This window comes from Diabrotica virgifera, chromosome 3, assembly GCF_917563875.1.
Source record: "Diabrotica virgifera virgifera chromosome 3, PGI_DIABVI_V3a".
Taxonomy (NCBI): domain Eukaryota; kingdom Metazoa; phylum Arthropoda; class Insecta; order Coleoptera; family Chrysomelidae; genus Diabrotica; species Diabrotica virgifera.
This window is the reverse complement of record NC_065445.1, coordinates 104,155,855-104,444,212: the sequence shown is the minus strand read 5'-3', so window position 1 is coordinate 104,444,212 and position 288,358 is coordinate 104,155,855. Positions and strand designations below refer to the sequence as shown.

Here is a 288,358-nt window from a genome sequence, read left to right as displayed (position 1 = left end):
ATGTATAGTTCATATAATTAGCTACAATCTGTAAAAGTTTCAAGTTTCTACATTGTAAAAAACAAGAGAATTTAAGCATTTTCCATTAAAATCGTTTTTTTATTTAAACAATTCATAAACATAAAAAAATTTTGATCGACTATTTGTGTATTATTTCCGCGAATCCATATGTCTACAGCATTTCATTCATTTCCATTGAAGTAAAGGCAGTCAAATAAACGTCTAAAGATTTGACGCAAACGATTGAACGAAATAAAAGCGTTTAAAAATATGTAAAACACCTCCAAAAAAGAAATATTTTTTATTAATATTGACCAGATTATAGGTTAGCTGTATACATATTTTTAATACCTCAAGCACTTTCAATCTTTAACAGAGGTTCTCGTACTTAATTAAATTGAAATGAAAGTAAGATGGAGATTATTCTATCATTTTAGAAATCGACTTATGCTCTTCCTTGCTTACCTAATAGGAAATAAATCATCTTGCCATCAAAAGGAACAGTGGAGAGATTTAGCATGAACAAATGCAAGTGGTTATTTAACAAACCACATGGTATGCTCCGTTATATACCAGTCAAGTGGGCCGTGAGTAGACTGGCACAGCCATTGTGATCCATTCATCTAATTAGTGAAGTCGGGAGCATTCGCATGTAAGAGTTATCGCTCTCACACTCATTAGGGCCGGATTAATTTATCACAGATTTCTCTGGCAAGACCTCTCTTAGAAGTCGGCGATAGACATTAACTTGTCGCGATAAACAATAACAAAATGGTGGAGCAGCTTAACTTGGCTTCGGCTTCGGCTCCGGATTTTACATTATTTTAAGAAAGTTGTTGACGTGGGCGTCGATTAGTTAGTTATTAAGATGCCAAGGTGGCAAAAACTAAAATATGTTATTGAAGTTAATAATATTTTTTGAACTATTAAGAATTTTTTTAAATTAATTGTTTACATACTTGTTAATAGCAATGTTCTGTAATGGGTTTCTACTGGTATGTCTATAGTCTAATTTAAGTCTAATTTAAATCTAATTTATGTTTAAATGTGATTAAGTCACAATTATTGGTGTAATGAAAATTACATTTTTAATTAACTATAGTCTATCATTATAAACCGGAAGATATTAACAGAAGTTCAACCACGATTTTCTAAGTCCTGCCCTTTGCAATACTGGAAGGTTAGAGAAGGTACTTACAATTTGTGGAAAAATCCACGGGTTTCCTGTGACATTTTCCTGTGAAAATTAGATTTTCCATGAACAAAAAAATTGGGAGTTGCGATGAACTTTTAAGTCCTGCCATATCCATAGAATAACAGGATACTATCTATTTTATGAAGAAAATTTTTTGGGCAGGACGGTTGCAAAAGGACTAAGGGAGTATACAGATATACAAACATGTAATGAAAATAATGAAATTTTCATAATTTTCGAAGTCCTGCCAACTTAATAAATTATCATATTTATTTCAAACTGACCAAAAAAAATGTTGGCATGACGTCACGTAATGTTTAACTGCACTTGTTTCTTGGAAAATTCTGTATAAAATTTTCACTCTGGTTCCGTGATTTTCTAAGTCATAAAATAAATTGTGTTATAAAATAAATAATTTCAGTAGACATTATTCAAAATGGCAGGATGTTTAGTTACACCTTTTTTACTATATATAAATAAAAATTTTGTAAGAAAATTCGTGGAAAATTACACGATTTTCTAAGTCATGCCATTTCGCACATATCTCAAGAAGGTTAATATAAATCTATTTTCAACGAGGCAGGATGGTTGTATAGTTATTTCGTATAAAAAAATTAAATTGTTTTTCTGTAAAATTATTTCAGGGTGTTATACAAACATATTCATATCACCACAATTTTCTGAGTCATACCATGTCGAGTATGCTTAAAAAACACTAATCTAAAACCATTTACAACTTGGCAGGATAACCGCAAAGATGAATAATACAAAAAATTAATTTGTATATCATTAAAACAATCGTATCCTATTAAATAGTATTTTCCTGAATAATGTCTCGGAATTTTTCACACTTTTCAAATCTAATAGCAAACTGTAACATCTTTATTTTAAGTGATTAGATCATATTTTATCTAAGTAAACGCAATAAAAGTAAATAAACAATTTTTACAATTTATTGGTTATAGTAGTGAATTTACCTATCCGTTATATTATACAGGGCGTCCAGAAGCTCTCATAACAAACGAAAACCGGAGATTCCTCAGATAATTTTAAGAAAATTTAACTCAATTCACCTAGTTCAAAAATGCTTCCGTGGAAAGCTAGAGCTCTTTAAAGATGACGTCTTTTAACTCATCATCGTCATAATTCAACCCGGATCTATCCAATGCTGGATATAGGTCTCCCTCAGTCTTCTCCATGCATTTCTGTCCTGTGCTGTCTGCATCAAGTTTCTGTCGATCCGTTTGATGTCATCAGACCATCTGGTTGGCGGACGACCTCTACTTCGATATGCTTCGTCTAGAAAAAGCATATCGAAGTCTTGTAATTAGTTTCTTTAAAATAGCTGCAGAACGCTTTTATTTGAAAAAACGAAAACTGGTACACTTATTTATCTTCCAGAGGTCAATTGTCAAATGTCAATTATCAATTGTCAATTTTTAGTACCGGTCATAGGGGTCCGTTTTGGGTACGGAAACGGATATTTTATCTAATAACTTTTCTGTCTAACTTTTAAGCATTTCTGACACTGGAATATTAAAGTCTGGGATAGTTTTGTACTAAAAGGTAATTTTGCTTTAACTCAGAAAAATACGCAGTGTTCTAAAAAAATCGATTTGAAAATTTTTTCGTTTTTTGGTTTTTTGAGTTTAAAAGAATTTAGAAAAATTCTATTTAGGAAAACGAAAACTGCTACGTTTATTTCTCTTCCAGAGATGAATCGATTTTATCAATTGTGAATTTCTAGTACTAGTCATAGGCATCCGCCTTGGATAGATCAACGGATATTTTATCTCATAACTTATTGGTCTTTGCATTTTTAGACATTTTTGAGAGTAGAGTATTAAATTATGAGGTATTCTAGTACTAAAAGTTACTCTGGCTTTAAGTCGACAAAGACACCGTTTTTTTTTATTTTTTTTAATTTTTTTCAAATTCAACAAACGAAAAATTTTAAAATAGATTTTTCCATAAAATCGTGCATCCTACTGACTTAAAGCAGGAGTACCTTTTAGTACTAGACTAGAATACCTCACAATTTAATAATCTAGTGTCAAAAATACCTAAAAGGGAAAGACAAAAAAGATTCCTATGACCGGTACTAGAGATTCGCAATTGATGTAATCGATTTATCTCTGGAAGAAAAAAAGGCGGACCAGTTTTTGTCTTTCGAATTGGAAGCGTTCTGGAGATATAAGAAACTAATTGCAACGCGCCACCTGTAAAGAGCTTTAGCTCCCTTAGGCAGGCCGCACATCCAAGAAACATGAAACGTAAATCACGTTTCATGGAAATAAAACACTGCTAAACAAATAGACGTCGGGCCATTTATGCGACTCTCCGAAAACAAAAATGTTTTATTTTATTTAATGTCCTGATATTGTTTCCTATATTTGATAGCAAAATGTACTAACACTAACAACACCAGAATAAATCGATTTTTAAATGCAGCATCTATCTACTTGCAACTTTTTGCATTGTGTTCAGGATAACATCAGGAAAAGGTGTACAATATAAAAATGGGTTGAAACTGCATTTTAGTGCATAACATGCCTCCAAAAGTGCATAAACCTGTCAAAATCAGTGTATTAAGGGCAAAATTTTGTTATTTGGGAGGTTTATGGAGTTACGAATACGCAAGCAGAACCGACCTCCGAATCACCTAGTGCCCAGAATTGCTGCTAAGGCACGTCATCTGGAGTTTCGTGGGATATCGGCAATAAATTAAAGAAAACAGATTATTCGAGGGTTTTTGGGATGGCCGAACACGAATATGGCATTACAACCGACCTTCGGAGCACTTGGTGCCCAGGGTAACTGATCTCGAATTTAGAGAGTTTTTGGAGGTCGATGCTGATGGCGTATTTATGTTCAGCAACCACAAAACTCCTCGAGTAATGTACTTGCATCACTTTAGTGTCTGAAAGCCTCGAAATTTAAGAATATGGCGTGTATATTAGTCACCCCGAGCACTAGGTAAAGATCTGTTCTAATGTGACATTCTTGTTCAGAAACCCCAAAAACCACCTGAGTAACCTGTCTGTATCAATTTACTGCCGAAATTAATATATAAATATGGTATAGAAAATGCTTAACAAATAAAAAGTTACCATAAAATATCATTTTATTATAATACTAAAATACAGGGTGTCCCATTTAAGAAAACTCAGAAAATACTCATTCCGAGTTTCAACCAACCCCGTATACTAAAATTAAACATTTTGGTATATTATTAATAACTGACAATAGTAGACTATATTAAAAATCGTTTAAACATAAATTAATAGAAGTTTGGATATCAAATCACTAACAATATGTATAGGGTGTGAATGTTCCTACAAAATTAACAAAAAAACGTAATTATATTTTAAACTACCACGTATAGTATTTCAAAACACTATATTTTATTAAAGAGAACATCGAGTAGAATCCAAAAATGTAAAAATATACAGGGCATTCCATTTAAAATAACATAAGTTTGTGTCACCCTGCGAAAACGTGTAGCCCTTTATATTAGAAAATACTGTTAAATCGTAGTCCTATCTGTGGCCCATGTTTTACCTAAATAACTTTTTTCGTATATCTTACGACAAACGAGTAATTGGACTTTGTCACACTAATGCCCACCCTGTATACAAAATAACCATAAAACCATCCTGCCTCTTTGTAAATAGACTTATATTAAGATTCTTGAAACATGTGCAAAATGGCATGACTCAGAAAATCGTTGACTTTTTCACGAATTTTCTTACAAATCTAGGACTCCTGCCGTCTTACAAGAACCGTTTAACCTTCCTGCCGAGTACCGAAAAGGTATTGATTGTATTTGAGTATTATAACTTTTTAAAGGCAGGACTAAGAAAATCACGGAATCAGGGTGAAAATTTTCCGCAGAATTTTTCAAGGGACAAGTATACTTAAACATTAGGAGACGTCATGCCAATATTTTTTTAGATCATTTTGAAATAAATATGTTTAGTTTATTTAGTTGGCAGGACCTAGAAAATCATGAAAATTTCATTATTTTCCTTACATGTTTGTATACATATATACTCCGTTACCCCGTTTGCAACCCTCCTGCCTAAAAATTTTCTTCATAAAATCGATAGTATCCTGTCTATCTACGGATATGGCAGGACTTAGAAATTCATCGCAAAACCCTATTTTTATTTTTTGGGAAAATCTAATTTTTACAGGAAAATGTCACAGGAAATTTGTGGATGTTTCCACAGATTGTAAGTACATCGTCTACCCTGTCAGTATTGCAAACGGCAGGACTTAGAAAATCGTGGCTGAACTTCTGTATAATATCTCCCAGTCTATTATGACCGAGAGAGTAATCACATAGTTTTAAAAGTTATGCATCACCTAGAATTATGCTCATTTTCATAGTTGATTTTTTCATGAACAGATTAACGGATTCCGCTATTTTTTTTGATTATTTTAGATTTTTCTTTGATATTTACACACTTATGAAAATATTTACTTAAACTTATTTTTTGTACTTATACCGGGTGGAAGAAAAGAAATGGTTTTCTTATGTTAAGTTTGAGACACCCTGTAGGGAGGATAGGGTACAAGTGTGAGTACGCATCAAAATCGTATGTTATCTTTTGTGAACAATTTGTTTTTTGGATTTTCCTGATATCATTAGAAACAATAAAAATAGACGGTTTTATTCTTTAACATGTATTTTAACAGAAACAAAAGTTTGAGACACCCTGTAGGGAGTAAAAGGTACAAAGGTAGGTATATATCAAAATTATGTTGTAGTCTCATATTTTGTGCACATTTTGTTTTTTAGTATCTCTGATATCTTTAATAACAAAGAAACTAGACGGTTTTATTCCTTAATATGTGTTTTAACTGACGACATGCGATACGTACGGCAGCCATGTCTTATCATACCACTAAGATGAAATTATTTCCTATATCTATTCCCAGGCGCGGATCTAGAAATTCATAATAGGGGGGTCAGACGTACCGCAAATATTTTATTGTCCAGATTTAGCCATACGACTCACGCTTACTCTAAGGATAAAATTCAGTCATCTCAGATACCTACGGTATCAAAAGAATTGAGCTCTGGTTGGCAGAAAAAAAATAATAAATAATAAAAAAAAATAATAAAAGAAAGACTAAATACAATAGGGGGGTCCATGGACCCGTTGACCCCCGTCTGTATCCGCGCCTGTCTATTTCTATATCTTATCATTCATATTACCAGATACTCAGCTTTAGTTCCGTTAGAGGTTAGATAATCTGTTTCAGGTTTAACATTTTGTAATATAATGCATTTTTTGTTACTTATTTTGAATTTTGAATCATAACTTCAGTCATGATAGTTTATGGAGACAAACTCATTAACTTCTCAATATTAAATAATTGTGTTTATGGAAAAACTCATCAAGTACAAAGTGTAGTTAGTGAGTTTTACCTCTAATACGATATCAATATTCAAAAATTGTGTTCATGGAAAAACTCATCAACTACAAAAATTGATTTAATATTGATTGTATCATAGTTCCTGTGACGAAACATGATTTAAAATATTTGTTTTTATTTATTCTGTAAAGTTGCCTTAAAAAATTTCAATATTCAAGTCAGGTGAATTTAAAAAACAATTTGTACCTTGAAATAGATTTTTCTCCACTTTCTGCAAAGTGTAGTTAGTGAGTTTTACGTCTAATAGGACGATTTGTTCTTAGATTTTATGACCCATAGCAATGTGTCGTTGAAAAAAATTGTGAAAGTGATGCCATTCTCCTTATTTTTCATGTGCCATCTTCTTTAAGAAGGTCGGCAACCATCATGTCAATCGCACATTCGATACTGCTGCTCTAAAGAGATCAGCAGAAGTGCAGTTAAACTAAGCTCTCAAATTGTTTAACCAAGAGTTTAACCCGTTTCTTTCACGACTTCTACCCTGTATTTTTCCTTGTTTTGACATGTTCCAGATATTCCAGTTTTCAAACTTTAAAAACCTATCTTTCTTTTCCCATTCTTCTCAACACCTCTACATTTGTGACTCTATTTACCCAACTTATTCTGTAATATCCTTCTGTATGTCCACAACTCAAAGGCTTCTAATCTGTCCGAAACATCCTTTTTTCGTCCATATGAGATTTACCATGTTTTGTTCTTCGGCTACCTTTGTTCCTCTATTGTTGGTGTTCTTGTTATTGACTTCTTTCTTTTATATATATATAGACCGGTCACTCTAGTATAGAGTATAGGTCGCTCAGGTTCATGAGCTCTTTTAATCCATTTCATGCGGTGGATTGGTCCGCATAATTCCTCTTCATTATCCTTTATAGATTTTCGTGTTTTTTTGCTTTTTCTGTAATCTGTTTCCATTCTTTCCTATTCTGTATTTTTTCTCTCCAGCCTGTAATTTCCATATTGGATATATCCTCTTGCAGTTGGTCTTCCCATCTTATTTTCGGTCTTCCTCTAGGTCTGTTTGGCAATTGGCAATACTAAAAGATGAAGTCAATATGAAGAACATACCAACAATAGCGGAATAAAGGAAGCCGAAGAATAAAATATCGTAAATCTCATACACTATAAATATGCAACACATAACGCAATCGTGAACAAAATTAGAAATTTAATTTTCAACCACATCTATGATAAAGAATACATAAACAGATTAACCCTAGATAAATTACAAACACAGTCAGAATTTGAGACCCCTAGGGCAATAACATAGTTTTAAAACAATTTTTGTGAAAAGAAATACATAACCTAAAAACTGAGGTTATATAAAAAATGTTCGCAGAACATTTTTTTCAGAATAATTCTTCTCGTTTCTGGGAACGCTTTTCGGAGAGGAGGTCCAATCTTCAAATTACTAGTTAATTAAAAATGTATTTTTCACAGAAAAATTAAAACTATGAAACATTTTCTATTATTAATTGTATACATGTATCTATTAATATACTTTGTATTATTTTTAAAAACATAGTATTTATAAGAAATCAAATAAACATCACGTGGTAACTAAAATAAAAACCATAATATTAACATTTTAAAATTAAAAAACATATAAAAACGTTTTTGAAAATATGTCATAGAGTTTAAAATAATAGTTCGTATAAAGGTGTTTTAACAGTTCCGATCAAACTATCAAACATCAACGATTCAGTTTGGTTCATTTAATTTAATTCATTCTGATTGCCCCGGTTCATCCACCAAATTTTTAAATCACATTCCGAAAATTTAATCTCTTTAGAAATTTAAACACTACATATTTAGTACTCAAACATATTAAATAAGTTTAAACAAAAATTTAACGCTTGGATTAACTAAAGCATTTAAATTAACTGTCTTGTAGGCGTTTATTATAGTTTCATAACCTTTTGAATTATATTGGTGCATCCGCCAAAAATTTAAATATGTGAAATGTGTAAAATTTATATTATAATAATTATAATAATTATTACGACTGCAGCTTTTTACTAATTACGAATTATATTGCACTGTACGGTGAATGCTTTAAAAATAACAAAATAGTTTAGTATATGAGGAAAAAATAACGGTGGATAATATTCACGAGTTCTATATCCAATTTAACGAATAATAGCGCTTGTAAAGTGTCTTCTTCTTTTTAAGATGGTGGCTTCTTGCGAAGGTTGGCGATGATCGTGACTATTTGAACTATGTTCACTACTGCGGTAAAAAGTTATATAACGAGCAATTAAACCACTATCTGAGATTGCGTAGCTTGGACATTCGTTGCCATATAATGATATGCTTTCCTAAAATCTTTTTCTGTATGATATTGTGCAGAAGCTGGTATTTTGTTCCTCTCATAACTTAGCGAAGGTTTCGGATCTTTAATTAATTATCTAGTTATGTTTCTTTTGAGTCAAAAATTTTTATCTCGAATAAAGAAGTCTTTACCAGACTGGCCACAATATTTTAAATGTAATTCTGAGGGCAATGTTGTACTCTCGAACTGATATAAAATTCTGATCATTCTGTGTTTATGTATTTAATTGTGGATGATGTCTCTCTGACCTTCTATTAACCCATTCCTTTTGTTATATAGTTTGTTATTGTTTTTTCTTTAATTTTTTCAACTAGAGCTTGCTATATTGTATGGATGAATTTGCTACACATTTTTCTTCATTTAATAATATGGTGACTGCTTCTTGGAGTTTTCTCTTTTTAATATCTGTTTCTTTCATGACTAGTGATGCATCTTTCCATTATACTGTGTGCTCATTATAGTCCAGAGCCGAAGCTTTCCACCTCGCAATTTTTACAGAATGGATCGATTTGCTTGAAAATTTGAGAATAAGTAGTGGATAGTCCAAGGATCAAAATCTATATGATGCCAAAAGGCGCTTTTACCCTGGGGGCCGTTGCCACCACATCTCGGGGTGGAAATTTCTTATTATATTTTGACCGCAAAAGTTTATAAAAATATTCATTCTAAGCAAAAAATGTTCTATACATTTTTTTGATATAATTAAAAGTTTTTGATTTATTTGCTATAGAAAATGTTAGTTTTATATCTAAAAAATCAATGTTTTTCGATAATACTCATTTACGATTCACTCAATTTTTGCAGAAGAAAAAATTTTTTAAAACCAAGTTCTTGAGAATTAAATAACCTATAATTTCATATTTAAACATTTTCTTCGTATCTCTGATGCTAATCTTTCTATTCTGAAGGAAATGGCATTTTTTACCAAACTACAAAAATTCGTTATTCGCATTTAACTCCAGTTTTTTTTTAAACTAATCTTTCTAAGCCAGTCAAACTTTTAGGACCTATTAATAGTACATAAATAGAGAAGAATGAATAAGGTCAATGACTAAAAACACCGCTAACATACATTATTATGCTTCTAATTTGGTTTCTCCTTTTTTTTTTTCAAAAAAATGTGTTGATTTTTTAACCATAACTTTTTTATTGTTTATTTTAAAAAGTTTGGTGAAAAAGAATTTGGTAGACTTTTACAAGATCTATAAACCTATTAATACTAAATTTTTTTAAAAGCCTTAGTCGCAAAAAGAGGTGACTTTGAAAGGGTTGGTGAAGGTGGTTTTTGCATGTTATTACAAGTTTTAATTGTGAATAGCTCACTGAATTTTTAATGTAGAAAAACTTTTTGTAAACCATATTCTCAGAAATTAAATAAGCTACAATTCCATATTTAAACATTTTTTTGTATTTCTGATGCTAACCTTTCTATTCTGAAGATAAGGCCATTTTTTTCCAAACTACAAAAATTCGTCATTCGCTTTTAACTCCATTTTTTTTTAAAAACTAATCATTCTAAGCCAGTCAAACTTCTAGAACCTATTAATAATTCATAAATAAAGAAGACTATACCAGGTCAATGACTAATTTTAATAAGGGTGGTGATTAGGAGGTTGCTTTTTTGCTGAAAAAAATAGGGACTGAGAGGACTTTCACTAGTAATACCACTAGAGGTCAAATTATTTCCGGAAATTTTTTTGAGATCATGAATATTTTGAAAATTTCCCGAGTCGCAGACGAGGGAAATTTTCTAAAAATATTCATGATCAAAAAAAAATTTCCGGATATTAATTTGACTTCGCGTGGTATTCGGTAAGAAAATTCCACACCAAATTTGCATTTGAAAATCCAAAGCTGCATGAACAGATTAATAGCGCGCCATAGCTTTGTCAGCAATTATTTAGGCTTTCAAATTCGTAATTTCTACTCATTGTAGTTGCATGGGAATACCATTTCAAGATAGAAAATAGTATATTCTTCAATTTTACATAAGTTTTGAGTAACTACAAGTGATAGAAAATGAATCAAAACTAAATTATGTAAACAAATAAAAACCAGTCTGTCAAAAATGTTCTGTTATTGTAAACGTCAAAACATTTCCACTATAATTCGCTGTTGGGTACCCCACGAGCAAAAAATTTCCGATAAAATACCTCCGTTGCCATGGTGATCTGTCAAAATAACGTATTTTGATTGGTTCAAAATTACAGGTGTGGAATTTTCATTAAAATTCGCTTCAAGATGTGTTTTGTTTAAAATATATTTCTATTAAGAGTAAACAGTAGCGATCAACAGGTAGCAACAAAATATAACTTCGGGAGATAGTATCATAAACTTTGGCAACAGTGGTAATCTTTGCCATTATCTAATATTAATATTTTGACAATATCATAGTCGCGCTAAATGGAAGTAATAGAAAACGATTTTATTATTAATAAATATATACAGCGTGTCTACTTAAGTTGGAAACATATGGGAAACTTTTTTATTATTAATTTTACGAAAAAAAGTTATTCTTTATAAAAAGTTTTGCATGCCCCAAAACCTAAGATTCAATCATCAGATATCAAATTTTCTCAATATTATACGAGGTATGTCAAAAAATATGAATTTCGGTCAAGGGTAAAGTACCTTTATTTCTCTCAATAACGAAAATTCTTACCATAAAAAGTTGTTTGGAATTAAAAACTAAGATCAAATAAGCAATTATATGCTTCTAATTGAAAAACAATTTTTCTCAAATTTATGGATACCTAACATCGTTTTTAATTATTACAAATATGATAACTCTTTTATTATTCATTTTACGAAAAAAAGTTATTCTTCATAAAAAGCTCTGCATGGTCTAAAATCTAAGAAACAACCATGATATATCAACTTTTATTAATTTTATAGGAGGTGTGTCAAAAAATATAAAATTCGCTCGAGAATATTTCCTTTATACCTTTATATTTCACAATATTTCAATTAGAAGGATGTAATTGCATATTAAAACATAGTTTTTAATTCTTAATAACTTTTTTTAATAACCATTTTCAATATTGTGAAAAATAAAGGTACTTTACTCTTGAGTGAAATTCATATTTTTGACATCCCTCGTATAAAATTAATAAAATGTGATATCTGATGGTTGCATCTTCGGTCCTAGGATATACAGAGCTTCTTATAAAGAATACCTTTTTTTCGTAAAAGCAATAATAAAAAAGTTATCGTATGTGTAATAAATAAAAACGAACTTAACTATCCAATGAATTTGAGAAAAATGTGCAAAATATTTTTTTCCAATTAGAAGCATGTAATTGCATATTTGATCTTAGTTTCTATTTTCAAACAACTTTTCATAATAAGAACTTTTGATATCGAGAGAAATAAAGGTACTTTACTCTTGAATGGAGTTCATATTTTTTGACATACCCCGTATAATTTGATATCTGATGATTGAATCTTAGGTTTTAGAGCATGCAGAACTTTTTATAAAGAATAACTTTTTTTCGTAAAATGAATAACAAAAAAGTTTTCCATATGTTTCCAATATAAATAATATCTAATAATAAAACAATAATAAATAATCATTTTTTGTTGTGAAGCGAAACAAATTTAGATTTTCGCATAATTTTGGCACAGTTTTTAATGGACTTTCACTTTATTTTCGTTTGATTTACTTTTTTCATTTTGTTAAATTATTGATAACATTTTTAGAATAAAAAATCCTCCTAAAACTTTATATACTCGCATTAGAATTCGAAATATTTTCACGTAAAATATACTTACCTACCTACATATAACTAAAACTCACAATTAACAACAATCTATTCTTTCAAAGAGGCGAACAACTTGTACAACAACAAATATATAATAAATTAACTATCAATAAACACTACTTTCCTATGAAACAACAAAAACGAATTCTTAAATTAACACACTACTGCACTGAACAGATATCGATAAAGATGACAGAATAGATTAGAGAAAATCTGACGAAGGTTTGTCAAAATGACAGTGATAATTTCTCTATGTTGCCTAATTAGTTATTTAGATATAATATGTTCGATTTCTTGTTGGAAATAAAAAATTTTAGTATTTCCAAGATTACACAAAATCTAGGCATGGCATAAAAAAGTTTATTTGAAGAAAGTTTTTTTTTCTTCTTAATGGCGGTACAGGCTCCTTTTTTCAATATTTTATTTAGTTATAGAGTAATTTCCACGTACTAACATATTTCTGAAATTGGGCTCTGTACCGCCATTCTTTATTATATTACGAATATGTGTGCCAAATATCTCAACACAAAATATTCAAAATTAGAGCCGCAATCTTGGAACGCGTTTGTTGCTACCTGTTGATCGCTACTGTAGCCTCTTAAATGATAAAAATATACCCAGAAATAATTAATTAAAAAACAAAATATTTATATAATTTCCAAAAAAATGTCAATATTCAACTCCTAACTCCTAACGTGCATTGAAATTGTTTGTCACAACATCCTTTGAATTACGGTTCAGCACTTTTACTCACCATTTCACATCACCTAGATATTATATAAGTAAACTGGCGGAAGTTCTGAAAAGAAATTTCCTGTATATTTTCTGCTTTGTTTGTGCAAATTTTATCGTTTTTGGCATTTAGATATTGGCAGAAAGCGTTGTGTTATTTAGTGAACAATGTCTTTAAAATAAATAATCAATCCGTAAATTATTAAAATAAAATATTGATTTTTATCAAGTTGCTTGAAAAAAGCACCTTTCCTGAATTGTGTTCATTATTTCTGTGAAATATCTATTATTTCCATTCATTTTAATATTACTTTTTTGATATTTTGAGATTTTAATATTACTATTTGTATGGATAATTAACTAAAATTTCAGTTTAATATACAGGGTGTCCCGGAAAATAGTGCGTTCCTTTAAGGTATGGAGAGAATGAACAATTTGGAACAAAAAAGTCCTATACCATTTTTTTCTAAAGTTAACCGTTTCCAAAAAAAACTTAACATTGTTTTCCATATACCTGTATTTTAATGTTTGGAAATTTTAATAAACTGGCAACATCGTACGCACTACGGAATAATAACAGATAATAAGAACTCGTTTGTGATTGTGATTTACAGTATTTAAAATAATCCAACCTAATAGTAGGTAATACTTATGTATGTACTATTTGTTTACTAAAATTATTTTCTTTTGAAATGTATTGAAATAGGTACCTGTTGCATAATTTTAAAAGAATTACACATCTTTTAACATAAAAGCACATCTTTTATAACTGAACTAGTATTATGTATTTAGTAAGGTTTAAATGGGTTGAATGCTGAGTATTGCTGAGGGCTTTAACTGAATTACATAGTTTTAATAGTTTACAGTGGAACTTAAATACACCAGATAATGTCTCAGTAATTTGTTTACTTGTGAACTGAAATAACTAAGTTGTACTTACTTGAAAATAATTATTATACCGAATAGGTAGATGTTTCAAGTAACCTTTCACAAACACCATTCATAGGTAATAACATAATAGGTAATACACTCACTATTCGAAAACATTTTCGGCATTGACACTAAACAGGATTCTTTAAAACTATCTGTTTACTCTATCTTCTATCTATTTACATGGGACTGTCTATGCTTAAATTTGCGTACCGCACATAGTTGTCAGATTTAAATTTGCCTATCAAAATACATTTTAATTTTTTGGTCAAACGGTTGCATTTAGAAAAAAATGTTATAAGAGTTTTTTGTTCTACATGGTGCCTTCTACCTATACCTTTAAGGAACGCACTATTTTCCGGGACACCCTGTAGGTTTACTGTAGAGTTTATTTTTCTACTTCGAAAATTTCTGAAAAGAGAACGATAATGAAATTGTGCTTAATGCCCAAAAAAACTAAAATATATAATTTATAAAAAAATAATTTATAGTAAATAATTTTATTAATTTTTTACAAGAGAGGTTAAAGTACCCCGCACAAACCTTATGGAAATTAGGTCCCAGTGGATTTCGTTCATACTTTGGGAAAATACTCTTTGAAGCATCCTCATAAAAAGTTCTCATGTTCTCATGGGCACAAATCCTATGAACGATTTGTAAGATATAGAGGCACAAACTCGGAAAATTATGATTTACTGGGTATTCCTATTCCCTGAGTTACTGGTTATCTGGCAACATGTAGAAGTTTGGATCAAGGAAAAGTACTAGTAGTCTAGGATTTTTTCCTGGCTATCCAATGGCGACCTTTACTTTGACCCTGACCTTCAACGGACGCCATCTTCTAGAGTTTCGAGGGTTTTCGGCATTTAATTGATGCAAATGAATTACTGGAGGGTTTTTTAAGGTCGCTAAACACGAATATGCCACCAGAACCGACTCCCGGAGCCCCTGGTTTCCAAGGTCAATGAAAGGCGCTCCTGGAGTTTCGATGGTCCTTGGTATTAAGGCGGGTATACATATGCGCTCTGCTCGGTGTGCGAGCCGCTCGCGCGCAGCATATTTGTTAGATTAGTACGTGTTTTCAAGTGGCACACAAACGGCTCGCACACGGCGCACCACGATCTAACTTCTGTCGGCTTTTCAACAAATGCTTTGATCGTTCGCAATACGTATTTGGACGGGTTTGCGAGTGGTTTGTTGGTTTTGGGGCGCCTGAGTTGAATATTTGTTAGTAATGGAGTGTTAGGAAGGAAATATCAAACTCATTGATGTTTACCGTGGAAAGTGAAAATGAGATGATGACATTGAATATATTTAAACATGTTAGCTTGCAACTCCCAACTTGTAACCAACTTGCAACCATCTTGCAACCCATTTGCAACCAACTTGCAATCAATTTGCAACCAACTTGCAACCAATTTGCAACCAACTTGCAACCAATTTGCAACCAACTTGCAACCAATTTACAACCAACTTGCAACCAACTTGCAACCAACTTGCAACTCAACTTGCAACCAATCGGAATGAAACCAAACACTTCTCGATGAGAATAGGAGAAGCTACTCCCGACGTCGGCCGATATCGGATCTGATCTGATCGGAGGGAAACGGATCCAATGTAGGCACCCACATTTAATACTAATTATCTACAATTACTAAATGTTTGTAAGTTTCCTCTGGATCGCGGAAGGTTCGTCAAAATGAAAAATTTTAACGAACATTAACCGCGCCACAAACGCGCGGCGCTCACACGGAGCGGAGTTCGCGGCGCGGATATGTATTTCCGCCTTTACATTAATGCAAACGGATTAGTTATAGGTTTTTGAGGTTGCTGAACAGGAATACGTGATCAGCACAGACTCAGGAGCACCTGTTGCATACGACAGGTTATCTTCTGGAGTTAAAAACATAAGAGGAATCCATTTGAGATCCTCCATTTGATTCCTCCGAAACTCCAGAAGGTAATCTGTCTTAGGCACCAGGTGCTCCTGTGTCTGTGCTGATCACGTATTCGTGTTCAGCTACCTCAAAAACCTATAACTAATCCGTTTGCATTAATGTAGTATCAAAGACCCTCGAAACTCCAGGAGCGCCTTTCATTGACCTTAGAAACCAGGTGCTCCGGGAGTCGGTTCTGGTGGCATATTCGTGTTTAGCGACCTCAAAAAACCCTCCAGTAATTCATTTGCATCAATTAAATGCCGAAAACCATCGAAACTATAGAAGATGACGTCCCTTGCAGTGGTCCTGGCCACCACGTCCTCCGGAGGTCAATTCTGATGGCAAATTCGTGTTTAGCGATCCCAAAAATCCATGAATAATCTGTTATATCAATTTAGTGCCGAAAACCCTCGAAACTCTAGAAGATGACGTCCGTTGAAGGTCAAGGTCAAAGTAAAGGTCGCCATTGGATTCTTCTTCTTCTTATTCAATCCACTAATGGATGTTCGCGATCACTTTTGACCATGTTTCTCTATCCCTTGCAGTATGTATTAGGTCTCCTATGTTTTTTAGTCCTGTCCATTGTTTGACATTACGGAGCCATAACATTTTCTTCCTGCCCACTCCCCTTCTTCCTTCGATCTTTCCTTCAATTAAGGTTTGCAGAAACTGATATCTTTCATTTCTAATTATGTGTCCCAGGTATGCCGTTTTTCTCTGTTTAATTGTGCACATCAGTTGTCGTTCTGTACCAATTCTTCTCAGGATTTCTTCATTTGTTATTCTTGCGGTCCAGGGAACTTTAAGGATTCGTCGATAGATCCACATCTCAAATGCCGAGCGGCCGTGGGTAACGGCATAAACGCTGGCCTCATACGCCAGTAGACGTGGGTTCGATTCCTGCCAAAGACAAACCATTTTCATTTCCAATAATGACACGAGCCGTCTCACCGTGCCTCGGAGAGTACGTTAAGCCGTCGGTCCCTGGGCTAGTGTACATCGACACTAGTTACTTGAAACAGGGTTAAAGATGTAATTGGCGCTGGAACTATCCGAAAGGATCTCCCCGGCAAAAATGATACGCTCATACGATAATATCCCCATACGATATTATTATTATTATCTCAAATGCCTCTAGCTTATTCATTGTGTTTATTTTTAAAGTCCATCCTTCCATGCCATATAGGAGCACCGACCATATATAGCATTTTGTGAATCTTAATCTTAGGTTTAGGTCAAAGTCAGAGTTCGTAAAGACGTTTCTGAATTTCATGAATACTTCTGGCTCTTTCTGTCCGATATTTAATTTCCATATCCGACATCCAGACTTCACATAGCCAGGTTCCCAGGTACTTAAACTTTCTTACGCGCTCTACATCTTGGTTGTTATATGCTAGTCTTGTATTTTGATGTTGACATAATTGACCACTGATTATAAGGAACTTTGTCTTTTTTATGTTGATGCTAAGTCCCATGTTCTCGCTATGCTCTCCAATTTTATTAAGAAGGTTTTGGAGGTCTTCTGTATTGTCTGCTATTAAGACCGAATCATCCGCATATCGTATATTATTGACCCAGGTACCATTCACTTTGATACCGCTTTCGCATTCCTCAAGAGCTTCCTGGATGATACGCCATTGGATAGCCAGGAAAAAATTCTAGACTACTAGTACTTTTCCTTGATCCAAACTTCTACATGTTGCCAGATAACCAGTAACTCAGGGAATTGGAATACCCGGTAAATCTTATAATTTTCCGAGTTTGTGCCTCTATATCTTAAAAATCCTTCATAGGATTGAGTTGTGCCCATGAGAACTTTTTATCAGGATGCTTCAAATAGTATTTTCCCAAAGTATGAACGAAATCCACTGGGACCTATTTTCCATAAGGTTTGTGCGGGGTACTTTTAATAACTGTTTTGTTCATCTATGAAGAAGAACAGAGACTTCGAGAAATTCCAGATATATGCAAACATGAATGGGACAACGAGCACAGAGTACAATGGAAATATTCATCAATAATCATGAAAGAAGCAGACATGGAAATGAGAAAGTCAAAAGAAGCAACGTTCATCCAGACCATCATCTTATCAGAAGAATGTAGCAGGCTTTGGTCGCCAATACTAAAAGAAGAAGTCAACAACAAAAATATACCAACAATAGTGGAGTAAAGGAATTCGGAGAACAAGTCATCTACAAAAGTTTTGACAAAAAATGAAATGACTACCCGTTGTCATTTTAAAACAAGGAATTTCACAAGATTAAAGGAAATAAACAAATAATACCACAAGCACTCCAGAGTCAGAAGGTATTCAAAGATGACAACAGTACTATATGTAAAGGGCTTATTAGAAAAAATAAGCAGGATAGGAAACAAGCATCACAAAAACTTTTAAAACAACAAACACGCTGAGATCCATCATGTCTAAAACCAAACCCAGCAACACACAAGAAAGATCAAAAAAGTGCAACTACAAAATACACTGTGAAGGCTGTGAATGCAACAATTTCTACGTGGGAGAAACTACAAGACCACCAATGCCGGATTAACCATTAGGCAAAGTAGGCAGTTGCCTAGGGGCCTTGGCCCCAAATGAGGCTTCGCGTGGACCAAAACGAAAAAATGTTGAAAGATTTAAATATCGCGCAATACCATAAAATTTATGGTGGACGTATAAAGCTACATTACAATGCATACTTTTGTTCACATAGAAAGTATATGCTGTGGGAATACATCGCTAATGAATGCCCTTTGGTAGAAGGACCAGTACTACAGATGAAAACAAGAATCGAAACTTGTACAGTAACTAAAAAAGTAACGACATTTTGGATTGGGAAAGGTCTTCAGAATGTAAAAACCTTGATGGAAGTGTTTCAGCGTCAAAAACAAATTTTAAAGGCATTACACGATTTTTATACAATCTATGGTTTTTCGAAAACAAATCAGTGGAACAAAAATTAAAAGAGATTGGCTGACGTATTTTCCCTCAAATAGAATATCGTATTTTGGGTTTGTTCAGTCTGTGTACAACTTTTTTTCATCCTCTACCCACCGTTGGGAAGTTATGAGCAAACGCTTAAATGAAACTTTACTAAGCGATCTCATTCGCCACGATCTAGTTCTTAAGAACAAGCAGCACATGCCATAACGAGACTGTTATTGCAAAAGGTCGTATGTCAAAAGAGGCACTTTTCAGGAGAGCAAAAAAACTTTATATTTTTTAATTAATAATATTATTAATCTGGAAATCTGTTTATAGATTATTTTTATTATTTAGTTTTATGTTACAATGTGTTTATATAAGGAAGTTATTAATTTTAGGTTTTCAACGCACATACTACCTTTTGTAATTAATATTTTAACTTTATTTCAACATACGACATTTTTACTCAGACATAAGACTTCTTGTACTTAAATTAGGGTGGTTTTATTCACATAAGACTTTTCATGAAACACATTTTTATTAAATAATTTTTAATAACTGTTTTACATTTCAATAAATGTATGACCTAAACTAGTGTTTACTAAGTGTCATGACATAAGTTGTCATAAAATGAACGATAATCCTCTTCTAGTAGGTTTTTCAACTCTTGCAAGTCTTTGAATTTTCTAGCTGAGATGGGGACCGGCTTGTTGTACAGTGGTTTGATCTGAGAATATACCTGTGTTATTGGTTTGGGACGTATGGGCAGAAGTGTCCAGTTATCAGAGAACTGCAATTTATACCAAATTTGACCATCAGAAGTGTACTTGAGGCATCGTAGGTCGGTCACATAAGCATCACCTTTTTTATTTCCGGGTCTGATACTTTTGTAGTAACCATCAGCAAAGCTAGAAAAGTCTTTATAAGTAAGAGTTTCTACAGAATAGGTGCCTGGAATTCTTCGAGCTTCTTTGATGTCTCTAACAAAGTCTGCAAGTACAAAATGTTCATGTTTTTTAATCTTCCTTTCAATCGTACTATGTACACTGTCTACTTCCATTTGGGTGTGGCCCATCTCAAGGTACTTTTGATACACTGTAATTCTTTTACTAATAGCTACACTCAACAGAGCATTGGATACTGTTTCGCATCTGTTCTGGTTGGTGCAGCCATCACTCCAAATTATAACTTTAGTTATGTCTGGGCATCTTTCTAATTGTTTTTTAAGAAACCTCACAATCAAAGATGCAAAGATATCCCCATCTAACTGACCATTTCCTTCATGCCAGATGTAGCATGTTACATCATGGTTTGCTAGATTGTAAATAGAATAGTTGTGAACTTTCAGCTTAGTTTTGTAGTAAGACGAAGAGGCTTTGATGTTTGGACATGTAAGCACTTTTTGTACATCAACGGCAACCACCAATGTATTGTTTGACTCTTCTGCTTTCTTCTTATCATTGTCCTTCTCATTCCTAGCTCCTTCTTTCCTATTCTGATGCTGCTGGTACTCTTCTGCTGTGACCATACCTAACTTAAACTTGATGCATGTTTCGCATTGATCATTTTTTGGAATGAAAAATCCTAGGTTCATTAGGACAAAAACTTTGTGAAAAAGGGATCTTGAGGCAGGTTGAACGACATTCCTTTCCTCACACCAACGAGTATATTCTCTGTGTAGCTGTGATTTATTTTCCCAATTGGGTTCTAAATATTGTTTTGTTGTCTTAGCCCGACAGTAATGGGACTCCATTTTAGGAAGAGAATTCAAAAACTGCCGAGCACTGTCTCTTTTTTCAGAATGTTCTATCTGCTCCTGGTCATTATTGTTTGGAACAATCTCATTGTCCTTCTCAATATCATCTGGGTTATTTTCCTGTGGCAGTGGTTGGTCCATAGGTCCTTTCAACACCCATGATCTTACTGATTTTTCACCAAGACAAAAGGTGTTCAGAAACATTTGCTTACAGACTCTAACTTTATCATCTCCCACTTTTAGGTAGTATTTAAAAGACACATTTTTACGAGAATTCTCAACATCAGTTGTACTTCGTCTATAGTCAGGGCGTGATTTTTCTACAAGTGATACAACCACAGCTCGCTTAGCTTTCCAACTGTCTACGTTCTTCCATAAATTATTGAAAAGTTTATTTCTGTCCAGATCTGTAACTTTAGTACAGTTAAATTTTGCACTATTTTTGCATCTACAACGAGCTTTCACTTCTCTACCTTTCCTCTCATTGTTGAATTTGTATTTCCTGCCATTTTCACTTTCTTGTTTCTTCAACCCTAAATAGGCTTCTTCTTTCTTTCTTTTAGCAGACTGAACATTCCTTTCCCAGTCCCTTGGATCTACAATTTCTCCTCTTCTTCTTTTCCTTTTTTCTTGTATGCCTTGTACAGTCTGTTCCATTTGTCTACGGTTTTCTACTACCGGTATATAAACTTCTTCTTGCTCTCCAACTATGGGAGCCGGATTATTCTCATGGAACACGCTAGGTTCTTCAATAACTTGTTGATTGTTTTCAATGTTGTCTGATCTGTCAACCACATTTGGGGGTTTTAAGGCAACAGTATGACAAGAAGTATTTTTTTCTTACTTAGTGTTTTCCTTTTCAATACTTTAATCCTTCTTGGAAAGCGGGTTTCTTCATAATTAGAGGTTGAACTAGGCTCATAAACATCTGAATCAGATGAAAATAAGGGATCATTTATACTATCGTCAGTTTGTTGTAACATTTTCTGAACTTGTTCTCTCCCTTTTGATTTTTCCTCTCGGCAAGGTCTAACACATTCATTGTTGGTTGATCCAAGTTGCTCTTTCTTGTTCGTAAGAGTTATTTCCATAGCTTGTGCGTCGACTTCCTCTAAAGCAAAAAGAGTAGAATTTCCATCTTCAACTGGCATTGGTAAAACCTCTACAGCTCTACTATTAGCATTATAATCCCATCAGATTGAAAGATAATCAAAGCACATTTTTGGGGAAAATCGATAAGAAATAGGCTTAGCCAAAGAGTTACTGAATAAAGATGCTTTTTGGTTGCTGCTAATAATAGATAAATCAACAACAAAAACGGAGAGCGAGCGACATCTGTAACATTTTAATTCAATGTTAATGAGATAGGTAACTTAACAAAGCTTACAGGATAACAAGGTTAACAATACAATGCTGTGTTACAATGTCAAGTTAAGTGATGCAATAAAAAATTAGTGTAAGTTAAATTATTACTTTCAGAGTCATGCTTACCGACAAAAACAGCAACCTTTTTAAAGCAGTGTGCAGCCTAAATGAAATTCCTTGCATAGATATACCCGCATAGACAAATCCAATCCTTACAAGATAAAAAAAGCGCATGAGGACTAACCAAGGTGATAGATGTGATTATAAGAATCAACAGATAGGCCTAAGTTACCTTTTTCTAAATTGTCTGCAATGGGTAGGCCTAAGTTCTTCACATTTGTAGAGTCTAGTCTCTGTTTTGCCAGTTCGACCATCAATTTGCCCCTTTGGATCATTTTCTAAAACAAAAATATGCATATAAAATATGTTTCAAAAAGTCATATGTAAAAAGATATTGTTGTAAGAGTATAAGTCCGTATAAACTATTAAATAACATGCAGATTACAATTAAAACCCTTATGAAACACTTATAATCAGAAATATAACAGCACTATTCAGTATAAAGTAACTGGGAGAGAAAGCAAAGTACAACTTACCTCCTCTTTCAGTCTTCTCAGACATAAGGCATTTTGCAATAACAACAATCAACTGAGAAAACATAAGACTTTTAAAAATAAGGTTATATTTCACAATTTATCAGCTGTTGACATAAGACATTTTGCTGGTGGATGGTAAACATAATTTGCCACTCTTAAAGCCCATAAAAGAAAAACTGAAATTTTGACATACGACTTTTTGCAATATCAGTCACGAATAAGACGTTTGCCTCAAGGTTAAAACGCTTTCAAATCTGCTCTTCATACTCTTGCTGAAGACACTAATCAGCAAGCTGAAACAGTTCATGAGTTTTGTTGAAAGCGCATTTGTTGAAAGAAATGTCAAAAAAAGAAACATTCATAATGAATGAGTTTTGGGTAACAATTTTAAAACGCATCAACGCTGTCAGTAAATCATTGAAGAGAGAAGAGATTGAACTTTAAACTGCAGTTCAGCTTATAAATTCACTTTTGGAGTTCTTAAAATTCCAAAAAGATAATTTTGCTTATTACGAGCAGAGGGCCTGCGACCTACAATACTCTGAATATTCTCTACTATTATACTCTAATTACTGAGCTGAGGCGTCGGTTGACAGTGTACGGGTCAATGAACTCAGTACATATTTGGTCTTTTGTGTTTTTGCAAAATTAAGTGATACTTAAATAAAGGAGTGTGCTTCAAAACTACATGAAAACTATCCTGATGATATTGAATCTGAACTTGAAAATGAACTAGAACCTTTCAAATATTTTATAGCCCAGCTTCAAACTTGCAGGGAAAACAATTTATTCCTGCTTCACGGTCATTTTTTTGTTATTTCGCAACAGACGAACGGACATTTTCAAAAATAAAAATTATTAAAACGGAGGAACCTAGGTTTCTTAAGGGGCCTCATAGTTTGGGTTGCCTAGGGGCCTCAAGTTTCTTAATCCGGCACTGAAGACCACTATGTTACAGGGTAAATGAGCATGAAACATAGGTACAGCAAGAACAGAGATTTCGAGAAATCCCAGATATGCAAACATGCTGGGACAAGAAGCATAGAGTACAATGGAATTATAATCATGAAAGAAATAGACATAAAAAGAAAAAGGTCAAATAAGCAGCCCCATGCTACCTAACGAAGAAAAATGTGTAGCAAACCCATCAGCAGAATGCATGCAGTAGGCTTTGGTTACGAATAATAAAAGAAGAAGTCAATAACAAGAACATACCAACAATAGGAAAATAAAGAAAGTCGAAGAGAAAACCATTGAAAATCTCATACACAACCAGGGGCTTAACAGAGGCCCCCGCAGCGTGAAGTTTGCGGGGTCCCCAATCTAGCAGGGGCCCTATCTTCTCGTCTGATATTATGTAAAAATCTGTTATAGGTATATGATTTTACTTTGTGTGTTTAAATTTAAAAACGTAAATTTCTAAATAGGCGTATTTGGCAAGCGCATCATGTCATATCTAGAAACTTAATCCTTTCCGGTCCCACGAAATTTTATGGTGACGGCAATAAACTATAATGCTTTGTACGTGACTATTGAAAGATTTGTGAATTGCAATTTGCCGAGTTTTAGAACAATATTATGTATTTCTAAATCTAGAAATGTGTTTTCTCTTTAATCTTTACCTACCTTTAGTATTTCGATACAATTATCCAGAGGCGTCACAGAGGCCCCCGCAGCATGAGGCTTACGGGGGGCCCCAATATGTCAAGGGCCCCATCTTGTTGTCTAATATATGAAAAATGTGTTGTTATATTATTTGCATACATACGTTTTTTAAGCAGTGCGGTATTGAAAATGACGTTGTCCATCCGAATTAATAAAATTGTAGATATTTTAGCCGGTAGTAGATAGTGCACGAAGAAAGTTGTTCATCTCAAAATAATACTAATGTAATCATTTAGTAATTTTTGTTCTATTTTATTCTATGCCAATGAAGATGAAAAATTTAAGTCGTCATAAACAATGCATGAATACACCAATCAATAGCTCAGTACCTAAATCAGTTTTGGAGTGAAATTATCAGCGTCACGACGGACGTATTTGCTTGACAATTTGGATTTAGGTTCTAGTTACACTCCACTTCAAAGTTGGATTTATGCTGTTGGGTGCTTTTACTTCGGGGGTGACCTTGGGGTGAAAAACATACGTTTAAAATAAGTCCGGAAATGATAATAATTAATTGACTAATTATAAGTAACTTTTGTTTTATAGAGTTTCTTTATCTATGTTAATAGTTTTTAAGTCATTTGCGAGTGAAAATGTTTATTTTTCAACAACAAAACAACGTTTTCAGACGGGTTTTTCGCAAATAACTCAAAAATAAGTATTTATCAAATTAAATATTAGATATCGTAAAAATAGTTGTAGCAAAAATGTAGCTTATAAGATACAAAAAAAATGGTGTACTTATTCATGAAGTCTATGGACACAGTAAAAGCACAGTTGAAGCTCATGAAAAATTATTCTTATAGAATAGAATAAAAATATGCTTTATTGCCATGAAAAATTTTACAATTTTATCGACAAAGCTTATAAATAGTCAAAATCGTTCAATTACAAGTCGAATATTTCAACCTGAAATAGCCAAAAAATGAAGCACCTTTCGGGATAAACTCATTAAACTTTTTTAAATGTTAAAAAAACGCTTTATTTTTATTTTTTATAAAAGTTTCTAGCACTAAAACTATACGAGTTACGCTCAAAATAAAGTTGGCCCCTTTTTTGGTAAAAAAATCGTGAAAATCTGCCCCTATTTCGCACCCCAAATAAAATTTATCATTAGCGCTTTACCATTTACTTTAAATACACTCGGGTGCAAAATTAAGCGGACACCTTCAAAAAGGGTTATTTTTGATGTCTCGCAATTCCTAAACCTGTTGTCCGATTTGAGTGATTTTTTAATAAGTTATAGCCTTATTCTTCAACAATATCGTTCCAATAATATTGTTGCTAAACAGGTAAATTTTCATTATATACCGGGTGTACCAATGAAATTGTGTTTTTTTCTGAAACTTCGCATCACCCTGTGGAATATTCTAGCATTTACAAAATACTGAAATTGAAATCTAACTATAGCCTCATGTTTTCTAAACATTTTGCTTTTTGATTCATTCGCGTACATTGGACCATGAAAAAGTTAGGTAATTTAACAACTAGCCATGTTTTTCATCAATACAGGGTCTTTTTAAATAAGTATGGCAACCTTTAAAGGGTAATTCTGCATGAAAAAATAATGACAGTTTGCTTTATAAACGGTATGTCCGCAAATGCTTCGTTTCTGAGATAGGGGGTGTTGAAATTTTTCTTACAAACTGATGATTTATTTATTGCTTTAAAACCGGTTGAGATATGCAAATGAAATTTGGTGGGTTTTAAGACGTAGTTATTGTACATTTTTTGACATACAACTAAGAATTTAATATTCACCATTGGCGCGCATACGGGTAATATGACAGCTCATATTACCCGTATGCACACCAATGGTGAATATTAAATTCTAACTTGTATGTCAAAAGTTGTATAATAACTACGCCTTAAAACCCACCAAATTTCATTTGCATATCTCAACCGGTTTTAAAGCAATAAATAAATCGTCAGTTTATAAGAAAAATTTCAACACCCTCTATCTTAGAAATTAAGCATTTGCGGACATAGGTTTATAAAGCAAGCTGTCATTATTTTTTTATGTAGAATAACTCCATAAAGTTTGCCATGCTTATTTAAAAACATACTGTTTTGATAAAAAACATGGCTAACTGTTAAAGTACCTAACTTTTTAACGGTCCAACATAAGCGAATGACTCAAAAAACAGAATGTTGAGAAAACATGAGGCTATTGTTGGGTTTAAATTTGAGTATTTTGTAAATGTTAGAATACTCCACAGGGCGATGCGAAGTTTGAGAAAAAAACACAGTTTCATTGGTACACCCGGTATACAATGAAAATTTACCTGTTTAGCAACAATATTATTGGAGCGATATTGTTGAAGAATAAGGCTATAACATATTAAAAAATCACTCAAATCGGACAACAGGTTTAGGAATTGCGAGACATCAAAAATTACCCGTTTTTAAGGTGTCCGGTTAATTTTGCACCCGAGTGTATTTATTGTTTATAGGATCTGTAAGTTTGAGCGGTTCGAAGTCCTTATTTTTGAAAAAAGTTGGTTTCATAGTAAAAAAAGTTTTTTTATTTTGGAAAAATGCCTTTTTTTCAAAATAACTTAAAATATATTAGTGATACGAAAATCTCAAAGAGTAAAAAAATGTAGGTCTTGCTTTTATAAATATTTTGGCCTTATTTTGTTTTTCTGTATGACAAAAATTGGTTAAGATATAGCTGTTTAAAATTTGCCTATACTCGTGATTAGTGACTCGTTCAAGCCCTTTTGACTAGAACTCTCTTAAAAATAAGCACTTTGAACCGGTGACACTTACAGGTCATATGAAAAAGTTAAGTAATTTGTAAGGAGATAATGATAAGTTTTATTTGGGGTGCTAAATAGGGAGAGCTTTTCACAATTTTTCATTAAAGAATGGGATTAACTGTATTTTTGTAAAAATTAAAGCTTCTTTTAAACACTTTAAAAGAGTTTTAATGGGTATCCCCGAAAAGTATTTTATTGTTTGGTTATTTCACGTTGAAATATTCGATTTGGAATTTGACGAATAAGAAAAACTTTTCATGAGCTACAACTTTTCTTTTACTGAGTCGATTCGATAGTCTTCATTTTTGTTTCATTTTTTTATAAGCTAGATACATTTTTGCTAACAATATTCTTCTCGATCGAATACTTACTCTTTGAACTATTTGCGAAAAATCGCCTAAAAACGTGTTTTTTTGTTGAACAATAAACATTTTTACTCATAAATAACTCGAAAGGTCTTGAGTAAACTACTTCGTTCGTGACACTGAAAATTACACGCTATCGCCATATTTTTTACATTTTACTGGGCTGTAACACATATAGGTATTTGTTACACATGTCGCATTTAGTATTTTTTTAAAGGGGCCCCATTTCCAATTCTGCGAGGGGCCCCGACGGAGTTTGTTACGCCAACGACACGGATTACTTGTTACGTCAACAAATCACATCAACGACACGGATTACAAAAACACAAAATAACACACAAAAACAGTCAGAATTTTATACTTACTCCTAGAGCAATAGCATCGTGTTTAAATAATTGTTTTCACTCACAGATATAGTCCATAAGATCGAGACCACAAAAAATGTCCATTGTTTGAAAATAAATACAGAGGTACCTCATAACTAGTGTTGCCAGGTCCGATTTGTTTTTAATCGGTACATAAGCAAAAACAAATCGGGATTTAGGGTTGTAGATCGGGACAAATAAACAACAATAGCCCAGTAAATGACCGTTTTGGAGTGTAATTTCCAGAGTCAACTCCGAATTGCATAAAAATGTGGTTTTAGATTATACTTACTGTCTACTTCAAAGTTGAACTTGTACCGTTGGTTGCTTTTACTTGGGGGGTGACAGTTACAGTTACCCCTTCTCGGGGTAAAAAAACGTGCGTTTGAAGTAAGTCCCAAAATGGATCAACTGACTAACTCTAAAAAACTTTTGTTCTATATAATTTTTAAACTAAGTCAATACTTTTCGAGTAATTTTATAAAAAAAAATATTCTTAGCAAAAATGTAGATTTTAAAACAGCAAAAAAATTGTATGTTTAGAAAATCTATAAAACCAGTAAAAGCAAAGTTGTAGCTCATCAAAAATACGTTCTTATTCGTTAAATGCCAAATCGAATTTTTCAACTTGAAATAACCAAAAAATTAAGCATTTTTCGGTCAAAACCTATTAAAATTTTTTGAAGTGTTTAAAAAAATATTTAATTTTGTTTTATACAAAAAGTCTCTAGCATTAAAACTAAGAGAGATGCGCTCAAAATAAGTTTGGTCCTTTTTTTGATAAAAACAAAATCGTGAAAATCTGCGCCTATTTAGCACCGTAAATAAAATTAATTGTTACCGCTTTACCATTTACTTTATATGTGTATTGTTTATACGATCTATAAGGTTTACCGGTTGAGAGTGCTTAGTTTTAAAAAACATTGGTTTTATAGTAAAAGAAAATTTCCTTAAATATTGGAAAATGCCCTTTTTTTTTAAATAACTTAAAAAGTATTAGCGATACTAAAAATCTCAAGGAGTAAAAAGTAGGTAGGTTTTGCTTTTATAAATATGATAGGTTCATTTTGTGCTTCTGTAAGACAAAAATTGGTTAAAATATGACTGTTCATATTTTGCATACACTCATGATTAGTAACTCATTCAGGCCCTTTCAATCATGTACAAACTACATAAGTAAAGTAAATTGTTTGTAAAGCGGTAACGATTAATTTCATTTGGGGTGCTAAGTAGGGGGAGATTTTCACGATTTTTCTAGTAGAAACTTTTTTAAAATATAAAAATAAAGCTTTATTAAAAAAGTTTTAATTGGTTTTTCCCGAAAAGTGCTTCATTTCTTGAAAAAGAACGTATTTTTCATGAGCTACAACTTTGTTTTTGCTGGGTCTATAGACTTAACGAGTTCACAATTTTTTTCAGTTTTTTATATTATGCTACATTTTTGCTAAGAATATTTTTTTCGATCAAATACGTACTTTTTGAGTTATTTGTGAAAATCGCCTGAAAACGTGATTTTTTGTCGAAAACTAAACATTTTCAATCGTATACTCGAAAAGTATTAACTAAGTTAAAATTCTATAGAACTGAAATTGCTTAGAATTAGTCAATTCACCCATCTCCGGACTTATTTTAAACCCCCGAGTAAAGGCAATAAACGCGGCACAAGCCGTCCAAAGTTTCATGTAATTCGGAGTTGATCCTGAAAATTACACGGTATCGCCGTATTTCCCGTTCATTTACTGGACTACAAGGTGTTTCTATAATCTGTATTTAATCCTACATAATAATAATCAGACGAAATTACAAAAAGAAATCGTAGATTAAGTAAGTTCAGGGGCGTAACAGAGGCCCCCGCAGCGTGAAGTTTGCGGGGGGGCCCAATCGCTTAGGGGCCCCATCTTGTCATCTGATATGTAAAAATCTGTTATTGTTATATTATTTTACGTTGTGTGTTTAAAATTAAAAACGTAAATTTCTAAATAGACGTATTTGTGAATCATCTCATAATATCTAGAATCTAGAACCTTAATCCCTTCCGGCCTACCGAAATTTTATGGTTTGACAATAAACTATAATGCTTTGTACGTGACTATTGAAAGATTTGAGAATTGCAATTTGCCGAAATGGGTTTTCTCTTTAATCTTTACCTACGTTTAGTATTTCGTATTTTCGACAATTATCCAGAGGCGTAAACAGAGGCCCTCGCAGCATGAAGCCCCAATATATCAAGGGCCCCATCTTGTTGTCGAATATATGTAAAAATGTGTTTTTATATTATTTGTTCTATTTTATTCTATACCAATAAAGATGAAAAATGGAAGTCGTCATAAACAATGCATGAATACACCAATAGCTCAGTAAATGACAGTTTTGGAGTGAAATTATAAGAGTCACGACGGACGTATTTGCTTGACAATGTGGATTTAGGTTCTAGTTACACTCTACTTCAAAGTTGGATTTATGCCGTTGGTTGCTTTTACTACGGAGGGTGAAACCCCTCTTTGGGGTGAAAAACATACGTTTAAAATAAGTCCGGAAATTTATAGATTGACTAATTATAAGCAACTTGTGTTCTTCTGTGGAGTTTCTTTATCTATGCTAATACTTTTCAAGTTATTTGCGAGTGAAAATGTTTATTAAAAAAAAACAACGTTTTCAGACAGGTTGTTCGCAAATAACTCAAAAATAAGTATTCATCGAATTAAATATTAGATATCGAAAAAATATTTGTAGCAAAAATTTAGCTTATAAGATTCAGAAAATGGTGTACTTATTCATCTATCGACACAGTAAAAGCACAGTTGAAGCTCATGAAAAATTATTCTTATTTGTCAAATTCCAAATCGAATATTTCAACCTGAAATAACCAAAAAATGAAGCAATTTTCGGGAAAAACTCATAAAAGTTTTTTTAAATGTTTAAAAAAAAAGCTTTATTTTTATTTTTTTATAAAAGTTTCTAGCACCAAAACTATACGACTTACGCTCAAAATAAAGTTGGCCCCTTTTTTGGTAAAAAAAATGTGAAAATCTGCCCCTATTTCGCACCCCAAATAAAATTTATCATTAGCGCTTTACCATTTCCTTTAAATATTTATTGTTTATATGATCAGTAAGTTTGACCGGTTCAAAGTTCTTATTTTTGAAAAACTTTAAAAGTTTTTTTATTTTGGAAAATTGCCTTTTTTCAAAATAACTTAAAAAATATTAGTGATACGAAAAATCTCAAAGAGTAAAGAAATGTAGGTAGGTCTTGCTTTTATAAATATTTTGGCTTTATTTTGTTTTTCTGTAAAACAAAAATTGGTTAAGACATGGCTGTTTAAAATTTGCATATACTCGTGATTAGTGACTCGTTCAAGCCCTTAAACTAGAACCCTTTTAAAAATAAGCACCTTGAAGCGGTGAAACTTACAGGTCGTATAAAAAGTTGGATAATTTGTAAGCCGATAATGATTAGTTTCATTTTGGGTGCTAAATAGGGGGAGATTTTCACAATTTTTTACCAAAAAATGGGATTAACTGTATTTTGAGCGTAACTGGCTTAGTTTTGATGCTAGAAACTTTTGTAAAAAATAAAGCTTCTTTTAAACACTTTAAAAAAGTATATATTATATCGGTTATATAGCGTTCTACGCCTTTCCGTTCCTAATCGCCACTTCTTTCTATTGTGGCAGTCTTCCTCTCTTAGATTTCTTTCAGACATCGCCTTGGAGATGCCCTTTATCCATGTAGTTGCTGGTCTTCCTCGTTTTAGTTTTTCTGTGGGGGTCCATTCTAACACTTTTTTGGGGATTCTCCTTTCGTCCATTCGTCTTACGTGTCCGTACCAAACTAGCTGTTGTCTTTCGATGTCATCTATGATTGTTCTTTCTATTTCCATTTGTTGTCTAATGTCGTCGTTACTTATTATATGTGTTCTAGTCTAGATCTTTTTGCTGACCTTCTCCAAAAATCCATCTAAGTGGCTAGTAATTTATCTTTGTATTTGTTGGTTAATTGCCAGACTTCAGCTCCATAAGTTAACACTGGTTTTAATATTGTGTTGTAAATTCGTTTTTTATTTTCTGTTCATATATTTTTTGCCACAGTACCGAATTCAGGGCTCCTATCGCCTGTTTTCCCTTTACTATCCTTTCCTTAATATTTTCTTCGTTTCTTCCTGTACTAGTTAGTTTTATTCCCAGATATACGTATTCATTGCAGCTTGAAATTGTCTCCTGTTCCAGGTTCAGGTTCTCCGTTTCTTCCCGTCCCACGCATAGATATTGTGTTTTTTTTGGTATTCACCTCCAGGCCCCATTTTCTATATTCCTCTATTAGTTTCCTTGCCATATATTCCAGATGATCATTGTCCTGTGCAATTACAATTTGGTCATCTGCATAGTGCAGCGTGTAGAGTATCACATCTCCTATCGGTAGTCCCATTTCATTGCACTTCTTCTTCCATTGTCTAAGGGCTTCATCAATATATAGGGTGAGGCAGATAAAGGGCCTATTAGAAATATCTCGAGAACTAAAGACAACTGAATTATGAAACTTAGAATAAGGGGGTTTTGAAGACTGATCTATTTAATGAAAATATTTTTATCTATTTGGTACTTCCGGTTATACCGGAAGTTGCTTATAACTTCGTTTTTTTTAATGGGACACCCTGTATATTTTTACATTTTTGGATTCTCCTCGATTTTTTCTTTCTTAGAATATAAGGTTTTGTCAGATTCTACAGGGTCGGTTAAGAGATAATTACGTTTTCTTATTAATTTCGTAGCAATATTCACACCCTGTAGGATTGTAGTAGTTTGACATAATAAACTCTATTTATGTTTAAATGATTTTTAATATAGTTTACTATTGTTACTAATTATTAGTGTAGCTAAATTTTTAATTTTAGTATACAGGGTGGGTCGAAACTCGGAATGAGTATTTTCTGAGTTTTCTTAAATGGAACACCCTATATTTTAGTATTGCAATGAAATGATACTTCATGGTACTTTTTACTTCTTAAGCATTACCTATACCTAACTGCTTTAGTTTGTGCTTAATTGTTAAATTGTTAATCGCACCAACAATCTTAACTTCGATGGTATGTTGATACCTCAACCACTATTGGCAATTTTGAGTATCAGTATAGATTAATATGTATTTATTTCCAGAAAATTATTTGTGACTGAATATTTTCACGGCCAACCTAATACAATTTCACCTATTTTGTGTTGCAATTAATGTTTGGTTTAATCACCAATAACTCACAAATTAAAGGAGTTAGGTATAGGGAATGCTTAAGAAATTAAAAAGTACCATAAAATAACATTTCATTACAATACTCAAATATAGGGTGTTCCATTTAAAAAAACTCAGAAAATACTCATTCCGAGTTTCGACCAACCCTGTATACTAAAATTAAAAATTTAACTAACTCTTAACAATACTAGACTATATTAAAAATTATTTGAACATTAATAGAGTTTATTATGCCAATCTACTACAATCCTACAGGGTGTTAATGTTGCTACGAAATTAATAAGGAAACGTAATTATCTTTTAACCTATCCTGTATAATATTACAAAACCTTATATTTTAAGAAAGAAGAAATCGAGGAGAATCCAAAAATGTAAAAATATACAGGGTGTCCTATTTAAAAAAAAAACGAAGTTACAATCAACTTCCGGTATAACCGGAAGTAGCAAAGAGAAGAAAATATTTTCATTAAATAGTTCATATCTCAAAACCCCTGTATTCCAATTTTCAACATTCTCTTAGCTTTAGTTCTCGAGATATTTCTAATAGGCCCTTTATCTGCCTCACCCTGTATATATTGAATAATACTGGCGATATACAGCATCCTTGCCTTAGATCTTTAGTGGCCAGGAAACCTTTTGATATTTTATTTCCGCTTTTAATTTTGGATGTCGAGTTTCTATATAGTTCTTTGAGTGCCTGTATAATAGATACATTTATGCTGGTCTTTTCTAGTACTTCCTAAAGTCTATTAATGGGGACCGTGTCATATGCCTTCGTTAGATCTACCATGAGCAAATGCAACTCTTGGCCTCTTGACATCCTTTTTTTCTATTACTTGTTTTACTTCTATTACTTGTTTTAAAAAAGTTCTAATGAGTTTCCTCGAACTGTATTTCATTTTTTGGTTATTTCACGCTGAAATATTCGATTTGGAATTTGACGAATAAAAAAAACTTTTCATGAGCTACAAGTTTTCTTTTACTGAGTCGATAGACTTCATTTTTGTTTCACTTTTTTTTATAAGCTAGATACATTTTTTCCAACAATATTTTTTTCGATCGAATACTTACTCTTTGAAATATTTGCGAAAAATCGCCTAAAAACGTGGATTTTTTGTTGAACAATAAACATTTTTACTCATAAATAACTCGAAAAGTCTTGAGTTGACCACTTCGGTGATGACACTGAAAATTACACGGTATCGCCATATTTTACGTTGATTTACTGGGCTGTAACATATAGGTATTTGTTACACATGTCGCATTGGGTAATTTTTTAAAGGGGGCCCCATTTCCAATTTTGCGGGGGGGCCCGATGGAGTTTGTTACGCCACTGAGTAAGTTATTTATTTTTTATTAAAATTATATTTTTCATTCGATTTTGCCGCTTTTAGGAGTACCTACCTTGTTTTTATAACATATAACATAGTTATAAAATTCACTGCAAATCCTGAAATTGGTTTTCGTGGGTGAAAATCGGGACATTAGGTACAAATCGGTAAGCGTCCACAGACCCCTGAAAATCGGTACGTCCCGCGCAAATGTTCACACCTGGTAACGCTACTCATAACCTAAAACAAACAAATCTTCCCAGAATTTTTCAAAATAATTTCTTTTTCTTTTTGAGAATGATTTCCGGAGTGGAAATCCATACGTCAAAACACCAGTTTAATTAAAAATGCAATTTTCATTATACCAATAAATGTGGCCAAATTCTATATATAATACTTAAATTATTGTGTCCATATTGTTTATTATATATTATATACTTACAGCATTGATCTACATCTAATTTTCACAGTTTCTTTTAGTGGAATATTCCAGACTTTTGCCGCTCTCTGTATGCATTGTCTGTATGTTTCTTTATTCTATTAGCGACTCTACCCGTAAAAATGGCAATTATACGTAAGGGAACCTTTTAAAAATAAAGAAGAAAACTGCAGCGCTAACCTACGACGACTAGCGCTAGATGGCGAAAGAAGTACTTCAAGTACGATTCAAGATAACGGTTCATGAAGGAACATAATTACCTACATAATATTTACAAAAATTTTATACTCGCTCATATTACTTGGATTCATAATAAAGTGATGAGCGCTCTAATAATAACCGGCAAAATAACACAAAAGATGGAAAACCTATTAAGTTGTGAAATTAAAAAGAAACGAAACTAGCAGAGTTGGAAAATTTAGCGATAAAACCTATAAAATTACCATTCTATTTATTGTTTCCCATCTTTAGACGTATCGGATGAGTTTGGCAACTGCCACTGTGACAGTGACAGTTTTAGTTGACATGCTCCTCTGATACGTCTAAAGATGGGAAACAATAAACAGAATGTAAATTTATAGGCTTTTATCGCTAAATTTCCCACCTCCGATAGTTTGCTTTTTTTATCTCACAACTTAATACCTTTGGTTTTCACCTTTTTCGTTATTTTGCCGGTTATTAGCGTGCTCATCACTGTACCTATACAAACAATATTATTATATGAGTCTAGAAACCAGAAATATCAGTTTTTTACAAAATTATTGTCCATCAAGATACATAATATGCTTGTATTTTCATTTGAATAATTTACTATGATTCGTAAATCGTTTTCTGTTACTTCTAGGTACCTACCTACGTACAGGGGCGTAACAGAGGCCCCCGCAGCGTGAAGCTTGCGGGGGGGGGGGGGGTCCAATTGCTTAGGGGCCCCATCTTGTCATCTGATATTATGTAAAAATCTGTTATTGTTATATTATTTTACGTTGTGCGTTTAAAATTAAAAACGTAAATTTCTAAATAGACGTATTTGTCAAGTGAATCACCTCATAATATCTAGAAACTTAATCCCTTCCGGCCTACCGAAATTTTATGGTAACGACAATAAACTACAATGCTTTGTACGTGACTATTTAAAGATTTGAGAATTGAAATTTGCCGAATTTTAGAACAATATTTCTAAATCTAGAAATGGGTTTTCTCTTTAATATTTACCTACGTTTAGTATTTCGATACAATTATCCAGAGGCGTAACAAAGGCCCCAGCAGCATGAAGCTTACGGGGGGCCCCAATATGTCAAGAGCCCCATCTTGTCTAATATATGTAAAAATGTGTTGTTATATTATTTGCATACATACGTTTTTTAAGCAGTGCAGTACTAAAAATGAAGTTGTCCATCCGAATTAATAACATTGTAGATATATTCGCTGATAGTAGGTAGTGCGCGAAGAAAGTTGTTCATCTCATAGAATAATACTAATGTAATAATTTAGTAATTTTTGTTGTATTTTATTCTATACCAATAAAGATGAAAAATGTAGGTCGTCATAAACAATGCATGAATACACCAATAGCTCAGTAAATGACAGTTTTGAAGTCAAATTATCAGCGTCACGACGGACCTATTTGCTTGACAATTTGGATTTAGGATCTAGTTACACTCCACTTCAAAGTTGGATTTATGCCGTTGGTTGCTTTTACTTCAGGGGGTGACACCCCTCCTTGGGGTGAAAAACATACGTTTAAAATAAGTCCGGAAATGTATAAACTGACTAATTATAAGCAACTTTTGTTCTTCTATAGAGTTTCTTTATCTATGCTAATACTTTTCAAGTCATTTGCGAGTGAAAACGTTTATTAAAAAAAAACAACGTTTTCAGACGGGTTCTTCGCAAATAACTCAAAAATAAGTATTTATCGAATTAAATATTGGATATCGAAAAACTATTTGTAGCAAAAATGTAGCTTATAAGATACAGAAAATGGTGTACTTATTCATGAAGTCTATCGACACAGTAAAAGCACAGTTGAAGCTCATGAAAAATTATTCTTATTTGTCCAATTCCAATTCGAATATTTCAACCTGAAATAACCAAAAAATGAAGCAATTTTTGGGAAAAACTCTAAAACTTTTTTTAAATGTTAAAAAAAAGCATTATTTTTATTTTTTATAAAAGTTTCTAGCATCAAAACCAAAACAGTGAAAATCTACAATATTTCGCACCCCAAATAAAATTTGTCATTAGGGATTTACCATTTACTTTAAATATTTATTGTTTATATGATCTGTAAGTTTGACCGATTCGAAGTTCTTATTTTTGAAAAAATTTAAAAGTTTTTATTTTGGAAAAACGCCTTTTTTTCAAAATAACTTAAAAAGTATTAGTGATACGAAAAATCTCAAATAGTAAAGAAATGTAGCTAGGTATTGCTTTTATAAATATTTTGGCTTTATTTTGTTTTTCTGTAAGACAAAAATTGGTTGAGACATGGTTGTTTAAAATTTGCATATACTCGTGATTAGTGACTCGTTCAAGCCCTTCAACTAGAACCCTTTTAAAAATAAGCACTTTGAACCGGTGAGACTTACAGGTCGTATAAAAAAGTTAGGTAATTTTTAAGGCGATAATGATTAGTTTCCTTTGGGGTGCTAAATAGGGGAAGATTTTCACAATTTTTACCAAAAAATGGGATTAACTGTATTTTGAGCGTAACTGGCTTAGTTTTAATGCTAGAAACTTTTGTAAAAAATAAAGCTTCTTTTAAACGCTTTTCACGTTATTTCACGTTGAAATATTCGATTTGGAATTTGACGAATAAGAAAAACTTTTCATGAGCTACAAGTTTTCTTTTACTTAGTCGATAGACTTCATTTTTGTTTCATTTTTTTTTTAATAAGCTAGATAAATTTTTGCTAACAATATACTTTTTGATCGAATACTTACTCTTTGAACTATTTGCGAAAAATCGCCTAAAAACGTGGTTTATTTGTTGAACAATAAACATTTTTACTTATAAATAACTCGAAAAGTCTTGAGTTGACCACTTCGGTGGTGACACTGAAAATTACACGGTATCGCCATATTATACTTTGATTTACTGGGCTGTAACACATATAGGTATTTGTTACACATGTCGCATTTAGTAATTTTTTAAAGGGGGCCCCATTTTTAATTCTGCGGGGAGGCCCCGACGGAGTTTGTTACGCCACTACCTACGTATATTGTTTTGTCTCTGTATGTTAGTTTGTTTTAATATAATTTCTGTTTATTTTATATCTTTTTTCTATGGATGCTATACAATATGCAACTTCTCTCACTACTTACATACATTCAAAACGAACAATTCCTCACGTAGTGAGAAAAGTCGGCCATTGCAGTGAGAAATGTTTTTTCTCACGGGTTCTCCGCCGGTTTCAATACATATGATCGCCGTTTCCATGGTAACATGCACAATACAAACACAATTAATGTTGTCAAACAAATGTGTCAAAACAAAATTTACCAGGAATTAAATACCTTTCAAAACTGTTGAAAAATAACTGTTAATTAGAGTTTTAAAAAATAATGTATGTACATTTTAAGAATATTAAATACCTACATGTATGTCTTTTATTTCTATTTATACATATAATATACCTAAAAGCACGTAAATTATTTAATTTTGAAGTTTAAACTCTTAACAAAACCGCATCCATAGAAAAAGTACAGTGTACAACATATGAGAAAATAACATATTTCTCCCTCGCTTGATTTGCGGCCCTCGCCTCGTGCCTCGGCTCGTGCCAACAAACTTCTGCGCTCGTGAGAAATATGTCTTTTTTCTCACTTGTTGTACAATATACTATAGTTTGTATTTCAGATCATGAGTGATATTTTATGGAATTATTTCTGTTTATTATAGTTGAATCGGTCATTTCGAAAACAATACAATTATGTAAGTATGTTACAATTTGTAAATTTTTCAGGAATCGTAAAAATCTTTTTATTAATAGTTTGGTATTTTAAGGTAATGGTAACACTATATTTTATATAAGTATTCTGGGTTATAAATGCATGTTTCTGAAAGACAAAAAATCTAAATGTTACTAATTTTTTTGATATTATGCTTATAATTTTGTGGACTTACGTCCGATTTCCGATTTCACCAACAACAAATAAATGTATGAATGGTTATTCGTCGAATAAAATTTATTAGACGTTTATATTTATATTTTGTTTTAATATAATTTTGATAATTTAAAGTAAAACTGGCGAATTTACCTTCTTAAAAATATTTATAGCGAGATTATCTTGCCAATTTAGTCGAAGAGTAAGTATTTATTTGATAAATAACTAAAATAAGTCTTATGTGACGTTAGTAAAATGGAGAAATGTCAGTTTATTGGTCAAATAACTTTATTCATAGAAAAAACTACTATTTGTCGTTGGTGAAACCGGCCATTGACAGTTAAATATGTATTGCGATCAATTTATTATTTTTATTGGGAATGAAACACAATTTTATTTTGAAATTAAGCTTATTGAACGTTTCCACAATTTTACCAAAACGCGTTTGTTACATTAAAGTTATCCCTTATTTAAGTAATTTAAGTAACAAAATATATCAGAATAATTATATATTGGTCTACAAAAAATTACATTAGAACCTCTAACATTAACAGTGTAATAATATGTATGTAAATTTCAAAACCGTTTTTCTCATTTATTGCATTTTGGGCTTAGGCCACTTTGCATCTCATAGCGTCATATTTTTTAAAGTAAATAACTTCAAAATGGTATTGCCGATATTCATCATTGAGTTCCTGGGACGATTTTATTGGAGGATAATTTTGCGATTAAGTAGGTACATAAAATCAACTTTAACTTAAGAATATCCATCATAAAAATCATAGCATGTGGTTTGTCTTTAAAAATGACCACATGCAAAGATGACAGTAAAACTCTCCTGTTCGTGATCCCATCCATACTAAATCACGAGGAAAAAATCTGAAAAGAATCTCATGATAATATATTATACCGACCTGGTAATTATTTGGTCTTACGTTTAATTTACTCTAAACTAAATACCAAAGTCTGATTTAAAATAAAATACATACATAGGTATAAGATCAGAGTTTGGTATTAATTTTGAGAGCAAATTAAATACAAAAACAAATAATATAAGATCAGAGTTTGCTATTAATTTTGAGAGCAAATTAAATACAAAAACAAATAATGTCTTCTTTTTATTATTTATTCAGAATAATTGAAGGGGTTAGAAGTAAAATGGTTTAAGAGCACTTTTTTAAAATTTTACTCTATGTACAGATTCGCATACTTAAATGATATTATAACTTGGTGGTAAAACGATTTAAGCATATTTCGCCCTACAGTCGCCATCTGTCCCCATTACATTTAGGTCACTGAAAACAATTGCAGTTGGCTTTGGTAGTAAACAGGTTTACACGTGCGCTTGAACCGTTTTACCACAAAACTATTTCTAATGTTCTGTAAAAACAAATAGTAATAAACGGATTTAAGTGCGCTTGAACCATATTACTACAAAACTATTTTTATTATTCGTTAATGTGTAAACACATGTTAATACAGGATTAATTTCAAGTAAATAAATATTAGATTTGTGACCAATTTTGAAGACTAATTACGTATTATGCAACGTGCCAATTGTAGTTATACTGTGAATAACAGTTGGAATAAAAATGATAGTAATATGTAGTTAACATCTGCACTTGAACCGTTTTACCAGTAACATTTATCAACACCATGTACCGATTCAAGTACATTTTTTTAATAATTAAAAAAAGAAAGGTTATGGTAATAGTAATAATATACCCTGTTATTTTTATCATCTTATAGTACATTGTACATTAAGCATATTTTAGTTTAATGACTCCTAAAATTTATAAAACTCAAACAACTTTGAAGCTGATTATCTCAGAACTATCAAAACTGTACTTAAACCCTTTTACGTCTGACCCCCTCAATTATCCGCCAGGTCCGTTTCATAATTTTATTTGATATAATAGTAATACTGTATAATATTTATAATTTTAATAAACGACTCGGACTTGTAGATGGCTCGGATTTAGGTTGTAATTAGAATTTGTTTGCCACATGAAGGAATCTTTAGTTCTCCGATTCTTTTAATTTCTTTTTGCTTTTATAGATGTGGCTGTTGCGTCTTTTACAAATAATGTCTTGAAACTTTGTTGACATGAATTTTGTTTTCGAGGATGGAAAACTTGTTTTTTTTAACTTTTATTTATAACAAATACTAAAACTACTTAAAACTAGTTATTGCAATGTCGAGGACACTTCAGCAATGCCTCTGATTTTAATTTACAGTTCTTTTATATGATTATAGACAATATAAATCTCATTAAGTTAAATATGGGAAAGCAAAATAACATAATTTGGAAATATTTACAATAAATACGAATCTCGTTATGAGTAAATAAGGTAAAGTAGAAATTATAGGAAAAACACTTATCGGGAATTTTTTACATTATAACTCATGACAGGGAAACTTGGTATCCATTCAGAGCACACCACGGGCTGTTCTGAGGAGTTCAAGAGAGCGAAATGTTTATAAACAGATACCGTTCGTTTTTTTTTTTGTAAATCGTAGAAGGCTTTGATTTAGGTTGAAACCAGAAATATAGACCAGGGCATTTAGCACAAAATAAATCGAATTTCCCCGAAAAGTGCTCCGTTTTTGGGTTATTTCACATTGAAATATTCGATTTGGAATTTTATGAAGAAGAACCTACTTTTCATTAGCTACAACTCTGCTTCTACTGGGTCCACATACCTCAGGCATACACCATTTTTTTCAGTTTTTAATGAGCTATAATATTTTTGTTAAGAATATTTTTTTGCTGAAATACTTACTTTTTGACTTATCTCCGAATAACCGTCCAAAAACATGTTTTTTTCTGTTAAAAGTGAACTTATTCACTTGCAAATAACTCGAAAAATATCGACTTAGGGAAAAAACTCTATGGAAGAAAAGTTGCTTAGAATTAATCATTTTATCCAATTCCGGACTTATTTTGAATGTATATTTCTCACCTTCGAGAGGGGGTATTCCCCTCTATTTTTGAAAAATGGAGGGGATGTAGAATTGTAAACTTTTTCTTATATAATAATAATAGACAATTTAAACTACCTCTTCCCAAATTTTCATCCTTCCTTTATTTTTTTTTGGGGTCAGATTGTTCTTTGATCGGGCTATAATTTTGAATCGATAGGAAAATAAAACACATTGTATTTGTAATAGTTTTTATTTAAATACACACTGAGATGTGATGTCAGTACAGGAAGACATTCATATTAAGTACGGTGTAGCCCATACGAACATCGTAGTGCTACAGCCATATTTTCAAATAAATAAAAAATAGGTATTCGAAATAACATATTAACATTAATAGTTACAATTACATTTAATTTTCTGACTTGTCTATTCAGGTTGCTATTTTTCTTCGTGCTTTATTAGCTTGACTGAAATACTCTCGAACAAGATTATAAAAAAGGAATTATTATAAAAAATGATGTAAATTTTCCTAATATTTTAAATTGATATGCAAACCAAATTTTATTTTGTGCTTGAGAAATAGTAACCTGAATTGACAAATATTTGCTACTTGAAGACCCTGGTCCACTCTTTGACTAAATATTGCATATTCCATATTGCGGAGAATATACACAGTAAATAGGTAGTTCCTCTTTTTCTCAATATTTGTCTTGAAGAAATCTTAAATATTAACAATTCTGGTATAGAAGATCGGGGAAATAATCTGAATTTCGAGACATAAAAACACTTATAAATTCAAAACAGTTTTGGAACTCTGAGCTTGGCCAACGGTGCTTCTCCTTGGTTTTCATCTATCTCACTTCTATATTTGGTCAGAACTGACTGGTTGTTTGGTTTTTTAATAATTAATAATACTTTGATAATTTGATTATTTTCACATTTAACTTTACTTTAAACTTAACAATTGTCATTTAAATTTAACTTCAGTTTTTCATATTAACTTCATACTAATATTAGTAACCTACATATGACAACTTAGTCATTTTCAAAAATTTTAAATAATTTTAATAACACAGATGTCGCTAGGAACTATTGTTTCCGTCAGCAGCCTGTCGTTTTTGAATATTGTCAGTAACAGCTGTTTGTAAGAATGGTAGCCATTTTATAAAAAACACATTAAATGTGATTTTTTAAACATTTAAGGGTTTTTACCCTAACCAGTGGTTATATCCCTGGGTTTATTTTAAACTAAAGAATGTGTTTGTTCGAAGTTTTCTCTTCTTTTGAGGTTTTTACACCTATAAGACGTAAGTTTCACTTTATAATTTTTTATGAATAAGATTTTTCAACTTAGTCTTTTTATAGGATAGCTCTGATGATGGCATTAATATGCTGAAAGTACTTAGCTGATTTAATAAATTTATTTACACACTATCAGTCTTTTGAAAACATACACCAGTTCCCGTTTAGACTTATAAATTCGCTCTTAAAAAATTAGTAAGTAATTAATGCCCAAAAGTAGTTCATTTTATCTAGGATTATTTTATATTATTTTAATAGCTTAGACACCGAGGCGTTAGAAAATAAAATTAAATAACCTTAAATATTTATTTATAAGTAATAGCTTGTTTTAAAATATCACATATTCTTACATTGTATTTTCAAGATTATTATCTATCTTAAAAAAAGAAGTCAGTTAAGTAGGCTATTGATTATGTATTATAGAAAGGAACTACAACGTTAACGGGGTTTTATTGTTTAATATAGTCAATGGACCTCTAAATATGAAAAAACCGCGGAGTGCTACCATTTAAAGGGGTACGTTTTTGAGAAAGGGGTAAATTAGTCCCTAGGCACAGGGCGAATTAGGGTGAGTTATATGCAGTTTTGGTACAAACAGGTCTACAAGAAAATTGTTCCAGGTTAAAGTTACTATTGAAATATAACATTTTAAAGTGAAAAATATTTTGTTTTGCAAAAATATATTCAAAAGAAAAGCAAGAAAACAACACGAAAGATAACAATTTTGTTTTTTGTCCCATATCTTTTTCCCATGGCGATATAGGTATAGGCATTGCTTCATAGAAAAAAAACTTTCATCCTTCGTCTTTAAAATGGTGTTTGGTAGAAGTCTCTGTAGTTTATATTTTCCAAAATATGATTTTTCAAACTTCGCTACTCACTCTGATTTTGACCCATTTTCCTTGTTCCTTCGCAAGCATTGTTCTGTAACTTTTTTCTACGCAGCTTTACGTATATACAATGATACATTTAGTAGGAAAAAAGTCAATTACTTTTAAAATGGTCTGTTGTACAAGGCTGTATGACAAGATACGGTTTTTAAAAATCGTATACGTTTAATGATTTTTGATATATTTTTCGATTATTTTTAAATTTCTCAATATAACTTTTTTTATTGTGTATTTAGGTATACACATTGTACACTAAAAAAGAAAGCCTATTTTCTTTACTTTAAAATGGTGTATTATAAAAAATTCTAGGACTATTTTTAAACAAGATATGCGTTCTCAAAATGTTACATAAACACATGCGGCATGTCCCACTCAGCTGGAACCATATGGAAATTTTTTTATTATTAACTTTATGAAAAAAAGATTATTCTCTATAAAATACTCTGCATAATCTAAAACCTGAAATGCAATCATCAGATATAAAATTTTATCAATAGTGTACGAGGTATGTTAAAAAATATGAATTTCGCTTAAAAGTGAAGTACCTTTATATTTCACAATATCAAAAAGTGTTATTAAGAAAAGTTATTTGGAATTAAAAATTATGTTATAATAAGCAACTATATTCTTCTAATTGAAAAAAATAAAATTTTTTAAAATTTTTCTCAAATTACGGAAACTCTTGGATATTCCACGGATATCTTGTTTAAAAATAGTCCTAGATTTTTTTGCAATACATCATTTTAAAGTAAAGATAATAAGATTTTTTTATTCCACAATGTATATACCTAAATGTACAAGAAAAAAAGTCATAATAAGAAATTTAAACAATAATCATAAAAAATATCAAAAATCATTAAAAGTATAAAACCTTGAAAAAGCATAACTTTCTTAAAAATAGTCGTACAACCTTACACTATAGACCATTTTAAAGATAATTGACTTCTCTTTTTACTAAATGTACCATTGCATATACCAAGTAATGCGTAGAAAAAAGTTACAGAACAATGTTTGCAAAATATTGGGGAAATGGCACAAAATTGCTGTGAGCGGCGAACTTTGAAAAATCCTATTTCGGAAACTGGTAATTATAGAGACTTCTGCCAAACGTCATTTTAAAGAGAAAGGATGGGAGTTATTCCTCGCTAAAGCAATGGCTATACCTATATCGCTGTTGAAGAAAGTTATGGGGCCAAAAACAAAATTGCATTCTTTTGAGTTTTTTCTTGTTTTTTTTTGAATACATTTTTGTAAAACAAAATACTTTTGACTTTAAAATGTGATATTTCGATAGTAAATTTAACCTGGAACAATTTTCCTGTAGACGTGTTTGTACCAAAAGTGCATAGAACTCACCCTAATTCACCCTGTGCCTAGGGACTAATTTAAAATTTCTCAAAAGCGCACCCATGTAAATTGTAGCACACCGCGGTTTTTTCAAATTTAGAGGTTCATTGACCATATGAGACAATAAAATAGCATTAACGTTTTAGTTCCTTTTAGGTCTCTTATTTTGAACATAATCAATTGCCTATAGGTGCTGTATTTAAAAATCGATTTATTCCGGTGTTTTAGTGCTAAATAAATGATCCTGGTCTCATATTTAGTTCTCCGGTGATATTTATTTCTCTTTGCTTATAATTTTGAATCGATAGGAAAATAAAACACATTGTATTTGTAATAGTTTTTATTTAAATACACACTGAGATGTGATGTCAGTATAGGAACACATTCATATTAAGTACGGTGTAGCCCATACGAACATCGTAGTGCTACAGCCATATTTTCAAATAAATAAAAAATAGGTATTCGAAATAACATATTAACATTAATAGTTACAATTACATTTAATTTTCTGACTTGTCTATTCAGGTTGCTATTTTTCTTCGTACTTTATTAGCTTGACTGAAATACTCTCGAACAAGATTATAAAAAAGGAATTATTATAAAAAATGATGTAAATTTTCCTAATATTTTAAATTGATATGCAAACCAAATTTTATTTTGTGCTTGAGAAATAGTAACCTGAATTGACAAATATTTGCTACTTGAAGACCCTGGTCCACTCTTTGACTAAATATTGCATATTCCATATTGCGGAGAATATACACAGTAAATAGGTAGTTCCTGTTTTTCTCAATATTTGTCTTGAAGAAATCTTAAATATTAACAATTCTGGTATAGAAGATCGGGGAAATAATCTGAATTTCGAGACATAAAAACACTTATAAAATCGCTCTTAAAAAATTAGTAAGTAACTAATGCCCAAAAGTCGTTCATTATCTAGGATTATTTTATATTATTTTAATAGCTTAGACACCTAGGCGTTAGAAAATAAAATTAAATAACCTTAAATATTTTTTATAAGTAATAGCTTGCTTTAAAATATCACATATTCTTACATTGTATTTTCAAGATTATTATCTATCTTAAAAAAAGAAGTCAGTTAAGTAGGCTATTGATTATGTATTATAGAAAGGAACTACAACGTTAACGGGGTTTTATTGTTTAATATAGTCAATGGACCTCTAAATATGAAAAAACCGCGGAGTGCTACCATTTAAAGGGGTACGTTTTTGAGAAAGGGGTAAATTAGTCCTTAGGGGTAAAGGTTAGGGGTAAATCTATATTAAAAAATAAGTCAGTTAACCTTAACAGAAACGCCAACGACTGTTAAAATAGTGAAGTTACTCAACAATCCGGCCAAGAGTTCAGTGTCAGAATTGATCAGATGGGGCAGAATGTGGAAATATCGTTATCGGAGGAAATGAGCGCTCCAAAACACCTAATGACATTGCTAGTTAACATCTACGTAGAAAACATAGTAAAAGTGAGGGCGCATGAGGAACTGACGGAGACAATCAGGGTTTTCAAGGGTGAAAGCCATTATGCCCGAAGCAATCGCAGAATCGAAAGAAGGTATATCCATTGGAGGTAGAAGAATCAACAGCTTAAGATACGCAGATGATCAACGCTTTTCGCCTAATCCTTCAGGGTTTTTAAGGGTGAAAGCCATTATGCCCGAAGCAATCTCAGAATTGGAAGGGGGTATATTCATTGACGGTAGAAGAGTCAACAACTTAAGGTACGCAGATGATCAACGCTTTCCACCTAATCCTTGAAATAATTGACGGAACTGATAACCAACTCCGACGGATGCAGCAAATAAATAAAAAGGTCCAATTGAGCGATGAAGAAGCTCACCAAAATATGAAAAGCCATAACATCACATCGTCTTTTCCATCATCTTTTGGTGATTTATTGGATTTCATTCTCCAGACGATGGAATAGTGATCGATGCTGTTAAGAATGGCGGTGAACCTCTAATGAGAAAAATAAAAGATCTCTTTAATCTATGTTCGACAAAGAAATCCATACCATCTGAATGGAATAAAGCCAAAACAATTCTTCTGTACAAAAAAGGAGAAAAAACTGATCTTGAAAATTACCGACCAATCAGTGGTTAAACCATCTTTATAAACTTTTCACGAGAGTAATCACCACAAGATTAAAACTTTAAAAGGGTAAACCCTGTAGTTGGCTGTATACCTTTGTTAAGACAACGTAGAATGAAGTAAACACTTCTGTTGTATATAGGTATATTATAAATATATTAAAAAATTTTTTTTAAAATTCATCCACAAGGGAGTGGTTGTACAAAACGTTTTCGGTCAAACTGACCATCCTCAGTGTAAACGTCCAGTGTACAAGTAATTGAAACTAGCCACTTGAATAGGTGTAAAACCTCAAAATAACATTATTGCTACATTATGAGCTGTATAGTAATCGACAATAAGTCGATGTCTTAAGATTAAAAATGTATCACATGTGGATGTATGTCATCCTTGCTCGGAATTAGCACAAGGTTGTGATCAGGTGAGAGGCTAACAACAAGTTGGTTGGCTAACAACAAGCTAGATTCAGAACAAACTTTGGAACCAACGATCACCTCCAAACAATACAACAACTCATCGAAAAATCCATAGAATATAACAAGCCCTTAGTTTTAGTATTCATAGATTTCCACAAAGCATTCGACTCAGTAGAACTCGACAGTGTTATAGAAGCACTAAACGAGAGCCGCACTGATAGCCGATATTCGAGGCTAATATGTAATACATATAAAAATGCGACAAGCTCGATACAACTACACGCTAACAGCAACCAAATAAAAATCCAAAGAGGTATCCGTCAAGGGGATACGTTGTCACCTAAACTTTTCATATCGGCTCTAGAAAAAGCGATCAAAACCCTCGAATGGGGTGATAAAGAAATAAATGTGGAAGGAGAGATGCTACACCACCTAAGCTACGCAGACGATATAGTGCTGATTGCACACGATTTGGGACAAATAAAGAAAATGTTGGAAGAACTTAGTACAGCATGTCATAAAATAGGCTTAAAAATGAATATAACAAAAACAAAATATATGACGAACTTAGTACCAAGTAAACACCTTGAAATACAAAATGAACAAATAGAACTGGCAGACAAATATATATCTGGGTCACGAAATTAAGATAGGTAAGGACAATCAAACAACCGAAGTATCCAGAAAAATAATACAAAGATGGGCAGCATACGGAGCTCTTAGGAACATTTTTAAGAGTGACATTTTAACTAACATGAAGAAAAAAGTTTTCGACCAATGCGTGCTACCGGTGATGACCTATGGTGCAGAAACATTATCGCTCACAAAGAAAAACGCACAAAAACTAAGAGTAGCGCAGAGAAGAATGGAGCGATCAATGATATGGGCCACTCTGCGAGACAGGATTAGAAACGAAGATCTACGAGCTTAGACCAAAGTAATAGACGTCATTGAAAGAAGCTGTAGCTTAAAGTGGAAATGGGCTGGACTCGTTGCCAGAATGAAGGACGGAAGATGGACTCGCAAACTAGTTGAATGGAGACCAAGAGCCGATAAACGTAGCAGAGGAAGACCACCAACACGATGGCAAGATTACTTACGAAGGACAACAAAAAACTGGATGCAGAAAGCACAAGATAGAACACTTTGGAGACAAACAGGGGAGGCCTATGTCCAGCAGTGGATTGAGAAAGGCAGATGATTATAACATTACAACGGCTTGTAAAAATAATGGTCTTCTCCATTCTATATGAATCTGAATGCTGGTCTTTGAAGGACGTTGATAAACGCACTATAGACGGGTGAGAGTTGTTTTGCTATCGAAGAATGTTGCGAATACCCTGGACCCAACAAAACCCAAGAAGAACCAACGAGTCTATCCTTAGACAGCTGCATGTTACAAGTAGGCTTTGAAATATTGTGACCGAAAAAATCACCGCTTATTTTGGTCCTGTGGTGCTTAGAGATAGCCTGGAAAAGCTGGCATTACGGGGATGGTGCAAGGAGCGAGAGCCCAGGGAAGATCAGCAACAAGGTATATGGACCACATTACAAAATATGTCGGAGCTTCACCAAACTTTTGCTTCAGAGTTAGAGGGGATAAGCAAAAATGGAGGCAGTTTTCAGAAAAAAAAACAAAAAATATGAGATGAAAGCTTAAGTCCAGTAGTTTCGAAAATTATATTTTGATTTTGTTTTGCCAGTCAATTTAAAATATCCATAAACAAATTAATATACCGCTGCATTTCGGAATATATTATAGACTTGACGGACGAACTTTAAAACGTTCGAAACACACTGTTTATTCCTTACCCAAAGTTTACCACAGTCACCTGCTTATTATAAACGAAAGAATAAATTGGTTTCAAATAAAGAAAAAATTTATTTGTTGAAAAAGTACTTACTGATGTATAGGCTTGCCTTAATTGGCCAGCTAGGTGGATGAAAATCACATGAAACTCAGAAATTAAGTTGCAGGACTGGGGAATGGCTTATATTAGTCACTACTATGTTACATGAGATTCTTGCTGACTACATAAGTTTATTAGCATTATATTCTCGTGGGACAAGAGTTAATCAGGAACAGACAAACAAGGCAAGCAATGAAAAGTACCTATAGAACTATATCCCGAACAGACAATATTTTCGAAGGTGAAAAAAAATAATACGGCTACTAAAAAATAATCAAAAAAACATTAAACTCGGTAAAGAAACATGTCCGGTGGTTGAGCAAGAACGGCTCAGAAAGGAAAATGTTGAGCAACCCAAGGTCCACAGTAGGTACTTAAGAGTACCCAAAGCTAGAAACAAATCTGTAGGGTATAAATAAATAATAGGGCCGGCGTAGCTCAGCGGTACGATGTCTAACTCGCATGCTTGTAGGGGTTCGAGACCCAGCACTCCAGCGTTCAAGAACAGCTCGACATTTTTAAAAATGTCTATAGGCACCAGGTCGACTCAGCCTAAATAAAATGAGTACCTTGGGTAAAACCAGGGGTAATAATAGGCGGTTAAAGCGTAGCACTGGCCCTGTTACCTTCCTTGTATACCGTAGGCCCTAGATATAGCAGACTACTCTGATATAATCCCAAAGCCGCGTTAATGGTATAAAACGGGAGACTATTATATAAAATATCTTTCAAGTCACAGTATGGAAAAGTAAACGAAGTTAAAAGATCCCTTTGACTCTAGAACTCATGATGATGTAGGTTGGCGTTAAAGGCAGAATTGATTACAAATGTTAATAGAAGCCAATATTTACTATATTGATCACATTGTTCTATTTATTGAATAGAGCTCTATGGAATGTTACAATAGAATGGAACAAAAGACATACATCTGGTTTTATTATAAAATAAATATATTGATAATATTAAAATTATATAAAATCTCACTAGACATATAGTGAGGTATATATAAATACATAAATTGTTAATAAGGTGTTTTTATGGCAATAAGATTTATGTCTCTAAATTCATCTGCTGAAGATTCGGGTATCTAACACACATATTTTAGTTTGAAATACATTTTTACAGAAACAGTGGAAGTAATGGATAATAATTGATGTCATTCATAAGCCACAAAATTATTTTTCTGTCTACAGTTAAATGAAGTTGGCATTTTTACATTTGTTTCGTGAAATTTAAACAAAGAGTTTCAATAAATTATTTTAAAGTCAGTGGAATTAATTTTATATCACATTTTTTAGGTTGAATGTACTTGCCGTGTGTTTTTTATGTAATCTTTTTAATCTTCTGCAATTATATAAATAGCTTTTTTCTATTCTCATACTATAATCTCATACAATATATCAATTATGAATGCACTACCTGTATCATAATGAAACTTCATTATGATACAGATTTTCATTACGATACAGATTTTTAACCAATAGAATCGCGATATGGCATTCGCGATGAAGGTGGCACACGCGCAGTAACCAATGGTGAGTAAAATACATACGCTTTGACAGTTCTCAATATATAAACAAACTGACAAACTACTTAGTTTGCGTTACAATATTAATAAATTTGAATATATTTTTTGTTGTGGATGATCATAAAAAAAATCGTGTATCCAACTTGCATTTAATTATCATTATGAAGCTCGTACTCTATACGAAACTCACCGCTAAACGGCTCGTTTCGTATCCCTCATACTCGCTTCATAATGACCATCATTAAATGCTCGTTACATAATATACTATTCTACGACCAATTTCCACAGCTTTAAATAATTCTTTTGAATTCTACCAATATCTTGTCCAAGAGCATTCTACGTAAATGTAGAAGATGTCATTGCAAGTTCCGGAATCGTCAATGCCTTAAGCAGCTCGCTGTTACGAAAAATGCAGTAAATGACGTATTTTCACGTCATTTACTCCGTAAATGTTACTTTACATCCGTATTACCGGACTCCTCCAAAAGGCTAGACGATCGAAAGCTCGTCATTCGCTGTGATAAGCTGGGATCCAATAGAATGTGGCGTGTCACGCCAAGAGAGATAGAAAACGCCAAGTGAAATAGCGTTATTTTCCTAAAAATTTGTGATTTACGATCCTTGGGCTACTGCCAAACCCTGTAGTTATGGCCAGCGTCGAGAGCTCTCCCATGGTTTGTCGGAAAATGAACACGGTTCAAAGGTAATCAGAAGCTGATACATACTAGGAGGGTCAGTGTCCTGGTAATTTTTCTATGGAGTGGACTAACGACATTGTGATGGAATTTCTATCATTGTATGAAGTAAACAACTTACTAAAATTGCTATCACCAACACTGATGTGCGATACTCCAAATTTATCAAAAAGTAAATATTTAATAATTTCACCGCAACGTGGGGTTATTGTACTTATTACTAGAGTCAACAGGTTCATATACCTGCATAATAGATCGGAAGAATATTAACAGAGAATACTACTGAGATGCTAACTGAATTTCCAATAGTATTTAAAATGCTGAATTATTACATATATTCAAATTTACTGTTTTATAATATATTGTCTACTTTTCGTGTTTTTGTCTTCTCTTCTTCTTTAATTTTCTTCCCTTCTGTACAATTTGTGTGCATTTTCCATATACATATTTACGCTGTCATTTTAGATATTAGGTAAGGCAATCTCCACCAAACTGAGTTACATCCTTTTTGTGTGTCCATAAAGGGGATATAGCATTAATTAAAGTAACATTATTTATAAGTTCTTCATAGTTTGGGAGTTTTGATAGATATTTATTGAAACACTTTGTTTTAATCGAATCACTTTATTCAAAATTTAGTGATAGTCTTATTGCTTTGTTATAAAAAATAAATTAAAATTGGGAATATTGTATAATTACCACATTGACTTGGTTAACAGCTGTGAAAAATGAAAAATTTCATTTTACTGTACAACAAAAAATGGGATCCAAAAAATGTAGGCATTACTAATATTAATAAAAACTAATAAAACATTAAAAGTACACCATTTATTTAACAATCAAAATTCGGGTATTTTTCAATTTGTATGCAACATATTTATTAGAAATGCTTAAAAATATAACAAATACTGATAAAATCGGTCCTGTTTTTTATTTAATACTATCATCAATACTTTTTTGATATTTGAATGATGAATATATATTTTAGTAATGTTTATATCACTACAAAAGTTGTACTATAGAGCAGCGTATCAAATTCATTATCTATTGACTTTTTATTAAAAATTCGATCTGATATTGGCTATGTGCCATAATTTATTTCTAACCATATTAAAGATTATAATATACAAAATTATGTATAAAGATTATGTACATCTTTAGAACTAACATTTTAGTCTGTTTTTTTTTCTGTTTATTGTAACTTTTGTAGTAGTATATCATTGATAAAATAAATGAATGTATTCTTTGTATAAACTCTTTGAATTCTGATAGGATAATAAACTTTATTGTTTTTATTTTTTTTTCGCATGATTTTAACACATATAAATTTCAAAAAATTAGATCTACAAATACTTTCTGAACGCATTTTAAGTATTAGGTACCTCAAATTTCAAAATATGCTCAGTATAGACTCAACCAATGACTCATTTTATATTACTCCTTATGATCCCAAATATTAGTAGTGCTGAAGCTGGTTGTATAAGCTGCATTTATTAATCCAATTGTAGGAGAAATTGCATCAATAAATTCCATAGTTGTTTTAAAGCAGAAAAAAATATTTTGCAACAAGAAAGTTGTTCCATCCATGCATGGTGTTACGAAGGGAGAACTCTTTAAAATGTTCTTCATTTGATAGTATAAAATAATCAGAAAACAAAATATAATTTTTTTGAAAGTTTCGTCCTTATTTAGTTTTAATAAAAAACTCTACAATAAAATCTATTATCCATTTTCCTTTTAGTAAAATATAGATTTAATAATAACAGCAAATATACAAAATTAAACAACGGAAATTAATATTATTTACGTCTTAATTCTTTGGATATTTACTTATTTTTATGGTTTGAAACAACACAGACAGAAATTTTGTACGAAATATTTACTAGGTAACACTATTTTCCAAATATAAAGAGACATATTATTATTATTATTTATTTTACACTGGGGATAACTGGGGCAAGGGTCGTGGAATAATCGACAAGTATATATTTAAAACAATTAAATTGCTTGATACGTTTGGTCGAATCTACAAACAATAATATATATTTTATAATTTAGTAATACCGTTAATTTACTTATCGTAGAACTCTTAATTTAGGTGCCGTAGTTTCTTTAACCTGCCTGTTTGAAGATATACACTAACTGTTTGATTAAGTTTGACAATTCATAACTTTATTATTTGGATTTTCGTATTATTTGTATTATTATTTGTATTATTTGTATCCGATTTTCGAGATTCTTGCATCAATTTATAGGTACATGTTTTGGTGTCGTCAGGGCTGATTTTATTACATGCTCCTTTTATATGATTTTATCCTGGAGATATTCCTAAGAGTTTTTGTAAATAAAAACGCTGATCGAATCATAAACATAAATATCTTAAATAGAGGTTGGATTGATACGATTAGAATGGCCCGCATGGAGCCCAGATTTCAATCCTATTGAGCATTTATAGGATTAATTAAAAATAGCTATTCGTCGTCTCCTAGGCCTCCAGAAAATTTGGTACAGTTATGGCCCTGGTAGAGGAATATCGGACTATTCCCCAGGCAAGGATAACATATTATCATTATTCGATACCAAACAGATTGCAAGCAGTCGTTGCTGCGAGAGGTAGACATACCCGCTAGTAAATTGTTTTATTTTGTTGTTAATTTTGTTTTGTGTTGTAATTTTTAAGTGCGTTTGATATGTTTAATTAAGTAAACCTTCAAAGTAGTGTTTTTATTTACAGCTTTTAAAAGAAAAAAGATATTCAGATAATTCAAAAATTAAGAATGCCTCCAGGATAATACAAAAGGAGTATGTAACAAAATCAGCCCTCCAATTTTTCCACAGAATTTTTTAAAGTTAGGGGAAAATACAACGCTTCCATTCACCCCCGTATAATGTTATCTAAGCAAACATTTTTTTGTTACAGGAATAATAGTAAACGACATGAAAACATGTACCTACAAACTGATGCAAGAATCTTTAAAATCGGAGTACAAATAATAAAGTTATAAATTGTCAAACTTAATCAAAAATTTTGGGTGGCGAAATTTTGATCCAGTGAGTGTATTTTAATTTCTTACTTTATTTATCACCATCACTATGTATTGACATGTTCGCTAGTCGTTTAGATTAATTATCATTATCTACTAAATGCAAGATCAAATACTTATTAATTATACGAAATCTGTACCAAAGTGTCCGATCTTCGTTCATAAGTTGGCGTCAAAATGCTCCAGTGTCCTCTCTGGGGAACAAATGTAAGTACTTCCTCACGCAATTGACAGTATTGACATTAGTATGTATATCGCAATTATAATACCAACGGAGGTGTCTAGTTCACAGTAACAGACTTGTATATACATCGCGCATCTAGGAATGGTCACTAGCCCGAGCTTAGCTCGACTCGGCTTGTCCTTGCGAGCCGAGCTATAAGTCAAATCAAATTTGTTTCGAGCCGAAACGAGCTGAATTCGAAACGAGCCGAGCTTTCCTTAACGAGCTTGTCAATATTTTTGCCAATATTCTAATAGTTTTTCTAATTTATTTATTTCTGCTACAGCTGATACTTTTGTTTGAAAATAAGTAATTTAGACTACAAAAAATGTGTATTTTCAATATACAGTGTCTCCGTAAAATATGGAATAAATTCCAGCCGAACCCCGCTCGGCTCGAAATATTCGAGCCGAGCCGACACGAGCCACGAGCTCAACCTGCAGCTCGAAGTTCAAGCCGAGTTTCTATCTCGAGCTCGGCTCGAAATTTCTAGAGGAGCTCAAGCTTGTCAAAAGCTCGGCTCGGCTCGAGTCCATCCCTACACGCATCGTTTATTTTTTGTTCGTCCCTTTTTGTTATCACCGAAAATAACGAACCAGTCAATGCGACCAGTCAATTCGCACTATTTTAAACTCAACAAAGATTAACTAGTTTTGATGGAAAATAAGCCGCAATTTTACTAAAAAAATTATTTTATTAACTTTCGACGCCCCAATCGGGAGTCAATTAATGCCCAAATCATTAATATTTTTTGTATTTTGACAACGACACACGATTTGGGCGTCGAAACGTTAATAAAATCATTTTTTTAGTAAAATTGTGGCTTATTTCCCATCAAAACTAGTTAATTGCAAAAATGTCACTCGAAAAAGATGTGTGGAAGATGTGCAAATGATGCAATAGTTCTTTAATATAAATGTATGAGTAAAACACAGATGTATAATTGGTTTTGCTCACCATGACTTGCATCTGTGACAAATTTATTTAAAAAAATTTCTCTAGGAAAGTCACTCCGAATGATGATGAATGCCTACAAGTTGACGAGTTGTAGGTTTGTCTTTATGATCCCAAAACAATACAACAGTCTTCACAATGGAAGTGTTCATCCATGCACCATTATTCGGCGACTGGTTTCTTCATTCCAACAATGCGCACATCCATGGATTCTTGTGCAACAGATTTTGACAAAACGCAAGTCTCGAATTTAACGGTATTATTGGAAGCCATTGCAAGAATTAAACTTCAAACTATCTCAGTTACTTCAGCGTTTGGTACAGACCTCGTATAAGAATTACAATCTGTAGTCACCAAAATCTAGACACGCTTGAGTGTACACTTGTATAATTATATCGTTTGTAAGTCTTTTGTTTCGACCGTGTGTATTAAACAGTTTTTATTTCGTTTTTTAACGAGTTATTGTAACGACTTTTCCAAAACCTTGTGAAAAATAAATAACTACGTAGAAATATATACAACCGGCTATTACTGGCCAAAAAATGATATGATAGGGAATGTACACAGGGCTAAAACGTCGACGGCACAAATGCCCCTAAAAAATATTGAAAAATCTAGCCCTCTCAGTCTCAACATATATCTAATTACAAATATACAAGTAATTAATCAATAAACTCAATAATGAATAATAATTAGGAAAAAGAACATTGCTTTGGTATCAGTTACAAAGAAAATACGTATCCCGTCAAGTGAATTTTATTTAGGGATAAACGTTTATATAATATATTAATACTATACATTTTTATGTCATAAAACAGGAAGAATATGCAATTATAATTTAGTCAAATTCAGTAGAAAACTTTAACTTTACTCTAAAATACCATTTGGTAAAATTGTACGAATAACTATTATACAGACCGTTTAGTTTTAAATTAGACACCTATACACGGCAACACTGCTTCCCCGCTTCTACTTAATGCACCTGATTCGTAATTCTACAGTGGCAATGCAACTCATTGTCATAAGCAACGTTGCCGATTTTAGTGCTTCCTTCAGTGGGCTATATCTAATCCAACACCAAACAGACTGTACCACTGATAATCAATTGACGATTAGCTCTAAACTGTTCAATTTCTCCTTACCCTCTTCTAATTCTTTAACAATAACTTTTTCCAGCTCTTTTATGATCAGTGAGTAGTACAAATAAAATACAGTTGGGGTTAAATTTTGCCAAATGTTCATATTATACCATAATAATCATATAATAAATCAATAAAAATAATTAAAAATTTAACAAATATTCCAAAATTATCATTGCAATACTCTTCATTAACAGTTCTAGGTTAATTTTATTTTAGGTTGACTTCACCTCTTAGAAAATATCAACAAAAAATCAAATTAGGCCAGATGGAGGCAAAAATCACTGTTCACAACAACAATTCTTCTAAAGAGTTCATTAGGACTAGTACGTTAAACTGGGAGGTGGAGGGGGCAATCTCATCCCACCCCACGGAAAGAGTCATACGGCCTCTTTGGAGGTTATGCTCGTCGATGAATCCTCGTCTCCTGATAGCATGGGCATTGTGCCTAACAAATGACCCTTACCTTGATTGACTACACATTTTCGCATATGCTTTTCTAATGTTGAAGGAACCGAAAACGGCATTTCACAGAATCGACACCTATAAACGTCTTTACCGATTCTACCATGTGTCTTCATGTGGCGTGTAAGCTTGGAACTCTGCGCACAAGCATAGGAACAAAGTTCACATTTATAAGGTTTCTCGCCTGTGTGTGATCTTCTGTGTACCGTTAAATTTGAACAATTTTTAAAAACTTTTCCACAATATTCACAAGTATCGTTACGTCGTGATTCTTTTTTGATTAAAGGATTTGGAATTAGTGCACTAGGACCAGGTAGTCCCTTACTGTCTCTTGGTAAACTAGGTAACCACCAGTCATTTCTTTCTAGTTCCATTTTCAGTCGCTTGGATGCATCAAATGTATCGTTAAATGGAGGAAAAAGAGGTAATGGTTGTGGAGGTGGTACTGGTAACAAACCTTTGGCAAACTCATCTTTAATTTTAAGGTGAGTTAGTAAACTTGTATTATTGTTGTCCCTGTCTTTATGAAACTGAAGTTTCAGGGCAGTACTAGATTCTTGTAAAGCCTGTTTATATGCTTCACTATATTGAGCTATATTACTCAAACCAAATTTGTCCATCAGTTCACCAACTAGTGAAGCTGATGGACTCGTTGGGTTTTTTGGAATTTGGCTAGGAACACTTAAATCTTCCGCTTCTTCTTCTTCCTCCATTTCTTCCTCATCTTCCTCCTCGTCTTCCACTTCTTCATCCTCTTCGCTATCATCACCATCTAATGTCTCCACTGAACCAGCATTACTATTCCGGTCATCTGGAGTTCGATGTATTTTCATATGCTTTTTTAATTTAGAACTTTGCGCACAAACATGATCACAAACTGTACATTTATATGGGAGTTCACCTGTATGAGTTCGTTTATGAACTTCAAGGTTATTTTGGTAACGAAACTTCTTCCCACAATAATCACAAGAATGAACATTATCTGCAGAATTTGAATTTTTAGGTGATCCTGGTTTCCCTGGTGGAGTACTGGCTGATCTCGGAGTATTCAAAATTTGGTCATCCGACTTCGTCGGTGGAGAAACGCTCGGTGGCCTACTACTATTGCTACTCAAATTATTATTGTTATGATTACTACTGGAACTGGTATTATTGGGAATAGAAGTTGGCGGCATTTGGGAAGGGGAGGGACTCGCAAAAGGCGGTGAGTGCTTGCGGGGTAACGGTGAGCCTGCCTGTGCCGTTCCCGGGCTGGTGGTGCCTGCCAATTGCCTCAACCGCTGCGAGTAAAAATCCAGCTGGGGTTCTAATGATAAAGGTTGATTTGGAGTTCCTCGGTCTCTAGACTGTATACTATTAACAACGTTATTTCTTTCCGCCGGAGATGGAAAACTAGTGTGTGGTGGTGGAGGAACATTTCCTGCAGCTACAGCTGCAGCAGCTGCTGCTAAATTAAGTCCGTGGTGGCGAAACTGTTCACTTACTAACTGATCTATCCTGTAGTGATGATCGGGTCGCGAAAAAAGTGGAGCTGGAGGTACAGGACCATGGTTTAAAGGTGGTAACGGCAATCTTAGTAAACCACCAACTCCAAATGGATTATGTAGATCAGGTGGAGGAAGCAAATGGTGTCTCATATTCGGTGGAGGCGGTGGTACTGCTCCTGCAGAACAGCCCGAGCTAGAACTACTGGAGCTACTTCCGCTATGATTGTTACTGCTACTAATCTTGGAACTCGTGGGTGAGCTTTCCACATATATTTTAATTCCATGTGCGTGTTGTACATGTTGAACGAGCCTCCATGCTGAATGTAAGCGAGCTTTGCAAGTACTACAGACGTAATTACTGGGCTCTGAAAAAAAATAAAATAAATAAATTAAATAATCCTGAATATAGGGAAAACTGATATAACAACATTTTCTAAATATTATGGTCGGGGAGCCCAAGCGGGGATTTTTGCAATTACTCGAGCGCGTCAGATTACCATATGGGGAGAAACCTTGTGCCCTGTAAATGTATCCCTACCATTTATTGGATCTTAATACAGGGGAGTTCGTTAAGGGGGGACCGAAAAAAAAATATCTATCCTTAGAAAAACTCGAAGTCGTCAGATTAAGATAAGCTAAGCACATACAAAACAGTGTATATTTAAAACATCATCTGACGATTTGAGCGAGGCGTAAGGAAATGGGTGAGTCACAAAGTTTCACAAGAAAAAAGCGAATATTTCGCGAAATGAACGACAGATCAAAAAAACTACAAATTTGTGCTCAATATTTTTCAAAATTCTATCGAATGGCACTAAACAGTCCCCACCCCCCACCCCCGGGAAGTGGGGCGAGAGGTTACTTTAAAATCTTAAATAAGGGCCCCCATTTTTTATTGCAGATTTGTATTCCTTACGTAAAAATAAGTAACTTTTATTCGATACATTTTTCGAATAATGGATAGATGGCGCTATAATCGAAAAAACGATTGTTGGCAATGGAAAAATAAATCAAATAAAAATGGAAAGTGCCCACTTAGATGGAAAACTTTACTTAAATTTTTTTGGTTTTAGGACCTAATCTTCACAACCCAATAGCTCCCCTAACGCAGTAAACCAGTCCCCATCGAGTAACTGCACATTTAGTATACTTTCCTCCCCTACTATTGTCAATAGCAGCTAATAATTATCTAAATATACAGGAGTTACAAAAGAGTAACATGTCTTAAGGCCGGCACCCACTTATACGGAACAGCCCGCTACGGAACGGACCGCGACGATCGGCATTTTAATATTTTCGTGTATTCAAATGGCTCAGCGCCTACTTTACGGAATCGTAGCACATCGCGCTGAGCCATTTGAATACACGCAAATATTAAAATGCCGATCGTCGCGGTCCGTTCCGTAGCGGGCTGTTCCGTATAAGTGGGCGCCGGCCTTTAATAATCTGTGGACCAATGACGAAGAGATCGATGGAACTATAACCTGCAACGTTATTCATATCGCAAATAAAAAATTGGACAACCGATTAAAAATTAAATAGAAAAAAAGAAGAAAATGTAAAAGTATCCTTCTACAGTTTATCACAAGTCACATTTTCTCAGAGCTTAGCGGTATAACTGATTCCTTAGAATATTCTGCATTGACTACAACTATCATTAGATAATAATATAGTGGAGTTATGCTTATCACGGAGAAAAACCACATAGTGGAAACCTAAAACTAAACATCGAAGGAAAAATTCTTAAGAGTTTAAAAAGAAATAAATTCTAAGTAAATCGTGAGTTAAAATTTAAAAACACACAATACAAAAAAAAGTTTAGAAACTGTTATCTTGTGGCATGTGTAAGTTAAATGTTATATTTATATGGAATTAGCCACAGTTTGGGTTTATTGAAAAACCCACAACAGTTGATTGAGATACGTAGAAATGACAACAAATACGTAGAAACAATATAATATCGTCGGTGATGTGACAATACCTTCTATCTGCTGTAACATGAGTTTTGTAGTCGAGACGAAAAACTTTTTTAGGGTCATCTTCTGTTTTCATATATTTTTGACTTTTTTTGTAGTAAATTCATAGTAGAATTACTACAAAACAAGTCAAAAAATATATGAAAACAGGAGGTGGCTCTTAAAAAGGTTTTCCGTCTCTCCTACAAAACTCATGTTACAGCAGCAGATAGGAGGAATTGTTACATCACTGACGATATGTAGAGTAAGTAAAAGCAACCCACAGTATGGTGGAGATATGTAGACGATGTGTTTTCCATTTGGACTTGTCACTGACCAGATACATTGGGCAAATTTCTGACCGATATCAACAATAAAAAAGAACCAATCAAATTCACGATAGAAAAAGAAAAAAAAAACAATCCACTTCCCTTCCTGGATGTATCTACTGATCACCAAAGAAGATATTTAAATCCCACAACCCACACCAACAGGTATTTAAATTGCCACTCAAACCAAAATACAAATATCAAAAACGCAATCATCAAAACATTATATGATAGAGCCCAAAATCTATTCAAATGAAAAGGCATTTCAAGAAGAAAAAATACCTGCTATCAAAGGTTCTAACAAAAAATGATTAAAATGACTAAAAAAATTATTAAAAAGGATAGGAAATAAGTACAACATCACAACAGCATTTAAAACAACCAACACACTCAGATCTATTCTATCCAAAACAAAACCCAAAAGCACACAGGAAAGGTCAAAGAACTACATCTACAAAATACCCGTTGAATGAACAATTTTTACGTGGGAGAAACTGCAAGACCACTAAGTGTCAGGATAAATGAGAATGAAACGTACATCAAAAACAGGGATTTCAACAAATCACAGATATGTAAATATGCTTGGGGCCAGAAACACAGACCACAGTGGAAAGGTACATCAATAATCATGAAGGAAACAGACATGAAAATGAGAAGAATCAATGAAGCGACCCTCTTCCTAATTAATGAAGAAAAATATGTATCAAATCCATTAATAGAATGCAGCAGGCTTTGGATGCCAATACATGCGGAAGTGAACAACAAGAACATACCAACACTAGAGAATAGGGCTTTTCATTCACAGTCATTTGTTTTGAGCTTCTGTCATATGTCGTATAATCCGTGTATATTAATATTATACACAGATTATACAACATTTGACAGAAGCTCGAAACAAATGACAATCGATGAAAAGCCCTATAGGAAAATGTGAAACACAAGTCTCTAGGATACACTATGCATATGCAACACAACACACAATACACAAAAATATTTTTTACAATTTATGCCCCAATAATTGGTAACTTTTGAACATCCACGGACACAGAATCACATAATTCATATAATTATTACACAAACATTACACATGATTATATGTTAGTAAAAAAAAATAACAAGAAAAACGTAATGGACACAAAAGTTAGAAGGGGTCCAAAAATAGGGAGTAACCACTATTTAGTAATAATGAAAATAAAACAAAATATGTCAGATAATAACAACAATCACAAAATGCAAGAATATGAAACTATTAGGTCATATAAGTTGAGAAATACAGAGAATACTGAGAAGTACCAGATGATAATAAATCAAAAACTAGAAAATACTAAAGAAAATAGAGAGGGTCAAAACGTTGAACAATAATTATGGAACTACTTCAAAGAGATAATACTAAATACAGCGACAGAAGTATGTAGAACAAGTAAAAAAAAGCAATAAAAGAAAGCAAACTGCATGGTGGAATGAAGAAATAAATCAACAAGTTAAAAGAAAGAAACATGCTTGAAAAATATATTTACAAAACAAAACACCAGAAATCTATGAAGAATATAAAAAACACAGAAAACTAGTAAAAGAACTGGTTACAAAGGCAAAGAAGGACACATAGGCAGAATTTGGAGAAAATAGAAAACAAACAGTAAAGAGAATCAAAAACTGTTCTATGGAGTATTAAAATCAATGAGAAAAGAAAGAATTCAAGAAATAGAAAACATAAAGAATAAAACTGGCGAAATTCTTACAGAAGAAAATGAAATAATGAACAGATGGAGAAAATATTTCCAAGAGATGCTACAAACTCACTGCTATCAAGAAGAAAACAGTGTAGCGAACCAAAGAATAGAAGTAGACAATGTAGACCCTATAACCATAAACGAACTGCAAGAAGCTATTGCAGAAATGAAAAACGGAAAAGCACCAGGCTATGGCAGAATAACCAATGAAAAAATACTGAACAAAAGAATAATAGGAAAAACTGACAGCACACTCGAGGAATCACAAAGCGGTTTCAGAAACGGCAGAAGCACCCAGGATCATATATTTACAATCAAGCAAATAATAGAATAATATCAGCAACAGGAGAAAAAAATGTATATGGCTTACATAGATCTTGAAAAGGCTTTTGACACGGTCCCAAGACAAAAATTATGGGAAATATTAGAGAAGAGAGGTGTAAGTAACACAATGATAAGGGTAATTAAGAACATTTACAAAAACAATGTGAATTATATCATCAGCCAAACGAGAACATCAAAACCAATTACTACGAACTAGGAACTAAGACAAGGAGGAGGATTAAGTCCAACACTGTTTATAATTTACATGGATGAGATAATTAAAAAATGTAAAGTAAAAGTAAAAAAATGCATGTGGGTTATAGAAATTTAAGAAGAGTAGACATTTCAGAAGGAGCATTCGCCGATGACCTCGTCATACTGGCCGAAAATGAGAAACAACTACAAAGAAATATAGAAATATGGAATGAAACACTAAAAAAATATGGAATGACAAATAATAAAAATAAAACAAAAGTTATGGTCATGGAGGAAAAGGAAGAAGAAGAAAAGATAAACATAAAAATAGAAGAAGTAAATATAGAACAAGCACGAACATTCCAATACTTAGGAGTAGAATTAGAAGACAACGGAAGACAGGAAACAGAACTTAATAATAGAATTCAAAAAACAATGAACCTATACCATGCAATGAGCAATAAATTCATAAATAAAAAAGAAAAACACGAAACACAAAAATTAATGTGTTCAAGTCAATATATAGACCTGTATTAACATTTGGTTGCGAACAGAACGACAAAAGAGTAAAAAAATACAGGCAGTAGAAATGAAATACCTTAGAAGAGTTCGAGGAGTTACCGAAAGAGATAGACTACGGAACACTTAAATAAGAGAAGATTTGGAAATCGAGTCAACGTTAGAATTTATAGAGAGAAGGCAACTCAGTTGGTCAGGTCATCTTCAGAGAATGGATCAGACAAAACCGGTGAAAGAAATTTGGCAGGAAAAACGCAAAGAAGAAAGAAGAAAGGTAGACCACGACAAACCTGGGATAACACTGAGCAAAATAATCGAGAAAAGGGGAACAACGTGGATAGAAGCAAGGACACTGGCTAGAAATAAGAAGGAATGGGTCACATTTGTACATAATATAAATGTATAGCAGTTATTACTTAAAATTAAGATTAAGTTGTTTTTGTATTATATTATAATGTAACATAATGTATTGTATTGTATTGTATGTAATGTATTGTCGCCTTACACCACTATGTGGTAAAAAGGTTTTTTTTGAAAATATATTACACAAACATCAGAATTTGGTGTATCCTAGGGGATAAAACATCCACCCTTACATCTTTTCAGCCAAAGCTGGCTATTATCGGTACAAAATGGGTATTCAAATATTAATTTTTGTTAAAATGGATGTGACATAATCTCAAACAACATCTAGCGGTTATACACAACCTTTTTTAACACATTCTTTCATTAATCTTTTGAGAACGACTTCCGGAGTGGAAATCTAAACGTCAAGTATTTTTAGGTATAAATGTAATTTTCATTACAACCAAACTATGGCTAATCCCATATAAACATAACATTATTTAACAATAAAAAGTATATGAAAGAGTAAAACAGAAACAGCATATCCGATTTAATACGATATTGGAACTGCTGCAAAAGGTCACAATATTATTCATCTCTTTAGTGTAATTTTAATTACACAACAAATGGAACAAATCGATGTTCTATGAACCGTGTAATATTTTGTATACATATAGCATAAAAGTGACTCGAAGGACCAGTGACAATAGTCTCGGATTTACGGGTAGATGAACACTTCTACGAGGTCAAGACGACCTCCGACGGTAAAAGGAAGTGATATTATAATGATGATCTCTCTGTTCGTACAGCTTCTTTTCTTTCCCGAAATAAAACGGTGACCATTGTTCTCGAAGGATAATTTCACGAATGATTCGCCTGCTAAACGCGGTATGCACTTAATGCCGGACGTTGGAGGAAACGGAAAAAAGCTCATATTTTATATACGGATCCTGAAAATCAATAAGTTTTTTTTTATTCAGAACTATACACAGGCTAATTGAAATATATATAAAGAAATTTATTAGTAATTGTGATTAAAAAAAATAGATCTATTTAGAAATTTATTTACTTATGGGGATCGGTGCAAACTTTCAGCTCCAATGCTATTTAAATGGAATTAATTTTTTTTTTCGAATCCTGAGAAAACTAATATGTATTTTTGAATAATTTAAACGCAGAATGAAAGACTACGTTATTACCGAGGTCCCAAAGTCCCTGAAAACTTTTATCATTTTTATTTTAATAAGTTACAGGGGTGAAAACTAAGAAAAAATTTAGTGTGATTTTTAATTTCAAATATCTCATTCAAAAAAAACTTTTTATTTATTCTAAGGGTTTTTCGGCCCTCGGTAATAATTTTCAAAAATATTTATTAATTTTTTCAGGATTCGAAAAGAAACGTACTCCATGTCCGTGGTAATATTTTCCAAATCGAACATTCGCTATCTTTGTCATACAAAGCACTCAGTCGAACAGAATGTGCTGACATGACAGTGACAATTTTATATATTTGACACGGTTTTTTTTATTTTAGGAATATTTTGAGTTATTTAATAAATAATATTGATAGTGTATTTGTAGTATAAATAATTGCTTAAGACGTGAAATAATAAATAGTTATTTATGTATTAAGAGCGAAAAGTGATACATTATTGCTGTATGAGGCGGTAATTACTCGAAAGCAATAATGTCACTTTGCGCTTTTAATACATACAACATTTTTTCTACAATCACTTATTAATAAAATAAAACTATTTTTAAATCATTAACTTAATTGTAACTATTTTAAATCTGTCATTATAATGTCATAACATTAACTTTTATATCTTTCAGTTTGAATGTTGAATGTGTTTGTATTGTATGGTTGTACAGTTACTACGGACGACGAGCGTAAAATCAAACTTTACACCAGTGGCGGCTGGTCAGGGTCGGCAGGGTCGGCAGTGCCGACCCACACATTTATGGACACATTATAGATTTTTTTTAAATATATAAGTTAATCAGAGTTGATGATATTCGTTTCTGTGAAATAAAAAAAATATCTGTGAGATAATACAGACTAAATTTTATTCATTGTTTTTAAAAGAATTCGAACGATCTGATACGTTAAGTCATCCCTGTGCGCTGTGCGTAAGAGACTTTTCAAATTAAGGATCCTAGCCAGCCATACACCCGACTGCGATTGTGTGAATTCATGGCCCGCTTCGGCTAGCCGTACCCAGTTGACCATTTGCTTGTAATAAGATGCTATGGAATATTAGCCGATAGGCAACCAATTATACGTTCGCCGTATTTATTTGAATGATAAGTACGGCAGAAAAACAATCTGCCGAGCAGAGAGCGGTGATCTGCAAGCGGTAACAAAACACGTACTTGGACGTTGAGATTTAATTTGGACGTTGAGAGGTGACTCATATTTGTTTGCAGAAATTGCTTGAAAATAACTCATATAATAATATTTGAGTTATCCTCCCACTCAAAAAGGTCCGGAACATTGTTTAAATAAGCAAAATGTCAAAAAATAAAGGAAAAATTCGATTGTTTTCTTTATTTTTTGATTATAACTTTAAAAGTATTTATATTTCGAGAAAAGTTGCACTGACATAAAATTTGCGTAATTAAATTTTCTACAATAAAGGATTAGCTAAAAATTTTAAAAATTGTCACCCTTGTTGCAAAATAGCAATAAATGCGAAAAAATCATAAAAAACAAGTAGTCGCATTTTACGTTTTTCAACCGTTTATGCTACACTTAAGACCTTCATAATTTTACCCAGAAAAACTATATCGTATAATAAAAAAATACTGTGAATTTCATTAAGATCGGTTCAATAGATTTTGCAAGATAAATTTTGCAATCCAGCTTTCGCAAAAAAAATTATTTTTTTCAAAATGTTGCAGAACTGAAAATAAAGCAGACAGACAGCAAGTTGAATTTATTTTTACGTATAGAAGAATACTGTACCTTTCTTCTATATGTAAAAAAATTCAACTTGCTATCTGCTTTATTGTCAGTACTGCAACATTTTGAAAAAAATATTTTTTTTTTGCAAAAGCTAGATTGCAAAATTTATTTTGCAAAATGTTTTGAATCGATCTTAATGAAATTTACAGTATTGTTTTATTATATCATAAAGGTTTTCTGGTTAAAATATGAAGGTCGTAAGTGTTAGGATAAATGATTGAAAAACGTAACGAATACTTTTTATGTTTTTATGTTTTTTTTTACATTTTTTATGTTTTTTTTCGCAATTATTGCTGTATTGCAACAAGGATGACACTTTTTAAAAATTTTAACCAATCCTATATTGTAGGAAATTTAGTTACCCAACTTTTATGTCAGTGCAACTTTTCTCAGAAGTGAATACTTTGAAAGTTAAAAAAAAACGAAGAAAAAAATCGAAGTTTTTCTTAATTTTTTGACATTTTGATTATTTAAACTATGTTCCGGACCTTTTTGAGCGGAAGGATAACTCAATTATTATTTACAAGGAATTTTCAAAATATCTTTTAGACAAGTTCAATAAAAATTATCCATCATTCTTTATTCAAATAAAATAAGAAAATGGATTAACAGTTTTATATGCTGATCTAAATATTTTCGGAAGGTGGGATAAGTTACAAAATATTGTTAATTTTATATACTGCAATTCATTAGGTACAACAAACTGTTCCCGAATTTAATAAATTATTGTGCTCAAATGTGGGCAAATTCTGCCTCAAATGAACGGGATTTCTCTTGTCTCAAAAAAGTCAAAACGTATTGTCGAAACACCATGAAACAAGAGAGAATGCCAAACTTGTCTCAAATGTCAATAGAAAAAAACTTTTAAAACCTCTCCAAAACAATAATAAATTTTACAATGATGTTATAACCCATAATGCTACTTCGAAACAATATAGACTAGAGTTAATTTATAAACAGGTTTACAAAAAAAAAAACAAAAAAAAAAAAATAAAAAAAAATAAAAAAAAAACAAAAAGCAAAAATCTTCTATGAAATTGAAGCCTTTTAATTAGATGGCATACCTATCTGAGGAGACAAAACCTTGCCGACCCTGTCCCTAAAGCCACGAGCCGCCACTGCTTTACACGCTAGGGCGATAAAGTGACGGTACTCAGTAAACGTCAACTTTTCGTTGCCATTGACAAGCGAAAAAGTCTTCTTTATCAAGTGATTGTAGAAAAAAGTTATTTATTGTTTATTATTTATTCTCTGATCCAAATATTTTGTTGTTAAAGATGTTCAAAATTTATTTAAGCGTTCCATAGTAACAATATATTATCAAAAAAATCACTTTATCGCTTTTCTTCTTTTCTCGATTAAGTACTAGTTTTTATTGCTTAGTATATAAATTATTATAATCACTGAACAGAGAACACAGACTTGAAGATTGATATGTTTTTTATCTTCGTCCTCCTATTTCTACTGAAATACGTATAATACAGTGGCAAATAAAAGCGATATACCTAAATATTTTGGCGTGATCTCTCTATTTACCTTTATACAGGGTGTCCCGAAAAGATTGGTCATAAATTATACAACACATTCTGGGGTCAAAAATAGTTGGATTGAACTAAACTTACCTCAGTACAAATGTGCTCAAAAAAAAGTTACAGCCCTTTGAAGGTACAAAATGAAAATCGATTTTTTTTCAATATATCAAAAACTATTAGATATTTTTTATTAAAAATGGACATGTATCATTCTTATGGTAGGAACATCTTAAAACAAAAGTATAGTGAAATTTGTCCACCCCATAAAAAATGTATGGGGATTTTGTTCCCTTAAACCCCTCAAACTTTTGTGTACGTTCCAATTTATTCATTATTGTGATACCATTAGTTAAACACAATGTTTTTAAAACTTTTTTGCCTCCTAGTATTTCTTCGATAAGCCAGTTTTTATCAAGATGCGGCTTCTTTTTCAATATATTTACGTAAAAATTTTATGGGGATTTTGTTCCTTTAAACCCTCCAAATGTTTGTGTACGTTCCAATTAAACTATTATTGTGGTACCATTAGTTAAACAAAACAAAGTGTTTTTAAAACTTTTGCCTCTTAGTCTTTTTTTCATAAGTCACCTTTTATCGAGATGTGGCTTCTTTTTCAAAATATACCTAAAAATGTAAATTAAAAATAAATTGTCAGATTATTAACATCTTCTCTATAATCGTACTTAACCATATACAAATATGTGGTGGATTCGACAAATATTCAAAATATCTCGATAAACACTGGCTTATCGAAAAATTACTAAGAGTTAAAAAAGATTTTTAAAAACACTGTGTTTAACTAATGGTGCCACAATAATAATTTAATTGGAACGTACATAAAAGTTTGGGGGGGTTTATGGGAACAAAACCCCCATAAAATTTTTATGGGGTGCACAAATTTCCCTTTAATTTTTTTTAAGATGTAACTGCCATAAAAAATGCCACATGTCCATTTTCAATAAAAAAATCTCTGAGAGTTTTCGATATATGAAAAAATATCGATTTTCATTTTGTAACTTCAAAGGGCTGTAATTTTTTTGTGTGCACTATTGTATCTATATAGGTAAGTGAGGTTTAATCAACCTATTTTTGACCCTAGAATCTGTGGTATAATTTATGACCAATCTTTTCGGGACAACCTGTATAAAAGGGACAACGAATGTCAGTATTAGATTTACTAGAAAACACTCTTTCTAAAACTTCGCAAGTAAGTTTTTACACCCCCACCAAAATTCAGTGTCTATGTTAGTATGTATTCCTCTTTTCTTTACTTTTAAAAATTCATTACAGATAAAATCTAAAGTTTGAGCATATGTAGCATGTGTCAAAAACATCGTCCACTTAACCCTTGCCATTTCGTACCCCACGGTTTTATCTAAAAGAGTTAGTGAAGCGTGATGAAAATTTTAAAGTTCTTTATTCATTGAAGGGTTTTTACTGACGGTCATCTCGTTATAACATGTGCAACACTATGGGGATCCGAAGACAAAAGTTGTCTGATTGCAGGATAAATCGAACGGGCACATGATTGTGTAATTTTTCTTCTAAAGTATTTAGTGTTATTAGTGATTCTCAAGTTCATATTACTTACAATATCTGATATAAAAAAAACTTCTGCAACCCATAATAAACAACAACCACAAAATTACACAGGCGTATATTATTGATTTCTCCGTGGTGTTATGTCGATCTGTCCAAACAAAAACTTTGGCAACTGTCTTTGCTTATAATTTGCTTATATTTTTCCAGAAAAACGTATCGGTCAAGCGATTAAAGTATATAATATGTTACAGCTCAAGTTGATTATCCAGTTGGAGTTGACTATAGGGCTTTTCATTCACAGTCATTTGTTTCGAGCTTCTGTCAAATGTCGTATAATCCGTGTATATTAATATTATACACAGATTATACGACATATGTGACAGACGCTCGAAACAAATGACAAACGATGAAAAGCCCTATTCCTAGTTCGAGTCGACTCAAACGGCTGGTTTTAGTAAAAGTTGATTATAAATATAAAATGAAGATTTTTATTCAACATTTACTAGTAAATGTAGACTCCAACTAGAAAAAGTATACTCTTCCCAATGCCATTTAGTAAGAGTTGATTCACACAAACAACCGATTCTAGAATCTAGAATTCTAGAAATTAAATGTTACTCGATATGTTCAAATCGTGAAGTAGATGAAACGGTCAAAACAAAGAGACATACACTCATTAAAAAAGCACGTGAGATTATACTCGTATAATCTACATTTACTGAATCGATCCAGGAATAGTCAACTCAAACTAGTAAAAGTTGATTATATTTTTCCCGAGATCTACTTTTACTAACAAGGTTTAGGAAGACTCTACTTCAACTAGTAAAAGTTGAATTAAATTTTTCAAATCAACTCTTACTGCTCGTTTTAGTTGGAGTTGACTTGAACTAGGAATAGTCAACTCTAACTGAGAATCAATTTGAACTCTAACATATAATGAATATACTTTTTGGTAACTTACACCCACTTTCATTTTCTTTATCATTTCCTTATATTGGACTTTACCGTAAAAATTATAATATGCTTTGTAGTGTATTTGCTCTATTGGATACTATTGGTTGCCAAAATAATATCCACCTATCCCGTCATTAATTTGGCTAAAAAACCTTTTCCACGCAACCTATCTTCAGTTCTATTGGTTGCCAAAATAATATCCACCTATCCCGTCATTAATTTGGCTAAAAAACCTTTTCCACGCAACCTATCTTCAGTTCTAGAGGTTCAGAAATATTGATCTTGACATTTATGACTATAATAGTAGCATACAGAATACACAAAAATATGCAAGATAATGTGCCAGTATGCGTGTTTTAATGACTATAATAAAGCATTTGACAAAGTACGACATAAACAATTAATTCATGTTCTAAAACCAAAGACGATAGACTACAACGAGCTCAGGATTATTTCGAATTTATACCAGTGGCGTCGGAACAGTGTGGGCTGGGTGGGCTTGCGCCCACCCATGGATTTTGATCGGTGGGCGCAGCCCACCCATTAAAATGCATGAGATTTTTCTTTTTACATTACATTTTCTATAGAATATTTGATATCAGTTAAGATGATATCATAAAGCTGATATCACTCTTCATTTCAACATTCATATTTCAAACAACTGACTGTTCTGGAAAAGAGCAATTTTCATTGTGTATACGTTTCGTTCATCCAGACCTACTCACTATAAATGAAGTGTTTGTTGGACTTTACAACCCAGAAGACTCCCGAGGCTCTACACTTGCTGCAGCAATAAAAGATATTCTGCTACGACTCACTTTACCCCTTTCAATGCTATGTGGGGAGTGTTTCGACGGAGCGCGTAATATGTCGGGAAATAACAAAGGGGTTAAAAATATTCTGCACGATGAGCAACCAAAGTCAATACATGTACATTGCTCAAATCATTCTCTTGATCTCGCACTGCAGGAAGTTGCCAAAGAAAATGATAAAATCTGTGACATTCTTTGCATAGTTAAGGATTCATCTAATGCTATTTTGGAATCTTCTAAGAGAAGAAAAGTCTACGAAAACGCTGTAGTACATGCAACAGAAGATGAGGTTAAAGAAAAATTGCATAATTTAATTGCAATGTGTCCTACTCGCTGGTGCGTTCGTGTTAGAGCTCTTGTAAGGTACAAAAAAGAATACCCTAGGGTCCGAGAAACGTTACAGAAGATCATTGATGAACCAGGTGCAATATCACCCGAAAGAAAAGTGACAGTACGTGGATGGCTCAAAAAATTATGTAAGTTCGAAACTTTGTTCTACTTGAATGCAACAATCGAAATATTCGGTCCGTGCGAAACCCTTGCTAGAGCGCTGCAATCTCCACAACAAACAGCAGCTGGTGTGCTTCAATCAGTACAAATGTTAATTTCGCAACTGGAGGCCATGAGAACATCAAGCGCGTTTCAGAAGATTCATAAAGCCACAACAGACGAAGGAACAGCACTTGGTTTGAATTCCCCAACTACCACCAGAGCAAGAAAAGTACCCAAAAGATTGGAACACACGACAAATGCCGTCCCATCCACAGAACTCGACGCTGTAACAACTTTCAGAAAAAATTATTTCGAAGTTCTTGATTTGATGATCACCGAATTGAAAGACCGTTTCGATCAAGAAGGACTGAAGACCCTCATCCGACTTGAAAATCTACTTCTAGATGCTCTTCATGGAAAAGACATTCCGAGCTTGGATGATATCCAAGAGTTATTGAAACCTTTCTCAGACGACTTCGATGCAGATCTTCTCAGAACAGAGCTGAAGATGTTGTCAAGTCTTCAATTGGACCAACGCTCAGAATGTTGTCAAGATTTAGCTGAATTCCTTTCCAAAGAATCTAAAACTGTCAAATCGATGCTTCAGCAAGTCCTTCAACTGCTAATTATCGTGTTGACTGTTCCGGCATCAGCTGCTTCAGCGGAACGTTCGTTCAGCGCTTTGCGACGTTTGAAGACGTACCTTCGCAGTACTATGACCCAAAAACGTCTTAATCATGTGATGCTTTTACATGTACATGAAAACTTGGCAGGCCAACTCAAACTACAGGACATAATGCGTGAATTCGTTTCCAGAAATGACGAAAGAAAACGTGTTTTTGGTCGAGTGTAGACTTATATGTAAAAATTTTATATGCAAATAAAGCATTTTTGTTCGTTTCATACTATTTTAACATGTTTTATCTGAGCCCATCCATCAAAATTTACCTTCCGACGCCACTGATTTATACTATAAGCAACGACCAAAAGTTAGTGTTAACGAACAGCTGTCAGAGGAAGTTGAAATCAGACGTGAGGTTAGACATGGATGCGTGTTGTCGCCAATTATTTTTAATGCCTACTCAGAAGAGATCTTGGGGATGAAATATCTAGAATAAAGGTAAATGGAGTTCCCATTAACAACATTAGATATGCGGATGACACTGTCATCTTAGCCGAAAATATTCGGGATCTTCAGAGGCTGGTGACCAGAATAGCGAAGTTTGGACAAGAATACGGTCTAACAATGAACGTCAAGAAAACAAAATGTATGAAAATATCGAAAACTCAAAGAAATAACGGGAATCTCTTCATAAACGGAACCAATGTAGAACGAGTAGACCAATATGCATATTTTGGAACAATCATCAACTCCACAGGTGATTACTTCCAGGAAATTAAAATCAGAATAGAAGAGCAAATTTTCACAAAATGAGAAAAGTGCTCTGCCAAAGATATTTGAAGTTAAAGCTAAGAGTTAGATTGGCTAGGAGCTAGGTTTTCTCGACTTTGTTTAATGGAATGGAAGCTTGGACTAATTAAAAAACTAGAATCATTCGAATTGTCGCATGTCGGTGTACAGAAGAATACTGAAAATATCGTGGACAGAACAAGTTACAAACAAAGAGGTTCTGAGAAAGATAAATAAAGAAATGAAAATCTTAAATACCATCATAACAAGAAAATTATAATCGACTATTTTAAATGGGAAATAAGTCACAATTTTACCAAAAAAAACGATTTTATTTTAACGTTACTATGGAGTCTCTAGCGCGAAAATTTTTCTGCCACCGTTGCATTTGGTTGTCTTTTTAAAGACAGATCACATGCTACGAGTTTTTTGTGGCGGATATTCTTGAGTTGGGTTGATTTCATGTAATCGAATGAACTATCTTTCAGTAACGTCGTCCCAGGAACGCAACTCATAAATATTGGCAATATCATCAAAGTCTTCTACTTTAAAATGCCTGAATTACCGATATAAATGAGTCAGATTAAATAAATTATTAGAAGAATTTTTTACTAAGCAACAACATTTTTGTTTAATTTAGTATTATTTTGTATTTTAGACAACGACACCCGACTTGGGCGTCGAAACGTTAATAAAATCATTTTTTTGATAAAATTGTGGCTTATTTCCCATTTAAAATAGTTGATTATAAAAATGCCACAAGGAAATAGCTTCACAACAACATTAAGAAAAGTATAATATCTCGGACATATTACACGTTACACGTGGAGAGAAATACAACTTGCTCGAATTGATTATGCAGGGAAATATTCAAGAAAAAAAAGCATATAGAGATGCAGAATATCGTGGCTGCGCAACCTGAGGGAATGGTACGGACGTACATCAACTGCACTTTTCAGGGCAGCCGTCTTTAAAATCCGAATAGCTATGATGATTGCCGACCTCTGTCGCGAAGATGGCAGTTGATGAAGAATGTGTCAAAGGAATAGTGTGCATCAATATCATGTAGATTTTTAAATTCTGAGGTCAACAAAATTTCGCTTAAAAATAACGTTATTCAAACTCAATTCTCTCCCTTTTCTCCTTTGTAAGTATGTGGTGGTGTCATGTAATTTGTTTAAATATTGTTGTCCAATAATTATATCTCTTTTGTACATACTGTTTTTCTTCGGAGAATGAGTAATCGGTCATGACCTTTATTTGTTCCAACAATCGTGCTTCCGCTTTCGAAGATCTTCTTCTGGATCTTTTGCCCACTACATTGCTTTCGACTATCATTCCTTCCATACCTTCTCTTGTTATAGTTATATGTCCAAAATATACAATGATGAGCGCGCTAATATCCGGCAAAATAGCACAAAAGATGGAAAACATATTAAGTTGTGAGATGAAAAGAAATGAAACTAGTCGAGCTGGGATATTTAGAGATATTAACCTATAAATTTACACGTTTGATTTTCCCACCTTTACACGTATCGGAGAAGTATGTCAATAGTCCAGAGAAATAAGATTTTTCTCGTGACACATCCCCCTCCAGGCCGAAACCAAATTTTTTGAGTAGTATGGACATCTATATTAATAACTTTATGTTTCCTGCAGCCGATTTTGATGATATATGTACATAGTTATAAACAAATGAAGGTCAAAAAACCGTAAATTTTCACTTTTTTCGTCTATAACCAAAAAGTTAAGTACTTTAAACAAATTTGTAAGTAAGAAACTGATAAACCGTCTAAAACTTTTCAATATGGCGTTCGCTGAATATGTCTATCCTTATTGGTTGCTTAGAAAATTGCAAACTAAATCATAAATTTTGAGTTTTTACAAATATTTATAACTTATGTAAAAATTAACTTAGAACTTTCTTATTAAACGAATTGCTGAGACTTCTGGTGCTTAAATTATGTTTTAAATTTCAAAGCAATTGATCAAATAGTTTAAAAGTTATTTAATGTTTTACCAGTTTTACCAGACTGGTAAAACACATCAGAAGTGATCTAGAAAATAAAAGGTATTGTTCTGCTGCATTCCTGGACATTGGTCAGGCCTTCGACAAGGTATGGCATGCTGGTATGCTCTTTAAACTAAAGAAAAACCTTCCTCATCCTTTTTACCAAATCCTAAAAAGCTATATTTCCAACCGACATTTCCTAGTCAAGCAGGATAATGAATACACAAGCCTAAGACCAATAAAAGCCGGAGTACCACAAGGAAGTGTCTTGGGACCGATATTGTACTTGCTCTACACTGCTGACCTACCCACAAGTAACAAAACAACGTGTGCAACTTTTGCTGATGACACTGCTGTACTAGCCTCTCACCATGATCCAAATACAGCATCCAGAACCCTTCAGAAAGACCTTAATAATATACAAATATGGCTTAAAAAATGGAAGATAAAGGCGAATGAGAGTAAATCCATCCATGTAACCTTCACCATGAGAAGACAAACATGTCCATCTGTAACACTAAATGAAACTCAACTCCCACAAACCGATACTGTCAAGTACCTAGGAATCCATCTTGATAGGAGATTAACTTGGCAAAAACACATTTTTACAAAAAGAAAACAACTAGGAATAAAATTTCGAGAAATGTACTGGATCATCGGTCGTAAATCTCAACTATCACTTGAAAACAAACTGCTGATATATAAAACTATATTAAAACCAGTGTGGACTTATGGTATCCAACTTTGGGGGACAGCCAGTCAAACTAACCTAGAAATATTGCAGAGATTCCAGAACAAAGTCCTTAGAACAATGCTGAATGCCCCTTGGTACGTGCCAAACCATGTGATAGAGCAAGACCTCAATGTGCCATCCATAAAAACAGTAATAACGGAATATTACAAAAAATATTCCAAGAGACTAGAATCTCATCCAAATGAGTTAGCCAGCAACCTTACTGATGACCACAATGATGTACGACGCCTGAAGAGATTCAAAGTAGTGGATCTAGCAAGAAGATTCGAATAATCTGTGATAACTAAACTTATTTTAATTTGTTTTAATTTAATTTATGTAAAGAGGGTGATCACTGGATCTCCATCTACAGGTCAAAATTTTCAATTTTTGTCAAATAATTTACCTATTGTTCTCAGTTGAGGACATATTGTAAATATTACAACATTAAAAAAAAAAAAATTTAATGTGTTTATCCCAAATTCATTTTTTTTGCAACACTATAAGTCAGAAAATTATAAGGTTACAGTAAGACTTCTGACAGTTTATAGAAGAAGATCATTTATACTATTGACCTAATTAAAAAAAAATGACAAAAAGTAATTTTAAACAGTGTAAAATTATTTTGCAAAAAACTCGTCAATTTTTTGCTTACTTATAAACAATTAGAATAACTCTTTAACCGTTACCCGTAGAAAAATTATTTTTTCATATTTGAAAAGACTCAATTTTTATACACATTTAAAAAGAAAAACAATTGTCCTAGGACATCTAGGGACGAAGTTAGCCCCCCCCCCTTCCCTTTTTTAATTCACATGTTTTTGCAAAATAATTTTGCAGTATTTAGAATTATTTTTTGTCATTCTTTTTTAGTTAAAATAATAGTATAAATCTTCTTCTTTCATAAACTATCCAAAGTATTAGTGTAACTTCATCATTTTATGACTTACAGCGTTGCAAAGAAAATTAATTTGGGATAAACAAATTAAATACCTTTTAAATTATTTGACCAATTGCTATGAAATTTAGGGTATGATTTACGCACCAGAAGTTTCAGCATTCCGTGTAATAAGAACGCTCTAGGTTGATTTTTACTTAAGTTATGAATATTTATAAAAACTCAAAATTTATGATTTATTTTGCAATTTTCTCAGCAACCAATAAGGATAGACTTATTCAGCGAACGCCATATTGAAGTTTTTTATACGATTGATGAGTTTCTCACTCTCAAATTTGTTTAAAATACTTAACATTTTGGTTATAGACGAAAAAAAACGAAAATTTACCGTTTTTTGACTTTCATTTGTTTATAACTATGTATAACATCAAAATCGGCTGCAGGAAACATATGTTATTAATATAGATGTCCATACTACTCAAAAAATTTGACTTCGGCCTCGAGGGGGTTGTGTCACCAACAGGATATTTTTGTTCCTTATTTCTCTGAACTACTACTAAGACTGACACTGTGACAGTGGTAGTAGCCAAACTCGTGCGGTACGTCTAAAGGTGGGAAACAATCAATATAATGTAAATTTATAAGTTAATATCGTTAAATATCCCAGCTCGACTAGTTTCATTTCCTTTTCTCTAACAACAATACGTTCTCCATCTTTGGTGCTATTTTGCCGGTTATTAGCGCGCTCATCACTGTATTTATTATAGTATTCTCTTTATATATCCTTTTTATTCCTCCTCCCCGATTATTCCTCCTTATTAGAAGGATTACTTTGATTCACTAATTCTATCACACCATTAATAATTACCACAAAATAATCCGCTCATTCTTTAGTCTACTAGACTCTAGACAATTTCCTTTATTTATTTTTTTAGCTACATTGCCTGTATCATACCGAATGAAAGAACACGCGTTGTTAGATACCTTCGAGCTATAAAAAATGAGGATGCATCGCATCTGACTGATTAATAGGTCAGGAAGGGTCCTCATTTTTCAGGTATTGGCTTTGTATTTCCGCGCACGCTATACCGGTTCTTAATGTTATAATATAATCTCTACATCTCGTTTGGTCGCGCGCGAGTTGATCCTCTTTTTTATTTGGCTCGTGGACAAGATAGCAGAAGGGTTAGTTGTGAATAATTAATTGTCAAGGGAGCTGGCATCCTTTTATTAGGGTCTCGTAGACATCACATAGACGCGTACTTAAATAAATGTTCGTATGATTGACTTGATTACATCAGTGATCAGTAGTAGGCAATTTTAATCTATCTTTAATTAGCAAATATCCGTACATTGAAATTATAAAGTTTAAGTCAATAATGGTATTGTTATTTATGCTACTATTTCTTCTATCTGTCTCAAATTAGCAGCTTCCCATAAAATTACATTTGTGTATTAAAAGTTATAATATCTATGACACAGGCAATATCCCAAAAGATTGGCTAGTTTCAGAATGTATTGCTTACCAAAGAAACAGGGAGCAAAAAAGTGCGGAGAATATAGGCTAATAAGTCTAATAAGCCATACCTTAAAACTTCTTCTTAAAATTATACATCGTAGAATATACAAGCTATGCGAAAAGAAAATACAAGACACACAGTTTGGATTCATGAAAGGCGTAGGTACAAGAGATGCACTGTTTAGTCTACAGGTTTTATTTCAAAGATGCAGAGATATGACTTATTGCACCGATATTTACACCTGCTTTGTGGACTACCAAAAAGCATTTGATACAGTTCAATACCGAAAAATGATGGATGTTCTAAGAAAAGCCCAAATGGATGATAAAGACCGACGTATAATACAAAATTTATACTGGAACCAATCAGCCACAATAAGAACGAAACTTGGAGGTGAACCAACTGAAGCGATCCAGATTCTACGAGGTATTAGACAAGGTTGTATACTTTCACCTATATTATTTAACCTATATTCAGAGGAAATATTTAGTGAAGCATTGGAAAATTGCGAATATGGAATACTTCTAAATGGAGAACGCCTAAACAACATCCGCTATGCAGACGACACCGTTATTTTTGCAGACAGTTTGAACAGTTTACAGCAACTAATAAACAAAGTAAAAGAAGTAAGTGAAAGATTTGGACTTCAAGTAAATATATCAAAAACTAAATTTATGATCATCAGCAAAAATAAAATTAGAGACGCCTAACTACTCCAACTGCTTATCAATAATACACCAGTGGACCGAGTAAAACAGTATAAATATCTTGGAACAATAGTAAACGAACAATTGGATCACTCACAAGAAATAAAATGTAGAATAGAGAAGGCTAGAAGTAAATTCAATAACATGGCCAAACTCGTTAAAAGCCACAACCTTAATCTGGAGATAAAAAATAAGGCTCCTACGATGTTATATCTTCTCAATATTGTATTACGGAGTTGAATCCTGGACACTCACTGAAGCAATGGAGAAAAAACTTGAAGCCTTCGAGATGTGGCTATACAGGCGAATCCTAAGGATATCATGGACGGACAAGATAACCAACGAGATCGTATTACGAAGAGTAGGCAAAGAAAGAGAGGTGATGTATAATATTAAAAGGAGAAAGTTAGAATATCTCGGGCATATAATGAGAAACGGCACTAAATACAGATTACTGAAGGTAATCATTCAAGGTAAAGTATTTGGAAAGCGAGGAATTGGGAGAAGAAGAATATTATGGTTAAATAACCTGAGGAAATGGTTCTCCACAACAACAAGTAATATATTTAAACCATCAGTTAATAAAATAATTATAGCCAGAATGATCGCCAATATTCGAAACGAATAGGCACTAAAAGAAGAAAGAAGATTAAAAGTTACTTCAAAAATTTTAATAATTCTATCAGTAAAAAAGTATGTTTGGTGAAAAGTTTAAATTTGGAATTGTAATAAGTATATGTAATCCATCTTCTGCATAATATAAAAGTCCCCCTACATAACATAAAAGCCATTGAAAACATCTACCAAAGCAACAAAATGTAAGTAAGAATAGATGGACAACTTACAGAACCTATACACATAGGCGGCGGAATAAGGCAGGGAGACTCATTGGAATAACCACATAACCAGAATGGGGGAGACACGTGCGGTCAAAATAACAAGAGCTAAATCACCAATTGGTAGAAGAAGTATCGGCCGACCGCGCAAATAATTGGTTGGATCTAGTTTGGAAGATTTTTGCATCTTTAATATTTCTGTACCATATAACCATCTTCAGGAGAACTTAGATTGAATAATGAAATATAATTGAATGAACCACCATTTTTTGTTTTCTTTCTGTCATTTGGCAATTTCCTTTTTTTTAATTATGATCCTACAGTCACTATAATGATTCTTCTAAATCTCTCTCTCTTGTCGTTTTCCCATTACTGAGGATCGTGATTTCTTCCAATATTCTCAACAATGTTTCTCCATTGGTCTCTATCTTCAGCTGCTCTAAGAGCTTCGCAGAATGAGTTTCCAGCTGAATGCTTTATTTGGTCAGACCATCTAGTTGGTGATCGTCCTCTTGATCTTCTCCCCGGAACGTTTCCAGAAACAATTAATCTCTCTAAACTGTCGTCACCTCTGCGAACCACGTGACCAAAGAATTGCAGAATTCGTTGCAGACATATTGTGGACAGCCTTTTTTTTAATATTGAGTTGGTTTAAAATGGAAACGTTTGTCCTATGAGCTGTCCAAGGTATGCGCAGCATTCTTCTCCAGCACCACATCTCAAAGGCATCAATTTTTTTGCGCTCGCATGCGCGAAGAGTCCAAGTCTCTGCTCCGTATAGAAATATTGAAAAAAAAGGGCATTCACCAGTCTCATCTTGATTTTTTGAGAGATAGATCTGTCTTTCCAAACTTTAGTTAGGCGACTCATCGCATTTTTTGCCATGCCAATACGTCTCCGAACTTCTGCTTCACAGTTACCATCGTTAGTTATACTAGACCCGAGATAGATAAAGGTGTTTACTATCTGGTATTCCTGTAACATGTTAGTCAGTTGAATAGTGTCGAATCTGTCGACCACCATTATTTTTGTCTTAGCTTTATTGATTTTCAGACCAACTTTATTGTTTTCGTACTCAACTCTTCGCAGAAAATCAAACATTTCTTACTCATTTGCTGCTATAAGTGTAGTGTCATCAGGAAATCTTAAACTGGAGATTTTCCTACCAGCTACTGTTACTCCACCAGCCCATCCTTCTGAAACCATCCTCATGACATGTTCACCATAAATGTTAAAAAAGTCAGGTGACAACACGCATCCTTGTTTAACACCTCTCTCGGTCTTGAATTGGTTTGAGAACTTCTGATCTAGTCGTACTGTCGCTATATTAGACTGGTACAGATTTTTAATAAGTGTCACCAGGTGCATTGGTGCGCCCATTTCAAGATGGTGCGCCCAATCAGATGCCTTTTGGTAGTCAACGAAACATATAATCATAGGTACTTGAAATTCTCTAGACTTTTCAATGATTTGTCTCAGCTTCAGGATTTGTTCCCTTGTACCTTTACCCTTTACAAACCCCGCTTGTTCCTGAGGTATTTGGTAATGTAAATAGGTTTTTAATCTGTTTTTGATGATATGCAACAAGATTTTACTAGCATTTGTTATTAGTGACAGTGTGCGGTAGTTTTCACATCTGGTGGTTACTTCTAGTAGTGGTATTTCTAGTTACTTTTTTGTGTAGTAGAATAAAAATTGAGGTACACCAATCAGATTACCATTTTCCTGAATTCCAAACAGCGACACAGTCTTCGAAATACTTTCCTATAAAGCATCTTTGTAGATTTTAAACTACTAATTTTCCTCACGAAACGATATTCCTCAAATTCACCCACCGAGAATTTCATTCGTTTTAGATAATCTGTATAGCTGTCTTATCTGTATGTAATCTGTAAAGAACCGATAAAAGAAGTAGAGGAAGATCACCCACGCGATAGATGGACGATATAAAGAGAATGGCCACAAATTGGATTCAAAGCGCCCAGGACTGAAGACAGTGGACGGAAATAGGGGACGCCTATATCCAGCAGTGGATGCAAAGGACTGATTGATGATGATGATCATGATGAATCTGCATCAGCTTCGTGAGATATATACTTAATTTAGTTTAAAAAATTTTAAACCTAATTAGAAAAGACTCGGCCAAAATCGAATACCTCGGTCACATCATGAGGAACAGTGAGAGATATGGACTGCTGCAACTGGTCTTGCAGGGAAAAGTAGAGGGAAAGCGAGGACCAGGAAGGCGAAGGATTTCCTGGCTGAAAAATCTACGAACGTGGTTCAATACAACCACTACAAATCTTTTCAGAGCAGCAGTGTGCAAAGTGCAGATTGCCATGATGGTCGCCAACATCCGAAACGGATAGGCACTACAAGAAGAAGAAGAAAAGACTCGCCACTGGGAGGCTTCCCACTATGTTATTGTACATACAATAATAGTAATTATTCATATTGCTTATTGTTTGTAATGGGACAGAGCAATAAACATTGGATGTTAAAAAAAATTAGAAAAGGAGTCAACATAAATGGGGAGAGTTATTGAACAACTTGCAATTTGCAGACGACATAATCCTTATTGCAGGCCGGAAAGATCATACATGCCAACTTCTTCAAGACCTTTTGAGCTCTTGTGAAAGAGTTGGACTTTAAATTACATTTTCTAAAACACAATACATGACTATTAGGCCTGGATCCCGCGTACCAAAAAAAAGTTTATTAATAGCAAGATGAAAATTTGTTAATAGCTTATTGGTGTCTAGTCGGACAAACTTTCATGTACGGGAACACTAAAACAGGAAAAGTTTTAATTGTGGAACAGGTTGCAGGTTTCCAATTGATTTGTTAGCCTTTCATTAAACTCTCATGCAAAAATCAGACTGCTATTTACCACCAATAAAATGCCTGTCCTTTGACATGTTCTACGTGTCGGACCTATTAAAATGCCCATCATATCTGTAGGACAAATATTTTTTCTTACATTATATTAAGTTTGCTATGGAATAAACTTAAAAACAACCTGCTAGTTTTCACAATCATAACCTTGCCATGATGACACGTTCCACAATTAAAACCACGTTCCACAATTAAAATTACGCCTGCTCCAGTGTTTCCATACATTAAAGTTTGTCTGACTAGACACCGTTAAGCTATTAACAAATTTTCAGCTTGCTATTAATAAACTTTTTTTGGTACGCGGGATCCAGAACTACATATGACCAATATTGTACTACATAGACAAAAATATTTCAACGAGTCAAAACGGCTACTGATGATGATGATGATGACAATTTCTGTTATTTAACTAGTGGAATAGGGACACTGGTCCGCCAGTATTCAGACGGCTCCAAAACCTATGAAGTTACAGGCGCTTGTATACAGTGAGCACGTAAAGGTTGGAATAAATTCATTTTCTCGAGACTGAACGATTTTGGAAAAAAAATCCTGAAACAGGTCAAAATGCATTTTACTGCTATCAGAAAACAGGAAAATTTTTTATTTGGCAAATAAATATTGTTTTTTGCTTAAATTCAATATTAGAGCAGCCACCCACCAGCCTCGTGACAGTTTAAACATTTAATTTAAGCGAAAAGCCATGATTATTTTTCAAATAAACATTTTTTTCTGTTTTCTGAGAGCAGTAAAATGTATTTTGAAATAAATAAATTACATACATTCTTCTTTTTATGTCAATAAATTTAATCAAAAAAAATTTTTTTGGACACCCTGTATAAATAAATATGTTAATATTTATATTACTGAATAGAGAATTGAATTACCTTTAAAATGAGCTATCACACGATTCCTATTCTCATTTTAAAAAATCATCGATGCCGTCATCACTCCCAGATGGGTAACGTCACTAGTATGATATATATGCCGAAAAGTCGTAATTTAAAAATAAAAATTGACCTGTTTCGGGATTTTTTTCAAAAATCGTCCATTCTCGAGAAAATGAATTTCTTCCAACCTTTACCTGCTCACTGTATATATAGGGTGTCCCAAAAGTAGCGGAACGGTCGAATATTTCGTGAACTAAACATCGGATCGAAAAATTGAAAAATGCGTTTTCAATAATTTTTAAAAATCTATCCAATGACATCAAATACGATCCCCCACTCCATTCACTAGAGGTGGGGTGGGGGGTAACTTTGAAATCTTAAATGGAAATCCCGAGTTTTATTTCAGATTTGGATTTCTTATGTAAAAGTAAGCAAATTTTATTCGAGACATTTTTTCGAATTACGGATAGATGGCGCTATAATCGGAAAACACAATTTATCGTGATACCATACTTAAATTATAGAAACGGTCTAATATCTCCAGGAATACACTTCCAAATGAAAAACCAAAAAATATGCATTTAATATTTTTAAAAAACCTATCGAATTTAGCTAAACATGACCCTCCACCTCACCCCCTAGAGGTGGGGTGGGGGTAACTTCAAAATCCTCAAATAGAAACCTCCATTTTTTATTGCAGATTTGGATTCGTCATGAAAAACTAAGCAACATTTATTCGAAACATTTTTTAGAATGGTTGAGAGATGGCGCTAATAAATTGACTTTTTCCAATTATACCGCCATCTATCAACAATCCTAAAAAATGTTTCGAATAAATGTTACTTAATTTTTCATCACGAATCCAAATCTGCAATAAAAAATGGAATTCTATTTAAAATTTTAAAGTTACCCCCACCCCACCTCTAGGGTGTGGGGTGGAGGGTCATGTTTAGTGTGATTCGATAGGTTTTTAAAAAATATTAAACACGTATTTTTTGGTTTTTCAATTGGAAGTGTATTTCTAGAGATGTTAGACCGTCTCTATAATTTACCTATGGTATCAAAATAAATGTTTTTTTCTGATTATAGCGCCATCTATCCATAATTCGAAAAAATGTCTCGAATAAAAGTTGCTTACTTTTACATAAAAAATTCAAATCTGCAATAAAAACTGGGAGTTTCTATTTAAGATTTCAAAGTTGCCCCCACCTCACCTCCAATGGGTGGAGTAGGGGATCGTATTTGATGTCATTGGATAGATTCTTAAAAATTATTGAAAACGTAATTTTCAGTTTTTCGATCCGATGTTTAGTTCGCGAAATATTCGACCGTTCCGCTACTTTTGGGACACCTTGTATATGGAACATATGGAACAAGACAACGGACAGAAATTTTATAAGTTTGGTAAAAAATGCCACTAAAATCATTCATGTCTACGCAGGTTAATTCAGAGTTTGTGTGGGATGGTTTTGATGCCCTCTCCCAGGTTGGAAGTCGAAATAGATTGACACTAACCTGGGTTCAAGGTCATGAAGTCTACTGGGGTAATGACAAGGCTGATAAATTGGCCCGAGTAGACGCTTATGAGTCATCAATTGGCCTGCAGCCTTGCATTGGAGTTGCGAATACACACAAAAGAGCAATCATTGATAAATGGGTGCAAGATAAGTCTCTGGAAGGGTAGAGAAATGTACTACCACAAAGGCAGGCTAAAGAGTTCATTCTAATTCTAAGGCAGTGTTTTTCAATCAATTTCATTTTGCGACCCCTTTACAGGTCGAAATATTCTGGCGACCCCCTTGTGTCATATGTCATAGAAAGCCAAAGAAATAATTTAATTAAAAGACTATAAAAAACGTTAGGTAATGCTTTTTTCCTATTTTGGCACATTTACCTGTTAATCACGCGAGCCAAAAATTAAAGAACAACCAACATTTTGCTTTGAAGCTTGACAAATCCACTGATGATTCCGACTGTGCACTTGTGCACAATTTGTAGTATTTGTGCGTTTTGAAGCAGATGACAGTATCACGAAAGAAATCTTATTTATAAAGCACTTCTTGCAGACACTACTGGCCAGTGTTTGTACGATATGTTTTTAGAATACTTTAATATAATAAAGTGCAATATTGGTTTGAAAAAATGTATCGCTAAATGTAGCGATGGCGCTAAACCTACGACTGGTAAAATAGCGGACTCAGTGCAAAATAAAATCGATAATGACAACATATCCTGGACACACTGTTTCCTTCATCGACCTGCTCTAGCTGCTGAGGTAGTACCTTCTGAGTTAAAAGACGTGCTTAAGGAGGTAATAAAAATTGTGAATTCTATCAAAGGTAAGCTTTAGCTTTGCAAACCCAGCTATTCAGAATCGTTTGTGAAGGTATGGGCTCGCTTCATCAAAATATCCTTTATCACACAGAGGTGGTCAGGTGGCTATCCAGAGGAAAGGTATTGGAAAAAAAGTTCTGGAACTGAGAGCTGAATTATTAATGTTCTTAAAAGATGCAAAATCTAAATAATATGCTTATTGTTTTTCTAACCCTATTGACTCTTGAAATTAGAAGTTTTGACAGATCTGTTTAGTCACCTTAATATCTTGAACGAGAACCCTTAAGGAAGAGAAGAGAATATTTCAACAGCTAAAGATAAAGTTAAAGCATTTCACGCAAAACTTCGTTTGTGGCCAACCTCTGCAAAGCAAAATGTTTTTGAGTCTTTTGCATGTGTTTTTCCAACAGACCACTGTTTTACAGTATCAGCTCACATTTCTTGCATGATACAGTGCTTGCACAATTTATAAGAGCAACTTTTGGCATACTTTCCAGACTTGCACTCTGAAGCTGGCAATGGGCGTAGATGAATTTTAAACCTTTTTTTGGACAAATCAATAGATCTGGTTGATGTCACCACAAAATGAAAGAATATCTACTAGATTTAGGTGCTGATAGCATGCTTAAAATGAAATTTTATTCGCAAGTTTCGACGTATTTTAGATGAAAAGAAAACACCAATATCCAGAGCTGGCAAGGGAAGCTCTTAAATTATTAATACAATTCGCCCCTTAATACTTGTGTGAACTGACATTTTCTTCAATGGTAGACATTAAAACTAAAAAGAGAAATCGACTGCAATTAGAAAATGATTTGATTATTGATAAACTTTAAAAAAATAAACAATCACAACCTTTCCACTAAAATTGTGTTTATTTTTTGTGTAAGAACCTCAACTTTTTCTTTTAATTGGCGACCCCCCGAGTCCCCCTAAGGGTCGCGACCCACAGATTGGAAAACACTGTTCTAAGGAATAAGGGATACGGTATAAGGGACACTCACTGATGGACCAAATTCACAGCCAACTTAGTGATCCACAATCGAATGATTATTCGGGTGATAATGGTACTGTTGACTGTACGCCCAATAAGCATTTGAGTCGTATAGGCCTGACAAAAGAGGATATTTATTGGTTCTGATATTTATTGCTTCTAGAAGAAAATGAAATCGCGCTTCACGTCTTATCTCAGTGCGAAGCCTTCATAAGTAGCGGTACCTAGCACTCGGAGAAGAAGAACCAGACACACCATTCTATATGAAAAGCCCCCTTTAAAAGCTCTAGAATTCATTAAGAAGACAAGGCAGAATAAATAGCTTTAAGTGACAAAGCGGGAGCACAATAGATATGTAAAGGTCGCAGTGTGTCAGACCGAAAGCCGCTCTAGTTTCTAATCTAATCTTCTTCTTCTTCTTCTTCTTATTTTTGTATACACACGATTCTGTCTGTTTTTTCAATGTGCCTCTAGTAAGTTGTCGTTCCATCGTTTTCGTGGTCTTCCCACTGATCGTCTTCCTATTGGGGAACCGTCTCTCGCTGTCCTGACTACCCTATTTGTTGTCATTCGGCTTATGTGGTCATTCCATTCTATTCTTCTGTTTCTTACCCAGTTATTAATGTTATCTTCTAGCTCTGTCCCATAGAGTCTTACCATCGATTTTTCGAAGGGTTTTCATCTCCGCTGTTTCGAGCAATCTTTTTGTCCTCTCTGTGTCGGGAAGTGTTTCTGCCGCGTATGTCATTATTGGACTAATGACTGTTTTGTAAATTCTGCCTTTCATTTCTTTTCCGATATTTTTTTTTCTCCATATTGTGTCATTCAAGCAACCTGCGGCTCTGTTTGCTCAATTCACTTGATCTTCCACTCCTGTTTCGAGCCTTCCGTAGCTAGATAGTGTGATGTCTAGGTATTTAAACTACATCACTTGTTCTATTATCTGACCTTCCAGCTCCAATTTACATCTTATTGGATCTGCTGTTATAAAAATGCATTTTGTCTTTCTTGAGGAAATTAACATGTTAAATTTTCTGGCGATTATGTTGAATTGGTGCAGTATACGTTGTAAATCATCTTTTGAGAGATTAGGATTGCATCGTCCGCATAGCAGATTATTTTAAGTTGATTTTCTCCCATTTGGTATCCTTTTTTAGTTGTTAATTTTTTTATTATTTTTATTAATCTAATCTGATCTACATAATTAGTGATTTGGTTGAATCATACTACTTATTACTGGCATTTTGAATAAGCAGTTCATCACGAAGATTCTGAAAGTTTTCACACTCTGTTTCATATAATACATATATCAAAATCACATGGAATAACTAACGTATTTTTATTAATCTAGTATTAAAAGAAAATTTAATTAAAAAGTTTGATCAAAAATGAAGCTTTCAATGTTTTTTCAGTATTCAAGCAAATGGAGATGTAAAGCTCGTATCCTTAGAGCCCATTATTTTTTCCTACATTTATAGTCATATATTTATCTAAGACATATTCTTTTCTTCTCTTTGGTCCGGAACTGCTGTTCTGGAAGAATGAAAAAGAATTCGAAAGGCTACCATTTATTCTGTCTCGTTCTTTTTACGTCACCCGAGTCCACAACACAACGTCCGCAGTCTTTAGAATTTCAGATCACGGTCAACGCAGGAGGCTTAGGCACATTTGCATATGTTTAAAATGTGGCCGCGAATGGAGCACAAAGGACATCACGGAGAACCGATTATTTATCACGAGGGCACTGCTTGGTGGGGGTGGTGAAACAGCTTGCCGGCGTCTTAAATTCACCAAGGAGCAATATTCAGTGTACGTGGGTCACCCGAAAGTTAAACCCTACATTTTCAAAATGAGCTAATAATACTTTGCATATATTTATTACGTATATAATGTTTTAAACAACAACTGCGTCAGAATATAGATACAGGGTGTTTCATTATTAATAATTGGGTTTAACCCAAATCACCTAGTCCGAAAATGCTTCCTAAAGGAGTTAAAGCTCTTTGAAGATGGCGTCTTTTAATTAGTTTTTTTTTAATACCTCCAGAACGCTTCTACTTGGAAAAACAAAAACTGATACGTCTATTTATCTTCCAGAGATAAATCGATTCTATAAATTGCGAATTTCTAGTCATAGGTCATAGGTGTCCCTTTTGGGTAAGGCAGCGGTTACTGCCCTAGAGTGGAATCCCCAAGGAAAAAGAAAAAGATCTCGCCCAGCACAAACTTAGAGAAGATCCATCATGGACGAGCTAAGAGGTCAAGTAAAGTCTTTGGAATGAGCTGAAGGCCTTAGCGCAAAATAGAACCCGATGGCGCGTTTTCACTAAAGCTCTATGCTCCACTTAGGAGTTCAAGAACATTATATTATTATACGGTTAAGAATGCAGAATGTGGCAGAAGTTGGGTCATGTTATACCCCATTCCACGAATATAACCCTCTTGGATTATCGCGACAAGAAATATTTTACTGTGCAAAATATGAAGAACGAGAGTAAATTGCAAATTATATTGTTGTTTGTTGGAGTAATTATTAGAGCAAAATACTTTCGTACTTCTTATGTTGCACACTAAAATATTCGTTGTCGCGATAATCCAAAACAGTCGTATATTCGGGGAATACACCATACTTACTTCTGCCACAGCCTTCTGCTTTATTATGATATGATAGAAGTCGTCCACTTTTCTCTTTGCATAAATTTGTGTAAATAATTTGGAAACGAATAGATCTTGAATTGACCATTTCTTGTTGTATTTTTACAATATATGTATGTATAAGACAGCATTTGCGAAATTACATTTTCCTCAATGTTAGTACTTATCAAATGTGCTAAAAATATTGCAAGGTTTTGCCACTTCATGCGCACGATCGTTTCTCGTATCCGCTCAAGTACTACTTGCATACAGTCAATAATATTGTTAGAATAAGTGTACAGTTCATACCAAACCCTTCTTTCAGTGAGTCATAGTTTGTTGAATTCGCTCTAACGCATTACGCAGGAAGTGGCAGAAAAACGTTCGTCCGTGATTATTACACATAGAAGTTCGAAAATTATGTATTTCTTGACGGGTATTTGCATATTAAAACGGACTTATACTTATAGATGTATATATAATTGGTTAACAATTATTACAAGACTCAAAATAGAACCAATCCATAATGCGAATAAAGATAATTTGACACAAAAGTAATCTATCGTGGCAGTACTTTCACAATGACAATTGAAATTATAGGTTAGTATTTTTCAACGACGTAAATTTAAATATTTTATTTCATTGGTATATTTGGGTCTTGTATAATGAAATTTAATTTTATATTTTTTTATTTTTTCCTTAAAATATTTGAAATATTAATAAGTGGTATTAATATTCTGTCAAATAATTATACAAATATTGATATTTATATAAATATAAATATTTTGACAACCGTCGGATTTAACTAAAAGGGTTTAGGATAAACTGTAAGTGTCTAGACAGTGAGGATTATTCGTATAAAGAAAAACACCATTTTGGTGGATTTCTGTTAGAGAATCAAATTTAAAGATTGCAACGTAGTAGCACGCAAGCTCGTGTAACGTAATGGCAGTTTGTGTCGACCATAATATCTGTCACATATTTCAGTAGGCATACATGACTTATCACTTGATTAATTCAACCTGTGAGTAATGACCATAGATATAGAAAGAATAGACAAGGTAAGGTAGGGCCGCTCTGTGTATCGAGGCGTAACACCAATATCAAGGATGGTATTGGTCAATATTCTCTTTGAGTGGTCTAGCCATCTTTGTCTGTCACATGCGCGGGATCGCTTGGTAAAAAGAGATAGATAGACCAGCGATCGACTGCCCGCGCGTTACACTTTTTTTCTCAATATACCTTGTCTATTCTTGTTATGTCTATGGTAATGACCCGTGAGTAATGAACTAATACTCAAGGGTAAAGTCTTCTTCTTCTTCTTCTTTTTGTATAGACATGACTCTGTCTGTTTTTTCAATGAGTAAGTTGATCGTCTTATGTCGACTACCATATCGTCGACTACCATATTTGTTGTAATTCGGCTTATGTGGTCATTCCATTATACTCTTCTGTTTCTTACCCAGTTATTAATGTTATCCACCTTGCATCTCGGTCGTATATCTGTAGGTACTTCTAGCTCTGTCCCATAAAGTCTTACCATTGATTTTTCGAAAGGTTTTCATCTCCGCTGTTTCGAGTAATCTTTTTGCCCTCTCTGTGTCGGGTTGTGTTTCTGCCGCGTATGTCATTATTGGTCTGATGACTGTTTTGTAAATTCTGCCTTTCATTTCTTTTCCGATATTTTTATGTCAATTTGTCACACAATACTCTGGGTATTGTGATAGAGAGGGAGTCAAAATTAAAATTGAGCTAGATGTAGAAGAGGGAAGTTATTGAAGATATTAATTAATAGTCCAAGAGGCAGCGCTGAAAAATCTCTTTGAATTTACTAAAGCTTAATTTTTCACAGTTGATTACTGTGATTGTGTAGAGAAACATACTGCGGTCGGTCAAGCGAAACGTAGAACAGGGGTTACTGAGAGAGGGTATCAAAGTTGCTTTCCTACGAAGGTAATTAAATCCATTTACTAAGGCTGAAAATCAGTAAACACATTCTAAATTGAATATAAATAAAAGTTATTATAGTCGGTCAGCTGTATGACGGGACAGAGCCGGTCGGTCGGCCCCAATGAATGTACAGGGTTATTCACTATATTTTGACCCCCTTGTAAACAGCTTTATTTACAGAATTAGAAAAAAATGTAAAATACAAAAGTTATTCGATTTTGAAATTACGATTTTTTGACATATATATCGTACCAGTAACGTCATCCATTTGGACGTGATGACGTAATCGGCTATTTTTTTAAATGGGAATAGGGGTCGAGTGCTAGCTCATTTGAAAGGTTATTTAATTCCCCATTCAGTTATATAAACATTAACATGATTAATTATACAGAGTGTCCAAAAATTTTTTTTTTAATTAAATTAATTGTTTAATTAATAATTTAAAAAAATTTTTGGACACCCTGTATAAATAATGATCTTAATGTTTATAGTACTGTATAGAGAATTGAATCCACTTTCAGATGAGCTAGCACACGACCCCTATTCTCATTAAAAAAATAGTCGATTACGTCATCACGCCCAGATGGATGACGTCACTAGTACGATATATATGTAAAAAATCATAATTAAAAAATCGAATAACTTTTGTATTTTACATTTTTTTCTAATTCTATAAATAAAGCAGTTTACAAGGAGGTCAAAATATAGTGAATAACCCTGTACATTCATTGGGGCCGACCGACCGGCTCTGTCCCGTCATACAGCTGACCGACTATAATAACTTTTATTTATATTCAATTTAGAATGTGTTTACTGATTTTCAGCCTTAGTAAATAGATTTAATTACCTTCGTAGGAAAGCAACTTTGATATCCTCTCAGTAACCCCTGTTCTACGTTTCGCTTGACCGACCGCAGTATGTTTCTCTACACAATCACAGTAATCAACTGTGAAAAATTTAGCTTTAGTAAATTCAAAGAGATTTTTCAGCGCTGCCTCTCCGTCTATAAGAAGGGCTTAGCTCAGAAGAACCAATTAAAACTGTCGGAGAGAAATAATAAACTCTCAAGTGAGGATTCGGCTCAAAATAGTGAATAATGAGCATGTTATTAAAAGGTCGTAGAAAAAGTATTATTATTATTGAGCATATTGATGAGACAATTATCTATTATTGATAACATTGTCATATACTAGAATAATATCTATATTGGTTCAACATGCCAGTTTGTAGGTATACTAATTTTGATTGATTTCCCAATAAAATTTAAATTGAAGAACTTGAAAACCCACCCACTATCCCTTGATTTAATTTTGGACCAGGACCCGTATTAGAAAGATTTATTTATCATCGGAGACCGACGGCCGGCAAGGCTCTTTTGAAATAGGGGCAAACTTAAAGCTTATGAGTGGTCTCCTGAATACACTTTCCAGCTTTGGCGATGACAAAAGGAGTGAAGCTTAAAAATTTGAATATCGCGGTCATTCCGGTTTTATCTCATAATGCATTAAGGAAGTGATATATTGAGAACTTTGACGGATGGCTCTCTTGACACCAAGATATTTGGCCTCTAGGGTATTTATAAAAAGCTATTATTAACACTACTAGGGTGTTTATCAAAAAGATTTATTTTTAAAATTTGTATTGGATTTTATTGTTAAATCATTTTATTGTTCACAATTTTAAAAACTTTTAATAAAATGTTTATTATATTATTATAGATTATCTATCTAAACCTGATGTCTCTATAAAAAATGATTTTGTTAAACTTAAGAGGAAACAGTAACGATCAACAGGTAGCGAAAACCTAATCCAAGATTGCGGCTGTAATTTTGAATATTTTTTCGAGATATTTGGCACACGTATTCGTAATATAATAAAGAATGGCAGTACAGAGCCCAATTTGAAAAATACATTAATGTGTGGAAATTACTCTGTAATTAAATACAAAATTAAAAAACGAGCCTGTACCGCCATTAAGAAGAACAAAAAAATACACTTTCTTCAAATAAACTTTTTTATCCGATGCCTAGATTTTGTGTCATTTTGGAACTACTAATGAAATAAAAAATTTTAGTAGTTCCAAAATGACACAAAATCTAGGCATCGGATAAAAAGTTTATTTGAAGAAAGTGTATTTTTTGTTCTTCTTAATGGCGGTACAGGCTCGTTTTTTTAATATTGTATTTAATTACAGAGTAATTTCCACACATTAATATATTTTTCAAATTGGGCTCTGTACCGCCATTCTCTATTATATTACGAATACGTGTGCCACATATCTCGAAAAATATTCAAAATTACAGCCGCAATCTTGGAACGGGTTTTTGCTACCTGTTGATCGCTACTGTTTCCTCTTAACGTAAGTTTCTAAAAAAAGCACTGAAAACCGACTAGAACTTAGATACAGAATCGACAAGGATAAGACTGAGGATCAATTACAGTAACACAAAAACTATCACCACCACCACCAATCACCAAGAAAAATTAATAATTACAGTGGCAGCAACAAGAATAGAACAAGTAAAAGAGTAGGTGTATTATATCTAGGACAAATCACTAGATTAAATAAAGAAAATCAGACCGAAGAAATAAAGAGAAGAATAAGATAGACCTGAGCATCATTCGGAAAACTATCTTATATTTTTACGTTTACCAAGGAAAATATGGAAAAATAGCAAAGACAGAAAGATCCATGGAAAGACAAATGCTAAACATTACACTATCAGACAGGAAAAGAAACGAATGGATCCGTAACAAAATAAAAGTGAAAGATGTCTCAACCCAAGTAGCAAAGCTTAAATGGAAGTTCACCGAACACACCCTAAGGCAGAAGGATGAAAGATGGACACTTATACATTGGAGACCGTGGAACCACAAACAAAAAAGGGAAAGGCCACAAATGCGATGGTCAGATGACCTAAAGAAACATGCCGGTTCAAAATGGGTGCAAATTGACCAAGATAGAGAGGCATGGAAGAAGGAAGAGGAGGTATATATCCAAGGATGGATGTTTAGGGCTGATTAGATCGAGATTAGATAGATAGAAGTGACTTAATACGTCGGAGTATCTACCAAAAACTTTCGTACACATCAAAACATTAAGAGTAGCATGGCTTTCATAAGGCTCCATGGTCTTATACACGTGTTCACTTAGACTTAGACCCACTGTTTTATGTTTTCTAGAAGATTTTCCTGAATAATAGCTCTGGCTGCTTTCCATTGCTTCCTTATTTGTATTTATAGATATTTATACTTGGCAATTTTTCGTTGCATTTAATACGAAGATTGTTCTGAACCAGTACCGACAAACGCCTTTCAGCCCCCGGTAAGATGTTGAATGGTTTTTTGGGCTTCCATATCGGTATTTGTCGTTTTGGACTTAAGGGGCTAATTCTGTTTTCATTTGTTTATGATAAATTATCCGAGATTGTTTTCTATTAAAATAAAAATTCGCATAGAAAAATAATTTTAGCACCAATACAGTCGCCCCTTTCTAATAAATTACTAAAATCATTTTCATATTAAAATAAGTAGGTAAATATTACCGAAATGTTACGTCGTGTCCAAAAGAATTCTAATATAATAAAACCATGTTAAAAATTTCAGACAAGCAGCTTATCGAATCCCAAGCTTAGTTTTCTAACTTTACCTCTACTTTATTAAGTGAAATCTCACCAGTCAAGAAAAACCGTATTGAAAATTCAATACAAGCAACCCCTTGACGAAACAAGGAACTGAAGGATTTTAATAAAACAGAGACATCAGATTTTCTGATATCGATGTCATCGTGAGTCGTATTTATTAAAAAACTGAATCTGTGTATTTTTCTCTTATGATTGATTTACGGGGTATCGATGGCTGTTGACGTTTGCGGCAAAATTCATAATCTTGTATTGTATTTCCCCATTGAAAATTCAATATGAAGGGGAATTTGAAAACTGAAAACTATCGTTAGGGACAATTTTGTACAGGAGTGGAATATCAATAGGATTGGGGTCATTTTATACACTTGTTACGGATGTAATTATCTGGGTATTTCACTATTATTAGAATTTTAAGCTTAATGCCGCCACGAAACTTGTTAATAGTATACAATTTTTATTTAAATACCACTTATATCGTTGAAAATGGTAGAATTCTTAAGATGTCATATTACAAACTCTTATTTAATATCAAAAATGAATAACCATTTTCCATTTCATTGCAACACGAAACTACAGCCGCATTATATTCTAGTTCAATGAGAGAGTGCAGCAAGCTCCTTTACCGGTTTCGAAACTTATTAGTCTCTCATCAGGAGGCACATATGATGCTCTCTCTGACCCAACCAGGACAAACCCCGGCGTTCAGTTACGGATTGCAACGAACGAAATGGCAGGGATGCCGTAGCGGCAACTGCTAGCAAAAGACTAAGTTTTCAATCTAATAGCACATAAAATAAAATTAAAAATATTACCCTACATCCCACCAGATTTAAAACAATGGAAACCTTCTCTAGTTACACCTCCGAGGCTTCTACAATTTGCAAGATATAACAGATGCTCAGACTCTTTTGCTAGCAGTTGCCGCTAGGGCATCCCTGCCATTTCGTTCGTTGCAATCCATAACTGCACGCCGGGGTTTGTCCTGGTGGGTCTAGGACGTTTCATCGCCGCCGTTTCGATGCCACCAGTTTATCGCCGGCCGATTCATCGCCAGTCAGTTAATCGCTAACTGATATATTTCTGAATTTTCGACAGTTACATTTATTATTTATTTTTAGTATTAATTAGGAATTCTAGGAAATGCAAGATATGACCATTCCCGTTGCCATACTTAATCTTTTAATAGACTTTTAAACTTTTATAATATAAAATATAATTTAACACTACAAATTTAATACTATTTAGTATCAAATTTAGGGGAAGTAGAAATTAATATAATAAGTAATTAATTAAATTAGTAAAATTAATATAATAGTAAATTAATATAATAATATAATTTATCTTTTTATTTGTCGTAAGTTTTGAACTGAATTTAACGTCGTGTTGTGTCATCTCCCATAATACAAAATCAACTAACTAACTAACTGGCGACGAAAAGGCCGGAGATGAAACGGACGGCGATGAACCGGCGGCAATGAACCGGCGGCGATGAAACGTCCCATTCCGTGTCCGGGTTGGGTCAGAGAGAGCAGCATATGTGCCTCCTGATGAGAGACTAATAAGTTTCGAAACCGGTAGAGGTAATTGCTGCACTCTCTGATTGAACCAGAATATGGTGCGGCTGTAGTTTCGTGTTGCAAGGAAATTGAAAATGGTTATACATTTTTGATTTATATACATGTTTACTCTGATTGGAGTACGAAGGGAACCATTCTCGTTGGAACTTTACCGCGCTGAACAGATGGGAAGTGCATTCTTGAGTTTCAGCATCCGTTAAGGCTTGCAAATTGTAGAAGCCTCGGAGGTGTAACCAGGGAAGGTTCCCATTGTTTTTAGTCTGGTGGGATGTAGAGTAATATTTTTAATGTTATTTTATGGGCTATTAGATTGAAAACTTAGTCTCTTATTTATTACTATTCATAAATTTATAGCAGCTATTTGATTTATTTTTATAATTTCATAGCATAAAATTGTAAATGGCAGGGATAATCAAACTAATGAACTGAAGACAAGAATCGGTCTAGGCTGGGTTGCACATGAAAAACTGAGAGAAACTTTTAAAAGTGACCTGCCTACATGTCTAAAAAGAAAGGTATTTGATCAGTGCGTCCTTCCAGTCTTGAAATACGGACCAGAATCACTTATCTTAACAAAATCAAAAGCCTCGGCTACCAAACTGAGAGTCACACTGAGAAGAATGGAGGGGTCCATGCAAGGAATAACTCTACGCCATAGAATAAAAAACGATAAGATCAGGATAATCAAGGTGACTGATATCATTGAAAAGATAGGTAGACTAAAATGAAGATGGCAGGACACATAGCCAGATTCACACACAGCCAAATGGGCGATGGACAAAGAGGATATCGGAATGGAAACCAAGCGAAGACAAGAGAAGCGTCGGTCGACCACCTACAAGATGGATCGACGATTTAAGAAGGCTAAATAAAAACTGGATGAAAGTGGCGTAATTTAGACGTGGTTGAAAACAGGAGTAAGAGGCCTACGTTCCGCAGTGGACCTTTAAGTTTGGACGATAATTATTAAATTTATTACCTCCGCATTATAATTAAAGTCATCATTTAAATTGCTTCCTAAATACGTGAAATTTAGAATTCCCTGAAATGTTTACCATTTCACAGAGAAATCCTAGTTTATATTGTGAATTTTTGCTTTCATTTTATCTATAGGAAGACTTATTCCAAAACTTCTGCTACTTAGTTCAGTATGGTTAATTATTAGTCACTGAATGCATTGTATACTATTCGCAACTAGAGCAGTATTGTCAGCATATATAGGAAATTACTCATAAATAGCCCATTTATGTTCGCCTTCGTTGTGTCTCATCGATGCAAAAAACTAAAAAATGCTATAAAAAGAATAAACCATAACACAACATAAAACTACTTTAACATTAATTAACAAAAAACTCTATAGAAAACGTGTTTACCACCACAAGAAACGAGAATAGGAAAAAAACAGTTCTTTGAAAAGGATTTAGAACAAAAAACAAAGAAGGTCTCAAAGAAATAAAGAAATGTAGAGAAGTAGGATAATACAATATAAAACAAACGGAATTTTTGCAAAATATTGAGATGAATCTGACAAAACTCAAAAGAAAAAAATAAATTAAGAAATACTACTTAAGAAGAAATAAATTAAGAAGAAGTAAATAAAGAAGAAGAATAACCAACGAGCTTCCAAAATACGGAGGAGAAAGTATAACCCTAGAGATGACAAAACTTTTACCTACAAAAACTAATTATGCACTGCAAGATACCAGACACATGGAGAAACAGCATAATGATACTAATGTTCAAGAAAGGAGACAAAGAAGACCCCAACAATTATAGAGGTATAAATTTACTGAACACCGCACTTAAGCTAACCACAAAAAAGTTATAACCAATAAAATCAATAAACTAACAACTTTATCAGATGAACAACAAGGATTCATATCCGGAAGATCCTGCGTAGACGCCGTATTTGTACTGAGACAAATCACAGAAAAGGCCATTGAGTACAATAAATCAGCATATCTATGTTTTATAGACCTGACAAAGGCTTTCGATCGCATCCAAGGCGAAGACGTCTTACATTTTCTGTATAGAAGAAACATACCAATCAATATTATACAAAAAATAGATAACATCTATTTTCATAATCAAATACAGGCAAAGATAAATGGAAAACTAACGCAGTTTATACCAGTACAAAGCGGAGTCAGACAAGGTGACTCATTAAGCCCACTGCTCTTTAATATAATAATTGACGAAATAATAGAAGCAGTACGTAAAGGTCATGGTTACAGAATGGGGAACAAAGAAATCCAAATATTATGTTATGCAGATGACGCCGCAATAATCGCCGAGACAGAAGACGATCTCCAAAGATTAACACACATCTTCAATACAACAGCCAAGAAATACAATATGATAATATCAGCAGAAAAAACCAAATGTATGACAAGATCTAAATACCCACTACGATGTAAAATCGAAATTGATGGGAAAATAATAAAGCAGGAAGCAAGGTTTAGATATCTGGGAATAGATATAACCAGTTATGGAGATGTTGAAGAGGAAGTACGACAACAAAGCTTAAAAGCAAGTAAAGAGGGGGATCCCTTAATGACACAATCAGGAAAAACAAAACACCTAAGACAAGACACAAAAGCAAGAATCTATAAAGCAGCAATTAGACCTATATCGACATACACGGCGGAGACAAGACCTGAGATATCTAAAACGAGACGACTACTAGAAACAACGAAGATGAAAATACTCCGACGAATATCAGGGAAAAGTCTATTGTAAAATGTAGAAGATATAAATGGATGGGTGACAAAACGGAAACAGGAGTGGAACGAACACATTAGTAGAATGGCAGAGGATAGGATAGTACGAATAGCAAGAAAGTCACCAAATGGACGAAGAAGTATTGGGAGACCAAGACTAAGAAAAAGATGGTGCGATAACTTAAATAATTTAGGAGGCTAATATTGAAGAAGAAACAGGCTTTAAAGTCTACATACAAGAAGGAAGAAGAAGAAGAAGAAGAAGAAGAAGAAGAAGAAGATTTTTCTGTTAACTCTTTACATTAATAACTATACTATTATTGCTATTGAACACAAAATGTGACTGTGATTTCGGTATGACGCTTTAATCCTGTAAGAAATAAAAATAATAAACAGTTAATCTGCTTTGAAAACCTAATATATGCATAAAGGGTCATGTAATTTGTAGCAAAAAAGTTATTGACATACTGGCGCAAAAAATATATCTGTAAATTATATTATATTTTGTAAATATATCTTGTAAGAAGAAAATGTATGCTACTACTGATTATTGTAACTAACGTTCATTTTGAAACCACTCCCAATATTAGCCCGTGACCGTTTGCAGAAATCATCTTTCTTCGACTGGAAACTTCCACCTCAGGTACAGTTTCCTTAGCACAACAGCCATTTCAGAATTATTCCAAATCAAGTCACGTCCGGCACACCCTGGACCGCAGACCCAACTTTTCCCCGTAAACGTCCAAGCGATTTTTCATTCCCTGCCGTTTTTTAGAATTTCAGTTTTCAGCTTTACAGTGTATTATGTGACCGAAGCGTCTCACACGCGATAATTTGTGTCGACATGTGGCTACAATGTGTGTATACAATCGCCCGCAAAATATTCTTACAGTCTGAATATTTTCAACAAGGGTATACCAAACGTGGAATGAACCAAACTATCAAAATGTTTATTGTCTTATTCTTTATATATGACACTATTCAGGTTTTTATTGTATACTATTTTTAACTTTGCGTAAATTTTTCTATATTATTAGAAATTACATTTCTACACAACCATCATTACATGTTATAATTTGAAATTCATTTTAATGAAACCAATAATAAAATTCTGACTCTTAATGCAGAATAATATTTGTTTTTAAAAGAACTTTACGAAAGAAGAATAGATCATAGGTTTGCGAATATTATTTAACGGATTAACGACAATGCAAGAGAAACTTTCATTGTATAAGAAAATTGGCAGAGGGGTGCGGCAAGGAGATAATTTGTCGCCAAAGACCATTACCATCGAAACCATCTATTACCATCGATAGACAGGAATTAAATTAGCTTTGATATTTGGAATTTGAAAGGTACTATTCCTATACCGGAAGGAAAAATCAGAGCTATACAACAACTCCAGCAAACAAAGATGATGACAAACTTCCTCCCTACTGAGCTAATAGGAATTAAAAAATCGCTCATAGAAATTATTGAAAAATTGTATTTGGGCATTCAAATAAGATCAATGCGAGACAACTAGACGTCTGAGCTGCTCAGAAAAGTAAGCTTAGGATGGTATCCAATACATTTACCTAAAAAGAAAAACTTTCAACCAGTGTGTTATACCAGTTCTCCTATACGAATCAGAAAATTTAACTCTCACAGAAATATCAACGGAAAAATTAAGCACAAACTCAGCGTAAAATAGAAAGATCACAATGCTTGGAATAATCTTAAAAATAGAGTAAGAAGAAATGAGTACGTTAAGGAAGGAAGGCAAACCGAAGGATCTTCTTCTTCTTCTTCTTCTTTCTACTTTATAAATAGGCTCAATGCCTGTTTTACTTCGGTTTTTAGCCTCAATTGACATTGTCTGACCATCTTTTCCTCGGTCGTCCCAATGATCTTCTTCCATTTGGCCATTTTTCTCTTGCTATTTGTACTATTCTATTTTCTGTCATTCTTTCTATGTGTTGATTCCATTCTATCTTTCTTCTTTTGGTCCACATGTTTATTTCTTTCTTACTCTGTCTTTTAGAGTTTGGTTTGTTATTTTTCGTAAGACTGTCATTTCTGCTGTTTCCAGCAGTCTTTGTGTTTTCGCCGTATCTGCTCATGTTTTCGCTGTGTACGTCATTATCGGTCTTATTGTTGACTTATATATCCTGGTTTTCGTTTCCATTGTGAGGTAGGTATTTGTTTCTCCAGATTGTGTTGTTGAGACATCCTGTTGCTCTGTTCGCCATGTTCACTTGTTTTTGTACTTCTTCTTCCACTTTTCCGTAGCTTGACAGTTTTACTCCCAAGTGTTCCGTTTCCATTACTTGTTCTATTATTTTGTTATTTACGACCAATTTACATCGTCTCGGTTCCGCTGATATTACTATCGATTTAGTTTTCTCTGTTGAGATCACCATGTTGTATGTGAGAGCCGTATCTTCGAATTCTTTAATTAATCTTTGTAGGTCATCTTCATTTTCAGCTGTTATTATGGCGTCGTTGGCGTAGCAGATTATCTTTATTTCCTTTTCTCCCATTCTCGATTCTCTTCTTTTTTAACTTTCTTTATGATTTGTTCCATTATCAGATTAAATATTAATGGGTTCAGCGAATCACCTTGTCTTCATGAGATGAAGACTCCATTCTCATTACATTGTATTTTTATAACATCGACTTATTGTCGCCATCGATGTAACCGAAATGGCTTAATTTTTATACTGGTAAGGTCATTCGACCTACCTATGTAGCTAGTTCCAACTACTTTGGATCTAAAGTTTTAACCTGATGATCGACTGATTAGTCCTAAAACGTTTGTTTTGTACTAGTGATGTACCCACTTCAAGTCCAACTTGGATCTTTTTAGAAAATTTTAATAAATTATACACCATCTACCTACAAAAGAAGATTTTTACTTCCTTAGTAATTTTTTATTATGGTATACAGCCAATGAGAGGAATTCTATCCGTTTTATATTATGTAATAATATGTTTTTTGAGAACAGAACATATTCACGATACCTACTCTTTAAATGGATTTGAATTTTAAAAAGTTTGTAATCAATCATAATATGATTTTACCAATATTTCATTTCTCGGTGCCAAAGGTGACAATTAACTTAAAATTTTCAATTACTGAAACCGTTAGTTTCAAGTTATTTAACTTGTAGATACTTCGCTAGCGTTTATTAACCACGTAAAGTGCATTAACATTTTTATGATAAATTGGTAAATTTTACAACGTTTAATATATTTTGATGATGAGTTGCATTAAAGTTTAACGGTAAAATCAAATGCATTATTTTGATAATGATTTTACATAAAGATACCATCAAAAGATCGTTACTTGTAATATTGACCCGATTATTGTAGGCTAAGACTATTTTTAAGCTTGTTTACTTTAAATATTGATAGATACCCAATTCGTTAAATTTATATTACATTTTAACAAAAAAATAAAGCAGTAACCTCAATTTCCTTAAAAAAAGTCAAATTCAGAGTTGACAAGATTATAACGTTATAACAATAACATACAAGTCTACTTAGTGCATCAGTTAGGAGGCTGGCACTGCTGGCAGACATAATTGGAAGTATGTAATAAATTGAGGCTTGATACAATTGGAATCACACGTTAGTCAGAAGTATTTCACACCCAGCAGTAGAATCTTCAAAGGGTGTGTGGATTTGAATTTGAAGGTTACTAGTGAACCAGAATAGTGAACTCCGTCAAATAGCCAGAAGGACGAGGACCATGGAACTGTGGTAGTAAAAGGAAAGGTAGAAGACCGAAGTCCAAGAGGAAGATATCCAATACGATGGGCTGACCAAATAAAGATACTCTGGGCAATAAGGACAGTAATTGCATGTAAGGTGTTTCATATTTTGTTTTTCTCCACAGTCACAGTTTACATTATCTTGGTTTTTTTCCTCATTTTGGCATGTTTGATTTTACTGGAGCCTATTCATAGTTTTTTTTTAAGTCTAGAGATTGGCCGGTCCATTGAACCTGGAGAATGGGAATATATTCAAGAAAAATATTTCTGGATTTGGAAAACACAGTGCCAGTGCAGTTGTTCTTAAGATGACAGTACACGCACCCTATTTACTTTCCGTTAGCTTTCTGAGTATGATTTTTCTAGTTGATATTTTTGCTCTCGTTTTTTTCAGTGTTGTTTGTAGGCGAGGGACTGATCCAGAGGCATTTTAAGTTAGTCTGAGCGTACTACTGTATTTCCATTCCACATAATTTGGCGTTTTTGTTTATCATCTTTTGGGCGAAGGTAGAGGGCATAGTCTTGGGTTTTAGAAGGATTCGTCTCAGTTTCTTTTCTATTTCAAATCTTTTTCCTTGAGTACATATTGCAAGATGGTCAGCGTAGAGAAGTTCTTGGTGTTTCAGTCGGAGAGTGGGTTGACTTTGTCCTCCAGCATGACGACAGGTGTAAACAACAACAACCTTAACGAGATGCACAACCCTAACGAGACGGTGGTCATTGAAAATATCGTTCAATTTTTAGGGCAATGTCTTGTGCCCTATTGTGTGACAGGCTGCTGTCAGGTCTATGAAAGCAACAAATTTTATAATTTTTTCTTCCAAGCCCTCTTTAATATGTTCTTTTAGTGAGACGACTTGGCCGGTGCAAGATTTGCTGGGCCAGGATATCTCTAGTATCGTTTGAAAAAGTGACACAAACAGGAAAATAGCTACTGGGGATTTTCTGGGTCCTTCCCTGGTTTTAACAAGGCTATTACTTTGGATTCTCTCAATGGTTTTGGAGATATGTACTGCATAATGATCATACGTTTAGGCGTTTAAAAACAATATAGTCCATAAACTACAAGTGACTCAGAGAGATATATGTAGAACGGATAATGCTCAATATCAAGCTCAGAGATAGCAAATTCTTCTTTTTCTTAGGGTGCCTGTCCGTTCCGAACGTTGGCGATCATTCTGGCTATGATGACTTTGTTAGTTGCTATACGGAATAGTTGTGTTGAGGTCTCTCTATACCATGCTCTCAGGTTAGCAAGCCAGGATATTCTTCTTGGTCCTGGGGCCCTCTTTCCTTCAATTTTACCTTGTAAAATGCACTGGAGTAGCTCGTATCTGCCTTGATTTCTCATTATATGCCCCAAGTACTGCAGCTTACGGCGCTTCACGATGTTGACTAAATCTGCGGTTGTGTTCATCCTCCGTAGTACTTCTTCATTGGTGACTTTGTCTGTCCATGGTATCTTCAGGATCCTTCTGTACAACCATAGCTCAAAAGCTTGAAGTTTCGATAGAGTTTCCGCCTTCAATGTCCACGTTTCTACTCCGAAGCACTGAGTACACGTAACATTTAAGGAGCCTTATTTTTGTTTTTAGAGTGATGTCATGGCTCTTGAACACAGAGCTCATAAGAATGCACTCTTTGCCTTTCCGATGCGACATTTAACCTCTTGAGTATTGTCCCACGACTCATTGATTAATGTTCCCAAATAGTTGTATTTTGAGACACGTTCTATTCTCATTTGGTTCACATACAGATTTACTCCAGTTATGTTTTGCTTGCTGATGATCATTAGCTTGGTTTTGCTGGTGTTTATATCTAGTCCATATGTTCTACTGGTTTCAGTTATTTTATTCATTAAGTTTTGCAGCCCTTCTATGGTATTGGAACACAATATTGTATCCATTGCTTGACTCTATTTATTGAGATGCCTTCATCAATATCTTTTAGAGCCTCTTCAAAAATGTGCTCTGAGTACAGATTGAATATCAGCGGTGAAATTATGCATCTCTGTCTCACTCCCCTTAAGATTTTGACCTGATCTGTATATTCTCCATCTATTCGGAGCACTGATGATTGATTCCAATACAGGTTAGCTATTATTTTCAGGTCTCTTCCGTCAATCCTTGTCCTCTTCAGCACTTCCATCATTTGTTCATGTCGGACTCTATCGAAAGCCTTTTTGTAGTCAATCAGGCATGCAAAAACATCACAGCTGACATCCCTACATTTCTGAAACAACACCTGTACGCTAAATAAAGCCTCCCTCGTACCAACGGCGTTGGTACAGATCGCAAATACAATGAAGAAATAAGAAAAAGATCAAAAGTAACAGATGTAATCCAAATGGTCATACAGCCATATTAAAATGGCCACCAAAAGCAAATAAGAAAAGTAGAGGCAGACCATAAACCAGATGGACTGATAACATCTAGCGAATGGCTGGTCCCGAATGGATTCAAAAAAACAATAAACAGAAATGAATGGACAACACTTAATGGATCATAACATTCAACTATGGATGGAATAGCTGTTGATGATGATAATAATGGTTATGATAATGTTAATGAATAAATACAAGAACATAATTATTCAGCTTTTCTATTCTATATCTGTATATCTATATTCTATATCTACCTTGTATATATTCTATACATTCTATAAAAGATTCAGATTCCGATTTCTATGAAAATATTAATGTATGTAATAATTCAGATTCAGATTTCCTATGAAAATAGTAATCAAAAATGAATAACCATTTTCAAGTTTTCAGTTTTTTGAAAATAGTAATGTATACATTAAAATGAATTTGTACAATTATAAGTCGGGATACTTACCACTATGCGTCGTATTTGATTCTGCATCAGCAACTTCTGTTCGAGACCGTTTACAACTATTTTCTTCGGAAGAAGTCGTATTATCCATTTTTTCTTGTTTGATTAAAGGTTTTATGTCCTCTTCGGGACTTGAACTTGTTAGCGGTGAGGAAGCTCGCCTTTTCGGAGTTGAAGAAGCGGCTCCATCGACGCATAAATCTCCTGGAGCAGGTAGTCGTGGTGATGCTGGTGGTGGAGTATGGACCCTGTTTCCAGTTGCTTTCTTTCCTGAAATTTAATATCAGTAAATATTATTCAAATTATTAGAAACTTATTGATAATATATGGTTCTTGCGATATGAAAAAAATCTGGCAGTTTAGCTAATGTTACAAGTGGTCATGGAAGATTCACGAGTATTTATAAAAGCAGCAAAAGCACTCCACTTAAATACTTTAAATAAAAGGACTGCCTCAGAGCTGAAAGGCACTGTTTCAGATAGATCTACATCCTCTACTCTGTTCAAAATATTCCTGTAAAAACCCTGAAATCCTGGAAATGAAAGTGCGAAGGAATGGGCATACCGGTAAGAAACTAAATCTATATACCCTAAGTTTTGCTGACGACCAAATATTGAACGTAGAAGACGAAGATGACCTCAGCTTTATGATGAGAAAACTTATACAGGAATAAAGAATGGAATGGAAATAAATCTAAAGAAAAACAACGGAGAATACAGAAATAAAACAGCTTGAAATAGACGAAGGTAAATAGATCAAAAGAACAGACAAGTACAAGTATTTTGGTTTCATAATATTAAGCAAAGGAACAACTAAAGAGGATATAAAATATCTTCTTCTTCTTGTGCCACTCCTATCGGAGATTGGAAATCATCAAGGCTATCCTGAGCTTGTTTGCAGCTGACCTTATATAAAATATAAACTAGGACAAACAAGAGACTGTATATGAAAACTGAACTCGGTACTGTGAGATAAGAAGATCGGTATAAAAGCAAAAAAAGAATATAGAACACCATGACAAGAAGTATCCTGACTTATGAGTGTGCAAATTGGATAGTAAATAAGAAACCAAAAACAAAATAAGATCAACAGAGATGGAATTCCTAAGGAGAAGATGCAGAGTAACAAGAAGAGATAGAATAAATAACATAGAGATTAAAAAAGGATGGGAATGAACTCAGATATAATAGACTACATAGAACAGAAGAGCAGAAAAAAACTTTGGATAAACAGAATAACAAATTGGAGCCCGATAGAAAAAAGGAAGAGAGGCAGACCTTGAAGATATTTCAGAAATGAAGTGGACGAACCAATGGAAAGAGATCTGCAGGAATAGGACTGGCAAAACAGAAAGAACTGGAGAGAAAACTGTTGAGTGAAGGAATACATTAAAAACTGTGGAAATCCTTAGCATACATTATAAGACAGGAGAAAATATAAATAAACGTTTTTTTATTAAATTAGATATATTATGTAGTATGATGAGCTTTATTAACAAAAGAAATGTAAATATAGTGAGATACAAAACATCGTCACTAATTTATAAAAAAAAATACTTTCGATTAGGTATGAAAAATAATGTCAGAAATATGTTGTAGTAGCAGATGTATTTACTGACCATTTATAGATAGAATATTATTGAACAACTTACTGTATATTATACTATATTAATTATTTGAAAAATACTTACCAGAAATTGGAGCTGATATGCTTGGTCTCCTGGTATTGATAGTTGAAAGTGGTAAATTTCCCTCGTCTCCATCTCTATCTTTTTCGTTGTTGGTGTAGCACTGACCGAAGTTTTCTTTGTTGCAGGATGTCACTTTATGCTGAATAAAACGGACAATATCGGAGAGGGCGAAGGGTTTTTGACAGACGCCGCAGGTCAGAATGTCTTGATGGGGATCCTCTTCCACTCCATCTGCATCTGCTAAGACAAAAAATATTTGAAATGTGATACATTAATTAATACATACTTATTTAATAAAAATATTTTTATGTTTTATATCTTATATTTTAGTATCCAACAGGACAGTATTTTAACGTAAAATTAAAGGAAGGGAAATATATTATGATAGTGAGTAAATAATTATTTAATAGGTTAATGTTTGTATTACACAGTGCGTCCATAAAGTAACGTATATTTCATTATTTAATAAACCGGCTACTTTGAGGAAAAATCCCGAAGCAGGTCGATGTTTATTTTTAAATTACGATTTTTTGGCATATATAATATATCATACTAGTGACGTCATCAATCTGGGTGTGATGACGTAATTGATGATTTTTTTAAATGAGAATATGGGTCATGTTATAGCTCATTTGAAAGGGTATTCAATTCTCCATTTACAACTATAAACATTAACATCATTATTTAAACACTGTGTCCAAAAAAATTTTTTATTTAAATATATTGATACAAAAAGATGAATGTATGCAATTTATTTAATTCTAAATACATTTTACTGCTGTCAGAAAACTGAAAATATTTTATTTGAAAAATAAACGTTGCTTCTCGCCTAAACGAAATGTTCAAACTGCCAAGAGGCAGGTGGGTGGCAGCTTTAACATTGAATTTATGCGAAAAACAATATTTATTTGTCAAATAAACATTTTTTTCTGTTTTCCAACAACAGTAAAACGTATTTTGAATTAATTAAATTACGTACATTCTTCTTTTGGTCTCAATTAATTAAAATATTATTTTCTTGTACACCCTGTATAAATAATTATGTTAATGTTTTTATATTATTGAATAGGGAATTGAATACCCTTTCAAATGAGCTATCACATGACCCCTATTCTCATTAAAAAAATCATCGATTACGTCATCACGGCTAGATGGATGACGTGACTAGTATGATATGTATGCCATAAAATCGAAATTTAAAAATAAAAATCGACCTGTTTTTGAATTTTAACTTAAAGTCTCCGGTTTACGAAATAATGAATTTATGCGTTACTTTATAGACGCACTGTATTATTTTTACTTAAGCCGTCCTCTTGTACCTTACGGTGTCGAGGTACGCGTATTATATTTATCTATAATATTATTATATGTACTAGAACTTGTCATATTTACGCTGCATGAAATCTAGACAGGAAGACATAGCCTAACACAGTCAGTCTCTCAAAACAGAAACGAAACACAACAAAAAATGTCGTTATCAGTTTAAGGAAAAAGAGCTGTTATACAGCCAAAATCGAATAATAATAATTGGCCTAAACCTTATAGGCCACAGTAATGTGTGGTTGAAGAAACAACCAACACTCTCAGATCTCTCCTGTCTACAGAGTCACACAAGAAAGAGCCTAAAACTACATCACTAAAATACACTGTTCATGCAACAATTTCCACGTGGGAGAAACTGCAGGACCAGAAACTGCAAGTGTCTGGGTAACCGAGCAAGAAACATAAATCAAGAACAGAGGCTTCTAAAAATCAGAGATATGCAAACATGCCGGGGATAACGAGCATAGAATACAATAGAAAGATTCATCAATAATCATGAAAGAATCAGAAATGAAAAAAAAAAGACAAAGAAGCAGCCATCATCATCTAGACAAAAAAGCAGTGAAGAAAAATGTGTAGCAAATTCATTAACAAGCGTTGGTTGTCAACACTAAAAGAAGAAGTCAACAACAAGAACATACCAACAATAGCGAATAAAAAAAATAGGTCTAGGTCTAGGTCAAATTTCTCACCTTTAGTACCGTCCTTGGATTATAAGCTTTCATTCGACATCTCACTTGTCATTCTACCTGGTATAGTGACGGAGGAGTTAAATTCGCGGTCGGACTGACAGACGAACAGACGGACAGACGGACAGACAGCCTAGGTCAAATTTCTCACCTTTAGTTTGTCCTTGGATCATAAGCTTTCATTTGACACCTCATTTGTCATTCTACCTGGTATAATGACGGAGGAGTTATATTCGCGGTCGGACGGACAGACGGACAGACAGCCTATGTCAAATCTCTCACCTTTAGTACCATCCTTGGATTATAAGCTTTCATTCGACATCTCACTTGTCATTCTACCTGGTATAGTGACGGAGAAGTGAAATTCGCGGTCGGACGGACAGACGGACAGACAGGTCAAATTTCTCACCTTTAGTACCGTCCTTGAATCATAAACTTTCATTTGACACCTCATTTGTTATTCTACCTGGTATAATGACGGAGGAGTTATATTCGCGGTCGGACGGACAGACGGACAGACAGCCTAAGTCTAATTTCTCACCCTTAGTACTGTCCTTGGATTGTAAGCTTTCAGTTGATACCTTATTTGTCATTCTACCTGGTATAATGACGGAGGAGTTATATTCGCGGTCGGACGGACAGACGGACAGACAGCCTAGGTCAAATTTCTCAACTTTAATAGTGTCCTTGGATCCTAAGCTTTCATTTGACACCTCATTTGTCATTCTACCTTTTATAATGACGTAGGAGCTATATTCGCGGTCGGACGGACAGACGGACAGACAGCCTAGGTCAAATTTCTCACCTTTAGTACCGTCCTTGGATTGTAAGCTTTCATTTGACACCTCATTTGTCATTCTACCTGGTATAATGACGGAGGAGTTATACTCGCGGTCGGACGGACAGACGGACAGACAGCCTAGGTCAAATTTCTCACCTTTATTACCGTTCTTGGATCATAAGCTTTCATTTGACACCTCATTTGTCATTCTACCTGGTATAATGACGGAGGAGTTATATTCGCGGTCGGACGGACAGACGGACAGACAGCCTAGGTCAAATTTCTCAACTTTAGTACCATCCTTGGATTATAAGCTTTTATTCGACATCTCACTGGTCATCCTACCTGGTATAGTGACGGAGGAGTTATATTCGCAGTCGGACGGACAGACGGACAGACGGACAGATAGCCTAGGTCAAATTTCTCACCTTTAGTACCGTCCTTGGATCATAAGCTTTCATTTGACACCTCATTTGTCATTCTACCTGGTATAATGACGGAGGAGTTATATTCGCGGTCGGACGGACAGACGGACAGACAGCCTAGGTCAAATTTCTCAACTTTAGTACCATCCTTGGATTATAAGCGTTTATTCGACATATCACTGGTCATCCTACCTGGTATAGTGACGGAGGAGTTATATTCGCGGTCGGATGGACAGACGGACGGACGGACAGACAGCCTAGGTCAAATTTCTCACCTTTAGTACCGTCCTTGCATCAGAAGCTTTTATTTGACACCTCATTTGTCATTCTACCTGGTATAGTGACGGAGGAGTTATATTCGCGGTCGGACGGACAGACGGACAGACAGCCTAGGTCAAATTTCTCACCTTTAGTACCATCCTTGGATTATTAGCTTTCATTTGACACCTCACTTGTCATTCTACCTGGTATAATGACGGAGGAGTTGTGTTCACAGACGGACAAACAGACGAACGGACAGACGGGGACAGACGGACGTGCACAATTCAAAGGTTTCACAGTTTTTCAAAATTCGGTGAAAACAAAAACCAGGTTATAAAAGCTTCCCAGAATATTTTAGAATAATATTTTTTGAGAAGGATTTCCGGTGTGGATATCGAAACGTCAAAAATAAATTAAATAAAAATGTAATTTTTATTACACCAATAAAAATTGTGACTCAATCTCATAATATAATAATATAATACTTAAATTTTAGACATGCCACAAGAGAACAGTTTCAGAACCTTGTTAGATAATTAAAATCCTAATATATGTAAATCAACAACCAATATTCATGGGAGGAAACATTGAAACTTGAGAAGTTTTTTCATAAAAAAAAACACAACGAAATACGTACCTATGAAATATAAATTATTGATGATATACAAAAATAATATGCGAAGAAGTAACCATCTCGTATTTTAAATCTTGTCATAAATTTTGAACACAAAACTGGATCATTCATAATATTTCAAGATATTCTATAATAATTGTATTATCACCTTACTTCTGTTAAGATTTTTATAGAAAAGATACATTATGCATGATTTCATATCTTAACAGTATCGATTTTGCAAAACAGCTGCGAGGTATTAAGGGCTTGATCCACCCTCTGCTACCACCGGGTGTCCTAATGACACTCAAGCAGGACTATAGTAACCCCTTCCTCCTCTCACTCCCCAATAAAACGACCCCACCAATAATAACCTTTCGATAACCGCTTTCAATTCACATTTTTAATTGCTGCTGATGTTGAGGTTGCGATTTTAACACCGGACGTGTTTAAAAAGTTTATTCGCAGCCACTACTAACACGAATTATACACTGAGAAATCATGGAACATATTTAGTATCTATTATTAAGCCTATGGCTATGATATAATCAATAAGTAATAAAGATTATAAACTTAATGATTCCTTTAATGAAAACTGCATTACCTACAGGTATGTAAATATAAATATATGAATTTTAGTTATTTACAAAACTGCCACTAATATACAAAAAAAAAACAAATTCAAACAGGCAAGGAACACAACTATGATCTCTTTCTTCAATCCTGACCCCCCGGAGGGAGTGTAGTGGTCGACGTGATGTCGTGTATTGTCCGTCTCCAAAGAAATCTGTCTCTGGTCATTTTTTTGAAGGCATGCATAGGTTTTTTGCATATTCCTGTAATTTTATCGATCCATCTTGTTGGGGATCTTTCTCGTCATCTTCGGCCTTCCATTTTTCCTTGTATAATGAGTCTTTCCATGTTTTCTGTGTCCAAAGTATTTTAGTTGTTGGAGATGGACTTTACTGAAGAGTCGTTGGCTAACTTTTAGCTCTCTTAAAATTGAATTATTTGTCCTATGGTCGGTCCAAGGAATTCGTAGCATTCGTCTTCAACAGAACATGTCAGCGGCGTCTACCTTTCTTCTTTCCGATTTTATCAGGATCCAAGATTCACATCCGTAGGTCAGTATTGAGAATATTAAGCATTTGGTCAACCTCATCTTTAACGCTCTTGAAATTTGACAGTCCTTCCATATTGTGGTCATTTTTGCTGTGTAGTATGGTATAACTACGAGTAGATCCAAACCCAGACATCCAAAGTGAAAGTTATCCTCCAACACCAAATTGTTCTATATGGTCCACATAATGTTCAGAAAAAAGTCACACCATTTTTACCATCGGGTTTGGGAGGAGAGGGGAGAGAAATCGGTAAATTCGTAGTTTTTTAAGTTTTTCGTCAATATTTCTAAAACTGTGCGGTTTAGCATGAACAACCTTTTATACAAAAATGTTCTACATTAAATTTGAAACAAAAAAGGCCCTATGCATAATCCTTCTAAAATAAACGGTTCCAAAGTTACGGAGGTAGTATAGTATAATTGGTCCAAAAAAGGCCTAACCCAGACATTAAAAGTAATTGTTCTATAATATCGTCCAGATATTGTTCAGTAAAAAGTTACACCATTTTGAGCGTCCGGTTTGGGGGGGGAGATAGGGTAAATTAGTAGTTTTTTATGTTTTTCGTCAATATTTCTAAAAATATGCTTTAGCGTAAACAATATTCTATACAAAAATGTTCTACATCAAATTTAAAATAAAAATGGTCCTATACATAATAGTTATAAAATCAACGATTCCAGAGTTACGGAGGGTGAAAAGTGGAGGTTTTCGATACTTTTCTATATTTTTGAGCAATTTATAATATTTTTACTGATTGAAAGAAATTTTCTTTAACAGGATTTGCTATTTCAGTGGCCGATGGTATGTTAGTGATACGCCCTTGAAGAAACGTCAACTTCACCACCCAAAATCATCGTCAATTGCCCAAAAAATATAAAAAGTATCGAAAACCTCCACATTTCACCCTCCGTAACTCTGGAACCGTTGATTTTATAACAAATATGGATATGACCATTTTTGTTTTAAATTTTATGTAGAATGTTTTTGTATAGAACGTTGTTTAAGCTTAAACATAGTTTTAGAACTAATGACGAATAACGTAAAGAAACTACTAATTTACCGACTTCTCCCCCATCTCCCCCCCCCCCAAACCGGACACTCAAAATGGTGTAACTTTTTTTACTGAACAATATGTGGACCATATAGAACAATTTTTTTGTTGGAGGAAAACTTTTACTTTGGATGTCTGGGTTACAGGCCCGGTCTGGCCAGGGCGGCTGGTCGGCGATCGCCGAGGGCCTCCGGCTCAAGGGGGTCTCCAAAAGCCAAAAAATTCAAGTAAACAAAAGTTTTTTTATTATAAAAAATTATTTTGTTTTACTGTTTCACAGCGATGTAATACAGCAAAAACAATTTTAAATAAACAATAACCTACTTTTTATTAAATTACAGCGAAGGGTAACCCCTAGGTTACCTAGGTATAATAAAAAAGTAATAGTAAGTCGCTCGGTGCTCGAGGTAGTCACCGATCCCACCGCGCCGCACCGTTCGGCTTAAGCTCAGCGCTCAGCGGTAGTGACTCGACAGCGCCGCGCCGGCGCCCTGGACTCAAGCAGACAGCTACGACGCGACATTCTCTGCTGTCAGTTGAGTTGACCTGCTGTCGATGAGTTGATGTGTGTTGTGAGTTATGACATATTGTTTGAAATTGAAAGGTGAATTTTTCAGTTTATAAAATGAAACGTGTGCACCCAAGTGGTGCAAGTAAAAGAATAAAGAAGGAGAGGAAATCTTTCGAAATAAAACAAAGTTCAAAAAGTTTGAATTTATGGTTAGCTGGTTCCAGTTCCAATCCTGCAAACAATGAAAAATCGCAAACAGGTAGGCGGAAATATCAGAAGCTTTTTATGAGCATATAAGCACAGACAATATACAGATGTAGCAAAATTCTAACCACACTTATCTCGAAACTGATCACTTTTCAGGAGAGAGAAAAAACGCTATTGCTTGGGATTTGGTTCAAACACTACTTAAACAGATCAGTGAAAAAAGAAATGACAAATATTTTGAATTTTTATACACGAAAACAAAAGAGTATGCGACTGCTGTTAACAGTAAATTGGAAGATAGCAATATTGATTTGAGAATTAAGAATTTCAAAGAAAAAACGAATGCCTGGGGAACAATCAAGTGATGATGCTCCTCAAATATCAGCAGCTCAACATTTCAAGCATGTATTTTTCAATATGTTAGACTGTGCTAGAACAAGCATAGAAGAAAGATTTTGCCCAAACAGAGAAATTTTAGAGGACCTTTCTTGGTTAAATCCAAGAAAATTTAATGACATAATGACGATTAAAGACTTTCCGGTTGGAGTCCTCTTGTATCTCAAAACTTTGCAATGTTGAAAGAAGTATATTATTAATAGAACTTAAACAATTTGCAGATCAGTACAAAAGTTTCATAAAAGTTGTAAACACTCAAGATGAACAGATCCCAGACGAAGAATCAAACAAAGCAGAAGAAATTTTAAAAGACCGTGAACTCGATTCGGAACCTGAATCAGAACAAGACAATTTTCGTGGTTTCTGCAATGACAGCAAAAAATGTTTCAATTGTTTGTCATGTGCCTTCTCAGTTCTTTTTGAACTCTCTGGATCAGGATTGTTCACTAACTTATATGTAGTTTATAAATTTATCCTAACGATACCCTGTACACAGGTTACATGTGAGCGGGTTTTTTCTAAGCTAAAAATAATAAAGAATCGTCTTAGGGCTAGTTTAGACCAAGACCTTATGTCTAGCCTTATTTTTATGAACATAGAGAGAGACTTGTTTTCTGACATCGACAAAGAAGAAATCATTAATGTCGTGGCCAGTAGTAGTGACGAACTTAAAAGAAAACTGATGGGATAGGCTAGGCAATCGTTGATAAGGCTACTATCACTATGGTAGGAATTTTTGTCGTGTTTATACGGTTAACACATTTTTTTTTAACTTCTTTATGTAATAATTATTTATGTTATACTTATACTTCTATTACACTAGGCCATATTTAGTATCAACGTACACTAGGGCGTTGCATTAAAGTTTTGTTTAATGTAAAATGCAGCGTTTTTTTCATTGTGTTTTTATTGTCATGTTAGTAGTTGACCTTTCATTTAACTATCGTTCTGTTTTAGTCAACCATTCTTAAACAGTACTGCATTTAAAATTGATTTTTGAAGTAGTTACATTTATTAATAAATTAAAATTTGATGCTGATGTAAAGGTAAAATATTTTAATCATTTTAGCCTCTGGATTGTTGATATACAATGTCATTTAGAGGTGCAGTATTACCTAACCAAATAGAATCGCTAAGATCTTCAAATTGCATTGTAAAATATTTAGCAATTATTCAATTTCAACCAAATTATTAAAAATTTAAAAGCATTTAAAATCAAATCACCATCTAGTCAAAGGCCTCCAATGGAGCTCATGGGGGGGGGGGCTCAAATCACCATCTAGCCGAGGGCCTCCAATGGAGCCAGACCGGGCCTGCTGGGTTAGGCCTTTTTTTGGACCAATTATACTATACTACCTCCGTAACTTTGGAACCGTTCATTTTAGAAGGATTATGTATAGGACCTTTTTTATTTCAAATTTAATGTAGAACATTTTTGTATAGAAGGTTGTTCATGCTAAACCTCACAGTTTTAGAAATATTGACGAAAAACGTAAAAAACTACGAATTTACCGATTCTCCCCCCTCTCCCCCCCCCCCCCCCAAACCCGACGCTCAAAAAGGTGTGACTTTTTTCTGAACAATATATGGACCATATAGAACAATTTAGTTTTGGAGGTGGCAACTTTTGCTAGATCACATCTAAGTTTTATTTTTACCTGTAGTGGCCCTGTGTTTGTGATTAATGATCCCAGATATAAGTATGAGCTCACAACCTCAAACCGGTCAATCGTGGTTACCTATGTGTAGATGATTGTTATGTAGTCTGTCCAATAGGTCTTTGTCTGTCAGTAGTCTGTCTTTGATAGGTTTAATTGAAACCAAATATTTGACTTTCGTTTTTAACCAGTCGTATAAGATCATTCAGCTCTGCTTGACTATTTGCAAGAAGAGCTGTCTCATCTGCGAAACGTAGGTTGTTTATTTTATAACCATTTATTGACATGCTTTTTTCCCATCCTTCAAGTGCTCTTCTCATAATATAACATAACATAACAACAATCATTATTCAAAGCATCAAAGCCTTCCTTTTGAATAATGACTCTTAGGACTTGCTGCCATCAAGTTTGTAAATAAATTCCTACATTCCTACATTAAGTTTCTTTGCCTAAGTTTGTTTCCCCAGAAAGAAATTCGATAACTTAGTGCTACACCACTAGAGCAAAGCTGCAAGAGAAATTTGAAAATATTTCGAAAATATGTTTTCAGGAATATGGATTGGCAAACGAAATCTGCCATGAAATATCAATGATAGCTGGGACCCAACCGTAGACATTAAAAGCCGAATTAAACGAACCCGAGCTACATTTCTAAAAATTATGAACGTACTTTGCCGCCACGATCTTAGTATTGACTTTTGTATAAGCCTTTGAGATATGGGTATATAGACGATTACTAAGAAGAAGCTTGGTCGACAGAGTTAGGAAGTCCTTAGACGGCTAAATAAAAAATATTGCAACTGTTTATATAATCAAGAGATGCAAGCTGAAATACGTCGCTCACATTATGGGATTTTCCATCCTGAAAAATATGAACTTTTTTATCTGAACATTTAGAGAAAAATTTCAACGCAAACGTGGTCCTAGTAGAAGAAGAACATCATGGTTAAACAATCAAAGAAAATGGTACGGAAAGTCAATAAAGTCACGATAGAGAATATGGTAGTCAACATAATATCCAACGATCTATAACGGTCATTGAACTAGAAGAAAAAGACGACAAAATGTAGGTAATTGACACAATATTTACTTTATTTATAGTAAACTGAAAAAAAAAATGCTAAAACGTTAAAAACGACCATAAAAGCTAAAAACTACAAAATTATTTAGACTATTCCATACTTTTGAGCTACACTATATAAATATTTTCACAAGATACTTTCATTATAATAAGTTTATAGCAATAATTCAATTTATCCAGATCAAATCCTTTACCTACATTACATGACCCTCAAAGGAAACGAGATAAAACTGATTTTTTTACAAAGTACAATATTATTATATTCTGAAAATTATTCCGAGATACCTGCTACATTAACGCTATTATACTTTTAAGGCAACTATTTTTATATACTCTTCTTAGAGATGTACAATAACAAAAGACAGGTAAGAGGTTACTTTGACCCTAAGTGAAAAGACGCTGTAGTATTGAATACGTGTTCGTCCAACCGAGTCCTAAAATATTTCTCACCCCTTGCTGACCACTCCCTTATTGACCAATGGTCTGCGCAAGGAACATTAAAGCCTACTTTTCATTGGTCAATACTGGACAATCGCTATGTTGCTGTTTTATCCTTTTATCCTTTTCAGGCATCCTGAAACGCTGAAATAAACGACAGCGCCAGTCATTCCTCCAGTGAATTTGAGGGGAATGTATTGATGCAATGATTTGGAATTCCGTTACAAGGAATTTCAGCTATTGACATTTTGAAAAACAATGCATATTTATTATTAGATATTATACTCGTGTAAGTTTTCCTCAAAACAATTTAAATTATTTGAACTTTATATTTATGACTTATATTTCGATTTAATAAAACCAAATAATAAATTTTTAGGATGAAAATATTGATATAAAAACTGAAAAAATACAAATATATTTAGGACATGTTTAAAGGACAAATTAAATTTGGTTTTAGTTGCCTTTATTTCATTCCATTATTAACATTTTAAAGTCATTAAACTACAAATATTCTTCAGTCGTAAACTACACATAAGGTGTTCTCTATGTTCTTCTTTAGATGTCGTATTCGATGTGAGTATATTTGGTACTTAGGGCCAATTTCTCATATCGAGTTCAACTCCAGTTTAACCTGAACTTTTAGTGAACGACAGTTTAAAGTCAAAATCGTCTTTCTCAATTCACGTTCAACCGATGGCAGTTTAAACTTGAACGATGCTTGAACGCTGGAATTCGGCCGTTCAAAGATTTCTGAACCCAGTTCAGATGATTTCATGGATTACGCATGCGTTGTATTAACACGAAACGTTGTCATAATATAAATATAACCTGTTTTATTATATTAAGCCTAACGATAAAAGATAACATTATTTTTGTTTTTATGACAATTATTTATAATTATTAAAATGACTATTTGACTATAAATACTTAAATGTAACTTTATTCAAAAACAGCATAAAAAAGGTAGTTCAAAATGACGACAGTTTTTTACCTTTTGCCATCTATTGGCATTTCTCGAAAGCTGTAGAACGTGCACTGACATGAACGTGCAATGAGAAATACATTCCAAACAAAACCGAAGTTCACCGGTGAACTTGGTTCAACTGAACCATAGATTACCGCAGGTATGAGAAATTGACCCTTAAAGTAATAAGTATTATTTAATCCTATTAGAGTATTAAGAGTACGAAATTGAAAAACCAAGGCGATCGATAGAAAGGACTATTGGAAGCTGATCCTGGAACAGGCCAAAATTTGGCCGTCATCATGTCCACAATAATTTCCTAAAACCTTTCTCTATCAGCTGCTGCACGAAATAGTTCTTCTACTGTGTAGAACCGTTGTCTAATATTCCGTAGCCATGAAAGTTTCTTTCAACAAATCCATCTCTTTCCCTCCACTTTCTATTGACCTTCCTATCTCTCTACGTTTTCTACAGGTATAGCCTTTATTAAGTTTTGTACAATGTATTGTGAATTTTTTAGATTCAAAAAGAACTATCTTTTTAATCAACTTTCTTACTTTCGATATTTTTGAGTACTTAGTTGTATTTTTATATTAGGTACCTATATCCTTCAAAAGCCGTGACATATTGTCATGTTGCAGGGACTCTCCATGCTTTTAATTTTCATGCTTCTTATGCAATTAGACGACATCCAGGTCATATTAGCATTTATTTAATACAATTATTACATATTTATATGAAAAAACGAGATGAAAATAAACGAAACAAGGACTGAAAAAGGCTACATAAACGATATTGAAGTAAGACCTCGAAAAGAAGCTCGACATTACGAGCCAAAGCCTATAAAAAAACTAAACACATAATTGAAGAGTACCTACATATTATAGAGACTAGAGCACAAGAGACACACCGAAAAATAGATGGTGGTAAATGCTTCATATAATTAACAAAAATCAAAACAAGGATAAGAAAAACGAAAAACAAGGATATAACGAGAAGATGCTGGTAAATTTGGATACATTAATTGGAACTAATTACACAGGAAAGAATGAACTAGATTTGTAGAAAGTTGTAGACAAAATTTTTAATATAAATCATAATAATTAAATAAATTTTAAGAAATCAATAAATATTTATCGAAATATTAAGCATGTAACGGAATTTTCTTTAGTCTTTTTTTAGGAAGAGTACAGATAACAGGGAAAAGATCGGAAGAATTTAATAATTGGAAGAGAATGCTATTCATAATAGTAATGAACGAATTGACACTAGTAACTAGAGTAAGAATCTATAAGAATCAACCAACTGCAGAATAATATGATACCATAGATTACAACAATAAAATGCAGAAACTAATGGATGTATGGGTAGAACAAATGGAAGAATTAAAAATGAAAATAAACGAGGAAAAAGGTAAGATAATCAGCGGCAAAGAATATAAGTAAGATAATGAAGTAAGGATAAAATGTAAAAACTTAAAATCGGAAATAGTTACAACTTACGAATACCTGGGAAGTACCTACTAACGACGGAAAAGTAGACTGGGAAATAACAAATAGAGAGCAAAGAAATCTAACAAGTTATACTATGCGTTAGCCCCAATATTGGGAAAAAAGGACTTAATCGAGAGACAATAATAAAAAAAACACACAAAACACACAATAATTTTTTTTTACAATAATTAAAATATATAATACAATAGTGATACCGACAGTTCTCTATGCAAGTGAAAACTGGACAATTCTGGAAAAACATAAGAGCAGGATAAATGCAATGAAGGTGACACCCCTAAAAAGAATAGTTAAAAAGAAAATATGGGATAGATTAGGCAACGACACTATTAGGAGAATTGCCAACCAGGCGCGGATACAGAGGGGGGTCAAAGTGTCTATAGACCCCCCTATTGTATTTAGTCTATAAGTATTTTTTTATTATTTATTATTTTTTTCTGTCAACTCTAAACTTTAAGCCATCAGTAGAACACTAAATTAAACGACAGCCGCTTCCAAAGAATTATTGAAAGAAGCAATAAAATCTAATAAAACCAGCCTTTTCTGAAAAATAAATTGAAGCCGCATTTGTTTGGGTACCGATGGAGCCATAAACAACGAAAATATTTTTCTCAATTCAAAGAATAACAGAAATGATATCTTAAAATGCAAATACATTACACTGGGTATAAACCTTACCTCATGAAAAGCCACGTTTCAAATTTGCAGTAGGTACCATAAAGATATAAAAATTTGAATTTTACTATTTAAATAATCCATACGTACCTACCCATTGATGGTAGAAAGGTTAATCTCTATGGTGAAAAAAAGACCAGTGAGATTAATAGTCGTGAATTGTCTATCAATCCTTTTGATACCGTAGGTATCTGGGATTATATAGTGTATTTTATCCTTAGAGTAAGTGTGAGTCGTATGTCTAAATCTGGAAAATATAATATTTGTATTGTGGTGGGTCTGGCCCCCCCCCCTATTATGAATTGCTAGATCCGCGCCTGTTGCCAACCAATAAGCAATAATGAATAAAGTTGCAGAGACACATGAACTGGTATGGGCATCTGATGAGGAAGCAACCTAAAATAATTACCAGAAAAGTTCACGAAGCAAAGAACATCGTAAAAAGAAAAGTTCAAAAATCACTCAAGGAGTTGAAAATAATGGCAGGAGATAGAAAATAATGGAAGAGATGGGCGAATAGAAATTAAAATAGCTAGCCCAAACCGACACTCTGATAGGGTAAGAGGAAGGGTAAAAAGAAAGAGAGAAAGAAGTTTACCTTTAAGGACAGAATAATCAAATTAGGTAATCAAAATAATGGTGTGTGAAATAAAGAACTACTCCAAAGGAAATGCAATATATCATAACAGCAAATCTCCGAATAAACTAAAAAGATTAAATAAAATATCTTCAAATAAAATCGATAATGTAGTATTATATTATAGTCATCAATGTATTTATCAGTGTAACGTTAAATTAAAATCACGAATGATACCATTATTTCTACAATTTTAAAATTATTGTATGCCTCTTGTAATATCCCTCCAAATTTCCCGCATTGACCCTAATTGACCACCACTGAACATCGTTGAATTATGCATGAAACTGTATCTCTCAGGCATCAAATTCATGGTATATCGCTATAACTTTGAAAAACAATCCGAAAATTGCAGATCGATGAAGATATCAAATTGGCTATTTTCTTGTTCGATATATGTATTACAATTTGCTGTATTGGGCTTTTATTAGAGACATATAGCGCCGATGATTGATTTTCCGATTGGGTTTCGTTTTAATACATAGTAATGAGACGTGTTTATATAGAAAATATAGGGAATTGATTGCGTCTTTAAACAGTCAATGAATTGAGTATTCTTTTATATGAAGGAGATCCTCTTTCACTACCGATAAATTCTTCTTAAAAAAAAATAAATAAATAAAGAGGTTATTTTAGTTATTTGAAACGTTTTTCTCTACCAATTATTTGAGGAGATATTGTTAGTAAGAGCACAACCTATTCTCGACCACAAAGAAATTATTTTTTCCCATCAATTTGAATTCCGCAATAAACACTCAAAAATAGACCAAATAAGTACATTGCGTATTAAATATTATAGAGAGATCTCAAGAAAATAATAAAATATCCTCAGCTATTTTCCTAGAGAGCAATGTTAGGAGGAAAATTAAAAAACAAAAAGCAAAACAACTGGATAAGAAATAAAACAAAACTCAAAGACGCAGGACAACATATTAAAACCAGGCTAAAATGGAGTTTCGCAGGTCATAACGCCAGACAAACGGACAATAGGTGGAATACCACGATACAACAATAGAGATCATGGACAGGAAAGAAGAGAGCAAGAGGACGACTCCAGATTAGATGTGGAAATGGCATTAGAAAGATAGGAGGAACGCACTGGAAACAGAAAGCACAAAACAGAAGTGAGTGGGGGAAACTGAGGGAATTCTATGTTCAAAATTGGACGAATTAAGCAGCAAAAGAAGAAGATTTGCCTAGATATAGCAAAAGAATTTGATAAAGTGTGGCACAAAGTCTTGTTACTAAACTAAAAGATATCTTCCCGTATAATATGTCCACCTAATCCAATCACATTTGGAAGACATAATTTTTCATCATTTGAGAACTTTTATAGTTAAACAGGAGGCGAATATTCAGAACTACTACCAATCAAAGCAGGAATTTCACAGGGTAGTGTTCTGGGACCCATTCTGTATTTATTATATATCTGTGAAATCTCTGAATTTACCATCAAACGCATAAAATTGCAGTATCTGGGACACGTTATGAGAAATCAGCACCGTTACTCCCTGGTGCAGTCCATATTGAAGGTAAAGTCAAAGGTAAGCGAGGACCCGGTAGAAGGAGAATCTCATGGCTGCGGAATTTGAGAACATGGTTTAAGAAAACCTCAACGGAACTGTTTCGAGTCGCAGCGAGCAAAGTTATGATTGCTAATATAATTTCCAACATCCGAAACGAATAGGAACCAAAAGAAGAAGAAGAAATCTCTGTTGCAGAAAATATTAAACGGTCAAATTTGCAGACGACACTGTAATACTAGCAGTCGGTGAAACAGTCGAAGAAACAATTAAACACCTCCAAAATGCAGTGAACAAAATAAACAATTGGGATAATAAATGGCGCGTCGAAAATTAATGAAGGAAAATCTGCCCATATCAATCTCACTTACAAATAAAAGAAATATAAAAAAAAATTTAAGAAACGCTTTTCTTTAGTTACGAGTGGCTAAAATTAAAAATATTATAAAAAATCAACTAAAAAGCAAAAAATAAAGAAAATTCAAACTCGAAGGATAATTCGAAATTTGAATTTTTTTATTTTTTGCTTTTAGTTGACTTTTTATAACAGTTTTAATTTTAGTCACTCGTAACTAAAGAGAAGCGTTTCTTAAAAAAAATTTAAATTTTTTTTTTCACGTTTTAGTCTTACACTTTTCAAACATTAAAATATATCGTCATGTTTAAAAGAAGGATATGATCGTCGCCGCTTAGGATGTTTATAAACATGATGTACAAACATGAAAAGTACTCGGAATCGGCAAACAATTTGAAACTTTATTGTTTATTTATGAAGCATAACGTACACAATTAACGTAAAAAGTAAAATTATGTATAGTTCATATAATTAGCTACAACCTGTAAAACTTTCAAGTTTCTACATTGTAAAAAACAAGAGCATTTAAGAATTTTTCATTAAAATCTTTTTTTTTATTTAAACAATTAATAAACATAAAAAATATTGAATATTCGTGTATTGTTCCCGCGAATGCATATGTCTGCAATTTTTCGTTCATTTGCATTGAAGAAAAGGCAGTTAAATTAACGTCTAAAGATTTGACCCAAACGATTGAAATAAAGAAAAGCGTTTAATAAAAATAAATAATCAGTAACCAGTTAGAATAAACAATAAAATTATTCAGTACAATATAACAGACCTAGGGCTGCATTTGGATAGCAAATTAAAGTGGCAGCAACATATCAAGAAGAAAACTGAAATACAAGAAGTTATATTGGTAATTAGGTAGAAGCTCACAACTTACAATCAAGAACAAGGCATTAGTTTACAAACAAATGCACCAACCAGTATGTTCCTATGGTTTACAGTTATGGGGTTGTACTAGTGAGAATAACTATGCTTAATGTCAAAGAGTCCAAAACCGAATACTAAGAAACATAATCAATGCTCCATGGTACGTCCGCAACAAAGACCTACATCGGGAACCTCGTGTAGCAACAATTGCAGAAGAAATAAAGAAGGTTGCCAAGGGTCACGAAACCCAACTTAACAACCATACAAACAGATAAGTGTTAGAACTTTTAGATAATCAAGACCTAGTCCGCAGGCAAACGCAACAAACCTTTTGAACTTGTCTGATAGTGATAAATGTACAAAAATGTCAGTTTAAATTCGGGCAGTGAACCTAACCACAACAGTGAAATAATATGCAAAATAATAATTTTTAGATTCTCAAGTGAACCGTTGGGATAGGTAGGACAGTAAAGTAGAAGATTAAGATAAATATAAAACGCTGGTTAGTCTTAGCTGGATTAGGTGCATTGATAATTTAATAAATAATAAAAAAATTATAATTTAAAACGTTTTTAAAGAAATGTTCTAGTCTAGATTTTTTATTCTTATGAGATAATGACAATATATTTATAATCAAGATGTTTCACATACTAAAAATTCCTTATAAACCAAAAAGTGTTTATTTGTTCTATCTATATACGCACATGCGTTCAATCTCTGTGTTCGTTTTCCGAGATATTTACGATATGGTTATTCTGTAGTAATCGATTGATGTTGGGTTTAGCAGAAGTCAACAATGTATTTACAATTAGAAAGTACTTGTTTATTTAGGGGAAAAGGCAAAGTGGGCAAATATTATTTACTATTTCCTCACTAGTAGGAGGGGGTGGCGGGCTGAAGATTTTTCATCTTACCATTGTTTTGCAGTGGGTTGATATTTTAGCAAGATTAACGTTAGAATAAAATATTGAAATGCCTGTTTCAAATATTGTAATACAACATTTAAAGTTAGTCGTAGACTAGATTGTTTGCTTTTGGAATATCTTTTTCTTCAGCTTTTAGTATTATCTTCAGCTATACTTCTTAGTAGTCTACAACGTTTTTTTGCTAATACATATTACTAAGTTTTGCTGACGACCAAATAGTAATTACACAAGACGAAGATGACCTCAGTTTTATGATGAGAAAACTAGAACAGGAATATAAATACAAAGAATGGAAAGAAAACTGAATATCTGACAACGGAGAATACATAAATAAAACAGCTGGGAATATACGAGGGTAAACAAATTAAAGAAACAGACAAAACAAGTATTTAGGTTTCATAATATCAAACAAAGGAACAACGGAAGATGATATAAAAAATAGATTAGGACAAACAAGAGACTGCATACGAAAATTGAACCGATACTGTGGGACAAGAACATTAGTATAAAAACAAAAGGAACAATATATAATACCATGACCGGAAGTATCCTCACTTATGGGTGCGAAAATTGGACAATAAATAAAAAAAACAAAATAAGAGGACCAGAGATGAAATTCCTACAGAGAAGCTGCAGAGTAACAGAAAATAATGGGAATGAACTCAGATATAATGGATATACTACATCTAACAGAATATATTAACCTGGTACGGACATGTCAGAAGAGCAGACAAAATCATTGGATAAATAAAATAACCGAAATAGAGTGGAGACCGATAGGAAGAAGGAGGAGAGACAGACCCCGAAGATATTTCAGAGATAAAGTGGACGAATCAATGGAAAGAAGAAAACTACAGAAATGCTACTAGCAAAACAAAAAGAACTGGAGAGAACGGTTGAGTAAAGGAATACAGTGAAAACTGTGGTGATACTTAACCGTGATAGCAGTCAAGCCGTTAGAAAAAAATCTAACATTTTATCCTTTTCCGTGATAACTTGATAAAATATTTTGCAACATAACTTTCCACTCGTAAGTGCCTCGAGGAAGATCGTAGTAATGCGTAGGTATTTTTTTATTAAAAAAAAATTACTTTTTTTATAGAATTTATGGCTTTGGTGAGAACCAATTAGCTTAAGATAACAAGTAAATGAAAATATTATAAAATAAAAATTAGTTTTAAATTCGTATTTAAATTCATACTGTTAAAGGACATCGCACACATCTTATGGAAAATATAATGTCACTCAAATTCAATAAAATTTATACGAATAGATGCGTTTTAAATTAACGGTCAAATCTTATCATTGCGCCAACTCTATATTTTCAATAATAAGAGCAGAAATTGATATAAATAAATCTGAAATCAAATGGGTACGTACATAAGTTAGAGAGAGAAAAAATATTTTAAAATACCCAAATTGTCGGTACTCCATAAATCAGCGGATTAGTTTCACTAATCCGCTTAGACCCAGCGGGGTTTAAGCTCTTGTGAATAGCACCCAGAGCAATAGTAATTGTAACTGACACTTTTACTGACTCAAAAAATGTGATTTCGATAAACTTTAATTGCAATTTGCGCCGTAATTAATCATAATTAAGAGTTGGTGCAATGATAAGATTTGACCGTTAATTTAAAACGAATCTATTCGTATAAATTTTATTGAATTTGAGTGACATTATATTTTCCATAAGATGTGTGCGATGTCCTTTAATCTAATCGCGCGACTACTTACGTGACAGAAGTGAGCGCGACTGTTCCCGGGTTAATTTATATTTTATGGTTTATTTCATTTTATCTACTTTTTCACTAAACTGCTTAAAGCAGCACAAAGGATGGTTTAGAAATTTAGAATTTAGAAATAGTATGGCATTGACAATAAGGAAATAAACAAAGAGAAGAACGCTTTGAATGTTTAAATGAAGTGTACTGAGAAATAAATTAAGAGAAGTTAGGAGAAAATCAAGAGCAGAAGACAAACGTACGCAGATATTAAAGAGTTTTACGGAAAGCCAGAAATAAGCAACAACATTTTAGAAAAACGAAAATACGTTGCTAGGAGGTGAAGGAAGACGAAAAAGGCAAAAACTTGGCAAGAGGAAAGAAAAGAAGATTCACAAAGTGTAAAATGTTGTAAATTGGACAATAATTGCGATAATGAGAATATAGTGCTAGAAAGACAGAATAACAAACAGCTTAAAATGTTACATATAAAAATTTAAATGCACTAATAAAATAAGTTTATTAGAAACAGAAACTGGCTTTTATGAAATGATAGAAATGATAGAAAATGATAGAAACAGAAACTGATAAAAACAGAAAAAGGCAGTTGATAGAAAAATACAGGAGTAAAGAAACAAACGCTCATATGGTATTCATTGATCTTGAAAAAGCATATGATAGAGTTCCTCGAGAGATTCTGTGGTGGGCACTCAATAAGAAAGGAGTCCCTGGTGAATATGTAAAGATTGTGAGCGATATGTATGAGGGAGTAACGACTTGTGTTAGGACAGGTGTGAGAGACTGATAAATTTCATGTGAAAGTAGGATTGCACCAAGGCTCTGCGCTTAGTCCGTATCTATTCTCATTAGTTTTGGACCAGATAACAGCGAAACTACAGGGTAACATTCCATGGTGCTTAATGTATGCTGATGATGTCGTGTTAGTAGGAAGTAGTGAAAGAGACTTAAAAAAAACTGGAACAGTGGAGGCAAGCTCTGGAGGAAAAAGGTTTAAAACTTAGTAGGACAAAAACAGAGTATTTGGAATGTTCATTTAAAGATGGAGTTACTACAAATAAAATGGTATCTTTGGATGGCGAACTGATTGTAAAAAGCAATAGTTTTAAGTACCTGGGATTGGTATTACAGAGTAATGGAGAAATAGATGGAGATGCATGCAGTAGAATTAGGGCTGGATGGATGAAGTGGAAAGAAGCAAGTGGTGTGTTGTGTGACAGAAAAATTCCAATGAAGCTGAAGGGAAAATTCTATAAAACAACCATAAGACCGGCTATGATGTACGGAATTGAATGTTGGGCAGTGAAGAAGAAAGAGGAACAACGAATGCATGTGGCGGAAATGAGAATGCTTGGATAGATGAGTGGAGTGACAAAGAAGGATAAAATTAGAAATGGGTATATTAGGGGAAGTCTACGTGTGGCACCAATTGATGCCAAAATGAGAGAGCATAGGTTAAGATGGTTTGGTCATGTTCAACGTCGAGACGTTAATCACCCAATACGAAGAATAGCTGAAGTGCAGACTGCTGAAAGGAGTAGGAGAGGAAGACCAAAGAAGACCTGGGGGGAGACAATAAGGCAGGACATGTTGGTAAAGGGGATTGACAATATTGACATTGATATGACCCAAGATAGAATTGTGTGGAGAAATGCAATTAGGGAAGCCGACCCCGCATAGGGATAAGGCAAAGAGAATGATGAAACAGAAACTGGCTTAAATTAAATACATAAGATACTTGTACAAAAAAAGGGGAGAAAATCCAGATGAATTTGGTAGGAAGAGGAAGAATATTAAGGGGTCGATAATCGCATCAAAGGAAAAGTTTAGATGACAAATTGCTATGAGAAAAAAATGACAACTTATAAGTTTTGATATTTTAGCTAGACACAAAGAGCCTTCAGAAAAATAAAAAAAATTTAAAGCGATTAGCTATAAATTTATATGTCTTTTATAAGAAAAGCAAAAACCTAGTAAATCATTTTTACCTTGACAACTGGACTATACTGACAATCTCACAATAAATAATAAGCTTCCAAAAACTAACTAAATTCCTTTATTACTCGTGTTAGCCAATGTTTTCATCAAATTACGTGACATGCTGTGACAACCAAGACCAAAAAATGTGATTACTGACCTCCTTTGGGCATCAAAAAACAAAAAGAAAATCTTATTATGGCCCCAGACGTGTCTGAGTAGAGCCTCAAGCATGCCCTTCGGATTGGTCTCTCTGTTTGTTAGAGTGTCTGTATATTATCTTCCAGTGGGAGAACACCCTTTGAAAATGCTTCACTCCAAATAAAAAGAATATTAAAACTTACTGGATAGAAAATATTATTGAAAAATTGAGACTTTTTAAACAATTTAATATTGAAAATCATAAGCATTTACAGATCTATTTTTCGGTTTTTTCGATTTCGGTTAAATAAGTTATTTAGCAAAAAATATTAGATATACCTCGAAACTCACAATACTGAGTGAACAATTTTCTGATGGAGATTAATGATAGCTTCAAATAATAATGGATGATTAACTCATCGGAAACAAGGGAAGCTTTGTTCTCAATGCAAACATTACTTCAAAAATCATGGAAAAGTACAGAAACCAATTTGCGTCTGCTCTATAGATTTTAAAAACGCGTTTGACAGTGTCGAACATGATAGGCTGTTTGAGTATCTAGAAGTGATTCGAATATATGATAAAGATCTGAGATTTTTACAACATATATATTGAAATCAAGAAGCTTCTATTCTGGTAGACGATAAACAAACAGAAAAAATTTTCATTCAAAGAGGTGTCATACAAAGTTGTGTGTTACCCCCAACTTTGTTTAATGTGTACTCAGAAATAATATTTAATACGAAGCCTTGAAAGGGCAACGTGGGGTTAGAATTGGGGGAGAAACTATTAACAATATAAGGTATGCAAATGACACTGTGACCATGTCTAAATATATCAAAGATCTTCAATACCTTATAAATCGAATCACTAGTGAGTGCTCCAATAACCCAACACGATGGATCGATAAAATTACAGGAACATGCCAAAGACATATGCATGAGTTAAAAGAAATGACCAGAGACAGAGATCTTTGGAGACGGACAATACACGACATCACGTCGACCACTACACTCCCTCCGGGGGGTCTGGATTGAAGAGAGAGCTCCAATAACGGACTTGGCATAAATACATCAAAGGCAAAGTTACTTCTGGTTAGTAAACAACATGTTGGCCCAATGCACCTAATTGTCAACAAAACAAGGAGCCGATTACAAAAGTTAACCATTTTAAATATATAGGATGTTGGATAAATGAGGCACTAAATCGTGATGAAGAAATTAATGCTCGTATACAAATTGCCAGAGGAGCATTTATGAAACTTAGATCTATACTGTGGAATTCTCAGCTGAACGTACAACTTAAAATCAAGTTGTTAAAATGTTATGTGTATCCTGTATTTCTACATGGATGTGAAACCTGGATCATGAAAGTTGATATGTTGTACAAATTAGAAGCCTTCGAGATGTGTTCATATCGCAGAATGCTTAAAGTCTCATGGGTTCAACGCATTTCAAGTAGAGAAGTCTTAAACAGCATATTATATGTCACGTCAAAGGTCACTTGGCGAAGATGATAAAAAAGAGAAAACTTTAATGTCTGGGGCATATAATGAGAAATAGCAGTTACTGGACACTGCAGCTAATATTTAACGGAAATATAGAGAGAAGAAGTGGAATTTGTAGGAAGAAATATTCACGGTTCCCGAACCTTCGTCAATGGACTGGCTTATCAGCAGATGAATTTTACATGCGGCACAAGATAGAGAACAATATCGGCAAATTGTCATGGAAGCTACCCTCATTAAAGAACTAACAAGTTTAAGTAAAAGATTATGTACAAATATAAATTTTTTTGAATAAATCTTATCAAAACTGATATAAGGTTTGGACAGACAAAAAAAATAATTTTAACTTTAAAACATTACTTTATTACTTAATTACAGATAAGGATTATCTGAGACTATCTAAATAGATCTCATATTGGACCACAAAACAAAAAACAATATTAGTGTCTATTTAGGCTGTGTTCAATATGCTCTGACCCAAATAAAATGTTACATCGAAAACAATCTTGTTCTAATGCCACTTGAATGTCCAAACATTTTAAAGAATATTTTTACCGAAGAAAGTCCGAACTTATATCGATAGTGTTTATGCTTATTTGACTAACCCCACTCTAGAAATAAACAAAATGTAATTAAAAATGATTAAAAAATCGTATTTCCAAACTGGAAATTCCACTAAATTGTGTACAAAGTAATAATCTAAGAGGGTACACGACAATTAGACCGAAATCATTAGACCGAAAGCAGTAGACCGAACTCATTAGACCGAAAAGCACTTTACCGAAACCTCACTAGACCGAACAGCATTAGACCGAAATGGTAAATAAATTTAAAAAGTTTGCAGTAAATTATGCTAAGATTTTGTATATCTGTCTTTTTGTTTATTGTATTTTTTTTTGTATTATTTTATATATAGACTGTGTAAATTGTTACTCTGTACATGTACAGTCTGATATGAAATACTTTTCATCCGTTAAACAAACTAGTGAAGGTAAAAATACAATAAGGGTAGAGTGACGTTAACACCATTTTAACTGTTTAAAATAACCATCCAAATAACATTTAGTTGTAATTACATTAGTCTTATCTCTTTTACTGCGACAAGTAAAAAAACTGCTTTTCGGTCTTCTGCTGTTCGGTCTAGTGAGGTTTCGGTAAAGTGCTTTTCGGTCTAATAAGTTCGGTCTAATGATTTCGGTCTCTTTACAGTAAACCGTCTGAGAGACCCTTAGACTGCTAGCTTTATAAAACCAATTATTTTTACCTAATGGAGTTTCCCCACTGACCAGCTATCAATCCTTAAATAAAATAAGAAGGAAAAGTAGGATAGAAAATATTAAGTAGGTATAGGAAAATATATTGTAAAGTAAATAAGCAAAATCGCGGCGAATGAGCCTTGAAGGGCCCATAGTCTTATAACTCCAAGAAAAAAAAATTATTCTTGGAATCGACTCTAGTAGAATAGAGTACATTGACATTTATGTAGTAGTGGATACGGAAGAAATGGACACAAAAGACATCAATGAAGGCATATCAATTAGTGGATACTAAGTGGATACGTGGATACTAATTGGATACATGGATACTAAGTGGGTACACTAAGGGACACTAGTGAATAATCTCAGATATGCAGACGATACAATACTCCTTGCGGACAGCAGAGAAAGGTTGCAAATTTTGGTTGATCGCACTAGGCAGTACTGCGAGAGGTATGGAATGGCTCTGAATACAAAGAAATCAAAAACCGTGGTTGTCAGTAGGAACAAGATTGAACACGAAACAATCTACGTTAAGTTGAAAGCTTTTGAGAAGATACCCAGATACAGTTACTTGGGATGTGCGCTAAATGAACAATGGGACCGCAGCCTTAAAATAAAACAACGCACGTATTGAGATGACTAGAAGCGCTTTCAATAAGATGAAAATAGTATTATGCAATAGAAAACTAGAAGTAGAAAATAGAACTAGAATGTTGAGCAGTGGCGGCTCGTGGCTTTAGGGACAAGGTCGGCAAGGTTTTGTCTCCTCAGATAGGTATGCCATCTAATTAAAAGGCTTCAATTTCATAGAAGATTTTTGGTCTTTTATTTTTTTTTGTTTTTTTTTTGTTTTTTCCTATAAATTTACAACCTAAACCTGTTTATAAATTAACTCTGGTCTATGTTGTTTCGAAGTAGCAAAATGGGTTATAACGTCATTGTAAAAGTTATTATTGTTTTGGAGAGGTTTTAAAAGTTTTTTTTCTATTGACATTTGTGACAAGTTTGACATTCTCTCTTGTTCCATGGTGTTTCGACAATACGTTTTGACTCTTTGGGACAAGAGAAATCCCGTTAATTTGAGGCAGAATTTGCCCACATTTGAGCACAATAATTTATTAATTTTGGGAACAGTTTGTTATACCTAATGAATTACAGTATATAAAATTAAACATATTTTGTAACTTATCCCACCTTTTGAAAATATTTAGATCAGCATATAAAACTGTTAATCCATTTTCTTATTTTATTTGATTAAAGAATGATGGATAATTTTTAATGAACTTGTCTAATAGATATTTTGAAAATTCTTTGGAAATAATAATTGAGTTATCCTTCCACTCAAAAAGGTCCGGGTTCGGAACATTGTTTAAATAATCAAAATGTCAAAAAATGAAGAAAAACTTCGATTTTTTTCTTCGTTTTTTGATTTTAACTTTCAAAGTATTCACTTCTGAGAAAAGTTACACTGACATAAAAGTTGCGTAATTAAATTTCCTACAATATAGGATTGGTTAAAAATTTTTTAAAAAGTGTCATCCTTGTTGCAAAACAGCAATAATTGCGAAAAAAACATAAAATATATGTATTCGCATTTTACGTTTTTCAACCATTTATGCTACACTTACGACCTTCATATTTTAACCAGAAAACCTTTATGATATAATAAAACAATACTGTAAATTTCATTAAGATCGATTTAATATATTTTGCAAAATAAATTTTGCAATCCAGCTTTTGCAAAAAAAATTCATTTTTTCAAAATGTTGCAGTACTGACAATAAAGCAGATAGCAAGTTGAATTTTTTTTACATATAGAAGAAAGGTACAGTATTCTTCTATATGTAAAAATAAATTCAACTTTCTGTCTGCTTTATTTTCAGTTCTGCAACATTTTGAAAAAATGAATTTTTTTGCGAAAGCTGGATTGCAAAATTTATCTTGCAATATCTATTGAACCGATCTTAATGAAATTCACAGTATTGTTTTACTATATGATATAGTTTTCTGGGTAAAATTATGAAGGTCCTAAGTGTAGCATAAACGGTTGAAAAACGTAAAATGCGAATACTTGTTTTTTATGATTTTTTTCGCAATTATTGCTATTTTGCAACAAGGGTGACAATTTTTAAAATTTTTAACTAATCCTATATTGTAGGAAATTTAATTACAAAACTTTTAGGCAAGTGCAACTTTTCTCGAAAATGAATACTTTTAAAATTATAATCAAAAAATGAAGAAAAAAATCGAACTTTTCCTTCATTTTTTGACATTTTAATTATTTAAACAATGTTCCGGACCTTTTTGAGTGGGAGGATAACTCAAATATTATTATATGAGTTATTTCCAAACAATTTCTGCAAACAAATATGAGTCACCTCTCAACGTCCAAATTAATGTTACTAATATTTTTACAGATGCGCCCTGGTCTATAGGTACGTGTCTTGTTGCCGTTTGCAGATCACCGCTCGGCAGATTGTTTATCGGCCGTACTTGCCATTCAAATATTTAAATACGGGGAATGTATAATTGGTTGCCTATCGGCATTCCATAGCTTGTTATTACAAGCAAATGGTCAATCTGGGAACGGCTTGCCGAAGCGGGACTTATAAGAATTCACACAATCGTAATCGGGTGCATGGCTAGGATCATTAATTTGAAAAGTCTCTTACGCACAGCGCACAGGGATCACTTAACGTATCAGATCGATCGAATTCTTTTAAAAACAATGAATAAAATTTAGACTGTATTATCTCACAGATATTTTTTTTATTTCACAGAAACGAATATCATCAACTCTGATTAACTTATATATTTAAAAAAATCTATAATGTGTCCATAAATGTGTGGGTCGGCACTGCCGACCCTGCCGACCCTGACCAGCCACCACTGGTATTGAGCTGGTACGTATTCTCTGTCATTTTATATAGAGTTGAAGCCTGTACAATTACGGACTCAACTGAAAAAAGACTTGTCAGCTTTGAGATGTGGTGTTATAGAAGAATGTGAAAAATATCATGAACACAACATGTAACAAACACGGAAACATTAAGAAAGATAAAAAGAAAAGAAATACTCAACCCTATGAAGGAACGAAAAATGAGCTACTTTGGTCACATACTAAAAAGTGAAAAACATGAGTTGATACGAATTGTTATACAATGGAAAGTGGAAAGAAAAAGAGGACCGGGGGAAGACGTACATCCTGGTTGAAAAATTTAAAGCAGTGGAGTGGAAAAGAACTAAAGAACAGCAGAACTCTTCAGAACCGCTGCAGACAGAGTAAAATTGCCGTGATGATCGCCAGTGTCCTTATGATGAGACCCATAAAGAAAATAGAAATGCATACATCGAAACACGAATCCAGTATTAAGAAAAAGGCAGACTGCTATATAGAAACATGCAACTTAGAGAAAATGAAAAGCTTGAAATAAGTTATGCGATAATAAAGCCGGAAGAGAAATTGGAAGTCCATAATACCTGTAAATATTAAGTATATATTTAATTATATGACGGTATTATTTTACTTTTCAGACAAACGTTATACTTTATATGAAATATTCGAAAACGATCATTATATTTTTTCCATATTTTTGTATCGGTGTGGACATGTCACTGGCTAACGCACCGTTGTATATTTCGATGATGTTTGTTTCAATAATGAGTATTTCCTGAACGTACACATACAACAAAAAATCCCCGGAGGGTAAAAGGACAAAGCCAAACGAGATGTCCGTTGTTTTCTCTCATTGTAGTGGTCCACGCAGAGATGCTATAATAAGTACACACCTGGACATCTATTGATTAAAAATGGCGCCCTCAAAGGGTTCGGGGCTGTTCAATTTATCGTGCATAACAACAGTTCTAGTAAAAATTGAAAATAGTGACCACCGTAAACATGGAGACTGATTATTAGTTACTAAGGTCCGGTTTCACCAACAACAAATAAATCAATGAATAGCTGCTATTCGTCGAATAAAATTTATTAGACGTTTATATTTATATTTTGTTTCAATATAATTTTGATAATTTAAAGTTAAACTCGCGAATTTACTTTCTTCTAAACATTTACAGCCAGATTAACTTGCCAATTTACTCGAAGAGTAAGTATTTTTTGATAAATAAATAAAATAAGTCTTATTTGACGTTAGTAAAATGGAGAAATGTCAGTTTAATGGTCTAATAACTTTAATCATAGAATAAGCTACTATTTGTTGTTGGTGAAACCAGCCCTAAGTTAAAGAAAAATCTAAATAACCAACTTATTATTTACTAAAAAAGCAAACGACATATAAAACAAAATTGGGAAAAGTTAATAGATAAATGTACTTAACATATTGAAATATTATGAATATTATCAGTAGTAATTGCACAAGAGCTCTAAAATTCTATATTTATTTTAGAGATCGAGTGCAATTTGTTGCGATTATTTCATGAATAAAACTGTTTAAAACCAAAATTGTATTGTAATTTATTTATGTAAGTACAAATTAGTACAATTAAACACACAGTTGTTATAAATATTTGAGACGGTTAAAAGTCATCACTTTTATAATTTTTAAAACATTAATTGTCATTAATGTCACTGAATGTATTTTTTCGTAGCAACAAAGGATATCTGACGTAATATACTTGACGCCGGGAAATTATCAAAAATTATCAGTTTAATTTAGATTTTTGTAGCTTTCTATTGGTCAGAATCTCCTATGAATGAAATAATCAGTAGCAATTACACGAGAGCTCTAAAATTATCGATTTATATCCCGAGTGACAGTTTAACAGTTTTAATTTCACGACCCAAAGAGGAGTGAAATTATGTCAAAGTGTCACGAGGACAAAACAAATCGATAATGGTAACTCAGTTACCATTAAGTCATTGTAATGTAAACAACTTATTTTGCATCCCACGTGTTGAGAAATTCAATGCCTTACCTAAGGGCATTATCCTTGTTGCTATGTATCCATCCTAAGGCATTTTATTTAAGTATGCACCTTTAATGCATCCATATACAGCGGTGGCAGCTCAGGGAAGAACCTTCAATGAAGTCAAAGTGAAACTGACAGATGCCCTGGGAGACTTAGCTCTATACTATGATAAAAACCATCTGAAACCCAATCCCACAAAAACCCAGGTATGTGTTTTCCACCTGAGAAACAAGCATGCCCGAAGGTCGCTGGAGGTGGAATGGCGTGGTCAGATGCTGGAACACAACAAGACGCCAAAATACCTTGGCGTCCGTCTGGATAGAACTCTGTCTTACCAATACCACTGTCAAGATGTCAAGAAGAAAGTAAGTGCCAGAAATAATATCATCCGCAAGCTAACTAATACAAAATGGGGAGCACAACCACACACTCTCCGCACTTCTGCCTTGGCATTATGTTTTTCGGCCGCGGAGTTTGGAGCACCAGTATGGGCAAACTCTGCTCACGCAAAGAACGTCGACGTGGCTCTAAATGAAACGGTCCGTATAATATCGGGTTGCCTGAAACCGACACCTATCGAAGAGGTATACCCCATTGCTGGAATTGCTCCACCACCTATCAGGAGGAAGGCCACGTCAGAGGTAGAACGGAAAAAGCAGGAGACGGACCGAAGACACTCCTTATATGACCACCAAACTCAGCCAAGCAGACTAAGATCTCGGAAAAGCTTACCGAAAACATCAAGATCCATCCCCGAAGCGCCAGAGACGCGCCGAATACACCTATGGCAAGCGTCAGCTACCGCGACACATTTTCCTCCCTCGGAGGAAATGGCTGCTGGACACAATTTACCGTATCCGACTTGGAAAGCGCTAAACAGACTAAGAACCGGCGTTTCACGTTGTGCTAGTAACCTGAAAAAATGGGGATACCAGGAGGACGATACCTTCGACTGTGGCGCGGTTCAGACAAGCCGGCATCTACTATTATGCACAGAGATGAGAGAGACCTGCACAGAACAAGACTTAATTATAGCAAATGACAGGGCCATCTATGTGGCCAACCATTGGAAATACAGAATTTAAAGTTGTTGGTGTTCCGGACACGGAAAAAAAGAAGAAAGATGCATCCATATAATATTTAAAGGGTTTTTACCCGAATATTTCTTTGGTGATTCAGCTGGCATCCAATCTGTCTAACACTGATGATGATTTTTTATAAAATCGAAAACGTTTTGTTGTGATGTAGCCCGTAAAGGGATTTTTAATACAAATTTTATACCTTTTACAAAGGATTTTTTCCAATTTTTGTGATTGATGGTATACAGCCAACTACAGGAAAAATTTTTCTTTTCCTTGTGGATTTAGAAGCAATTTAAATAATTACCATCCCCATAGGATCACAAGTGAACACAAACACAAAGAATGGTCAGGAAGAAGATCAAGTGAGCCCAAGTAGTAGAAAGTATTGGGAATATAATCAGGACGTGCATCAGATCTTTATAGATTTCAAACAGGCTTATGATTCAATTAATCGTGCAACGTTATGGAACGCCAAGAAACTAACTGCGGTAATACAAATGTGTGTAAGTAACTCCTTTGCACAAGTTAGAACAGGGGGAAAATATCAAATGCTTTTTGCGTAAATTCTGGACTGAGACAGGGAGATCCGTTGTCCCCATTGTCGTTTAACCTAGCCTTAGAATATGTCATGCGAAAAATTATTTATCTAAAAATCAAACCAGATATAACTGCTCGGAGAGCAAAAATCATACCCGCTTTTGCCGATGACGTAGATGCAGTGGTACAATCAACAATAGAAGTTAATGATATTTTCTCGAGCTTTGAAGAAGCTGCATTAAACATCGGTCTAAAAATAAATGAAGACAAAACAAAATACATGGTCGTCTCAAAACAAGAACGATGGCGAATAAGGCAAAACATTACTATAAACGATCATAACTTCGAAGTGGTTAAAGAATTTATATATCCAGGAGCAACAATCACAAATGACAACAAAATAGAGTGTCCAGATCTTTCTTTGCAATGCAACATCTAATAAAGTCAAAACTTCTTTCACGAGGTGCAAAAATCCAGATATATAAGACCATAATACGACCAGCATTCGCGTATGGAAGCGAAACATGGACGCTAACAAAAAGAGAAGTAAATAAATTGCAGGTGTGGGAACGTAAAATCCTTCGAATGATATATGGCCCTTGCAGAGACAGCGTGACAAACGAATGGAGGAGATACAAGTTAGAGTCTTTATTCGGAAAGGAAAATCTAGTCAGATATATAAAGGCCAATAGACTCAGATGGGCAGGGCATGTGATACGCAGTAACGACAATCGAATTATAAACAATGTGATCTGGTAAAGGCCAGATGGAAGAAGGTCTGTAGGACAGCCTAGAAAAAGGTGGAAAGATGCAGTCAAAGAAGATCTGGAGAAAATGGGAGCGAGACAATAGGAATTAGTAGCACAGGACCGACAAACATGGAAGGCAATAGTAAACGCGACAAAGACTCACGAAGAGTTGTAACCCCAATGATAATGATGATAAAGTAGAGAAAGATATAAAATTAGTGGAAATATCGATTTAGAAAACAATATGCAAATATAGATAAATGAGAAACAAAATTACTCCCACAGTTAGTCGTAAAAAGAAAACAATATTTCTTTATTTATTTAAATAAAGTACCTCGACAACTTAATTTGGTCGTTAGTACAGAAACACTAACATTAGATAATATATTAAATAATGAAAACAAATAATAATTATATCACTTTAACTATTATTGTCTATTTATTATAAAAAATTTTCCACTGTTTGGTTACGACTTTTCTGCTTAAACTAATTTTTGTTATCAAACTGCTTCATACTTAATTCTCAATCAAAAACAACCGCTACAAAAAGTTGAGTCTTAACTGTTTCACGGTTTTCCGCAATAAATGTCGCCAGCCGGTCTTCATTTGTCTCTGTAAGAGCCTATAAAATAATACCAAGTATCAGTCGAGTATCGTATTTTAGGGGATTGTTCTGGACATTACTGTGGAGCAAAAGTTTTAATCAGAGATAGTGTGATACCATTTCTAATCAAGAGGCCTGTTCTTAATAGTCTTCCGCAACAGCTATATTTTACGAAAAAATAAAGGGTATACGCACTTAAAATCAACAAAAGTGTACCTTTAGAAAATATATAATGTATTGCTTTTAGATAAAAAAATTCTAAGAATTATTTTATTAATTTCAATGATCAATTTTATTAATTATACGGTTACGCATCATTTGTTTGTATTTTTATATAACTATCTATAGTTCAAGTAATGAAGCTTGAAATAGGACAAAACCTCGCAATTTTTACAGAATGGATCGATTTGCATGAAAATTTGAGAATAAGTAGTGGATAGTCCAAGGATCAAAATCTATACTATATGATGTCGTCGAAATGCGCTTTTACCATGGGGGTGGTTGCTACCCCATCTCGGAGGTGGAAATGTTTTATTATATTTTGACAGCAAAAGTTGGTATAAACATTCATTCTAAGCAAAAAAACCTTCTATACATTTTTTTGATAAAATTAATAGTTTTAGATTTATTCCCTATCGTAAGTGTTAGTTTTATATCGAAAAAAAGAATGTTTTTAATAAGTTTTCTGCTAATAACTCCCAAAGTTCTCGTTTTTTCCCAACAACTTTACTTAACAAAAATATATCTTTTAAAAAAATAAACAAAACTTTTTTTTTTATTTTCTTTAAGACCATAGTAATCGAACTATACTCAATATATGTCAGCTCTTCTTCGTCAAATGCTAAATATTGTAGTTTCAAAGTCAAAAGACGGGAAAGCTATGGATTTTTCGAGGATAACTTGTTCAAAGTAATGTAAAGTATTTAAAAAATTCTATCTGCAGAAATAAAAAAAGTCTCTACCTCAAAAATTAAGTGACTTATAATGAAAAGAATCTCAGTCCCTATTTTTTTCAGCGAAAAAGTGATCAGAAGCAATCCCCTAATCACCACCCTAATTAAAATTAGTCATTGACCTTATTTGGTCGTTTTTATTTATGTATTATTAAGAGGTTCTAGAAGTTTGACCGGCTTAGAATGATTAGTTTAAAAAAAAGTAGAAGAATTTTTGTAGTTTGTAAAAAAATGGACTTTTCTTCAGAATAGAAAGATTAGCATCAGAGATACGAAAATGTTTAAAAATGAAATTGTAGCTTATATAATTCCCAAGAACCTGCTTTGCAAAAATTTTTTCTATGGCAAAAATTGAGATTGCAATTAAAACTTGTAATAACATGCAAAAACTACCTTTACCATCCCTTTCAAAGTCACCTCTTTTTGCGAACGACGATTTTAAAAAGATCTAATATTAATAGGCTTATAGATCTTGTAAAAACCTACAAAATTCTTCTTTAAAAAACTTTTTAAGATAAAAAATAAAAAAGTTGCGGTTGAAAAATTGATATATTTTTTTGAAAAAAAAAAGGAGAAATCCAATTGAAAGCATAATATTATAAGTTAGCGGTGTTTTTAGTCTATTGCCTTATTCGTTCTTCTTTATTTATGTATTATTAATAGATTCTAGAAGTTTGACTGGCTTAGATTGATTAGGGTGAAAAAAACTGGAGTTAAAAGCGAATAACGAATTTTTGTAGTTTGGAAAAAAATGGAATTTTCTTCAGAATAGAAAGATTAGCATCAGAGATACAAAAAAATGTTTAAATATGAAATTGTAGGTTATTTAATTCCCAAGAACTTGGTTTGAAAAAACTTTTTCTACGGCAAAAATTGAGTGAATAATAAATGAATATGTATATCAAAAAACATTGATTTTCTCGATATAAAACTAACACTTTCGATAGCGAATAAATCGAAAACTATTTATTTTATCAAAAAAATGTATAGAACATTTTTTGCTTAAAATGAATGTTTTTTATCTACTTTTGTAGTCAAAATATAATAAAAAATTTCCACCCCCCGAGATGGGGTGGCAACCTCCCCCATGGTAAAAGCGCCTTTCGCCATCATATAGATTTTCATCCCTGGACTATCCATTACTTATTCTCAAATTTTCAAGCAAATCGATCTATTCTGTAAAAATTGCGAGGTGAAAAGCTTCGGTCCCTGGCCCACTACTTGTCTCTTAGCCCAAACATTTTATGTTTTATATAATATAATAAAAAATTTATGATTTAAAAATATTTATAAATACTAAGAACTTCAATTTACCATTTCTTTAGTTGTCCTTTTTTCAGGTCTATTATATCCGAAATTTTGTAAAACAAAGGCTAGGACAAATGTCATAAAATTAATCGATTAATGTTTTTATGATTTAAAAGATTAGATTTAACTTGAAAATAAATTTTATTATTTTTCCATTATAAAATACAATTTTTCCTTAATAAAAAAAGGAAAGTAGAGTAAATATGTAATAAAAGAGAAACGTATACATCAAAAGTTTAAAGAAAAATTGGTTGATGAAATGGAAGATCAATAAAAAAATCTGTAAATAATTGTGTAACAAAAATCAGACTAAGACACTGGTTAGACCAATTATCATGTATGCAATGGAAACCACGATGCTAATAAAAAAGATGAAGATCTAAGAATAATGGAAAGAAAATAATGAGATCGATATTGAGACCAAAAAGAAAAAGCGATGGAACAAGATAGATAAATACAAGACGACTATGAATAATAGAATGGGTAGCCAACATAATAAGAAGAGCATCCATAGAAATGATAAACAGAATCACGAACTGGACACCCCGACCAAGAAAAATAGGAAGGCCCAGGATAAGTTGGTGAAACCAGATAGAGGAAGACAAAAAAAATTTTGAAAATAAAAGACTGGAAGACAAGATACAGAAACAGAAAAGATTGGAAATACATAACTAACACTACAAAGACAGATATAGATCTCTAAGAAATAAACAAAACAGGAATAATCCTCCTGGAAAAAAGGATTACTACGTTCTCCATTCCCCGGCATTGCCATATTCCACTACGATTGAGCGGCTGTGATGATGATGTTAATGATGATGAAGCAATTGTGTAAAATTGATAATAGAGAATCTAATGCAAACCACCAACCTATTGAGCTACTATAAAATTCTTTGTTTTAAAAATATGATAATGTTACCATAAATATAGCGTTAACCTTTGTACTATTATTGTTAATAGTTTAGAACCAACCACAAAAGATGCAAAGAAAGAAATACGTGAAGCCTACAATTGAAAAAATGCAATAAACAGTAAACAATTAACAGAATAATAGTTCAAATAGTTCATTAACTGTCAAAACATTGTTCTGTGGTCATATTCTAGTTCTAGAATTTATGTTTCTATTGTTAAAGGCATTAGTAAGTTCCATAACAACATTCAAATAAATACTTACAAATAAATGATAATATTAATTATAATATTAGTAATTATAATCAGTTTATTTAAAAATATTAGTCTTACCAAGTAAGTTTTGATACCAAATCCTCATTCTTAAGTATAGACCCAACTCAGTAAGTGGAGATAATATTTCTGTATCGGCAACCATGGGGATGATGGATAAACACGTTCAAAATTTAAATTAACACTACTGTTTAATTAAAAAAAAATTAAAGTCCCTAACTCATATCACTATCAACAAAATCTGAAACTCCTATATATAAATTATTCAGCATTCAAGTTTCGGCTTTTCAAACAAACAGAAATTCAGACTATTTCGCACAAACTTGCACATAGAGATGCTGACCATCTACTGAATTATGAGCCCATCTACAGGTAGATCTTAGAGAGGGTAGAAATAAAGCTACTAGTGGGGGTAAATGTGACCCCACAAACTATTCTTTATGAGGGATGGCACGGTATTTTTTTATTATAGCGAAGCTGAATTTTATACCTACGAAGGTAGGATGAAAACCCCTTCATAGTTTTTAGAGGATAAAAAATATCATGATCGTTAATACATTAAATTCTATAGAAAAAAACTTGGGCCCAACTGCAACTGGGTTTATTAGTTTTTGTGTTGTGCCTGCAAATTATTTTGATTTAAAAATTAGATTAACATAAGTACGTTATTTTCTTATTCTCATATCTATCCTTAGAGGTAATTGTCTTATACTTGAATTTAATATTACAGCCATATACTTATATTGTCATATTTCATACAACCTCAAAATTCAATGGAATAAAGAATTTTAGAAAAGAAAATACCATTACAAAATATTTAATACATTTTTTTGCCCAAAAATCCTACTTTTGCTTGATGGTCTACGAATAGTAATTATGTACATCTAAAGAAAGAATACTTAATTGGAAAATCTTAAGGAATAATGGTATAAATAGCGATATTCAAAAAAAAAGAAAAAAACGTTGTGTTCCTGAATATGAATATGGGGGTTCTATTTTTCATTGTAACGGAAACCAAAGAAATCCAAAAAAATTAGGTGCTACTACCTAATGATCGAAGTAGTCATGAAAAAGCACAACGAACTTTTGTTTGAGGATGAATAATTGGTCATCTGTGGTTATCATGGTCAATAACATTTATCACTACAAAACATCAAATTGAAAAGAAAATACAAAATTGTTGGAAAATAAAAAGAAAAGGGGAAAATATTTCTAATCTAAAAAAATATAACTTTGTAATTGTCATTCTGTAATGTAGGTAAATATCTAATTAAAAGGCTGGGAAAAGACGGAATCAACGGAATTCACAATGATATATATGATGACAAATCTGAACATATACGTGAAATCCGTGTTTATTCCAATCTAGAAAAAAAAATCATCCCTAACAGATTTTAGTAATTATTACAGAACATCACATGCAAGTAAAGTTGTTAATATCATCAATGAAAGCCTAAAAGTATTTCTGCTGACCCAAATATCGGAAGAATAATTTTGATTTATCCCATGAAGAATGTATGCGAGAATGTCCCGAGTCCCCAGTAAATATGCGAATTCAATGTGGAAACTTATCTACGCTTCGTACACCATTCTAAAGCATTCGACTGCGTACATTCGCATAAAATGTGCTCCCATAAAAGGAATATTATAATATATTGAGCATATCAGGCAAACAATTTTCGATGATTGAGATGGAGAAATACATCGGACGGCCTGAAGGGCACTAAGGATTACGAGAAAGAGAGAAAGAAGAAGAGGATGGAGAAATAGCAGTGGGAGGGACTAAAATTAGTACTTTAAGTTTAGCAGACGATATCCTGATATTAGCTGAATCTCAGAACAAGCTAGAACAAATTGCAGAAGCATAACGGAAATGAACAATACGAACTAACAATCAATGCAAACAAAAAAAAGTTATGATAATTATTGATCGAGCTAGAATTAATCAAACAGAAGTCACAAACTTAGCGGGATATGAAATAGTGGAAAAGTTCAACTACCTAGTGACGATAATAACAAATAATGACGAGTATAAAGAAGAAATAAGTCGACGACTAACAATGGGTGGTTCAGCAATAGCAAAACTGATGAAGATTTAGAACGATAGATACAACTAAAGCTACAAAACTTCACCTTGCATGTGCATTGTGCATACTGATAGTGCATATAGGAGCCCCCCATTGCAACATACGCTTCGGAAACGTAAACTACCCAGAAAACTGACACAAACGGATTCAACGCCTTTGACATCTTTAAAAATAAATAAATGTTATTTATTTTTCTATCCAGTGCTTTGGTGCATAGTATCCATGCCCTCTTGCACTTGCATCTGTTTGTGGAGCAGTTTTTGTTGCAGCTGCAATTGACAAGATCTTGTCCTGAACCAACTGAATTTATCGTTGCTTATTAATACATTCGTGGACACGACTGCATATGCAGACACATACAAAGGGACGTGACTGTCTGCATATGAAGTCGTATCCGTGAATGTGTTAAGTAAGAACAAATAAACCCAGAATATGGTATCTTAAGGACACCAAGTTTGGTGCAAACTTAATAAAATCCTTCACCATTTGTCTGAAGAATCACTCCAATTATGTTTCTGAGATTACCTTTGCCTGTAAGCACCACTGTCTTCTCTTAAGTTAACAGTAAAATGATTGTCTATTATCTTCCTTAAGTTATCTTCATCCTGAATGTCATTTATGATTTCTTGCTGCAAACCAAAGTCGTAAATCAAGGTACTAAAATATAGTTCATGGTTGCAGCTACGCGAGATTCAGTTGAATCAGAAAAATTTTTATTTTTCAAATAAACCTGCAACACAAACAACGGTTCCATAAACAGATGCAAGTGCAAGAAGACAATGATGTCCAGCAATTCTAAGTGTCGCCAAAGCACTCCATGAAAAACAAATATTAATTTTTATAATTGAGGTAAAATTATTGTTTTTATCAAATAAAATACTGAATATTTTTTATATGATTGTTTGTATTTTCAATTTTCCATTAGTTTATGCCGAATCATTATCATTAAAAAAATATTGACTTACATCAAATTTCAGAGTATTTTATTCAGTTTATCTATTTATTTTGACTTTGTAGGTCCTACTATAATGTTTATACTAGGCCGTACTAGTTTATCCTGCAGTTTCCGTATTAATTATCAGGATAAACTAGTTTGGCCTAGGCGAAACTAGTTTATCCTATGGCCTAGGCCAAACTAGTTTATCCTAACGCGCTCACGACAAACTAGTTTTGCCTAGGCCAAACTACTTTGTCCTGAAATTGGGTTTGGCCAGTAACATATATTAATTTTTACTATCAAATGATACTTAAAATTTATTTATAATTTAAAATAATTGAATAAACTTTAACGCCACCTGCTAACATATCAAGAAAACATACTATTTTGACAGAACCGTCAAATTCAAACTAAATATTAATAATTTGTTTAAAAGCTAAATAATAAATAAACAAAATTCCTTTATCAAATTTTAAAAATAATGTTTTAATAGAACATACCTGTACCTATAATTTGTTTAATAAAAATAAATAATAAACTTATCCGGAGGTATTGTTCCAGACAAACTACACGACGTATCGTCTTAAGATTTTATAGGATAGATAATTAATTAGGTATTTTATCTTTTACATACCTATTATACAAAAAAAAACAAATAAAATTAATAGCGCAAAAATTTTTAACACTCTCTGAATTTAAACTGCCACAAATAGTCCAGGGTAATAATGTTTTTTCCATGACACTTGAACAGCCAGGGTACTGAAGCGTTTTTTCAACAGGTAATACCTATAAGAGCAAATTTTAACTATTTCCTGCGTAGGATCTGGCGGCCATTTTTATTTATAAACAATTAAGTGTCAAAAAATGGCATTTTCCACTTTCTTTTTTAAATCAATGGAAAATAGGGAAACTTATGGTTTTTTTAGTACAAAAATATCTTCGAGATTATGGAAAATGATTTAAAATGCAGTATTACAAAGTTGGATATACTCATTTATTGTTAATATAATTGCGAAAAAAGGTCGTAATTACAAAAAAAATTATTTTCTCAATAACTGTTGTAAGAATTAGTGTACAGCTTTGAAATTTTTGTCAAATAAGGGTTCTTTGGTGCTTAATATGTGATGGTTCAAAGCGATTCATTCAATTGTTTAAATTTTATTCAAATTGTTTATCCCAGAGAGCATTTTTTTGCAATAACATAAGTCAGAAATAACCTTAGAACCATTTCACAGGTGTTAAATGAAAGAGCATGAGCCATATTTTCAACTTGGTTTAAAAAAAGTGAATAAAAAATGCATTTATTAGTAATAAATAATTATGCAAAAGTATCGTAAATCTTTCCTTATAAACTTTTTATTTTGGTATATAAGAAATTATACATATTTATTATAATTTTTTATCAATTATGATATAGATAACATTACTTGGTAGTTGTGCACTTAAAACAGGGTAAAAAAGTTAATTTTTTTGGAAAAAGTTATTCAAAAAGTTTATAAAGAAAAATTGACGATACATTTTCATAATTATGTATTACTAATAAATGCATTTTTTTAAACCATATTAAAACTGTAGCTCATGCTCTTTCATTTGACACCTGTGGAATGGTTCTAAGGTAATTTTTTTCTGACTTAGGTTATTGCAAAAAATGCTCTTTGAGATAAACAATTTGAATAAAATTTAAACAATTGAATAAATCGCTTTGAAATTTTTATCACATATTAAGCACCAAAGAACCCTCATTTAAAAAAATTTCAAAGCTGTACACTAATTTTTACAACAGTTATTGAGAAAATACTTTTTTTGCAATTCCGACCTTTTTTCGCAATTATATTAACAATAAATGAGTATATCAAACTTTGTAATACGTCATTTTAAAGCTTTTTCCATAATCTAGAAGATATTTGTACTAAAAAAATCATAAGTTTCACTGTTTTCCGTTTATTTGAAAAAAAAGGGGAAAATGCCATTTTTTGGCAGTTAATTGTTTATAAATAAAAATGGTCGCCAGATCCTACGCAGGAAATAGTTATAATTTGTTCCTATAGGTATTCCCTGTCGAAAAAACGATTCAGTACCCTGGCTGCTGAAGTGTCACGAACAGGGTATATTTTTGTCTTATTACCCTGGCCAAAAAAAGATTCGTTACCATATTAATATCAAGCGAAGTAGATGAAATAAAATGGGAAGCTTCTGTTACCCATCAGTATACCGTCATGTAGTAAAAGAACAAGGATCAGATGCAGCGCAAAAATAATTTTAGTCTCCACATTAGAATAAAAATTAAAGGTAGTTAAAAATTATTGATAATAGAACATGGTTTATTATCGAAAGTTTTTTCACTTTACAAAAAGAAAAACCATCAGACAGAGTGAAGCAAGCAAACAAAATTTATTATGCACTGATCAACACGATATTTGAAAAACAAAAAATAGAGAGAGAAGTTAGGTTCAGGGTGTATAATGCAGTAACAATACCATCACTGTTGTATGCAAGCGAGATATGAACGCAGCGAAAATGAAACAACTAAGAAAAATAGCTGATATCACAAAAATGGATCATATCAGAAATTATTACATAAGAAATAAATTGAAGCAAGAACCGATAGGATCTAAAATCAAAAGAAGAAAATTAAACTGGTTTGGACACATTATTAGGATGGATCAGAGCAGATAGGTAAGAAGAGTAATGGAATTCAAGAGATACGGAAAGAGAAGAAAGGGAAGACCAAGGATGGGGTGGTTACAAGATATATGAAAATATCACTCAGATGCCCACACTGTATATTAGGGAGTTCCTGAAAAGGAAGAAGAAGAAGAAGAAGAAGATAATTAATTCGATATTTTATCTTTTACATACTATATAAAAAAAAACAAATAAAATTAATAAACCTAGCGCACACATTTCTAACAGTCTGCATCCAAACTGCTATAAAATATTCGTTACAATATTGATACCAACCGAAGTAGATGAAAGAAAACTAGAAGCTTCTGTTACCCATCAGTATACCATCATGTACAAAAAGAACAAGGATCAGATCCAGCGCAAAAATAATTTTAATCTCCACATTAGAATAAAAATTAAAGGCCGTTAAAAAATCCCTGATAATACAACGTGATTTATTACAGGTAGATACATAAAAAGGTCTATGGGAAGACAGCTGTATAAAAAAAGGTGTAAAAAAATCTCACGATTTTTTTAGTAGTCGGTAGTAGGTCATGACGTGCATGAGAGTTGCAAATGAGGGGTGAGCTGTGAGTCCTGGGAAAAAATTTTCTGTGCCCAGAAGACAGTCGTTTTTTACATTGTGTATTTAAAAAATGTGACTTCTCAAAAAGATTTTTTATATTAAGCCTAGTAAAAATAGGGAGACTGTCCTATCTACTATCCATGACCCTAATTGGAACAAATAAAAAATCGGACCAGATAAAAAAATTATGTAGGTACATTTAAAATGACAGGTTATTTTAACTAGCTTTGGGTAATAAATTATTACTTGATATTGGTACGCGGTTGTTTGGTACAAAAAATTCAGTTATAGTAATAATTTTTCTATAATTAAAAGCAAACACAACACATGGCTTGGTGCATTTAAAAAATTAGGACTACGAGTATTATTACAACTAATTATTGTGCAAGGACTAACTTCAAATTCTGTAGTAATGATTTTTATTTGTGAAAAATTAGGCTTGCAGACTTATTTAAACTAGTACAACTAGCTAACGATTAATGTCATTTTATCCTAATACAAGAAAATCCTCGACTATACAGTAGAACGTCAATACTCCGGATTAATTGGGACCGGACCCCATCCGGATTATCAAATTATCCGGATTATCGAAATTACCTCAAAACAAGGCCAGTATACACATTAAAGTACAACAAACGTTTTAAAATTTTATGCTTTCTCATGTATAGTAAAGCGTCTAGAGGTGAAATTAATCAAAACATTTTTATATGTTTAAACACTGTATTGTAATTAATTTATAATAGCAGCATGCGTACAGTAAAAACATCAGACAGTATTTGGGGTTTTAAGAAAATGTGTAAAATGTTTTTGAACTGCGGTAGAGGTTCGTTTTTCGCAGCTAAGATCTTAATTTATTTTAAAAGGATCAGATATTTTTAATAATCCGGATTATTGACGGTCCGGATTTTTGACGTCCAAATTATCGACGTTCTACTGTATTATAAATATACAATATGTTGAACTAAGTTTGAAAAGTTTACGTTTAGTCTTCATAAAAAGTTCTGCAAGGACTAAAACTCAAAATTCAACCATTGTGTCCAATTATTTTGGTAGTATACAAAGGTTTGTCAAAAATTTTAAATTTTGCTCAAGGTTTATTTTTGATAATACATATTGCAAAATATAAAGAGGTTTATTAGAAATAAAAATTCACATTAAAATACAAATGTCTTAATTTTAATAAATTTTTTTTTATTTTCAATATTTTTTTACTTTATACACATATTAATTTTAATTTTATTCATTTACCTAACTGATGAACATTTATATCCTAAGATTAATCAATGCGTAATGAGGGATTATGCATTTACATATTTTGAAAACATATAGGGCTGGATTTCGCGTACCAAAAAAAGTTGATTAATAGCAAGCTGAAAATTTGTTAATAGCTTAACGGTGTCTAGTCGGACAAACTTTGATGTATGGGAACAGTGGAACAAGGGAAGTGTTTTAATTGTGGAACGTCATTTTATTGGTGGAACGTGCCATCCTGACAAGTTTATGATTGTGAAAACTAACAGGTTATTTTTAAAGATGAAGTAGTTTTCAATCCTAATAGCAATATTAATAATATTTAAAAATATTAAAATATTACTAAAAGATTTTTAAATTGAAAACTTATTGGCCCATTTTCTTGATAACACCTCCATGGCTTCTAAAATTTGCAAGTCAGACGGATGCTGAAGCGAAGAAGACAAGAGGGAATTCAAAAACTTACAATTCACGACCCCGTCTGTTCAGCTGGTAAATTCCAACAGAAAATGGATCTAGTTACTCAAAGTTGTAACGACCAATATAAAAATGGAATTGGAATAAAAATGGAATTTTTATATTATTTTTATATTGGTCGTTACTTCTTTGAGTAACTAGGTCCATTTTCTGTTGGAATTTACCAGCTGAACAGACGGGGTCGTGAATTGTAAGTTTTTGAATTCCCTCTTGTCTTCTTCGCTTCAGCATCCATCTAGCTTGCAAATTTTAGAAGCCATGGAGGTGTTACCAAGAAAATGGACCAATAAGTTTTCAATTTATAAATCTTTTAGTAATATTTTAATATTTTTAAATATTAATATTGCTATTAGGATTGAAAACTATTTCATCTTTCAATTGCCAGATGACGCTAGTCACCTAGTCCATTCACGTCAGTTGCGGTGTGGGGATAAACTCTCGGTGTTGGTCAATTGGAATATGGAGTAGCAGGCCTACGTTCTCTCCGATAAGACTCCAACAGAGTCGAAAATCGTCGATTCGGAGGGCTGGACTGCGCTCCATATTCTAATTGAAAAATAAGATTGTTTTGCCTTCGCATTGCAACTGAATAAAAATGGAATTTTTAATTTATTTTTATATTGGTCGTTACTTCTTTGAGTAACTAGGGTCCATTTTCTGTTGAAATTTACTAGCTGAACAGACAGGGTCGTGAATTGTAAGTTTTTGAATTCCCTCTTGTCTTCTTCGCTTCAGAATCCATCTGGCTTGCAAATTTTAGAAGCCATGGAGGTGTTACCAATAAAATGGACCAAGAAGTTTTCAATTTAAAAATCGTTTAGTAATATTTTAATATTTTTAAATATTATTAATATTGCTATTAGGATTAAAAACTACTTCATCTTTCAATTGCCAGATGACGCTAGTCACCTAGTCCATTCACGTCAGTTGCGGTGTGGGGGATAAACTCTCGGTGTTGGTCAATTGGAGTATGGAGTAGCAGGCCTACGTTCCTTCCGATGAGACTCCAACAAGAGTCGAAAATCGTCGATTCGGAGGGCTGGACTGCGCTCCGTATTTTAATTGAAAAATAAGATTGTTTTGCCTTCGCATTGCAACTGAATAAAAATGGAATTTTTATTTTATTTTTAGGTTGTTTTGAAGTTTATTCAATAGCAAACTTTATATAATATATGAAAAAATGTTTGTCCGACAAATATGTTGGACATTTTAATAAGTCCGACACGTGGAACATGTCATATTATGTCATGAATTATATTGGTGGTAAATAGCAGTCTGATTGTTGCATGAGAGTTTAATGAACCGGTAACAAATCAATTGGAAGTTCTGTCGGACAAAATACATCTGACGTTTTCGTAGTCTGACGTTCCAAATTTTTAACCTGTTCCACAATTAAAACTTTCCCTGTTCCAGTGTTCCCGTGTATCAAAGTTTGTCCGACTAGACACCGTTAAGCTATTAACAAATTTTCAGCTTGCTATTAATAAACTTTTTTGGTACGCGGGATCAAGGCCTAATCTAACATAATAAGAATTACATAGAAATGAGTCAAATTTAATTTTCACTCACCCCACTCATGCCACAACATCCACACCCTATCTCTCTCGTAAGTTTATTATAGTCCAAGAATACCTAGGCAAAGTTCTGAAAATAGAAAAAGAGAACCGGAAATGCGGAAGATCACTAGAAGATAATGATTCCAGGATTTGAAGAACTCAGTTGGATGCTTAATAACCGCAAACTAGCTCAATATTTGAGGAGCAAAGTGTTCAATTACTGCATTATTCCTATCATCGCATATAGATGTCAAACCCAAGGGCAATGAAAAGAGCAACGTTAGGTAGACGACCAAAAAGAAGGCCACATATGAGATGGGTACATGACATAAAAACAAATAGTGCAACAAGTTGGAAGTATATTGCTCAGGATAGAGATCAATCAAAGGAGTTGAAAGAGGTCTATATCCAAAAATGGACGATAGAAGACGAAAGAGAAGAAGAAATAGAAAGTAGAGATAGTTACTAATCTAATAATAGAAAAATATGGTTATAACTATTAGAGATGCTGTAATTTTGAACACTTTGAACACCTAAAGGGTATAGGAATTTTGATAAATCTAATTAAACGATTCTAAAACAAAAGCTATGAAAAACTATTATTCTGAGTTCGTATTCCAGTAGATAAAAGATTTAGAGAGATCTTAAGTTGATATTTGAATTTGAAGCCAAAGGATTATCAAATTCACCAGAATTAACAAAATTGGATCCTACGTGTAAGCATGGACACCTTATCGTTAATTTGGATCTAATAAGACCCAAAAGTATGGATCCTTTTAAACTGAATTTTTGGGGCCTAATCAGTGCATGGATTAATGTTCACATTAAATATTGCAACTATAAGTTGATTAGCAATTAATAAATGATCAACTTTATTCTCTAAAATATATGAGTGATCAAAACATGGAACCTGTGATACCCTGATGATGGGAATTTGATTCCGAAAACGTTCTGTTTATTATGATGTATCCCTTTTTAGGAGTTTTAAATAAACCTTTTATAAAGAGGAATTTTATTTTTTGTGGTATACAGATTTATATCCTTGTGGATATGAGTGAGGAATGTTGTGATTAGACTAACTTTATGGATACTTCACCTCACGTTCTGTGCAATAAATGCTGTTGTTGCATTAAAAAACGGGAACACCTTGTATTTGTTATACGTAGATACAGAGAGGGACAAAATTATGGAATAAATTCATTTTCCTTAAAATGGACAATTTTGGAAATCAATTTCGGAACAGGTCGATTTTTATTTCTTAACTATAATTTTTTGTCATATATATTATACTAGTGACGTCATCTATCTGGGCGTGATGACGTAATCGACGATTTTTTTTTAATAGGAATAGAGGTCCTGTGGTAGCTCATTTGAAAGGTTTTCAATTCTCTATTCAGTAATATAAACAATAAATAACATCATTATTTATAGAGGGTGGCCAAAAAAATTACGTTTGAATTAAATTCATTGACGGGAAAAGAAAAATGTATAAACATTTATTTAATTCAAAATACATTTTACTTGGATGGATGATACCCAATTTGGGTTCCGCAAAGGACTTGGAACAAGAGAGGCATTGTTTGCGTTTAATGTACTTTCTCAAAGATGCTTAGATATGAACCTGGATATTTATTCCTGTTTCATCGACTTCGAAAAAGCGTTCGACAGGGTCCGACATGAAAAACTAATAGAATCATTGAAAACCAGAGATATAGACAGACGAGATTTACGAATTATCATGAATCTGTATTGGATTCAAAAGGCCAATATAAAGATAGAACAACAAGAATCCGAGAATATTGATATAAAGAAAGGGGTAAGACAGGGTTGTGTTCTGTCGCCGCTACTGTTTAACCTATACAGTGAAGCCATATTTCAGGAAACAATAGCGGAACTAAGTGATGGAATCTCTATAAAAGGAAGAATAGTAAATAACATAAGATTCGCTGATAACACCGTTATAATGGCAGACACCCTGGAATCGCTACAAGAATTGCTAAATAGAATTAACAATTATTGCATTCGATACGGACTAAAAATAAACAAGAAAAAAACTAAATTTATGGTCGTCTCAAAAACAGAACATGGAAATGAAAGGTTAATGATAGAGCAAACCCAAATAGAAAAAGTAAAGACATACAAATATCTGGGAACCTGGGTCGATGATAAAAATGACCAAAGCAAAGAAATTAAAGTCCGAATTGAAACTGCAAGGCAAGCATTTATAAAAATGAAGACACTGCTTACAAACAAAGACACTCAGTTGCCTCTCAGATTGAGGGCTCTAAGATGCTACCTATTTTCTATATTGCTATACGGAATGGAAGCTTGGACATTGAAGAGACAGCACATAAGAAGAATAGAAGCGTTCTAAATGTGGTGTTACAGAAGAATATTGAAAATTCAGTGGGTTCAAGGGATTACCAATGTTGAAGTGCTACGACGATTACATAAGGAGTTAGAAATTATGAAGAGTATAAAAACTAGAACACTGGAATATTTGGGTCACATTACAAGAGGAGAAAAATACGAGTTGCTGAGAATTATTATGCAAGGAAGTATCCAAGGAAGAAGAAGCATAGGAAGAAGACGCATCTTCTGGCTGAGGAACCTTAGAGAATGGTTTAGCTGTAGTTCATTACAACTGTTCAGAGCAGCAGCCAACAAAGTGACCATAGCCATTATGATATCCAACCTCCGATAGGAGAGGGAACTTGAAGAAGAAGAAGACATTTTACTTCTGGCGAAAATAGAAAGAAGTGTTTATTTGCAAAATAAACATTGTTTTTCACTTAAATTTAAAATGTTCAAACTGTCAAGAGGCAGGTAGGAGGCTGTTTGACATTTGATTTAAGCGAAAATCAATATTTATTTGTGAAATAAACATTTTCTTATATTTTCTGACAGCAGTAAAATGTATTTTGAGTTAAATAAATTATATATAAATATTCTTCCTGTTGCGTCAATTATTTTAATTCAAATTTTTTTTTTGTTCTCTGTATAAATAATGATGTTAACGTTTATATTACTGAATAGAGAATTGAACAACCTTTCAAATGACCTACCCCACGACTCCTAATCATCAATTACGTAATCAATCCCAGATGACTGACGTCACTAGTACGATATTTATGCCAAAAAATCATAATTTAAAAATAAAAATCGACCTATTTCGGGATTTATCTCCAACATCTCCCATATTCCATAATTTTGCCCCTCACTATAAATTATTCGAAATGTGTGCCAGTGCCAATCGGAATATGAGAAAACTGCACAAAAAACTTTAGTTAAGTTACAAATGTCATACAGAATAAAAACCTAACAAGAGATTTTTTATAAAGGATGTCCCAAAAGTAGCGGAACGGTGGAATATTTCTCGAACTAAACATCGTACCGAAAAACTGAAAAATATGTGTTCAATCATTTTCAAAAATCTATCGAATGACACCAAACCCGACCCCCCACTCCACACCCTAGAGGTGGGGTAGGGGGTAACTTTGACATCTTAAATGAAAACCCTCATGTTTTATTTCAGATTTGGATTCATTACGTAAAAGTAAGCAACTTTTATTCGAAATTTTTTTTCGAATTGTGGATGATGGCGCTATAATCGGAAAAAACAATTTATCGTTATACCATAGGTAAATTATAGAAACGGTCCAATATCTCGAGAAATATACTTCCAAATAAAAAACCAAAAAATATGTATTTAATATTTTTCAAAAACCTATCGAATAACGCTAAACATGACACTCCACCTTACCCCCTGGAGGTGGGGTGCGGGGTAACTTTAAAATTATAAATAGCAACCTCCATATTTTATTTTATATTTGTTTGGATTCGTCATGAAAATTAAGCAACATTTATTCGAAACATTTTTTTAGAATTGTTGATAGATGGCGCTAATAAATCGTTTTTTTTCCAATTATAGCGCCATCTATTAACAATTCTAAAAAATATTTCAAATAAATGATGCTTAGTTTTCATGACGAATCCAAATCTGCAATAAAAAATGGAGGTTGATATTTAAGATTTTAAAGTTACTCCCTAGGGGGTGGGGTGGAGGGTCATGTTTAGTGTTGTTCGATAGGTTTTTGAAAAATATTAAACACGCATTTTTTTGGTTTTTTATTTGGAAGTGTATTTCTCAAATTATTAGAACGTTTCTATAATTTACCTATATGGTATCACGATAAATGGTTTTTTCCGATTATACCGCCATCTATCCATAATTCGAAAAAATATCTCGAATAAAAGTTGCTTACTTTTACACAAGAAATCCAAATCTGCAATCAAACCTTGGGATTTCTATTTAAGATTTTAAAGTTGCCCCACCCCACCTCCAAGGGGTGGAGTAGGGGATCGTATTCAATGTCATTGGATAGATTTTTTAAAATTATTGAAAACGTGTTTTTTAGTTTTTCGATCCGATGTTTAGTTCGCGAAATATTCGACCGTTCCCCTACTTTTGGGACACCTTGTATAATAACAATAGTTTCCATTTACAAAAATATCTATAATCTTTTTTTAATTTCCTATTTTCCCTTGAAACGTGTTGTACATGCGACCGCACACAAACTGTTTTAAATTCATCCAAAAAATAAAATAAAGCGGTCTTGACATCAATTAAATGGACATCATTAGTTTTTACTGTTGTTGGTAAATGTAAATACACATGTCGAACACGAGGAAACACAAATGTTTCATGCAAATCCGATGAAAGACGTAGATAAGAAGAGGTAAAACTAGATTTTATCCAGTCCATTGTTAACAACAACTCTGTAAACTTAGTTGAACTTAAATAAGGGATTAAAAAACACTATTGTTGTTTTTATTGCATTTAATTGATATCAAAATTTAAATACTTGCTGGAAATATGTACTTAATGCTTTATTGCAATGGTTTCATTAATGTTCACAGAAAATATCCCAAGTAAAATAACATAGAGGTTTGTGTATATCCACATAAATTCTACTGCTGATATTATTACTATATTACTCAACCACACCAACAAGTACGAGTATATTTTTCGATTTTGACACCCTACACGCCCTGCAGCCCTGTAAGTATCGTCTTTTGGACAAAGGTAGTCAAATCGATCGATTTTAATTCAAATAATTTCCAACTATAGTCGATTCGCTAAACTCAGACACAACTGGCTAGTGATTTTAGTCGGTAATTTTTTTTTTGGCCAATTTTGCCAAAATTGGCAAAATTACTAACTATTTAGTAATTACTAACTATTTAGTAATTATTTTTTTTTGCCAATTTTACCAAATTGGCCAAATTATTTACTAAAATCACTAGCCAATTGTGTCTGAATTTAGCGAACCGACTATAATACATAGTATTCTTCATAATACTAATAATAATAATATAAGGAAAAACAGAAACTAATTAAACAAAAAATAAAGGTAACTAAAGAAAAATGGACGGAGGATAAATCGATAAATGCAAGGAATTAGAAAAGTTGAATGAAAAACATGATACGTTTAGAAAAAAGTTAGAGAAGACTATCATAAGAAAACTCCACATAATATAATAGATTCGTGGAGAAAAATGATAAAAGACGAACATGAAATTCGAACAACCTGGTGTAAATATATAAATGAACTGTATATTGATGCGAGACCCGAACAACTGGGGACTTTATATTAAGGTGAAGGACCAGAAATACTACAATGAGAGATACTACATGCTATAAAATTGACAAAAAACAAGAAAACCGTGGGCCCTGACAACATACCGACAGAGATGTTAAAGCTCATAAATGAGGAAGGTATACTGGTCAAACTTTTCAATAATGTTTATTCGACTGGTGATATCCACGAAGATTGGTTAAAGTAATTCATAACCCTACCAAAAAACAATAGCGATTATATAATGATAAGCCTTATAAGCCACAGTTTGAAACTATTTCTACGTCTCACCCACAGTAGAATCAGAGATGAATGTAAAGAAGGCCAGAACGAAACACTAAATGTATTATTGCAGAAATTCCGAAATCAAATGAGAGACGTCTTAGCTGTATTTATTGACTACAAAAAGGCCTTTGATTGAATACAGCCTCACAAATTAATTAAAATATTAAAGTATAAAGGAGTTGATAGCCAAGAAGGACGCATCATAGAAAAATTATATTGGCTTCAAACAGCGACAGCTTGCGTAAATAGAAAATCAACAGAAATATGTAAAATACAAAGATGTTTAAGACAGGGTTATATGCTGTCCCCACTGTTTTCCAATTTATATTCAGATCGAATATTTAAAGAAGCGCTGCATAATTTGGAATAGGTCGTGAAATTTAACGGAATTCTGATAAATACATACAATCAGATATGCAGACGATACAATTAATTAAAGTGATGACATGAATGGATTACAATGCCTTTGACACAGTGGGAAGAGAGTTTGGCATAAACATAAACTGTTCAAAAACAAAGTACATGGTGTTTACGGTTACTAATATATTATGTTGATGGTCATATAATTCAAAGAATACCCTAATTTAAATACCTTGGTTGCCATATTACTGAACAACTAGATCCAGATAAAGAGATAAAATTGTAGGTAGAATCCAGATAGCCCGCACAACAATTTTAAAAATGATGTCATTCTTCTGTAATGGTAACTTGCAACTTCAACTTCGAAAGCGCATGATTAAATGTTAAATTTGGTCAGTCCTCTTATACGGTGTCGAAGTATGGACATTAAAAATATCCACCATAAATCATTTGGAGGCCTCTGAAATGTGACTGCACAGACCATTATTTTTGAGAATATCGAAAAATTTTATACTCTTTGTCAATGAAACAGATATACCAACACATCTTTTTGTTGGCCATAAATTACTTTAAAAAAAATTTGTTTTCATAATTCTATCATCATTTCATTTATGTTTAATAATTATTTGTTTTGATATTACCAAAAACTCGAAAAGCAAAAAGTGCATCCTTTGTGCATCCAACATTCTACCTACATATTATTTTCTATAAATTATATGATTAAAACAATGTAATACTATTTTCAATGAGTGAAAACTTAAATATTAAAATTCCCAGCGTACGGTCCATTGTTAGTAAAGTTCAGATATAGAGAGATTTATCCATTGACTTATTTCCTAATTAACTCGGAAATCAATGTGACAACCTGAATAAATTTTCTCTGACATGCAGAATTTTCAACTACATACTAATGAAATCAACTAATTTAGCCACCTCGGAAATTCGAAATTGTGAAAAAGAAAATAAAGTAAAACACAACATTTCAATCAAATTAATTATTACTGTGCACATATTTCCCGAAATTTTTGTTCAGATAAAACCTAATACGGTGGGCTTTTGTTCAAAACTTTGTTTCGGAATTCAATTAGTCATTACTTCGAATGTTGAAACTTTTTAAAAACGATGAAGGCCTAGCACGTTGTTGAACGCTTTGATAAAAAATTTGGGATATCCTTTTAGGATCATCAATTTTGTGTGCGAATATGGTCAAATGAACTGTAAAAAAATAATTCACCTAATGAAAAATTTAATTTATGAAAAATATACAGCAATAATAACCCGGTCTATATAGACATTTCAAATAACAAACATTGCCGGAGAGCCAAATTTTGGTGGAGAGCTAGGGTATACCATAACAAATAAAGTTTAAAAAGTCCCCATCGATCCCATGTGTGCGTCAAAAGTTATTCGGGGTCAAAGGTCAAAATTTGAGATTTTTTGGATTTTTCTCGAAAACGGTAAGTTTTATCAAAAAAAAAAACCTTAAACCAAAGTTGTAGATTTTAAAATTCTCTACAAAAATAGTCCTTACTATTTTTTTCCTAATAGTTGCCATTCCTGAGATATCGCGATTCAAAGAGTCACATTATACATGATACGCACACGTTTCCACACCACCTGTGAGGTAGTGTACTCGGCGAGTTTTTTTACCGTGGTTTCCCCTGTAGGCCTACTCCACTAACTGTTTTGACAATTTTAGGATAATTTAAGGAAACAATACCGGTCAAGTTCTAGATATTACCTTATTATTGATATTGATTATTGATATTGCTATTGATTATTAGGTTAACTATTGTTTTGATTTCTTTAGATATTTTAATCAGATTCATATTCTTGAAAGTCTAATTCAACAGTCAAGTCTTCTTCGATTTCATCTTCTTCCTCTTCCTCTTGCTGGATGTTCACAAATTGTTCAAATGTGACTGAGTCATTGGTCTCTTCATTAAAATCACAGGAGTCTTCCTCTGTTGTACTAAACTGGACATTTGAGCAAGACTGACCTTGGCAGTTGGTACACACTAGAGGACACAGCAACCCGACTTTTTTACATCCACATTTGGCACTACAACCTTTTTTGCAATTGCAAAAAATAGTGTTAAGGAGTTTTTCTGGAGCAGGTGGGAGTAAGGTTTTAATCGGATCCAGAGTATTATCTATTAATTTCCAACCCCAGTCTTCTGGATTCAGTTCATTGCCTAACCATGTTTGAACTTGATAATATACTCGATACAAATGTTGAAAAGCAGATGCTGATGTTGGAGGAAGACATGATAGTTGTACTTGTTTCTTGTTTCGCGTATTTAGTTAAGTATAGGTATTTATCAAGACAAATAATTGTTTTTGGAGCTCCATAAACCGCAAGAAGAAAGCGAATTCCTTCCGTAATTATTGTTTGCGGTGTAGAATCAAGTTCTGTAAAAACTTTACAGCAGTCAGTCAAATATTTTTTTTTTCGAATAATTTAAGTACTGACGTTTTGCCCCTTCTGTACATTGCGGACGTAGTGTCGCAGCCGGTTATTGCATGTAAACATAAAATGTACTTTTGGCATTTGGGATAAGCCGACAAACTATTCGAAGAATATATCTCTGTTCGCTGTTGAGCCCTTCCAGGTTTCAGAAAATAAATAACTTTATCTACTGGAGTCCTTGCAGTAATCAGTACAAACAAATCAACATTTTTACCAACTACAATAATTGTTGTGTTTGTTGCCTTCAATTTTTCAATTGCTGTCTCAATTATAAGGACATCTGCGTCATTTTTAGCTTGTTTCACTTCAATATTCGCAGCTGTTAATTTGTCAGTTAACATGGAAATGAAACGAGATTTAAATGATGAAAAGGTTGCCAATGCGAGTCCATTATACCACTGGATAAGGAAATGAGTCTATACTCGCAATCTTATAGTTTGTATGTTATTTATTAGTTGTTACAATCAAGGGGCCCCTTGATTGTAACAACTAATAAATAACATACAAACTATAAGATTGCGAGTATAGACTCATTTCCTTATCCAGTGGTGAAACGAGATTTATTATTAATGTTGGCGAAAAATTGTTGTTGATTCGCTGGAATTGTTATATTTTCATCAAAGATAATCTCGGAACCCGATGATGTTTTTGTAGTTCGACGACGTTGTTCTGCAGCTTTAATATTCTTTGTCGAGTCATTGTAGCCGTCAAATACCACTGTCACTGTAAGCCCATAATGTCTGCGTAGATACTGAACATATTTATCAAAAATAACGCTAAAGCTTTCTTCTCGATCCCACACAACGTGATGTAGTAGGTACCCTCCATCAATAATGTAAGTAGCGTTTCTACGACCAACCTCAGTATTGACTGATTCAAAGCAATCATAAATTGCTGACTTTGTTGTTTTACGCATTCCAGCTGCATCGAAAAGTGATAAGGGGTAAGGAGCTAATTCATATTCAAACAATTTTTCAATATCATCCTCAAAAGCTTCAGTGATACTCATGCATCAGTGATAATATTATGAACCAGACCTACGGACAATACTCTAGCCATTGCCTATAATAGACAATCTGTTCTTTTTTAAACAATGGTATAGCCAAATGTTTTTCAAGGCCACGTGGATAGAGGAAATTCAGTTTGGGACTGATTACCTTTTGAAGAAATATTTTCAGAATAGCATAATATACTATATAAAAGAGACACAAATAGGCATTTATACTTGTCTTAAGGGCCACATATGTATAATACGCGGCTTATATGTGCATATAATGTATAAAGTAACTTTTAAAATCGCGATATCTCAGGAATGGTAACTCTTAGGCTAGGGCTCCACGGGCTGGAAATTGACGCTAGCAGTAGCCGCAAAACGAACTTAAGGTTCCGCAGAACGGAATAGGAATAGCCGAACTGTACCGACTACAGGACTTGTGCGTAGTCGGTTCAGTTCGGCTACTCCTATTCCGTTCCGTGGAACCTTAAGTTCGTTTTGCGGCTACTGCTAGCGTCAATTTCCAGCCCGTGGAGCCGTAGCCTTAGGAAAAAAATTGTAAGGACAATTTTTGTAGAGAATGTTAAGATCTACAACTTTGGTTTGAGGTTTTTTTTTGATAAAACTTACCGTTTTCGAAAAAAATCCAAAAAATCTCAAATTTTGACCTTTGACCCCAAATAACTTTTGACGCACACATGGGATCAATGGGGACTTTTTAAACTTTATTTGTTATGGTATACCCTAGCTCTCCAACAAAATTTGGCTCTCCGGCAATTTTTGTTATTTGCCAAGCATTTTGATGTCTAAGTTGACCGGATTATAATAGACGAAAATGTAGACGCTTGTTTATGTTTTAGATTTCGAACATTTTTTTAATTCTTTTTTATTTGTTTTAGCTTGTGGCGTTCATTCGTCAACAAAAAACTTTTTAAAAAGTGTTTTTTAAAGTCTCTTCCAAAAACAGGGTTGTCGATAACAGATATTCTTGTCTTATTCCCCTTTTCAATTTAAAATATTTGAATCATACAATTGCGCTAAAAATATTGATTTGAAGCTATTTAAAGCTGTATTTCAGTATATTAACAATCATTTAAGGCAAACATTTTTTTTTATTTTATTCTTTTTTGTTACACGTATGATGATTGAATAAAAAAATGCAAATAAGTCCCAGAAGAAGTCTTTTGTTAATACCGTTATATAATGGCGACCAAATTCTATAAGCTATCTCAGCATGCGATCTATGTTGGTTGGTTAAATTGTTATTTCACTCATTCAGATTGGTGAACTTTACAATTCGCAATTGCAAAGTTCAACTTGGGGAATACAGAACAAAGAATATTACTGTATTTTTTTATTATAGTGACCAATAATAACAGTTTGCTTCCAATGTATGTAGTGTTATATTTATATTTGGTATTTTAAAATGGCGATACAAGGCGATCAGACAGTGATACGACGGAAATGGTTAGATACTACTAAATTGATTTTATCTTTTAAAGATAAAATCAGGTCACTCTAGAAAAATACGAAGCATTTTTATATTCGTTTCTCTAACATATATTTTAATATTTTTTCTTCTTCTTCTTCTTCTTCTTCTTCTTCTTCCTCTTTATACCTCTATGGAAGGTTGTCGCTCCATCTTTTGCGCGGTCGACTGATATTTCTTCTAGCGATTGGTGATTTATCTCTTGCTATGTTGACCACACGTGTCTCCCCCAATCTACTTATGTGGTTATTCCGTTCTTTTTTTTTTCTATTTAATGTCTTCTGTCTTCACTCCTTTTTCGATCTCTCAGCTTATCTCCTGTGATTCTTCTCAGTACTCTCATCTCGCCGATTCTAATAGTCATTGTGTTGTGGCTGTATTGGATCTTGTTTCTGATGCATATGTCATTATGGGTCTTACACTGGATTTATAACTTCTTGACTTCATCTCAGTGTTAATATGTCGGTTTCGCCATATAGTGTTATTGAGACATCCTGCCAACCTATTTGCTGTTTGTATCTTGATTTCTCACTTCTTTCTCCAGGTCTCCGTAGCTTGACAATGTAATTTCAAGGTATTTTATTTCCATTACTTGTTCAATACTGACATCATCAATTTCTATTTTACAACTGATTGGTTCTTTACTGATTACTATTGTTTTAGTTTTCTGAGATGAAATTGTCATATCGAATTATTTTGCTCTTATGTTTGCAGACTATCTTCATCTTGGACTATCAATATTGCGTCGTATGCGTAACAGAATATTTTTACCTCTTTGACACAGTATTTGTTGACGTTTTTGATGATTTTATCCATGAATAAATTGAAGAGAATATGACTCAATGAGTCTCCCTGCTTTATTCCATTGCACATGTCTATAGGTTCTGTAAGTTTTTCATCTATTTTGACCTCCATTTTGTTGTTTTAGTACAGCGTTTCCCAAACTGTGCTACGCGGAGCACCGAGTGCTTCGCGAAGCATCTACTGGTGCTCCGCTATATGGCGATAATAAACGGTTAAACATTAGAAACAAATAGATAAGTTTCAAAATTAAAATACTAGTTTGACATGGTTAATTTGGCATGGCATTGGTTAACTAAATTGGCATGTTTAACAGATATTGATAATACGGTTAATGAAGTTAGTCTCTCACTTCAGAGAAAGACAATAACTGTCTTTAACGCCAATGATAAAATACAAGCGTTTAGGAAAAAGTTAATTTTTTGGGCAGAATCGCTGAAAAATAAAAATCTAGATAGCTTTCCACTAATCACAGAATTTAGAGAAGAACTGGAATTGGACACACCTGAAGCTGTCACGAGTTCCACATTCATCTGCTAAATTTACTTGAAAACTTCCATAATTATTTTCCTGAGGAATTTCACAATAAAATTAAAGAAAACTTCTGGGTTGCAGGTCCATACCTTGCAATGTTAAAAAAACCAGCTTCCTTAACATCTCAACAGTATCAATGCCTGATAGATTTGACATCGGATTCTGCGATAAAAAAACATTTTGAAAGTAAATCACTAGTAGATTTTTGGTATCAACTCAAAGACGAATTTAAAATTCTGTCAGATAGAGCGAAAATTATTCTTCTTCTTTTTGCATCAACATACTTATGTTATGTGAAGAGCATTCTCTGCCTAGATGGCCACTAAAACAAAATATAGATCTCGACTGAATGCGGAACCTGACATTCGAATTCACCAGATATTACTAACCTATGCAACTCAAGGCAGCCTCATTCTTTACATTAAAATGAAGACATTACGGTTTTTTAAGATTTTAGAAATAGGATCTGCGTGTTCATTTTAGTTTTGTTATTTTTGTTCGGGCCCCCGCTAAAGTGTTGGCCGCCCGTGTGCAACTTAATATTTGCCGCCCCCTTTTAACACTTTAGTCGTTTCAACATAGATACTAATATTTAAAGAAATGTGTAGGAGATAGATTGTAATCGTAACGCGTATAAATATGAATAAAAATTGCTCTGATCTCAACGTTACTTTTAGACCTGGATACCGCGTACCAAAAAAAGTAGATTAATAGCGAGCTGAAAATTTGTTAATAGCTTAACGGTGTCTAGTCGGACAAACTTTGATGTATGGGAACACTGAAACAGGAGAAGGTTTAATTGTGGAACAGGTTAAACATTTGGAACGTCAGACAATGAAAAAATTCCATGTATTTTGTCGGACATAACATCCAATTGATTTGTTACCATTTCATTAAACTCTCATACAAAAATCAGACTGGTGTTTATCACCAACTGGCCATTTTAATGAGTGGAACACCAAGAACATGTCAAATGACAGGAATTATGTTGGTTAGCAATAGCAGTTTGTTTTTGCATGAAAGCTTAATGAAAGGGTAACAAATCAATTGGATGTTCTGTCCGACAAAATACATGGGACGTTTTCGTAATTTAACGTTCCAAATTTTTATTTGGCCTATTTTAAATACAGTAGTGAGCAAAAGAAACGGGCACACTACTATTTACAAACAAAATCGTTTATCAAAATCGTGTCTAAAATCATCAAATGCTCAACTTGACTGAACTATAACCCATCTATAACCATACATAAGCATAAAGGAACAATATTATAACAGAGCAACCATCGAGTAATAAAAATGATTTTTTTAAACCATCGAGTTAATAAAAAAGACTTTTTTTTACTCTATGAGAGCAACTTAACAAGCACTTATCTAAATTCTCGGAAAGTATCCTATTGTCGAATCGTGCTCTCTTAACAAATCATAAATGTTCAGAATTTGAAAAAATCGTATATGGACCACGTAGATAAAAATATCTTAAAATTCGAAAGCCGCCAGCCACTTTGAATTAAAAAGCATTCCCGGAACTAAATAACATTTTCTGGCATTTTGTTTAGATTGTTTGAAATATTACGAGTTTATAGAAATATCTGAATCATAACTATTTAATTTTTTGAATTTATTTTCGTTTAAAAAAAGATTATCACCAGCTTTTGGCCGCCCCTATAATCGGCTGCCCGTGTGCATTGCACACTTTGCACACATGGTAGCGGCGGCCCTGTTGTTATACAAAAAAAATTGAATAGAAAATGTAATGGTTAATATCACTACCCCCCCCCTTCCCAATTAATATCTCTCGTTTTCTGTGGCACCTATATAGGTTTCAAGTGCAATATGGTAAGTGCTCCCTACAGAATTTTTGTCCTGAATAGTGCTACTCGACCAAAAAACTTTGGGAAACGCTGTTTTAGTAGATATTTTCAATAGGTTTTACGATATCTAGAGGGACTTCTCTATTATACAGAAGATGGATCACATCTTTGAGTCTTACTCTGTCAAACGCTTTCTTCGAATCAATCAGACATAGAAATGCTGGTCTATACACTCTAGTGATTTGTCGGTAATTTGCTTTATGACGAATATTACATCTGTACACGATCTTCCAGTAGGAAAACCCTGTTGTTCATCTGCTAAACTTATCCTCTGATTCATTATTTCTTGTATTTTAGTTGTGTGTTTTAGGGTAGTATTGAACAAGTTAATACCTCTGTAGTTTTCTGGCTGCTTTTTATCTCCTTTTTTTAATAGTAAAATTAGTTCGCTCGTTCTCCATTCTTCTGTTCTGTCATTGCTGCGAAACAATATTCAGGCCCGGCCCCAGGGGTGGGCGAACTGGGCGGCTGCCTAGGACGACAAAATTTAGGGGCGTCAAATTTTAGAGGACAGCCAATTTTTGAAATTGAAGAAATATTAAATTCGTTTTTAATATTATGAACAAGAGCGGCAAAAATGCAACTGTAAAAACGAGAATTAAATAAGTGAAACAATAACAATTGCAAGGCCCAATCAACGGGAAATCGACAACAGCGCCTTCTTTTTCATCGCATAAGAATAGTGGGATCAGAATAGTGAGGGGCGATTCTGATCAAATTTTTCATCACAACAATGGTAATATTTTAGTTCTTGTTGAGCTCTTTGGAAAAGTTCATTTTGTTTTACAAGAGCACATTAGGAGGACAACGAATGGTAGTAACAAGTAGCATCACTACTTGGGAAAACGGATTCAAAACGAAATTATTCAGCTCCGCCACGATCAAATCAAAAATAAAATTTTGAACTTTTTGAAATCAACAAAGTTTTATAGCATAATTTTAGATTATACACCTGATATTTCTGGGGTGGAACAGGTGACTATTGTTGCACGTTTTGTAGATTTAGGTTCACTGCACTGGTTTGAAACTTACAGAAGTTATTTTGCAAAAACTGAATAAACTGGGAAAACCTTTGGAATATATGAGAGGGCAATGGTATGATATTGGGGCAAACATGAAAGGAAAGAACTTGGGAGTTCAAAACAGAATTTTGAAAATGAATCCTAGAGCATTTTTTTGTCCCTTGTTCTAGCCATTCTCTCAACTTAGTCGTGAACGATGCTGCTTAAGCCTCACAATTTGCAGTTTCTTGACTAGACTGGCAGATAGGCATTATAACACCATTGTATAAAAAAGGAGATAGCAAAGAATGCTCAAACTATAGAGGAATAACACTAGGAAGCACAGTAGGAAAACTTTATGCTATTATACTAGAAAACAGGCTAAGAGAAAAACTAGAGAACACCTTTGAGGAGAGCCAGAGTGGTTTCAGAAAAGAAAGAGGGACGAATGATCAGATTTTCATAATCAGACAAATAATAGAAAAAGCTCTTAAAACAGAAAAAGAAATACATGCATGTTTCATAGATATGGAAAAAGCTTTCCACAGAATTAAAAGAGAAGATATTTGGAAAATACTAGAGAAGAGAAAAATTGAACAAGGTCTAATAGGATGCATCCAGAGTTTATATGAAAAAATGAAAAGCTATGTAAGCACAAGAAATGAAAAATAAAAAGTATTCGACAGCAACATTGGATTAAAACAGGGTTGTGTCCTGAGTCCACTACTCTTTAACCTAGTACTAGATGACGTAATGAAAAACTGCAAACACAAATGTAGAAAATATAATGTAGGATATTGGAAGTTGAGAATGATACAAATGACAGAACTATGCTACGCAGACGACCTGGTGATCATTGGGGAGTCAGAAAAACAACTACAAGAAAATATAAACATATTGTATGAAGAGCTAAAAATCAGAAACATGAAAATAAACAAAGAAAAATCAAAAACAATGATAATTGAAGACAAAACGGAAAACGTAAAATATAAGTAGACTGCAAGCCACTTGAATAGGTAGACAGATATAGGGGAGAATTGGGGAATGGGAACCACTTAACTATATTCTTTAATAAAAAACAAATTTTAAGTTATATAAAAAATCGGTCCAGGTTAAGAGCTAGTTTAAAATGTTAATTATCCTTCCCTATTATTATTGCCTCAATCTATTTAGTTATGTTAAAGTTATTATGGAATTACTAAAAATAGTGAATGGCTCCAATTGCCCCAATAGGTCGGGTAATAGGAACCACAATTTATTTTAAGTTTTATCTGTATTAAATTTTTAATTTTCATAACAAAAATAGTAATAAATTGTTTTCAACTCATCTTGTTTAAACAAAAGTCACAGAGATAATCTTTAGCTGTGTCAACCCCCGAACAATCTGCACGTACCCATCGACCATAATCTGTACAGCGATACCACAGCTCTGCCACTAAACGCCTAATGGTTCCCATTACCCGTTTTGTTTAGAAAATTTTAACCTATGAAAAAAATTACCAAAACCAAGTGATTAAAAAACAAAACACATGTATTTATTCTTTAGGTAGTTAAGTTTAGTTTGCATAAAATAGTTTTGAGGAAAAACATATTGGGACCAACTTACCGTGAATTTTGTAAACCACGTGTATTATAACGATTACTGCAAAAAGTCTATTATGCTCACACAAGAATCAAACAACACTGAATAAACATCTGCAACGATGTCGCTGCTTCTATGCATTGTTGGTAGCGTGTCGCCAGTGTTAGCAAGTATTTAAAAGCGCGTAATTTAAATAAAACTGGGTGGTTCTCATTACCCGATGGCTCCCATTTCCCCATTCTCTCCTAAGTATTTGGGGGTAATCATAAGCCGGAATGGAAAATTAGATGAGATAAATGAAAGAATTGGAAAGACTGGTAAGCTGTACAATAGTATTAAGAGAAACTTTTTAAAAAAGAAAGAAATACCTAAGAATATAAAAACCGAAATAGTAAAAAAGATTGTGAAACCCACTCTAACCTATGCCTGTGAATCTTGGGCATTAACAGAAAGGAAAAAGAATAGACTAATAAGCACAGAAATGAGATTTTTGAGAACAATAGAGGGGAAAACAAGGAAAGATAGAATTAGATATCAAACCTTTAGACAAAATCTGAAAATACACCCAGTTACAACAACAATCGAACAAGGACAACTTAGATGGCTCGGGCATGTACTGAGAAGAGGAGAAGAAAAAATAGTAAGACAGATATATGAAGCGAGAGATATGGGAAGAAAGAAGAGAGGACGACCAAGAAAGACGTAGACAGAAGAAGTGAGGGAAGCGGCCGACAAAAGAGGAATAAAATGGGAGGAAACAAAAGCATTGGCCATGGATAGAAGGAAATGGAAGGAAATGTGGAAGAAAACGACGGAGAACCTAACTCCGTAACAACTCACACCGAAGGGTAGACGAGTTCTGGATTAAGTAGTAAGTAAGATCTATTTAAATATTATAGACACAACCGTTAATGCACTAAGTGATAGGTTTCGGCAAATTAAAAGCCATGGTGAAATTTTTAAGTTTTGGGTCTACCAAGGGCAGGGGCGGCGGTCGCCGATCTTGCCCAGAACGGCAAAATCCCTAGGGCCGGGCATGACAATATTTCAGTAATTCGTATGGTATTTTGTCCTTACCTGCAGCTTTTCTATTCTTCAGCTTTTCAAGCGTTTTTCGAACTTCCTGTGTACTTATATTAACATCTTCATTTGTGGTAATTTCTGGTTTTTCTGATTCTAGCGTGATTTGTTCTTCCTCTGCATAGAGTTTTTTTAGATAGTTAATCCATATATCCTTTTCTATGTGTTTGATCATATCATATAACAGTTCTTTTGAAAAACGTTCCCAGTGATCACTTTATATATATATATATATATATATATATATATATATATATATATATATATGTATATATATATATATCAATCGGTTTTAAAACGTCTTGCGACGTTGTCCGATGCCTAATTTCCATGACACTCTATCATCCCATTGGCCCTCTCTAAGATCTCTTGCGCTCATCGCCTTCGTTACTCCGTCTCTCTCCAAGATTTCTTGGGTCTTCCTCTCTTTCTGCGGTTTGGTGGTACCCATTGCATAATTATTTTAGGGAGTCTTGAGTTATCCATCCTCTGGACGTGTCCGTACCATATCAGCTGTTTTCTTTCTATGTCTGTTGTTAGAGAGCCGTCAACCCCCATTCGCTGTCTTATCTCATCATTACGTATTCTTTCTCTGCGTGACACTCCTACTGATCTTCTAAAAGCGTCCATTTCTACTGCCTCCAGTTTTCTTCTGTTGTTTTCGGTTACCCGCCAAGTTTCTGCTCCGTACAATAGACTGCTTATAATAAGAGATTCGTAGATATTGTGTTTTCTTCTTTCTCCTATTTCATGACTCCACAGTAAGCTGTTTAGACAACCTATTGTTTTTCTGGATTGTGTTATTCTTCTCTTTATTTCTTCATCATCTTTCCCCGTTGTGTCAAAAACGATTCCTAGGTATGTGTAATGGTCGCAGGGCATGATGATTTCATTATTTTCTAATGTGATGTTCGATAGTTCGGTACCTATTGGCAGGTATTTTGTTTTTTCTGTATTAATTTCTAGTCCCCACTTTCTATATTCTTCTTGTAATTTCCTTGCCATGTACTCTGGATCATCTTTATCGTTTGCTATAACAACCTGGTCATCAGCAAACTGCAATGTATATAAGCAAATCTCTCCAAGGTCTACGCCCATGGCTCTGCATTTTCGTTTCCACTCTTTCAATGCTTTTGCAACATATATTTTAAACAAGGTCGGTGATACACAACACCCCTGACGTAGACCTTTATTAACCAGGAAGCTTTGCGATAATCTGTTTCCAGTTTTTATTTGTGATGTTGACCCTTCATACAAATTTCTTAAGGCTTTTATTAAGGTGACACTAATATTCGTCTGTCGTAACACGTTCCAGAGTTTGTTTACAGGAACTGTATCGTGCGCTTTCTGCAAGTCAATAAACATGAGGTGGGTTTCTTGATTTGTGCTTAATTTTTTTTCTATTAGTTGTTTGAGGCAGAAGATATTATCAGTACAGCTTCTTCCTGTTCGAAAACCGGATTGTTCTTCTTCCTCTTGGTCTTTGTACTCCTTCTCAATGCGGTCTCTAATTATTCGTCCATACAAAAGGCTGAATGTACTAGTGACTGATATCCCTCTATAGTTTTCACATTTAAGCTTATCTCCTTTCTTATGGTTCGACGAAATATAAGCAATTTTCTATTCGTCGGGTACGGGAGAACCATTTATAAATTGATTTATGCACCAAGTGACGGTTTCAAACAATTTTTGTGATCCACATTTTATTAGTTCGGCTGGGATATCCCCTGGTCCTGGAGACCTACCGTTTTTCAGTTCTTTTATAGCTTTTCTAATTTCTGTCACTTGTATTGTTATATCTTCTCCTTCAATGTTAACCTCTGTTGGTGATTGAGTTAAGTACTCGTCCCTATTTTCTGTCAGTAGTTCCCCATAGCACTTTTTCCATTTTTGTGTGGATATTAATTGAATGTTTGTGCTCTTCCTTTCGTTAGTTCTTATTTTACTGAGGAACTTCCATATTTCTGTACATTTTCTGCCTCCCAGGTAGGTATTAATTTCCTGGAACTTCTTATCCCATATTTCTCTTTTTGCTTTTACTGTTGTTCTTCTTGTTTTTCTTTTGAGTTCCAGGTATTCATCTCTATCTTTTTGTTGTTTACTGCTCAGCCATCTGATATGCGCTTGCTTTTTCTCTTCTACGAGTGCTTCTATTTCTTTGTTCCACCATAGTTTTTCACTTTGTCTTTGAGTGTTAGAGCCGAGTATTTCATCTGCAGCTTTTTTAACGCTAACGACTACGTTTTTATATACCTCCTCTACTGTTAATGTTTCAGTTATATTCATTAGTTTGCCATCCAGTCTTTGTTGATATAGTATTCTTGTACTCTCTTGGGTCAAACTATCCAAATTATAACTTCTTTTTTCCAAAGTTTCTTCTTGTTGGGGTTGACAATTTGTTTGATTATGTGTTATTTTATATCTAAATGGATCACTTTTTAATCTTATATTTTTTTTACCTATAAATATAAACTAATAATTTTTTAAATACACAATGGAACACACGGTATATTGTTGTTATTACTCAATAAATCTTTAGTTCTCAGTTGTATTCACTACAACAAAAGCACATGAGAACACACACTATTTTACACACCATTTGGCGCTATTCAATTATAATAAAACTTTTTGAAGATCTGCAACATTAACGTAAAAAAAATAGTTTGTTCTGCATTTTTAAATCAAGTCGCATGTAATTCATTGTATTTTTTGTGTATGACTCTCCGTTACAGACCAAAGTGTAGAAATCGTTCTTCCGGACTGTTTCGCCTCGCTGACCATGTCACAAAGTAAAGCGTAGCTCCTTCAAACAACTACAACACTTGTCTTTGTCCACTCATGAAGCAATTTCCACAAAGTCACATTCTCTTGCTTTTCTAATTACTTTCCTGTCACTTCTCTGTTGTCTAAATATTACGGTTGTTATTATGTAATATTCACATTTTTTGAAATTAAGTCTATGCTTTGGTATACGCTAGCAATAATGTACTCATTTAACGAAACTCGCTTAAATGTACAGTGAGGATGTTTGAGTTCGGATAAATTAATTTTCTCGAGAATGGGCAACTGTGGAGAGAAATCCCAGAACAAGTCGGTTTTTATTTTTAAATTATTATTTTTCTGCATATCTATCATACTAGTGACGTCATCCATCTGGACGTAATGACGTAATGGACGATTTTTTTTAATGAGAGTAGGTGTCGTGTGATAGCTCATTTGAAAGGTTATTTAATTTATCTATTCAGTAATATAATCAATCACATAATTTATACAGTGGGCCAAAAAAATAATTTTTTAATCAAATAAATTGATGCAAAAAGAAAAATATATTGTAATTTATTTGATTCAAAAAACCTTTTTCTGCTGTGAGAAAACAGAAAAAATTGTTTATTTGGCAAATAAATATTGTTTTTCGCCTAAATTCAATGTTAAAGCTGCCACTCACCTGACTCTTACCAGTTTGATAATTTATTTTAAGAGAAAAGCAATGTTTATTTGTGAAATAAACTTTTTTCTGTTTTCTGACAGCAGTAAAATGTATTTTGAATTAAATAAATTGCATTATATTTTTCTTTTTGCGTCAATTTATTTAATACAAAAATTATTTTTTAGCCACCCTGTGTAAATAATTATGTTAATGATTACATTACTGAACAGAAAATTAAATAGCCTTTCAAGTGAGCTATCACATGACCCCTACTCTCATTTAAAAAAATCAATAGACCCCCAAACAATTATTCCAACTGTCCTGAATTCCACATACTTACGTATAACCGTCATTGTCGTACAATTAACACGACGGCCAATTTCGTGATACGACAAACCCATAGGTCTACAGCAACAATTCTACTCCTGTCAAAATCGCTAACATGGTGGTAAACTCAAGGCATTTTCTTACACTGAATACAATTAAAATGAGGAATAATATCTAAAAATATGTATCAGCCGCCAGCCGGACTTCCTAAATTGGTGTCTCTTCATAAAAAATTTAAAAACAAAACTTTATTTTCACAAAAAGTATAAAATATACAACATTGATATTGTTCATAGCATGCTTTAAATTATAGTCATTCTGTTGCCAAAACATTAGGTTCAAAAAATGACTCCCTCTGGGTGTAACATTAATTTCTAAGGTCACTGAGTATACAGTTGAGAGCCCAGGGTTCTTTACCCGTGCGTCATTAATACCTGGCGAGATAAAACACATAATTTTTATCTAGCATCATTGTCTTTCACGCATGAAACTAAAAACAAACCAGCTACCGCCTGTTATTAAGTAAAGACACATGTTATTTTTATGAATGCTCTAGACTCTAGACTCAGTACATCGAACAGAGATAGGTACAAAAAAGACGCTTCAGGACGTTTGAAGATTTTACGTATAATTTGTGACGTTTCTTGTTTGTTTACTTACTTGTCACTGTCAGTTTGTTGGATTTTTGCTGTTTTTTGTCGTGTTTTTGCATTGAGAAGTTATTTATATTACACAAACAGTTGTTTTCACAACTAATTTTATATTGGAGTTTAAAATTTTATGGTAAGTGTATTTTATTTTGCCATTAATTTACATACAAAGTTAACCTCATTTACAGTTAAGGAATGGTTTTGTTTAAGTTTCAGCAAAAGTTTTTTCAAGAAAATATTTTATTGTCAAGTATTTATATTATAACAAATATTTAATAACACTAATGGTATTAAAATAATTTATTAAGCTACTTCAAATTCTGCTGTAATTCTGCACCAAAATTTTAAAGCAAAGCTAACATTTTACATTATATTCATTTAATAAGGTCAAATTTTATAATATAATCCATGATCGGAGCAGTACCTAATTTCTGTCACTTGCTATTGCGTGAAATAGATTTCCGACTTATTTCGTATGCTTTAAATGATGACGCACAGGTAAAGAATCATTGTAAACTGTATTTTTGCAACCTGTAACCGTGTTTAAGATTTCCTTCGAACACAGCAACAACAATTCCATCTAAATTTAGTACCCTCTTCCGATGTTAACATAGCCATGGAACGCACAGTAGCTTCCCAGATAGGGATCGCAGATCGCCGATAGCGATCTAATTGAAAACTTACAATGAAGTACCAATAAATATCAAAGTGAGTAGATAATAGTGATAATACGCACTATCTATACTATTTTCCGGATTCCTATTGCCTTTGCCTTTTAACATTATGAACAAATTTATAAGCAAATTGTCTCACGTCTTCCCAAGATGGTACAATAGAGTTCGCTTACTGATTGTAAGTTATGGTTATTTAAATTTAAATCTGGTGCAATCAATTTAAAACATTAGAAGTCTATAGTAATATTGGAAATCAGTTAGTTCTCATGGCAGTTAAATATTTTAATGAATATACAGAATAAAATCAAAAATACCATTAGCTGTACATCAAAATTTATATTCGTATAAAATATCATAAGGGAGAAAATTTTGCCGGCAATATTTTCGACTGGTATGAAAGTTTGTTGCCTGGCAATTTTCGCGAATTAAATTTTGACAGTTAAATCACGAGATGTCAGTCGAGTGATTTTGTCATAATTTCATAAGCGAAAATTGCCAACAGGCAACAAACTTGAATAAAACCAGAAGACAATTTTGCCGGTAAATAATTTTCTCTCGAATGATATTCGACATGACTATTTAACGAGACAACTAATGCACCATATCAACGAAACATAATCTTTATTTATTTGTTAACAATATTAAATGTACAATTATTATAAGCTATAGTAGTTTGCCCATTCTTTTCTACCAAAGCATGATTTTGTGTATTATTGACATGTAGCATTTGGGAACTCGAAGGTCCAGCTTCATTTGTTGTTCTGAGATTTTCGATCAACTTCTGGTGGTGACTGGAATCCAGCTGCAGATATGGTTTTAGAGAGCTTGCATTTGAGTGACCCGTTAATTTAATTAACTCCTGTTCAGAAACACCTTGCTTGAACAAGGCTGACACAGCTGAAGATCGATGAGAATGGTTTGTTATTTTATATTTTTTGTGTCTATTCCAATTTTTCCACTTGCCATTTTTGTCCACTTAGATACGATGTTGATTCCAAGGGGACAGTTTTTGAAGCAAGATCCATCCTTCCAGTTGGGGTGAACGGTAAGAATGAGTCTGTCTGATAAAATCTTTGGTCCTATTTTTCCATTAATTTAAAAAATAATTTAACTGGGCAATTTTCGTTTGATCAATTTCTTAACAGCCATTTGCTGCTTGCCAATCTTTTCGAACCGCCTTGATTTGTTTTGGAAAAATTCAATTGTTGTATTCAATTCGGCTCTTAAAATCTCCCATAACATCAAATTCCTTCTGGAAAAAGTGAATCTTGCAGTTTACGGTCGTCTCATTGCTTCTCCAAGCAAGTTCAAATGACCAAAGGTGATTCCATCGGGGGTTTCCTCGGGGTAGCTTTGGATGAGTTTTTCGGTGGATAATGCTTTTGAACTGAGTTTTCTTTTTTCTTGAACACTTTGAAGCTGCCTCCGCTTGGTATCTCTGGCCAATCTTGCACATTTGAAAGCGTCGATTTTTATGCAGTACTCCGTAAAATATTTTTCGTGTACCATTTTTGCTGTAGTACTTCACATTGACTTTACAGATGACTCTTTACAGTCTTCGCCATTAGCTTTTTTCATGTTAAAGACATAATCCTCGAGAATTTTTGCTAGTGCCATCATGGTAGTACATCTTTCAAGCGTAAAATTTCTGGCCCGTAGGAACTCCGAAAATTGGGTCCAAATAGAGCTTCTGGACCTCTGCGTGTTCAGGACATTTTCCGAAACCAATTTTTTGATTTCTTCACCTGACTGGCATCCAGATCTTGATTTTTCGTCTGGATTCATTATATCTGTCCAAAATTGATTACGCCTCAATGACGTTTGTCAAACTGACAACAATAGAATTACCAGACACCTTCGTGACGGATCTGTCATAATTTTGTCGCTGAGAAATCACGGGCAGGAAGGAGTTTTGTCAGTAGGATACGTGGCATTGCTATGGCGTTTTATCAGGTAAAAATAGTCTAGTGAAATAGTCATTATTAAAACTCATAATTTTCCAAAAACTGAAATAATTGCATAAAAATATCTATAAAAGTGGATGAAACAGAGATACATTTCAAGGCAAATTATAAAATATGATATTAAGCTGTTTTTAGAATTTCTGTTAACTTGAAGTAACTGAAATCTTACAAACTCAGCCAGTAAACTGAGAACAAGAAACAATATAACAAAACTTGCTGGAACAACTTGGGGTGCTTCTGTAGATACACTTCGGGCCTCTGCTGTAGCTTTGGTTTTTTTCAGTTGCAGAATATTGTGTACCAGTATGGCTAAATAGTGCACACACAAACAAAATCGATGTCCAACTTAATTAAACCATGAGAATAATTTACTGGAACAATAAAATCAACTCCATTAAGATAGCTCCTCACTTTGAGTAGGGAGTCAAAGACTGTCATGGCTGGGACATGACAAGAATATGTCAAAGCAGGAAAGAAAATGTTACAATGGAAGCCGATAGGAAGACGAAAAAAAGGAAGGCCCAGAACATGATGGTTCGATGACGTGAAAGACGACCTGAAAATTATAATAATAAGACAAAAAAGGAGAAGAGCACAAGAGAGGTATGAATGGAAGGATATGGCTAGTAGGCAAAGACTCATCCAGGGTTATGATGCCAAAAGAAGAAGACGAAAAAAAAAGCAGAAGAAGAAGGACCAAAAAATAGCATTTGAAATGTTGAAAACTCTGGATGGTAAAATGATTGGGTGTGCGAATGGTGTGTTGTGTGACAGAAAGATTCCATATCCCTTAAGGGAAAGTTCTATAAAACTGTCGCTAAGGTAATTTTATAAGACCCGCTATGACGTACTGATATTATGGAATGACAAAAAATGATAAAATTAAGAACAAGTATATCAGGGGAAGTCTATGGCTGGCGCAAAATGATGACAAAATGAGAGAGCATGAGTTAAGATGGATCAAACATCTTCAACGTCAAGACGTTAATCACACAATACGAAGTATTGCTGATTTGTACGATTCTGGGAGGAGTAGGAGAGAAAGACCAAATTAGACTTGGGAGACACTTATAGTCAGTAAAGTGAAATGATTTTGGTATGACCAAGACTTGGAGATAGAGAAATGTCATTAGGGAAGTCGACCACATATAAGGATAGAGGACAGGAGAATTATTATACTTATACATCATTCTACATAGCCATCTGATTGGCGCATTTTAAGCCTATAGTCATGTGCTGCCATCTAGAAATTACTAAGTAGCTTAGTCATAGCCATTTAGAGATCCCTAGACCCCTTGGGCACTTAGAGTTATACTAAGTTCAATATCATCCATCAGAGAGTGTTGGAGAGAGTGGAGAAAGTTGAGGTAAGTTAAGAGGGTTTAAAAAGTTGTTAGTCGTAAAAGTCGTTGTAGTAAAGTCTATTTAATCAAAAAGATTAATATTGTTTCGGTACTCTCTATAGCAAACTATGAAAAAATACAGAGATTGCACAGGGCAGGTCACCTTATACGATTGGATAATGACAGAACACCTAGTACAGGGGTTCCCAAACTGGGGGGCGCGCCCCCCTTGGGGGGCGTGAGGTCATATCAGGGGGGGCGCGAGACAAGTTGAACATTAAATTAAATTTAGTTAGTTTTCTAAAACTCAAAATTAACCGGTTGTTAAACTGTGTCTGGTAACGCAGAGTAAGCAAAAGTTATCTCAAATACCTCTTTTTGACAACACTGTGAAACGCCGCATTGATGATAGGACCGAAGACATACAAAACCAGGTAGTTGATGCAGTAAAATAATCGCCATTTTTTGCTATTCAGCTAGACTAGAGTACTGACATAGTACAATGTTATCAGTTAATTGTTTATGTTCGGTATATTCAAAACGAAAGAATGAAAGACGAGCTACTTTTTTCTACAGAGTTGGAGACTGAAGACCACGACAAAAGCTACTAATGTTATGAAAGCAGTGTGAGAGTTTTTTGACAAACATGACACAAACTCTCTTGACAAAAACTGATCAGTTTATGTACAGATGGCGCACCTTCAATGCTTGGTTTTCGCTCAGACTATTTACAATTAGTAATAGAGAAAAATGCTGATGTGATTGGGATACATTGTTTTATACATCGACAAGCCTTGGCAGCAAGAACCCTTCCAAATGAACTTATGGCTGTCTTAAAGTTGTGTATTAAAGTAGTGAAGTACATAAAAAAAACAGTGCTTTGAATACTCGACTGTTTAAAACTCTTTGTGAAGATTTAGAAAGTGATTACAAAACACTACTACTTCATATAGAAGTACGATGGCTCTCAAAAGGAAACATTTTGGTAAGATTATTTGACCTTTGAGATGAAGTAATCACCTGGGAACATCAAAAGCAAAATGAGCTAAACATGGCCTTTAAAAAACATTGTACCCAAGTAATATTGGCTTATTTGTCAGACATGTTTGACTCGTTGAACAGCCTTAACCTAAAACTGCAGGGTGGAGACTCAAATATAGTAGTTACTCATTGTGATGGAGGCTTAATTACTCAACTTTGGAGGCGTAAAATATCAGCAAACCCCTGAAATTATTCAAATTTCTCTAAAGTAGAGCCAATCTCAGAAGAAACACGCTTCAAGGATATTTATGAAGGATCAAGTTTGAAAATCGAAATATCAAATCATTTGGAGAGCCTAATTGAAGAGTTCCAGAAATACTTCCCAAACACTTGTGACAATTTTATTTACAGAATGTCAACTGATCCATTCCATGTCAACATAGACTCCCTGCCTGAGTCACTTCAAGAAGATGCTTTGCAAATAAATCCAAATGACTTTTTGCATGATTCCTCTGCCAAATACTTTGTTATAATGGACAAACCTTCATTTTGGTTAAAATGTTTCAAAGTGTATCTTAGTGTATCACGGGAAGCTCTTCATTTATATTTGCCATTTTCAAGTAACTATTTGTGCGATTTTCAACACTTGTGGCAATTAAAACAAAGTATCGGAATAAACTTGATGTTGCTAGTGACTTGTGTTGTGCACTTACTAAAACTAGGCCACGAATAGGCATACAAGTAAATAAAATGCAAGCACATCCCTCTCACTAACCAACCTAATCTATTTTTCTTTTATTAATAATTTTTGGATTTTATGGAAACTTATATTGTTGTATCTCATGGCAGAATAGTTAAATGTTTTGTTTTCAAGCTAATTCTTATTTGTTTTTATTGGTTCATATTTAGGAGCATACAATTTATTGTAAAGGAGGGGGGGCGCGAGAAACTTTCATTTCAACAAAAGGGGGCGTGGTACAAAAAAGTTTGGGAACCCCTGACCTAGTAGAACGATTAGAGAAACTATGGTGGGAACTCGGCTAGTAGGAAGACCAAGGAAGAGGTGGGTAGACGAAGTGAGAACCGCTAAAGAGATATTGAGGGTGAATAACTGTAGTAGAGCAGCCTCTGACATATATACTTGAAGGCGGATGTTGGGGAAGGTCACAGCCTGACTTGGGCTGTATCGCCATATGAGAGATATTATTGCTTCAATGTTTGCATATGTTATAGTCAAAGCCCGAATTTCAGGCATTCCTAGGTTTGACTAGGTAATCCGCAGGTCTGACTGGCGGTGTTAGTCAAAGCCCGAAATAAATTATTACAGTTTCGGCCTTTGACTAGTCAAACCTAGGAAAGACTAAGTTGGTCAGGCAAGGGTCGAAATTTAATTTTATGAAATCGGGGTTTGACTAGTTATTAAAACGTCGTAATTTGTTAGATCAGGTTTAATAAATCGTCATTTTTTTAATTTTATTGTTTTATTATTTTTATATTATCGTAATTAAAATAAAAAATTAGTGTTTATTCTCACATGTTGAGACATTATGGCATTTAGAGTTGCAGAGTACGTTAGACTTTTTAAACTTATAATTTTAAAGAGCATTTCTTGTTGCAGTTGCATTTTATAAAGCCTTGTCCTCCAAATTTAGAATCTTCTGTACTAATTTCTCTTAGACACAGCTTAACGTTTGGAACATCTTCGAAATTAAGAAAATTCTATTTGCATTCTTTTATTTAATTTCTTGAAAAAACTGTGTTTATTGTTCCGTATTTCATACCAACTCTATATAAACCGTCAATTGTTTTATCTTGTATGATACCCAAAATATTTCGAGCATCTCCTTTGGCTCTATCAAAGCTGGGCATAGGTATTGTTACATTCTTTCCGACCGAAAATGGAGGAAATTTTTTTCACTTAATTGTTTCATAGCATGAAGATCTTTAATCACCTCTCCTTTATTTATTTTATTCTTTTCTGTCTGTGCACAACGGATGCATGTAACTTTTCTTTCAAAACCTTCCATAGTATGCGCCATTTGGGAATGTCTTCGTCAATTGTGAAAGAAGATATGGCAATCGGAGAAAAAACTAAGGTTCACCATAATACTAACGAAGCTCGTGGACCGTCGTCACTAGGAGAGGAAGAAAATTGTCAAACAATTCAGATTACTTCTTCAGATGTGGTTTGTTTATTTGCCAAAAAGAGCACATACTGACGCACATACTTGCATAATTTATAATCAGGTGGTACATGTTGTGTGCATACTTGGTATTAGTGCATACCATGAAGGTTTGAAAGAAAAGTTACATGCATGCGATGTGCACAGACAGAAAAGATTAAAATAAATAAAGAAAATGCGACTGAAGGTCTTCATGTCCAGGCTAACGCTATGAAACAATTAAGTAAAAGAATTACTCAAATTTCGATCGGAAAAACTGTAACAATACATATCCCCAGCTTTGATAGAGCCAAAGGAGATACTCGAAATATTTTGGGTATCATACAAGATAAAACAATTGACGGTTTATATAGAGTTGGTACGAAATACGGAACAATAAACACACTTTTTTTAAGAAATCAAATAAGAGAATGCAAAGAGCATTTTCTTAATTTCGAAGATGTTCCAGACGTTAAGCTGTATCTACGAGAAATTAATACAAAAGATTCTAAATTTGGAGGACAAGGCTTGATAAAATGCTACTGCAATAATAAGAAATGCTCTTCAAAATTATGTAAGTGTAAAAGGTCTAACGTATCGTGCAACTCTTAATGCCATAATAATGCCTCAGCATGTGACAATATACACTAATTAAAAAAAAAATAAAAAATGAATAACCATTTTCAATTTCGTTGCAAAACGAAGATACAGCCGAACCATATTCTAGTCCAATCAGAGAGTGCCGCAAGCACCTCTACCGGTTTCGAAACTTATTAGTCTCTCATCGGAAGGCACATATACTGCTCTCCCTGATCCAACCAAAACAAACCCCGGCGTGCAGTCCCGGATTGCAACGAACGAAACGGCATAGATGCCCTAGCGGCAACTCCAAGCAAAAAGACTAAGTTTTCACTCTAATGGCACATAAAACAACATAATGTTATTCTACATCCCACCAAAATGAAAACACTAATTTTTTTATTTTAATTACAATATAAAAATAATACACATTATAATTAAAAAATGACGTTTTATTAAACCTAATCTAACAAATTACGACATTTTAATAGCTGATCGGGGATTGACTAGTCAAACCCCGATTTCATAAAATTAAATTTCGACCTTTGCGTAACCAACTTAAACTTAGTCTATCTTAGGTTTGCCTAGTCAAAGGCCAAAACTGTAATTTATTTCGGGCTTTGACCAAGACCGTCGGTCAGACCTGAGGATTGCCTAGTCAAACCTAGGAGTGCCTGAAATTCGGGCTTTGACTATAACACATATAATACTAAAAGCTATCGAATATTATGTGTATGCCTTAAGTAAGTAAGCCTATCTACTCTACACCTTATACAAGTTTATTAAAACGATCTGTTGACAACGATACTACTTTTTAATAACTCGTCATTGTAAGAGTAGAACTTTTATAATAGTAAACTTATTTAAAGTTACATAAGATTAATCATGAAGATAACAAGAGTATGACAGGGCATAGATAAGACTACATATATGCAAGTAATTCTAGTTTAACATATTTTTTTATTGAATTTTCTAATATTTAATTATTAACCTGTGTTTTTTGTAGACGAGTAATATTAAAACACGTCTAATTATAAAATAGATTACCTGCTACATACTACGTACGTAGTAAACCCGAAAAAGAATTTTAATACAGTGTCAAAAACTCTTCTTTCAGGTAAACATATCATGTACCGGGTTTAAATACATGATTAATATAAAACTTGAAATGGACATACCAAAACAGCACTACAAAACATCTTCATTGAATTCGTAATACTATTTCTGGGCTACCTGTGGGTGACCATTGTCCGAAAACAAGTGCTGCATAGAATGAATGGGTTCGGGCAATGGATTGACCCTTTCTTTTCTTGTTCTTTTTCGGATCACCGCTTTATGTAGAGTAGATCACGGCAGCGTGGGAGAATGTAAGAGTTAACACCTTGCAGAGATTCTCAGGTCTATAGTTCTTCGTGCTACCGTTAGCCGCAGGTCATATTATTTTATCTAAGAGATCTGTAATAGGCCAGGTACTATTAATTTATAAGAATGAAAAGTTGTATATTTTAAATGTGTGGGTGCTTTATATAACTATCTCGTATATTTTGTTGGACCATTTATTTAAATTTTTACGTTTTGTAGATTTCTTCTTCTTGTTCTTCTTCATGTGCCTTGTCCGTTGCAGACGTTGGCTATCATTATAACAATTTTAATTTTGTTTGCGGCGTTTCTGAATAACTCGATCGATGTTAGTAAACCCATTGGCGTAAGTTTGAAGCCATCCGTGTCTTCTTCTTCCGGGTCCGCGTTTGCTCTCTATTTTACCCTGTGTTATCAGTTGCAATATACGATATTTATCATGTCTTATAATATGACCGAGATATTCAAGTTTCCGTTTCCTAATTGTGAAGGATAGTTCTTTTTTGTTTTCGCATTCGGCGTAATACCTCTACGTTGGTGGTGTGGGTCGTCCATGATATTTTGAGGATACGTCGGTACACCTACATTTCGAATGCCTCTAGCGTTTTGATTGGTGTTTCCGTTATTGTCCAGGCCTCTGCGCCATACAGCAAGACTGAAAATACATAGCATTTTAGCAGCCGTAATATTAGTGTCAGAGAATGTCGCAATGGTGGATATATTTCTCATGTTGTTAAATGTTGCTCTGGCCTTTTGAACTCTAGGTCTTATTTCTGTTGTTTGATTCCAATTCGAGTTGACCACTGTTCCAAGGTATACATATGAATCTACGTGTTGAAATAATTGGTTTTTTATTTTCTATTGTCTGGCAGGTTTTTGAGTTTTGCTCACCAGCATCCATTTTGTTTTATTTATGTTGATGATATTAAGTCCTCTGTTTTCTCTCCCTTGACCATAAAATGCTGAAGTTTATTAATACAGCTGGCAAGTATGACTGTATTGTCTGCATCCGGATATTATTTGTCAACTCTCCATTCATTTTTGTCCCTACGTTTGCTTCATCCAGTGCTTGTTTACAAATTTGTTCGGAGTAAATATTAAAAAGCAGAGAAGAGAGAACACATCCCTGTCGCACACTTTTTAATCTTAAATCTTAATGCTCACTGTGAACGAATTGCCAATTTTTACCCTGGCTGTGTGATTCCAGTAGAGACTTTGACAATTCGGATGTCCTTCGATTGTCATTCGGATGACAATCCCTATGTTTAGGAGAATTTCAATTAGTTGGTCATGTCTTACATCGTAATAATCCTAAAGCAAGGCCTCTTTTGAGCTAAGAGTATTTCTAAAACCAAGTTGTGACTCGTTGATTATCGCTTCACACTTGTAGATTCTGTTATAATGTATAACTTTCTCGAAGACTTTAGTGATGTGATTTTTCCAGATTTCCAATTTTCCAGAATTCCGCAGCTATCGTACATATTATTAAAAAGATGTATTGTATTTACATTTGGTTTTTTATATTATCTTCAGTTTTTTTATTTCATCTTAAATATTAACCAAAAATTGCTTTATATTTCAAAATAATTCTCTACTCATATCAAAGAATATCAACAGTTTTGTGAAATAAAACATTAAATGTTGCAGATTTCGAAAGTGTCGTTTTTTATTTTTAATTTTTAATAAGCTGATACAGACGTCATGTTATTCCAAGAATTGTCTCGATTATTTAATCTTCTAAGATCGTTCTAAATCACCATATTATTCCAACGTTTTATTAGGTATTTTTCATGGAAGTAATTGCAGATATATGGACGAGGGGAAAATGGATAATAGAATACTCGTATAAAACAAATGTGTTTAATTAATCAGCATTTCCAAGTAAAATAATTTCTGTTTGTTTGATCTTCTCCACTTCACATTGACTACCTTCTTCATCTCTTTTTTATATGCCATTGATATCCGGTTTACTATTATAATGAAATGTTTTAATATTATGTAAATTAATTTCTTCAGAATTTTATAATTCTTTTCCCAATTTCTCATGTCATGTAGTGAAGATAACTGCTAAACCACAGTAATATTTCAAAAACTGTACGACGTATAACACTAAACAGTCAATTCCGTGGTCTTGTCGCAGAATAGAAGATTTTTTCCTTTGTCTCTTAATGGAAAAAATAGCAGAAAAAATATCGAACCGCATATCACGTTTAAAATGTATTTTCCGTCAAAATCAAACTCCAACTGACTCCCTAACTTCTAACTGTTTATTTTACCAGCAGCGCCAGACAAATTTCTATATTCGTTGCAATAAATATTGTAAGCATTTACCTCTTCTTCTTCTTATGGTGCAGTCTCCTTTAGTGCGGGTTAGCGATTACACTGGTAAATGCAAGCATTTACCAAAAATACATATTTCGAAGATTTCCAGTTCTTTAATACAATATATCCTCAATATTGAAGCTATCCTAATTATAATCCTCGGTTTTAATTTTTTACCTTGGGTAACCATGTCTTTTACAGACATGTGCCAATGTGCCTGCCATCTAAAGCGGCTAATATTTAAGGTCTCTTTTGGTATACCAGTTAATTATCAGTAATTTAAAATAATTTACTTATCAACTATAATTATTTATTTAAATGTTAAAAATGATATCCACCAAGGTCCATAAAATTATAACTCACTGTTCGAAATTACTACCAATATTTTGAAGCATTTAAGACTTACTAGGCTGCACTAATTCACCAAACTCAAACTGATTTCAAACTTATATCATTGTTTATGTTATACAATGCTTATATCTCCAACAAAAAGCAACCGTGCCATTCGAAAATGAACTGTCACATATTGGGTCTATTGAATAAAAAGAAGTATTTGCTTTTACTTCCTCGTATTTAAGTATTTACTTAATAGTAATTGAATAGAGCATTAAAGAAATGACTTTATTCAATTAGTATTAAGTAAATACTTAAATACTTGTAAGTAAAAGCAAATACTTCTTTTATTCAATAGACCATAGACCCAATATACTGTTGCATACTGTCACCAGTATTAGTTAACATCCGAAAACATCTTTTATTTAGAGAGGCCTTGGACGAATCAGAAGATAGTACTGCAGTAAATGGCCAACTTGTAAACAATCTGATATATTATGTCGGTGGCGCCCAAAATCCCGACAGCCAAAGTAGCGACACGCCAGAATCCCGACATGCAACAATACTCGCATAAGCAACAAATCATATCATAGAGTATTAAAATTGAAAAATTAATTACTTACTAATAATTACGGGTACTAAGTAATTATTATGTATTTTAAAAGAAAAAATCATTAAACACTTCATTTTATAATATAAAAGCTATACTTACTGAAATGGAAGTTTGTAAGTGACATGATAATATCTATTATATGAAAGTAAACTTGAATTCAGGACAGTGTTGCCAATCGCATTTCTCTAGATTATCCGATGATCGCTCGAAAAATATCCGATTTGTCACGAAAAGGTACGCTAGGACAAAAATTATTCTGTTATTAAAATCAATGTTGACACTGTTATTCTTTTAGTCCCCTTAACAAGCATCAAATAACAAAATCCGTTGATAGTAATCAATTATCATTATGATAATTAACATAATTGATTGATTAATTAATTATTAATTAACGTAACAATTATTAACATAATTGATTAATTATCAATTAATCTCATAATTGTAATCAATTATGTTTTCAGCATCCCAATCAAAGTTGACATTGACAGTAATTAAATATTTGATAATAATCAGTTGATTCCATTTCTGATTAGCGTTCGAACAACCGGCCCTTTAATCTACTGGATTCTCTATTTCACAGTTTAAAAATTTTCGTTTATAGATGAAAATCTCGTATCCTAGCTGATTATTACCTAATTCATGTATGTAAATACATACTATTTACTTACCCAGATTTAGCCATACCCTCTAAGGGGGAAAATTCACTCATCCCAGATACCTAGGGTATCAAAAGGATTGAGCTCTGGTGGGACTCTTTCCGTGTTATCGAGCCCTAGATGACTTGGTACACCGGAGTATCTCCCAAAAATGTTCGCACACATATGGAGGTCGAGAGTAGCACAGCTTTCTGCATAGTTTTGTAGAGATGTTCATTTAGACCCAGCTTTTTGATGTTTTCTATGAGGTTCTTTGGAATGACTCCAGTAGTAGAAAGAATAATAGGTATTGTTTGGGTACTTTCCATTCTCCATTGTCTCCTTATTTGTATTTCGAGATCTCTATACTTGGCGACCTTTTCGTTGTGCTTAACACACAGATTATTGTTGTTAGGTATCGCCACCTCTATTAATGTTGTTTGCCTATTAAGTTTATTAACTAGTATGAGATCCGGTCTATTGTGTGCCACTGTTTGGTCTGTGAGCACAGTGCGATCCCAGTATAGCTTGTAGTTGTCGTTTTCAAGCATTCTGTCAGGGACGCATTAATAATAATAAGGAAGATGGTCGGTTTGGAAAAGTCCAAGTTTGCTAGCTAGTTCTTGGTGGAGAATCTTTCCTACTGAGTCGTGGCGTTCTTTATAATCAGTTGCGACAAACGCCTGGCAGCCCCCGGTAAGATGTTGGATGGATTCTTGGGTTTGACATCCATATCGGCATTTGTCATTTTGGACCTGAGGATCTTTTACAATGTACTTCAGGTAATTTCTAGTTGGAATGACCTGATCCTGGATGGCAAGTAGGAAACCTTCTGTCTCGGGCAACATCTTTCCTGATACCAACCAATAGTTCGACGCTCTACTGTCGACATATTCTTGGTTGACCTCATTGAGATGCCGTCCGTGCAGTGGTTTACCCATCCAGGTGTGCATTTTTTCGTGCTTAGATAGGTGGTTTATGCGCATTTCTTGTTCCCTCAGTTTAAGCGGTGTTGAGTCATCTACTGCGCAGATTGCACGATGTAAAGCAGATGATTCAGCCTGTACCTGAAAGTAAGTTCTTAAGTTAGCCACTTGTTTATCCAATTGCTCACCTATGTCCATGAGTCCTCTTCCTCCTAGACACTGCGGTAATGTTGTTCTCTCTACTGCACTGCGAGGATGATGGTTTTGTGCCTTTGTGAGAAGTGTTCTTGCTTTCCGCTGAAGACTTTCTATATCGGTTGTTGACCACTTAATAATACCAAATGAGTAGCTAAGCGCAGAAAAGGCATACGTACGCCTTACTACTAATTTACTTACTATTATTATATTATTCGTATTTTGTATTATCATAAGTGTTAAATTCTAAATAAATAAATAAATCTAAATATTTCATTATTTGGATCGTTATATTAATTTATTATAATTATTTAAGTAAAAAAAACACTTTTAAATATTATTTTTTTAAAACGTAATAACTACCTAAAACTAGGTACTGGAAAAATAAATAATAAATAAATCAGTACAAAATAAACTGCAGTTATTACATTAATAGCATAGGCGCAAAATTTCACAAACCAAAACTTATTTCAACAGACGAGACGTTTACTTAAGCACTGCACTACATAAAATGAAAATAAAACTAAAGCATGCGTGAATTAGCTTTCATAAGTTTAAAGACTAAAAACTAAAAACTCATAAATAACATCGGACAGCACACGGTTTTTTAAATTTGAATTGGATTAGTATGCCTTAAGTGGATGCACTTGTGCATTTAAATTCTAAACAAAAGATATTTTGTCAAAATATGAAAAGTATCGCATGTCGCTAACATTCATCCAGTATAGGCTATTTATAAAAATTTGGGTGGCACCAAACAAAATTAATGTATTGTTGTTGTTGGGAATATATGGATGAGAAAGTTTTAGTCGATGGTAGATAGATACACTGAAAAATATCCGCAAATATCCGATTTATTCAAAGATACGAAGAAGATACGACAACTCTCAAAAAGGTACGCAAATCGGATAATTATCCGCCGATTGGCAACACTGATTCAGGATGTGATTATACATATATTATTGGACTATAATATTGGAAAAAAAAATTTAATTTATTTGCCCATGTTAGAAGTTTTATTTAGAAAATTAGTTAATACCTATTAAATGGTAAATACTTTTGTTTAGTAACAAAACAGAAAACATAAACATAAACAAAAAACCAGAAATAAATGTAATTATATGTTAAAAAGGAACTTATCAAACCTGTCGGTATTTTGACCGTCGGGATTTTGGCTGTCGGGATTTTGGCTGTCGGGATTTTGGCTGTCGGGATTTTGGGGTAGACCCATATTATGTAAACTATACAGTTTTGGGGGAAGATAGTGCGCAGGGGCTAATAGGGATGATGGTAATGTTGTATCAACTAAATTGTAAGAAGACAAAAATAATGATCATTAGTAATGGACACCAATGATATTATATTGTTCTGTATTCACTGCAATCTTTAGCGTTTGTATTTTTAGGGATAGCACAAAGGTGGAGAGTAACCATTGTTTCGATATAATGTGTCCTGTTTTGTACACTCTGTTAAACAAGTCTACTATAATGTCTAAGGTTTCGTCATTTATGCATTTTAAGATTTCTACTCGGATTTGGTCTGGACCTAGGTACTACTTTACCATTTTTGCTGGTTTTTAATGTTTTAATTTCCTCTTGACTGTCTAGAGTTTTGTAAATTTAGTGATATTTGTTTCACACTGTTGGGATATGACGTTAAACGTTGGCGTTGCAAAATTGACACAAATGTTAGTTGGCTGCAGATTATATTATTAATTTGTTTGCTTTATTGCTTGTCAGTTTATTATGGAATCTTACAAAGTTTCCACTTCTCACCCTATACGTATCAGTACAATGTTCCATTTTATATTATTTCTATTAATGGTACAAACAAAAATCTTAGGAAACAATAACACACGTTTTTAAGGAAGGTTATAACATCGCTTATTAAATATGTAAAGTATGGTGTACTGTACCAAGGCAAGCAAATAAATTCCACATATTATGTACGCCTATAAATCATTTTCAATAGCCGTGGCTAGGTGAAATAGCTTTATCTCTAAGGCGAATCATGCTTTTCATTGCGACAACTGATAACAGTGTTCTAACCTAATTATTGTGCAAGTTTTATGGGACCTTAAATTATTGTTTTGTTTACCCGCTCGCTTTACTCATTTCCATCATGTATTTCTACTAAACTCGTGTGACGTAGGCTATCTTTTTATAATTTCGACATAAGCAAACACAGGTTTTAATATTTGACAAATTTCTGTTCTTATCTTAATCCTTCACAGAGTGGTATATTATATACTGCGTGATAGTTTTCATCGTTGCAGTTTTCTATTATGAATAAATATGTAATTTATTTTTATAAATAATAATAATAACTACATTATCCATTCTCTTTATTAAACGCTCTTCTTTAGTTCAATCGTTTAGTTCAATGCAAATGAATGAAAATTTGCAGACATATGCATTCGCGTGAACAATACACGAATAGTCAATAATTTTTTATGTTTATTAATTGTTTAAATAAAAAAAACATTTTAATGGAAAATGCTTAAATTCTCTTGTTTTTTACAATGTAGAAACTTGAAACTTTTACAGATTGTAGCTAATTATATGAACTATACATAATTTCATTGTTTCCGTTATGCTTCATAAATAAACAATAAAGTTTCAATTTTTTGGCGATCCCGACTACTTTTAATATTTGTACATCATGTTTATAAACATCCTAAGCGGCGACGATTTTGAACGCTCATATCTTTGTTTATATAAATATCGGCGTTTATTCGTGTCAAATTTCAATACTATACGAAACAAAACTTCAACCAAAACTCGAATTCAAAAAATTCGTGTTTTTAACGTAGTCTTAGAAACACCACCGCACCCGTAGAGACGTTTCGTGCTACTACGCCTGAATCCCGTGTACCAAAAAAAAGTTGATTTATAGCAAGCTAAAAATTTGTTAATAACTTATTGGTATCTAGTCGGACCAACTTTGATGTACGAAAACACTGGAACAGGGGAAGATTTTATTGTGGAACAGTTTAAAAATTTGGAACGTCTGATTACGAAAACGCCCCATGTATTTTGTCGGACAGAACTTCCAATTGATTTGTTACCGTTTCAATTAACTCTCATGCAAAAATCAGACTGCTATTTATTACCAATATAATTCCTGTCATTTGACATGTTCTTCGTGTTCCACTCATTAAAATGTCCAGTTGGTGATAAACACCAGTCTGATTTTTGCATAAAAGTTTAATGCAATGCTACCAAATCAATTGGAAGTTTTGTCCGACAAAATACATGGAACGTTTTCGTAGTCTGACGTTCCAAATTTTTAACCTGTTCCACAATTAAAACTTCCCCTGTTGCAGTGTTCCCATACGTATCAAATGTTGAAACAAATGCAAAAAATGTGTCTATCATATAGGTACATCGTTTTTTGAAACATAACATATTTTAATGTTTGAAAAGTGTAAGACTAAAAAGTGAAAAAAAAAATATGAAACATTTTTTTAAGAAACGCTTTTAAAAAGCAAAAAATAAAAAAATTCAAACTCGAAGGATTATTCGAAAAAAACTGTTAGACAGAATAAATAGATATACAAAAATCTCACACATTCGCTGAAAAGCGTGGGGCGCGAAAAGTAAAAAAGTATGAAGACGCGCTCCACGCTTTTCTTTAACGGATGTGTTAGATTTTTTCAATATTTTAACGAATGTGTGAGATTTTTGTATACTTATTAATACTTTCTAACAGTTTTTTTTTCGAATAATCCTTCGAGTTTGAATTATTGAAGATATTCTTCTTTAGGCGCGATTCGATTGAGGGTAAAATTGTACATAAATCTGCGCGCCTGCGCACACAGACAGTATGTAGTCCTTGCTAATCTTTCAAGATAGGTATTTATGTATCTGTATCCGTGCAAATAAGTCATTAAAAGAATAGATTAGTGTTTTTAGTAAATGTATTATTTATTATAATTCTTGTGTTTTTGGATTTATGTTTCTCTGTAGTAAAATAATAACATATTATGTAGGCATAACATTTTATGTGTTGTGTAATTATACCCGAAACTTACATGTCAATTAGAAGGAGCTCGCTGGTGTAGTTGGAAGGGCGTTAGCTCCGTGATTGGAATGACGCGGGTTCGAATCCTGGGCGATTCATACTTTTTTTTTATTTTTGGTTGTTTTAATAAAAAACTTTTAAAAGTAATAGATAAGAAAGTTAGTTTAATTTTTAAATAAAATACAAATAACCTGTTAAGTATATTTACTTCGTTGAAATTACCTATATAATAGAAGAATATCTTCTTACGTGCGTACAAAGTACACACACACATTCTTTTTTTTTTATTTTTTGCTTTTTAGTTGATTTTTTTATATTTTTAATTTTAGTCACTCGTAACTAAAAAAAAGCGTTTCTTAATTTTTTTTTTTTTAATTTTTTTTGTTTTGTTTTGGAAACAGTTATAAAATAATCAGATAATAGCAGCACCACACTTCGCTATGGAAAGTTCATCCATTCGTCTATTCGCACGCATAGCGCATAAGCACACGTAGCAATACGACTATCCGTCCAGTTGTCGGTTTTTGGATAGTTCAAAGGACAAATATTTGGGCGCATACAGCGTAGCCGCATAACAAATAGCACAGCGGTGTGTGGCGCGGCATAAAGGGAACAGTACTTGTATATCAAAGAAAGCACCAATTTCTTGAATTTTCTGACGATAACATACATAACAAAACTAGCAATAGGTAACGAAAAATTACAATAAACAATACCAAATTTTAAAAAATAAGTCAATTATTGATTCACGAATAAAAGACGAAATAAATGGAGAAGGCATATAAAATTTACGAAAGGAGATCGTATAATAAGGGTAAAAGGGGGTAAAAATTGAGTACCTTGGAGTGAAAAATATGAACATAACACGAAAATTGAGTATCAGACAAAAAATTTAAAAATAATAATTGCTGGAATTAGGTGCATATTTATACGGTTTGAATAAGCCGATGAGAAGCATGATTTATGTAAGGGGTAAAAGGAAGTGTATACAGAGTGTTCCAACGATATTTTTGAGCCCACCCCCAGTAACTCAGAGACCAAGAGTTTCTTCAGAATTTTAAAAAACATGTCAATTTGTATTGAAAGGGGGACGAATTTTCATGCAAAATTAGTCCCCAAAAGGTATTTTTTCTCTCTACAGAACCCTCTATTTTTTTTTAATTTGCGGGATAACTTTAAAGATAATTTTGGATTTAACTAATTTATAATAGATTTGTTAAGTCCAAAATCTTTAAACTTATTACGTAAATAAAAAAAATAGAGCGTCGTTTAGAGAAAAAATAACCTTATAATTTTTCAAATGATGTGCCACTCGACCACACTTGCTATTTAAAAAACAGTGGGGTCGATGCGGGACAGTAGGGGGATACATTTAAGATATAAGCAAAGAAAGTAGAAAAAAATCGATGTTTTCCGAAATTTTTAAATATTTTAATTTTTTTATTAATGTTTCGGGCATATTTGAGAAGGAGCATAAGTCCATTATTATTATTGAAGGTGTCACCTAACTTTATCTGCAAAAATCCGAATGTCACCGCTCATATCCAAAAAGACGTTTTTTCAAAGATCAGTCCTGGTCTAATAAGAAAATTTCACTTTAGTCAATCACTAATTTATTAGTTTCAAAAACATGGTAGAATTAATTAAATATCGGAAGCATGCCTCAAAGTCTCCAAGATCTCGTTATCTTGTTGAGTAAAGTTAATTCTCAGAGGTACAAATGCCAATATCTTAAATTACACTAAAGAAGTATGAGGCTGCACCATAAATTAATCGCTGTCCATGGGAAGCGTTGCTTGTTCCAACGTATAGGGGATTTACTGAACCATTGTTAATGTCTTAATGGCTATATAATGGTATGCATTGATCCGTATATATGTACAATAATTTTATCTAATCTACAAGATTAACAAATGACATTAGCTTTAGGTACAGTTCATTTAAAAATATTTGAACATTTGCCTTTTTGATTACAAGCAATATTTTTAGGTTTTCAAAGATCCGACGCCGTAATAGGCATATGGAAAAAATACAAGAAGAAGAAGAAGAAGAAGAGATTTTTAAAGTAGTTATTTGAACTGTTGTTGGTAGAGTTTAAAAACGATAATAAATAAGTATTTAAAACTTTAAAAAGGGGGTAAACCCTGTAGTTGGCTGTATACCTTCAATATAACAACGTGGAATGAAGTAAACACTTCTGTTGTATGTAGGCATATGAATTTATTAAAATTCATACAATTTATCCACACGGGAGTGGAAGTACAAAACATTTTCGGTCAAACTTACCATCATCAGTGTAAACGTCCAGTGTACAAGTAATTGTAACTAGCCACTTCAATAGGTGTAAAAACCTCTAAATTACATTATTGTTATTATTAAAAAGTTACTATATTAAAAAGTACTCGACATATAGTCGATGTTTTAAGATTTTAAAGATCACATGTGAATGTATTGAGCAAAGATGAAATACATTCACATGTGATCTTTAAAATCTTAAAACATCGACTTTATGTCGACTACTTTTTAATATAGAATGTAACAATAATGTAATTTAGAGGTTTTTACACCTATTGAAGTGGCTAGAAATCTTAAAACATCGACTTTATGTCGACTACTTTTTAATATAGAATGTAACAATGATGTAATTTAGAGGTTTTTACACCTATTGAAGTGGCTAGTTACAATTACTTGTACACTGGACGTGTACATTGATGATGGTCAGTTTGACCGAAAACGTCTTGAACTTCCACTCCCTTGTGGATAAATTTTAAGAATTTTAAAAAATTCATATGCCTACAGACAACAGAAGTGTTTACTTCATTCCACGTTGTTAAATAAGTATTTTTTAAATAAAACAGGACAGTTCCCGAAAGTTAGCTGTATACCATCAAGTTAAATAACAACGTGAAGTAAAAAAAATCCCTGGTGTATTTTGTATAAAATTTAATTAAGAATAAAAATTCTAAAAAATCCAAAAGGATTACATTCATTGTTCAGAACGTTTTTGGACATATCAGTCCATCATCAGTGCACTCGTGTCCTTGCGAAATAGCCACATGTCAAACACTGGTTGGGTTAAATGATCGAACTACATAATAAATACAATAAAATAATGTGACGTATAGTCGATGGCAATGGATTGCCTCCAGGAACATATGAATGCTCGGGAGCATTCATATGTTAGTTGCTCTGGAGCATTCAGAGCATTCATATGTTCCTGGAGGCAATCCATTGCCATCGATTATAAGTAACATTATTTTATTGTATTATTTATTATGTAGTTCGATCAATTAATCCAACCATTGTTTGGCATGTGGCTGTTTTGCAAGGACACGAGTTCACTGATGATGGACTGATAAGTCCGAAAACGTTCTGAACAATGAATGTTTTCCTATTGGATCTTTTAGAATTTTAATTCTTAATTAAATTGTGTATCAACTACACCAGGGAGTTTTTCTACTTCACGTTCAGTATTTTTAAATTCGTTCGAAATGGTCTATAGTCTATTCTATCTCAGAACGCGTTGAAATTATTTCCATATTTTTTGAAAATTGGAAGTGTGCAAGGAGAACAGCGAAATTATTTAATTGCTATTTATTGTTATGATTTATTAATAATTTGACCAACTTCACACTTATGTCCATTAAAACTATAATAGTTAAAAATTTCATGAAATGTAATCAGTAGATACCAAAAGGGAGGGAGTTTAAAAAACATGTTAGGACTGAAGCGCCAGAGATAGAAATTTTTTATATTAATTTGGAGAATGTTCCTAGGACTGTTAAAAGAACTACTGACTTTTCCAATACGAGTTTTTATTTCGTAGCTATGATACCAAGTATCCGAGTATATTGTAGTCCAAATAGCATATTTTCTCCTAACGGTGTATCGCTTATTATAATTTGGGCATTTATGTTGGTGATCTGATCATTGGTAAGTCAGGTTCTCAAATTATTCTTGAAAATAATACATGGCCGCATAAATAAAAAATTAGAAGAAGGAATAGATCATAGTCAGTTTGTGTTCAGAAACGGACTAGACACCAAAGAGGCGTTATTTGATTTAAATGTGATAGCTCAAAGATGCATGGATATGAATGTAGATGTGCATGTTTGTTACGTTGACTTCGAAAAAGCAGTTGACAAAATCAGACATGAAAAATTAGTCTAAATTCTAAAGACAAAAAACATAGACAAAAGCGACTTACGAATAACAACAAACCTTTACTGGTATCAAAAAACACAAATTGTAATAGATAACGAACCCAACTAGTTATTGAAATCAGGAGAGGTGTTAGGCAGGGATGTATTATGTCTCCGTTACTATTTAATGTATATAGTGAAGCCATTTTTGAGGAAGCATTACTATCTCAATGTGAAGCAATAATAACTAACGGAAGATCTATTAACAACATAAGATATGCACATGACACCGTGATTATGGCAAGCTCTGCTGAACAACTTCAATTGCTACTAAACAAAACAAACAGTTTCTGTGAAAAAATATGGACTAAACATGAATATAAAAAAAACCAAATACATGCTAATAACTAAGAAAACAAATATACAAACAAGCATACATTTGGGAAATGTACCGATAGAAAAGGTTGATAAGTTCAAATACCTTGCAACCTGGATTTCAGATAATAATGATCAAACAACAGAAATAAGGGCCAGGATAGAAATAGCACGAAAGAGTACGACAATAATGTTCATTCACTTCGTATTTTTTTTGAAAAATACGAAGCGAAAAAAGCGTAATAAAAACAAATAATGAGAAAGTACCAATTCCCAAATAGTGTGACTTAGGTACTTAACTCATTTCATTGATTAATTTATCGTTTAAAAAATAATATCTACGTACACGCTCTTCTTATGCATGTCTAGTTCTGTTTCTCAAATTACTTATGACGTAAATTGATCTTTGCTCCAACGGAGTGTTTCTTGGCATAAAAGATTGTCAATGAAAAAACCGTTGGCTAGGTATACATCGTTAACCACAATCATGGACATCAAAATAAAAAGTTTCCTGCTTTTATCGCTGACCATCATTATAACGGAGAAAAATGTTAAATTGTCTTTAAAACTGCTGGACGTGATTCGTATTAGATGCCACTATAAAAAAATGTACGAAAACAATGAGAGTATTTAGCGTGTAATAGTTATCATAAGCAAAAACGTATTTTCTATAAAAAAACTCCTTTCTACCATATTTGTAGTAGGTATATTGTGCATTTAAATTATTTTAAATGCTTTGTTTTCTTTTTCTTATAGGCCTGGGTCCCGCGTACCAAAAAAAGTTTAAGCACGCTGAAAATTTGTTAATAGCTTAACGGTATCTAGTCGGACAAATTATTATGTACGGGAACACTGGAACAGGGGAAGTTTTAATTGTGGAACAGGTTAGAGGTTTCGAAAGTCAGACTACGAGAACGTCCCATGTATTTTGTAGGACAGAACTACCAATTATTGATTTGCTACCCTTTCATTAAATTCTGATGCAAAAATCAGACTGCTATTTACCACCAACATAATTCCTGCCATTTGACTTGTTCTATGTGTTCTAAGGTCCGACACATAGAAAAATACGACACATAGGTAGAAAAACTTGAAGAATAAATATACTTAGGACAAAAAATAATACTAAAAAGGGAAATTCAAACGGAAAAAATAAAAAGAAGAAGAAAGTTAGCATGGGCAGCATTCGACAAACTAAACTATATACTCAGAAATCAGCAAATTCAACTACATCTTAGATCTAAAGTTTTTGATGCATGCATTATTCCGATATTAACATATATGAGGCACAAACATGGACAACCACAAAAAAGAATATGAACATACTCAGAGTCACTCAACACGCGATGGAAAGAGCAATGCTTGGCATATCACTTAAGGACAGGAAAACAAACACCTGGATAAGACAGAAAACCAAAGTCACCGATGTGGTACAAAAATCATTAAAATTGAAATGGGAATACGCTGGACATGTAGCTAGGAGCGATCTAAACAAATGGCACAGAACAATTCTAACCTGGAGACCATACCAACACAAAAGACCCAGAGGCAGACCTCCTATGAGATGGACAGATGATCTGAAACGAACTGCCGAGAAAAATTCGCTACAAGTAGCGTACAACAAAAAACAATGGAAAGGAAGTCTTGAAGAGGCTTATGTTCAGATGTGGACGTGAATGGCTAGACGAAGAGAAGAAGATGTGTCGGACTTATTAAAATGCCCGACATATTCGTCGGACAACCATTTTTTCATATATGATATAAAGTATGCTATTGAATGAACCTAAAAAACAACCTGCTAGTTTTCACAATTATGAACTTGTCAGGATGACGCACGTTCCACAATTAAAATCACGTTCGACAATTATTAAAACTTCCCCTGTTCCAGTGTTCCCATACATCAATTTGTCCGACTAGACACCCTTAAGCTATTAACAAATTTTCAGCTTTCTATTAATAAACATTTTTGGTACGCGAGATCCAGGCCTATTATTTTCCTGATCAAACCTATTAATAACAAGCTGAAAATGCGAGCATTATCTTAACGAAAACTTTGTTTATTTACGTATTTTAATTCATAATATGGAAAATTGCTATTATTAAAAGTAGTTTAGAATTAATAATTATGTTTTAATGTGCAGTTATATCATTCTAATTTAAATGTTATGAACTATAAAAGTAGTTTACTCTTGATCGAAATTCATATTTTTTATATACCTCGTATAAAATTAATAACATTTTATAATATGATGGTTGCATTATAAGCCTTGGAGCATGAAGAGCTTTTTATGAAGAATAACTTTTCTTCGTCAAATTAAAAATAAAAAAGTTATAAATGAAAATGCTGTTGATATCCATAATTTGAGAAAAATCTTCAAATATTTTTTTCCATTAGAAGGATGTAATTGCACATATCAGACCAAAGCCTATTTTACTTCAAATAAGGCCCGAGGCACTACATAATTTTCGGGCCCCTTAATATAATTTAATAATAATAAAATAACTTTTATAAACGTATTAATTATTTAATAGAAATATATAGTTTTACATAGTACAGTTTTTTATGGATATAACTCTTACTGTTATCATTTATCATTGTTTGCTGTTTGTAAAATGAAAGAATTTTGATTTATTTTGTTATTGCAATAAAAAATTTTTTGTAATCTTTCTGGGCCCCATTAAAATTCGGACCCGAGGCAGGTGCCTCACGGGCCTAGTGGTAAAATAGGCCCTGTATCAGACCATAATTTTTTATACCAAACAATATTATTTCATATACTATTGTCGGTTCGCTAAACTCAGACACAACTGGCTAGTGATTTTAGTCAATAATTTTGCCAATTGGGCAAAAAATGATTACTAATTAGTTAATAATTACTAAATAATTAGTAATTTTGCCCATTTTGGCAAAATTTTCAAAAAACAAAAAAATTGCCTACTAAAATCACTAGCCAGTTGTGTCGAGTTTAACGAACCAACTATATTTTAATTTCATAGCAAATGGAACAGTCCATTTATCATAAAGGAGAGGACGTATAGTCGTATATACCTTTTTAAAGCTGTTAATAAATTATTGCTTTTAAAATACATATACTCAAATTGTATTTTTGAACATCTTATTTATTTTATATAATAATTAAATTCATTATCAAATGTCATTGATGTTTTATTAATACTTAATTTAAAATTTAGTTTGACATTCACGAAGTGTCAAATTCAAATGTAAATAACCTATGCTTTGCTTAACAAAGCGAGATTAAAAAACCAGCCTACTTAATAGCAACGATTTCAGCTAGACGTGTAGTGTGTCGGAAGAAAATAAAACGATTGTGACGTTACATTTTAGACTTTGAGGTCGATTAGCTCGAAGACGGTTAGAAATATCGAAATGCCGTTTTCAGATTTGGATTCAGAAGAAAAAACTACATAAGGATCCATCGATAAATCTGATCTTTTCGTTGAAAATTATTGAGAAAATAAGTTACCTTACCTATGTATATTCTTTCTATTTATTCTATAAATTTCGTGATAACATCACGGTACGTCCCTCCTTTACTACAATCACAATTAAATAAAGATGCACTAAATAGAAATAAACAAACCAAGACACGTTGAATGTTACGAGGAGCACTCCCAAATAATAATTTACAATGTATATACATTGTAAACTCATGGTTCGGGAGTGCTCCTCGTAACATTCAACGTATCTTGGTTTATTTATTTCTAGTGCATCTTTATTGTGATTTTCGTATGTTAACTACGGAAATAAGAAGTTGCTTTTAAGCTATGTTGGGAGTATCTCTGAGAGAATATATACGAAAATATGGAAGATGTAATTGGAAGAATTGCGCAAATGAAATGGAACTGGGTAGGACACGTGGCACGACAAAACATCGAAAGGTAGACGAGAAACAGTGTACATTGGAGACCACGCGAACACACTCGTATAGAGAAAGACCACAAAAACGATGGCTAGACGACATAAAAGCCAAAGTGAGGAGAAACTGGCACTAAATAGCACAAAACAGAGAATAGTGGAGAGCTCATGGGGAGGCCTTTGTCCAGGAGTGGATGCAAATAGGCTGAAGAAGCAGAAGAAGACGAAGAAGACTACGGGAATGTATACTTGACATAGACAGTAGCGAAAATATCATATAAAACATGAATATGAACGTATTTAAAAAATGGTTATTAATTTAAGTTTATTATGAGACTATGGTCTCCTTTATCTTGTTCTTTAATCCAAATGTTTATAATCATCGAGACTATGCATCTTATGGTCGAAGCTGCTATTATAAATAGAGTTTATGTGGTTTGGTGATGAGTTTTGGTGGTTTTGAAGACTATTCTCGCAGTTTTTTTTTGAAGACATTTTTGACAGGTCCTTTCTATCAATCTTTACCTACGTTTTTTCTTTGTGTTATAATAATATAATACCTTCTTCTTCTTCTTGTGCCACTCATATCGGAGATTGGAAATCATCAAGGCTATCCTGATATAGTCTAGGATAGCCAGTAAATAATACCTAGTCTCCCGTTTTATACCGCTGACGCGGCTTTGGGATTATAGCAAAATAGTCTGCTATATCTAGAGCCTACAGTATACACGGAAGGTAACAGGGCCAGTGCTACGCTTCAACCGCCTATTATTACCCCTGGTTATTAACCCAAGTTACTCATTTTTATGCAGTGTGAGTCGACCTGGGGCCTATAGACATTATTAAAAATATCTAACTGTTCTCGCCGCCGCTGGGATTCGAACCTCGGCCTACCTGCATCAAAGTAAGACATCATACCCTCTGAACTACTCCGGTCCTACTTTCTATTTGTCTTCCCTCATATTGTATAGTAGGAAAAATGAAAGATTACCCGTTAGCTATCATATTAAACAAATCTTTTCTATGTTCCAGAAAATAATGAACTATTAGTACCAGTGCTATAAGAACAGCTTATATAAGTATTACCTACATGTACTTGCGTTGGCCAATTTTTTTGTGACACTGTGACAGAAAAATACAGCGTGTTTTATATGTTCGTTCATGGTTAATTTTTCATTTTTCCTACTGTTTATCAGGTAGAGTGGTATCCGTTTTTTAAAAATCTTTCAGTTTTTTTTTATATTCGTCTGAAAATCTGGACATTCGTGATTTCATTTAAATATGAAATTTTTAAATTCCTGCGATATACAGAGAGGTGAAAATTTTCTTTATATTCTTGTTGTTAAATATTTATAATTACATGCAATAGTGCAGCACTTATAAAATATCATAGAAAGATAGAAGTCACGGAACAAGTACTCGCATGGACAGCTACACGAAGACAGAAGAGGGAAAGACCAAAGAAAACATGGATGAAAGGAATAAGAAAATCAATGGGCTCGAAAGAACTTGCAGAAATCAGAAGCAAAATGGAACAACTGACATGAATGAAAATTAGGCATCGGACAATAATAGGTATAGGTATACGGTATTTCCACGTCTGCAATAAGAAACACTTTGAGGTGTTTCGACTCTCAACCCTGAGTCGTCTGGAAGTCATAGGAAGTCTTTTAATTGAAAAAAAAAGTAAAAAGAATATCATAACTAAAAATAGTTTAAAAGTCCATATCACAATAAAAACTGCTATTAGCTTTAGGCCCCGTTCTCATGACAAGCGCTTAAGGCGCGTTTTGATGACGCGCGATTACAACTCCGTACATTTTACTTGAGACTGTTCACATGCCAACGCGCGTTTTAATGACCTAAAACGCGCATTAGCATGTGAAGGACTCAAGTAAAATATTATGTAGTTGTAATCGCGCGTTATCAAACCGCGCGTTAAGCGTCTGTCATGTGAACGGCCTCTAAATCAATGTTCTATTTTATGTATAATATAACATATTACGTTGTTTCAAATCTATACACTGTAGTTATCAAAAAACTACAGTACTAAGGATGATCTAACCCGTATCTAAGTACGGTACTTATTCATATAAACTACAAACACATGGCGGATGTGATAATGAGTTTTTTTTTTTCAAAATAGGTGAGCAATATTTACCTTAGATAAGAACCCATGTACAGGGCATGAGTGATAAGATAAAAAATAATAACCGCCAGACTGGCCACGTTCATTACTTATTACGCTGTTTAACAGGTTCGGACTAGATACCCCAAAAACCAAATATTCATGGTAGCTGATACAAACTGTAACCTACTTTCAAACAACTTAAACAATAGATGTGATGTATAATAGAATGATTATTGTAAATACTATATTAAAATCACAATAAAGATGCACTAGAAATAAACAAACCAAGACACGTTGAATGTTACGAGGAACTCTGCCGAACCATGATTTACAATGTTTAAAATTTACTTTGTAAAGCACGATTTGGGATTCACAATGTATATGTTACAGTTCAAGTTGATTATCCAGTTGGAGTTGACTTTTACTAGTTCGAGTCAACTCTAACTGCTGGTTTCAGTAAAAGTTGATTATAAATATAAAATAAAGATTTATATTCAACATTTACTAGTAAAAGTAGACTCCAACTAGGAAAAGTATACTCTTCCCAATGCCGTTTAGTAAAAGTTGATTCTGATTCACACAAACAGCCGATTCTAGAAATTAAATGTTCCTGAATATGTTCAAATTGTCTAGGTGCATCGTCGCCCCCGTTAGGTAAATTACTCCGATTCAAATTTTTTGCACAAACTTACTCAAAAAGAGGTCCTTATAACAAATCTACTGGGTGCTAGGCAGTACCTTGATCGATAAATTGTTTAAACAATTTTTTTAGACAAATTCACAAAAATAATTTTTTCACTTCGAATAATTTTTTTAGATCATTTGGGTTATTCTGAGCAAAAAAAGGTATTTTGTGATTTTTCTCTAAAATTGATTGTTGTCGAGTTATACGCGATTTAAAATTTGAAAAATGCGAAAATAGCCATTGTCAAGGCTTAATAACTTTCAAGGCTTATATTATTATTATTATGAAAGTCCGAAAGTCACCAAATAAAATTTTAACGACCCCCTACAAGATACTGAAGAAAATTTTGTTATTATTTTATTACTAAGCGGTTATTTTTAATTATTAACAATGAGCGCTAGGAGCGTATTGACGCAGCTATCAATTTGAGTGCGAGAGAGATGCACCATTGCACCATTTTGACATTTAAAAATTCAAACTTCTGTCAAACCACAAAACTGTCAAAACTTTTTTTGTAATTTATTACTCACAAGTCATCACCATGACAAGGCGAAAGTTCTTCTTTTTGTGGTGCTTTCACCTTTAGTGGAGGTTAGCGACTACACTGGCAAAACTGTCTCTGTCCAATGCGGCTCTAAACAAAGATGTTGAATCAAGGCCGGTCCGCATATTTACAGATGCTTGCGTGTGTAGACACCAGGGTGTTGAAATCAGTTAGGGTTTGGAAAAACAGTACATTTACACATGCTAGCGCGTGTTGACACCACGGTGTTGAAATCAGTTAGGGTTTGGAAAAACAGTACGTTTACAGACGCTAGCGTGTGTTGACACTAGGGTGTTGAAATCAGTTAGGGTTTGGAAAAACAGAACAGTTACAAATACTAGCAGATTTGGACACCAGAGTGTTGAATCCAGCTAGCTTTTTTAGTAAAAAATATACATGCATAAATGCTAACGGCTACTGACTTTGATTTTATATACCTACTGCTGTGGAAAAATATTTAAGTGATTTAGGTATTAGTAAATAATTAAACGTTGTTGGGATATAAACAATAATGTAATTAATAACACAAAAGAACAACATAAAAAATAATGTTGCTCTGAAGCTATTTGCTTGTGGAATTTGTATAATTAACTATTTAGATGGGAAATAAGCCACAATTAAATTGAAAAAAATAATTTTATTAACGTTTCGATGCCCAAATCGGGTGTCGTCAAAATAAAAAATACTACTACAGGGTGTTTGGTAAAGAATAGGCCATAGCTTAACCTCAGGTTCCTGAGCTTAAAATAGGCCGATTTAAGCTAACTTACCTTAGTACAAAGTTTATAATAACCGAGATACAGGGTGTCAAAATTAAACTTTTTTTTATTTATTATTGAATATTTCCTGACAGGCCTGAGACATCAAAACGAAATTTGGTATGTGGGGGTTTTTCGGGACGAGAAAACTAAATTCCCTACCAAAAGTTATGTGCTGCCCAGAGGGCGCCACATACGCCTTTCAGCACTCATTTAATACGTTAAATTTTTTTTATCCGTCACTCCGTATAATTTTGACATTAAAATTTGTATTCCCCTATTAGTTTTACTTAAAAAAGATATACCTCTTTCATCTCCCTAAACTCAACCGTTTACGAGATAAACGCATTTTAAATCTGCGGTGCAACATAATTTTTAGCATAATATCATTGTAGTTACATCAGAAAAATAACTTAAAACCATAAAATTATCCAAAAATGTATCGCAAATTTCTTCAAATGAAATTTGCGATGCAATGCCATAAATTTGAGAACTGGCACAATTATTATGGTTTTAAGTTATTTTTCGGGTGTAACTACAATGATATTATGCTAAAAATGATGGTGTATCGCAGATTTAAAATGCGTTTATCTCGAAAACCGTTGAGTTTAGGGAGATGAAAGAAGTATAGCTTTTTTAAGTAAAACTAATAGGAGAATAAAAATTTTAATGTCAAAATTATACAGAGTGAGGGATAAAAAAAATTTAACGTAATAAATAAGTTCTGAAAGGCGTATGTGGCGCCCTCTGGGCAATATATAATTTTTGGTAGGGAATTCAGTTTTCTCGACCCAAAAAAACCCCACATACCAAATTTCATGTTGTTATCTCATATCTGTCAGAAAATATTCAATAATAAATAAAAAAAAAAGTTTAACTTTGACACCCTGTATCTCGGTTATTATAAACTTTGTACTAAGGTAAGTTAGCTTAAATCGGCCTATTTTAACCTCGGGAACCTGAGGTTAAGCTATGGCCCATTCTTTACCAAACACCCTGTATATTAAACAAAAATGTTGTTGCTTAGTAAAATATTCTACTAATAATTTTTTTAATCTGACTCATTTATATTGGCAATTCATACATGTATTATATATACATTTTAAAGTATTTTTTACTAAACAACAACATGTTTGTTTAATTTAGTAGTACGTATTTTGTATTTTGACAACGACACCCGATTTGGGCGTCGAACCGTTAATAAAATTATTATTTTTTTTTAATTTAATTGTGGCTTATTTCCCATCTAAATAGTTAATTATAAAAATGCCACAAGCACAAAGCTTCAGAACAACATTATTTTTTATGTTGTTTTTGTGTTAATATATTATTTTTTATATCCCAACAACGTTTAATTATTTATTAATACCTAAATCACTTAAATATTTTTCCACAACATTAGGTATATAAAATCAAAGTCAATAGCCGTTAGCATCTATGCATGTATAAACACTAAAAAGCTAGCTGGTTTCAACACTCTGGTGTCCAAATCTGTTAGTATTTGTAAATGTACTGTTTTTACAAACCCTAACTGATTTCAACACCCTAGTGTCAACACACGCTAGCGTCTGTAAACGTACTCTTTTTCCAAACCCTAACTGGTTTCAACACCGTGGTGTCATCACGCGCTAGCATCTGTAAATGTACCGTTTCTCCAAACCCTAACTGATTTCAACACCCTGGTGTCTACACACGCAAGCATCTGTAAATATGCGGCCGGTCCAGTCTCTGATATTTCTAAGCCATGAAATCTGGCGCCTACCGGGACCCCGTTTTCCTTCAATCTTAGCCTGGATGATCAGTTGCGTGAGGCGGTACTTTTCGTTTCTCATTATGTGTCCCAGGTAGCTAACTTTTCTGACTTTAATGATTTTTAGCAGTTCCCTATCTGTACATATTCTCCTCAGAACATATTCGTTGATGGTGTGGGTTGTCCAAGGTATTTTCAAGTCTCTTCTATAAAGCCAGAGATCAAAGGCGTCCAACTTGTTCATCAGTGTTGTGTTGTGTCCAGGCCTCCGTTCCATACAAAAGTATTGACCACAAATAGCAACAGAAAACGACATCTAAGGCTGATATTAATGCTACTGTTACAAAATAAGCTTTTAATTTTGATAAACCCCTGTCGGGCTACCTCTATTCTCGCTCTTGACTTCTTGTTTATAATCAAGTTGATTGTTGAACCAGCAACCAAGGTATTTGTACTGGCTTACGTATTCAAGCTGTTGGTGTTTCACATATTTATTGGAAGAGGTAAATTTTTGTTCCTTGATATTCTTATAACAAAAAAAATATATAAGACCGGAAACGAAAAAAAGAATATATAATACCATATTAAAACCAGTAATCGTTTATGGCTCAGAAGTGTGGCAGTTATCACAAAAACTTACAGGTAACCTATAGTTAGAGTTTCTTATACAGATGGAAGTCATCATGTTTTTTTATTTAAGTTTTCGATTTCTTCGTACTCTTTACATAATATGAGATAGAGTAGATAAAAATTAATTTTGTGAATTTGGTTAACAAAAATTGGTTAAACAATTTTTCGACCACGCCACGGTACCGCGTGACACCCTGTGTATTTGTTATAAGGATTGTTATACGGATGTATTTCTTTGAGTAAGTTTGTGCAAAAAATCGAATCAGAATAATTTACCTAACGGGGGCGACGTTACAGACTATACTAATAAGTAGTTGAAACGGTCAAAACAAAGAAACGCACACTCATCAAAAATGCACTTGAGATCCTCGTATAATCAACATTTACTGAATCGATCCAGGAAGAGTCAACTCCAACTAGTAAAAGTTGATTTAAATTTTTAAAATCAACTTGTACTGCTCGTTTCAGTTGGAGTTGACTCCAACTAGTTGGAGTCAACTCCAACTGAGAATCAACTTGAACTGTAACATATATACATTGTAAATCATGATTTGGGAGAGCTCCTCCCTTAACATTCAACGTGTCTTGGTTTGTTTATTTCTAGTGCATCTTTATTGTGATTTTAGTATAGGTGGTCTGATAAGTACTTAACCTCGTTTGAAACAAAAAGCTCGATTTTCCTAAAAAATTGTTTAATTTTATTGGATACTGTCAACTTTCAGCTAAATAAGACGATTCCAGCGATTTTCCAATTTAGTCCAGGGTAATAAGGTTTTTTCCATGACACTCGAGCAGCCAGGGTACTGAAGCGTTTTTTCGACAGGTAATACCTATAAGAGCAAATTGTAACTATTTTCTGCGTAGGATCTGGAGACCATTTTTATTTATAAACACTTTTGCATAATTATTTATTACTAATAAATGCATTTTTTATTCGCTTTTTTTAAACGTAGTTGAAGATATAGCTCATGCTCCTCCATTTGACACCTGTGGAATGGTTCTACCGTTATTTTTTTCTGACTTATGTTATTGCAAAAAAAATGCTCTCTGAGATAAACAATTCGAATAAAATTTAAACAATTGAATGAATCGCTTTAAAATTTTTATCACATATTAAGCACCAAAGAACCCTCATTTGACAAAAATTTCAAACCTGTACACTAATTTTGACAATAGTTATTGCGGAAATATTTTTTTTTTCAAGTCCGACCTTTTTTCGCAGTTATATTAACAATAAATGAGTATATCAAACTTTGTAATATGTAATTTTAAAGATTTTTTCATAATCTCAAAGATATTTGTACTAAAAAAATCATAAGTTTAACTGTTTTCCGTTGATTTGAAAAAAAGGGGAAAATGCCATTTTTTGACAGTTAATTGTTTATAAATAAAAATGGCCGCCAGATCCCACGCAGGAAATACTTACAATTTGTTCATATAGGTATTACTTGTCGAAAAAACGCTCAGTACCCTGGCTTCTGAAGTGCCACGAACTTATTTATATATTTTTGTCTTATTACCCTGGCCTAATTACTTTATGCAGTCCGAATAATACGATTCTGAAAGGCCAAAATTGACGTTTGTGTCGTCAATTATCTCGTCACTCGAGTTGAATTTTTTATTTACAAATTATCCCTTCAGATTTGTGAACACATAATAATCAAAGAGAGCCAAATCAGTAGAATAAGCCAGTTGAGAAAGCAATTGGATTATTTCATGCCCAGCTTATGAATCTTTGCCATGGTCATAATGGTCTTATGAACCAGTGCATTGTCTTGGAGAAATAACACTTTCTTCTTCTGCAGATGAGATCGTTTGTAACTGAGTTGTGGCTTCAGTTTGTAAGATAATACATAACATAATATATTGGCTATTGATAGTTTTATCATGTTGAAGATAGTCAACAAAAAGTCAGTTGCAATAAAAATGTGACCAGTGGCCAAATCCCAAAATACAGTGATCTTTTACCCGTTTTAGTCTACTGTTGTGCGATAATTATATTCTGTGGTGTATACTAGTGAATCCAAATTTCATCAACGGTTACCAATCGACGCCAACAGTCCGACGGACTGCGCTTTATAACGTCCTTATAACTGAGCTGAGAAGTGGTCACACGATCATGTTTTTGGTCAACGGTGAGTAAACGTGGAACGAATAGGAGGTTGGAAAACTATGTGAGTAAAGCAGGTCTCTTGGCTTAAAATATTCGTGATTAAACTCAGATACCAAATGCAGGACAATTATTCCATGTGACAGAAGATCGAGACGCTTGGTGATCGTTAACGTCGAATTCTGATACGGCTCGTGAAAAAGAAGAAGGGCAGGTTTTAACTGCTGGCTTAAATTGCTCTTGAATTATTGTTTTCGAATGTCCAAGATAAAGTAATGGGATGGGTGACATTATTTTTGGGCAGAGCAAAGTATAATAGGATGTCTTGAAAACCTTTAAATCTCCCCTTTAAATTCATACCCCCTTTAAACCCATAAGCAATTTCAGGTAACCTTCTGCCAAGAAGATTACCGTTGGGAATTTCAGCCCACACTCTTAGCTGCCCATACTGCAGGATAATTTTTTCATATTCAAAACCTCATTCAAAATATGGCTATATAGCTTTACTAATTCTTATGGCCTCTTGACAATAATTCACGCACCTTCACTTTACCAGTATCTAAAAAAATTTCATGGACTTTTTTAACACTTTCCATAAAACAGTGGATCATTAACAAGAAAAACCATAGAAAAACAAGAAAATATTGTATTCTCATCTGGCACCGTTGCCAAAATACATAAGTACATAATTTTGACATGTGCAGTATTGCCATTACAAAAATTAAAGTAAATATTGAACACCAAAATAAGAACGACTTGTAATATCCAGAAGGCTTTTTAAGGAGGATCCCAGGATCAATGTACACATTTGTATCATCGACCAGATGATACCAGTTTATCAGATAATATTGTTACATTTTTTACAATTTTCATTGCCAGAATTCACGTAACAAAACAAAAAATCGACCCAAAACCAGGCATGTTGGATACCTACAGTAAGAGAGAGGTAATGTTAATATTACTTGAATTTATTATATTTTATCCAATGATACTCTAATGCTTTGACACCCTATCTCTCCAATCTCCACAGTAGAATTCATCGCAATTGTCGAATGCTTCTAACAAATCTAAGAATATTGCCAATGAAAGATTGTATAACTTCTCTAGCAAATTCTACACAAAAATCTCGAATTTACTTAAATACATTTTGAGAATGAAAACAGTCTCACACGTAGGTACTTCAAGATATTTTGAAAAAAAAAATATAGATTGATATTTCGACCATAGTACGATCCTGTTAATATATTCGCAATTTTAACCTAGATAACTTGTCAGTTTTATACCAAGTATTGGTGTTATTGAAGTAGCCCAAATAATATAAAATTTACACAGTTTTGCCATTATTAAAAATATTTTCGATTTTTTAGGCTGTCGCAATCATATCAATATAGTCATTATCGAGTATCACAGAAATCTTTTGTTTCTATTCATTTGTTTTTTTTCTTTTTCAAATTACTTTTTAAATTAAGTTACTTGGTTAATTTAAATGGGTCTCTAAATCAGGTCTAAAAAAATTAGAGGTATTATTGCAAGTAACTATATCTGATATACTGTTTTTGTTGTATTGTAACTTATTTCAGTTTTTGAGGTACTTACTTATTATAGAGCTGTTAGATGATTTGGAGTCTTTACCTATAACAAAAATAGAAATTGAAAATTATAAAAATCGAACATTTTCAATTGAAAAATTATTGGTTAAAATATTAAAAAAAAATTGACCAATTTTTATGACCGTCCAAAAACTAACATCGGTCAAACTGGCAGAATCTTTGACAAAAGCATAGCAGAACACAAAAGGGCTTTCTTCTAAATCATAATTAAACACCTTCTAAATCATAATCATTATTTTATTCAGTAGGTATGTATCAAATTCTTCATATTCAAAATAAAGGCCTTAAGCTATCTTTATTAGAATCTCTGGAAATTAATAAATTGAAAAATACAGATATAATTCTGAATGGCCAACTGGAGACAAACAGCTCCCAACTCCTAAACCTATTCAGTTAGAGACTTTAAATTGTAGACGCATCACTTACGAAAGGCATTACATATACCTAAGTTTCGTTAAATAATATTTTAACTTAATTACAATTTTTCTTTAAAAAATGACATTACTTTTAAATCAGATTTCTGTTATCGCAATTATGTTTTCAACAAAAAATAATTTAAACTTAAAACAACTCGTACTGCCCCTAGGCCTCGAATTCAACCAAACAACCCTTTGTCTAATTGCATGGCGGTAGACATTAATAAAAAAGAACTTTAAATCAAAAGATCGTTATCGTTGTCCTCTCTCTAAACCGATGTTGATGTCCAGATAAGGTCCTTGAAATTCACAAAGTGATTCTCAGTGACCTGTGAGCAGATGTGGGTGATGCTGTGTGGGAATGCATTGACAGTGGACGCAAACGATTCAACCCTTTTGTCCAGACAATATAATGAAAAATATTTTTGCTCCAATACGTTTTATTGTGGCTTTCTGCAAAGTATGTCAATAAAATTTGTAAATTTTACTGGGGAAACAGGTGTGTTCGGACTGTGGGAAGTTTAAAGCCCAATTAGGTTGTATACTTATAGACGGCAAAAATCAATTAATATTTTTATTTGTGCCGATATGAACATCCTTTTGGTAAATACATATAGGTATATTAAATAATGAAAATAAAGTTTGAATTTAATTATTAATCAAATGGTGGTTAATAGTTAATTTTGTTAAATCAAAGAAAATTATATAAAGTTCAAACCAAAGCCTGCTTTCAGTGCGTCCTTAATTTTGAAGTCATATAGGTATTTGAGAATATCGCGAATATACACATATACCTACCTACATCGCGATATTTTAGTTAAATCTGACATTAACTGTCAAGTTGCCAGAATACAATTTAAATTTATATTTAAATTTTCCAATTGTCAGAATATTTAAATTGATTTATATTTGTATCTACTTATATAAACATTTGCCAGAATATTAATATTTAAAATATTTTAATGAAAAAATAAATAAATATAAAATGAAATTTGCACTACATGATGTCCGAAAATACTAACATAGAATGACAATTGTCATTTTACCCGTTGTTATTGTGAAAGTACTGTCACGATTGATTACTTTTTCGACAAATGATCTTTGTTCTAATCATTGATTGGTTATCTATTTAGGGGATACTAAACGTCAATGCATTATAAATCCACAAGTATAAGTCGCTTTAATATGCAACTACAAGTCAACAAATAGGTACATAATTTTTTAAATTATATGTAAAGTAGTATCAGCCTTAGATGTCGTTTTCTGCATTGCTATGTGTGGTCAATACTTTTGTATGGAACGGGGGCCTGGACACTCAACACAACACTGATAAACAAGTTAGAAGTCTTTGAACTCTGGCTTTATAGAACAATCTTGAAAATACCTTGGACAACCTACACCACCAACAAAGATGTTCTGAGGAGAATAGGTACAGATAGGGAACTGCTGAAAATCAATTAAGTCAGAAAAGTTAGCTACCTGGGACACATAATGAGAAACGAAAAGTACCGCCTCGCACAACTTATCATCCAGGGTAAGATTGAAGGAAAACGGGGTCCCGGTAGGCGCCAGATTTCATGGCTTAGAAATATCAGAGACTGGACCGGCCTTGATTCAACATCTTTGTTTTGAGCCGCATTGGACAGAGACAGATTTGCCAGTGTAGTCGCTAACCTCCATTAAAGGAGAAAGCACCACAAGAAGAATATGTAAAATAATCACGGATATAAATTTTTTTCTGTCACTTCCGGCTTAATGCGCTAGAGAAAATACGATAAACTATGACGCACTGAAAGAAGGTTATAACTATTTATAAATAAGCCATGTCCGTATGAATAGAAAGTACAAACACATAATAATCACCTCTAGATTAAACGCTGAATGAGCATCATTGACAGATCGTAGGAGCATTAAATATAAATGGTACGTATATGTAAAGGCCGAAGAGGAAGAAAGGAAACGGGATAGCCCAAAGACATCTGGTAATAAGACATGAGTCAAGGCTATGAATGAAATAAATTTTCGAGATGGCGACTGTACGATGGCAAAAGCTAATGATGATGGATATGACTAGAAACTATGGAAATGGAATCGAAAGGCGACACTGCTACAAACTCATACTTAATCGTATTGTCACTATTCTGTTCGATGTTGATATTTTCCCCAGTTTTTCCTTTTCATCTGTTTATTATTATTGTTGTTATACTTATTTATCCTAGTCGCTTTTTTAATGATTTATATTTCGAATTTTTCCTTACTTATGGTTTCTCCTGTTATTTCTCAGGAACATTCAAATTTTCCAATTTGAGAGAAGTTTTAATATAAATGTTAATGACAAATAATATAATATATAAATATAATGCCAAATCAAATAAATACGTATTGTGTGGGCAATTTCACAACAGTCTTAATTATGGTATTGTTTATTTTTAGCGAATACCATACTTCGAAAATAAGCTAACATTTCCAGTTATCGGGACTCTTTATCAAACTGGTTAGCCACGGGTATTAAATAGTAATAGTGTATAATGTAATACAAAATTGTTTTTTACCTAATCTTTGACAAATGAGCGTAGTCGTGACATTTGATTACGTGTATATTCTTCAAAAGGAATTTTGTTTTCACCAATTTTGAAAAAATGTGAAAACGTTGAATTATCCACATCCGTCTGTCCATCCATCCGTCTGTCTGTCTGTCTGTCCGTAAACACAACTCATCCGTCAATATACCAAGTAGAATGACAAATGAGGTGACAAATGAAAGCTTATAATCCAAGGATGGTACTAAAGGTGAGAAATTTGACCTAGGCTGTCTGTCCGTTCGACCGCGAATATAACTCCTTCGTCATTGTACCAGGTAGAATGACAAACGAGGTGTCAAATGAAAGCTTATAATAAAAGTATGGTACTAAAGGTGAGGAATTTGACCTAGGCTGTCTGTCCGTCTGTCCGTCCGACTGCGAATATAACTCCTCCGTCATTATACCAGGTTGAATGACAAATGAGGTGTCAAATGAAAGCTTATAATCCAAGGATGGTACTAAAGGTGAGAAATTTGACCTAGACTGTCTGTACGTCCGACGGCGAATATAACTCCTCGGTCATGATAACATGTAGAATGACAAATGAGGTGTCAAATGAAAGCTTATAATCCAAGGATGGTATTAAAAGTGAGAAATTTGACCTAGGCTGTCTGTCCGTCCGACCCAGAATATAACTCAGTATTATTGTTTGTTTGTTACGAATAATTATAATTTTAATAAAAATGACTACATATTTTTACAAAAACAAAGTATTTTATTCAATTTATTATTTATATTAAGCCGTACTAGTTCGCTGCATTCCTTTCTTCTTCTTGTCTTTTACCCATTATGAGTTTGCCGTTTTCGTCTTCCATAGCACTCTATTCTCCCAGTCGCCAGTCGCCATCTCTGAGGTCTCTATCTATCATAGCATTTCCTATGTGAGTTTTCCATCTCACAGCAGGTCTTCCTCTCCGTCTTCCTCCCCGCGTGTCCCAGTCCGGCAATCTTTTCGGCCACCTGTGCTACGGCCAGTAGCACAGCTTGGCACATTCTTTGTACATGCCAGTACCATTTCAGGGCTCTACTTTTACTACCACAACGTTTTTGTAATTGAGCATTCTACTTCTATTCTGTTTCATATTTCCTCTGTTCTTATTCTATCCTACCTGGTAATTTGTAGACACCTTCTCATAAACTCCAATTCAACTGTTCGTATTATAGTCGCAGAAATAGTACCTACATGTAACACATCAATCGAAGCGTATTGAAAAGTCGAGTTTGAATCTTTAGTTCCGGTTTTGAATTCATTTCTGTTTAAACAATGATGTTCAAAGTTTAGTAAAAATGACTCAAAATTAGTAAAATCGTATATCAATAGGCGCAAAGTTACACGAAGAGTTCAAATATCGATTTACAGTTCTAATTTCGATTATTTTATGGGTGAAAACCTAGGACTTACGAAGTTCAATTCGTTGTTGAAATACGTCATTAAAATATTCTTCAAAAAATATTGGTTTCTGTGTTTTAAAACAATATTATGTACTCTATAAGACTTGGTTACATAAATTCAATGAGATTAAATACAGCGAAACCTTATTTATTTTCTTCTTAACGAAGTATCGACATAGCACTCGATATATAACGTGAGACATCCCATATATAAAATGATCTGATACCCACAGGTGAGAAAAACGTTATAAAACGACTATTGCTTGATACCATATATTACATTTAACGTTAATTTCGCGACTTTACGACGCTATTCATACCTATCGAAATAGTTCACCTTTGGGCGAATTAAGACGAGTACAAATTAACGATTTCTTTGATATTGTAAAGGCCATGCGCCCATTAAGGACGTATTGGCCATAAACGTACACCCATAACACCTGGTTTAATGTTTTATTGGTACAACATTGTTCATCTGTGTTTGTTTTAGCCGCCTTTTAACTACTAATTGGACGCGGTAAATGTGAAAATATTACCTTAGCAAACACAAAAAAATCAAAGTGTCTCTCTTTCCCTATTTGTTTAACCATGGATATTTGTGTTATTCGTGTCAAATGTGTGATCGTAGTTTGTCATTCAAGATAAAATATAGTGCGTAAAGAAGAGATTTTGAAGTTATACTTTTTTAAGCGCGAGTGGGAAAAATGTTGAGAGTGAATTTTTATAAAAACGACAGTATGAAGTACTCGCACATGACGGTCTGAAGTTAGTTACTAAATATTTTAAGTTGATTCCTTTGGAATATTGTGTGCCTTTGGATTTGTCAAGTATTAACTTAATATGACGAAAAGAAGATTAAAAAGCAATCTTAATATTATTTGTACAATCTGTGGAAATAATTTATTTTGATATTAATTTTATTTCATTGTTACGTAGCAGCAGTGTCGAGTGCGGTTATTATTTGGACGGGACAGTTTAGTTTTTTTTATACAGGGAAACATTGATTTCTAAAAGGCAAAAGTATTTCTGAACTCAAATAAGAACCACGAGATAAGAATAAACATCTAATTAAAATTTTGGCATCTGTAATCAAAATTAGTCAGATACGTCAGAAAAATGAAAGAATACCCATGAACGATCACATCAATCACTTAATTTGTATTTGCTGTCTTTTTCTATAACAACGTTATTGGCTCTGAGCTTCGCTGGTGTCGCTCCTAGCGGTTACTAATTCAACTTTTACCGGTAATTTTTAAATTTATTATTTAATTGTTATCGCTTAATATTTACAACGCAAAAAAGTAATTAAATTGTAATCGATTTTTTAAAGATTTTTCTAATCATTTTGACGTTCTATTGATAAAATATCAATTTCTTACTTCGGATACTTTGACAATAATCGTGTAGATGACGCTAAGATTATAATAGATTATTTATAATTAGATATTACGGAACATTAAAAAAACTTAAATTCAGTATTTAAAACGTAAGTATATTTAAGGTAAAAATATATACCACAGCTTTGACCAACTAATATTGTTTATAATTAATGTTTTTAATTTTAATTTTAAATTAATCACTTTGACATTTATGTCAAATTTCCAGTAAACGTTTACAAACTTGTCACTACTGGCGTTCGCGAATTTGTAAATATCCCCTCTACGTACGAGCTCACAGCGTATAGATTATTATTAATTAAGTGATTAATGTGATCGTTCATGGGTATTCTTTCATTTTTCTGACTGTATATATTATATTAACAGTAAAACTTTTATAAAAATTTTGTTGTTATTGGTGTGGTAATTATTGTATGTTTCTATTGTATGCTTATTTAATTTTCTAATCGATTTCAAAATCCTAATAATGTGTATACAAATAATTAGAGTTTGGCTTTAAAAGCATAAAGAAACGCAAAAAAGCGCTTAAAAAGCATAACGACTTTATGAAAAAAGCATTTTATTATACAAAAAAAGCATGAAAATAAGCATATAAAATTTGACAAACCGTTTTTTACGAAAATAAGAATAAAATATTTATAATTATTCCTAAGCTTAGCTTAAGAACTAGTAAGTACCTATTATAAATTTAAAAATTAATAAGATAGAATAAACCAAAAAATAGATCTAATAACTGAAACAAAAATGCTTTAACCTAATTTTTATCGATACGCTTTACATGATGGAAAATATTAGTTCAAGTAATGAAGCTTAAAATAGGACAAAACCTCGCAATTTTTACAGAATGTATCGATTTGCGTGAAAATTTGAGAATAAGTAGTGGATAGTCCAAGGATCAAAATCTACATCATGCCAAAAGGCGCTTTTACCATGGGGGTGGTTGTCACCCCATTTCGGGGGTGGAATTTTTTATTATATTTTGACCGCAAGAGTTGGTAAAAACATTCATTATAAGCAAAAAACGTTCTATATATTTTTTTTGATAAAATTAATAGTTTTCGATTTACTCGCTATCAAAAGTGTTAGTTTTATATCGAAAAAATCAATGTTTTTAATCAGTTTTCTGCTAATAACTCAAAAAGTTTTCGTTTTATCAAAACAACTTTACTTAACAAAAATGTACCTTTTGAAAAAATAAACAAAACTGTTTTTTTGTTTATTTTCTTTACGACCAATAGGACTCGAGCTATACTTTATTATATATTGGCTCTTCTTCGTCAAATGCTAAATATTGTAGCTTCAAAGTCAAAGGACGAGAAAACTATGCATTTTTCGAGGATAACTTGTTAAAACTAATTTAAAGTATATAAAAATATGTATCTCCAGAACTAAAAAAATCTCTTGCTAAAAAAATTAAGTGACTTATAATGAAAAGAAAGTCAGTCCCTATTTTTTTCAGCAAAAACTGATCGTAAAAACCCCTTAATCACCACCCTAATTAAAATTTGTCATTGACCTGACTTAGTTTTCTTGATTTATGTATTGTTAATAGGTTCTAGAAGTTTGATTGGCTTAGAATGATTAGTTTTTAAAAAAATGGAGTTAAAAACGAATAAGGAATAAATTAATTTTTGTAGTTTGGTAAAAATGCCCTTTTCTTCAAAATAGAAAGATAAGCATCACAGATACGAAAAAATATTTTAATATGACATTATAGCTAATTCAATTCCCAAGAACTTGGTTTGCAAATTTTTCTTACGGCAAAAATTGAGTGAGCTATTGACAATTAAAACTTGTAATATCATGCAAAAACCACCTTTACCAACCCTTTCAATGCCACCTGTTTTTGTGACAGAATTTTAAACAGATTTAATATTAATAGCCTTATAGATCTTGTAAAAACCTACAAAATTCTTTTTTAACGAACTTTCTAAGATAAAAATTAAAAAAGTTACGGTTAAAAAATTAATATATTTTTTTGAAAAAAAAGGAGCAATCCAATTGGAAGCATAATAATGTAAGTTAGCGGTGTTTTTAGTCATTGACCTTATTCATCCTTCTTTATTTATGTATTGTTAATAGATTCTTAACTATTTATAATGGGAAATAAGCCACAATATTATTAAAAAATGATTTTTATTAACGTTTCGACGCCCAAATCGGGTGCCGTTGTCAAAATAGAAAATACTATTAACATAAACAAAAATGTTGTTGCTTAGTAAAAAAATTCTTCTAATAATTTATTTAGTTTGACTCATTTATATCGGCAATTCAGATACATATGATACATTTTAAAATAGAAGACTTTAAAATGATATTGCCAATATTTATGAGTTGCGTTCCTGGGACGACTTTACTGAAAGATAGTTCATTCGATTACATGATATCAACCCCAACTCCGTCACTAAGTATCAACTAAGAATATCCGTCACAAAAAAATCATAGCATGTGGTCTGTCTTTAAAAAGACAACCACATGCAACGGTGACATTAAAATTCTCGCGTTAGAGATCTCATAGTAAATCACGAGGAAAAACCAGGAAAAACCTCGTGATACTATCCCGACATCGTAAGTATTTGGTCTTACATTTAATTTACTCTCAAAATTAATACCAAATTCTGACTTTACTATAATTTTGTTTAAATTATAAATAATATCAATAATACATGGATATATAAGTAATACTAAAATATAAAATAATATGTACTAACTCGACTATTGACTTACTAATTGTGGTATTTTCTTTCTATTGACTTCCTCTTTCAGTATGGGTATCCACATCTTACTGCATTCCACCAAGGAATTTGCGACACAATTGGTTTCGTTTAGCATAATTAGAGCCGCTTCTTTGATTTTTCTCTTTTTACTATCTGTTTCTTTCAGGACTATACTTGAATCTCTCCACTGAACTCTATGTTCATTATCTCATGCGTGTTGACATATTTGAGATATTTTAAAGTCTTCTATTTTAAAATGTATCATATGTATCTGAATTACCGATATAAATGAGTCAAATTAAATAAATTATTAGAAGAATTTTTTTACTAAGCAACAACATTTTTGTTTATGTTAATAGTATTTTCTATTTTGACAACGGCACCCGATTTGGGCGTCGAAACGTTAATAAAAATCATTTTTTAATAATATTGTGGCTTATTTCCCATTATAAATAGTTAAAATTGTAAAAATGCTACAAGAAAATAGCTTCAGAACAACATTAATAGATTCTGTCTAGATAACTGTCTTAGAATGATTAGTTTTTAAAAAATTGAAGTTTAAAGCGAATAACGAATGTTTTGCAATTTGGTAAAAAATGCCATTTTCTTCAAAATAGAAAGATTAGCATCAGAGATACGAAAAAATGTTTAAATATAAAATTGTAATTTAATTCCCAAGAAATTGGTTTGATAAAATTTGTTCTACGGCAAAAATTGAGTGAATCGTAAATGAGTATACCATCGAAAAACATTGATTTTTTAGACATAAAACCAACACTTTCGATAGCGAATAAATCAAAAACTATTAATTCTATCGAAAAAATGTATAGAACATTTTTTGTTTAGAATGAATGTTTTTATTAACTTTTGCCGTCAAAATATATTAAAAAGTTTCCACCCCTAAGATGGGGTGGCAACCACCCCCATGGTAAAAGTGCCTGTAGGCATCAAATAGATTTTGATCCATGGACTATTCACTACTTATTATCAAATTTTCAAGCAAATTGATCCATTCTGTCAAAATTGCGAGGTGAAAAGCTTTGGATCCTGGACTATATATCATTTTTGTTTAAAGCATGAAATAACTAAATAAGTACTTATTTAAATGTTCCATCGTAAAGTTTCGGCGCCTGTCACTCAAAACATTTTTGTACATATATCGAAAAGCTTCTTTCAACGTCCGCATTGGTTATCGGTGCATACTTATACTACCACTACTACCGGATCCATACCTATTTATATCTTCAACGCGTTCTCCATTTAAAACTGAAAATATTTTCTTTATCTTTTTAAATCCTTCGTTTTTTGTTAATACATCTTTGACTTTTGTTAATACTATCTGACCAATTTTTCCAATGATACCTTCCATCTCTTTTCAAAACTGTTTATTTTTTGAATCGACTCAACTGATATTTGCTGTTTCTCCAAATATTTTATTGTTTCACTCACAAAACGAAAGTTAATTTTGATAAAAGCAAGATTGTTTTGTAATTATGTTTTACCTAAAACATCCTGACAATCTTTTATCGATTTGCTAGCAGTATCTTTAAATTCCAATACGAAGCTTTTAAAATTTTCGTAATATTCGGCTTAGTATAAAGCTACATCTAACCATGTACCCCTCTAGTTGACACTGGTTCCGGTAGTAATGGAGTGTTAGGGAATCTTTCTCTAAAAAGTTGCATCCTTAAAGGAGCTTTAATGAAAACTTTTTCCCATTTTTTATCAACTCATTAATAAGTGAAAATTGCAGCCGTATAATATCAGCAAAGCGATTCAGGCCGTGTGCTAAACACGTACAGTGAATTAGATTTGTATAAAAATTATAGTAATATATAAAATAAAGCACCAAATATGCACAAAAATTCAAAAAAGGCATACAAATTTAAAAAAGCAAAAAAGCATAAAAAATGTGCTGTTAAAATGACTTATTTTTGCATATGTTGTTCGTATTTAAAAAGAAAATAGTCTTGCTTGTATTATTTACCATAAGCAGTATGCTTAGAAATCCGGACTCTACAAATAATATATTGATCACAGGTATAAAATATGTTTCAAATGTAAAAATCTGAAATTTAATTTTCTGTTCGTTTACTGCGTGAAGTCGTTTATTTCCCAGCAGATCTAACTGGTGGTTTAATGAAAAGTATCCATTGCATGGCTTTAATGTTCCTACGCATTAGTGTCGGTCAGTACATAACAGTCAAGCTCGTAGTGTCACTCCATAATTTTGATCTCATCATAGCCACACATATTTCCGGTACACGATGCAATCGAAGAATTAACTTTTGAGATTTATTCGCGCAACCAGGAAACATCGTTTGTCGAGATAATTAATTAAATATAAACTTTATTAGGATTAACTTTATAAGTATTATTGAAACAATCGGTAATGAATAAGTACGGTTATAAAATATTTACCAGACTTCACTTTTGATGAAATTAAAAGTAACTTTTAAATGTAAATTTTTTATTCTTCTTCTTTAAGTGCCATCTCCGCGACGAAGGTTGGCAATCATCACGGCTATTTTGACCTCCGAGGCAGCTGCTCTGAACAGTTGCCTTGAGCTGCAACCAAACCATTCTCTCAGGTTCTTCAACAGAGCCGGATTTAAGGCAGTGGGAGCCCCTGGGCAAAATTGGTGTGGGGCCCTATCTCCTACGCATTAAAAAAATTGTTGTTATAACTATAATATATAACCAACTACAGGGTTTTTCCTTTTAGAAATAAAAAAAATGTTGATCTAGGTACTTTTATAAATATATTTTTAAGTAATAAAAAATATTAAGAGCTGTATCTTGTTACAGTAAAATATTAAAAATAAACACAATAAAATATATGTTTAAAGTCCGGGTAATTTTTGAGATTTTTTAATTGAAAATTCCTTGATTATATCGGGCTTGTCTAGTTGCTTTAAGAAGACATCGTATTCAATGCTCATTATAGGGAGATGATTCAAACGCTCTTGGCGCATCATAGACCGAAGTCGATTTTTAATTAACTTAAATTTTGAGAATGATCTCTCTCCACTCAGTTAGTTAGGATCAGAAATAAATATAAACGAGTGTCATCTCAACGTTTGGAACCGCATAATTCACATTCTTCTCTTTTAACAGTCGGTACATTTGAAATTTTTAACTTATATTTGAAGAACCGATTTCCTCTTTAAATGAATTGAAAAATTGTACATATTGTACCAGTCGACCACTAGATTTTCATCTTAATCATTGCTATAAGGTAAGCTTCAGTAAGTGAGCAGTGGAGTCAGTCGAATATTCTTAAAAGGAGTATAAATTCTTTAAGTGATTTAAGTGCCGCCACTACTGAATTAAGGTCAATAATTGGATCTTGAGGAATACGAATTGTGCTGTTTTTCATCTCTAAGATTTCATTTCCAGTGTCCAGTAAAAACAATCGATTATACAAACCATTTGCATCGCTACGAGTTTTAAATTGTTGCTCATCGTCTTCCGAAATGTTGGATATTGCACTTTTAATCTGATTATAACGATGATATGATGATTATCTAGCAGTAGTATTTACTCTTTTAGGAAAAGTAATTTTTGCTTAATAGTAGGCGTTGCTTTCTCTTAAAGGCGCAGCTTTTAAACATCCGATTAACAAGTTGTATCTCTATGTAGAGGAAGTGAAAAATACATATTTAGTTCTTTTAAGAAATCAAAGAATGCAGTGACAGCAGGACAACCCTCACCTGCGCAGCTTTCGCAACAAAATTTAGAGAGTGGATGGCCCACGGAATCCACGCGTTGTCGTAGGACTGTCCCCTCCAGTTTTTCAAATCGGTATCATGTTCTTGAAAGAATGTCATTATAGAATTAAATATATCTTCTGCTTTATGACCGTGATTTGGCAAAAATATGAGAAACCTTTTAATAGCAGTGAGACCTTCCATGTACCGAAATATCATAGTTAATCGATTCACAAAAATTATTATGTGTGAATAATGTGCTGATTTTTTTACGTTTGGACTTTGTGGGGGGCCCTGAAAGGTGGAGGCCCCGGGCAGATGCCCAGCCTGCCCTCCCTTAAATCCAGCCCTGTTCTTCAACCAGGAAACGCGTCTCCTTCCCACGCTTCTCCTACCCTCTATTTTTTCCTTGAATTAGGAGTCTCAAGATGTTACATTTTTCGCCTCCCATCACATGTTCGAGATACTGCAATTTCCTTTCTTTTATTGTGTTTTCAATTTCCTTCTCTCTTACTATTCTCCTTAACACTTCTTTATTTGTGACTTTATCTACCCATGAACTCCTTAACACTCTTCAAATTGTCCACATTTCAAAACAGTTTCTTCAAAACTCTTTCAAAAGTCGATTTCTTGCATTTCGGTTTAATGTCCATGATTCAGGTCCATAGTAAAGCACACTGTGTACATAACATTTAATTAGCCTTATTCTGAGGGCCAATGTCAAATATTTGCTGCATAAAATCTTTTTAATTTTCACGAAGTTGGCACGTGCATTTTCAATTGTCAGTAGTAATTGCACAAGAGCTCTAAAATTCTATATTAATTTTAGAGATCGAGTACAATTTGTTGCGATTATTTCATGAATAAAACTGTTCAAAACCAAAATTTTATTGTAATTTATTTATGTAAGTACAAATTAGTACAATTAAACACACAGTTGTTATAAATATGTATTTGACGGTTGAAAGTTATCAGTAGTAATTGCACAAGAGCTCTGAAATTATTGAATTTTTCCCGAGTGACACTTTAACAGTTTTAATTTCACGAGCCGAAGGCGAGTGAAATTATGTCAAAGTGTCACGAGAGCAAAAATTCTATATTAATTTCAGAGGTCGAGTGCAATTTGTTGCGATTATTTCATGAATAAAACTGTTTAAAACCAAAATTTTATTGTAATTTATTTATGTAAGTACCATTAAACACACAGTTTTTATAAATATTTGACGATTGAAAGTCATCACTTTTATAATTTTTAAAACATTAATTGTCATTAATGTCACTGAATGTATTTTTTCGTAGCAACGAAGGGCATCTGACGTAATATACTTAACGACGGAAGATTATCAAAAATTATCGATTTAATTCAGATTTCTGTAGCTTTCTATTGGTCAGAATCTCCTATGAATGAAATAATCACTTTTATAATTTTTAAAACATTTGTCATTAATGTCACTGAATGTTTTTTTTTCGTCGCAACGAAGGGCATCTGACGTAATATGCTTGACGACGGGCAATTATCAAAAAAGTTATCAGTTTAATTTAGATTTCTGTAGCTTTCTATTGGTCAGAATCTCCTATGAATGAAATAATCACTCTTATTTCTGCAGTATGTTGTGATTATCGTTCCCAAATAAGTATATTTTTTTACTGTCTCAATCTGCTGGCCGCCTACCGTTAATATTTCGTTTGTTTTGTTGTTCTTGCTAATCTTCATAAATTTGATTTTTTTGATGTTGACACCCAACACATTTTTACCCAATATAGGTATCTTAATATTTTGTTCATTATTCTTTCTAAGTCTTCCAACTTGTCGGCTATTATAATTGTATCGTCTGCATGCCTAATGGTATTAATTAAATTTCCATTCACTCTTATGCCGACTGTCTCGTTTACCAAAGCTTCTTGTATGATTTATTCAGAATAAGCATTAAACAATAACGGCGACGGTATGCAACCTTGCCTGACCCCTCTTCTTATCTCCATTACTTCTAAGACTTCTCTTCCAATTTTCACATTTGATCGTTGGCTGTAGTATAAATTTGATACCGATGTTACATCCCTCATATTCAGATTATTGTTTTTGAGTACTTCTTATAAGTCGGTCATGTTTTATCTTATGTAAATTTTTTAGTATTAAAAAATATGACATAGGTTTGCTAACGTAAGTGTTGGACCGTTAAGGTAACAATGGATGATTCGACCGTTACTTGATGGAAATTCATTTTATTTAACAAAAAAACACTGAAAGACTTTTTTTTTAATACTTCCACAACATGTATTATAAGATAATGCCACAACAGCTGTTTCAGCAGCGTGTCTTTCTTAAGAAGTGATGTATTTACTAGGTGTCTGCACTTTAAAGCCACCAACTGAAGAGGTTGAGGGGTGGGGATCTGTTTGTTTCAAGTGGGTCATTCAGAATTATATCTGTATTTTTAAATTTATTAATTTCCATAGATTCTAATACAAATAGCTTAAGGCCTTTATTTTGAATAAGGAAGAATTGAAAGCCATTTTGTATTCTATTATACGTTTGTCAAAGATTTTGCCAGTTTGACCGATGTAAGGTTTTGGACAGTCACCACATGTTAGTTTTTATACACCACTCGGTAACTGCTTTTTTAGATTTTATTTTGTCTTTCTCTTTCGGCTGTAATTTTTTTCTTCTTACCTTGATCTTCAGCAATGTATGCCAATGTGGAAAAATATCCCCACAGTGGCATAGATCAACAAAGGGAGCGTAACGCGATGTTTGAAGATTTTTAACCTCCCCTCTAACCGGTCAAAAAACCGGTTATTCCAAAAACCGGTTTTCGGTTTTTTAGTCAATAGCCAATACCCAATAGGTTACATTTATATTGAGCTTTAGTTTGCGATACTTCATTCTAATCGATAGATCTAATCCATATCAGTCATTCATCAATGTTGTCAAATCGGTTTCGGTCAGCTTAAAATTTCTCATTCGTGCGTGTGGAAGTAAAAATTTTCCCATTTTTTTTTTCTGAATTCATTATTTTTTCCACTTATCCGGTTTTTCACCGGTTATTACTTTAAAATGAAAAAACCGGTTATAACCGGGACAAGGAACAACCGGTAAAACCAATTATTGCGTAGTAAAAAAACCGGTTTTAGGTTATAACCGGTAAGTTTTTCCCATCTGTACCTTACGCTCAGGATTAATCCCATATAAAAATTAAAGAAATATTTTGTGAGGAACTCAGAGTTACGTGAGTAATCATTAAAAGTTGATTTGTAAGATGTTATGAATTCATGTCTAGTATATATCGTAAAACTTTTACAAATATAATATGCCATTAAGTATTTACCTAGAAACATGTTATATACATTTAGATAAGTTAAGAGAACAAAATAGTATTTTTACTTAATAAGCACTTAGCTCTTTTTCAGCGTATTATATCTTGTCATAGTCATAATCATGAGAAATCAAGAGAAATATTAAAACCTCGTCACCGCAATTTTGTGGTAATTACTCTAGTCCAAAGTTATGTATTTCTCCAAAGTATAGTATTCTAAAACTGGTCATAATTTCATTCGCAGTTTTCGCTCAAAAAATCTGTGGCGTTATTTACGATATTAGTGTCTCGAATATTGCCTTTCTCAACATTATTATAACAGCTAGATGTAATCCGCAATGTGGCGTTTAAAATGTCACGAGGTCGCTCTGGCCAGCGTGAGGTTGTTACTCCAAGAAGCAACTTATCCCTTAAAAAATATATCGTTGTAGCGTCTTTTATATAAATTAACAAAATAATACATTACTCTAACAGGCGCACCTGCACAGATACTACCTATGCTTTGCTTTTTCGCTAATATTTACATTGGTCAAAACGGCAAACAGGTGTATGTTCTCGAAAAAATTTTTGATAGTGTGTAAAAATATAGTGTGTTTCTTTTACACACTATCAAAAATTTTTTTGAGAACATACACCTGTTTGCCGTTTTGACCTACTTAGAAACGTGTACAAGTCTTACAGTCTTTTCCAATATTTACATTAACTACAAGCTTGTTTCCAGTATTCTAGTTAGCCCAGTATTATCCAGGAGCTGGACTATTCACGTGGTTATGACATCATAGCTGATTACACTGTCTGGTCGTCTTAATGATTGTAAATACAGTTTCTGTTCAAACTATGGAGTCTTTATGTTATGAACTAATTCTTGATGGGGTTCACTGTTTCTAATATATCAAGACGCATCCACACCGCATTATCGTACTTTCATCTAAAATTTTTGAACTATTGCTTGTCTTGACACAACTTCAGAGCCCATGAGTATGAACTTATTATATTAAGACGGTGGAATACATACACGGTAGAATTTCTTTTATTTGGATAATACGTTTCATACCTTATTTTCCCTGTTTTTCTAATTTTTCTTCTGTATTTTTGATTATCACCTGATCCTCGGCAATAAGTATATTTTTTTGTAATATGCTGATGTATATTATTTTATCCTAATCTCACATGATACTGTCACTACATAAAAATAATAAAATACATTAATGGTAAATTACATGCTTGTTTTAGTCTTTGGTTTGTTTTTATTGTTTTTGTTTCATTTAACTGCATTTTTATCATGATATTTATATTTCTGTACTCTTGATTAGTAGGTATAATTAGGCGTACTTGGTGTTTTCCTATTTCCATAATTTCTAATCGTTTGTATATTCCCAGTGGAAGGCTTTTTTAAAATCAATAAATGAAACATGCGTTTATATGTTAAATTCCTTTCCCTAAATAATTGATAGATTTTTAGGTGGTCAAACAACCAATAAAATTATAAAAAAAATGTAACAACAATCTTACCAGACCATAATATAATTTTTTAACATTAAAAACAAGAGTCCCACAGCTTGAGAAGATTAATCAAGAGACAAAGGTGTAAAGAATTGTATCAAAGAAAAAATAAGTGAAGAGAAAAATAAGTGAAAAGAATTTGCTGGAAACGCTGCGTTACATGTGTAATCGTTAAAAGCTGTTTTTAAATTCAGTTGCTGTTTAAAGTCCGTAATGTAAGGTTTTGATCCTCAGGACCAGCAACCCACAGTGTGAGGGAGTCCTGGGTTGCCTGATGTAAAATCAAGGAGTAGTTTAAACATCACATATTATTTAAATGTAACTTATATTTAAAGGGTTTTCACCCATATATTTTGATGGCTCAATCTTTTATACCTGTAAGCAGCACTGAGGATAAAATTTTTATTTCGAAAACGTTTTGTGATGTAGCCCAAAAGGGTCTCTTAATATAAATACAGTAGAGCGTCGAATATCCGAACTAATTGGGAGATATGGGTGTCCGGAAAACCGATTTGTTCGGATATTCGAACTATATTGATATAGTCATGCGATTCTATATGCGAATTTATATCCACAAGTGAATAAAAGCCATATCTATATATGTACCTACATATTTATATCTTGATAATGACAAATAGCAATTAAACAAAAAATGCAGTGTTTGCAACAGCAACAACATATTTTTGGATACAATATTGAAGAAAATTGAAGATATTTTAAGCGTTCATTACTAACCTTGATCGGTACTCGAGTGCGGGCCGCGGGAGTTGGGAGTTCGGATAAGCGGTCGTTCGGTTGATCGACGTTCGGATAATCGACGTTCTACTGTATACTTTTTATAAAGGATTTTAATTAATGTTTTGTGATTAATGGTATACAGCCGACTATAGGAAATCCTTTTTCCTTGTGTGTTTTAAAATTTTTATGAATTCTGGTCTATATATCTAATAAATTTTACAAATTTACAATATGGCTAAGTATTTACCTACAAAAATTCTTATACTTTTAGATAAGTTAAGAGAACAATAATATTTTTACTTAAGCACTTATTTCTTTTTCAGCGTATTATATCTCCTTCTAGTCATAATCATGAGAAATCGAGAGACATATTTAAACCTCGTCACCGCAATTTTGTGGTAATTAGTAGTGTGTCCAAAGTTATGTATTTCTACAAAGTATAGTAGGTATTCTAAAAGTGGTCATAATTTCATTCGCAGTTTTCGCTCAAAAAATCTGTGGCGTTATTTACGATATTAGTGTCTCGAATATTGCCTCTCTCAACATTACCAGCTAGATGTAATCCGCAATGTGGCGTTTAAAATGTCAAGAGGTCGCTCTGGCCAGCGTGAGGTTGTTCCTTCGATATATTTATAGTTGCGGCTTATTAGATTTATATTATATGCATTTTAAAACAATGCAAAAACGAAGAGGAGGTTTGTGATATAACGCAAATTGAGAACATGCGATTCTCCCATCACTTTTTCGTCGATAGTAAATACGAAGAGATTATTGTTATTCTACTTCCTATTTTCTTCTATTGTGGGATAGTGATATTAAAATAGATTGAGATCAGAATGTCGGTTTTTAAACGATTCATTTTAAGTCGATTACGATGATCTTATTTCAGATGAAAGTTCTACTGATGAAATGAAATCGGATGTAAAGGGTAAGGTATTTAAGCAATTATATTAATATACTGTCAACAAAAATAGAGATGTATTATAGACAAGTAAATATAGCTTTGAACTAAGGATTTCCACATAATAAATAATTCTGATTAGGTATTAGTTTAAATATTTTTTTTATTTTTATAGATTGCAAATACAAAACTGAAAAAAATTTTTAAAGCGCTAAATCATTACCTTGGTTACATGAATTTGTTCTTTATGCTTTTGGTTCTATGCTTTATGGATCTTAAAAAAGCGTTTGAAAGAGTCCAACTGAAAAACGTAATCTAAATCATGAAGCAAAAAAACGGCAATAAAAAACATGTAGCAATAATCAGAGAACTTAACAGTCGTAATAAAATAAGAATAACAACAGAACATGGACTGACCGAAGAAATAAAATCGACAGGAATTATGCAGGACGATAGCCTTAAGGTTGCGGCAGATTATCATGCACGTATCGTTTTCAGCACGTAGCGTTTAATTTCCGAAAAATATTGATTTTAATGGTTTTAAATATGAACAATTCACACTGTCTGGAATGTATCGTATCAAACACATCTTTGTAAAATCAGGTTTTTCGGAGACTACGCTACGTGCTGGAAACGATTCGTGATAATCTGCCGCGACCTTTAGTCCGAATATCTTTAACATGATCATGGACAAGATAATAAAAGTGTAAATGAAACCAACATTGGAGGCTATTAAGTGAATGACATTTAATTCAATTTTCACTTTCTTGTCAACTTTAATCAAGAAATATAAGTATACAAATTCAGAACTCTAAACGAGTAAGCTAGAAAAATTAAAATGACTGAAAAAAAAAAGAAGAGGGAAAAAAGGTCAATCAGAATGATGTAGAAAAAATAAATAAATTAATAAAAACAATAATGAGAGAAGAAGAAAATAAACAAGGCACATTTATGAGTAAAGGGGTTAGTAAGTAAAAGAGAACCATGAGAGGCAGGTTATGCAAAAAGAGATCATATAAGACAGAAATTAAAAAATAAAGACAGACAAGCAAAAAATATTTACGAGTAGAGGGCAACAAGAAAAAAATAAACATTAAAGCGGAAAACTAGTAAGTAAGAAAGGCATGATAAACAAAAAAATGAAATAATGTATAAATGAAAAATTTCTTTAAGACCTTATACATTGAGATAAGGGTAAGACAAAGGAAAACATTGCAAAAGCAGAAAAGGGTATAAGGAAAGAAGAATAAACACAAAAAAGAGAACACGGAAAAGTTGAAAATGGAAAAATATGTAAATATAGAGGGGTGACTTGTAAGTAACAACTACTGGAGGATCGACTTAGAATAAAGTACCTAAGTGAAAAAAAAATAAAAAAATCTTACTTTCTTAACCAAGAAAAATTAAGACGGTAAAAAACAGAAAATAAACAAAAATAGATGGAGATTAAGAAAATTACGAGAAAGGACAGTACATAATTTTTTTAAAGGAAAAATAAAAGATAGATTTGAAATATAATTAACTTTCTAAATTTGTTTAAAAAAGATACGTGTTGAAACCAAAATGGTAAACTTTTAAATGAAGTAATATCGCGTGGTTACAAATATAATGGATCAATTTCATACATTTATTAAAATGGGGTGATAACATGGTTTATTTTTACTTATTTGAATATCTGGGTAGGTGCTCGAATGCGTAAATGTGATTTTAAATTATTTTAATGACCGTTGTTATTCTTGATATTATATATGCTTTGTAAATGGATGTCCAATTCTACATAATATACAGTATACAGTACCTATACAGTATATTCTACATATAAAATATTCGGAAAGGTTTCCACGGTTCGTAAAATCACCTAAGTACTACTTAAAACTAAGATTATTATTATTTCCGAAACTACATCTCCTGATCTTCTGGTCACTTCACTACTACACTAACTGGCTCTATATAAGCGTTTATAGCGCCATTGAGTGCAGACAGAATCTGAGAACTCTAGAGCCGGAGACTCCAGTACCTATAGGTTGTGATGAAGGCTCCAGAGAGGAAGCCGAAAGCTCGAGTGAGCAAAAATAAAAGCAATTTCCATCCGAATAAATCTTATATTGTCTAAATGGAGAAAAAGTACCAGATAAATGGCTAACATCACATATTACTCCCATACATGAGAAGGGACCTAAAAATAACCTAAAAACTATAGGGGAATCGCAGTCATCAGCACCATTGGAAGACTATACTCCAGGATATTAAGAAATGAAATAGAACAAGAAATTCAAGGAAAGCAAGCTGAAGAACAAGTTGGTTTTCGTGCGGGACGTTCAACGGTAGACAATCTCTTCACTTTAAAATAGCACTAGAAAAAAGAATACAGAGAAATCAGGTAACCAACTTCGCTCTTACCGACCTAGAAAAAGCCTATGATAGTGTCCCCATAATAGAACTATGGAAGTTAATGAAAGACATCGGTATCGATGGAAAACTCATACAAGCAACTAAAATGTTATATGAGACCACTAACACCAGAATCAAAATCGGCAAAAATTTCACTGAGGCATTTAATACTCCAAAGGCCTCCAACAAGGATGTTGTCTATCTCCCACTCTCTTTAAAATATACCTTGACCAATCCTTACAGAGGTGGACAAAAGCAGTAAAACCGATGGGACTGAAAGTGGGAGACGACTCCCTATTTACATTATACTTTGCGGACGACCAAGTTGTTATAGCCCAAGATCAAGATGACCTAACCTATATGATACGGAAGCTAAATGAACATTACCAACAGACAGGATTAGTAATAAATATGGACAAGTCAGAATACTTCATATGGAGAAACGAAGACATTGAAAACCTACCATTGGAACAAGGACATATTGTTGGTGTGAAACAATGCAAATATTTGGGAGCTATATTTAACAAACGAGGAAATAGTGAAGATGAAATACAACATAGGATCAATAAAGGTAGAAGCATCACTAGATCCCTCAATTCAATTTAATGGGACAAAGATATCAGGAAGGAAACGAAGAGAAAATATATGAAATTATAATGAGGAGCGCTACAATCTACGGTGCAGAAGTTTGGGGCATAAGTGCAAGAAATAAAAAGAAGCTACTTAGTACAGAAATGGACTTTTTGAGGAGAAGTTGTCAGGTTTCGAGATTAGAACATGTAAGAAATGAAACAATTAGAGAACATATGAAGGTGGAAAAAACTGTAATAGACGATATTGAAAAGAGACAGCTGACATGGTTCGGTCACGTTAAAAGAATGAATGAGACTCGCTGGCCGAGAAAAATATTAGAGTGGACCCCACCGGAGAAAAAAAAGAGGACGACCACGGAGAAGCTGGATGCACAATATTCAGGAGGCAATGGATTCGAGGCAACTAGATGAAGATATGTGTTACGATAGAAAAAATTGGAAGCTGGGTATGGAGAGGCGGCGACAGCCGTAGAAATCCATTATATATATAAATCTTATATTAATCTGTAAAATAATATTAATCTTAGTCAGATTTTTATAAAAATGTGCAAATGAAGATAGTAGCATATCTTGAACGTTCCATACAGGGATATAAATATTAAGCAATATTAAGATGTTATCTCTTCATCACATTCGTGGACGTCTTAGGGGCCTTATTCCTATAGCCCTTCCTCTAATCGTTACTTGGCTAAGGCGGTTATTAGGGAGTCTATGGACATGGCCAGCCCATCTTAGACGTTGGGATTTAATCTCTTGGACTATGGCTCTAGCTCTATACATCTATTTATTGATCTCGGCATTTGTTTTCATTCGGTATTGGTTAGTATGTGGATGACTTATCAACAAAACAACTTATCTGCTTCGGACATATACAAAGAATGGATTAACAACGAATACCAAAGGAAATACTAAAATGACAACCAGAAAGAAGGAAGGAGAAAACGAGGTAGACCGAAAAAAAGTTGGAGCGAAGAAATAAAAAAAGAGCTGAGAGAAAGAGACATAAAAGAGGACCTATGGAACAACCGAACGAAGTGGCGATTGTAATATTGGCGTAATAGTTAGTATATTCGGGCCGTGATAAGGTCCATAGATTCTTCTGAGGATTTTTCTCTTAAAACATCTGAGTTTTCTTTCCATTGCTGTTATCAGAGTCCACGTCTCACACCCTTACATGAGCACCGGTCTAATCACTGTTTTATATATACTATTTTTACATATTTTGAATGGGTTGCATGTGAGAGTTCATTTTGAATGAAGTAAAAGACAGACGTACTCTCACTCATTTATTGTAACTTCCGACCACCGGTTTCACTCTTTACAGTATGCAGAGCATCTTCAGGTCAACGGTTACAAGTCACTAAATGATTCGGCTACAAGGAGCTACTCCCTGAGTATTCAATAACATGATATCTTGCTCAAATTATGCTAACGTGATATGATGGAATAGACGGAGAATGTTGTAAAGGTTAACAAGTGTATGGAAATTCTTGAGAGTGGTGAGATAAGTGGTGAGAGAGAGCCAACAACTCTGTGCTTGCTATTTTGTTTGTGAAGTAGACCAAAAGTAAATGTCATATATACAATTTTAATATGTAATAGTTTGAAAAAAAATTTATTTATATTTTTTATTAAAAGATTTCTGTTTATTTATGTATGTGTTGGTGTAAGGCTGACAACGTTTGGATCAAAACAGGTTAATATATAATATTGATGTTAGCTCTGAAGGTGCAATTGTAACCCAATTGTTAAGGTCAATGTTCCTTGATGTTCTAATGTGAGGAGCAGAGGTCGCACAAATGAAGAAATATTGCACGTCCAGAGCTAACATCAATATTAGATAGTAACCTCTTTTGATCCAAACGTTGTCATCTTACACCAACACATACATAAATAAATAGAAATCTTTTAATAAATATAAATAAAAATTTTTAAAAACCATTACATATTAAAATTGTATATATGACATTCACTTTTGGTCTACTTCACAAACAAAATAGCAAGCACATATTTGTTGGCTGTCTCTCAACACTTATCTCACCACCCGCAAGAATTTCCATACACTTGTTATTACAACATTCTCGTCTATTTCACCATATCCCGTTAGCATAATTTGAGCAAGATATCATGTTATTGAATACTCAGGGAGTAGCCTCCTGTAGCCGAATCATTTAGTGACTTGTAACCGTTGACCTGAAGATGCTCTGCATACTGTAGAGAGCGAAACCCGTCGTCGGAAGTTACAATAAATGATTGAGAGTACGTCTGTCTTTTACTTCATATTTTTACATACTTCATATTTTTAATTTCGTATGCCAGAGTATGTGAAATGAACCGTAAGTATTTTATTGAATGTCAAATTTCGACCACTTTTATCTTATATTTATTTATTTATTGCTTAAATTGCAATTTTAGATTCATATGTATGTACACCTTTATTATTTGATTGCCCTCTATTTTTATACCCACCATTTCTACACTGCAGATAAACAGACATGCCACTGTTCCCTCCATACATGTTATATAACTTCTTGAGCAGGTATGCTACGGCCACGCGCTTTGATTTATAGGTCTTTTATAAGTGAGGAAGATGCACGGCAATTAAGAGCTCGTGTCTGTTTAAAAGGGGTTAATGTAAATTCAATTTACCTTTGCGAAGTACCCGCTGCCGTTGTGAAGACAAACAAAAAAGATACAGAAAAAATTTAATCAACACTTTCAACCGACACGAAATAAAACACAGCAATAGGTATACAATGCGTAGGTACAGGGTGTTTGGTAACAAATGGGCCATACCTTAACCTTAGATCCTAAGCTTAAAATAGGTCGATTTAACATTTAATATTACTTTAGTACGAAATTTGATAATAACTGACATACAGAGTGTCAAAGTTAAACTTTTATTTTATTTATTCTTGAATATTTCCTGACAGGCATGGGATAACCACACGAAATTTGGTAAAAGAGGGTTTTTGGGACTAGAAATCTAAATTCGCCACCAAAAATTAATGATGTACATACCTGTTTACCACATACCTGTTTCAGAGCTCATTTAATTCATTCAATTTTTTTATGGCCCACTTTACATACTTTTTGAATATAAATTTTTATTCTGTTAATATTTTTACATAAAAAATAATATACTACATTTATTTCGCTAAACTCAACCGTTTCAGAAAAAAAAACGCATTTTATATCTTGGATGCAACATAATAGTCCAGGAACCGAAGCTTTTCACCTTGCAATTTTTGCAAAATGATTAGATTTGCTTGAAAATTTGAGAATAAGTAGTGGATAGTCCAAGGATCAAAATCTATACGATGCCGAAAGGCGCTTTTACCATGGGGGTGGTTGCCACCTCATCTCGGGGGTGGAAATTTTATTATATTTTGACCGCAAAAGTTGATAAAACCATTCATTCTAAGCAAAACATGTTCTCTTCTTTTTTTTTGATAAAATTAATAGTTTTCGATTTATTCGCTATCGAAAATGTTAGTTTTATATCGAAAAAATCAATGTTTTTCGGTAATACTCGTTTACCATTTACTCAAATTTTGCCGTAGAAAAATTTTTTTTAAACCAAGATCTTGGGAATTAAATAACCTACAATTTCATATTTAAACATTTTTTCGCATCTCTGTTCCTAATCTTTATATTCTGAAGAAAATGGCATTTTTTACCAAACTACAAACATTCTTTATTCGCTTTTAACTCCAGTTTTTTTAAAACTAATCATTCTAAGCCAGTCAAACTTCTAGAATCTATTAACAATACATAAATAAAGAAGAATGAATAAAAAATGACTAAAAACATACATTACCGCTAACATACATTACTATGCTTCCAATTGGATTTCTCCTTTTTTTTTTCAAAAAAATATATTGATTTTTTAATCGTAACTTTTTTATTTTTTGCCTTAGAAAGTTTGGTAAAAAATAATTTTGTAGGTTTTTACAAGATCTATAAGCCTATTACAAGAACAAGAACTATTACAAGAACTATTAATCAGGTGACTTTGAAACGATTGGTAAAAGGAAAAATTTTTGCAAATCAGGTTCTTGGGAATTAAATAAGCTACAATTTCATTTAAACATTTCTTCGTATCACTGATGCTAATCTTTCTATTCTGAAGATAAGGCCATTTTTTTCCAAACTACAAAAATTCGTCATTCGCTTTTAACTCATTTTTTTAAAAACTAACCATTCTAATCCGTTCAAACTTCTAGAACCTATTATTAATTCATAAATAAAGAAGACCAAATAAGATCAATGACAAATTTTAATTAGGGTGGTGATTAGAAGGTTGCTTCCGATCACTTTTTCGTTGAAAAAAATAGGGACTGACATTATTTTCATTGTCACTTAATTTTTGAGCTAGAGACTTTTTTTTATTTCTGGAGATAGATATTTCTAAATACTTTAAATTAGTTTGTAACGTTACAAACGTCACATCTTTGATATTTTGTTTTTAAATAATTATTTTACCTTATTTTCTTTAATATTTCATTAATCATTATCTTCTTCTATTTGGTTTACCCATTTTCCCCTTTAAAAATCGGTTGGCGCTCTCTTTTATCACCCTCTTTTATTATCTTCTATTTAATATACCTCTTTCATTTAAATCATCATACTGAACATACCTCGCATATTCATACTCTCCAAATATCTGTATTTTCAATACGGAACATGCCGCTACTTCATAGTACTTGGTTGTCATTTTAAATGTCGTTTTCAATGACAGTGTCACTTCATCGACTTGACCCCCTACTCCCTGACATACACTGGAAGGGAAAAATTAATCCTTAAAAAGGCATGAAATTCGAAAAATAAATCATTTCTATTTCATCAAATCATCTCTTGGGGTAAGGATAACATTATATTGTGATTATATTTCTCCGTCTAACAGTTTTTCTAATTGTTTTTTATCTAACCTAACTTCCAATGTCAGACCATGTGTTCTGATATTTTAGTTTCAAATATAATTATCTTTTAATTTACATATATGCACGTTTAGTAATCAGAATTTTAACTATTCTCATCTAAATTTCATTTGATTTATTCTTGTCATCTGGCTACTCTTTCTGACGATTAGAACGGCAGATGGCACACGTTGGTTTTTCTTCTTGATGATTGATATGTGTCTCTATTTTATAGTTTTTTGGAAAGAAACCACTTTTCTCCCTCCGGGAGTTTCAACAACCCTCAAATCGCCGGCGATACAACAACGAGGACCATGTCATCAGGGCTGCAACCACATAACCAAGACTGCAACGACCAACATCCGTAGGCCTGGTGGAATACAACATAGTCCTGTCGCCAGGGGGGGTACAACGGCCTCCTGTATTCAGATGGACTTACCCAAGTTTTTTTATGTATTTTGACCTGTAGAACACGATTTTTTTGGGTAACAGTTGATCCGGATGTCGATAAGATTGTTATAAACCAAGAAGTTGAGGAATCACATAACAGCGATTTCTCGCAAAACAAAACATTTTTTTGTATTTTTTGGGCCATTTTAACCAAAAAATGTTCCTACAATTTGTTTCGCAGAATGCATAGTTTTCGAGATAAACGAGGTTGAACTTTCAAAAAATCGAAAAATTAGAATTTTTGAACCCGAAAAACTTTTGATTAAAAAATAAAATAGCAATTCTGCTTACCGCATTTGAAAGTTCAAGTCAAATTATATCGGTTTTAATTATTTGTATTGCCAAAAATGTATTATTTTATTGTTAAAACAAAGCTATAAACACCTAGTGCTTGAGTGATGTTTCAATGATTTCTCATTTAAAATCGAACGAGTACGTAGAGGAGGTAAAAGTGCAAGCGGGGCTATTTCTAAGTAGCATGCAATAAAACGCATGTATTAGGCACGGGAAACAGTATGTGTTTATAGCTTTTTTTAACAATCAAAAAATAAATTTGTAGCAATACAAATATTCAAAACAGATATAATTTGACTTAAACTTTTAAAGGCTGTAAGCAGAATTGCTATTTTATTTTTTATTCAAACGTTCTTCGGGTTCAAAAATTGCAATTTTTCCATTTTTTGAAAGCTCCACCGCGTTTATCTCGAAAACTATTTATCCTACGAAAAAACTTGTAGGAACATTTTTTGGTTAGAATGACCCAAAAAATACAAAAAAATGTTTTGTTTTGCGAGAAATCGCTGTTATGTAATTCCTCAACTTCTTTGTTTATAACAATCTTATCGACATCCGGATCAACTGTTACCCAAAAAATTCGTGTTCTACGGGTCAAAATACATAAAAAAAACTTGGGTAAGTCCATCTGAATTAAGAAGGCCGTTGTACCCCCCCTGGCGACAGGACTAACACCTACAACCCCAGAGCCCGTTGCAGAACCAGCAGCAGTACCATACGACATCAAGAAGATACCATCAGCTACCAAAAGCCATAAGTATAATCCAGAATTGTTAGTTTTTGGCAAGAATTTGAATACATTTGTTAATGCAATTTACTAAGTCATTTTATTTATTATATCTTTATGAACAATAAACATGATTAGTTAAAATTATTGTTTTGTTTGCTTCCATTCCAATTTTCATAGTTCATATCTGAGGTTAAGACAAGACGAACACACACCTGAGTGACTGAGCTAAGCTGAGGGTGTAACGATGGCTATCTTGGTTAGTTGAGGTAATATTTTCGAATATTGTTTCAATTAGCTGGGGTAGTCCACCGCTATTTCGTTACACTGGCGCCGCAACGTTTCTCATGTGCGCTTTTTCGTTACACTTTCGTTACAACAAATTATCCTTGAAAAATGCATAGTTTTCCCGTTTTTTGACTTTGAAACTACAATATTTAGCATTTGACGAAGAAGAGTATAATAAAGTATATCTCGATTATTATTGGTCTTGAAGAAAATTAAAAAAGACGGTTTTGTTTATTTTTTTAAAAGGTACATTTTTATTAAGAAAAGTTGTTTTGATAAAACTAAAACTTTTGGATTTATTAGCAGAAAACTTATTAAAACATTGATTTTTTCGATATAAAATTAAATTCGATAACGAATAAATCGAAAACTATTAATTTTATCAAATAAATATATAGAACCTTTTTTGCTTAGAATTAACGTTTTTAAGAACTTTTGCGGTAAAAATAAAATAAAAAATTTCCTCCCCGAGTTGAGGTAGCAACCACCCCCATGGTAAAAGCGCCTTTCGGCCTCATATAGATTTTGATCCTTGGTCTATTCACTACTTATTCTTAAATTTTCAAGCAAATCGATCCATTCTGTAAAAATTGCGAGGTTTTGTCCTATTTTAAGCTTCATTACTTGGACTATAACTTTTGACATTGTAGTTACACCCGAAAGATAAACTTGAAAAAAATAATAATTGTGCAGGTTCTCATATTTCTGTACCTCAGAGTCAGACGAACGTAAGTCCAAAAATTGTGATTTTCGGGTTTTTGATGTTTTGTGTGTAAAATTTAATTCTACATCGAGCCATAATAACGTAACTGCTTTAAAAATTATACTTTCCAAATTAGCCAAGGTTATAAAAGCGTAAGTCCTTACCCATATCAGAGCCATACAAACGTAACTCCACTTACTACATTATGGCTCTGAGGTTTTGCTTGACACCTGTAAAATGTAAGTCCAAGCTATAGATAGATATAAAATACCTATAGATAGACTACAACGAATCAAAAATCATATTTCAAAGTTCCCTGTATATGAAAGCCACTACAGCAGAGAAAGGTCTCAACGAAAATATTTGGGAAATCACTTGAACATTTCTACAATGTACGCATTGAATGAGGAAGAGTGTAAAAAAAACAAGTTAAACCAGAAAAAAAGTGGATTTATTCTAAAATTTTTAATGAAGATTTCAACTTGTCTTTTTATTCACCAGACAACGATACATGTGATGTTTGTACGTCTATTACGCCAGATCATCCATTTCATAAGTCCATATTTGGAATAGTTTCATATTTTTTTGCTAATTTTTTGCTAATTTATTACCACAAAAACAAATTTTTTGCTCCACCCCTAACCGAGAAACAATGGTTGATGTAGCGTAATATTACGTCACATCAACGATAGCCATATCTCGCGAACCTAAAGAGCTAGAAAATTGTACTACGCGGCATATTTTTTTGCTAATTTATTGCTGTCGATCTGCATATGCAACATACCCCAACACCACCCCTGCTTCCCTTACAGCTAAACAACACCCCCAAAAAACAACGAAAAATCTTGAAAAATGATTTTTGTGATATAGTTGACGGTTGATATTTAATTGCTAATTTTTTGCTGTCATTAGCCGCAAAAAACAATTTTTTTGCTCCACCCCTAACCGAGAAACAATGGTTGATGTAGCGTAATATTACGTCACATCAACGATAGCCATATCTCGCGAACCTAAAGAGCTAGAAAATCGTACGACGCGGCATATTTTTTTGCTAATTTATTGCTGTCGATCTGAATATGCAACATACCCCAAAACCACCCCTGCTTCCCTTACAGCTAAACAACACCCCCAAAAAACAACGAAAAATCTTGAAAAATGATTTTTGTGATATAGTTGACGGTTGATATTTAATTGCTAATTTTTTGCTGTTGATCTGCATATGCAACATACTCCAAAACCACCCCTGCTTCCCTTACAGCTAAACAACACCCCCAAAAAACAACGAAAAATCCTAAAAAATGATTCTCATGATGTGGTTATGATTCTCATGATGTGGTTGATGTTCAATTACAAATTTTTTTCTATGATAAGTTCTATCGATCCATAGCTTATTTTAAATGTTTTTTAATGATACTTATGCACATGCACGTATTATAAAAATTGAGTTATCCATCGCATTTTTTCGGTATGTCAAAAAAAAGGTGTTTCATTTTTTGTTTATTACATTTTCTGTTATATCTCGAAAACTGCTCGATGGATTTTAATGATCCTCTTCTCTTTTTATTTTGTTAAACGTGCAAAAATATGAATTTTTCATTTTACCATATCAATGTATATCGAACCATATCTCCTAGATTTATCGATCGATTTTTGACTATTATTAAATATAAGTCACTTCGATACCACTCCGGCTACACTCAAGGCTGCTCAAGGAGCAAAAAAATTGTTTTTTACGGCTAATGACAGCAAAAAATTAGCAATTAAATCTCAACCGTCAACTATATCACAAAAATCATTTTTCAAGATTTTTCGTTGTTTTTTGGGGGTGTTGTTTAGCTGTAAGGGAAGCAGGGGTGGTTTTGGTGTATGTTGCATATTCAGATCGACAGCAATAAATTAGCAAAAAATATGCCGCGTCGTACGATTTTCTAGCTCTTTAGGTTCGCGAGATATGGCTATCGATGATGTGACATAATATTAAGCTACATCAACCATTGTTTGTCAGTTAGGGGTGGAGCAAAAAAATTGTTTTTTACGGCTAATGACAGTAAAAAATTAGCAATTAAATCTCAACCGTCAACTATATCACAAAAATCATTTTTCAAGATTTTTCGTTGTTTTTTGGGGGTGTTGTTTAGCTGTAAGGGAAGCAGGGGTGGTTTTGGGGTATGTTGCATATTCAGATAGCAATAAATTAGCAAAAAAATATGCCGTGTCGTACGATTTTCTAGCTATTTAGGTTCGCGAGATATGGCTATCGATGATGTGACATAATATTAAGCTACATCAACCATTGTTTCTCAGTTAGGGGTGGAGCAAAAAAATTGTTTTTTACGGCTAATGACAGCAAAAAATAAGCAATTAAATATCAATCGTCAACTATATCACAAAAATCATTTTTCAAGATTTTTCGTTGTTTTTTGGGGGTGTTGTTTAGCTGTAAGGGAAGCAGGGGTGGTTTTGGGGTATGTTGCATATTCAGATCGACAGCAATAAATTAGCAAAAAAATATGCCGCGTCGTACGATTTTCTAGCTCTTTAGGTTCGCGAGATATGGCTATCGTTGATGTGACGTAATATTACGCTACATCAACCATTGTTTCTCGGTTAGGGGTGGAGCAAAAAAATTGTTTTTTGCGGCTAATGACAGCAAAAAATTAGCAATTAAATATCAACCGTCAACTATATCACAAAAATCATTTTTCAAGATTTTTCGTTGTTTTTTGGGGGTGTTGTTTATCTGTAAGGGAAGCAGGGGTGGTGTTGGGGTATGTTGCATATGCAGATCGACAGCAATAAATTAGCAAAAAAATATGCCGCGTAGTACGATTTTCTAGCTCTTTAGGTTCGCGAGATATGGCTATCGTTGATGTGACGTAATATTACGCTACATCAACCATTGTTTCTCGGTTAGGGGTGGAGCAAAAAATTTGTTTTTGTGGTAATAAATTAGCAAAAAATTAGCAAAAAAATATGAAACTATTCCAAATATGGACTTATGAAATGGATGATCTGGCGTAATAGACGTGATGTTTGTGATAGACTAGATTGTGAAATGAAAAATGAAAAAAATGATGAACTACTCAATGAACTGAAATTAAAAAAAAATAAACACCTCGAAGATGCCTCATTAAGATATGAGTTAAAGAAAAAAGACAAACTTGAAAGAAGTGCTAACATAGGATCAAGAGTGATTATGTCAGATATCCAAAAGTGCCTTCCAATACCAGACTTAAAAAACACCAAAAGTTTTTACTCAAGAAAACTCTGGACTAATAGTACTATTTATAATGCAACAACTGATAAAACTTGGTGCATGATCTGGAATGAAGTTACAGCGGGTTGAGGAGGAAATGAAATAGCGTCTTGCTTATTTACATGGGCACTTTTTACAAAATGGGATAATATTTAGTAAAAAAATCAAACAATAAATAAACGATACTTATTTGTTAATAATACAAACAATAGTTTGAAGGTAAATTAAAGTGACAGCTTTGTAATTAAGCAATTTAGGTAACTTATTTAGTTTTTGCTCTCTCCTGAAAAGTTGGCTAAACGTGACTTACGTTTGTCTGGTTCTGAGGTACAGATTTATGTCATTGCATCGCAAATTCCATTTGAAGGAATTTGCTATACATTTTTGGGTGTAATTTCAATAAGATGAAAACAGCATTATGCAAGCGAAAATTGGTAGAATAGAAATTAGAACTAGAATATTCAGCAATACTCAGTATTCAACTCTACTCTTTTATATGGAGTTAAAGCCTGGACAATTACGAACGCAACTGAAAAAAGACTTTCTAGCTTTGAGATGTGTTATCGAAGAATGTGGAAATGCCATGGACACAACACGTAACAAATACGGAAAATTTAAAAAGATTAAAAAATAAATTCTTAACACTATGAATGAAAGAAAAATGAGCTACTTTGGTCACATACTAAGAAATTAAAAATATGCTTTGATGCTATTGGATATACAAGGAAAAGAATACAGAAAAAGAGGACCGCGAAGACGACGCCATGCACGTACTGGTTGAAAATTTAAAGCAATGGAGTGGAAAAGCAATAATAGATCTCTTCAGAACCGTTGCAGACAGAGTAAAATGGACCATGATGATCGCCAATGTCCTTAAAGATGAGGCAGACAAAGAAGAAGATTGAAAAATTTTCCTCTGATAGCAATATCTTTCGTATTAAAACGATATACCTAGTTTATTGCAAACAAGTTAATATGATCCGTGATTGATTCTTTATTTATAGATTTATCCTATTTAAATTGAATATGAAACTAGATCAGGAAGAGTACATATATTTTCGTGATAGATAGGGTTTTAGGTCGTTGTTTTTTCTCTTTGATTCAGTATAAGTAGTAGTTAGTTCAAATAAATAAAATCAGGTCTTGTTTAATAATCATAAATAATTGTATATTAAAATTTAATAGGGAATCGGGTTGTAAAATTTTGTCGCGGATTTTAAATAGGGAATACGTCTAGTAGGTTTTTTTTTGTATAATATATAATAGTCCTGTCGCCAGGGGGGGTACAACGGCCTCGTTAATTCAGATGGACTTACTCAAGTTTTTTTTATGTATTTTGACCCGTAGAACACGAATTTTTTGGGTAACAGTTGATCCGGATGTCGATAAGATTGTTATAGACCAAGAACTTGAGGAATCAAATAACAGCGATTTTTGGCAAAACAAAACAATATTTTGTATTTTTTGGGCCATTTTAAGTAAAAAATATTTCTACAAGTTTTTTCGTAGGATGCACAGTTTTCGAGATAAACGCGGTTGAACTTTAAAAAAATCGAAAAATTGCAATTTTTGAACCCGAATAACTTTTGATTAAAAAATAAAATAGCAAGTCTGCTTACCGCATTTGAAAGTTTGAGTCAAATTATATCGGTTTTGATTATTTGCATTGGTAAAAATTTATTTTTTTATTGTTTAACAAAGCTATAAACACGTAGGGTTTCCCGTGCTTTTACATGCGTTTTAACGCATGTAACGTAGAAATAGTCTTGATTGCACTAGTACCTATTCTACCTACTCGTTCGATTTTAAATGAGAAATCATAGAAACATCACTCACGCACTAGTTGTTTGTAGCTTTGTTTAACAATAACACAATAAATTCGTAGCAATGCAAATAATCAAAACCGACATAATTTGACTTGAACTTTCAAAGGCGCTAAGCAGAATTGCTATTTTATTTTTTAATCAAAAGTTATTCGGGTTTAAAAATTGCAGTTTTTCGATTTTTTGAAAGTTCAACCGCGTTTATCTCGAAAACTGTGCATCCTACTAAAAAACTTGTAGAAATATTTTTTGCTTAAAATGACCCAAAAAATACAAAATATTGTTTTGTTTTGCCAAAAATCGCTGTTATTTGATTCCTCAAGTTCTTGGTCTATAACAATCTTATCGACATCCGGATCAACTGTTACCCAAAAAATTCGTGTTCTACGGGTCAAAATACATAAAAAAAACTTGGGTAAGTCCATCTGAATTAACGAGGCCGTTGTACCCCCCCTGGCGACAGGACTAATAAAGAGTCACTGACCAGCTCATTTATATAGACATGCTATTCCAACGGACTTTAATTTTGGATTTTGTGATAAATACCTTTACTTAGCGCAGTGTGTAGTGGTTCATTGCATGTTAGTGGCTTTTTGGCCCCGTTTGACCGTTACACCACCCACTACCACTGTTATTGTGTTTATAGAGTTATATGTAAACTGTTAAGATATAATATAACATATTTATTATTAATATATTTGTATGTATTAAGGTTGGTGTTTTATTTCAGTTTGTATCAGCAGTATATAAAATAGCAAGACAAGATTAGCATTTAGTATTTTGTATTTCAGGTGGTCGTAACCAGTGTCATTTAGTTCCTGTTGTTCGTTACTTCAAAAATCTCGAGCTGTTCAAATTCTGGGCCCAAAACTTAGTTTTTTCTTTTTGCTACAGCTAAGTAGAGTGAGCGTTCAAATATTGTGCCCCAGAAGTTGAGCTGTCCGAGTTGGCGCCCATTTTCTTCTCTCTTTATCGTCCCTTTTATCTCGATTTATCTCCAGTGGTCTTACCTAGCTGTATTAAGTTTTTGTATTAACAGGTCTTATTTTCTTCCTAGTTACTATCGTTTCATTATCAAATTTTTTTCATATCTCCAAAGCCAATATTCGGTGTATTGAAGCTAGCCGAATACTCACTTGAGATTTAGTGTCTCTCTGCCCTTTTGATTTTTCCCTTCTGAGCTAACCCCTCTTCTTTTTGTCTTAAATCTCTTCTCTCCTATTTTCCCCATATTTCGTCATTCTTCAAAAATCTCTATACCCAGAGTATAGAGGCTTCAATTGGCTATTGATATGAACTACAAAAAAATTTAAATTATATAAATAAAACAAAAATTAGTGAACAAAGAAAATCTGTAGCATAATAGAATATGCAGGAAGTGTTTCATAATAGAATATGCAGAAAACTAGATATAGACAATAGACATCAGCGATTCACAATTTGAATTTAGTAAAGGTCTAGGAACAAGGGAGGCAATATTCGCACTTAAAGTCCTGCCACAAAGATGTCTAGATATGAATTAAAAACTGTACTTGTGTTTTATAGACGATAATAAGGCTCTTGATAGGGTTAAGCATGACCAACTGATTGAAGCATTAGAAAAAAGAAGATTAGACCTCGGGGATATAAGAATAATTTCAAACTTATACTATGGCCAAAAAGCAGTAGTGGCACTAGAAGAAATATAACATCAGAAAAAATACATGTAGAAATACAAAGAGGTGTTCGGCAAGGGTGTATACTTTCACCTTTATTATTTAATATATAACTCAGAAGACATATTAAGTAAGATCATAAATAACCTGAGACACGCTGATGATACAGTTCTTTAGCCGAATCACATGAAGACCTACAGGGACTGCTTAATAAAGTGACCGTGGTAAGTGAAGAATATGGAATAACATTCAACACAAGCAAGACGAAATATGTATATGATAATGACAAAGGCAACTCAGGACATTCGTGAGATATATGTACAGAATAAACCTATTGAAAGAGTAAGACAATTCAAATACCTAGGTACAACCATTAATGAAAACAATGACAGCTCTCAAGAAATACGAATCAGAATCAAACAGGCCAGAAGCACATTTACAAGAATGAAGAGGCTCCTCTGCTGTCGGGACTTACAACCTTGAGTTAAAAATACGACTGTTGAGGTGCTATGTGCTATCCGTGTTATACTACGGGATGGAAGCGTGAACACTGAAGAAAATTGACGTGAGGAAACTGGAAGCATTCGAGATGTGGGTGTACCGAAGAATACTGAAGATCTCATGGGTAGATAGAATAACTAACGTAGTGGTAATGAGACGTACCTATGCATAAGGAAAGAGAAGTGCTTCTAACAATTAAGAGAAGGAAACTGAGATATATGGGACATGTGATGAGAGGAGATAAATAACTAATACTCCAGGTCATTATGCACAGAAAAATCCAGGTAAAAAGATCCATAGGAAGGAGATGTAACTCATGGCTGAAGAACCTTAGGGAATGGTTTGGATTTAGTAACAACGAATTATTTAGAGCAGCGGTCTCAAAAGTAAAAAATGGCTCTGATGATTGCCAACCTTCGAAGCGGAGACGGCACCTAAGAGAAGAAGAAGAATAATTATTAATGATAAATAAAATGGGATAATACCCGAAGGTTGGCTGTATACCATCTAGTTAAATAAAATTTAACTTGAAGTAAAACACTCCTTGGTGTAGTTGGTATATTTTAATAAGAATTTAAAAAAAATTTAAAAATCCAAAAGGATTACGTTCAAAACGTTTTCGGACTTATCAATCCATCATCAGTGAACTTCCTGTCCTTGCTAAATAGCCAAAATGCCGGATCATCCTGGTTACACCTCTGTCAATGGATTACTTCCAGCAACACGATGCTCTACTGCATTACATTAAAAGATTTTTTATGTGATTAGGTCTTCATTGAACCACGTTTAGTTTTTCAATAAAAAAAAAACAGATTAAACGTGGTTCAATGAAGACCTAATCACATAAAAAATCTTTAAATGTAATGCAGTAAAGTTTTAGTTTTTCAATAAAAAAAAAAACAGACTAAACGTGGTTCAATGAAGACCTAATCACATAAAAAATCTTTTAATGTAATGCAGTAGAGCATCATGTTGCTGGAAGTAATCCATTGGCATCCAATTTAGGACATATTCTTTTACAATTTTTACTATGTAGTTGCAACATACAAGTTAACCAGTGTTTGGCATTGTAGCTATTTAGCAAGGACAGAGAGTTCACTGATGATGGACTGATAAGTCCGAAAACGTTCTGAACGTAATCCTTTTGGATTTTTAAAAAATTTTTAGTTTTTTATTAAAATATACCAACTACACCAAGGAGTGTTTTACTTCAAGTTAAATTTTAATTATTATTGACTGTTATATATAATAATAATTATGTGTAATAGTCAATAAACTCACGACAACTGTTTTGATGTCAACGCTTCTATCTCAAGTGAAATATTATGAGTGAAATATGATGAGAAGCCGTGACTTAAGTTCACGCGTAACAATCATAATAATATGTTTTATTAGCTCTGAAGGGATTATAAGGATTTTTTTTCGTATGAGCTTGCTAAATCTTACCATATACAATCAATAAATTGACCAAACAATTCCACCTTCCTATATCATGCTAATTAACACCGAAACAGCTATCGTTAAAGTGAAAACAGTTTTTGTTAAAAGTTACAAACTGCAGATTTTGTAGTATCATTATCGGCCCAGTCAATTGATTATTTTAAATGTTTTTGATTTATGGAATATCAATCGATTTGATTTTTCATTAGTTTTCCTTTTATCAAGCCAGAAACTAGTAGATTCAAAACATTTACATATTTTGTTTATTTATTGGCTTTGGATTGCTTGATCCAAATAGTTGATTATGAGTACGTAATATTTTAATCTTTTATAACGATTTTCTTGCTGTAAAAAACTAGTAGTAAAATGTTAGATTTTTCAATTGTAAACGTGTAAAAGAATCTTTTATTATGACATTTTCTAATTTAAACCAGAAACAGAAAACAAATTGTTCTTTTGCGAACGAAGAAAATTACTTGATAAAACATTAACCTTGAACATGAGCATCCGCAAATTTCAGAACGAAATGAAAACAAATTCAAAACAGAAGAAAAATAGGGTAAGAAATCATTAATAAGATTCTTTGTTATTACACAGTTTAAAGAGGTATTATGCTGTCTACAGTCTGACGCTGCTCCTCTTCTTACTGGTCTACTGCCGTTGGGAAAGACTTAATTAAAATTGGGAGTAGCGAGGTTTTTAAAGACCTCCGCGAGGTGCCTCATTTGCATTCTAAGTAGATCACAACTTGTTAAAAGTTGAACTTCACTTTCAGTTCAAGGATAAAAATCGAGAAAACTCCACACTTCCCGAACTGTTAAATTTTATGTGTAATAATTTAGAGTTTTCCTTATAATATAGTACATTTACTCACGGTTTTTGCTGTAAATTTTAAAGAACCGCTTGGATTGACATAAAATTTGGCATACGCATAGCCAACATGTCAAAGAAAAAAAGTAGTATTGTGCCTATGTGTGCTTTTGCCCTGGGGGAAGTTTCACCCCTTCTCGGGGTTGAAAAAACATACGTTCAAAATAAGTCCGGAATTCGATAAAATAACTAATTCTAAGCAACTTTTATTCTATAGAGTTTTTTCACTAAGTCAATACTTTTCGAGTTATTTACGAGTGAATGTGTTCATTTTTTCAACAAAAAAAAACACATTTTTAGACGATTTTTCCCAAATAATACAAAAAGTATTTTATCGAAAAAAATATTAGCATAAATATAGCCTGAAAAAATTGAAAAAAATTGTGTATGCATGAGGTTTCTAGACCTAGTAGAAACAATAGCTAATGAAAAATAGGTTCATATTCGCTAAATTCCAAATAAAATATTTCAACGTGAAATATCTAATGAAAACTCATTACAACTTTTTTAAAGTAACAAAAAGCTTTATTCTATTTTTATAAAAAAAGTTTCTAGCATCTTTAAGCAAGATACGCTCAAAATAAAGTTGGTCTCTTTTGTTTTTAAATTAATCGTTACTGCTTCACAAGTTGCTTTACTTCTGTCGTGTTTATAAGATCTGTATTTTTATCTGTATTTGCGAAGAACTGTCTAAATTATACATAGTTATATTGTTGAAAAATGAACATATTTACTCGCAAATAACTCGAAAAGTATTGATTTAGAGAAAAAAAAGAATGTGTGTATACTTTGTACGCACGTAAGAAGTTATACTTCTATTATATTATGATTTCAACGAAATTAATATACTTTAAACAGTTTATTTATATTTTATTTAAATATTAAACTAATTTTAATACTTACTACTTCTCAAAAATTTTTATTAAAACAGTGCCAAAAATTAAAATAATAAAAGAATAAAACACACACAAACAAACACATTGAAAAATGACACAAATGATTTCTGAACAATGTAGAAAAAAATTTTAACTAAATACGTATTTTCTGAAAAAAATTATATAATCAACTTACAATCATAAAATGTATAAAAAAAATAAAAAAAAATAAAAGTTTCCATTGGGGTTTGAACCCGCTTATCAGCGCAGTTAGTATTGAAATTCATTCACCTTAAACTTTTACCCACGGAGACCATGTGTCATCATGTGCGAAGATCAACTAACTAAACGGATTAAACTTTTGACGGTTCTGAATTTAACCAAATTATTTTGATTTTAAATTGAAATTATTTAGAATTGAAAGAAATATTAGAATACAACAAAACGTAGAGTAAGAAAAAATTATAATAGGTGAACATTGATAGAAATTTTGATGGTAATCAAATTTTAGTAGGTTCTTTTTAAATTTTCCAAATAGGTAGGTCCTACCTATGAAATTTTTTATTAGGATACTGAAACATTAACAATTATTACGTACCTGTCACTTATAAAAACTATTTGAAAAGTAACTATGTACAATATTATAAACTTGCATTTTCTCTGCCATTACAACAATAAAAACTAATATACACAACATTAATTTGTTTATCCAAAATCTCCATATTGAACAATTATTGACAGATGATTTTAACACCCAATCAGATCCCGTATAACGTTTATACCATACTGTCTGTGTGCGCATGCGCGCAGAATTATGAAATTTTACTCTCAATCGCGCCTAAAGAAGTATAACTTCAAAAAGTATAGAACAAAAGTTGCTTAAAATTAGTCAGTTTATCCATTTCCTGACTTTCTTTGCACGAATATTTTTTCACCCGAGAAGGGTGAAACTTACCCCCAGGGGAAAAGCAAACATCGGCACAATATCAGTTTTTTCTTTGACTCATTAGCTATGTGTGTGCCAAATTTCATGTCAATCAAAGCGATTCTTTAAAATTTAGAGGTTTTGCAATATTTTACCGTTAGCTAACGTACTAATAAATACACTCGTCGCAAAATGTATCGCATAAAGGTATTAAGTATAGAAGTTTTGCTTAGTATGTGCTAATTTTTTTACAGTGTTTATTCCAGTAAAATCAAAGACTAACAGCTCAAATAAATTAAATTAACAATTATTGAACAATGAAAAATACAAATCTACGAAATAAGGAATTTTAAGGACAAATGGAACAATTTAGTAGCTGGTATTAGCACCTCTGGCTCTAATGAAGTCCTTCATTCTCTTCCTATCAGAGACCAAGGCTTTCTATCAGAGACCAAGGCTTTCTATCAGATACCTTATTATGTACTCCAATTCTAAATTTTCCCATTCTTCCGTTAAAGCACTTCCCACTTCATCAAGGTTATCTGGAGCACGATACAGCCTCTTATGCGTCTTTTTAGGTCTAGTCCAAACATGCTCAATTGGGTTTAGATCTGGACTGACTGCTGGCGAATCGAAAACTTAAATTTCAACCTCTTGAAGATAGCATTGTTATTCTAGGAACGTGCGGGCGAGCGTTGTCATGCATAAAAACGAAATTAATTCCAATTATTGGAACAAAAGGCACGACATTTTCATCAGGAACTTCTTTTATATACCTATCAGTTGTCAGGGACCCCCTACGAAATCGAGCATCCTCCAAAGTTTCTGGCTGCTCGTATGTTATACTGAGCACCTCGCTCACCAGCGCATCTGTAAACTGAATTACGTCTTTCGGATCCACAAAGTGCAAATCTCGACTAATCAGTAAAAATAATATTAGCCCAGTCGTTAATATTCCAATCGACATCTTCTCGTGAGAACCTTAAACGTGCCATACGGTGTGCCCTCGTTAATAGTGGAGCAGTAGCCGGTATTCTGATTCCAAATTCCGTTAATCTGTTTCTAACCGAATTGACACTTATTAGTACTCATACAGAAGTAAAAACTTCGTTTGTACAATGGTATAAAAAGTTTATTGAAAAACTATTAAAAAGTCATCCAAAAAGATTCGCAAAACGTTTTCGATCTAGATCAGATCATCTTCAGTGCGTTCTGCTCAGTAGATGAAACTAGCAACCTTATCAAATAAGTGTCATCGAGAAATATGATTTACATGTTAATAATCTGATGTTAGTAGCGACTCTAAGTCGATGTTAAAAGATAAATTTGTTAAGAGTGCTCAAAGGGCAATATGATTCACTGCTCGATAAGAACGTGTGGTTCTTGCCAGTTCAATGGTATCTGTCCATTGAACTGGCAAGAACCATTTATTAACATGTAAATCATATTTCTCGATGTCGCCTATTTGATAAGGTTGCTAGTTTCATCTACTAAGAACTACAGAACGCACTGAAGATGATCTGATCTAGATCGAAAACGTTTTGCGAATCCTTTTGGATGACTTTTTAATTTTTTATACCATTGTACAAACGAAGTTTCTACATCTCTGTGATTTTTAATAATTATAGTATATAGCCAGCTACTGGGATTTTCCAATTGATTTTGATTTTACTTATTAGTACATTACGGACCATAGAAAGATTATTTCGCAGTTCCCTAGTTCAGGGTCTATTTTACCACTATGCCCGTGAGGCACCTGCCTCGGGCCCGTATTTTAATGGGGCCGGGAAAGATAACCAAAAAAACATTTTTTTCCAATAACAAAATAAATTTTCAAAATTCTTTCATTTTACGAACAGGAAATGATAAATGATAACAACAAGAGTTATAATTAAACAAAGTTTAATTGTTTAAAGGCATATGCGCAAAACGTCGCCTGTCAATGTGTTTTAAATGTATTCATTTTTTTCGAATGATGAGAAAACTAATAAGTATTTTTGAAAAATTTAATCGCGGTATGAAAGACTACATTATGACCGAGGGTAGAAGTCTCTCTGAATAAACAAAAAGTTTTTTCGAATGAGATATTTAAAATTAAAAATCACACTAATTTTTTTTTCACCCCAGTAACTTATTAAAACAAACATAGAAGTTTTCAGGGACTTTCTACCCTCCACAATATTTCATTCTGCGTTTAAATTTTTTAAAAATACCTATTAGGTTTTTTAAAAATACCTATGCCCTTAAATGTAAATTTTATTTATCGTTAATAAAAATTAAAATTTCTGGTGCAACTAACTATATTTCTATTAATTAATTAAATTTATTTAAAAAGTTATTTTTTATTAAATTATATTTAGGGGATGAAAATTGTGTAGTGCCTCGGGCCTGATTTGAAATAAAATAGGCTCGGCCCTAGGTGTAACATGACATGTACGCAAAGTCTGCAGACGTAAATAATGATCGTCTACGGGGTTTGTGCACCTGGGCCGTTCTGAAACTGGTCTTCTTGTGTAACTTTTCTCTATATAAGTTTCTCTATACCTTCTTAAAGCCCCTGAAACGCTGGATTGGTGGATTCCCATAATATCGCCAACATATTGCTGCAATCGTCCATCTCCTCCATTTAAAGCAACGATTTGGGCTGCATGTTCTGACCTGACGTTCAATTACTCATTTTTTGTAAGAACGCACCTCCTAATGTTGTTTAATTTTTTTTGGGCAAAAAACGCTAATTTGAAATGTTATGGGCTTATAGACACCTAAAGCCGCGTTCTCACTGGTAAAAATTTGTGACGAACCAAATGTTCGTAGCAAATATCTGCGTGCTCGAGGTAAATTATTTTAATGTGGACGTGATCTTCGCATAAATCGGACGCAAGAATTTTCGACGCACACAACGAACACGCTCCATCGGTTGTCGGTTTTTGAGCAAAGATCAAAGGATTTGCGTCGCATACGGTTTGCAGTGGCAGTGTGGACGTTGCGTTATTTACTCCACACAACCTGAGCAGACGCGCACAACAAATTTTCGATGGTCGAGCAGTTAAATTTGAGAAGCAAATTTTTGCGACAAACCACTAATTCAATACCCACGTAAAAATTTACCAGTGAGGACGCGGCTTAAAGGAGATCATAGAGAACATTCTGCTACAAATTAAAATTTACTTTTAAACTTTTTTTCTGTTTTAAAAATTATGCGATACTTTTTTTAATTATTAGTGTATATTTCAGCATATTCAAATTTGTTTTGAAATATCTAAACAATAAAAGTTGAACTTCACTTTCAGTTCAAGAATAAAAATCGAGAAAACTCCACACTTACTGAAGTGTTAAATTTTATGTGTAATAATTTAGAATTTTCCTTATAAATATATTTCAGCATATTCAAATTTGTTTTGGAATATCTAAACAATGATGTGTTTAAAAGTTTATTTTGAACTGAAACATGCTCTACATGTTGACCTAAGAGATTAACATAAGTTTTTACCATACCGTTGCCACAATTGAATAAATAAACAACATATAAAAATTTATCTTTTATGTAAACTAACGTATTTTTGCCACACTGTCAGATATCTTGGACCACCTGTTATTACAAAATATCTTAATATAGTATTAGTTTTCCCGGAATCTTTTATGTCACCATTGGAGACATATCTCTATCTTCCATATTACGTACAGATCACCTCTTTTCTCGATGACTTTCATTAATATTACGTACAGATTACCTATTTTCTCGATTACTTTCATTTATTTATCCGGACAATATCGCCAGTGCGGGATTAACCATTAGGCAAAGGGGAGCGTTCAAGTATTACGTAACGCGATTTTTGAAGATTTTTGACCCCCCCTCCCCCCTACGTAACGCACTCTAATGGGCGTTTAACTATTGCGTAACGCAATTTTTGAAGATTTTTGAACCCCCCCAACCTGCGTTACGTAATACTTGAACGGTCTCAAAGTAGGCAGTTGCCTAGGGGCCTCAGCCCCAAAGGGGGCCTCGTGGGGCCCAAAAGGAAAAAATAATAATTACAGTTAACTTTAAACTGTAAATCATATTTTGTCGAAAAATTCAAATATCGCGCAATACCATAAAAGTGATGGTGGACGTATAAAACTACATTTATGTAGTATTTATATTATAAAACAGCATACTTCTGTTCACATAGAAAGCCTATATCGGAGAGTAAGTTGCTAATGAATGCCGATTGAAAAGTAATAAGAGCAAAAGGAATAAATCAGTCAGGTCCCCCTCTGTACCCTCTCCTCCACTATCCTTGCCTTTCGCTCTAGTTTCCCACAGAATTTATCATTGGGCCTCTTATTTCTTCTTAGTTTGGTTTTGTTCTTTGGAAAAGAGTGACCGTTCTTCTGGTGTTTTAACCTTTTTAAAGGTCTGTGGCATTGATGTAAACGACATGAGGGACGAATCATACGACAATGCAGCAAACATGTCAGGCAAATACAATGGTCTCCAGGCTCATTTGTCTAAGATTAACAAACTTGCAATTTACATTCTTTGTACAAAACACTCGCTTAATTTAGTAAGTGCTGCTGAAAGTTTAGTTGGAGCAATATCCTATTTTGGTCTTTTTCAGTCCGTGTACAACTTTTTTTAGCCTCTACCCACCGTTGGGAAGTTATGATCAAATGCTTAAATGAAAATCCACTAATCGATCCCATTCGTCACGATCTAGTCCTTAAAAGAACAAGAAACACTAGATGAAGTACAAGGAATGATGCAACTAGAGCTTTGTCTAAAGGTTACAGCGCCTTCAAATCTGCTTTTCATACGCTTGCTGAAGACACTAATCAGAAAGCTGAAACAGTTCATAAGGCTAAGTCTTTGTTGAAAGAAATATCAAAAAAAGAAACATTCATAATGAATGAGTTTTGAGCAACAATTTTAAAACGCATCAATCCTGTCAGTAAATCATTGCAGAGAGGAGAGATTGAACTTCAAACTGCAATTCAGCTTCTACACCCAGATTTTTAGTTCTTAAAATCCCAAAGAGATAATTTTGCTTACTACGAGCAGAAGGCCTGCGGTCTACAACAAATACTTTAAATATTCCGACGAGAGTAAACGTAAGCGAGTAAGAAAACTACATTTTTATGATGCTAATTTCAATGAAGTTTTTCTAGAAAAAGGGTGGAAAAAATTGTTGATGGAGTTGTTGGAGTTAAAACGTATGTACCAATTTTGAATAAGCTAATTACAGAGCTAGTTCGTCGGTTGACAACGTACAAGTCAGTGAACTCAGTATTTGACGTTTTTCTGTGTTTTTCAAAACTGGGTGGTACTCAAAATAAAGGGTTATGCTTCAAAACTATACGAAAACTATCCTGATGATATTTAACCTGAATTTGAAGATGAAATAGTGCAGTTCAAATATTTTATACGAGTAGTCCAGCTTTAAGACTTGCAGGGAAAACAATTTATTCCTGCTTTACAGTCATTTTGGGTTATTTATGAGAACAAACTCAAATTGACGTTTGCAAATGTGTCAGTAGCTTTTAAGATTTATCCTACGCTAATGATTATAAATGCAACAGGCGAATGGTCATTTTTAAAAATGAAAATTATTAAAAACTGTCATCGTTCGACAATGGCACAAAATAGACTAGCATGTTTTCTTTCAATTATGGCTATAGAGATTTGATAATAATTTGGTCGAAAATTTGGAATTCTCGGATATTTTAAGGAGATGGAAGGTTTATCCGAGGTTTTAAAGGGCGAAGGAGAAGGTTTCTTAAGGGGCTTCATAGCTTGGGTTGCCTAGGGGCCTCAAGATTCTTAATCCGGGACTGAATATCGCTGCTTTATATCATGGCTTTTTCTTCTTCACGTGCCATATCAGAATTATTTGACGTTGGCAATCACCATTGCGAAGGCTGCTCGATCTTCTGCAACATGCGGAATAATAATTGTCCTGCATTTGAATCTGAGTTCATTCGCGGATGTTTTTGATCAAGAAACTTGTTTTATCCTATTACACTTCTACGACCTTCTATTTTTACTAAGGATCCGTTTTAATTGTATAATTTCCCCCCAGATAAGACCTTTTCCGGTTTTCCTTTGTCGACCCTCCTTAGTTTTTCTTGCTGTCCAAGGTATATTCAGCATCCTTCTATGAATTTACATTTCCAATGCTTCAATTCTGTTCATGGTCGATACTTTAGTGTCCACATTTCTGCACCATAATAAAATACAGGCCAAACATAACACTTAACTATTCTTTGTCATAGTTCTAAATTGAGATTTGGTTACCTGATATATCATGGCTACCTTTGTCTTTAATTATGGTTTATGGTTGGCATATTTTAAAGCTTAGTTTCTAGCTTCCCTTCACTCCATTTGAGTCATCTAATTCTTTTATTGTACATTATATTGTACGTCCCTGCAACTCTGCGTGTTTTACTTTGTTCCTATTGTTTGCTGTGACGGCTAAGTCATATTGAGTTGCTACCAGGCTTTTCGAAGAGGTACTACGCCGAGGATGTACTTTACGTGGAGGTACTATGCTGGATAGGAAAAGAAGAGGGGGTGGGAATAACCATAAAGAAAAGAAAGTTGGCAGGGCCCCTGCTACCATATGTGCAAAGTGCGCAATGCACAAGGGCCCAAAACCCAGGGTCAAAAACTGATAAATAATTTGCAAAAAAAAAAAGAAAATTAATTTTAAAACAAAAGTTGAGAAATTAAATAGGATTAGGTATAAATACACACGAAACATATTTAAATTAAGTGACAGCGATCTTTTAAAACGGTGTTTTGTTCTTCAAGAATGACTGACAGATCAGAGTAATAAGGATAGGTATAGACTCCAATGATCTGTTTAATGAAATAAAAAAGTCATTTTCATTACCTGATGATACTGACCCCTTTATTAAGTATTTTACAATATATATTTGAAAACAATTTAATCTTCAACCTTCCAAACGTAAGCATTTCACTAAGAATTCTTTTGACATTACCTGTATGTTTAGCTGCTGACGAGCGATCTTTTCAAAGTTAAAAATCATTTGTATAAAAGTATAAATGTTAGAGCTGTAAATGATAAATTTGCAACAGCAAAGTTTCAGAAAATATCCCTACTACAATAGCTATTTTTTATTTTTGTATTGTACCTATAGCCCAGTAAATGGACGTGAAATCGTGTAACCCGTGTAAAATTACACGGCGATACCGTGTAATTTTCAGGGTGGCCAACGAATTGCACGAAAATTTCAATGTAGGTTCTACCCTTACCCTCCACTTCAAAGTTGGACTTGTGTCGTTGGTTGCTTTTGCTCGGGGGTGAATATTACTCCTTCTTGATGGTGAAAAAATATAGGTTAAAATAAGTCCAGAAATGGATAAACTTACTAATTCTAAGCAACTCTTGTTCTATAAAGTTTTGTAACTGAATCAATACTTTTTGAGTTATTTGCGAGTGAAATTGTTTATTTCTCAACAAAAAAATCAGTTTTAGACAGTTTTTCGAAATTATGTTATCAAAAATGTAGCTTATAAAAAAACGAAAAAAATGGTGTATTTATGAAGTCTATAGACCCAGTAAAAGCAAAATTGGAGCTCATGAGAAAAACGTTCTTATTCGTCGAATTCCAAATCGAATATTTCAACGTGAAATAACCAAAAGAATTAAGCACTTTTCGGGGAAAACTCATTAAAACTTATTATGACTTCTAAACTTCAGTTTTCTGCTTTATTTTAAGCACCTACCTACCGACCTACCTTCTAAAAAATAAATAAATAAACATGAACCAAAATGCCTAAGGGGCGCCAAAATCATTTTGTGCACACAGGCCTCAGCAGTCCTTACGGGGCACTGAAAGTTGAAATACACTAGTCACGATAAATGAGGCACAGTAAATATAGAGTACTTCAGCTAATTATCCAAGGGAAAATAGACAGAAGAAGGGGTCCAAGGGGGAGGAGACACTCGTGGCTCCAAAACCTGCGGCAAAATGGTTCGGACTATCATCTGCCGATTCAGATCTGCCGTAAACAAAGTCAGAATAGCCAAGTTAATTGCCAACGTTCAGAACGGACAAGGCAACTGAAGAAGATCTTCTTTTCATGAAAGATCAGTCTTATATATAAATCAGATCATTACAAATGGGTCACCATCATAGTTTAATGTGCTTTTTTTGTAGTTGGTTTTTCTTTAATCTCTGATGAAGGATTACAAATGATTGATAGTTTCTTGGATTTTCGTTAGTAGCAAATTTTATGCAGTTCGAAGCTTGGCCATATCTCAGTGGCGGATACAGGAGAGGGCGATGGGGGCGATCGGCTCCCCCTCTTTAACGAAGTTATGTTATAAAGATTATAAAAACGTTCATTTATTCATTTATTTTTCATAGAAATTTAGCCAATCGGCCCCCGTCTTGAAGATGCTGGATACTACTGGATCCGCCACTGCGATATCTAAAGTATTAGTGATTTTAACATTTTACTTTTTTCAATCTCAAACAGTTTGTTTTGTAGGGACCTTTTTTATTCTGACCTTTTTATTAAAATTATATACCTACTAGACTATATGGACCAGTGTTTCGACAAATGTTTTTTTAATGGCATAGATATTAATCATTTAGTCAGTCACAATCAGATTATAGTGTAATGTGTGTGTGTTGAGCAAATGTCTTGTTATATAGTAAAGTCGACTTCATTGTCTTTACAAAGAGACGCGTATCGTATCCGAACGTCTGCGGTCCCTCAGGTGAGTAACTACCTATATGTTAAAATCGACAAAAGTCATAAAGGATAGTTTAATTATGTAGACTTCTGTTTTTAACTTGTCTTCTGACAATTATAATTATCAATTTTATAATCAAATAATCGTTTGTATTAAATCACCTAATGAATCTTATTCGTGTTTTTGATGACCATCGTAATTTTGGTAAAACCGCCGAATTTCATTTAATTGAAAAATTGATCAAAAATCTCTCTGGAATTGAAATCAATAAAATTGTACAAAATTGTCCTTATCTGCAAAATGTGTCGCGCAATTGGTTTTAAACAGTAAACTTGAACAATCAAATCGTTATAATTTTACAGCATTGTTATCGGCATATTGGTCGTTACAGGACAGATCAGCCGTGTTGTAATAATTAAATATAGTAATAAAACCAAACAATTAAAACAATTTTCTTGGCATCTCGGTAAAAACTTAATTGGTTCGACCGTAGAAACTAAATATATGTACCTACCAATTATTCAGTATATACATAATTATTCATAAAAAATTTAATGTTAAAAGCATAGGAGCAAAATTTAGGACCAATGCTTTTTAAGTGCATTGAGTTTTTCGAATCCAGGGAAAACTAATAAATATTTTTGAAAACTTTAATCGCAGAATGAAAGATTATATTATTACTGAGGGCCAAAAGTCCCTTAGAATAAACAAAAGTTTCTTTTAAATGAGATATTTGAAAAAACATCACACTAAATTTTCTCTTCTTTTTCACCCCTGCAACTTATTAAATTAAACATTATAGAGGTTTTCAGGGACTTTCGGCCCTCGGTAATAACGTAATCTTTTATTCTGCGTTTAAATTTTGTCAAAAATACTTTAGTTCTCTCAAGATTCGAGAAAAATGAATGCATTTAAAAAGCATTGTCCCAAAATTTTGCGCCTACGCTTTTAAAAGATGTTTGTGTTTTGCCTCTGTTGCTATAGTGTTACTGTAAATAATTTTCACTGGACAATGCTTCTTTTTTCAAAGCGACATCCGTGAAATATCATGTCAGACAAATAAAAACTTAGCAGGAAAGAAATAACAAAAACAAAGACAATTAAAAACTATATATTAATTATAAAGAGGGGGTGGGTATCAATGAAGCTGTTTTAATTATTACTATCCATTTGCATTTGTAGAATGTCTGTCTGATATTAGCATTTTTTCGTACCAAAAAAGTGTTTAAAAGGTTTTTTAAAAAATCTGGAGTTTATTTTTTAATCTACAATTCGATAAAAGAATTGCTCTACCATAAATATATTGATTTACAAAGGAATAACTAATGTCAGAATAATACCACATCTGTTGGACACTATGAAATAAGAAATCAGTTTATAAAATTAAAACAAGGTATATTTTGCACCGAAAGATACAATGCAAACCACAAATAAGTCAGCAGCATAAGTCATCTTCTTTCTTGTAGCAGGATTTTCTTAGAATGTATCTCTATTTAGAAAACTTGTGTATAAATAGGAAAAACTTCCCAGTGGACGTATTAAAAAGTCATTTTAATTATTGAGAGTCAGCACGATGCAAAAATGTACATAATGTGCTAACATTTTAAAAGAATTTGGTTTACCAGCAGGAAAAATGTGAGTACACCTAAAAATAAACAACGATCTTGAAAATTTACAAATATTGGAGAACATACAATTAAAATTAAACACAATTTCCTCTTATTACACACCTGATACTCTAGAAGATAATATTATCTAAATAGGTACATGAATTAGCAGGAATAATTCTTTGAGGGTACCTAATTGCAGGATCTTAACGTTTTAAAGATATTCTAAAAACAGAAGGAATCGTATCAATAAAACCATGAATGATAACAATAATAAGCCTAATTGATAATAATATTAAATAACATTATCACAGCAGGATTGATATCTATAAACTATAATAGGTATATTGATGTAAACTTATGATACAGCAGGTATTTTTTGAAATAAGGGATAACTCTTTGAGAATAATTGCAGAATATTAATATTTTAAAAATATTCTAAAAATAATAGGAATCGTTTCAATAAAAACATGAATGATAACAATATTGAGCCTAATTGATAAAATATTAAATAATTATCACAGCAGGATTGATTTCTATAAACTAATATAATATATTCATGTGAACAGCAGGTATTTTTTATATTATCTTACAGGATCTTAACGTTTTAAAGATATTCTAAAAATAGCAGGAATCCTATCAATAACAACATGAATGACAACAATAATAATACGCCTAATAATTGATAATAATGTTAAAAAATCATCACATCAGGATTGATATCTATAAACTATATATATTGATGTTCATGTATGATACACCAAGTATTTTATTTTTAAACGTGTAGACAGGAGAAATAGTCAGCAGGAATAATTGTCATTGTTATGTTTAGAAATTTTAAGGGTGATTATCAATCAGGAAAATTATTTTTTATTTTGTTTGTTCTTACCTTGTGCGATTCTGACCGCTGGCATTTTAATTCTCATTTTGAAAATTGTTAGACTGGCAGTCTATCGCGCACTAAAATAATTTGTCTATCATTTCCAAAAGAAAAAATAATAGTTTCACTAAATCATCGTCACTGTGTCAGTCACTTGAAAAGAAAACACCAAACAAAATTAACAGAGTCAATCCCAACATAAAAAATAAACTAATACCAAAAAGCAGTAAAAAGCGCGTGTATATTTAAGCCGGCAGGTTGAGGGGTCAGAGGGTTTTCGTTTCGTTAGTTAAAAGATCAAGTAGTCCCTGGACCCTGATGCTGTGCGGTCAGCACACCGGTCCAAACGCGTGTGTTTCTACGGCCAGCGCGATTCAGGCGATTCTCGGCCGTGTCCCGATCGGGATCTATCGTGTCGTATCGCTGCGCTTCGTGGCTACTCACTAGCGGCTAGCCAGCGGTCCTAAAGCACCCTACGTAGGTAGGGGATGATGCGCACCACGCAGCGTATAACACAGCAGGAGTGGAGGGAGTTGTGTGCCCGCTGGCCTCCAGGATGTGATATATTCCGGTCTACTCCGGTGTAAGATGTATGTGTGTTTACGATGTTACAGTTTACACTTGTCTTTATACTTTGCTTATATATTAATACTCGAGGTTGGAAATAGAAAAGATAATATGAACTTATTTTATATGCAGCAGGAATCATTTCCTGCTGATTTGTATGCATTCCAATTTTAAATAACTTTTTCATTCAATCTAATATAAAATACTTCAATATTAGAAATTTTAACAATACATCATTTTAAAGTCAAAATTGGCAAGATTTTTCCAAATTTCAAAAAGATGGAATTGTGGAATGTTTCGTGGTACAGACATAGAAATATAACTAAATAATAGCAAGAAAAAAAATTTTTCCCAAGCATACCAATGTTCAGTATAAATATACGTTTGAACACTCCAGGGGACACAATTCTATGATTGATTTTATAGTCACTAATAGAAAAATCCACCCAAAGCAGATTCAGCAGACGCAGGGAGTGAACACAAACTAGTTCTAGCAAAAATAAGAATGAAAATAACATCAAAATATTTTCTACAGGAAATCACCGAAGAGAAATTCAATGTAGAATCACTGTGGAACGACTCTACAGAGAAATGTACCAAGGTAGGCTAGCACAGAATATACAGCTGAAAATAGACGACATCGAAGATATAAACGCGAGCTGGGGGAAAATTAAAAACAACATTGAAGAGGCAGCAACAGAAGCTATAGGAAAACGCAAAGTCATACTGAACAAAAGAAACGTCAACAATACACCATGGTAGAGAAAAGAAATAAAAAAGAAATGTAAAGAGAAACGAGAGGCCTACACGAAGTATACAACATCAAATACTGCAGAATCTAGAGACACCTATAGAAGAATACAAATGAAACAAAGCAGTTGGTAAGAAGAACAAAAAATGAACACTGGGAACAGTACACAGCACCACGCGGCGTATAACACAGCAGGAGTGGAGGGAGTTGTGTGCCCGCTGGCCTCCAGGATGTGATATATTCCGGTCTACCCCGATCTAAGATGTATGTGTGTTTACGATGTTACAGTTCAGAGGTGTAACTAGGATGATCCTAAGGGGGGGGGGGTTATAACTACTTGATCGTCTCTGGGGGATACGATCTGATGATAGTAATGGTGTTAAGCGTATAGAGCTCAAAGTACATCCAAATGGGGGGGTTATAACCCCAAACCCCTCCCTGGTTAGGCCTATGTTACTGTTTACACTTGTCCTTATACTTTGCTTATAATACTCTAGGTTGGAAATAGAAGAGATAAAGATAATAAAAACTTATTTTATATGCAACAGGAATCATTTCCTGTAAACTGATTTGTGTCCATTCCAATTTTAAATAAAAACTTGTTCATATAATTTAATATAAAATAGTTCAATATTAGAAATTATAACAACACAACATTTTAAAGTCAAAATTGCCAAGATTTTTCCACATTTCAAAAAGATGGAATTATGTTTCATGGTACTAAATATAACTAAATAATAGTAAGAGAAAAACTTTTTTTCCAAGCATACCTATGTTCAGTATAAATATACGTTTGAAAACTCCATGGGGCACAAATCTATGATTGATTTTATAGTCACTAATAGAAAAATTCACCTAAAGCAGATTCTAGATATTCAAACTTTAAACTCAGCGGGCTATTATAAAAGATGACCATGGATGGGTATATTCACAATGACCTAGTCTTAAAAGTGTATGGACTACCTGTAGACCTTTACACTTAGTCTTTGGTTGCCGGGATAGATTTTTTAACTATCTATATTAGGTAACTGAGAGTGGAGTACCTATATCCACCCACGATTCTACACTTATATAGTTTTCTGTTAGAAATAGTTGATTAAATTACAAACTAAATCAAAAATTTAATATTAGTTTAATTTTTGATTTAGTAAGTCCTGCTTACTGGTTGTTTTGGATCATGCGAGCTTCAATGTCGTCGATTTTTGTTTGCTGGTGTTTGATAGTTTGGTTTTGTGTGAGTTGGATTCGGTCAGTCCTGTTTTAGTTGTCTGTCACCTTTTCAGGACGTGGTTTGTTTTGTTGGATGCTGGCACTGTGGTCGTTGTGGGTCACTGATGGTATCGATATCTGTTTGGTGGATTGGATATTAGCTGCAGAGGAGCAAGTTTCAGGCAGAGCTCGATACCGATATGTCATGGTTTGTAAATAATATGTACTTCCTTGATATTCCTACAAAATTTAGATTTTGTAGAGAGAATCGCATAGGATTAAACAAAAAAGAACCGAAACAGTAATCTTTCGTTGTTCTAAACGTACCTATATGTTTGATATAATATTTTTGGAAATTTTCCCAAATATGATCCATTGGGTTAAACATATTTGGGGTTTTAACAGTTCTGCCTTTAACAGTTTTTCATCGAACATTATATTTTGTTCAACAAGCCACAAGTACCTTCTGTGATCAGATGCAATATCAGTATCTAATAATAACTGAAGGGTCTGTGAAAGCTATTAGTTTTTTTCAAACCAACGTAGAAGATTTTTTTTGACTAATTTTACTATGTTAGTCTCCAGTCTAGTTTTTGGAAGTGAATATCAATTAGGCCTCAATAATATATCCGTTTTTGTTACCAGTAGCCGAACACGTTTTGAGACCTCGTTTAGGTTTCGCCTCTTCAAGGTATAGCCTCTTTTCTATTACGGGGGTCTAGATGGTCTTGGGACTTTATAAACTAAATTTTGGTAGACTCTAGGGACTAGGTTATTAGCTCTGAGTACTTGTTTAGATGGTCGGAAGTTGATAAAATTACTTGTTTGCCATTTTACTATTTACTACGGTTCGCATTTACACTAGGTAAGTATTATTTTTAGGAACTGCTCTTAGATAAGCAATTTTAGCAATTGCAGGTTATTGTCTGCGATATTTTAGGGAAATTGATTCAAGGATGTCCCAGTACTCATCAAGAAGTGCGTTGTCTCCTATATTTAGAAGTTTAACTGGAGGGTAGGGAGATGAAGAATAGGTAATGTAATATTTGTCATTCATTTTGGTTGGATTTACAGTTTTTTGGTAGAATATAACCAGGAGTGGCCTGACTGAACTAATCTAAAAGATTCAAGTTTGGAGTAAATCTTCTTCTTCTTGTTCCTATTCGATTGGGTTGTTGGAAATCATATTGCACTAAACAAAAAAGTTTTTACTAAGTAAAAAGTTTTTTCTTTTTTTCAGGTCTTTACAACACTTTAAACATTTTAATCTTTAGAAAAAGTTTCAGGAAGTCCCAGACGACCTCGACTTGAATTGTCGTTTTGGCACTTTTTATGCCAAAAGACGGTACATGTACACTACCTCCAAACACCTTTCTTTCTTGTAATAATTAATGTAATGTTTCAATACACTCACCGGCACAAAATTCTGCCACCCAAAATTTTTGATTAAGTTTGACAAATTATAACTTTATTATTTGTTCTCCGATTTTCAAGATTCTTGCACCAGTTTGTAGGTACATGTATTGATATAGTTTGGTATTATTCCGATCACTAAAAATTTTTGCTTGCATGGCATTACACAGGGGAGAATGGAAGCGTTATATTTTCTCCTAACTTTAAATTATTCTGTGGAAAAATGGAATAGCTGATTTTGTTTCATAGTCCTGTTATATTATCCCGGAGGCACCACCAAAATTTTTTTTGAATTATCCGAATATCTTTTTTCTTGTAACAACTGTATCATTTTTTGTAAATAAAAACACTGATAGACTCATAAAATGGAGGTTGAATTGATAAGATTAGAATGGCCCGCATGCAGCCCTGATCTCAATCCTATTAAGCATTTATGGGATGAGTTAAAAAAAGCTATTCACCGTCATCCTAGGCCTCCAAAAAATTTGATAGTTATGGCCCTAGTAGAGGAATATCGGGCTATTCCCCAGGCAAGGATAACACATCTTTATTCGATGCTAAATAGTTTTGTTTTGTTTTGTTAATTTCAGCGCGTTTGATATTTTTAATTAAATAAACCTTCAAAGCAGATAATTCAAAAAACAGAACCTTGGTGAGACTTCCAGTATAATACAAAAGGAGTATGAAACAAAATCAGCCCTCCAATTTTTCCACAGGTTTTTTTTTATTGGGAGAGAAAACAACACTTCCATTTACCCCGTATAATGCCATCTAAGCAAAAAGTTTTTGTCACCGGAATAATAGCAAACGACATCAATGCATTTACCTACAAACTGATGCAATGATCTTGAAAATCGGAGTACAAAAATAATAAAGTTATAGATTGTCAAACTTAATAAAAACTTTGGATTGCCGGAATTTTGTGCCGTTGAGTGTAATTACATGTTCTGAAATGGTGCACAATTAATTTATGAACATAAGAAAAAATAATAAACTTAGGTACTTCTTTCATACGTTTCATAAATGGTGTTACGAATAAAAGATGTATTCTCACAATTGGTAACAGATTTAACAGGTCGTGATCTTTTCTTTGGTGGCGAACCAAGTAATTCATTGCTCTTCGCCTGCTGAGAAATTTTACTGACCATTGAACTATTGAATTTCTAAACTTTATACAATTAATCTTTAATAGTTGTTGCTGGTGTCAATGGATTATGATTTTCCTTCTTCTTTTCAAAATGTTTGGTTTTTTGCAACGTATTGGGTTCTACTTATAGAATTAAATTTATTTAAAAATCTTTAAGTTAAAATAAAATAACTTAGGAACTTAAAGTAACTAAAGGGTAGGTAACGTCCGTTAGGATAGGCAAAATGTCCTCGAATTCAATTTTTTCATTTTTTTTATAAACGTTCTATGTGATTAAAAAATAAGACTCAGCGCAAATTTAACCCTCCACCCCTTTCCTCTCCCCCTAAGAGAAACGTAATTTTTTGTTTTTATATTTTTTTAGGTGGGATGTATCAATTTGTAAAGTTTCAAAAACTCACGCATATTTGTGGGTTTAATAAAATATGTTTATTTTTTATAGATCCCTAGGTTGAATGTACAGAACCTCAAAATACATTTTCATTTTTTTTATTTGGAAAACCGTGTAACTTTTTTTTGGAGGTAACTGCTGGTCTATTTTTTATTTTGTGTATTTTATTAAAAACTATCTTCACTATCTTCAAATCGAAAAAATTAAATTTTATGGGATGTTTGGGGATTTTCCCCATTTGATAGACTTCAAAATACACTCACCGGCACAAAAAACGGGCACCCCAAAAAATTGGTCATTTTGGATTTCTCGTATCTCCTAAACCTGTTGTTCGATTTAAGTAATTTTTTAATATGTTATATCCTTACTCTATAACAATGTCGCTGTAATAATATTGTTGCTAGACAGGTAAGTTTTCTTTGTGTACCAATCAAACTTGGTTTTTTTCTCAATTTTCACAACACCCTGTGGAATATTTTAGCCTTTATAAAATATTGAAATTAAATACCAACTTATAGCCCCAGGATTTCTTAAAATTCTGTTTTTTTATTCAATCGCGTATGTTGGATAATAAAAAAGTTGGGGACTTAAACAACTAGCCATGTTCTTTATCAATACAATTATCAATGACCGTTTGCTTGATAAACCTATATCCGCAAATGCTTCGTTTCCGAGATACGGGATGTTGAATTTTGTCTTACAAACTGATCTTCGTATTTATTGCTCTAAAACCGGTTCAGATATGCAAATGAAATTTGGTAGGTTTTAAGAAATAGTTATTCCGCATTTTTGACATATAATTAAGAATGTATATTCACCATTAGCATGCATACGGGTCATATTACCCAATCATATTACCCGCATGCACGCCAATGGTGAATATAAAATTTTTTATTGTATGTCAAAAAATGCGCAATAAGCATTTCTTAAAACCTACCAAATTTCATTTGCATATCTTAACCGGTTTTAGAGCAATAAATAAATCATGAGTTTGTAAGAAAAAATTCAACATCCCGTATCTCGGAAACGCAGCATTTGCGGACATAGGTTTATCAAGCAAACGGTCATTATTCTTTCATGCAGAATTACCCCTTAAAGTTTGTCGCACTTATTTAGAAACACCCTGTATTGGTAAAGAACATGGCTAGTTGTTAAAGTCCCTAACTTTTATATTATCCAACATAAGCGAATAAATAAAAAAGAGAATATTAAGAAAACCTGGGGCTATAGTTGGGTTTTATTTCAATATTTTATAAAGGCTAAAATATTCCACAGGGTGTTGTGAAAATTGAGAAAAAAACCCAGTTTGATTGGTACACCCGGTGTACAATGAAAATTTACCTGTCTAGCAACAATATTATTACAGCGATATTGTTAATGAATAAGGATATAACATGTTAAAAAATTACTTAAATCGGACAACAGGTTTATGTGATACGAGCCATCAAAAATTACCAATTTTTTGGGGTGCCCGTTTTTCGTGCCGGTGAGTGTAGATCAAATTCATTTTTTACCTAATTACCTTTTACCATGTACCTAATTAAAAATAATACTCAGCGCAATTTTAACTCTTCACCCTCTTCCCTTTTTGCTCTTCTCCATAATCAAAAACGTCATTTTTTCGTTTTCAATTTTTTAGGTGGGATGCAATCAGTTTAAAAATTTCAAACAATTTACACGCATAGTTGAAGCATTTACAAAACATTTATTGACCCATTGACCCGATTATTTTTATAGACCCGTAGACCCAGATACAGTCTTTAAGTCCTTAACTCTACGAGGAAGGTGATCAAAAAACATCCAACTCAGTCTACTAGACGGTACATAGACTGTTCTAAAACTGCTAGTTTGGACTTATGAATTTACAGAAGTGATGGAAAGCTATATTCAAATAGGAGAATGTATTGCCATATTTTAGATATTTATAGAATGAGGGCTTCTAAACTTAAGCGGATCAATATATACACATATAATCAAGTGATTATGGGGGCTCCCCCATAATCACTTGGCTTTTTAACTCCATCTTTTTCTAAGTTTTTATGAATAAAATAATGTTTTTCCAAATATTTTTATGTACCTATAGGTACATGCGTGTGCACGCATGTGGTTAACCCTCGCAGGACCAACCTTTTGGTAGAAACAGCGAGTACCAAGGAGGCTCAATAAATGTCCACACATAAAATAATCAAAAACGTGCTTCTTTATTTAAACTAATTTAAAAATAACACTTTTATAATGGAACAGTTAAAAGATACGAATTTATAATTTACCCGGAGTCTTCGGCTTCAGTTAAATTAGCATCATCGTAGGATGAGATGAGAAACATTTTTGACTACTTGCTGTGCTTACCGCATACATACTTGCATTTTGAACAAACTATGGTTGTTTTTGCCCACTTTATGGCCTTTTTTCTTTTAGATTTTGCTAATTAGACACATGAATGATATCGTCCCTTTCCATTTTGGGATGGTTTTGAAGGTATTCAAGGGGATTATTTATAGTCCACTGTCAAAATTTTATAAAAGTATGATGAAATGAATTAAATTATAGAAATGCTAATTATGCCATCTAATAGGGCAGTAGTACGCCAACAACTACTAATTATTTGAGATTTTTAGAAACAAAAGTATGTATTTAGAAAATCGGATGTAATGCAATGTTGTGGATAATTTTTAACCCTGCTTCTAGGGTTAACATCCTTCAAAATCATATCCAGGTACCAAAACTTGAACAGCCAGTGTACCCGGTTTTTAAGAGATAAGCCATAAAGTATAATAATGTTTAAATGTGTTTTTCTCAAAACTTTATTTTTATGAGTTAGTGGATTTTCCCAGTACGCCCACGATATGTCACTATAAATTTTGGTTTTTATATCTGAAATACATAAATGAAAATCTGCGGTGCTAATCAAATATTTTGTTTGTCGGGATCTTATATTTTATTTTCTCACATATTAATTTATACCTATCTCGATGTGGACAGTATAATATACTCTATGATGGTTGTGTTTGGCCTTATCTTTATGTTCCTAGGTTATCAATGTTTGTCTGATATTCTTATCTTTGTACCTACAAGCTGGTGGACTTAACACAGGTACAGCCTGATTAAAAGTTTTCGTGTATGTATGTATAACACATACAGGGAGTGTCCATACATTTTTGTTTGTGACTAACTGATTTTGTACTCCACGACGCAATTGGGTACTCGGTATTTGTAATCATCTGTATTATAAAGATAATATTCGAGTTTGCCATAATTATTACATTATTTATTTAGGCGATGATCTATTAATTATTAACCAAAACTATTATTTATTTTGAAAAATGTGTCAAGATGTTATGAAATAAAATAAAAAGGGAACTTTACTATAACTATTAAAAAAAAGTGCTAAAATCCGAATATCCATATTAAAATAGCCCAATAAATGACCGTTTTGGAGTGTAATTTTCAGGGGCAACTCCGAATTGCATGAAAATTTGGATTTAGGTTCTACTTATCCTCCACTTCAAAGTTGAAATTGTGCCGTTGGTTGCTTTTACTTGGGGGTGACAGTCACCCCTACTCGAGGCGTGAAAAACGCTTGTTTAAAATAAGCCCGGAAATGGATAAATTGACAGATTATAAGCAACTTTCGTTATATTATGTTTTTTACGTAAGTCGTAAGTCAATACTTCTCGAGTTATTCGCGATTGAAGATGTTGATTTTTCGACAAAAAAACTACGTTTTCAGACTGTTTTTCGCAAATAACTCAAAAAGTAAATATTTAACCGAAAAAAATATTCACAGCAAAAGTGTAGCTTATAAAAAATCGAAAAAAATGGTGTATCAGTAAAGTCTATACATTGAGTAAAAGCAAAGTTGTAGCTCATGAAAAATTCGTTCTTATTCGTCTAATTCCAAATCGAATAATTCAACGCGAAATCACCAAAAAATCAAGCACTTTTCGGGAAAAGCTTATTAACATTTTTAAAGTATCTAAAAAAAGCTTTATATAATTTGTTTTTTACAAAAGTTTCTAGCATCCAAAATAAATGGGTTACACTGAAAAAAAAGTTGGCCCATTTTTTAGGTAAAAAAATCGTGAAAACCTGCCTCTATTTAGCACCCTAAATAAAATTAATCGTTACCGCTTTACCATTTATTTTAACTCTATGTGGATTGTTTATATGATCTGTAAGTTTTATTGGTTTGAAGTGCTTATTTTTGAAAAAATTTGGTATTATAGTAAAAAAAAAATTCTAAAAATTTTTGAAAAATTTCCTTTTTTCAAAATAACTTAAAAAGTATTAGTGATAAGAAAAATCTTAACTAGTAAAAAATGTAGGTTTTGCTATTATAAATATGCTTCTTCCATTTTGTTTTTACGTAAGACAAAAATTGGTTAAGATATGGCTGTTCAAAATACCCATTCAAGCTTTTTCAACTATAACCCTTTTAAAAATAAGCACCTTAAACCGGTGAGACCGACAGATCATATAAAAAATAGATAAGTAAGTGAATTGTTTGTAAACCGGTAGCGATTAATTTCATTTGGGAAGCTAAACACGGGGAGATTTTCATAATTTTTTCCCAAAAAAAAAGAGGGTCAACTTTATTTTGAGCGTAACTCGCTTATTTTTAATGCTAGAAACTTGTACAAACAATTAAAATAAAGCTTTTTATATACACTTTAAAAAAGTTTAAATGGGTTTTTCCCAAAAAGTGCTTAATTTTTCGGTGATTTCACCTTGAAATATTCGATTTGAAATTAGACGAATAAGAACGTGTGCTCCATAAGCTACAACTTTGTTTTTACTCGATTGATAGACTTTACTGATATACCATTTGTTTCGGTTTATTATAAGCTACATTTTTAGCAGGAATATTTTTTTCGATCAAATATTTACTTTTTGAAGTTATTTGCGAAAAACCGTCTGAAAACTTTTTTGTAGAAAAATAAACATTTTCAATCGCAAATAACTCGAAAATTATTGACTTACATAAAAAACTCTATGGATTAAAAGTTGCTTAAAATCAAACAATTTATTCATTTCCAGTCTTATCTAGAACGTATGTTTTTCACCCCCGAGAAGGGGTGACTGTCACCCCCCAAGTAAAAGCAACCAACGGCACAATTTCAACTTTGAAGTGGAGAGTAAGTAGAACCTAAATCCAAATTTTCATGTAATTCGGAGTTGCCCCTGAAAATTACACGGTATCGCCGTATTTCCCGTTCATTTACTGGGCTAATAATGGAAATATGTATTTACGTAAAATGCTACACAAAAAGCGATAAAAGAATTAGTCCAACCGCAATAGCGCGTCTACGTAACTTGGAATCGTATGGGAAAATTTTTAATTTTAAATTTTACGAAAATAAGATATTCTTAATAAAAAGCTCTGGTGGTAGCGTGCAAGTATTACGTAACGCAGCTTGGGGGGAGGGGGGTCTTGTAAAACGTTACGGTGCGTTACATGGGGAGTGTATAAACTTTCGTTTATACACTCACCGGCACGAAAAACGGACACCCCAAAAAATGGGTAATTTTTGATGTCTCGTATCTCCTAAATCGGTTGTCCAATTTAAGTAATTTTTTCAACGTGTTATAGCCTTATTCTTTAACAATATCGCTGTGATAATATTGTTGCTAGACAGGTAAATTTTCATTATATACCGGGTGTACCAATTAAACTGTTGTTTTTTCTCAATTTTTACAACACCCTGTGGAATATTCTAGCCTTTATAAAATATTGAAATTAAAACCCAACTATAGCCCCAGGTTTTCTTAACATTCTGTTTTTTATTTATTTGCTTATATTGGATAATAAAAAAGTTAGGGACTTTAACAACTAGACATGTTCTTTATCAATACAGGGTGTTTATAAATAAATGCGACAAACTTTAAGGGGTAATTCTGCATGAAAAATAATGACCGTTTGCTTGATAAACCTATGTCCGCAAATGGCTCGTTTCCGAGATACGGGATGTTGAATTTTTTCTTACAAACTAACGATTTATTTATTGCTCTAAAACAGGTTGAGATATGCAAATGAAATTTGGTAGGTTTTAAGAGACAGTTATTGCGCATTTTTTTACATACAATTAAAAATTTTATATTCACCATTGGCGTGCATGCGGGTAATATGACCGGGTAATATGACCCATATGCACGCCAATGCTGAATATAAAATGTTTAATTGTATGTCAAAAAATGCGCAATAACTAACTCTAAACCTACCAAATTTCATTTGCATATCCCAATCGGTTTTAGAGCAATAAATAAATCGTTAGTTTGTAAGAAAACATTCAACATCCCGTATCTCGGAAACGAAGCATTTGCGGCCATAGGTTTATCAAGCAAACGGTCATTATTTTTTCATGCAGAATTGCCCCTTAAAGTTTGTCGCATTTATTTGTAAACACCCTGTATTGATAAAGAGCATGGTTAGTTGTTAAAGTCCCTAACTTTCTTATTATCCAACATAAGCGAATAAATAAAAAGCAGAATGTTAAGAAAATCTGGGGCTATAGTTGGGTTTTAATTTCAATATTTTATAAAGGCTAGAATATTCCACAGGGTGTTGTGAAAATTGAAAAAAAGAAGTTATACTTCTACTACATATTATGTGATTTTCAAGGCAATACCAAAAATTTAAAAAAATAAAAGAATAAAACGCACACAAACACATTGAAAAATGCCACAAAGAAAAAATGATTTCTGAACGATAATAATTGTTGGCAAAAATTTTAAATACGCATTTTCTAAAAAAAAAATTATATAACAAATATACTTACAATCATAAAATGCATAAAAAAATAAAAAAATAAAAACTTGCATCGGGAATCGAACCCGTGACTTTCGGGGCGCTTTAATTCGTAATCGAAGTCTAGACTCACTCGTCCAATTCCACATTATTTGTCATGTGGAAAAATAGGGTAACTGAACGTTTTACAGTTTGACAGTTGTTTTGAATATAATTAAATTATGTAGTTTAAATTTTGTGGAAGAAAATATTAAAATATAACAAAACAGTAAGAAAACAATATATTAGATGAAGATTGGTAGAACTTTTGTTGGTAATCAAATTAAGTATGTAAATCAAAGCATTACATACCTACTAGATAAATAAATCTACGCCAAAAAAGCATAATTTAAAAATAAAAATCGGACCTAATTTGGGATTTCTCTCTAAAATCCCCATTCTTGAGAAAATAAATGTACAGTAGAGCGTCGAATATCCGAACGTCGATCAACCGAACGACCGCTTATTCGAACTATCGACTCCCGCGTCCCGCACTCGAATACCGAGCAAATTAATTGACGCTTAAAATATCTTCAATTTTCTTCAATATTGTATCCAAAAATAATTATGTTGTTGCAAAGACTGCACTTTTTTGTTTAGTTGCTAGTTGTCATTATCAAGATATAAATAAATATGTAGGTATATAAATATGGCTTTTATTCACTTGTGGATAAATATGTATGACTATAAATATGTATCAATATATTGTAGTTCGATTATCCGAACAAATCGGTCTTCCGAACACCCATGTCCCCCAATTAGTTCGGATAATCGACGTTCTACTGTATTTCAACCTAATCCAAATGTATAATTACAATATGATTATAATAAAAACTACTTACCAAATTAGAATGAGTTTTCCTTGTCCAAAATAGTCCAAAAGTCCAAAAATATAGGTATATGAAAACTATTTAAAAAGGCAGTATAACTATTAACTAACTTTTGTTTGTTGTTTCTTTTCACACAAATTTTAAAACGCAACAACCATAAATAATCAAACTACAGCTGTACCACAGCCGCCATATTGAATAATTTTTGACATGTCATTTGAACATCCAATCAGAACAAAGTTATAATGCGCATGCGCCGGGATCATAGGTTTTAACATATAAAAATTCACCCTCATATCGCCGGTAAAGAAGTATAACTTCAAAAAACTCAGTTTGATTGGTACACCCGGTATAAAATGAACATTTACCTGTCTAGCAACAATATTATTACAGCGATATTGTTAAAGAATGTTAAGGGCTATAACATATTAAAAAAATTACTTAAATCAGACAACAAGTTTAGGAGATACGAGACATAAAAAATTATCCATTTTTTGGGGTCCCCTTTTTTCGTGCCGGTGAGTGTATTTTACGGAGAACCCCTAGATTGTATTATATTGCCCCTTATGATCCGCTCATGTTCCGGCCCTTCTACAATTACAATAGGACAATATAGTATCTATTCAAGTGAAAAATCTTCAAATTTGTCACCAGATCAAGAACAGTAACACATGTTTGCAATAATTAGCTCGACCTTTTTGGAGAACAAAAGATGAAAAGATACAGATTAGAGATGGGATTCAGACCAAAGAAATTTTAAGAGAGAGTCATAAATCGTTTGTCTATTCCTTTTCTAAAGTCCATATGCAGTCTAGTTTTCTCAGTGTTCTGCAGTATTCGTTAGTGTTTTAAATACGCAATACAGAGAAACGTATTGCTCTTGTCAGTGTTGTTAAAGTGAATTAACTCATACTTTAATTAATTAAATGTCGTTTTTATCATTACCGCAAAAAGTCGAAAAAGTTTTTATTATTACCGCAAATGCAGTTAAATCAATTTTTTACCGACTCTCCGGTACTTCTCCAAACATAATTGTTTTATTTAGGTTAAAATGGTCATTTAGGTGTTACGTAACGTTTTGGAATGGGGAGGGGGTACAGAAAAACGTTACTCTGCGTTTCCGCAATCTAAGCTGGAAGACATCGCGGCGAAGGATGAATGGCCATGCGTAGTTGGTCGAGAGCGATTCCTGTGAGGAACCAGGCGACACCTCACAGTAATTAGCCTTACTCCGGCATGCGGGGCTCTGGTGGAGTGGACTGCAATTCCCTAGCTACTCGTGGGAACAATATGGACAAAAATATGGAAACCAATATTCACGAACAACCCGTAGTAGAAAGCCCCGAAGGCACTACTACGCAGATAGCGAAACCGACCACAAGGAAGGCAGTCAGAGTCACCTCCTTAGAGGAGGTGGATCTGATGACAGACGAGGAGGTCATTCAGGCCAGGCTGGCTGGGGCCTCCAAGAAGAAGGTAAAAGATCTGGTGGGAAAAGGCCAGGATTACATTGAAGCCAAACGCTCGGTGATCAAGGCCAATTTTACCAAGGTCTTTGGACGACAGGAGGGCAGTGCCGCTAAGTCTAAAGAGAAGGCGGAGCAAAAGCTGGAAATGGAAATGGCTACGCAAAAGCCTACAAAGAAACGGCAAAGGTCGGACCACAGCACGCCGCCAGCGGAAGTCAAAAAGAGGCCGAGAAAGTCAGAAATGACTTTTACACAAGCCCTTTGCTCGGCAAAGGTGGCGGTAGTATGTGATGGCTTCCCCGAAGTCAAGATGGAACCCACAAAGCTTAAGGCAGTGCAAACATCCATCTTGGAGGCTTTGGAGAGAACGCCAGAAGGAGGGCCGCAAATCAGGCTGCTAAAGAGCACGTTCAAACCCGGTTACCTGGTAATGACGTGCGCGGATAGTGCAAGCGCACAATGGCTCATCGACACTACTCCCGCTCTAAAGCCTTGGGAAGGTGCAAACCTCCAGGCTAAGGACGAGAGTGAAGTCGAGAGGCCGTGTTCTTGCACTGTCTACATCCCAGACGAGGACGGAAAGAGGTTGGAGGCGGAAAGTGTGCTGACTCGATTAAGGGTCAGCAACCGAAAGCTCAACACTCTTTTATGGACCGTTTTGGGCAAAACGCCTGCAGGAAAAGGGCAGGTATGGGTCCTCTCAATGGACAAAGAGTCCTTTGAGGAACTCAAAAAACTTCAAATGTGTCCTTACTTTGGCATAGGAAGAATTAAATTTCGTGTCAAGGATGATGGGCACATTGAGAAGGTTGCAGAGGCCGGACCAAGGGGGTTGCAAGGCGTAACTGCCACAACCTCGGCAGTTAAGTCTAAGCAAAAAAGAAAAGAAGTCAAACCTTCAGAGGCGCAAAGCTCTAAAGTAGCGTCAAAGAAGGTTAAGACTTCGAGCAAAAGCAAGGCTCCCCCTAAGGATGATAAGTCAAGGGAAGGAGCAAAAGAAGGAAAAATCCCGGAAGAAGTCCGCACCGACTTGCAGGGGAGTGCTACAGACCCGCCCAGAAGGCTAGAAGCCACTGAGCGTGTGGTCTCTCCCATGGAAGGGGTAGAGGACACGGGAAAACCCGAAAGATAGCCTTCAATTTAGAGGAAGGCAGAATAAAGATCCTGCAGGTCAACCTACATCATGCCAAATCTGCGTCGGCGGTTTTGTGCAGAAGGTTTGATATGGAAGGCCTGGACTTGGCCCTACTGCAGGAACCATGGCTCCACGGAGGGAGAGTTGCAGGCTTAAAGCCGCAACAAGGTAAGTTACTATACGATGCGAAAGGAGAGACACCTCGAGCATGCATTGTATATGGCAACGAAGTAAACTGTACACTGATTCCGGATCTTTGCTGCGGAGACTTTGTTACAGGTATTCTAACCGCTTCCACCGAGGAAGGTAGTAAAAGATGGTTGGTCTGTTCTGCCTACTTCGCTGGAGAGAAGGTCTTCCGCCCAGGCATAGTAGAGGACGTTATAACCTACAGTCGAAGGGAGAACCTTCATCTAATACTGGGATGTGATGCCAATGCCCACCATCTGGCATGGGGGAGTACGAACATCAATAGTCGAGGTGAGTCTTTACTACAGTTCATCTTAAGCATGGGTTTAGAAATAGCCAATATAGGAAATAAACCTACCTTCGTTACGGCCACGCGCAGAGAAGTCTTAGATGTAACACTTTGCAGTGAAAAAACGTATGATACTATAAAGAATTGGCATGTGTCAGAGGAACCTTCATGTTCCGATCATAGGCACATTCGATTCGATTTAGCTACTTCGATTCGAATGGTGGCAAGATTCAGGAACCCGAGAGAGACGGATTGGGAAGGCTATAGAGGCTCACTCGAGAAGTCTCTCGAGGGAGGAATCGGCACCATAAGAGATAGGGAAGATCTCGAGCTGGCAATTGAAACGGTGAGCGGAGCTGTTCTGGCCTCTTACCAGGAGAATTGTCCAGAGAGAGAAAAGAAAGGAAAGAAAAACACACCCTGGTGGAATGAACACTTACAAAAGCTTAGGGCAGATGTAAGAAGGCTATTCAATAAAGCCAAATTCAACCAGGAGTGGTCCATATATAGAGAAAAACTGACGCAATACAATAAGGAGATCCGAAAAGCCAAAAGAGACTCGTGGCGAAAGTTCTGCGAGGAAGTCGAACAGGCTCCCGCATGCTCCAGAATCCACAAGGTCCTGGCTAAGGATGGTATTGTGAATCAGGTCGGCCTCTTGAAGAAAGAGGACGAAACGTATGTGGAAACCCTGGAGGAAAGCTTAATAATGCTCACCAAGGCACATTTCCCCGGCTCATCTATTGACAATAATCCTCCGGTAGAGCTAGCTTATCCCAGAAGGCCTACTAAGGCGGACTGGAAATTAGCTACCGACATCACGAGACCGGAAAAAGTCAGGTGGGCGATCAATAAATTCCAGCCATATAAATCACCTGGAATGGACGGGATCTATCCAGCCTTCCTACAGAAGGGACAGGATGTGATTATCCCGCATCTAACAAAGATCTTTAAAGCTAGTTTGGCCTGGAGATATATTCCAACTGCATGGCGAAGGGTGAAAGTCACATATATCCCCAAGGTTGGTAGGGTAATGGACCAGACCCCCAAGTCATACAGACCAATAAGTCTATCCTCTTTCCTAGCAAAAACGCTGGAAAGATTGATAGACAGGTATATTAGGGACGATGTGCTGATGGAAAAACCACTTAGCGATCGTCAATATGCATACCAGCCAGGAAAGTCAACTGACTTGGCACTGGATGATCTTAACAGACTGCTCTCAAAGTCGCTAGATGACAAAGAGATAGCGGTGGCGACGTTTCTGGACGTGGAGGGAGCATTTAATAACGTCTCCTTCGAGTCTGTAACGGAAGCGCTTAAAAGGAGAGGAGTTCCTGCCTTCATATGCGAGTGGACAAAGACGACCTTAGCAAATAGGATCATGGTGTCCTCGTTAGGTGAAGCCACCATTGAAGCGAAGGCAGTAAGCGGCTGCCCACAAGGAGGAGTTCTATCCCCATTACTGTGGGCAACGCTTATGGACGACCTACTTAACACGCTGTCCAGGGAGGGTTTTTACTGTCTGGGATATGCGGACGACTTGGTAATTGTAGTTCGAGGACGCTTTACCAAAGTAATTTCAGAGAGACTTCAAGTCGCTCTGAGGATGGTGGACAGCTGGTGTGAGAAAGAAGGCCTGAAGGTTAACCCTCAAAAAACATCCGTTGTTCCCTTCACCAGGAAAAGAGCACTGCAAGGCTTACAGCCACTAGCGCTCAAGGGAGTAGAAATCCCATTCACAAGTCAGGCCAAGTACTTAGGTGTAATATTCGACCAGAGGCTGACATGGAATGCACACATTCAAAAAGTCACACAGAAGGCCATTATGGCCCTGAACAGATGTAGACGAATGTGTGGCAAGAATTGGGGGTTAAATCCTAAAATGAACCTCTGGCTATACACAAGGGTTATAAGGCCCATGCTAACTTACGGTTCAGTGGCGTGGTGGAACAAAACGCAACAGTCCGGGGCGATTCGATTGCTCAGTAGCACACAAAGACTTGCATGCTTGAGTGTTACGGGAGCCATGAGAACAGTCCCAACGGACGCGCTAGAAGTTATACTAAACCTACCACCTCTACATATATACATACAGAGTGAAGCCAGATCAACAGTACATCGGTTGATCCAGGGCCAAGCTCCAATAAGTATGATGCAGGGAACTGATAATTTAAGGCTATACCAGGACATAAAGGCAGACCCCGTTCTAGGAATGCCTGTAGACCGAATGGTTACGAGGTATAGCTTTAACAAAAATTTTCAAGTCACAATACCAAAAAGAGAGGACTGGGAAGCTGGTCCGCCGATAACGGCAAACTCAATATGGTATACGGACGGCTCCAAAACCGATATAGGTACAGGGGCTGGAATATATGGCTTAAAACCAAGGACGGAAGTCCGGGTATGTCTAGGGACATATGCGACCGTATTTCAAGCCGAAGTAGCTGCTATACAAAGGTGCGCTATGGAACTAATCAGTCGGAATCTAGATAACGACTCCATCGTTATCTATTCGGATAGTCAAGCGGCTCTGAAGGCTCTCAGTTCGGTACAGGTCGATTCATGGCTGGTATGGAACTGTTTGAGTGTCCTCTCTCAGGTGGGAAGTCGAAACAGATTGACACTTGCCTGGGTGCCGGGACATAAGGGTTATCGTGGCAACGAGAAGGCCGATGAATTGGCCCGAGAAGGCGCATCTACGCCACTGGTTGGTCCGGAACCCGTCTTTGGAATCGCAAATACGATAAAAAGAGCAGCTATACAAAAATGGGCGCAACAGAGGTCTCTTGAATGGTGGAACAACTCCCCAGGACAGAGGCAGGCCAAACAGTTCATCAAAGGACATTCGGCTAAATTTACAACAGACTTACTTTCGCGCAGTCGAAGCACTGTCAGAATGATAGTGGGTCTGCTGACTGGACACTGTAGACTCAATAGACACTTGAGTCTCATAGGCCTGACAGAAGAGGACACCTGTCGGTTCTGTCTGGAAGAAGAGGAAACCGCTCTACACGTTCTGTGTCATTGCGAAGGTCTCGCACGAGTGCGGTTTCTAGAACTCGGTGAGGAAAAACCGGAAGCACCAGGCTACATGAAAAGGCCACTATCAAGGCTGTTAAGTCTCATTAAGAGGACTAAGCTAGATGAAGTGCTTTAAAAGAAAGGGGAAACACAATAGATCTACTAAGGTCGGAGTGTATCAGGCTCTATTGGCCGCCCCATTTTCTACATTCTACATTCATTCTACTCTGCGTTACATGGAGGGGAGGGGGGTTCAAATTTTTTCAAAATTTGCGTTACGTAATACTTGAACGCCCCCTCTGCATGGTCTAAAACCTATCAGATGCAACCATTGGATATCAAATGTTACTAATTGAGGTACAAGGTACCTATGTCAAAAAATATGAATTTCTCTTAAGAGTAAAGTAAATACCTCTATATTTCACAATATCTAAGATTGTTGTTATGAAAAGTTGTTTAGAATAATTAAAAACTATGTTTTAATATGGAATTACATCCTTCTAATTGAAAAAGAAATTGAAATGACAATTTTTCTCAAATTACCGATAACCAACATTATTGTTTACTTATTACAAATAATGATATGAACTGAAAGTAGTTCTAAAAAATCTCAATTATTTTAGTCATATAATATTTTATAAGATCACATAAGAGGTATTTTAAGGTACCTCTATACTCTTCCTAAACCCCTAGTTCTTAATGCAATCCTTTCCAATTTTGTGTATGATTACTACCTATTTATGGTCTCCAATTACTAACCATTATGGATGTTGGAGACACTAACATGGCTATTTTAACTTTGTTAACTAGGTACCTACTGTCCTACAAAATCCGGTAGTAGTCAAGCTAACCCATTATTTTAGGTTATGAACCCAGAGTATTCTTCTCCATTGACCTCTTTTCCCATGCACCTCATGAAGTATGGTCCAAGGTAGGTATCGCATCGTTGTTGATTACGCATGATATTAGTCCACTGAAATATTCTCAACTGCTCAAAATTGGCAAAGAAGACGAAAACCTTTTGCAAATATGTTTTCGACCCTCAGGAATCCGAATCTGAAATTAGTTTTGCGAGAAAATGCCGGGAAATTCGGAAAAATCGTAAAATAGAGCTTTTCTGCAGTTTTCTTGAAAACTACAATAGCTAGCGGAAAAACAATCAAACCATAGTGTTTATTGGACGATTTTACATAAAAATAGATGTGCTTTTTTGCGAGAAAATGCCGGGAAATCCGGAAAAATCGTAAAATAGAGATTTTTCGCAATTTTCTCGACAACTACAGTAGCTAGCGGAAAAATAATTAAACCATCGTGTTTATTGGACGATTTTACGTAAAAATAGATGTGCTTTTTTGCGAGAAAATGCCGGAAAATCCGGAAAAATCGTAAAATAGAGATTTTTCGCAATTTTCTCGAAAACTACAGTGGCTAGCGGAAAATAATCAAACCATGGTGTTTATTGGACGATTTTACATAAAAATAGATGTGCTTTTTTGCGAGAAAATGCAAGGAAATCCGGAGAATTGTAAAATAGGAGATTTTACGCAATTCTCTCGAAAACTACAGTAGCTAGCAGAAAAATAATTAAACCATCGTGTTTATTGGACCATTTTACATAAGAATAGATGTTTACTAAAAAATAAAAGTAATAACGATAAGGAAATAAATTCTTGTGTAAAGTGATAAAAACTTGTGTGATATCGAATATAAACAAAGCAGGTTTTGGTTTTACAGTAGGTGGAAACAAAACAATATAATATTATTGTGAATGGTGTATTTCTACAGGAAAATAAAGCATATTAATAAACAGAATCAGCTGAAAGTAAAAAACTTTATTATAATATAATTAATGTTATTACAAACAGATAACCAGGGCCGGATTTTGATTTTTACCTAGGAATAAAAGTGCTGGAAAATTAGTAACGGCCAGCGCGGGCGCGGGTGGGAATTTGAACTGTGAGTAGAGTTCTCCACGAAACTTCACCCGTGACGCATTGACTAATAACTCTAGCACGAAAAATAACTAGGAATTAAGAACAATGAGTTCAGATAGCGAATTAGCTGATGAAATGAAAAGGAGGAGGGAAGAGGAGGGACCTCTCAGAAAAAAATCAAAAAGAACAGCTACCTATATCGTCACAAAAAACAGGTGAAGAAAACATAAGTGAAATGGAACAAATGATGAAAATGATGAGAGAATTAGCAATGGATATAAAAGACATTTTTTGTTCATTTTTTTGAACATCAGTAAGAACATCAGTAAGAACAGTAAATGAACATCAGTAAGACCAAATTTATGACAAATTTAGTTCCCAGCGAACACCTAACCATCCAAAATCAAGTGGTAGAATTGACAGAAAAGTACATATATCTCGGTCATGAAGTCAGAATAGGCAAGGACAATCAGACCTGCGAATTTCAACGACGAATAACACTTGCTTGGGCGGCGTATGGATCACTAAGAGACATCTTTAAGAGCAACATCCCGACAGCTATGAAACGGAAGACATTTGACCAATGCGTTCTTCCTATTATGACATACGGAGCAGAAACTCTCACGCTCACAAAAACAACAGCACTAAAAATGCGAGTGGCACAAAGGCGCATGGAAAGATCGATTCTCGGCGTGACAAAAAAAGACAAAATAAGGAACCAAGACTTAAGGAAAAGAACAGGTATCACTGATGTCGTTGAACGTATAGCCAAGCTGAAATGGAATTGGGCAGGTCACATAGCGCGACTGAAAGACTCACGATGGACCAGAAAACTAATTGACTGGCGCCCAAGAGAAGACAAACGCAGCAGAGGACGACCACCAACACGCTGGATGGACGACATTAAACGAATATCCAAGAAATGGCAACAAGAAGCACAGAACCTTGAAGAGTGGCGAAGAATGGGAGAGACCTATGTCCAGCAGTGGACAGAAGAGGTTGTATGATGATGATGATAAAAGACATAAAAAAAGAACAATATAGATCTGGAGACGAAATCACACAACTAAAGAATGGAATTAAAGAACTGAAAGATCAACAAATCGGCTACAAAGATGAAATAAAAAAGCTGCGAGAAACAAACGAAAAAGCTATAAAACAAATGGGTCAATTAGAAAAAGAAATTAGTAAAGCAAATGAAAAAATAGAGAAATTGGAAAATGAATGAAAGAGGAAAAATGTAATAATCATCATCATCAATGGTGCTACAGCCCTATGAAAGAGCCTCGACCTTCCCAAGTCTATTATGCCAGTCAGTCCTATCCATTGCCAACGGTTGCCAGTTTGCTGCGCCTATTTTACTCCCATCCTCATCTACGCCATCTTTCCATCTAAGTTTTGGCCTACCCCTATTTCTACTTCCCACCGGTTGTGACATAAGGATTCTTCTAGGAGGGTTGTTATGCTGTG

General features: G+C 33.4%; 1 protein-coding gene across 3 annotated transcripts; it reads right to left on the bottom strand.

The window, feature by feature from the left end:
* Positions 1-46,036: 46,036 nt before the first annotated feature.
* LOC114337339 (B-cell lymphoma/leukemia 11B) lies at positions 46,037-266,194 on the bottom strand. 3 transcript variants are annotated; one of them, XM_050646758.1, is made up of 5 exons: positions 265,766-266,194; positions 214,171-214,206; positions 109,407-109,643; positions 107,720-107,986; positions 46,037-60,048 (listed from the first exon to the last, which is right to left on the bottom strand). In XM_050646758.1, exons 1-5 carry the CDS (start codon positions 265,800-265,802, stop codon positions 58,112-58,114), a joined length of 2,514 nt encoding a protein of 837 aa, XP_050502715.1. In that variant the 5' UTR covers positions 265,803-266,194; the 3' UTR covers positions 46,037-58,111. The 3 variants fall into 3 exon arrangements, with proteins under 3 accessions (XP_050502715.1, XP_050502716.1, XP_050502717.1); XM_050646759.1 differs by lacking the exon at positions 214,171-214,206 and having other exon boundaries at positions 109,407-109,646; positions 265,766-266,193; XM_050646760.1 differs by lacking the exon at positions 214,171-214,206 and having other exon boundaries at positions 265,766-266,193.
* Between the last annotated feature and the right edge of the window lie 22,164 nt (positions 266,195-288,358).

Excerpts from the sequence above, each read along its gene's own strand:
- LOC114337339 (XM_050646758.1), bottom strand. The coding sequence starts at position 265,802 with ATGAGAATTAAAATGCCAGCGGTCAGAATCGCACAAG. Across the intron at positions 214,207-265,765 it reads AGCGGTCAGAATCGCACAAG|GTAAAGACTCCAAATCATCT; the intron begins GTAAGAACAAAC and ends TTTTTGTTATAG. Across the intron at positions 60,049-107,719 it reads ATCAAATACGACGCATAGTG|AGCCCAGTAATTACGTCTGT; the intron begins GTAAGTATCCCG and ends ATTTTTTTTCAG.